The sequence below is a fragment of the Myxocyprinus asiaticus genome, chromosome 45 (assembly GCF_019703515.2).
Source record: "Myxocyprinus asiaticus isolate MX2 ecotype Aquarium Trade chromosome 45, UBuf_Myxa_2, whole genome shotgun sequence".
NCBI lineage: Eukaryota > Metazoa > Chordata > Actinopteri > Cypriniformes > Catostomidae > Myxocyprinus > Myxocyprinus asiaticus.
Window position 1 is genome coordinate 12,165,006 of NC_059388.1, and position 288,358 is coordinate 12,453,363.

Consider the following 288,358-nt stretch of genomic DNA (forward strand, 5'->3'; position numbering starts at 1 on the left):
ACTCCATATTTCTCAGGGTATGTTTATTTTTGAAAGTCATTTTCTGTATAGCCGTATACCTTAAAATCTTGGGGACAAAACAAGTTATTGTACATTTCCACTGTTATTGTCCTATTAATTTGTTATTTTAAATGTACCAATTAACACTCCTTTGATTAAACATTAGTACAGTAGTAAACTATTCACTAGTATAATGATGTAGAAATCTGTATTCTGGTCTAATTAAGTTTGGTAATGCTCAGCATCTTCAGAATGAGCTCTGCGGCAAATTAATGCCACAACACTAGCATGCTGCAATTACTTCCAGGACCAGAACAGGGCATTCATGAGTAAATCATTTATTGGTAAAACTGAACTGAATTTATAATTTTAATTTACAACATACAAAACATGAAATATACATGTAACAGATAAAATAAAAAAAAAGACAAAAAATAATGATAAAATAATTTATTTGATAAATATATAAATAATTAATCAACACTCAATGCTCGGGTGACACCAAATATCATTTATTAAGGGCTTTACAAAGACTACAAAATCCCCCAAATGATTTAAATTGTGGTCTCTTTCTATTTACATGATATGTTACTTACAAATGTACAAAATATAAAACATCTACCAACAAATGTTCCACCTCAAAAGAAACATTTTCAAAGCAGTTCAATGTTATGTGCTCATCGAGAGATGTGTTAGCCATAACATGGAGAGAGAGAGAAAAAAAAAAATCATGATGTACCATAGACAATCAATATTTGTTTGTTTTGAGGTTCGGGACAGTTAGGCAGTTCAAAAACTATACTGCGCTTCTTACTAATGGTGTTTTTCATGAGTAATTTCACAATGAACAGGACTAATGATTGACAAGCAAAGAATCAGGCACAGAGTCACAGAGTTTGAAAGTTACACACATGGCACTGTTGAAGTGCTAAGGAATTAAAAGCAGTTACCTGAATTAAAAGAGAAAAAGGAAAGCTTTGTAAAACTATAGTGGCAGTAAGAATGTGTTACTTTGCATGTGGTGATCAGTTTGAACCACAAGGTGAGGTTGGATGTGGTAAAGGCCTGATCTTATGTCAGTACAAAGCTTTTCGATGAGCTCACCTATAGCACCTACTGTATAGCATAGTTGTATTTAACACTTTGTACCTCCTTACCATGTACACCAAGCTAACAGAGATTCAGTTACTGTAAACATGTGCAAACTCTTAAAATATTCTCAAATGAAAGTCTTTCACAGTTAAACATGACATTGGAAGTGATTTACAGTAACCCCCAAAGTATTTGGATACTTATGTCTCATTTATAAATGTATTAATGTTTTGCATAAGATAGCAACATATCAAACTAAGTGGCATCTGCAAACAAATGATGCTAGACCTTTTCTCAGATCTAACCTCTTTTAACCAACTGCTCTTAAGTTTATTTTTGGTGTATATATACACATTAAGTCAGTCTACCCCAAGTAAACACAGATGTAGTTCATTATAGACACATTCCACAAAGAAAGTGTCCAAATACTTGTTGCTTTCATTTTCAACACTATATATAATGTTTTATCAATTAAAACCTAACAAACGTATTTTTCTTAAATGTTTTGCTTAAAGTGTGCTTGTGCCATCTTTCTTTAAAATAAATGTCACATAGTTTGATCATTTTCTATCTGTTTTCTTTTGATTTGTTATCTGATGCAAAAAAATACCTTTACTTTTATAAATTTAGCACAAGCTTGGGGGCCGTTCAGACCTGATTGCGTTTTTGCACAAAAAAAAAAAAAAAAAAAAAAAAAAAAAGTTAGATGCATCACAATGGGAAAAAAAAAAAAACAGAAAAGGTTTTTAAAAGTTGAAGTTCGTTTTAACTTGACACATTTAACAATTTGGCGCTCCTGCGAAAAACGCTCATACGGTCAAAGACATCCATCTAGCGCTTGTTTATGTAGAAAAACTATTCTACAGTGCAGATGGACGCAAAAACATCTTTGGTGTGAACGGCACCCTTACAGTGTATTTTAGGTATACAGAACATTTTATCAGTTCGTATGTTCTGTGGGAATCAAACCCATGATCTTTGCGTTATTAACACCATCTCTACCAATTTAATATTTGTTCAAGTGTGGCTTAAGTGTCCAAATACATTTGAGGTCTACTGTATTTTAAAACTGCAAGCTAGGAATTGTAACAGCATAATGTAGGATGTGGTTGGGCTCTGATGCATTGTAAAGATAACCGTTTTGGATCATTTTTGCACCCTTAAACAGTAAATTGACACTAAAGTTTTCTGAGATTTAAAAACACTTCACCTCTCACTGGATGGTATAGAGCTCTGTATAATAACCAGTCATTACAAGACATACAAGGTTCGGACAGGTTTGCTGGTTTGCTTTTTTCTTTGTAAATTACAAGAGCATAATGCTAGACTATAAGAGCAGAAATGGAATACCAACTGCGCAGAGTGCATCTTTACCTGGCTGTGCAAGACTTGAATATTTACAATCACCTTTTCAACTGTGCAAAACCCACTTAGCAAACCAAAAAGAAAAGGATTAATGAAATTTGACTACACGAACACTGGTGCACAGGAGCGAAAACTGACAGATTCCGTGTGCACGCACACATATCGCAACGTAAAAACAGCATGCTAGCAAAGCGACGCATCAGATTTGTGCTTTTGATTCAAGCGATCCCAGCTCAACTGGGATTACATAAAGATATATATATTTTTAATCCTTTATACATTTGGACTCTTTAATAATGGCATGTTTTAGACTTAACACACTAATTGTAACAAAAATAAAATATGTTGACATGGCATTTATAGGAAAATGGATGTGAATTTCTGTCCTACACCATCATTTCTGCGAAAGGACAGTGGAACCACATTTAAATGTCTTCAGAGCTCAGCACACTTAAGGCAGCAAGAAACAACCTGATCTCATAGAATCATGTTACTATACCTACATTTTTTGCAAAATAATTTTTACGCGGCCCATTGTACGTATTGCGGCACTGTCATATAAGTGTCATAGAAGAACCACAAAATGACATTCCAGCAATTTGGCTTTTCAGCCCACATTTGATTTTTCTGACACTATCTGTTAGGTTTAGGTTTAAGGTTTAGGGTAGGGAGGTCAGATTTGTTGATTTAAAACTCGATTGAGCTTTACCTTTCAAAACCCAGATTGTTTTTCATCTCATATTTTCTTTTTTGACACTCTGTTAGGTTTAAGGTTTAGGGTAAGGAGGCTGGTTTTGCTGATTTAAAACTCAATTATTACATTTACGCATTTGGCAGACGCTTTTATCCAAAGCAACTTACAGTGCACTTATTACAGGGACAATCCCCCTGGAGCAACCTGGAGTTGGACACAAAAGTCAAGGACACAATGGTGGTAGCTGTGGGGATCAAACCAGCAACCTTCCAATTATCTTCCGATTACCAGTTCAGTGCTTTAGCCCACTACACCACCACCACTCAATTTTAAGGTTTAGGGTTGGGACTGGGAGATCGATTTTGTTGATTTAAAACTCGATTATTACCTTTCAAAACCTCATCTTTTTTCATCTCTTATTTGCTTTTTCTGACACTATCTGTTAGGTTTAGGTTTAAGGTTTAGGATAGGAAGGTTGGTTTTGTTGATTAAAAACTCGATTGAGTATTACCCTTTAAAACCTCATTTGTTTTCATCTCATATTTGCTGTTTCTCACACTATCTGTTAGGTTTAAGTTTTGGGTAGGGAGGTTGGTTTTGTTGATTTAAAATTTTACTGAGTAATACCCTTTAAAACCTAATCTATTTTCATCTCATATTTGCTGTTTCTGACACTATCTGTTTGGTTAGGGTTTAAAGTTTAGGGTAGGGAGGTTGGTTTTGTTGATTTAAAACTCGATTGAGTATTACCTTTCGAAACCTCATTTGTTTTTCATCACATATTTGCTTTTTCTAACAATGTCTGTTAGGTTTAAGGTTTATGGTAGGGATGTAGGTTTTGTTGATTTAAAACTCAGTTGAGTATTACCCTTAAACATCATCTGTTTGGGAGAAAAAATACCTTACTTTTAGCACCACGCAGTGGATATTTCACCTTGCAACTTCTGCAATATGTGCAAGGAACCATGTAATATCATTTTGCAAAAATATTGCCACAGTCATGCAATTTTCATGAGATCATGCTGGCAAGAAAGCACCATGTTCTGGCCTTTTTTCTGACAAAGCTAGTACCCCCTCCAACAAGCAATCGCCTCATACCTGTAGAGAGGAGAAGAAACTACGCACACGGCCATGGGGTAGAAGGAAAGACTACTGTATGTAACGGTGTGTAAGCCGCAATCGTTGGTTTAAGAGTGCTGTAGGTCACCATACGCTTGGCAGTGAATCGAGTGGTGGAGATTTGCACATTTGCGTATGATTTCACAGTAGCGGTAATGACACAATGCACATTTGTGCGTGTCGGCTAGAGGCGTTTCATGAATGGTGCTGGCGAGATGAGTGTAAACCAGATGATTGCTGGTTTTGGCACCACGGCAGCACCGATTGTATTGACTGAGGTCAGAATGCAGAATGTTGCCCTTTAGATTGTTGCACCTCAGTGGAAGTAGACACCTGCCTTTGTAAACATATTTAACCTCCAGAACCCAACAAACTATATTTCATTGTTTTTAAAAGTAATAAGCACACACACACTTTGCCAGTGTGTTGTGCCACCAGCACCATTTCATCTGTATCCTGGACGCTGTATCCTTTCACCTCTTCAGGTGTCAAATCTCCTCCACAGGCCTTTAATAAGCCTCATAACCACAAGTCCTGTCGGCCCATCTCTCTCTGCTTTTAAACCAATCAGAAGAATTCCTCTTCTAATGGGGTGGGGCTTACAGGGCAGACTCCAATGAGGAGTCCAACAGGTCATCATGGTGACTGGCACTGTCGCTGTCACAGCTCTGGGCGCTGGAGTAGTTAGCAGCTTCTTGTAGCCTCATCAGCATATTCATCTAATTTACAGAGAAAGAACATTTATGTTTACGGTTCTGAAGAGACTCTATCTCTATAACTGTGTGTAATAGTGTGTGCTTAACAATAAAAATAAAACAAGTGTGCATGAACACAACCATATTAGCGATGTCAACCACAACAAAGTTACAAAACTCATGACAAATGGAGAGTACGGAACACTATTATAGATATAAAAAAATGGAGCAAAAACAGACGAATTAACAATTAAACTATGAAACGAAGTAGTTTAACACAACTGGAATGTAAATATACACTGTAACAAAGAAGACACACATCAAACACAGAAGAAAATGTAACACATTCACACAGACTACAGAGAGAAACACTACAACATTTTCAGTGCCGTAATCTACAAACACTACTGGCTATCAGACTAACTAGATCAAACTGATCACTGATATTTGAACAAACAACAGCAGTTCTGTCACCTTATAATCTCTGAACGTCTGTTCTCAGAAGAAAAGAAATGAGAGGAGACAGCAAGATGAGACAGTGCAATAATATGTGTTTAAAAACCTTTTGGCAATGATCTCTGAGCAAAATGAATTATTATATTATGATGGCACTATCACTGCCACTAATAAATATTGTAGAAACTGAAACACATGCACTTTTTGAGGCTCACTCTAAATTTGTATGTAGTGCCACCTACAGGAAGTTTATGTCATAGTCATAAGCAGACTGATTTAGTACATTGCTGTTCATAGGAGGGTAGGAGAGGGCTGTATCTCTTGTGACACACACACACACACACACACACACACGCACACACACACACACACTTTTCACAGTAAGATAGGGTATCTGAGCACCTGTTAATTTTGTTTGTATTTATTATGTGTCTCTTTGGATGGATATGGACTAGATAGCACTGCAAGTTGCACAACTTAATAATTTAAAGTGAAGTGATTGGAGAAAAAACATTTAAAATGTTCATTTATTCATATACTGTAAATAAGTTTGTCCAGGTAATAAAGGTGATAAAATTATAAATCTTTTAAAAATCTTGTTTAAAACTCACGTGTCACATTTATAGAAATGGTTGGTTTCATATTTGAAAAACATTTATAGCATTTTCTAAAAAAATAAAAACAAAATGGTGATGACTTGTCAAATGGTTCAACCATCAAGAAAAAAGTATTAAAATACTTTGCTTTCTTCTTGAATACATGTAAGTGTACACAACTTAATCATTAATAAAATGATAATAATAATAATAATAATAATAATAATAATAATAATAATAATAATAATACAATGTTTTCAAACTTTTTTTCAAGGTAAAAAATTACATTTCTTTTACAAATATCATGAATATTTTTTATCATGAATATCAATTCGTAGGGTTACTCCATTTGACCTGAGCAAAATGTGTCTTTTCATTAAAATGTCAAACTATCTTTTTGTAAAAAATAAATAATAATAATAATAATAATAAAATTATCACACAGTCATGATGGTCTAAAAGGGTTATCTCTGTTTTTTCTGCCATATGACAGCCTAATGTCTACCTGCATGTTGGTTACACTACCTGAGCTTGTTTTGGTGTAAAAAAGTTTTCAAATCATAATTAATAATATTTGAAAACTTTTTTTTTTTTTAAAGAAATAATAATGCAAGATTATTCCGAACTACTTAAGCCAACAGTTTTCTTGAGACTTTAATTTAATTTTATTTTGTTGTCTCTGGATGGTTACACCTCTTCGATATTTTTGACATTAAGCCTCAGAAAAAAAAAAAAAAAAAAAATATATATATATATATATATATATATATATATATATATCAAAATGACAAAATGAAAATGAAAACAAGTTCATCATTGAAGTAGTGGATTTAAGTAACTGTTATTTGTGAGTTGTTTTTTTTAACGCATTTTTGAATAACTTACTAGACGCAACAAAAAACAAGCATCACGTAATTATCCCATGTGTAAATGGCAAACTGAAATGCCCATTACCTGACGGTACAGATTTAACACTGTCAGCTCTCAGTACCAGCAAAACTGTAACTTCATGGCCTAATCTAATGTTTTGAAAGCCTTCCAAAACACTGTAAACCTTAAAGATGACTATATACAATTAGATATAAAAGCACAATTAATCCAGATGTTATTTAATAATTACAGAAATAATTAACTTAATCAACACTAGTATGAAAACTTGACCGACATAGTTCCAGCAATAAAGGGGGTGGGGCTTTAGTATAAATTGTCCCCATGTGTAGTTAGTGATATTTAGTGAAATATTGCCCATGTTTCACCTTGCTGCTCTTGGGCTGATTCTAGTCTATCTAGAAAAAAAGGATGTAAGCTGTTCAAGATAACTATGTATTGTAGTTTTGTATATACAGTATATAGAAAAATACAGGTGTTCTTTACCAGTGGATCTCCCTCTGTGTCGCTCTGAGATACTTGTTTGGAAGCGGCTCCGTCTTTAGAGGAACTAAAGCCATCATAGCCCACATCCTCTGGCCGCAGCTGCAGCAGTGATTGGCCTTCATGCTGCAGGGAGGCAGAGCTCCAGGGGTAGTTGTCAATCACCCATTTAGAAGGGTCCTCCCATGCCGCCCTCTTCCCATACAGCTGAAGCAATAATTCAAATGAATATACATACATATATATATATATATATATATATATATATATATATATATATATATATATATATCAAAATCAGCAAAAATCAACATGCAAGATGTTTATTACCAGTTTATTACACTGTTTATTATTAGTTTATTACACTACTCCTCTGTTTATTAACTCATTGTTAATGACAGATCAAATCAATCATGTTTTTAAGTGCTTAAGAGCTACAAATTGTTAATAAAGCTGCATTTCATAATAATGTCTGGTTGCATGTGTACCTGTAGCCCTTCTCTTACTGCCTCCAGTAGATATGGCACAAGAGAGTAGTTCCACAGGTCGGTAAACCACACACGACAGTCGTCCGCATCCATTGGACAGGATAAGAACAGCCGAGGACCTAGAATTGATTAGACGATTGGATATCTCACCATTCTGTCTTGCAAGAGAGCTCAATCAAATGTGTTAACTGGTTTGTGTGTTAGTGAAAGCCTGCAAGCTTTACCAATGGTGACGTCTGAGGAGCTATGAGCTTCTAGGAAGGTGTTGAGGTGTTGCCAGGTTTTAGGGATCCAGTCGATGATTTTGATGAGGTTGTTACTGCGCATATTCTTAGCGATCTCTGTTTCAATTAGTTTCCTTCGCAGAAAGCGACCCAGGAAGCCCTTCACTGGCTCAGTGTGGTTGGCACAAAGCACCCACCTGAGGGATTGAAAGTGATAGGTTTAGGTCATAAATAGGTTTAGGTCATAAATAATGCATGCATTAAAATGGTTTTAGATTAAACTGTTTGCACTGTTACTGTTTAAAATTTCATGTCAACTACCCATTTCATGTATGTATGCATACATATAACAAAATAGTAAAATATGACCACTGTTGGCCCTCATGTGGCGAGAAGCTATAATAATCACTATCAAGTGCTCCACAACCATGTGCTCTATTTCTATGACATGTAAAAAAAAACAAAGTAACATAGAGGCTTTATTCAAATGTACCTAAAGTTATGATGCAGCTCCAGGTTTGGAGACGAAGACACACCCTGATTCATAGTTCCTATGACATACGGGCTGTGGAAGGGACAGATGCATAATTAGAGATTTATATTTGATTAGTTTCAAATACACATGGTAAATGGCTGTGTATACTGTTAAAAAGGAAATAAAAGCTACATAAACATGTAAATATAGTCCACAAGATTTGAGATAATAATTGGAATCATCACCATTTGTGGTATTTGCAGTTGAGGAATCCATTGAAAATGTCACTGAGAGAGCCAATATGATGGAGGTTATCCAGAATAACTACAGTGGGCAACTCAGTCTCACAAACCTCTGTGTTGCACTGCTCGGCTAGGCTAAAGAGGTACTGGCGAAGATCCTGCTTCAAACAAACACACACATATAGAGTGTTAAGGCCTTCATATGTACAGTAAGCCTTTCACATAGTGTCAGCGTTTCCACTGAGCTCTATGGAACGTTACCCCAGGAAGCACATTGCACATGTCAAGTGCACATGTTTTTTTGCTTGTGTTGAGAATTGCATTGAAGAGGACTTTTTACATCTACTGAAACAGCCAGTAAAATAATATCCACACCATAAGACATGCTCCCCCCTTCCACAGACTGGAAAATATACCTTGCTGGACTTCTGGTCCACATTGAAGCTGGCCAAGTTAGTGTCAGTAACCTCTCGTCCAGTCTTAGAGATGATAAAGTGAGCTAGTTTAGTGGCTAGGTAGGATTTTCCCGTTCCACTGGGACCTGAGAGGATGATACGGCGATGCTCCATCAAAAGGTTTAAATAGCGTTGAATGATGGGTTTAGGGATGAGAGTATCAAACACCAGATCATCTATACTTCCCTCCTTCACACCTACATCAAGAAAGAGACATTTACAATCACTTAAAATCTCTGCTGCAGGATTTATGCTCTTGGCAGATGCTTTTGAGAGACACACAAGTCTCTGCTCAGGTTCCTCACCTTTGAGGCTGACTGTGATGATGTTGTGGTCGCCCACTAGGTATCCACAGGGAAGCAGCTCAGGCACCTCACAGGCGTGAGATCGGACCACATCACCCATCCTGTAGCACACTATACTATCTGAGTTCAGGCCCAGACTGGTCAGTGGGTCCACACGAAACACATACTCCTAAATGTAAGAAAAACAAGTTATAAAGGCCTGACAAATGGTATATGAAGTATAAATATATTTTGCAAGAGACATCCAGAACTGGCACCTTGAACAGTCGTCGGATGACGCCGTCCAACACGTCCCACTTGGTCTTTCCGCTGACACCAATGGAGCCAATCAGATACTCTTTCTTCTGCATAGCCTTAGAAGAAGGGAGGACATAAAATGATGTTCAAAGGTTAGATGTATTGTTTAGTACTTTTTTCTATTAGTTTCATAAAAAAAATAAAAAAAACTGCAGCCAAAAGTGTAATGAAGCACATAATATTGGTTTGCAAAAATTTTGCTATTGTCACGTATATTTCATGAGAACAGGCTGCAATAAAATTAAAACACACATGTTAAAAGGGCAGTAATGTCATTAATTCACATAAAAGGGGATCTTTCGAGATAAAAGTTATTTGTACTACAAAAACATAGTGTAACTTTCAAAATTAAAAACTTCCCAGTGTAAAAAAAAAAAAAAAAAAAAAAAAAACATTTATTGAAACTAAGATGGAAAAATGGCTTGTATTTCTGCAACTTTTTGACATCAGATCATCATCAACATTTGACCATCCACTTTTACGTACATGCCATTAGATATTATTAATCCAAAACACCAGAAGAACTGACGATAAGAGTAACATATGCGAAAATATGTCAAGAATCGTTCTGTCTTTGGCTGTGTGTAGCTGCCGTTCTGCATATGATTCATTGACAAATATTGGTTGTCGAGGTGATAAAAATAAGAAATCTTTTAAAAATCTAGTTTAAAACACATGTGTCAAGTTCATAGAAATGAAATGTACATGTCCAATTTGGTTGAATCTTTTTGTAAAAACAAAAATTTTCTATAAAAAATTATAATAAAAAATAAAATAATAATAAATATTTATATTTAATGATATTAAAATGTCATTTTTTCACTGCTTATTTTATTTACGAAATAATAATAAAAGATCATTCTGCACTAATTCCAACATATTTATTTATTTATTTATTTATTTTTACATTTTTCAGCTTTTAATGAGACTTAGATTTCTTTTTACTGTCTCTGGATGGTTATACTATACTACACTATTAAATTTTTACCTGCATAGCACTTTATCTCATTTATCTCAGAGGGTGTTTACATAAGGGTCTTAAAGGCACAGCAGCACAAATAAATAAATAATAAATGAATAAAAAAAAAAAAAATTTGTAGGGTCAGAGATAGGGTGAAAAATGCTTATAAAAATAAAATCATGACTGTTTTGGCGAATAAATGTTTGAATAACATAAATGGACCTCATGTGAGAATAAAAATCTACAAAATTTATGACATGAGCCCTTTTAAGCACTCAAATGGCAAGTACCTTGGTCTTGTTGAAGTCGCTATTGATGGTGACCACTATACGGACGCTCCTGCCTTCTTTGCGTAGGTTGCCCTCATAGCTGTCATCCAACAGAATATCTGTGCACACAGACGCAAACTTTAACTCACTGCATTACAAAAATATCAAAGCTTGAACACCTCAAAAGACTTATTGCCAAGGTCTTGTAAGTCATTGACTGTGGGGGACCAAAACCTATTCAGCACTGACATATTCGATAAACGGAGACGATAATGTTTGGCTTTGACTACAGTTAACCTGCTTTAAGCTTTGTTGTCTACAGGGATGAGCTGTTGGGTTTTAACAGGGCTTTGAATACATCAAGAAGGCTGTTAGTGGAGGAGTATTGTCTTTGTCTGGCACGGCATTCTGCAGAGGAGTGATAACGTCCCTACTCTGCGCATCCACCCATGCTCTATCGCTCCTCCACACATCTCTTCATCAATTAAGCAGCCTAAAGTCCTGAGAGAGACTGCAGAAATCTGTACTTTTAATTAGACGGAACACAGACGAGTTCACGCCATTCTACCCGGCATTCAAATCCTCCCTTACAGAGAAAAGGTAATTTCACTCTTCACTGCGTTCATTCTCTTTCAGCACAGCGGTGAAACTTTTTGCCTTCCCCACACCAGAATCTTCAGTAATACAGCGATATGCAAATCTACACTGCACTCCACAAGACTGGATGATACAAAACTGTAGAAACTGATGGAAGGCAAGATGTTTTATGTCTATTAGGTTTGCTTTTAATTAGGGCTGTCAATCGATTAAAAATGGTAATCAAATTAAATACATGACATGCCGATTAATTAATCGAATTAATCGCAATTAATCACATACATCATTTTTTTTTGCTGAGAATGGCCCCCAAATAAAGATAATGGTAACACTTTACAATAAGGTTTCATTTGTTAACATTAGTTAACAACATTAGTTAACATGAACTAACAATGAGCAATACTTATTAAGCATTTATTAATCTTAGTTAATGTTAATTTCAACATAAACATAAACATTTTTAAAATCAAAAGTTGTATTAGTTAACATTAGTTAATACACTGTGAACTAACAATGAACAATAGTATTTTATTAACTAACATTATCAAAGATTAATAAATGCAGTAACAAATATATTGTTAATTGTTTATGATAACTAATTCATTTACTAATGTAACCTTATTGTAAAGTGATACCAAAATAATATATATATATATATATATATATATATGGAGGTGAGGGCGTGGTCGAGTCTGGGGAGAGAGAAAGCGGTAAGGACATCCACCTGAAATGAATTGTGACTAATTACCATCTCTATGTTCACAGTGAGAGTTGGGGGAGATAAAAAGACGGTCAGTTCACAGAGTAAGGGGAGAGACAGACAGACCAGAGTCTTCGTGTCTGTCCCCTGAGAGAGAGTCTTGTGTTGTGTGAAGCTGAAAAGCAGACTGTTTATTTGAGTGACGCTGAATAGCCGTCTTATGTTTTGAGTGAAGCTGTACAGCGATTGCTGGTTATTTGTGAATAAAACGGACTCACATGAACTGTGGAAACTGCTTCCCGCTTCCTCCTTTATCTGCCCAACCTGAACCTTTGTTACAATATATATATATATATATATATATATGTATTTATGTATATATTGCTGTTTCGGAAGGAAATTGGTACTTTAATTCACCAAAGTGGCATTCAACTGATCACAAAGTACAGTCAGCACATTAATGATGTAAAAAAAAAAACACCATTACTAATCGAAGAAAGTAATTTTTGATCAAATCTAGACAGGCCCCATTTCCAGCAGCCATCACTCCAACACCTTATCCTTGAGTAATCATGCTAAATTGCTAATTTGGTACTAGAACATCACTTGCCATTATACCAAACACAGTTGAAAGCTATTTGGTTCATTAAATGAAGCTTAACATTGTGTTTGTTTTTGAGTTGCCACAGTATGCAATAGACTGGCATGTCTGAAGGTCAATATTAGGTCACAAATGGCAAAAAAGGAAACAGCTTTCTCTAAAAACTCGCCAGTCAATCATTGTTTTGAGGAATGAAGGATATACAATGCTTGAAATTGCCAAAAAACTGAAGATTTCATACAAAGGTGTACACTACAGTCTTCAAAGACAAAGGACAACTGGCTCTAACAAGGACAGAAAGAGATGTGGAAGACCAGATGTACAACTAAACAAGAGGATAAGTACATCAGAGTCTCTAGTTTGAGAAATAGACGCCTCGCATGTCCTCAGCTGACAGCTTCATTGAATTCTACCCGCTCAACTCCATTTTCATGTACAACAGTAAAGAGAAGACTCAGGGGTGCAGGCCTTATGGGAAGAATTGCAAAGAAAAAGCCACTTTTGAAACAGAAAAACAAAAAGAAAAGGTTAGAGTGGACAAAGAAACACAGACATTGGACAGCAGATAATTGGAAAAGAGTGTTATGGATCTTAACCCCATTGAGCTTTTGTGGGATCAGCTAGACTGTAAGGTGCATGAGAAGTGCCCGACAAGACAGCCACATCTATGGCAAGTGCTACAGGAAGTGTCGGGTGAAATGTCACCTGAGTATCTGGACAAACTGACAGCTAGAATGCCAAAGATCTGCAAAGCTGTCATTGCTGCACGTGGAGGATTTTTTGATGAGAACTCTTTGAAGTAGTTTAAGAAGTTCTGCATTTTTTTTTTTCAAATTGCAATAGTAATTTTTTTTTAATACGTTATTAATGTCCTGACTATACATTGTGATGAGTTGAATGCCACTTTGGTGAATAGAAGTACCAATTTCTTTCCATAAGAGCAAAATCTGTACTTTATTCCAAACTTCTGGGCTCCAGTGTATATATAATACAAATTGAAATTTGTTTTTAAATAAATTGCATTATTTTAATAAAGCATTGATTAGACCAGTGGTTCCCAACACTGTTCCTGGAGGTCCCCCAATACTACACATATTGAATAACTCCCTAATCAAACATACCTGATTCAACTCATCAGCTTGTTAGTGGAAACTCCAAGACCTAAATTTGGTGTGTCAGAAAAGGGAGATATCCAAAATGTGTAGTGTTGTGGGGCCTCCAGGAACAGGGTTGGGAAACACTGGATTAGACAATACAAAAATGTACTGAACAAGCCTACAGTTAGTATGCGTTCTTGCGTTCCATCTACGCTATTTTTAATTGTCACTCTATGAACATGTGCTTGCCTCAGATGCATGCGTTTGGAACAACTCACTTGCATTCATCATCATAAATGCTGCACTTTTCAGATACTCTGTCAAGTTAGAAGTAAACTTTGAAAATCTAAATTTTTTTAATGCATTATTATTTATATAATTAATTGCACTAAATTAACGTGTTAAATTGACAGCCCTAATTTCAATAGCTCTTAAAGGGAAAGTTCGCCCAAAAATCTAAATTCTCTCATCATTTCCTCACCCTCATGCCATCCCAGATGTGTATGACTTTCTTTCTTCAGCCGAACACAAACAGAAAATTTATAATATAAAGAAAAATTAAAATTGAAAAAAGATTTTCAGAAAAATTATAATATAAAGTCTTTTTTTACTATAAATTCTCCTCCCTGTCCAGTAAGTGGTGATATGCACGAAGAATGCAAATCGGCAAAAAATAAAAGAAGAATGTGTAAGTGAAATTGAAAGTGGAGATTTATAGTAAAAAATGACTTAAATATTGATCTGTTTCTTACCAACAACTATCATATCGCTTCTGAAGATATGGATTTAACCAATGGAGTCATATGGATTACTTTTGTGCTGCCTTTCTATGCTTTTTGGACCTTCAAAGTTCTAGCCACCATTCACTTGCATTGTGTAGACCTACAGAGCTGAGATATTCTTCTAAAAATATTCGTTTGTGTTCAGCAGAAGAAAGAAAGTCATACACATCAGTGGAGGCATGATGGTAAATTTTCATTTTTGGGTGAACCATCCCTTTAAAGTCCTCATGGTTTGACAAATACAATCTCTGTGTTGATGCATTTCCTATTAAAACTTGAGCTGGGTAATTATACAAATTCCCTGATTCCAATTCACAAGCTCTTGATTTGATTCCCATTTTGACACAATGTGATTCAATTCTGATTCATTTGAGTATATTTCAGTTATACTGTACATTTTGCTGATGTATTTCCTTTTAAAACTAAGGCTGGGAAACAATACAGATTTTCTGATTCTGATTCACAAGCTCTTGATTTGATTTGATTCATTTCCGATTTTGGTATGATTTGAATTTGATTCTGATTAATTTTGGGTATATTTCAGTTAATGTTCATTTTTGTTTACATATGAAACATATGCTCTCACAGCTAATGCTATAAATTATACAGGGAACCTTCTAACTTGGTCCATTACAAAACTATTGATTAAAAAAAAAAATTATCAGCAGGGCCCAAACTATGCCATTCAACTGCTATTTACTTAACAGGCTTGATAATCATCACAACAAAAAAACTGAAGAAAACTTAAAGTAAAAGATTGATATCAGGATTTTTCAAGTGAAGATCACGATTAATGAAATAGGAATTTGGGGCGGAACATATTAAATGGTTTGTTTTTATTAGCCAATAGCATTTAGTTTACGTCACTGCCCACTAAAATTATGTTTTGAGACTCGCATTTGGTAGTTAGCCACAGGTGATACAGTATTAGGAGGCAGATATTTTGATTATAGAGAGTATTTTATCGGACAAAAATGTGTAGCCTGAGTGTAACGGTAGCCAGCTGGTAGGTAGCTATGTAGTGTGTAAACCTCACTCCTCTGGCCTCAAAGGCGATCTAGCGACTGACGCTAGACGCTGTTGCCTTTAGCCTCCTTGTTAGTGCGCCCACCTACCATGCTGGCTGACGCCGGTTCAAATCCCTCTTGGAGCGGGTTGAGCAGGACTGGCTACATGAGTATGGGATGATGTCTTAAATATGTTGGGTCCATTTTTCCAGAGAAGAGAGACTTTGCATTTCAAATGCGTTTATCTGCTTTAGTTAACTTTTATGAGAACACTAGCATATATGTACTGTAGATGCTAACTCAAAGCTAACAGATGTGAACTAAAGGCCACAAAACACCAGTTTTCATTTCATGGTGTCCTTAATATAACCTGGGGCTGGATTCACAGAAATCTTAGGATGGATTATAAGAAATTTGTAAGAAGCTATAAACGTTGATGCTTTAAGAAAAAAATAAATAAAAGAACATTCTTAAGAAGTCTGTTCGGGAAAACAAATATTGTTAAGAAAATAATAAATGAATTGTATTCCTGCCCCTTATCCCAGGTGGCTCAACATGAACTGTGAAGCAAGGCCTGACCTGACATGATGGTGTCGGTGATGTTGAGGTTGTTTAGTGACAGCCCAAGAGATTGGCGTGAGGAAGAGGAGGAGGTGCTGGAGGTTTCTGAAGGGGGGCGAGCCATTTTAGCAGGTGTGGCCGCAGGGGTGGTGTTGCCGCTGGACTTTAGTCTGTCATTCTCAGCCTTCAGCAGCTCAATCTCGTTCTGCATGTAAAAGAACAGGTAAATACTACAATAATATTTCTGACATAATTATGCATATTTTTCACAAAGAGCATATAGAATACATACATTACCAGTCAAAAGTTTGACTTTCATTTTTTTGATCTTCAAAAGCATCTTTAATGCTTAAATGATCAAAATTCTAAATGTTGTAGACTTAAATAAATTGTGCCATGAAGTTGGATGAGAGAATGATTAGAGCTCAAATCTAGATTTGTATCTTCTTGTTTTGTTTAAAATTGTTTGGTCGATACATAATTTTACCATACTTTTGTGTTATTTTAGGAAAATAGTAAAAAATGAAGAATGGACAGTGTGTCTAAACATTTAACTGGTAGTGTATTACATGTTAAACAATCACAAATCCACATCTGGTTAAGTCAGTAAGAGAAAAGGACATTTGAACATTGGTTTTAAACTTTGATTTCCCACACTTCAAACGTGAATGAAATAAGCTCATTCTGTGACATGCTAAGAAGATTAGGAGTTGGTGTCTAAGACTTTTAATGACTGAGAAGTTAGTTTTGGGATTTCTTTGATCTGCAGATTAGTCTGTGTGTCTGGCTCTGCAAATCGGTGCAAAGGACAGTTCAAAAGCAAGATCTTGATAGTTTTGTTTTGGTATTTAGAGCAATTGGTCCATTGTGTCCACAATTCCTCTGTTCACGGTTAGTCATTTAACCACTTACTGGCAATTAGAAAAGTACTTTAGACAAGATTCTGTCCAGATTCAGTCTGATTCAGTCTGAAAAATGACAATGACTGTAGGAATGTTAATAGCAGCATATTCTATAATGGTGAGCTATGTGTAAGAATGATGTTCATTACCAAAAAGTCTTCCTTTTTTGATGATGAACCTCAAAATAACAGATTTTTTTCTGCATTGCACAAAGACGTTGGTTAAGTATTCAGTATATGTATGTGTGTGTGTGTGTGTGTGTGTGTGTACCTGCATGCGGTTCATGGCCTCTCGTATCTGGTCGAGGTGGTGGGCGGAGCTTAACGCCTCCAGTCTGATATCAGTGAGCTTCAGCTCCTTCTCTCTCAGCTCGTTCTTCAGCTGCAGGATAATCTCCGCCTCAGCCTCTGTACATTCACACAATCTGCACAAACACACCGTGAAGGGAGGTGGGGGGGTCAAAACATAGTTACGCACCCAAAAAAGCCACAAAACAAAGGAGGGTTTAATACACAACAAACTCCTGAAGAATTAGGCTGATCAGATACACAAACACTGTGATATACGAATACTGTATACACACACTGGGTTTTGTGTTTTAATTGTAGAGATCACACTGAACAGGAACAGACACAGGAAGTAGGAATTCTTCATGTTGTCCATTCACAAGCAGAGGCAGTAAACTACTTAGTTAGAGCAACATATACAGTGGCAAGAACATATATGTGAATCCTTTGGAATTAGCTGGTTTTCTGCATTAATTGGACATAAAATGTGATCATCTTCATCAAAGTCACATGTGTAGACAAACACAATGTACTTGAGCAAACAACACACAAACAATTACAATCTTTCATGTCTTTATTGAACACATCCCACTAATCATTCACAGTGAAACATTGGATTTACTAACAGCAATAAACTCAACAAAGCGCTTCCGGTAAGCTCAACCATATTCTATGGATGTCTGGTGTGAACGGCTCTCTTGAGGTCTTTCCACAGCATCTCTATTGGGTTATGGTCTGGGCTCTCGACTGGGCCACTCCAAAAAGGGGATTTTCTTTCTTTTATTTTTATTTTTTTAAGCCATTCTGTGGTGGATTTACTTATATGTTTAGGGTCATTGTTCTGCTGCATCACCCAACTTCTGCTGAGCTTCAACTGGCACACAGCCACACTGACATTATCCTGTAGGATATCTTGATAAACTTGGGAATTAATTTTTCCCTTGAAGATGGCAAACGCTCCAAGCCCCGAAGCAGCAAAGCAGGCACAAATCATGATGCTCCCTCCACCATACTTCACCGTTGGGATGATGTTTTCATGTTGGCATGCAGTGCCCTTTTAACACCATAAGTAGTGCTGCGTGTTCTTCTGAAACAAATCAACCTTAGTTTCATCAGTCCACAAAACATTCTCCCAGTAGTGTTGTGGAATGTCAAGGTTGTCTTTGGCAAATTTCAGGTGCAGCAATGTTTTTGTTGGAAAGCACTGGCTTCCTTCATGGTGTCCTGCCATGGACACCATGCCTGTATAATGTTTTCTGTATAGTAGACTCATGAACAGAGATTTTAATCACTTCCAATGATTCCTTCGATACTTTAGTTGTAACTCTAGGGTTCTTTTATACCTCACTGAGCATTCTGCAGTGTGCCCTTTGAGACATCTTGGCTGGACCACCACTTCTAAGGAGAGTAGCCACAGAACTAAATCATTCCCTGTTATAGAGAGTTTGTCTAACTGTGGACAAATGAATATCTAAGCTCTTCGAGATAACTTTGTAACCCTTTCCAGCTTTATGTAAAACAACAATTCTTGATCACAGGTCTTCTAAGATCTCTTTTTTTGCGAGGCATGGTCTACGTCAGCAGATGCTTATTGTGAATAGCAAAATCAAAATGTTTGAGTGCCTTTTATAAGTCAAACTAGCTCTAACCCACACCTTAAATCTCGTTTCATTAATTGGATGCCAGGTTTGCCAACTTTAACGCAATTAGCTTAGGGGTTCACATACTTTTACAAACTAAATGTCTGAATGATGTATTCAGTATGTACAAGAACAATACAATAATTTGTGTTATTAGTTAAAACAGATTGTGTTTGTTCATTATTGTAACTTAGATGAAGGTCAAACCAGATTTATTTTTAAAAGATGATACATGCATGCAATTTTTTTTTCATCAGTTTTGTATAATTTTTGTGCATGCCCCATAACAGTTCAAATATTAAAATTTAATGTACATTTGTTTAAATTTAAATGTTTGAATTTGTGTCGTTATCTGCTCATGAGAAACTGGTCAAAAAGAGGAAGGGGAATCTTGTTAATCAAAACTAGCAAATTCAACTTGATTATATGTCCCAGATGAAAGTCACTGCACACTCTCAACCCTTGCCAACATGCCACACTGTGCCTGTTACCGAGATCTGTGCTTGTAGACCACATGACCGTTTGACTTTTTCTTTGCCATCCAAATGGGGGAGGCCTTGCTATCGCAAAAACTCTTTCTAAACACACACATGGATTGAGGAACAAGGATAGAATACAGATATTATTAAGGGACAGGGTGAAATATAAATATGATTTACAAAAAAAAGAGAATGAAAGGTAATGTAAGTGTGACCAAAAAATTTAAATCTCAATGAAACAAGCAATAAAATCAATGAAACTTAAGTGGGAGTGAATGATAATAAATATTGATTATGTGTTGGATTGGTTAGAATTCTTTATGTGTGTGTGATGAAAAATAGAAACAGATTATGTATAAAAAGAACTATAGCATGTGTACACTACCAGTCAAATGTTTGGGCATTTTAGAATAATAGTAAAGTCATCAAAACTATGAAATAACACAAACAGAAATATGGGAATTATGTAGTGAGTAAAGATGTTATATACACTGTGTATATGTGTGTGTGTGTGTGTGTGTGTGTGTGTGTGTGTGTGTATTATATTCTAACTTTATCAAATCCGTCACTCTCAGTCTAGATTCCAGCTAGACACACTCTGGAAATTATCTCAATCAACTTCATGAGGTGCCACCTGAGATGCTTTTTAAATAGTATTAAATTTCCATATGTGCTAGACACTTGTTGGCTACTTAGCCATTTCAATATGTTTAATAAAAATAAAAAAAAAATTGTTTTGTAAAGAAAATCATACCTAGGTGCCTTAATATTTGTCTACAAAACTAATTTCAAGCATTTAAGCACGCATGTTTTTAAGATCATGAGAAACCAAATCAATACAATCAAGTGTGACTGGACCTTTGACTGATAGTGTATTGTATGTGTGAGTTTTGTGTATGTGTGTGTGTACTCACTCTGTGGTGGACGGTGAGGAGCGCAGTGGTTGGTGGGTGCTGGTCTGTCTGTTAGTGTGTTGTAGTTTGGGTGAAGACGGGAGTGAGGAGTCAGTCATCTCCTCGATTTCATCGTGAGACGATTGGGGCTTGTTGGTCTTTTTCTTGCTGAAGGCCTGCTTGAAGGAGCTCCGCAACTGTAAGATAAAACCACAAATCAATCATCAATACAATCAGACAACCAACAATGCTCTAACCGTTCAATTCAATCCATTCGGAGGTCAGGCAGGAGGCATGGAAAAAAGATTAATAGCTTGATTAGAAAAATTTATTATGTGCAAATTAAGTATTTTCTTATGCATTGTGTATTGCAATATCTTTTTTACTTCAAATATACACTCACCGGCCACTTTATTAGGTACACCTGCACATCTACTTATTCATGCGATTATCTAATCATTATAAAATCACGCATATATGGGTCAGGAGCTTCAGTTAATGTTCACATCAACCATCAGAATGGGAAAAAAATTTGATTTCAGTGATTTAGACCGTGGCCTGATTGCTGGTGGCAGATGGGCTGGTTTGAGTATTTCTGTAACGGCTGATCTCCTGGGATTTTCTTTCACTGGATGTTTTTTTGTTTTGTTTTTGGCACCATTCTGAGTAAACTCTAGAGAGTGTTGTGTGTGAAATCCCAGGAGATCAGCAGTTACAAAAATACTCAAACCAGCCCATCTGCCACCAACGATCATGCCACGGTCGAAATTACTGAGATCACATTTTTTCCCCATTCTGGTAGTTGATGTGAACATTAACTGAAGCTCCTGACCCATATCTGAATGGTTTTATACATTACACTGCTGCCACATGATTGGCTGATTAGATAATCGCATGAATAAGTAGATGTGCTGGTGTACCTAATAAAGTGGCTGGTGAGTGTATATTTCAGTAACACTTTATAACAATTTACATTCATAATATTACAATGATGTCCAAGGTTAAATACAAATTAAGCTCTATTAACAGCATCTATTGCATGTTGTTGGTTACCACAAGAAAATAATTTAAAGTGAAATAAAAAATTAAACAATAATTTTGTGGCATAATTTTGATTACAACAAAATATAATTTTGAACCAACCTTGTTTATATATAAAAGAAAAAAAGAAAGAAAGAAAAAAAAGAACAAAGCACAAACTGTATTAACAGTAAGATAGATACAATGGAAATGAATGTGGTCAGTCAATAAACATGCAAACTGCAAACTGTTTCAAAAGAATAGCCACAACACGTAAACATTGTATGTGTTAACATGATTTAAGTATAACAAAATCGCTCACTAACCTTATCTGTGTAATGTTATATAAAATATTACAACTTTGTTTTGATGACATAATATTGGTAAACCCTGTATTCTGGTAAATGCTGGTATTTCCCAAATTTTATCACATTAAACTTATTTTAACGTATAATGGTTACGTCTTATGGCTATACTTTTAAAATAGTGTGTATTTTAACATTTATGAACAGCAGTTTTTGTTTTTTTTAATATATAAGAGGGACAAAGTCCAAATTATTTACTGTAGTAATCAACATTATGACATAAATGCTGCTGATTGAGATTAACTTGTATTAAACATTAGTTTAAAGTTTTGTAAAAGCAAACAAAACATGCTTCTACAGAAATGCACTTGGCAGTCTGTTAGGCAACTATTGTACACTTGCCTAAAAGACTTCCATTGTAAGTACACATTTTATTTTTTGTAAGTGTAAAAAAAAAAAGAAAATCTGTGGTAATCAGCAGCATGCCACAGGTGCGGTTGACTACTGATATTTCTATAATATCAAAGACATTACATGTTTAGTTGTGTAACTCTGGTAAAGGTTAAAAATAAGATAGTAACATTGATTGCCACTCCACATTTTGATAGGGCATATAATGGCCTGCTCGTGTAATTAATTGTGCAGAACTAATGAAGCAGATTTGTTCATTAATTAACAGCAGACACATTCTGTCAGTCAGAAGATTTGGGGATGCTGGTGGCATGCACACATTTCTTTGGAAATGCTTAGGATGGGGAGTAGGGGGAGGTGGGGGGCAGTTAGGGGGGTATCAGACAGAGTCAAACGGCCGCAGTGATGCGGGAGGTGCAAACACTGACCTGGGCAGGGATGGAATCAGCCACCTGAAGACAGAACACACTCACTGTTACCACTGACTGAAACTGTTCACGTCTGATCCAGAAAATTCAGACAGAGCAGCTCCATTCTCACATCTAATTATTTATTTATTGTTTGCTTGATTAGCTTTGAGTGAGTCATTGTGGGGTTTTGTGAAGAATGGAACTGAATAATTTCACAGGCGTAATAGCTTTAGACAAGAAGTACACCCTGCCTACTTCCTTTGACATTAGTGCACCCAGGCAAGGGACAATACATCTGTGAATACATTATATCTCTGTTCCAAAACCAAGCAGGATGCCTCGCTGCCTACTCATCATGGAACCTCTTAATTGAGCAATTTGGAACACTACATATGTAGCAACTCTGCAAACCACACAAAAAGCCCTATGCATGGGAGACTCAATTTTCAATACAATTTGATGTTAGAATAACCGGTCCTGCTCGACCCGCTTCAAGCGGGATTTGAGCCGGAGTCTCCGGCATGGGAGGCGGGCGCACTAACAAGCAGGCTAAATGCTACAGTCCCTAGTATTGTCGCTAGTGCGCCTCTTGAGGCCAGGGGAGTGAGGTTCACATACTGCACAGCTACATACCAGCTGGCTACTGATACACTCACCCCCCCTAAACCTCACTCCCATCCAGGTCATGGCACCACTATTACCGGTCCTGCTTGACCCGCTCCGAGCAGAATTCGAACCGGGTTCTCCGGCATGGGAGGCAGGCACACTAAAAAGGAGGCTAAAGGCTACAGCCCCTAGCGTCAGTAGCTATTGCGCCTCTTGAGGCCAAAGGAGTGAGGTTTACAAACTGCACAGCTACCTACCAGCTGGCTACTGTTACATTAGCATGTTGCTAAGCTAACGGCATGATACTTTAATAGGCATAAAAATATATAGCACACACAAATATTGGGTAAAATGATACATATTTAAGTAAATTTAACTACTTTTCAGTATGAAATCAAATATGTTTATTTATAATCAACACTGCTCTTGCCTTGTCTGCCATCTTGGATTTTTTTTTTTTTTTTTTCAATGAGCTTCTCAGCACGACTAAGAATTTGACTAAAATAAGTTATCTTAGGAGGCAGAAAAATAAAGTTGCCTTACTTGTTGAACAGACTTTGCATCAGGTGATGACTTAAAATGCTGTCTAGGTAGGAAGCTTATTAAGCTTTGGAACAGAGTGATTTCTGGTCTCAATTACTCTCTTTCTGGCTTGCTTTGCCTCTCTCTTTCACCTTTAAGCAGCATTTCCAGACTGTCCAAGGCCAGTGGACCACACTGCCTCAAATTATGCAGATGAATAATTAATGGCAGCATAAATAAAGAGGTTATTTGAGCTTGGCTTCAGCTCTGCTCTCTTTGCATGTGTTTGGGGCAGCTCGAGGAAACATAATAATTGCTGCACTTGGTGCCAATGTTATTTCTCAAACAGCTGTTTACCTCAAGTGCTCTTGACTTATTGCACACCCTGGATGAGAATAAACAACAGCCCGGTAGCCTTAGGAGATAATAAAGATGTGAAATAACTGCTAGTGAACTATAAAAGCTGGCTAGAATTGAAGTAAAACAAGCACAGTTGCATCTTAATAACATAAATATATCTTAGTAATGACTAAAACTTTAGCAAAAAGGTGTTTTTAATACGTTTATTCCTCAAAGCAAATATTAAAAATAAAATAAATAAATAAATAAATAATGTCATTATTTACTCAGTCTCATGTCATTCCAAACCTGTACAGCTGTATTTCTTATGTGGAACACAACAGGAAAAAATACTGAAGAATGTACTTACCACTCCTTTCCACATCATGAAAACTAATGGGGACTCGGGATGTCGAGCGCCAGAATGACAATAAAAGCAAATCGTACTTTTTTCATAAATGTAGTCCACATGGCAAGATTTTTATTAAATAACAACTTAAAATTTTGGTCTGTTCCTTACACAAAGCTATCGAATGGCTTCAGAAGACTTGAAATATAGCACACAATTCAAATGGAACACTTTTTATGATGCATTGTTTTGTGATTTTGGTCACCATTTACATTCATTATATGGAAAAGAGTGGCTAGTGCATTCTTCAACATTTATCCTTTGTGCTCCACAGAATTTGTTTTAGATTGAACAGGTTTGGAATGACATGAGGCTGAGTAAATGATGACATGTTTTTGGGTAAACTAATCCTTTAAATTACTATAGGGTAAGTCACAGCTCTGAAGAATAGGATGAGGAAGTCTAGGGGTTGTTCAGAGGATAAAGGGGCATTTAAGGGTAAATGGGATGAGCAGGATGTGTGTTTTAAAACAAGCCCCCAGATATGGATCCTCCATACAGGCATGCAGGAGAGTTTGAATGTGTGTTATAGTCACCTTGTGTCCTCTATCCTTGCCCTGGTGGTGTGGTGAGAAAGTGAGAGACAGAGAAAGTGTAAGAGAGGGCATGAAAGAGGGTGAGACAGCCGGAAGGGGGTGAAATGACAGAAATGTTTATGTGTTATGTCTTTTTGACACTCCCTCAGCTGGAAAGGATGATCAGAGTGAGAGAAGATGCCACTACTAGAATGATGACTGAATAGAAAATTACTTTATGGCGAGTAATACAATTTGATAAAAGTAACAAAGGACTTATTCTACAAGTTTTAGCATTTTTATAGCATTTTTTCCCCTGAAATTCACTTATAACATAGTAATTTAGTTTTACATAACAATTTTCACTGTTATAATTAAATGGGCTGTTTTTTCTACTGTACCTTTATGACTTCTATATGTTAGTGATTTCTGATATTATTGGCTTATATTTTCGCTTGTCGAAACGACTAGCAGTTCACACTGTCTTTCATCAGGGCACACCATGTTACTAAATAAAGAGCAGGCGTTAATATATAAACGTGGGCGGTCATATGTTAATTTGCTCAAGGTTGTGATATTATAACCATGACAATTTATGCTTTATGGCCCTTTTAGAAAAGAAAAAATAATAAACTTGGACCATTTCCTGGCTACAGAGCCCCTTAGTGGGGGGCACAATAGTTTTGTGCTCTCTCACATAAAGTTTTGCGTTTCCCTGCAATAGTTTTGTGTTCCCTCACGATAGTTTTTTCCATCCAATACGGAAATTATCCATGTTTTAACTACAGTAACCATAGATCAACTATGGTATTTGTAGAAACCATAACCACAGAATTTACCATGGTTTTCTTACATTAACCATATTTTAACCATGATGTTCATGGTAAAAACATATAGGCCTAATAATACAGGATTTTCAAAACTTTGGAAATACCAAATCATAATATTTCCGCCCAAAAAAATCTCATAAAAAATCAAAAACATGGTTACTACAGTTAAAGAATAGTAACACAACGGTTAATGTGTGGTACAAGTACCCCCCAACCCAAAAAAACAAACAAAATGCCCTTATGAAAATTAACCATGGTTTAACTATAATAAAACTGCAGTAATGATGACTGTAGATACATATATATTTTTTGTAAGAACCATGGTTTTAAACACTGGTACATTTACCGCAAATTTCACACAGTGTTACTATAGTAGAACTCACCACATTTTCAAAATGTTTATGATTTTTATTGCCACAATTATCATGGTTCAAATATGGTTATATATGAACAATAATAAATAATAAATTAAATGTAATTAACTGATTAATCCTACGAATTCGATATTAATCAATTCAAACAGTAAACACAACCAGTACGTTTCTATAGGCATTGATACATAAAATGATGACGTTTAGATGCTGTCAATACGTCAGTATTGTAAGTTTCGGTGTCTATGCAAATGTAAGAGAATGTATGTTTGCTAGAACCAAACTTTACGTAAGAATACATACGAATTCTCATGAGATCACGTTGGAATTCAAACTATTGTGAGGAAATGCAACATTATCAGGATATAAATTACATCACTGTCCTCTAAGGGACTCCTGTAACTGGCAGTAGTTAACAAAAGAAGCTGATTTTAAAATGTTGTGCTCTTTAAACATGGCTGCAGTCATCATTCTAAGTGTGGACAAGCCTTTGGTTGAATGGAGTGTGATAATCCTCATGCAGTGACTCACCCAGCTTTTCTTCTTTTTCTTCTTGTCATCTACATCTTTAGCACTGCCCATGCTGGAGTGACTAGCTGCACTATTAATACTGGACATACTGTCTGACGAGTGCTGTCGACGGATCCGCAGGTCTGCTGCACACACACAAACACACACACATACCCTGTCAGTATGTGACTCTCATGTTTGCATAAAATGTAATTTAGTACATTTTAAAATTACTACTTGAAATAAAATGAACAAAAGTTATGCACTAAAATACTAGGCTGCAGAGATTGTGCTTCATTAACGTGTATGTTATGCGTGTTAATAAATACGAAGCACACAGTGTCATAAGCAAATGTTGGACGATGTGAGCAGCACCTTTATGAACATGATCGGGGCCATTGAGAGCCACTTGAATGGCCGTTTGGGCATCAGTGTTCTGAGTTTTCAGAGCCTCGATGGTCTCTCTCAACTCCGCCAGCTCGGACTCCTACAAGACACACACACACACACGCACACACACACACACACACACACACACACACACACACACACACACATCTGTTTAAATGAAAATATACACATAAGCAACTTTTCCTGCAAAACTATCAGTCATGCAAACCACTGCAAATACAACTAAGTTTTTACATTTTATGGGCGGTTTCGCGGATCAACTCCCTAACCTTTAATATAAGCAAAATACAAAGTGATAATTGCCACTAATTAAAATATCACATGAGTGTTACAACAGAATCACTATTGTGATTTTTTATTTCCCGTTTTTGACCCAACAAACTCATTTGTATGCAAAAAACACAAACACCCTCTCATACTACCAGCTGTCCTATACCGCAGTCAGATGTTTCCTGGCAAAAAGCACATGTGGATAGAAGCGCCCCACTGATCTGAGGAACTGATCATGGGTTGTGGTGATGAAGACCAGCCCCCCTTTTCCACAGACTGCTTAACAGAACCGTAACACAGACTCTGTATATCCAGAGCTCAGGATTGCAGAAAGGTTGAGAGGAGTTTGTTTTAGGGTTTTTGCTTTAATTGAAAGTCTGGGCCATTTTAACAAAGACATCCCTCGTCCCTCTATAATATCTACTGGTTTATTCAAGAGGGATTAACGGCGGCAGGAACTCAGTGGATCTAAGAGAGCACTTTGTGCAAATTAAGGAAGCAGTTTCACATTATATTTGGCAAAATGTGTTTTCCTACCTTTTGCTCTGCTGTCATGGTTAGACTCTGCAAGCGACAGGTCATGTTCGTTAGACTCTTCTCGAACGCCATCACCAGGTGTGCCTGTCAAACCACAGAGTTCAACATAAGACTTCACTTAATACACAGATTAATCAAGAATTGTGGGACAAAACTGTCTCGAAAGCATTAGTCAAACTTTTATTAGGTTATTAGGTTAAAAAAGTTAGATAAATTAGGTAATAAAAGTTCAGTCGCTTAACATCTAGAAAATCTTCATAATGCTATTTCTGCATTATGAAGTATGTATATTGTGCAGTGCAGAATCAAAGAGCTTGATTTAACCTCCTGTTTTCAGTGTGACAAATGACCCAGAAAAATATCAGCAGTGATTTTAAACATACTGTATATGACATACAGTATATCTTGACTGAATAATATTTAGATGTACTCACAAAAGACATTTTTACATGAATTTGGATGGAAAATGCAAAATAACCATTTTTATATCTGAGATGATAACTGGATGACACTTGTTGACATCCTCATTAATAAATTTTTATTTGAAAATGCATTAAAGAGATAGTTCACCCAAAAATTAAAATTCTCCGTTAATTTACTCACCCTCATACCTTCCCAGATGTGTATGACTTTCTTTCTTCTGCTGAACACAAACAAAGATTTTTAGTCCATACAATGCAAGTGAATGTTGGCCAGACATTTGAATGTCCAAACATCAGCATAAAAGTAATCCATAAGATTCCAGTGGTTTAATCCATGTCTTCAGATGTGCTATGATAGGTGTGGGTGAGAAATAGATCAATGTATAAGTTCTTTTATGTCCTTTTTTTACTATAAATCTTCACTTTCACTTTCACACTCTTTCACATTTTATAAGTGTAAGTGTGGAGATTTATAGTAAAAAAGGACTGAAATATTGATCTGTTTCTCACACAAAATGATTGCATCTCTTTAGAAGACATATATTAAACCACTGGAGTCATATTTATTACTTTTAGGCTGTCTTTATGTTATTTTTGGAGCTTCAAAGATCTGGCTGCCATTCAGTTGCATTATATGGACCTACAGAGCTGAGATATTCTTCTAAAAATCTTCACTTGTGCTCAGCAGAAGAAAGAAAGTCATACACATCTGGGATGGCATGAAAGTGTGTAAATGATGATAGAGTTGTCGTTTTTGGGTGAAGTATCCCTTTAAGTTTGCCACACTTGTGTTTTTAATCCACACTAGAATGTCGTTTTCCTCCAACGAAAACAGAGCATTTAAAAAATGCACTCCATTACGACTGTTATGAAACTGTGTTTTCAAATAAAAATTCATTAGCATTGAAATAGTCTTTTAGACCAATTAATTTCCATGACATTTCCATACACTTTTCAGGCGTTTGTGATTACTGGATACACATTTTTTTAATTAATTTAGATTTAATTTGCAAAAGAATCATTTAGACCGACATGAGGACCGTTTCCATTAATTCTTAGAAAAGATAACAATTTAAAAGAACGATTCACTGACAAATGGGACATTACTATGGCTTGCGAGTAAGTTTTACTCTACACAAGAGCAATATCTAGCTTTTTTCAATATCTAGATTCAATATTTTAGAGAAAAGAAAAACTAGAAAAATGTCCATGACTTTTGAGATTTTAATCATTTCCATGACTTTTCCAGGCCTGGAAAACACTATTTTAAAATGTTCTTATATACTAAAATAGCTTCTCAATGACCGTGGGAACCCAGCAATATGTAGTACACAGTGTATACTGTGCAATATAGTAAGTAGTAAATAAACAGTATTTGATTTCGAACACAGTCAACAACTCTGCATTGTATGCAAACTGCATACTTTGCTTTTATCAACACAAACCGTGGGAACCAATACTGCAAGTGCAGCGGATGAAATTCAAATTAACGAGTGCTTTCATCACCATAGTTTAGAGTTACTAGATCTATCTAGTTTTTCCTTCTCTGTATAAACACTTAAAGCATGCTATGGGCATCTGAGCAGCAACCCATATTGTATCTTTTCATATCCACCTAGCCTTAGCCTTACAGACAGTGTGCCTTGGCAACTATGATCTATGCTGCACCACCAAACTGAACAGTGCTGTGAGATTTTCAGCCATCGCTGAGGAATGAGAGCTTTGAAGCATGTTTCACATTTAAGCTACTGCAATAGAGTTCAAAGGAGGTACAATGTCTAAGGCTTGTCTGAACATGAGGCCCCAGGGCTTTGGTGGAGGAGACGTCTCTAACGCTGACCTCAGAAAAGATTTCTGATGTGAGTGAATCCTGAGCCGAACATGGATATGCATATTCTCAAAGAGAAATTAGAACTACCTTCGATTTATACATCAAAACATCTTCCAGCTATAGATATTACGCTGTTTATTATCTAACCTATGACTGGTGGAGTTCTTAAAAGCTGATGCAAGTAAAAGTTAGTGAGCTTGAAGAGGTCAGTACTTTCGTTTGTGGGAAATGGTGTCAGACTAGAGAAAACGTTATTGCATCTATTGCTATTTGCACTTAGTGCCAATAGCTTCTGCCTTAAAAATGGCACAATTGCCAAAAATACATTCTATATGTAATTTTTCCTCATTAAAACAGCTGTATATTTGAATATTTTGAATTTTATTAAACCTTTAGTAGCAAACAGAGGTGCATTCAATATTTACGGAGGCTCTTGGTATATCTGATTTAAAAGATGTGCCAGAAAGTGAAGCCAAGCAAGCACTGATGGGCACAATGCCAAATGCTTGAGTGAATCTAATGGGAGAGCACCTCTATAAACACACTTTTAAGACATGCCCTGCCCTGCCCTGTTTGGCCATCCATTCATATTCCTTCAACAATCTGTCCACACTGAGTCCCTTAGCCCAGTCAAGCACACCTCAAGTGGACAGCACTTCCACAAACCACACACTCAAAAACTCAAAACAGCCACACAGCAGACCAAACAGAATTAATTTTACCTGACAAACTCCTTGCCTCTTATAAAATCTCACTTTACTCATCTCAAGGTGGACATTTCTGACAGTAAAATAATCTTAATCGGTGGTATGCATAAAATGAAGCCACAATTTAAGAATTCCAAACAAAAATGTGTAAGGGGCTGTTCAGACCGAATGCTTTATTACACTGAAAAAAGGTAGATGCTGCAACGAACCCACGTGCATCTTGCGATGCATTTTTAAAAGTCGACGTGGTGCAACGGTCAACGACGGATATCTAGTGCATGTTTACATAGAAAAACAATTGAGAAACATCGTAGATGGACGCAAAAAGATGTTCGTGTGAACAGCCCCATACATGATCAAAAAGTTATCATAAGGGGTTAGTGTGGTTAAGTAAACCTCAATTATACCTATACCTACAAACCTATCTATAGAAACAAAATACGCTACATCTAGGTTTATTTCCCCACCTGTCTGTCATCCGATGTGGTTGCGTCAAAATCCAGAGGTCTTGCAGCTGTGATGACAATATCTGAGCAAACGGACCTTGTCTCTTTGAGCTTTCTTTGCCAGGATAATGATTCAGCTGTGGCCAGAATAGTGAACTAGCTAGAGCACTACCTCTGTTAGCTAGATCTCTTGCACACTACAGAAGTGTACAGCTCTAATACCCACATGCACATTTGAGCCCATGAGGCTGAGGGATTAACCCAGGGGTGGTCGAAAGGTTGTGGGATGAAGAAAAGGAGAAAAGTAGTGAAAACCTGTTTGATTCTTTGAACTTTAGGAGTTATAACCCTATCTTTAAAAGGAAAGCAATGCAGAATGGCCCCCAATGTATACGGACGCTTAAGCCACGCTTAAATTTCAGACCTATCCCCAGAATTAACTTTACTTTCCTTAGTCAGTTTTGCAATTGCTCATTTTTATTGGCTGTATGAAGTGAATTCACACTCTGAATTTGGCAACCGTAAGTCGAAGGTTTTGCTGCTGAAATCAAGTAGGTATAGCTGCAGGTCGGAGATCTCCAAATGGGGGTGGGATCTCCAAAAAGAGGGTGGGGTTCATATGTCTTTGAATTAACTTCATTTTGGGTATTTTCTCAGAAAATACTGATATGTGACTATTTGCTGTTGTTATATTAATTAATATGTGTATCACGTGTATTTGATTACATTTTAAAACAATTGACAGCCCTAATAATAATATAATATAATATAATATAGTATAATATAACATGCTTCAAATAAAAACGCACTAGATGTAATGTGTTTTGATGTGGTTTTGATGTGACTGCTTGTTTTCGTGTCTAACTCACATTGGCCGCCAGCTGAGAGGTCAGGGTTGCCACTTTCTCCTGGGAAGCATCCAGCTCTCGCCGCAGTTTTCTGATTTGCTGTTGGGAAAGAAGCCATTTCTCATTACAAACCTCTATGAGCTGTGCAGTCAAGCAATGGAGAATAAACTGCTTTCATTTCCTCACTTAATAGAAACAAAATAACCTATATATTAATCACTGGCCTCAGGTAAGCACTTTGGTATGTACAGTAAGACTTAGAAATACTTAAGAGTGCTTGCACTTGTATTATAATAGTAGAGAGTATATGTAAAATGGGGAATTACCGTTGTATTTTGCACTGTTTGGCCCTTGATTGAGAAAAGAAGAGTATAATTAACTCTATGTTGCATGTTTGTACGAAATGAAGTAATAACCATAAAACAGGAATGCATTAGTTCTTATCAGTAACAGAGACAACTATACAGTAGCTGTTCATTATATGTTAAGTGTATATGTTAATGTGACAGCATATACATAAGTCTGCATTCTTGGACAAATATGTTAACAGAGAAGAGAGAGATTATGAATATCACACAAACACAAAAGGCAGTGAAATCAAAAGAGAATCAGTGATCAAATAAGAGTCCAAATCAGAGTGAAATTGTGAAATTAGAGATGTGTTTGTCCATGACTGTATGTGTAGTGAAGAGGGAACTGCAGTTACGAACACCATAGGAGTGTCTCTTTAAATAATGCTACATAGGGTTACATTAATGTCACTTATGAAAAGGTTTCAAGCTTGATTTGGGCAAAAATGAGAGAGTGTGTTGTTTGGTTGTCCAATTCTAAAAAGCACCTAATGTTGGACTTTGTGAAAGTGAATCACTGTTTAACCTTTTTTTGATTTTATATATGTTACACAAATTATTAATATAAGCTGGAAACAACATATTCTTACCTCGCAGTGTGCCTTCTCCTCTGTCTGTGGAAGAAAATTAGACATTTAAAGGACAGGAAAGTGACGTCAATACAATATTACCAACTACCCAATGTCTACTTTGTGCACACTTACATTAATAAGAGCTATTGCCTTTTAGATCCAATACAAAGAAAGAATTAAAGGTGAAGTGTGTAATTTTCTGCACCACTTATGTCACCAAACTAATTTTCAAAAATAATGCCTTTTCAAACAGGTTTTCTTGTCTTTTATTGGTAGGAAAAAACAGATAGCACCGCCTCAATCTCATGCCATTGGTTGAGTCCGAAATTAACATGTCGGGATGCTCAAACAAACAGAGCAATGTTTTGATAGCACAAAAATTCACACCTAGCATTATACCAGCTCTTTGCACACAATTAAAGGAAAATCAGAAAGCCATAGGCAATAACCAACAATCTAATTGATTGCATTTGGATTGGACACATCTGTTAGTAACTGATTCGAAGCATAATGTTAGACTGTTAGGATTACATGTGTAACAAGAAGGGGAATACAAACAGGCTTTCTGCAAGACGAGTTATTACCTTGTCTAAAAAGGCCAGCACCTGAAAGTGAGAAAATGTGTGTTCAAACAGTGGCAAAGTCACAATGCTGAGCCACCATGTGCCTCTTAGTGTCATTAATATTCATTCATAACCTTATGTTATGCAGGGATGGTGAATAGTTGAATATATGGTGGATGTTGAGTACTATAGTCCCTCAACTGTGATGACTTCTCACACAAATGATCTTTTGAGGTTATTAGTTTGTCATGCTCAGGCAAATGGAAACAGTTTGTGTGGTGTTACATTCCGAGAGAAGCAGTTAATATTGATGAATTTCCAAGTTTCAGCAGATGGCTTATAATATATAAAAATTATTCAGGCAGAAGAAGATGTGTATCTATTATAGTTTGTAAGGGCAACTGACTGTTAATAGAAAAATACATAACATTTAAGTTTAACGGTCATTATAGTGAACAGAGGAAAAGGAATAACTGCGTGAAATGTATGAGTAAGTAAAGTATTGTCACAATGTTCAAAAGCCTCAAGTTAAAATAAGGCTTGTTGGAATTTAAAACGACAATCCGGTCTCGATCACTTTTGGCCTTTTCATCTGATAGAAACATGCTCTTAAATCTGTTGGAGACTACTTAGGCTTGCCGTTTCTTTGCAAAAATGTAAAATGTGACTGTTGAAAGTATGTTCTAGGTATTTGGTAGGTATTTGGTAGGTATTTGGGTTCTGTTACTTCAGGGCCTTTCTGTGTGTATAACAAAGAGTACATGTCACTCACCGCAGAGTACAAAGACGACGTGCTCGAGACCAGAGACAGAGAGGAGCCATGGACTATAGAGAGAGAAAATAAACAAAACAAAGACAAAAAATATACATGTATTGTTTGCAATGCTAAAAGAAACCAACAATTTTCTAATAGACATAAGCATACTTGCTATGATAACGCAAATTCCGAAAATAATGAAAATATTTTTTCAATTAATTTAAATAATGAATATATTATAATTTATATTATATATATATTATTTGCATTAATATAAATAATAATAATAATAATAATAATAATAATAATAATATAAACATGATATATAACATTAATATAGTTCTTTTAATGTGATATTAAAATATTTCAATATAACAAAGACAAATAATTTCTAATAGATTCAGGCATCAATAGATGCTTAAATAAGATATATCTCTGGTGCCGATGTGTTTGTGTAAACTGCATAGGGTGTATGCACACTATGGTTTTTCCTACATATATACAGTAAAAACACCTATGCAGTGCTGACCTTCATCGGTGCTGTCTCTGAAGGAGTTGGATCGACTCATGCCACGTGGCCGCTCTTCTAGTGAGGTGGCACTGCCGCCCAAAGTGTGCCCCTCCTCGTACAGCTCAAATGAGTCCTGCGCTGGAATACTATTAGACCGGCTCATACTGGTGCCAGGAAGATTGAACTGCGATATACTGGTGGGGCTCACTACAGTCAACACAAATGTCACAATATCACATAAATATATAGAGCTGTCAATCAAATAAAATGTTAATTGAATTAATTACATGGTATGCCTATTAATTAATCAAATTTATTAAATACATTACATTACTGTGGCAGACGAGTATTAAATAGACAAAAAAAAAAGTGACTTTAGAAGTAAATATATTATTTGTTTCCATATTATAGGACATAAGGCTGTCATTGGCCTACAGTCCACAGCAATCCATTTTTCAAGTGAATTCATCACTTTGTCATAGACAGATTTATTATAAGGGCTTTTCTAAGGACGTGTTAATGTACACATGCTTTAGACAGATGCTTTTGGAGCGCCTCACTTTAGTTGTGTCACGTCATAAACACATAATTTTTAAGTCGCTACATCAAGTTAAATGTTGATTGAAACTTAGAAAACCACGTCTTGAGATCCCTGCATTCGGAATTGCACTCCATTTAGCTGTATTTGAACATTTGAAGGTTTATTGTCTATACAGTTGCGCATTGCCTATACAGCTGGAGTTTTGTTCACTGCCCCCTGCTGAAAATAGGTGCTGCTTCAAAATTAAATTGCTTCGATGGTAGAAATATTCCAAAATACAGTCCAGGGAAATTAAATAATTGTGTTAATAATGCATAATTTTTAAAATATAATAATACATAATTATAAATAATTATAAAAAAATTGCACTGAATTATCACATTAAATCAAGCTGCTCTAATAATATATCATATCATATCATATCATATCATGAACAACTTTTTTCAGAGTTCCTCTACTAAAAAAATAAATAAATACATAGATCAGATGTGATGTATGTTAACGTACGGAGGTTTGAATAGTGGTATTTGCCAGCATTAGTGCTTGTTGTGCCCGGTGGTGAAAGTGGACTTCCTGTGTCCTGCAGACCTCCTGTGGAGTGTGAACGTAACCATTCCTTCCCCTCTTCATGTGATGTCTGTCTGGAGGAGGGAGGGTACCTGATTGGGTGGAAAATAGACTTAGAATACAATTCCATGGTAATATATTCCCTTAACGCACTATATCTTCATAATATTTTGAGGCCTTTGGACAATCAAATGCAAGTAGCTTTTAACTGCTTCAAATAATGAGTTTGTATAACTATCAAAATTGAACTTATTAAATTAATGGCTGAGACATGGTGTAAAAAATTATTTGTACAATAAAACAAGCCTACAGTATGTAACTGCCCACACTGTCTCACATTCTATTCTACTGCATTAATAGCTCTAGGAAGTGGGCAGTCTTATCACCGTGCTTGAAGGACAGTTTGTTTAATCCCGTAAAACTGTTAATGGATTTCATGCACGTCTATCAACACAAATGTCTATCACTGCTGACCCTAGTTCAGCCTTAGTATTAAAATGACATTGTGTGACCTATCAAACTATAACAGACTGAATCTCATTGTGATTTAGCTGAAAAGAGACAGTCTTTGCAGTCTTTGCACATTTTCATTGTTTATCTTTCATCACAATTGCAGACTGATTGCTCTTTCATGGTGACTTGGATACAACAGTCTAAAGTAGTTTAAATATTGAGCACTTAGTTCTGTGAATAGCTAATTGCTTGTTAAAACCACTGGGTTTTGTTCTTGCTGTGGTTTAAATGATCAAGCCATGGTGGTCTCTTGCTAAACGTGATAAGAAACAGAAGATTGGTGATCCACACCTTTGTTGACAAGCCACTAATTAGAATAGAAAATACCTTTTTCTTTTAGAAAAGTTGGTTTAGGAATGCTATTACTGGCCCAAGTCAAAAGGTCCCACTTCCAAGTCTCTATGATATTCTGGTCTATAGATATGGCTCAAATGTTTCCTTAAATGCAAATCTATTAGCAATTTCTTAAACAAGCCCAACGATTTAAAGTATCATTCATGTCTGTAGCACAAACCGCGCAGGGTGAATTGCGTGTAAAAGTATAACGCTTAGGGCTAGGAGTTTGTTCAAGTACGACTAATAAACATGTTGTGGTTGAGTTAAAAAGCTACGGATGATAAGAACACAAATGTTTGTTGGTTGTTGAAGGTGAGAACACAAAACACAGTTTATTTATGAAGATCATTAGATGAGATGAATGATGGTTATATTAGTACCTTAATCCTTTTTTGGGCAGAGTATTTCTGTCAAGAGGCATGCTATTAAAACAAAGAAAAGACAGAGACATTTAACTAACAAGACAAATTAAATCTGGATTAAAACCATTGCATGATTGACTGTAAGACTGCAACATCATAAAATAGAGAAAAATGCATTACAGTACAGTGCTTTCATTAACATTCTGTATGTTGAATTTGTATTGTTTTTCTAAAAAAATTTTTATAATACACTACTTCATCATTTCATAATGATAAAGGTTATTTGCTTTATACTACCGGTGGAACCTCAGTGTTTTTCATTAAATATGGTTCTGTGTTCATCCCTCATGCTTTTGCAGCGAGACACTTATAAAAGAGCAAGGCATAGTCAAGACACAACCGCCAAAGACCTCCACCTCTGGGGTCATTCACTACAAATGCGTCCGTCTTTTTCAATGAAAGCATGCGCTAAATGGACGTCTTTGAGCGTTGCGTCATGTCTCACTGTTTATTCAGTGTCTTGTGTAGGGGCGATGCATTTTTTTAGACGCTGTATCCATTTAAAAGGAAATCCAACCATTAAAACACATCTCAAAACACCCATGTTCTGTTCTATTTGTTAGACTGCGTCTGTTTTAGCCCAACAATGTAAGTTATCATCAGTGCTTGACACACATCCAAAGTCAAATGATCATTTTAGCATCTAATGTGCATTTTTATCTTAAATTCGATGAATATTTGAATTTCGAATTTTTATTTGACAGCCTTACTGGATATCCTAGACTCACCCTTCAGATAGGGTTGACTTGACACTGCCTGTGCGGGTGACCTTTGGCCCGTGGTAATGTGGGAGTGGCAGGTCGATGGACTCAGAGCTTGTGTGTAAGCTGGTCATACTGTGGCAGCTCAGGGTGTCTTTACTGCCAGCAGAGGAGCTGCTGAGGTTCGGAGGCCACGGGCGGGCATTAGAGGGCAGAGAGAGGCCTGATGCCGGACTTGAAGCCGGGGAGTCTGTGCCTAGGTCAGGTGTTTTGCCATATAGTGGGCTGCTGCCTCCGCTCTGCCCACCCATGCTGCCCAGACTACCTGTTCCTGAGGAGGGCGAGTCAAGGCTGGCCTGTCGTGCCAGTGTGCCATGAGGGCTGCCCAGTGCTGATGGGCATTTACCAGAGTCAGGGGTGCCAGGTGAACTGGGTTTACTGCTGGCCTTACTGCCAAACAACCTGTATGGAAAGAAAAAAGACTGATGGTAAAGTATGTCAGAGTGACTATTATTGCCAGTCAGTTTTTAATAATCAAATGCATCTTATGACTGACCCTCTGCCTTGTCATTTCTTCCCAGTTAACATGCTACAATATGTTTTGATTGCATCACACAGCATTTTCACTGACAGAAATAAAATCACTGATTGAAACGTTGCTCATTCGTAAAACTATTCTTGCCAAATTGTTGCCTTAGACTAAAAGCAACAATTTATGTACAAATGGTTTTATGAACAATTAATGTAGAAAAATTTATTCAGCTTGTGTTGCTTGAATGAGGTCCATTGGATGTAAACATAACTATGCAACCACACTTAAAACATAGTTCACTTCACTTCAGTGTACAATGTACTAACAGCCCATTCCCACCAGGTGGCATCATGACCCTCCTCTGTTTTGGCTCTGGCTGTTAAATGTTATTTAAATTACATTCCCACTTCATTCATCGTAGCATTTGAAGGCTGTTGATGAGATTTTGGACGGTCTAATGGGGGTTGGGAAAGATGAGTGACTCAGGACAAAGGCAGAAAACTATAGCTATGACTAAAACAATAAGCTTTGTAATCCATCACCAGATTTGCTTAAAAAAAAAAAAAACAGACAGCCAAAGCTGCCCATCGCTCATTGGCGGATCACATCAGCAGCCAGCCTTAGGCAGCTCACTTACAACATAACATACTTATGGAGGAAACATCTCGGAACGTTCCCTCAACGGTGGCCAAGAGGTCAGGACATCTCATGAGTCAGCCAAACCACAAAAAGCAATTGTTCTTTCTTACTGTCAGCCTCTGTCCATTTGTCTAAGTCTAACTGTCTACTTTACTTTCATATTTTACTCTTATCTCTGCTTATGTGTCATCTATGTCTAACTCATCTTATCCTCCTCTTACTCCACTTCCTTTATTCTGTACAAGTCGGTTACCTGCGGAATGTGGGGGATGCGATGTCTGGATATTTGGAGCCTGGCTGTCTGAGTCCAGATTGGGTGGAAGTGGGACTGGATTTGGGGGAGGTGGACAGCCCCGTTCCCTCTTGATCGGACCCCGCCACTTTTTCCTTATCCGTCTGGTTGATGGTGACGGGACTAGAGCGTCCCGACCCTACTTTACCAGTGTCTCTTCTCTTTGTGCTGTTTGTGGTTGCTCCAACTCCTCCACTTCCTCCTGCAGACTTTCCGCTTACATTTGAGTCAATACTGCTGGAACTGGAACGATGCCCACTGCGGCCCACTACACTGCTACCCCCGCTAGATGACTTTGCCGGTCTGGGCAAGGAGCGGTACTGGAGGGGAACCTTTGAGCCGCCACAGCCTAACAAGACAACGTCATCTTGGTGTTGAGCACCGTCAAGACTCGTCTTCCGCCCATTGCCGACACTAGTGCCCTTCCCGATACCTGCAGACTTAGGTACCTTGCCTAAAGTCGCAGAGCCACTGGCCAGAGTGGCCCCGCTGGCTGTGATAAGGGCCCCTGCTGGCCCTGGGATCTTCTTAAAGCTGAAAGAGCTGGTGGTTGGTGGCCGTCCGATGCCTGAGGGTGGCTTCTTCCCCTCATCTCCACTGCTCTTACCCGCATCCGATGGTGAGCGCTGGATGCTGGGACTCTTAGACGAGGCCTTGCCCTTCTCGGATGCCTTGGCATCATCTGTTTTGCCTGTTAGTGCAAAATTTTTAGTTATGGCACAGGTACAGCGGGCATAAACAGCTTCCTACTCAATCATTCAGTACTGCAGGCCAGTTTTGGCAAACTTATTTGCAAATAATTTCAACACCCAATCAATCATCACCAATACAATGCGAAGCTGGAATGCCAAACACTGTTGTGCTCTAGCCAACGACACATTTTTGCACAACTCAGCTAAATAGCAGTTACAGTACTCTCAGCCAAAGTTACTTGTTCCTGTTGAGTGACCCAAAATAGTATCTAAACAGAGATTCAGATGTAAAGGTTGGCAGAGATGAGGAAAAGATAAACAGCCCCTTAAAGCTAGCAAAAGGCTTCTTAAGTTTTATCTTTTAGGTTTTTCCTTATCTTTAGTATTTAAAGCCGCTGTAAGCATGTTTATTTATTTATTTCATTTTTAAATGTCCCTACTACCTGACAGATACACTACCGGTCAAAAGTTTTGAAACACTTGACTGAAATGTTTCACATGATCTTAAAAATCTTTTGATCTCAAGGCGTATGTTTAAATGTTTGAAATTAGTTTTGTAGACAAAAATATGATTGTGCCACCATATTAATTTATTTCATTATAAAACTAACATTTAATTTAAAATAAAAACGTTTTTGAAATTGATGACTTGGACCAAATAATAAAGAAAAGCAGCCAATAAGTGCCCAACATAGATGGGAACTCCTTCAATACTGTTTAAAAAGCATCCCAGGGTGATACCTCAAGAAGTTGGTTGAGAAAATGTCAAGAGTACATGTCTGCAAATTCTAGGCAAAGGGTGACTACTTTGAAGATGCTAAAATATAACGGTTTTGATATATTTTGGATTTTGTTTAGTCACAACATAATTCCAGTAGTCCCATTTATGTTATTGCATAGTTTTGATGACTTTACTATTATTCTAAAATGAAAAATATATATATCTTTATATAATAAAGAATGAGTAAGTGTTTCAAAACTTTTGAATTTAAAAACAAAAAGAGTGGTAGAACAGGCAGACTAAAATATCTTTATCATTTCAATTTAAGTGTGCTGAAAATGTATGGTGGAGTCAGTATATTATTGTATAAAGGGTTGTTACCTGGTGTTTTGAGGGAGGTGGATGTGCTTTTGGTCCGTGGTGGCGTGATGCCAACCTGGGCACTCATGCCTCTCCTCCAGGAACCTGTTTGGGACATGGGCAAACCTATTTTCTGGCCAACATCATCACCCTGACATGATGCGGAAGAGGATGAAGTCTTCCATTTACCGGAAGGGTCTATCCCTGGTTCCATCTCTTCATCCACCTTCTTCAGATCTTCAGCACCAGCCCAGCTACTGCCATCCTGCTCAGTGTGTCTGTGTGCGTCTTTATGTGACTGTGAATCACACAGGCAGAGAGTATGGCACACAAAAACAGAGTAATCTCACACACACATTCCATCTTACAGATGGCCAAACTTTTCTTACTAGCCAAAGCAAAATGCCCAAAACTCTCAGTCTGTTCAATCTGCTGCAGCCTACTGACAGACTGCTGATACAAAGCTATTTATAAAAGTGTGTGTATGTGTGTGTGTGTGTGTGTGTGTGTGTGTGTGTGTGTGTGTGTGTGTTTGGCGCAAGAGGAAACAAAATTAAGATGCGAGTGTATATGTACCTGTGCTGCTTTGCTCTTGCGCGGTGAAATGCCGGAATAGGAGGATGGATTCAGATCGTCAGTCCCAATATTGTCTAAAGTGTCACTCAAACCACTGCTGACAGAACTACTGTCATCCCAACTGTAGAGGGAGAGAGAGAGAGAGAGAGAGAGAGAGAGAGAGAGAGTTAGAATTGTTAGGTGTTTTATTTTTATTTTTTATTTTTTCTATTATTTTAATTATTTTAAGTTTCTAGGGCAGTACTGCAACTAATGCCCAGGGACTACAGTTGAAATTTAGCCTCAAGCTACAGTAATACTGTTACAACATATGTATTGTCAATTAAATTTAATTAAAAATAAATAAAATAAATAAATAAAGTTTATTAGTACACGCAACTTCACATTTACATCCATTGTTTTCATATAACGTAACTATAATTACAGTCTCATTCTTTATGAAGCATACAACTGTTGCATAATGCGTACTTTTTCAAGCACTATTTTAATTAGTATGCATCATTCACTTTATACAGCACAGTATGCAGCTAGCTGTATGCTAGTATTCCATTTTGAAAATAATGAAACATTTTGATTAACATGCAAGTACTGTATGTTGTCACATGGCCTCAATGCATGCATGTTTAATTCCACGAGTTGCGTCTAGTTATCATTTTAGAAACACAAATGTTTATTTTGAATTTTAAAAATATAAAAGGTAACACTTTACAATAAGTTTGTATTCTTTAATATTAGTTAACTACATTAGTTAACATAAACTAACAATAAACAATACTTTTACAGTATACATCTTGGTTATGTTAATTTCCACACATACTAATACATTTTGTTTTGTTTTTAAAGTTGTATATGTTAATATTTATTAATGCATTATCAGCTAACATAAACTAACAATATATTTCATTGCATGTATTTTCATAAATTAAACATGAATAAATTCTGTAAAAATATTGATCATTGTTAGTTCATGATACCTAATGCATTTACTAATTCTACCAAATACAAACGTATTGTAAAGTGTTACACTTTAAAATGTCTAAAACATGTAAAAACAAACTCTTGGCAGTCCAACCAAACAATTAGTGCAGTAAAGATTTTAAAAATGGATATTATTTCCGATTCATTTGTCACACTGTAAACAGAAGTCCTTGGACATTATTTGGCCCATTTATGAAGATTATATTTTCCCTATGCAGATTACTCCATGAGTAGTAGCAGCTTTATTTGGTTTGGGGTTTTGCCCCAGTCCACCTTCTGGAAATATTTCGAGATATTTCGTCTTCCCAAGGTTAGCAAAACATGTACACAGGCAGCCAAAAGTTTGGAATAATGTACAGATTTTGCTCTTATGGAAAGAAATTGGTACTTTTATCCACCGAAGTGGCATTCAACTGATCACAATGTACAGTTAGGACATTAATAACGTGAAAAAGTACTATTACAATTTGAAAAAAATATTCAGAACTTCTTAAACTACTTCAAAGAGTTCTCATCAAAAAAATCCTCCATGTGCAGCAATGACAGCTTTGCAGATTCTTGACATTCTAGATGTCACTTGTCCAGATACTCAGGTGACATTTCACCCCACACTTCCTGTAGCACTTGCCATAGATGTGTCTGTCTTGTCGGGCAATTCTCACACACCTTACAGTCTATCTGATCCCACAAAAGCTCATTGGGGTTAAGATCCATAACACTCTTTTCCAATTATCTGCTGTCCAATGTTTGTGTTTCTTTGCGCACTCTAACCTTTTCTTTTTGGTTTTCTGTTTCAAAAGTGGCTTTTTCTTTGCAATTCTTCCCATAAAGCCTGCACCCCTGAGTCTTCTCTTTACTGTTGTACATGAAACTGGTGTTGAGCGGGTAGAATTCAATGAAGCTGTCAGCTGAGGACATGTGAGGCGTCTATTTCTCAAACTAGAGACTCTGATGTACTTATCCTCTTGTTTAGTTGTACATCTGGTCTTCTACATCTCTTTCTGTCCTTGTTAGAGCCAGTTGTCCTTTGTCTTTGAAGACTGTAGTGTACACCTTTGTATGAAATCTTCAGTTTTTTTTGGAAATTTCAAGAATTGTATAGCCTTCATTCTTCAAAACAATGACTGACTGACCAGTTTCTAGAGAAAACTGTTTCTTTTTTGCCATTTTTGACCTAATATTGACCTTCAGACATGCCAGTCTATTGCATACTGTGGCAACTCAAAAACAAACACAAAGACAATGTTAAGCTTCATTTAACGAACCAAATAGCTTTCAGTAGTGTTTGACATAATGGCAAGTGATTTTCTAGTATCAAATTAGCAATTTAGCATGATTACTCAATGATAAAGTGTTGGAGTGATGGCTGCTGGAAATGGGGCCTGACTAGATTTGATAAAAAATATTTTTTTTCAAAGTGATGGTGCTGTTTTTTTACATCAGTAATGTCCTGACTATACTTTGTGATCAGATGAATGCCACTTTGGTGAATCAAAATACCAATTTCCTTCCGAAACAACAAAATCTGTACATTATTCCAAACTTTTGGCTGCCAGTGGACATACATATCCTTGGCACACTCCATCTCCCACCAATTCTCTTTATTCAGCAGACAAACATCAGGCCTAAGAAATTAATTCCATGCAGCTTCCTTCATATTTCAATGCCTACTATCCTTGACTCACTGTCACCATCTTATTCATATTAATTTGCTTAATTAATCCACTCCGAGGCTTTGCCACTTCATTTCTCATTAACACACTATTGGCTATTGACTATATTTTTCTTCCTACAGACATTACGTGCTCATTTCTCTCTAGACTGTGACCAGACTGTGTCTTTTTAATGAAGGGTGTTAAACAGTGGCTTTGACACATTTAAATTTTCTAAACACATTTTAATAAACACGTTTTTGTTCTATTAGACCAAATACATCATATGCTGATATCCATTTCTCATATTTTCTCCCTGCCTCTCTCTGGTGTTGCTAAGCAAACGAACCCTGTTTGATCACATGCATGCTTGAATATGTCCACATGTTTAATTTACACTTGAGATCTGAACATAGGGATTTGTAATGAACTAAATTTACAGCTATAATGTTGAGAAACCCATTAAGGCTAGACAAAGTGACAGATCCTCGCATTAACCGACATCTTCAGACATAATATTAGTGACCACTGAAATATTCAAACCTATCTTCAGTTCAATTATCCGTACTGATTCTATGTAAGATTCTGACCAATGCATGTAGAACAGATTCAAAATTAAATATATTCACATCTACCTGGGATCTGCAGTCCAGAAAGTTTGTTCTTCTTCTTGAAATGTTTGAAGAGCAAGTACATATTCTCTCTTGACTTTTATAATGTATGCAGGACAGAAAAACTTTGAGAGGCTGAAAGTGACTTAATAATTGTGAGAGAACCCGCAGGGCACTTAACACCAGTGTGTGGGTGTTTCTAAAGATTGCAGCGTTAGAAAGAGGCTCTGTTTGTGTGCAGATGTGTGCAATCACTCTAAAAATATAGCTTATTGATTTTTAAGCATTGTTATTTCTCTCTTATTTAACTCCAGGAGCAGCTGATGCATTTTGTTTGAGCTCGGAATCCAGTACTGTTACACAACAATGTAAATTAAAGATATGAGTCACAGAGCATATGAGCTTGAGGTGAGGAACTTTAAAGACTTTTTATAAAACAGATCTAAAATCTTATGAGCCACATTTAATATCACTGTTAAAAAATAATAGAACATAAATTGAATCTATACCACTGTGCCAAACAGCTACGCATCATTAAACGGCCTACATTTTGGCTAACAAATGATATTATTCAACCTAGTCTCATAGAATGAACGTTACTTTAACTAAATTTTTGCAAACTGAGTTTTATGTGCCACTTTCTACATTTTGCTGTAGTTTCCTGGTGAAATTAGCACTACAGGCACTGCAACAACTGTGCGTTTTATTCACTTTCACAAAAATCACGGGAACTATGGCTGTTTATGACTTTATAAACACTTATGTTTTGCTCTGTTACTAACACACTGCTATGTTACTATATCAGAACACTTTAACACATCGTTTGAAAAACTATAAATTTGAACACTTGTATTACAGGCTCACCTACATTTACACACTTATTCCAGTGTGATTAGCTTGTGTGGTAGCTCACCTGATGGAGACCATGCCTCGAGCCCAGCCAAGGACACTCAATAAGAAAGTGAAAGCAAAGCGAAAGTGCCATAGCAGCAACACAAAATGACGTGGTTGCTTCAGTAAATGTGCTTTTCACATCAAATTTGCTTTTAAAACACTTTTGTTTAGGTTTAGTTGTTGGTTAAGTGTAAGGATGTCCATTTTGTTTACCTCTCATTTATCTTTTTGAACACTATCGGTTAGGTTTAGGTTAACATTTTAGGTTAGGGAGGTATATTTGATGCATTAAAACATCCATCTAATATTCACCTTAAAAACTCGCTTTTGGTGCCCACTGCTGGACGTTTCACCGGGAAACTGTAGCCAAACGTGTAATGAAGCACGTAAGTTTAGTTTGCAAACACTTTGCCACTGTCACGTAAATTTCATGCGATCAGACTGATATTATTTAAGGAAAATAAATGTGTTTTGTTGAATATCTTTATTATTAATACTTAAAAACTACAATGATAATAAATACTTACAAATTTAAAACTATTAAACTACTTAAATGTATTATTTATTCAAATTTTGCACCTTTTATCATTTTGCTGTTGCCGCCATTTTTGTTTCATGTTATACAAAACAACACCCCTTAACTGTGGTGAAATTATTGTAATGCATTACCACTTGTGGTATTGCTCAACTTTTTTTTTTTTTTTTTTTTATAGCTAACAATTTTTTGAAGGAAACATCCTGTCTACTACATGTTCAACACCTTTCTCATATCAAATTACAAGAAGAAATTGCAGTTTTGATTGAAAACCCCCTATATTTGAAGTGAATGATTTGATCAAAACTGTTTAGAAGCATTCTGATGTCTTTCTCCTGATATGCACATAATGCACCATCAGAATCCTTACTGAAACAATTATCCTTCATTATTTTGCTCTAGACCTTATCAACAATAATTCCCATGCCAGACCTATCTTATTCACCATACTTTATTCATAAACTATTAAGCTAAGAATAGGAAAAGTTTTCAGAGAATAATTAAGGACATTTTATTCTGTCATGTAAGGCAGCAAATCCTATTGAACTAAATTAATAATACTAATGTCAACTATGAAATAAATTTAAATGTAATGATAACATTAGCAGTGGTTTTCCTTGTCAGATCTACATTACTAGCAATGAATGTGCAACACTTGTTCCTCAAGAGAGAAATAACTGCAGTATTCAGAGGCTTTTTACACATTAGTATCTAATGCTTTAACACCTGGGTTGATTTATTGACTTGTTGGTGAAATGATGTGCTCCCATGGGTTCAGATGAGTTTAAAATAAAGCTTAACACTGCAAGTGGAAGTGCAAAGTATTGCAACAGACCACCTATACAAATCAATAACTACCAAACTCAACTCAATTTCAGTTGACGATATCCCCTAATATGCACTTTGCTGATACCTGAACTGTAGCTGAAAGCTTTGTAATGTGTTCTGCCTTCTCTGCATTTGCAGCTAACTGCCCTTGCAGAAAGATACAGTAAACATCTGAGACTGTCAGTGGTACTTAGGTTTAGGTGGGCATCCTTTGCCAGTGGGGCACTTTTTGGCAAGGGCTTGTTAGTTAGGGTCACCTTGAAAGTCTAGTAATGCGATGTCCCCGCTGAGTGCACCCACTGCTTTGAAAATGACATCAGCAGAAAGAGAGCATGGTCACTGTTATACAGCCAGAATTATGACTCAGCCTACATTTCTCAGGGCTTTACAGGAAGGATGCAGATTGGCAATAGTTTGTCTAATTTTACATACAAAAAAGTGGATGTTATAAAGATGTTCAGCTTTATAAGAGTTTGTCCATTCCATGTATGCACCCTGTCATGTCAAATATCTTTGCATCTTAGGGGCATAGGCAGCATTCCAAATATTTATTCCAAGTAATATTTGGTACAATGAGCTTTTATCAGCCTCTATTGCAGTTTGAGCCATTTCTAATCTAATATAAAATCATTGTGAAATCCTTTTGTGTAAAATATTTCAATTGAATTCACTAATCCACTACAATAAATTAATATTAGAATAGTAGGATATGATAGTACCTTTAAAATTACATCAACATGAACTAATATTTAATCTGATTTATAAATTTTTGTCACAAGCTCCTGTTACTTTCTGACCTTATTGCTTTCCATAATGCATATGGCTAATGTTTGAACAATTTAGCTGCTTAAATGCTTCTTTTTCAAGTCCTTATCTTTAGGAGCAGCTGCTCTCTTCTTGTGCCAATTCACAAATGGAAATCCACCTTAAATAGCAATTAATGTTTTAAGTAGTGAATAATTACATCAGCATTTTGCTTTTGAAACCGAAATTGGTCACAGAAGTTGATTCACCAAAACAGTAGAAGTCATGGGGAAACTGTCAGAGTATTATCTATGGTGGTCCATTGTTCTTAAGAAATGTAATGCCCTACAGCTTTCTTTGCAATTGACTTTTAGAAGACGGTACATTTTATTTCACACTACATATATATATATATAAAGTTTAAAAGTATTCTTCCAGCACAAAAGAACTGTATTTTATATCTTTATGAAAAGTATGCATAATGAAACTATTTTAGTGTTAAAGTTAACATGAAACACACATTTTTTACACATTCCCTAGTCTCATTGCACATGATTATTTAGTGCACATTATTCCAAAGGAGAAAAAAGTGTCTTTGTAATTTTTCATCAATGAAACAACTTATTATTTTCCTTTTTCAAGGATAAAATCAAGTCTCGCCCCACATTTCTGGTATCATTGAATAAATATCCAACCTAGTGTCATAGAATGAACGTTACTATAACTAAATTTTTGCCAAACGAGTTTTACATGCTGCTTTTTACATTTTGCTGCAGTTTCCTGGTGAAAAGAACACTAGAGCCGCTACAACTGTGCGTTTATTCACTTTCACACAAACCATGGGTACTATGGCTGTTTATGTAAGGAATAATTGATGACAGACAGTTGAATTATTGAAAAACAATGCACACCCGAAGTGGTAATGTGGTCACATGTGGAGTGGCCGTTGGACCTCGGGTGTGCAGTATTTTTCAATAATTCAACGGGTCGGATTCAATTATTCCACTTATACCACGGGTACCACACCTTAAGACATCGTTCAGGGTTTCATATCAAGACATTTGCTGTTTTTTGCCCATAAAACTCTCTTGTAAGTGGAACTACTTTCTTCCGCCAAGGATTCAGCACCTTGTTTTGATACAGCCCAAGCCTCCATAACTAGTTCGAAGACATCACTTTAAAACTAGCAATGGAGGATTGCGCTGCTTTACTGGAGCACTTACTGGATTAACAAGGTGGTGCGTTAGTGTGTTTGTGTGTGTGTCTGTGTGTGTGCGTGCATGCGAATATGTCAGCGAGTGTGAGTGTGGGTGAGATGAGAGAGAGCTCTGTTTGTTGGTCGCCACTCGAGCCTCTATGTGTGTGTGTGTTCGTATGCATGTGTGTCAGCGTGTGTTTAGCTCTCACTATGAGATGAGAGCAAAAGAGAGAGGGTGCTGTTCAAATAATTTGGCGAAGTGATATGGAACCGTTATGCGGTCAAGACCTGGAACTTCTTCATAGTCGTTGGTTTACTGAAAAATAATTGCACACCTTTGAATGTTCATCAACCACTCAGAATCAAGCATTCAACAGACCCGTGGTATAAGACTTTATAAAAATGTATTTTTCGCTCTATTACTCACACCCTATGTTATGATTTCAAAACACTGTTACTCTAATGCATCATTTGAAAAACGATACATTTTAACGCTTGTATTACAGACCCACCTACATTTTCACACTTATTCCAATGTGATTAACTTCCACGGTAGCTCACCTGAGAGTGTTTGACTTTGGAGACTGAGCCTCGAGCCCAACCAAGGACACTCGAAGTGAAAGTGAAGCGAATGTGCAATAGAAGTGACACAATATGACGTGGTTGCTTCAGTAAATGTGCTTTTCAGGTCGAATTAGATTTTTTGATCGGTTAGGGTGTACAGCAGAGCCATTATCTGTATTTGTATCTGTATCTGTTCATATGACAAAATTATCTGTATCTGTCTCTGTATTCGGATAGAACCGGGTTTGGGCGGGTATTAAGTAGTATTACGGGGCGGAAGTATTACTCTTGAATTTATAGTTTCTATTAATAAAATATGCCTTGTATATGCCTTTTCATAATAATAGCCTAATAATAATAATAATAATAATAATAATATACAATTATTATTTAAAAAAAAATATTATTTTATTCTTTTTTTTTTCTTACCAAATGAAGCTGAATTTGTAGGCCACATTAGCTGTGGAATATGTTGTTAACTGTGGTTTCTCCTGGTATTTCAGATATTAATATCTGCATGAAACAGAATTTCCGTTTGTCTGTGCATGGGCAAGAGGTGTCAAGCAAAACGTGAAATGTCAAACACACATTTTTGCAGTGAATAATAAATACCAAAAAAAAAAAAAGAAAAAAAAAGAAATGAAAATAAAATCAATATAGCCTGCAAACAGATGAAAGTCCCGTAAGTCTATCAGGAATTTTTACGATAGGACACCATTATTTCATTAATAATAATAATAATAATAATAATAATAATAATAATACATTTATATAGCGCCTTACCAGAGTTCAAGAACACTTTATCACTTTAACAAATTTAGCACAGTTTAAAGAAGAAGAAGAAGAAGAAAAGCATGTTTTAGATTCTTCATTTTACATAAGGAGGAATATTCAGAATAGATGAATACTCTATGGAGCATTTAAACCTTTATGGAGCATTTAAACTTTTTTTCAGAATAAAGTCTTAATACCTTAATCGCTGATGTGAATATAAATGTTGTCAACTTTAAGAGACGAATGGTCGGGCTCCAACGTGAAATCATCACTTCAGGTCAGGAATTTAACATCGCGCTCAGGTTTTGGCTTTAAATGAATACATGGGAATCACATGTGTATCGTGTGATACATTAACGTAGACATTTCAAGAAGTGGAAAGTGTATATGATGTATCTTAGTTAATGTTACACTTGATAAGCTCCAGGCACGCACAATTAACAGAGACCGCAGATGGAGTAGAGACCGCGCCCATCCGATCTGAAATCACAACATGCACATTTTCATTCATAAGGTTTACACTTTAGAAATATTGGCTGCACAGATTCATAAATTTATTGTAATTTTGGATATGTTTTTGGATAATCAGTCAAATGAATATTTTGTATATTTGTAACGGGGTAAAATGGAAAGGAGGAGGCGAGAACCGGATGAAGCATCAAAGTAATATTTAATTAAACAAAAACACAAACATAAACACATACAGGGCAGCTGCCTGTAGCGCTTGCTCTCTCGAACTACCGCCTCTGGCGGCCTTTATCCCTCTTGTTGGCTTGATTAGCCTGATTAGGGGCCGGGCGTGCGTCATCACGGCCCGGCCTCGCCCTCCTCCTTGCCACACTCCTCCCTCCTTTCCTTCAGGCCAGGGAGCCCCCGGCATGACGTACATCTTCCGGCCCTGCCTGCCGGTAGGTCTTCCCCACCTTCTTGGACCTGGGAGGGAGACAAGGGGAGGGAAAAACAAAAAAAAGAAAAGAAAGAGAAAGGCCAACACGGAGTGACAGCGGGAGAGAGATGGTTCTCTGATATGCCATAGCCTGGTCCTCAGTCACCCCTCCACCCTCTAGTGTATGACAGTCGTTCCTCCCCAAGTGGATCGGAGGCAGTCGGGGTGGACGGAAATGCCCCGCCACCTTTTGGTGGATGGTAGGGGTCTCCTCCGCCCCTGGCAGCGGTTCTCCTGCTCCAGGCGGTCGGCAGTGAGCACCTCCCTGCTCACGGATGACGGTCTTCTCTTTGACCCCACAGTGTTTTAGCAGCCGGTGGGGATCTCCTCTGCCCCTGGCAGCAGCCCAACCGCTGCAGGTGGTCGGTAAGGAGCCCTTCCTCCCCTCGTGGTTGGTGGTCGTTCCTCCGCTTTCAGGTGGCTGGGCTCCTCCGTCCCCCAGCAGATGGCCACGGCTGCTCCTTTGGGGTGGATGATAGTGGCGAGGACTCTACTACGGTGCATCCCTCCTCCTTCCCGGACTTCAGCACCAATGTAACGGGGTAAAAGGGAAAGGAGGAGGCGAGAACCGGATGAAGCATCAAAGTAATATTTAATTAAACAAAAAGACACAAACATAAACACTAAACGCATACAGGGTATCTGCCTGTAGCTCACTCTCTCTCGAACTGCCGCCTCTGGTGGCCTTTATCCCTCTCGTCGGCTTGATTAGCTTGATTAGGAACCGGGCGTGCATCATCATGGCACGGCCCCACCCTCCTCCTTGCCACAATATTATTTGGATGAATCCTTTATTCATTTTGAAGTCATTATCCGTAAAAACATTTTTTATAGAATAGCCAATCCTAATGCTAGCAGGGTAAGGACTCCAGAGAACTGCCCTGGAAGCTCGCCTGTATGGACTGAATATTTTATTCTTTTGTATCCCTTGACAAAAGTCGCTATCTGCCTCATCTGTGATGGGTCTGACAGGCAGACCAGTGTGACATGCTGTCTCTGGACTATGTCCTTAGATACTGCTTCATTCATGACAGCAATTCCAGCCTGAGAAACAATTCTCAAAATGTCTGCACTTTGGACGTATGGGGGAAGATGCTTTTTTCTTGCTCTAACACCATCTATAATTCACAAGAGCCAAATATTTTCAGGGCATGGTTATAATGGAACTTCATTTTACTAAGGTAAAGACATGGGTTTTCTGTTGTTGTTTGTAACTCCTGTGCTAAAGTGAATATCTTCCATAGATTGCTTATTTAAATTTTTATTATTTAATTAAAGCACCTCGTAGCGTGAGTGTTGGCATTCACTTTACTTTGAGTGTGCGGTGCAAATGTCCACTGAAGCATATAGTAATATTATCATGCAATATTCAGTGTTGAAAGAACATTGCAACAATAACACTCAGTCAAGCTAGATTTTGCATCTCTCGTGGATCAAAACAAATCAAAAATCACTTGCTGGGACAGCTGGCCTGTAAAATTTATCTTTCACATGTTTGTGCTGTGGTATAATTATGCCAAAGCTATATTGCAGATAAAAATTAAAAACAATTGCCTGTACTATTGCATAACAATGAACTGTCCAACATGTAGCAAATAGTCTCAGCCTCAGTCTATTTTTAAAAGACATCTTCAGTTAAGTATACATGATAAATAAATCATAGAAATGTGACAGGAAAACTTAATTTTATAAACTAAATAATCTAATAAAGAACATAAATGCAATCTTTGAAGAGTGTGAAACCTTCTACAGGCCATTTATGCTTCTATGAATCAAATTAAACCCAAATATGCAATCTTTGTGCTTTGTACTTTTTACGACCTTTATTTAAAAATAAAGTAATTCAGAGAAACAATATCCGCTATTCAATGATCCCCCCCCCCCAAGACAGAGAGAAAAATAAAACATACATTTGAGCAATTTATGAATGCTGACACTTATATAAAGACGCAATATTGGGTCGCAATTGAAAGCCAATTCTACGTAATCCAAATTACCACCATCAAACCATGGAAATCGTGTAATTATAATTCAGAAAATTTAGCAAAGCCTTTTCTAATAACCTTAGTCATTTCTATAAAATGTCAAAAGCTTTAGCTATACTACAGTTTAGATATAAAACTTATTCAAACCACAGATAACTGACCTATTAGAGTAGTCAACATAGCTAATTATGCCCCATCACCAATGAACACTAGAGATTGAGACAGGTGAAAGGGTGCACCACTGACTCACCGGCCCTGCGATTGATGCTGTCTGGCTGTCTGCTAGCTGGCTGTGTCCTGCTGTTGCTTCAGGGGTGGAGAAATCGAGAGACAGAAAGCAAAGAGGGGGGGCATTGCAACCCACCTGCTTGGTTGCGAAACATGGGCTGGAAGGAAGAGAGAGTCTCGCCACTTATGCCAGCTCAACCCCACCACCTCACATCCCCTCAACCCCACCACCCCCAACCCTCCCCTGGGCCCATTATACACACTGAGACTGGAGCATTGCCAGAGGAGACGGACTTCAATCAAAGACACAGTCAGGGTCAAACCTGAAGTTGCATGCTGGATTACTAATGCAATCAAATTACTTTTGTTTATTGAAACATTTTACATTTGAATAGTAAAATCTCACAAGTCATATTTCACCTCAAAATCTAAAGAAACAAATTATAATTTTCTTAAAGGCAGGTGGGCCTGCCAAGAAAAAAAATATTATCAAAATATTAATAACTACAGTCTTGAATCTTAGCTATACTTTACAATGCATGTAGGCATTATGACTAAAACTGAACAAGTGCTTTTAAATTTGAAGACAAATCAGAAGTGTTATGTTTTGATAATTTATTAATAATTTTGCACAGTAAATTTTATTGTAATCAGTAAAAACATCAAACTGATCAAATGTGTCATATGTCATTGGAAAGCTTTCTAAGAGTAGAATACAACCAGCCTATTTGTCACAGACAAAAATATAGTAAGTAATTGCTAAGTACATGTTTTTGACATACATGTTACTTGTAAACAGGTGTTGCTTTTAAGCCCCATTTTCGCTTATAACTTTACGATAAATAAACAGAACATAAAGTTAGCTTTCCTGGATTAGATATCTTCATCGTAAATTATGTAGCACGTTGTCCAGCATCATGGCATGCTTAACCAATCGTATTAGGATTCAGATCACTGCAACCAGAGGTGGAAGTCATCCAAATATGGGCCGAGAGGATCGTTCTCTCTAATTACATATGGCCACCAGGAGATGGTGCCAAGTACATTACACAGACTCGATGGCTCAAATGACATAGAATGGAACTAAATAAGATCTCATTACTCATACCTGCATGCTTTGGAGAGAGAGTATACCTTAAGTCGTTGTTATATTTGCATATGTAATTAGTTCTTATGTACATGCATTATGTTTTATTTGTTTGGAGATAATTTTGGACACTTGGAGAAGTTTTTGGACACTAGGATAAATAATTTTTAATAATTTTTTTAACTTTAGATTGCTTTGTCATATCAACACAAGATTTTACTCAGTTAAAGATTGGGAACAGAACAAAAGCAGTTTTTTAGAGCTACCTTATTTACTCCTTGAAATACATAATGTCAAATCAGAATTTTTTTTTTTTTTTTTCAGCAGTTTCTTAGACTGAGAGACTCATAATTTGTCATAATCTATATCATTACAAAAATGGAAAAGTTTTCTTTATAATGATACCAAACAATTGACCCTCTTTGTTTTTTTGCAGGCTTCTGCAATGCACAAGAACCGACAGCTAGCCGCCATCCAAAATAGTCAAAACCGCAGACCTGAACTTCAGATGCTGCCATTTCCTTCTGTAAATCAATACACTGGCACCACTCAAGGATGAAGAGGCTCTGTTTCTCAAACAGACAATCCCACAATCACACAGGCAGTAAATTGCTTTCTTGATTAGTGTGATTGTATGACACAAAGGAACTGGAGAAGACAGTTGATGAAGTCAATGGTGAAGTGATAAAAAGGCCCATGCAAATTTTCAGCCACTGAACTCCACCGAAAACTCTGAAGAATTGGAATGGCCATCATTTACAATATTTTACATATTCCCTGCCCCTTATGTTTTTGTTTAGTAAATATTTCAGGTAATTTGTTTATATTTTCAACTAATGATAAGAGTGTAGTACTCTCAGCTTGGTTTAACACACTTTTCCATGTATTCTAAAAAAGTTTCCCTGAAAATCAGCACAGCAAAGAAAAAAAAAAGGCTGCAAATCAATCTCTAGTAAAGATCTGTGATGATTGTAAGATTACTGTAAGTATGACACCTCTCTCTTCCATTAAAATATGTCTGAGATATCCACAGTTGTGGCAAACGTAAGCACTTATTTAGCATGTTTGGTCTGAATGGCCACTAATAGTCATTAAGAAAAAAATAAAGATCACCTTGTACATCACTGAGAACTGTGGCCAAATCATTGGCTCAAAGTAGCTAGAACTTTAAAGTGAAAGCAGCCAAAAACAACTGTTTGCTTGTACTAGCCCATCTGCACAAACCTGACTCTTCAGACAAAAATTCAAACAGCAGACTGGTTTGTTGTCTGGGCACTAATGAAACCTCTGTTATTTTATGCCGCCAGTGTTTACATCCCCAGAGCAATGATCAGTCCTGATGCTCTATTACTTACTGACTTTGAGCAGTGTTTGCCACTAGCAGAGCACCCTATATTGAATCCATTATCTAAACAGATGCACACCGAGCATATGGTGAAGTCAGAGGAGTGTGTATGCATGAAGACTAAGACAGTCCAGACAAAAAGAGAAAGATTAGCACAATTCTTTTATCATTAAGTCTAGAACAGTAAGCCAATAGTTTTGGCATAGATGGAGCGATAATGGCTTCATGCTCTTGCATTGATCAGGACCAGACATCAGAAGTCTTTAATGGCAGCATAACTTTGCTGAATACTGTTTAACGGCCTTCACATCAGGAGCACGCATTTTAAGATACCTTAAAATCCTGTAAAGGTAGGCTCACTGTTTTGGAACAGAGCTAATGTGTCCACACCAGGCTTGAGTCTTATCTGACAAGTAATTTGAATTAGAGACGAAGAGAGACACATAACGGGCAAAAGGGAATAAGGGAGAAATACTGAGCCAGCAGCTTTAAGAGATTATCCCAGGTGGAAAAAATACAATAATTGCTCTACAGTGAATGCTCTTGGCTGGAGGTTTCGAAGTTCAAAACTTAAAAGTTCTGAACAACAAAATAAGTATAAGAATAGCTTTCTCCACTAAGTTACTATTTAACATCCCTGAGGAGTTAGAGGAGAGGAAATTTGCATTGACTAACCAAACAAACTCTGCTGCAAATGAGGATGGATTAGGCAGAAAATGCTCATGAGAAAAGAAATGTTATTATGGTGTGGCAGTTACTATGGCATTGAGGAAAGAAACTCAGTGGGTTGCTCTAAAACTGTCCAGAGTCAAATTGTGGTTGATTCGCATGACTTTGATGGATGTTCTTCTGGTCTGAGGGAAGGAAATACAGCCCAGCAGGCTGGCAGGGGGTCATAGTATCGGGAGTCATGGGAAAAATAGTCAGATATTGCAAAGCACTACTGGAGACTTAAAATATAGAGACAAAATTACTTCTGGAAAAAGGGTATTAAAAAACAACAGTACGTATTATTATTATTTTGTTTTTTTACCTTAGTGGAAATAAATTGCTTTGCTTATGTTTTGTTTTTACCAAAAAAAAAAAAAAAAAAAAAAAAATCTTGTACTCTGTTTTGATTTAAAAATATTCTCTCTAAGAAAGAAATTGGTACTTATATTCACCATGTATAGTCAGGACATTAATAATTTTAAATTTTAAATTTTTAAAAAAAATTACAATTTGAAAAAAAAAAAAATATTCAGAACTTCTTAAACTATTTCAAAGAGTTCTCATCAAAAATTCCTGTTTTTCTGTTTCAAAAGTGGCAATTCTTCCCACAAGGCCTGCACCCCTGAGTCTTCTTTTTACTGTTGTACATGAAACTGGTGTTGAGTGTGTCACATCATCTGCTGTCTCTTCTCCTAGCCAGTTCACACAATCCTCATCCCCTGAATACTAACCCCTCACTGGACTACAACCCCCATTCTTTACATAAGGTATTCAATGATCAGTCTACTATAGATAGTTGTTCCAGCCTCCCACCATCGGCTGGAACAACTATCTACTGCTATGGAAGAAGTATTAAGTTATCTACAGGTGGCTCCTCCCAGTTGACCCTCAGGGCTGAGTGATACTGCGGCACCGGCGGCTCCACAACCTGTATCACCTAGCATCCCTCCACAGTTGCAGTACTCTCGTTCTCCTCACCTGGCTCTTCCAGAAAAATTAACACCAGTCCTGGTCAGTGTGAGGGTTTTCTGCTGCAATGTTCCATATATATTGCCCAATGCCCTTTCTATTTCCCCACCGAAACCTCTTAAGTGGGTTTCATTACATCACTGCTCACTGGCAGAGCATTAGAGGGGGCAATGGTGGTGTGGAATCAAAATCTGGAAATCCGTGATTCATTTGATTTGTTCACGTCACAGTTTAAGAGTGTTTTCCAAATTCCAGTGGGATGTGAGTATGTCGAGGATCGACTCATTCGATTCACACAAGGTGGCGCCACAGCAGCTGATTATGCCCTAACCTTCCGCACACTTGCCGCTCAGAGTGGTTGGCCAGATGCACCTTTAAAGACTATATACCGTAATGGATTATCTCACCAACTACAGACTGAAATGGCCAATCGAGATGATAACCTCTCCCTGGATCAATTTATATCACTCTCCATTAAGATTGATAATTTACTGCGAAGTCGCAGTCCCGCACCTCTACCCTCTGTTAAGACCACCCCTTCTGCCATGACTTCACCTGAACCCATGCATTTGGGCCATTCACGGCTGACTAGGGAGGAGCGACAGCGACGTATTAATGCTCACCTGTGTCTGTACTGTGGAGATCCAGGCCATTTCCTCTCCTCCTGTCCGCTTCGCCCTAAAAATTTGGTGAGTGAAGATGCTGTGTTTCCTCTAGTAAATAGAAGTTTATGTGTTGAAGTCAAGTTAGTTCCAGTGCTAACTCCATTTCAGTCAGCGCTCTCATTGACTCAGGGGCTGCTGGAAATGTCATTGATTCTCACTATAGTGACAATTCCTTGTGTACCTTCAGTGTCTGTTACAGCACTAGATTGACGACCACTTTGCACAGGCACCACTCAACTCATAACCCAACCTGTCTCTCTGCAAGTAGGAAGCTTACATCAAGAACAGCTTCAATTTTTGGTCACCAACACCCCCTCCAAACCTATCGTTCTGGGTTACCCTTGGTTAGCTAAACATGATCCACAAATGGAGAGGGTTAATGGAGAGATTACCAAGTGGGGAACATCCTGTTTTTCCTTGTGTCTCTGAACAATCCTACCCGTAGAAGTCAGCATCACTAAAGTCACCCCAGTACCTGTACCAGAACCCTCATCCATTCCTGCATGCTACCACGATCTTCTCTCTGTGTTCAGCAAGACCAAAGCCACCCAATTACCACCTCATCACTTGGTTGACTGTGCGATTGACCTCCTTCCTGGCACCATGCCACCTAAAAGCCACATATACCCGCTATCCAACCCTGAGACCAAGGCCATGGAGGAGTGTATAGAGGAAGCTCTTCACTGTGGGCGTATTCGTCCTTCCACCTCTCCTGCGGCAGCAGGTTTCTTCTTCGTGGAGAAGATGGGGTTCTCCGTCCTTGCATTGATTACCGTGGACTAAACGCAATCACCATTAAGTTCCCCTATCCTCTTCCTTTGGTTCCCGCCACCCTAGAACAACTACGAGAGGCTAAAGTATTCACCAAATTGGACTTGCATCATGCCTATAACCTCATTCATATCAAAGAGGGGGACGAATGGAAGACTGTCTTCATCACACACTCAGGTCACTATGAATATTGTGTCATGCCTTGTGGCCTTTCTAACTCGCCTTCGGTGTTTCAAGCTTTTATGAATTAAATCTTCAGAGACTTGCTGAATCATTGTGTCATAGTTTACATTGATGATATCCTCATCTATTCTCCCTCCCTGGAAGTCCATAGGAGAGACGTCCGTGAAGTCTTGCTTCTCCCTTAAGAACAATCACTTGTTCGTCAAAGCTGAGAAATGTGAGTTTCATGTCAACACTACTACATTCCTGGGGTACGTGATCAGTCCGGAAGGAGCATATATGGACAATGCCAAAGTTGAAGCTGTCAGGAACTGGCCCTGTCCTTACACAGTTAAGGAACTCCAAAGGTTTCTGGGCTTTGCAAACTTCTATAGGTTTATTCACAACTTCAGTTCCATCGCAGCCCCACTCACCTCTCTTCTCAAAGGTAAACCTAAAGCTCTTGTCTGGACTTCCCAAGCCACTTCTGCATTTCTAACACTTAAACATCACTTCATTTCGGCCCCCATACTCCGACATCCTGATCATTCACTCCCCTTCATTGTTGAAGTTGATGCCTCAAATATTGGCATCGGAGCAGTTCTTTCTCAGCGCCATGGAAATCCCGCAAAAATGTATCCATGTGCCTTCTATTCACACAAACTAACTCCGGCAGAGCAAAATTACAATGTGGGAAACCGTGAACTCTTGGCAATTAAAGCTGCTCTGGAGGAATGGTGGCACTGGTTAGAGGGCATACATCATCCCATCACTGTTTGACTGACCACTGCAATCTTGAGTATTTAAAGTCTGCCAAAAGGATGAATCCAAGACAGGCCCGCTGGGCTCTTTTCTTCTCTAGATTCAACTTCTCAGTTACCTACCGCCATGGCTCTAAAAACTCTAAAGCCGATGCCCTATCGCAAATCCATCCCTCTGAGCCTGTTGAGCCTACGCAAACCATACTTCCCCACTCGATCATTGCTGCCCCGGTTCAGTGGAACATTATGAGGGATGATGAACAAGCTTCCCAGACCGAGCCATCTCCTCCCAGTTGTTCTAGGGATCGCACCTATGTGCCAACTAACCTTCGCCCCCAAGTCATTCACTGGGTTCATTCCTAGAGTTCCAGACACCCAGGTGAGAACCGCACCATTCAGTTAGTCCGAAACAAGTTCTGGTGGCCTACCCTGACCCACGATGTCACACAATATGTAAAAGATTGTTCTGTCTGTGCACAAACCAAGTCTTCTAGGCTTCTCCCCGCAGGACTTCTTCACTCTCTGCCTGTCCCTCGACGACCCTGGTCACACATAGCAATTGACTTCCTTACGGATTTACCTCCCTCACAAGGTAACACCACCATTATGGTGACAGTGGACCGATTCTCAAAAGCATGCCACCTCATTCCTCTCCCAAAGTTACCCTCAGCCCTAGAGATGGCAGAGGCCCTCTTTCATCATGTATTCAAACTCTATGGCCTGCCATGTGTATTTTGTCTTACTGTACTGGCAGAGGTTTCTATAGTCAAAACAAATGAAAAAAAATCTACCAGTGCTGAAGAAAAAATCCAAAGTATTTAGAATACGTTACTGACCTTGAGTAATCTAACGGAATACGTTACAAATTACATTTTACAGCATGTATTCTGTAATCTGTAGTGGAATACATTTCAAAAGTAACCCTCCCAACCCTGTATATGTAATGTAATATATACAGGTGCATCTCAATAAATTAGAATGTTGTGGAAAAGTTCATTTATTTCAGTAATTCAACTCAAATTGTGAAACTCGTGTATTAAATAAATGCAGTGCACACAGACTGAAGTAGTTTAAGTCTTTGGTTCTTTTAATTGTGATGATTTTGGCTCACATTTAACAAAAACCCACCAATTCACTATCTCAAAAAATTAGAATATGGTGACATGCCAATCAGCTAATCAACTCAAAACACCTGCAAAGGTTTCCTGAGCCTTCAAAATGGTCTCTCAGTTTGGTTCACTAGGCTACACAATCATGGGGAAGACTGCTAATCTGACAGTTGTCCAGAAGACAATCATTGACACCCTTCACAAGGAGGGTAAGCCACAAACATTCATTGCCAAAGAAGCTGGCTGTTCACAGAGTGCTGTATCCAAGCATGTTAACAGAAAGTTGAGTGGAAGGGAAAAGTGTGGAAGAAAAAGATGCACAACCAACCGAGAGAACCACAGCCTTATGAGGATTGTCAAGCAAAATCGATTCAAGAATTTGGGTGAACTTCACAAGGAATGGACTGAGGCTGGGGTCAAGGCATCAAGAGCCACCACACACAGACATGCCAAGGAATTGGGCTACAGTTGTCGTATTCCTCTTGTTAAGCCACTCCTGAACCACAGACAACGTCAGAGGCGTCTTACCTGGGCTAAGGAGAAGAAGAACTGGACTGTTGCCCAGTGTTCCAAAGTCCTCTTTTCAGATGAGAGCAAGTTTTGTATTTCATTTGGAAACCAAGGTCCTATAGTCTGGAGGAAGGGTAGAGAAGCTCATAGCCCAAGTTGCTTGAAGTCCAGTGTTAAGTTTCCACAGTCTGTGATGATTTGGGGTGCAATGTCATCTGCTGGTGTTGGTCCATTGTGTTTTTTGAAAACCAAAGTCACTGCACCCGTTTACCAAGAACTTTTGGAGCACTTCATGCTTCCATCTGCTGACCAGCTTTTTAAAGATGCTGATTTCATTTTCCAGCAGGATTTGGCACCTGCCCACACTGCCAAAAGCACCAAAAGTTGGTTAAATGACCATGGTGTTGGTGTGCTTGACTGGCCAGCAAACTCACCAGACCTGAACCCCATAGAGAATCTATGGGGTATTGTCAAGAGGAAAATGAGAAACAAGAGACCAAAAAATGCAGATGAGCTGAAGGCCACTGTCAAAGAAACCTGGGCTTCCATACCACCTCAGCAGTGCCACAAACTGATCACCTCCATGCCACGCCGAATTGAGGCAGTAAATAAAGCAAAAGGAGCCCCTACCAAGTATTGAGTACATATACAGTAAATGAACATACTTTCCAGAAGGCCAACAATTCACTAAAAATGTTTTTTTTAATTGGTCTTATGATGTATTGTAATTTTTTGAGATAGTGAATTGGTGGGTTTTTGTTAAATGTGAGCCAAAATCATCACAATTAAAAGAACCAAAGACTTAAACTTCTTCAGTCTGTGTGCATTGAATTTATTTAATACACGAGTTTCACATTTTGAGTTGAATTACTGAAATAAATGAACTTTTCCACGACATTCTAATTTATTGAGATGCACCTGTATATATATAAAGCTCTGCAGGTTTCCATAGAATTGTAATTGGAAATTTTATGTTCACCAACCCCTGCATGTTTCTTTATTACATATTTTGGGTATCTTGTGGCTTTCAGCAAGCAATATGATTGCAGTAATCTTAGCTCCATTTAACACATTGTATGTTTAAATCATTCCACAGAATTCTGCAGATTGTCCACATAAATCTGCAGATTGTCCACAGTATTCCACAGATTGTCCACAGAATTCTGCAAATTGTCCATAGAATTACGCAGGTTGTCCACAGATTGTCCACAAAATTCTGCAGATTGTCCGCAGAATTACGCAAATGACCTCCAAAATCAGTGCAGAACATTTTTAAAATAAGTCTGCAGATTTCGTCTTGGCCTGATAATGAGTTTAAGGAGCTGCACTGGGAACAAGGATGTTCATTCATTAATGAAGCAGGCAAAAGAATACCAATTCGTAAGTGATTTCCTGCACAAAATTAGGTGGGTAAAGTGGCCATCTATAACCACAACCAAGAACTCCATGACTGCACTATAATGAATGTGTCAGGAAAAGCGAATAATGATTCTTCTCCTGTAGCCTTATCTGTGAAAATACTGAATCACTCACAAAACCTTTCATCTAATAGCAATCTTTCTCAATGACTGTTCATGTGCACCACTACCAATCCAACCCTCTGTTTATGACAGAATAACAAAACCATAGACCATTTTAACATCACTCCCTCAAACACACATAAACATACAGTCTCATATTCCGTTCTCCCTTCTCACAAATAAACACAAACCAATCCCCAAAGCTTTTCTTTCAAGTACAAAGTGCAGAGCAAGCTGTCATGAGAAGCCAGCCTCTCACTCTCTTTTTTTTTTCTCTGACTCTGAAAGCGAATGAGTTTACTTATTCATGTCTGCGCCGCTGTCATACGGGTTCTGCTTTCTCAACCTCGCCCCTCCTAGCTGCCGCCAGCCATACCTCATCTATGTTGCATGATGGGAGTATTTATAGCTGAAAGCTTTTAGCCATCATTGGATTAATCATTGTCTCATGGCAACTGATTTCCAGACAGCCCCAAAGTTATACATATACAACATTTTGTCAAACAAGCACTACATTTCATTACATTAAGCCTACAATGGTTTCATCACAGTAAAGTGAGTGCTCCACGCAAGCCAACACTGTCTTTTTAATGCATATTATTGCAGGATTACTAAAAACAACAAAGTGAGATTAAGATTTACTTGCAGCAGTCCATTTTGCTCTCAATAACGTTGCTTTAGTTCCATGTCACATTTCTGTTACAGGAGACATGTTTCTGTTGGCTAGCCTGCATCTCTGCTTATTCAGCAGTCAGGATTTTAAAAGGGCAACAGCAGATTGAAATAATCTCATTTTCTTAGCCTGGGGGATTCAAACTGAGCTACACACCACAGAAGGAGAGAAAGGGAGAGAGTGAGCTTTGTTTAAATGCCCAAATCTTAGTAGTCACACTCTTTGAGGTTTTACACACAGATGGCCGCTCACAGCAGATGACAGCCACAATTTACACAATTACACACTGCCAATACACAAACACACTACTGACTGGCAGCTGTGACGAAAAACTGTCTCTTTTATTTAAACGGATGAACGTACGGGAGCTTCCAGCAATGCGGCTGTGGAGCAATAATATTAAAGTTGCTAAGATTAGTTGGAGCTTTGTCCTAGTGGTTAGTGTACATGTTTCATGCTGGTGATGCAAGTTCAAGTTTGAATCTTGTGTCATTTCTGGATCTTGTTTCATCATAATTTCCATTGTTTCCACTGTCAATGAATGGCAAACTATACGAAAATAAAATTTAAAGGTGCACTCAGTAATTTTTTCCTCTTTAAAAAAGTTTAACTACTAAAGACATGCATTGTAATTTTGCAATATATGTAGGAATTCATGACCACTCACGTTAAAATAAAGACTCCAGTCATATCAGTAACCTTATAAAAGCTGTTTTATTCTACATGGAGAGGGACCACACATGGGGGCTGCCATTTTAGAATCACATGACCAGCAGAATACTACTCACTTAATCTCAGTAACCGTCCTGTTATTTGACACTTTCACTCATTGATTAAAGTAATCATGACTGACTGTGAATACTAAATTTCTACAATGGCATCTGAAACTGAAAACTACTGATGCTGCATCCAAGCCGCTAGGTGTCAGTGTAAGTCCAAGATGACACAAAGACAAAAGTTACTGAGAGCACCTTTAATACTTGGGTTAGAGGTTTTGGAAAAATCTCTAACCCTAAGTATGAGCCTTGGCATGCACTACGAATAACTGATAAAATAAAAACAATTCACAATTATATGTAACTCACTAAAGTTTTATTCATTTGCAATTGTATTGTGATTTCTATAGCAGATGGCACAAGCTTAAATCAGAGTGATGAGTTTAGCCGTAAGAGTAAGAGAAAGAGTTGGACCCACATTATAGGCACCAACCGTAATGAGTCCCTCTGGAAGCTCCTGCTCTCTCCACTCTCTAACACAACAGCGCACAGAGAACCAGTGCTCATGTTAAGGATCATGGATCATGTTTATCTTCCCAATTAGGCCTGGTAATTGGTCAGGGAGTCAGAGGCCAGTTAAATACTAACCATAAAGCACACAGGTACTGACTAGTAAACATTGAGGAATATTCAGAAGAGCAATACAAATACACATGCTGCTACTGAAATAGACAAAAGAGAGCGAGAAAGAGTGAGTGTGTGTGTGTGTGTGTGGGGGGGGGGGGGGGTCAATCTTAAGTCATAGAGTCTCTGAGTTTTTCTCAATCAAATCCCCTCTGGACAGGTTGGGTTCATTATTCTGGGGACTGTCGCTCAGTCTGGGGAGCTTCAGCACAGCTGATCCTTATCCACAGAATAACTGACAATAACCAGAGGCAAGACCAAAATATAATGCCTCCCAAAGCTCTGAGACTGCACCATTTTTACAGGATTTTTTAGGTGTGAACATTTTTGACAATAATAGGGGAACAGTGAAGCTTGAATCAAAGCTTGAAACTTATATACAAATTCAGTTAAAAGTAAAGCAACACAGATCACCCATAAAAGGCATATTGCACACAAAAAACGTCTAGAGCTTTCTCAAAATCACAAGCTCCCTTATGATTCCCTCCTCCATAAGTCATGCTGCACAGGTTTTTAACCATCTGACAGGAAACAAAGTTGTTTATTATAGCAGTATACCACAATAGGCACTTTCAAGGAAGAACTAGCAGTCTTGAGTTTAATGAGATTACAAAGAGACTAGATACTGTAATCTAATTAAATTTTTAGTCAAAAAACATTACATTTGAAATGTATGTAATCAGATTACAGTTACTGACTTTTAGTTCAAATGTATCTTTAGTGACAAAGTTACGATTACATTACTTGGGTTGAAAATAATACTTAAATATTATTTACGTTGAAAACATTTCAAACATTAATTTCACTCCTGCTGTATGTACGTCTATTTGCGTTTCTGTCACAGCCGAAGGGCAAAAGCCCAAAAACAAATCTTTGCAAGGGAGAAACACGTGGTGCTAAGTGTATAGATTGCATAAGTCAATGGAAGAGGAGGAAATATAGAATTATTCTGAATTTGTTAAGGCGGAAAAAAAAAACTCTTCTGTAATGTAAAAGTAAAGTAATTAGTAATGTGGTTACTTTTCCTATGAAGTAATCAGTAATCTGATTAAAATTTTAAGAAGTAATTAGTAATCTGTGATGGGTTACTTTTTTGATTAACTTACCCAATACTAGCTGGGTTTTCATTGAAACAATCACATTGCTAAAAAGTCGACTAAAGAAAATATGAATCGTTGCGTGTTTCCATCCACTATATCATGCGCATTATCTTGAGGGAGAACGCCTTGTCTTGACGGAGCAGATGAATGACCTCCTTGTTTTGGGGAGAGTTTTATTTGCAGGATTGGAACAATTGTACCTCATTTTATTAAATGCTTCCAGGAGACACCACAGAATAAGTGTAATATCTGATATAATGAGGTCTGAAATGGATGTGATCCCCAAACGCCGCCAGCCTCTGCATATATGGGAGCGCCCACACTCAAAACTTTTCTGGTAGATTGTGAGGACCCACTTTAAAGACAAGCTTTATGCTCTAAGTTTATGGGCCCTATTATCAAATGACAGAGTAGAAGGGGGAAAAAAGTAATGAAATTCATTCACTTTTCCAATTTTTTGCCAACATTTACAGAAAGTGCCACATTTATTTAAATCTTGTCAGTAACTTACTGAGTTACTTTTTTAAATTAGTTTTATCTGGCTATCTCAGTTAGAAATGTGTCAAAATTCACTACCTCTACTGCAAAAAGACATGGTATATGCACATTTCAAAGATTACAGGAAGTGTCTACAAACACTTTGTCCCCTATCAATCAAGAAGTAAACGTCTTGGTGGACAACCCATTGGAGATGTATGTTAAAATGAAAGCTATTTGTCTGATTAATGACAATAAATTTTACCTGTCCTCCCCTTGCATCTCTTTGACCCCTTTTTGGATGACTTCTCTAGTGGGCATCAATTCAGGAGGACGATCCACATTTCGAGAGTAAAGATCCACGTTCCGAGAATAAAGACCTCCGTCTGTGTGATACCTTTAAAATCAAATGCACAGAATTATCAGTGCAATATTATCTGTGACAGTTTTTCTGTGAGAAATTTAAGTTATATGTTTAAAATGAATAGTTAATGCAAAAATGAAATTTCTTTAATAATTTTATCACCCTCAAACTTTTTGCGTAAAGACGCATCGTGGCAGGATTGACATCAATGTAGCCAAACAGCACTGGTTGTCGCATATCTCGTTATCAATCACAGTGCAATAAGTTTGGAGCGACATGACGGTGAGTAAAATTATGACAGAATTTACAGACATTTCATTTTTCGGTAAACTATCCCTTTCATTATTTAAATAATAATAATAATAATAATAATATGTTTTGATTTGTGTATTTGTGAGCATTACTTTAAAAACATTTAGCAGTGTATTTACATGCATATGAAATAAACAGGGAGTTATAAACATGTCACGGATGAGACAGCACAAAATACATTAGCGTTGCAATAATTAGTGTCATAATTTAGTTAATCACTTTTTAGGCAGATATATTGCTTGCATGTTTGACAGTGGGAGCACTTTATTTTCTTTAGCTTCACCATCTCCATCACTTTCAGGCGAGATTCCTCAAGTGTCAATAACTTGGTTCCATTATGAGTCTGTCTTTTATAGACTTCATTTCTACTGTTACTTTTCTGTCTGCCTATTCATCAGCATCAAGGCAGCAAGGACAAAAGCAATAGTGCATCACACAGCGATGTATTCGTGACCCTGAGCTATTCCTCAATACTGAGTAATATGTGTTTGTGTGTTTCTCACCCACATAAAGATGTATTGTGAGAATGCTGTAGGCAGCTACTACCTCTCTGCATTGATGGAATGCTTTTATCTAAATGTTATACATCAATCATAATTTTGCAAAGACTATTGTGTTTGTGAACACTGTATATGCCAACAGAGAAAGTGATGAATGATGTTTGGAGAATTATCTTTTTGACTGCTTGAATGTAACTGTAAGAATATCATCATTAACTGCTGAAAATTATGACACTCATTTGCTGATAATTAAAAGAAGATAATTTAATATTTAGTGTTAGTGATTTGTTCAAATCCCTAACCTTAAGTAACTGCCACAACTAATAGCACCACTAATAATAACTAGATAGGTACATCTTCTGAAGAAAATATGAGTGGTGCTTGCTGTGGCAAAACTGACTGCCACAATGTGCCTCAGTACACAACCACGTGCCAAAAGAGCCCAACTCCTGGTCTCTACGATATCCTGGTGCCAAGATATGGTGTTATGGCTGGTTGCTAGGGTTTTGTGGGTGGTTGCTGGGGTGTCACTAAACTTGCCTTACTGCCCCAAGTGAAAAAAGCCCAACTCCATGTCTCTACGATTTTCTTTTGCCGAGGTATGGTGGAGTAGTTGCTAGAGCATTGCTAAATTGTTGCTAGGGTGTTGTTGGTGATTGCTAGGGTTCCATTAAAGTTGCCTTACTCCACCAAGTTAAAAAAAGGCCACTTCCATGTCTCTATGTTATTATTTTGCAGATATATTGTATTCTAGGTGGTTGCTAGGGCGTTGCTAGGATGTTGTGGGTGGTTACAAGGGTGTCACTAAAGTTGCCTTACTGCATCAAGTAAAAAAAGTCCACTTCCATGTCTCTATGATATTATTTTGCCATGAGATGATATTCTGGGTGGTTGATTGGGTGTTTCTAAGTGGTTGCTAGGGTGTTGTGGGTGGTTGCTGGGTTGTCACTAAATTTGCCTTACTGCACCAAGAGGAAAGTTTACAACCCTATGTCTCTTTGATTTTCTGTTCCGGAGAAATTGATGGACTTTTTTCACCCGTTTTAATGACTTTCAGGTGATATTGTAAGCCTGATTGCTCATAAAATTCATAGCTTACCTCTCCTCATTAAAGGTGCTGTAAGTTATTTTTTTATTGTCACCTGGATTCTTTGGATTGCGTGGTTTTGGAAAGAGGGGGCGTGACTAATTCAATGGCTAAATCTGATTGAAGTTGCAGGACGAGTTATGCGCCAAAGTTTTGGCATAAAAAGAAGGATTAGATTTTGGGAAAATCCCTAAATGAAGGTCCAAGCAATAGTAATAGTGGTGCCTTGCTAATGCAACACCACCAATATTTCAGTTCAGGGCTGGCCTATTGATGAGCTAGAAAGATAGTCATTGAAACAGAAAGACAACAATACGTATTTCATGTTTGTTTGTTTTTTTCCTGTTTCTTTATGGTTTGTCTTATGGCATGATTTATTTGTATTGTATGGTTACATGGTATGTTGGCCTCTTACCCACTGATGTCATCTGCATGTACATTTTTGGCCAATATGTCTCCATCACTCCCATATCCTGTCATGTCCACCTCTGGCGCCACCTCTGAAATCCCGCCTTTCTCCCCTGGCTCTGACCCTCTGACCCCTGAGGCGGTCGCTCTCCTCTGGGGGGTGGTGTACACCAACCTTGAGGGGTCACCATAGCGACCAGTGGTGCCAGCACTGGATCTGGGCGGGGCATAACTAGGGGCATCACCGGCCTGCAGACGAGGGCTCGATGTTTGGCCCAGACGCCAAGCCATGGTGGAAGAGCGACTCGAGAGGGCGGGAAGGCCACGACCGTTCACTTCTGTGGTTACTGTGGTGTCAAATGTTGTCTCTAGGGTACTAGAAAGAATAAAAAGAGAGAAAGAAAAAGGGACTGTATAAGAGAATTTGGGCACTGCAGAGGGTTTGGGTAAGTAGATCAATACCCTGCTTCAGAAACAGCTGACTTAAAATTTTAAGGTGCCAAGGTGAGTTGTTTGCTTGACAGTTTGAGGGCCAACATGTAGAATGGTGCAATGAACCACTCTTTCCAAAAAAAAGTTACAATACTATACAATATCCACTTCCTGCTTTTCCAATGGCTCAAAATTTTAAAACAAATAAAGGCAGCAATTATTTCTTTAATTTCAAGGAATAATTACTAAAGTAAACCAATAGCATTTAGCATCACTGACGTCAAATCTGGCGTGATGCTTCTTCTTGCACCATATTCAAATATTCACAAACAACATTGGAAAGCTGCGATGGAGGGAACAATTTTCACCAAATATCAGTATACATTTTAGTCTGTTTCTCACACACTGTTATAATATTACTTTTAGAGCACTAAGAAGGATATAGTGCACAAATTGGACTTCTTTTAAGGTGCCTTTGTAGTGTTGTGTATGTCCTTTTTGAAGCTTGGCAGCCCCTTGTCACTATATGCTTTCATTATTTTATTGTATGCTTACATTCTTTAATATTTTATATTCTTGTCCACTACAGATCTTTTTATATGTCTATATTAGACCTTGTCTCTCTACACAGCAGGTCTTCTATCTGTAGGTACAGTGTTCAGTGTGGTGTGAAGGACCCAGCTGAAGCAGAAAGATTGGCAATGCTGCCATGTGTTATTGCTGCTCTCCATAAAACAGAAGCTATTCACAATGTGTCATGTCTAATCCACTTCAACCATCAGCAGCCCATCAACAAGCATGTTAGTGAGAGCGCAACTTCAATCTGACTGTCTGACCTTTATTAAGCACTTTGTGTCTTTGATTGTGTGAGTGTGTGAATGTGTGTACTGATGTGTGTTTGGGTGTCTCCAGACATCAGAGGCTTGTTGATATGGAAGTATGTGTGGCGTTTACTGAGAAAACATATGGGCAGATACTCACACACCCATGTACCCAAGAAAGAAGACCATTCCCTACAAGAGCTCTATCTAGTGGAGAGATAGTCGCATTACCGCCAGATTTACAATTTTAGAGGGTAAATGTCCACTTACTACATTGTATTGCTTGGAATCGCCTAACCTTCATAGTTATAAGTATTAAACTTCGAAGCGAAGTTCATTATGTACAATTTGTGGTACGGACATACATAGTACCTGAAATCAAATGGCTTGTTGAGGAGACATGTGCTATTACTTTTCTAATGTTATCATACTTATAATTTTCACCTGGCAGAACATAAAACAGCCAAAAAAAAAAAAAAATCCCATTGACTGACACTGAAGGAGGTAACACAAACATATTTAGGGACCAGAATATCATGAAAATGTGGGGGTGGGCTAGTAAGTAACCAACTGACAACTACCCAGAACACCCTAGCAACCACCTATCAATGCCCTAGCAACTGCAGACCAATGCAATCACACTTATTCACCTATGCAACCACATAGCAATGCCCTGGCAACCACCTTTATCACCCTAGCACCATAGTGGTGGTGAGTTTTTTATTGGCAAACCCAACTCGAGTTTAATATACTGTCTAAAAATATATACTTAACAAATTCCCTATGTTCTGAAAATCTAGACAGTTATTTGCAAGAGGGGACACTAGCAGGGGGTCGAAATTGAATGTCACTTAACCAGCACCAAGATGATGTTGTCATGACTACAGTGCAAGTATATTAATATCCTCCTTGTCAAATACAGTCCATACAGAGGGAACTTCATTAGTTTTGGCTATTATACACACAAAAATTACAATAGTTTAGGCCTGTTAAAGGTGGTTAACAACATCCTACAAAAGAGATGCGTTGAGTGCTCAGAGATAGTTCAAGTTCAAGATAGTAGAAGACCATTAAAAGTATAGTTTTTTTTATCAATCATACAAATCCAGGAGTAAATTTTACAAAATGTCCTCAGCTATTATCATTCTCTTGTTCTGTGAAACATATGACAGAGTGGACTCCGTTAAGTGTGTCCAGGATGACAGAAACATTTTGTGTGGGTGCTGTTATTATAGAAATACACCATAAACTTATGACTCATCTGGAACTGAGGAACAATAACAAGCCAGTGATGGTCACACATGGCTGACCAGTGTTTTCTCAATAGACAAAAAACACACAAATACACTTCAGCATAAATAATTAATATTACAGTCGGAATATGTGGTTGGTTTAATCATTTATGGTTGTTTATGAAGATGGTACCAATATGTTGGCAAAAGACAAATAAAATTGCTTGAGAATTGCATGCACAGGTAAACAAACAAAAACATGGGATGAATGGAGCTTTCACTGCATAGAGCAGACAGAAGTCATGGTAATTTCTTTAGATTGTTTGCCCGCATATATTGGTTGAGACTGCATTTGAATATGCAGAATGTAAGGAAGTGTGGTAATTGTGTGAGGATGTGTTATTATTAATGTATTATTAACATGTTATTAAGGCCTATGTGAATTAAGAAATTTTGAAATGAATGGATAGAGTAAGTAATGCAGCACTACAAAAACCTAAGCTATCTATGAAACAGACCGTTCCCTCTGTCCACCTTTTTCCTAAACACAGAAGTTTTTTCCGATTCATAACAGAAGCATTTATTTTATTAATTTTTTCCAGTCTCCAGTTTTACATTTGAAAACATGACCAAATAACAAATCATGTGGCTCCAAAGTGCTGATATGTTACAGAGTTGCGATGACGGTCTTTTGACAGTTCCTCACCTGCCAATGTTAAGTGTGTAGATGACATGAAGCATTGGACTCAGTTGATATCATCAACTACTTTGAATTGTTATGACAGCCAAAAACTGCGCAAGTTGAGCAAGAGCAAATTTTTACCCCAACTAACACTTAAAATAGTTGTTGTTCTTTGTCTGTATCGCTTGGTAGTTTTTACATAAACGTTTTAAACAGTCCAGCTGCAATCAGAATCGTTATGTCGTCACGCAGTGGTTGGTCAGTAAAACGTTGGATAAATAAAAGCTAACCAGAATTGTTTAAGCTAGGTTTTTGGGTTGTTATGACCCTAAATCCTGTAGTTGCCAGTAGTTAATATCACCGGATACAGCTAATTTCTTATCTATTAATATCCAAAATCACCCGCTGGCCCAGTCGTCTGCATTTATATCCCTCTCTGATGTCAATCCTCATGGCAGCTGACAGTTCCACTATATTCCTGATATCTCATCTTCTCGATAACCCCTGTCTCTTAGCAACATGCTACAGCTACTGGGAAAGGGTAAGACTGCAGCATTTTTCTGAATCTGCCATCCTCCTCTGTTATTCTTCTCTCTTGTTTCATGGTACATTCTAAAGAATGAAGTGCACTGTGCTTTCTGTAATATTAAGTGATAGACACAGGGTGAGGTAAGGGGGCATCTCTAACTAAAGGTGCTGGAAATGAAATAAGGTACAAAAGTGATGGGCCTGAGAAATCATTTAGACAATTGGACTTTGATAGAAGATGGTCTAGGGCCTAATATAATGAGTATAGTCTAGGAGACACACACAGACACAGAAAATTCCAAAAGACAATCACACATAGTTTGTATACAGTGAGTCAAAAAGTCTGAGTCCACTATTAAAATGGTTCTCCTTTTTTTCTCTCAATTTAATATAAATTCCATAACAATCAATATTAATTTTGCTTCAAAGGAAGTAAGGTAATGTAACCTTTTGTCAAAAGGAGTTAACATGGTCAATGTCACAAATTTGCTTATTTGATTAGTGACCTAGAAATGGTGCAGAATGTTAAAAATATTATACCATTTATCAGTCATTATTCTAAAATATTTGACTGCAGAATGCAATGATTGACCAATTAAAATCAAGTATTTCAGAGAGCTGTATAATGCATTTGCTGAAACCACTTAATATCAGGTGTCTTTATCTATGCACTAAAGCATTTGAAACAATGTACTTATTATGTACATATGTGTTGTTACATTGTACTTACATTTAAAGTACCTGCATTTAACTAAATATGTAGTTACACTGTTAACCTTACCCCTAACCCTTAACCTAATCCTACCCCAATCTTTACCCTAAACCCTAACCCTAATCTAAACCCTACCCCTAAACCTACTCCTAAACCTACCAGTCCCTCAACCTTTGTAGCAGCAAATGTACATTTTGTGAGAATTTTGCAGAACAGTATGTAGTTACACAATAAATACTTTGCATTGTATGAAGTTTAATGTAAGTACATAGTAGTTAAAGACACCTAATATAAAGTGGGATCATTTGCATAATTTAATCGGTAATGCTTTAAAAAAAAGGTTCTATTTGTTAACATTAGTAAATGCATTAGGCATTAAGGCATTTTACAGCATTTATTAACTTTTGTTAAGGTTAATTTATTAGTGTTATTTCATAATGCATTAACTAATGTTAATGTGTACAACTTTAAATTCTAAAAATGTTTTAGTAGGCTATATATTGAAATTTACAAAAATAAACTATTGTTAATGCATGCAACCTTATTGTGTTAACATTCAATACTTTTATATGTAATGTAGTACAGTCAACACAACGAGTTAGCCCCCAACAAAACTATTGGCCTCTAAGTTAGGAGGGATTTTTTTTCTTGAAGATTTTACGTTAATAGACTGAGGAGTTTTCTTTCTTTTTTTTTTCTTTAAGGTCAATCAATACAATTTTTAAGCTCTGAGAACCTCCAAAACAGGAGCTATATACCATTCATAGAGTGTGTTAAGAGATGGATGCAGCCCAATTACAAAAGCTCAATTGCAGGAGCCTCTGAGATTTCACGAAAGTGTAATGGAATTCACACAGTGAGCCAATGCCTCACAGGTCTACATCCTGTGTGATGTTACAATGGTGAAAAATAGAGCTCTTCCCTACAATGAAAAGAGTCAGGGCTGGCTTGCTCTCATCTCTCAATCAATGCAAAGCCATTGTAAATTATAAAATGTATCCTAATGAATTATCCAATATATGTCGTCATAATGATAAATTGATTTACCTCATTGTCATTCGTTGTGAGCACAGCCAGAAGACCACATTATATATCCGAACATTATGAATTCCATACAAAAAAGGTTGGAGTGTTTTTGGATTCATTGGCTCTTTATTGGGTAGCTTTATGGTAAGAGAGTGAGGATGAGTCTAACACCTTTTTGGCTACCGTAAAATGCAATGTACTATGAAAAACTAAAACAAAGGCCAAGCATTAATTTCCAGGGAAGGGGCTCCCAGTGAGGGAGATGAAGAGAGAGAGGGCCAACCCCATCTGTCATGTGAGAGCGCTGCCTCTGAACCACTTTCCTGTGAAATTACATTTATGTTGTGAGTGAGATAAAGAGAGACGTGGCAAAATAGGCCATAGAGCAGGGTGAATGTGCAGACATGTTTATGTGGGTGTTTGTGTGTGAGAGTACACATTTTTGTCATCCTTGCAGACTAGATGGTTTTAATAAATGATTATATTCAGAGGAGCTGAGAACAATTTCCATTTCACAATGAGACTGGTGTGTCTTTGTTAGCGAAGATGTTGGCACAGTGAGGGTTTGCATAGTTTGTAAGTGCCAAACTGAGTTCTGTCTTTAAAGAAATTAAATTGGCAAATGCAATTTATAAAATCCAATTTATAAAAAGTGCAGCTGTCATTGTTTTACGAGAGTTTCACTGGAGCTAACGATGAAGGTTTGGTATTCACAATGTCTTATTCAACTTATATATTGTCATGATGTATGCAGGGGTTAAATTGGGCCGGAACAGCATTCTGGGACCCAGGGCCCGACTTACGCATGGGCTAAGCTGGGCTGCAGCACTGGGTTATGGAGGGGGCCCAAACAGTGTATGTGAGAGTTCAGAATGAAAGTGGAGTGGAGTGGGAGTGTGATTTTGCCTGGATAAAGGAGCGTTTTTTCTTCTCTGTAAATTAAAGTGTCAGTTTTCTCTTGTTTAAACACTGTTCTGATATCGATCCTTCAAGAGCATAACGTATGTCAACTAACTGAATGGTCAGAAAGATGACCGTCGAATCGAATCAAATCGGGAAATCTGTATCAATACCCAGCCCTATTATTAACAGATTGTCCTTGCAAATATTGCACAAACATGTTTTCTGACGGTTATTATTTTGTATAGGGATTAGAAACAGTTCAGAGGTTGAAAACCAACAAAAATTAATGCAGAACAGTTGTTCAATTGTTCCAGAGTTTTTCATGGAACCAAAGACAAAAGAGTTTTCAGAGTTACTGTAGGCTACATCTTGCTGTTGCCCAAATTCTATCACATCCTGCATGCTCTAATGAAGGAAGCGTCCACACCAGATAAACACTCACTGAGCACTTTATTAGGGACACCTGTACACCTACATATTCATCCATCCATCCATCCATCCATCTTCTATAGCTGCTTGTCCTATGTAGGGTTGCAGGTCCTACATATTCATGTGATTATCTAATTAGCCAATTGTGTGGCAGCAGTGCAATGCATAAAATCATGCAGATATGGGTCAGGAGTTTCAATTAATGTTCACATCAACCATCAGAATGGGGAACATTTTTTTATCTCAGTGATTTCGACCATTGCATGATCGTTGGTGCCAGATGGGCTGGTGTTTCTGTAACTGCTGATCTCCTGGGATTTTCATGCCACAACAGTCTCTATAGTTTACTCAGAATGGTTCCAAAAACAAAAAACATCCAGTGAGCAGTAGTTCTACAAATTGAAATGCCTTGTTGGTGAGAGAGGTCAATGGAGAATAGCCAGACTGGTTTGGGCTGACAGAAAGGCTACGGTAACTCAGATAACCACTCTGTACAATTGTAGTGAGCAGAATAGGATCACAAAATGCACAACACATCAAACCTTGAGGCGGATGGGCTACAACAGCAGAAGACCATATCAGTCACTTTAGTAGGTTTAATAGTGTTCCTAATAAAGTGCTCAGTGAGTTTATTTCTATATTTGTGTCCAATTTTATCATCTGATTTGAAAAAAATAAAATAAAAATGTGCTTACCACTTTAAATTAAAATGTTTTAAAATAAAATAAAAAGGAGGTGGAGGTGAATGACATGGGGGATGCTATTGTGCTACAAATAATTATTATCTGTCACTCAGACGAAGTTGTCAAATTTCCGTCATGAGATGGGTTTCCTGTTAACGTTGCATCTAACGCTTTTCAGGTCATACCATCGTACATTATTTTAGGATGGAGGATTGCATGCTGTATCCCAAACTAGTATGTAGATCGCTCGTTATTTGTTCTTCACATAAATTCTTAGATACGGGAGCTGTCCGGTCCAAAGGTGCTGAACTAAGGCTGGAACTTTTGCCAATATGTCCAGGAGTTTGTTTTCTCAACATGAAAATATTGAGGAAACACTGCCAAATATGGAAATTATATGTAATCTTATCAAGGCACAGACAGTTATTAAATATTAATGAATTTCATAAAATAAATAACAATGGCTTTGGTAAGACAGGGTTTTAGATGTAGGCAATGCTATCTGTCAAATAGACACTGTTATAAATGCGGGCCTTTTCAACACAATTTTTATCCTAGGAAAAAGTGTACAATACAGTGTATTATATAGATCAATGTTACAATGGCTTTCAAGGATCAAAATATATTAATGTAATTTATTAAATGTCACTTTGTCTCTTATAATCTATGAAATATGCGACAAACATGTGGTCCAAGGCTCCTGTTAAATTACAAACATTTATGTGCAATTAAGATTACCAGGCTTTTGCGAAACTCGCCGTAGAGATTAAGTTGTTGCTACTTACCTGCTACTAACATTCTACTCAGTGCTTCAGAGTACCCAGCCATGGTTTATTTTTATATATTTTTATGTCTTTTTCTATTTATTTTCCTATAATTATGTAGAGGTATGCCATTCCATTTATGTATGTACTTTAATAAAATAGTAAGTTGCAGGATATGTAAAACCCAGAGCGAAGTTCAAGCGGAGCAATTACAGAACACTTTGAAGGGAAGGGGAAATCTGTGTTTGTAGCCAGAGTCGGAAACACTCAGGGCTACATATGGTTCTCTCAGAAATACCTTAACTTTTTCTTTTTCGAAATGGTAGCACAATATGGTGTAGGTAGGGCCCCAACAACGAATCCATCCCAGGGGTCCCCACCCGCCTGAGTCCAGCCCCCACCTCCAAAATCCCAATTTAACCCCTGGTTGAATGTTTCTACACAGTGTATATCTGATAATGTAACATCACCCAACCATGCCCCTCTGAAAACACTAGCATAGCTGGTTACCTGCATTATTTTTGTTTTGTGGTTACTGGTCCTAATATCTCCACCAGGCATCTTAACTAGCTTAGCAAATCTTTGTTGGACTTATAAGATACCATTCTGGCCAAATTCAAAGGCACCATCACATTTATCCTTCATAGATAAGGCAATCCCAGAATGCATTGTCATTCTAGACAGCATTTTATTGGACAAAAATTGGGAAGTGCAAGATGAGTCATCAATAGTTTTGTAGTATATGCGTATATCTGCTCAAGGTTCATTTAGCCAACATTTACTAGGCTAGAGTACATTGGCTTTAAAGCTAATAGACATGGAATTTATGCTGGTCTGAGCTTTTCTATTCTAGGCATTCTGACACAACAGATGACCCCAACACTCACCTGTGGCTAATCTGCGTCCCACGTAAACTAGACATGGTTTCTTCTAGATTCTGTCTCAGATCAGCAATGTTCTTGACTGTACGCATCCGTCTGGTTTCTGGATCCTCCCCTGGTGGACAGAGAGAATACAACATCAGTTACTGACCCTGTTACTAATGCCAAGCCATTTACTACTGCAGTTTGTAGTCTGGAAGGCAGAATGGACTCGGCATGTGCAGTCAAACATGCTTCGGCTAGCAGTTAGTGAGCAGTGGCTGTCTGCTTTCACATGTCAATGCAACTGATGGGATAAAGGGACAGATTTCACGGTCATCACTTTTTCACGGAGCACAGAGTAATCCGTATGCTATGACACCGCAACCCAACCCTTAAGCCCGGCTCAAATTTTGGCTGGAAAATCTGCCTATAAAGCAAAATCTTGTCAAATTTAAATGGACTGTGAGTCATCTTAGTGCATATATTTTCACCCTCTTGTTATAGATAGGAGTGGATTGAACTTGTATGAACTTGTATGTTTGCTGTCATCAGTCGAGGTTCTTGTGCAGTGAAGTGCTTGTTTCACATTGCAATAAACTCATTGAACAGACACAGACACTCAAAAAGATACTCAAAGAGGTTGATGATGGCAGTATGGGATCTAACAGTGGGTCTGTACTCTGCAGGTCTCCCACTTCCCACTGCAGACCTGCTTATTTTATTCAAACACGTCTGGCTGAACTCAGACCCACTGACTTTATAATACCATGCCAATGGCTAAATTTTAATGAGTTATGAAGTAAAACATGAATTCTCTTCAATCTAAAATTGGTGCACTGATCTTAATGTGTGACACTTGATTATCTTGTTGAACATGTGAAAGAACATACTAAGGTCTAGGCATCATGAAGTCATCGTGAAATCAGAATTGACCGTATTCACTTTCTTAATACAGGTTCCTGGTTTTATTGTGGACGATTCATCAGTGCACTTTATTAATAAAAATAATAAATTAAAATAAATACATAAAAGAACTATATTTGTCTTTGTTACCATTCATCAAAATATAATAACTCTATAAAATGACTTTATTGCTGATGTCACCTAGGCCAAAAATAATGTTAACAAATAGTGAAATAGCTGTTTCTGTAAAATGGGTCGTAAACGCTGTTTTAATGTTGACCTCAACTACCAAGCAACTGCAGTGAGACTCAACTCTTTAAAACTACAAATGCCTTTAATATAATCCTGTAAACATGTAAGTATCAGATGGATCATTATCAAAGTACAAGTCTTTAGAAATACTGTAGAAAGTACGATTGGAAAAGTAAAGGTTGATTTCCCATCTAAATTGTTGTATCTGAGGATCACACAAAACACATTAGCATTCACACCCCAAACCATTACTAACAGCTCCTCTCAGCTGTCAAACACCTCCTTATTTCTCTCCTGTATAACTAAATGCCACCTCATACTGTGTGTTAGCATGTCAGCCTTGCTGTTGGGAGAGCTGGCCACCGACTTCCACAGAAAAGTCAAGGAAAGGCATAAAACAGGTACATTCAGTACTACAGTATCTGTGGTTTTGAATTTGAACCCTAACCCTAAGTATCAATCCTCTGTGTGTAACTCGTCTTGCATTGTTTGTGCTACAGACATGAAAGATACCTCAAATAATGAGTCTTGAGAAGAGGTGAGCTTACGATTTTCACCTGGCGGACGATGAAATGGGTGAAAAACCCTATAGACTTCCAGTGAAAGAGAGTCTCGATATCTAGGGCAACGCCCTGGCAACAATCCTCAATAGTCTAGCATCGCAAGTGTGAGTTTTACAGGGGCAAGCACCGCTCACATTTTCTTCAGAAAATGTGAGCAGTCAATGTGAGCGATAGGGCTGTCAATCGATTACAATGTTTAGTCAAATTAATTACATGACATGGTGAATAATTAATAGAATTCATCGTAATTAATCGCCAACATAATTATTTGCTGAGAAAGGCATGCAAATAAATATGAATCATATAAATAATGCATAATAATTCAAACATTTATAAATATAATATGTAGGGCCCATAATAAACATATAATGTGGATTGAAATTCAGTTTGAAATTAATTGCTTTATTGTGGCAGATTATAAAGCATTGATTATGTAATATGAAAGTGGCTTATGAACTCAATTTATTGTTTGCTTTATTCTTTAAAGTTTAAGCCTACAGTTGACAGCAATATGTTTTGCATTGAGTTCGTCAATGTGTCCAGTTCTCACAGTACGCATTCTAGTGTTCCGTCTGCACTATTTTTAATTGTTGCTCAATGTACATGTGCGTGCGTGCCTCAGACGGACGCATTTGGTGCGTCTCACTGGTATTTTGCGTCATAAACGACACATTTTTAGTAAGCTGTTTCAAGTTAAAAGTAGTAGAAACTTTGAAAATCACATCTCAAGCTTCCTGTATTATGTTTTCCTGTATTATGCTTTCTCCTAGAGCGGTTCTCATTCAGTACTTTAAGCCTGAATTGCTCGTATGGTAGGAAAGTCTGTACTTAAATTAAGAAATGTAAGCATAAGGGGACATGATTGTGTACATTTTTTTAACACGTTATTTTTTATATAATTAATAGCACTAAATTAATGCATTAAATTGACAGCCCTAGTTAAAATATTATTCAGAAAAAAAAAAAAAAAAGAACTGACTAAATTTCTTTAAATGCACAGTTCTAGATTGTCCTATTGAGATACATTGAAAGCAAACATCCAACACACATCATATTTCTTATATCCAATATGTATACAGTTATGTTCCAAATTACAGAGAGGCATGGCCCCGGGGCACAAACACACATATACACAGTCTTTCTCAGACCATGTGTTACTCAGAGGCTTTATGCTCTTGTAATGGACTGGAGCAATTGGCCAAACTGTGTATGGCAAATACAGCCATTTCTCTATTCTGCACTACCTCACATTGAGCTACAGGGCCATTTAAAACACACATACACATACAGCAGGTACATGCACATTATCACAATGAGTTCATACAGCACCAAGCACAAGAGCTGCATATTTGATGTATAAGAGGGCTCTGGGTGGCATAACTGAACTTGCTGCCCTCTGGGTGAGCAGACACATTTCTGTAAGCACCACTTGAGTTTGTGATCAGTGCAGGAGGGCATGAGGACACAGCTGGCTCAGTCTGAACATACGACAACTGAGGTTTTGCAGAGATTTAACCTCATTGTGCCATGTTAAAAGCTAATCCCTTCTAGAGCTTCAAAATGGAATCAATGTTGATCCAATTGTCTTTTAAACAGGGTTTTCCCTTTGTGTAATTCAAACGAATGTTGTTCTGCATTGCTAATTTCAAGGCAAATATATGTGACACAGCAGAATTGTGGTCCCTAATAACAAAGAGGCGAGCCATATAGAAGCCTTAACTTGTTAACCAGCACCCTCCTTTTAAATAAAAATCCAAGAAATGGCACACTGTGGTTAAGGTGTTCAGAGTGGTTGTTAGGGCTTTCCTGTGTGGTTGCTAGGGTGTTCTGGGTAGGTAGTAGGTGGTTATTTAGTGGCCCAAGTCAAGAGTCCACTTCCATGTCTCTATGATATTCTGATCTCTAAAAATGGCTTGGGTTTCAATGATAATCTGGTATTTTTCAGCCATTTTATTATATGCCAATACAAAATTCTGATCGTTTAGAAAGATAATAGCACACCTCTCCTCAACAAGCCACATGATTTGAGATAATATTCATATCCATAGCACAAATGCAAAGTTATACTTAGGAATAGAGGTTTGCTAAATCCCTAACCCTAAGCATGAGCAGTAGTAATAGTGATGCTTGCCTTATCAAGCCCCACCAAAAAGTGTTAAACATACAACTAAAATTCCTTCAATTAGATGAGGTGCAAACAGCCCCTTGGTTGACAGTTACCACATAATTGGTTGGAAATAAAAGCATGGATCACACTAACGGGAGGCTAAATTGAGCTATTGATCAAAGCAACAGAACCACTGGCAGCACTACCATAGCCACCAGGTAAATGTGGCTTCTATATGTTCCCATATACTACAACCAGAGAACCATAATTCACTCAAACATTCCTAAGGGCCGAAACATACTCTACGCCAGTACGTGAGCACAGACGCATCTAGCTTTGGAAGATCGATTTTGTGTGTTGTTGCATTCCCAAATGTCTCATATCGCAGTTCATAACACAAAACAAATACGCACTGCATTCTCAATGTTACCACAAGTGGCTCTATAGCAGACATTATTGTAAACTCCGATGGTGAGTTTTTTTTTTTCTCAATCAAATACTGTAATGGCGGAGCAACAGTTGCTGGGAATATTGCTGGCCGTGTAAGTTAAATTCAATACATTTATAGCAACTTAACTAAATAATAACACATCTAGTTTAATGGTACAAACTATTTAAAGTAGCTCTATCGCATGCCTAAGTACTGAGGTTAGTTAACGTTACAGCAGCGCATAGAACATATGTTCAAATGGACAGTGAGTTGGCAAAGCGTTGGCCAAGTGCTCCCATATGTGTAAGCCTGCTTGCATAAAATATGTTTCTTGGCTAATGCATTTACACACACTTGAAACCAAGTTCAACAACAAAATGACAACAAAAACAAAAAACAAAGGCAAAATCAGAGCCCACTATGTTACTACTGAGTTTAAACTCTAAATATCTTATGAGTTTGGGAGACTTTTGCAGTTTTATGTGACAAGGCACTTACGGCATATTTGAGGGTTCAAAGCCTGCTTCAGATCTCCAAGCATAGTTAGTATGACCTCTTCATCCAGTTGTGCTTGTTCTTCTCGGCCACTTTCTAGTTCCTCTGCCCAGTACCCTCCACCGGTCCCTGCTGACCCTGCCTGGTGGTCCTCATCTGCTTTCTTACTGCCGCCCACCTCATCTGCCACCTCACGTGGCCGCTGGTGCCGGTGAGCAGACACCATCCGACTGGATTTATGACCCCATGGCACAGGTATAAGGGAGTGCTCGGATTGAGAGAGCATCTTGGTTAGTGACAGAGAGAGTGAGCGTGCTCTGGTGCTGCTGTCGGGGTGTCTACGAGCACTTCCTCTGCCATGTTGGGGCAGGGGTGATGATGATGATGCCCCTGAGGCTGATGAAGGTGGACATGGTGGGTCATCCAGCTCGAAGGTGTACACCCTCTGTTCGCCATCACTAAGCAGCACGAGGTTGCCGAGGGAACGCTGCTTGCGGAGGTTTAGGTTGTCCTGGGGAGGTTGTGGCGATTTGCGAGTTGGGTTGCCACCCTGGAACACGGAAAACTCGGCTCCCCTTTTCATATTGTTGCACGTTCTTGATGATCCCTTGGTCATTAGACTCTACTTCTGCTCTTGAAGTTCAGACCCCCTCGCAATTCTCCTCACATGATAAGCTTATGAGGGAACTGAGAGATCAGGCAGCTTCAGGTGGCCACTAACACACACACGTCGATTGGCTCAGGACAATTGTGCCTGCCCGCAAAAATGTCCCTTACATCAGGGAGCCTTAAATACCATCCTGCCCACACGCATTCATGCTTGCCACAGCCAATAACCAGCATCCAGGTGCACACGTCGAGAGCATACTCCTCCTCGTCTTTCTCCTTTCCTTCTTCTTTCAGTGCAGCACAACTCACGATGAGGAGATCAGCACCAGACTATGTTTAAACCATAATATACATCCATCAAAGCATCTCCTCTCTTCCTGTTTCTCTCTCTCAGCGAGCAAGGACTCTTCACACACTCTGTCTATTAATTACCAGTTGGAGTGAGCACGTGTGGTTTGCTCTGAGGGACAGCGGAAAGAGAGAGAGTGTGTGTGTGTGCTCCGAGACGCAAGCTTAGAGTCCGTCTGCTCCTTTTAAAATGCTGTGAGCCGTTTCATTCTCTTTATCAATCTCTCTCTCTTCTCTCTCTCTCTCTCTCTCTCTCTCTCTCTCTCTTTCTCTCTCTCACTCTATCTCTCTCTCTCTTTTTCTTTTTGCTGCAGTGATAGCTTGTGTCCAGTTGCTGTTGGCTACCAAGACAGTGCACACCTTCGAGCAAAACAGGTATGTGTGTGTGTGTGTTGTGGGAATAGCGGAAGACAAAACTGTAGCTTGTAAGGCTGTGAGCTCTTCACTCAACCTCTCTTTATAATGATGAGGGATATACTGTGGAAATACTTCTACATGCAGTTCAACTATCAAGGAAATTATGCAAAAATTCTGGATTTTGTATATTATAATGTAAATTAGTGTGTTTTACCTTTACAGACCCAGGGACCTCCACTGAGACTCTCAGTCAACCCAGATCCATAACTGTCAGTGGTTTGCAAACTTTGGTTTTATGAAAAGTGAGAATACGAGGGTCTGTGAGAGGAGGAGACTGAACCAGATGTCTCCATTTGCTCTCAATTTAATCTCATTGCTTTCAAGGAGATACAGTTGAGATAATATGGAAATCTAATTGCGATTTGTCTTTCCAATGGGACCAACAACTCTCTCTGCAGTATCTGTATATCTGTCAAATCCACATTATACTCTCAATGCATGTTAGTCTGCAATATGTAACATGCTTATAATATGCAATGGCTTATTCTGTGTTTATTGTAAATCAAATCAACACAATGTTGTTTCTGTAAATGAAATGTGACAAGACTAAAGGTCAGTTTGCATCGGTGCACACTGCTTTTCAATTGTTTTTCTATGTAAACATGCGTTAGACAGAGATCTTTGACCTTTGATCTTTGACTGTTTTTTTCTCGCTGCCGCGTTTTTTAGACGCCACGTCAATCAAAAAGAACTTACTGGAAATACTGTTAAAAACGTGTCTCGAGACACTGGCTTTGAAATGAAGTGTTGCATAAACCTGCATTAAATGTCTAGCTATGACTCATAATGTGCTGCTTCACAGTCCCTTTGCATACAACAATATCCTCACCATTAAAATGACCACAGAAGGGTTGTATTCTCATTCCCACTTTGTGATTATGCATGTTTGTGTCTGCAGTTAACTCATTGTAATTTGACATTACAGACATTTTTGTGCATGCTAAGCCACTAATTTACATCTCATTATAGACAAGAATGCTCGTTAAAAAAATAATAATAAAAAAAGAGTTTCCAATTGAGTTTGTCTGAAGTTTTGTTTAAGATGGTTAATTAAAAACAAAATAGGGAACCTGGAAATTGCAAAAAGATTAAGCCTCATCACATACAGAATTAATGACATGAACTAAAAGCATGTATTTCAGACACACTAGGTATCATAGATTGCATTTTCAGAGGGATAACACATTGTGCTGATAAATATACATAGAGGAAATGAGCCACTAAACAAAAATGCGCGAAAGTCGATGTCATAGTGCAGCCTTAAATTCCAGAGATTGCATGGCAGGTAAATGCAGCATTTGGGGCAATTTGCAATTATTTCCCAGAGCTGGTTGTTGGGTGGATGTTAAGAGATTTGTGTGCGCAGTTCCTGAGCCCCGGGCACCTATCTTCAGCTATGAACTGTCAAATCACAGTCACACACACACACAGAAATACACACAAGCACAAATAAACACATTCTGCTGTTTGGCCTCCAAAACAAGGCCTGCCTTTGTCCACCTGTCATTTCTAACCTTTTCTTGCTGTGATAGCAACATGAAACTAGAAGCCTGCAGAGAGAATCTGTGCATGTGTTTCAGCTTGTGTGTGTATATATATGTGTGTCATGTGGCAGAACACTTCCTACCTGAGATCTCCTCCAGGCACTGTTTGGCGGTCTTGCTGTAGACCAGGTCTTTTGTGGGACTGAGACACGGTTCAGGGGGGACCACAGTTGTACAGTCGCTTTCTGAGTACGTCCTGAGTGAAACAAAGGAAAACATTAGTTGACTACATAAACTCTACATGACTCTGACTGGTCTGAGGGGACCAGAAGATCCGATCTTGCTTTTTTCAGGTTTTACTATCATTGTGGAGACATCTGGTACACAAATATCTAGCAAAACCTACCACAGTACACACACATAGTAGTTGTCCTCTGTAAAGAGGTGAGACTGGTAGAAGCTCTGACAGTATGCACATAATAACCACATCTACAACAAATGCAGGACTCACTCAGATAAACCCTGTACACCCACACACACACTCTCACTCTCTCTCTCTCTCACACACACACACATGTTGGTGCAGCTATCATTATGAGCACTCTCCATAGACATAATGATTTTTATACTGTACAAACTATAGATTCTATCCCTAACCCTAACTCTACCCCTAAACCTAGCCCTCACAAAAAACGTTCTGCATTTTTACATTTTCAATAAAACATCGTTTAGTATGTTTTTTAAGCTATTTAAATTATGGGGACACTAGAAATGTCCTCATAAACCACATTTATAGCATAATACCCTTGTAATTACCAGTTTGTAACCTAAAAAAAGTCCTTGCAAACCACTTAAACCTGCCCACACACACACACACACACACACACACACACACACCTGCACACACACAAACACAATTCACCAGCCAAATATTTAAGTGTCATGTCACACTTTTAGTTTCAGCACATGTTCCACACTCATGCCATTGAGACACACTGCATTACCTGTGGCAGCATTCACACACACACACACACACACACACACACACACACACACACACACACACACACCCCTGTGAATACAAATAAACAAATGATGCAGAAAGTAAGGGGTATTTAAACTGTCAGATACCTTCAAGCCTTGGTGAGCTGAATGAACTAATTTACCAATGAAATTGCAATAAACAAAACAGGCAGATTCAACAACAGGTCAGGTAAGTACACACCGATTTTGATATAGTGTGCAGGAAACATCAATGGTGCTTAAAGTGGAGAGGAGAGGGAGAGTCAGTGTATATATTGGTGTCCCCTATGCAAGCTGAGGAAAATAAACATTTCAAAAAACAATTGCAAAAAAAACAGTAGGTAGGAAAATTATTCTGCCTTAAGATACTAAGGGATCATCACATGCATTCTTCATGACACAACGTTTTCATCCAAAGCATCAAGCCAATATGGCAGACAAAATGTTGGTTATAAATATATTTTTATAGGGTGACCATATTATGGTTTTCCAACATTCTTTTGAATGTCCATGTACTAAAATAATATATTTGATGCCATGAGTGTACCTTCATTTACTATTACTATTATTTTGAATGGCCATGGAAAATGAAGCAATGTGATAACAATTTTACCTGGTCGCAAAAAATAGTCCACTAATTTACCTGATGAACTTTCACCTTTTGCTGATCCTTTATGCTTCTAAATCACTTGCACCTTTATTAGCAACTGACACATAAGTGCCAGCTTTACATTTCATACATTCTGCTTCCCACGGATCTCGACCTGGACGAAAGCATGGGAATTTTTTGTCCAAATCTTCTGTAAATTTGCACTTTCGTTTGGGCATTGTTTCCACTCAGCTGTCATTTGCTGCTACTGTCAAGCAACTGTTTGATGCCGAACACAACAATGCTTTGTGTGTTCGCGGAGAGATTGACAGGCAGGAATTTGGCCAATAGTTGCTTGCAAGCCTCTTATAATCGACCAATTGGTGTGCGAGAAGGCGGGACTTACAAAGAGGGGTTAAAGCAATGCAAATATGCGTGCACACAATGAAGTATTAGACCAGATGCACATCATAATGCAACAAAAGCCGAATCCCGGATATTTTCGCAAATTTAGAAATCCCGGCCGGATGCTTTTTTGAGGTCCGAGAACGAGGACATGTCCGGGAAAAAGAGGACGTATGGTCACCCTAATTTATATAAGGAACTATATAAGTATAACTTTAATAGTTCCTTATTTAATGCACTATTTCACCCACTAGCTGTGTGTGCTATGTGTTTACATGCTTATTACAATAGCCTATTGTGTCATTAGCTTAGCAACATATGCTAACATCAAACTCTGGTGGAAAGAACTGTGAGCGATAATTAACTGTGAGCATAATAATTTTCTTGGGCACTATCTCTCTCAAATTAGTCACTTTTGAGTTTGCTTATTGATTAGTATGCTGTCTTAAAAGGTAACAGAGCAGAAAACAAGGCAGGTCACAAGGTTTTGGCAACATGAACAAACGTTAAACATGTTGTTTCCAAATGTTCATTGTATACCCTGAAATCGAACCCATTCTGCCAAATTACAGTGCCATCCCCATCAGTAATTTTTGCATCAATTTAATTGTGTTTAACTTTTCCTGTGGTGCTCCTGATAGTAAGTTGCATGAGAAACCTTAGAGACACCTTAACTGATCAGGAGGCTGCATGTTTGCTATAAATTACAGTTTTACTCCACTGATGGTTAGATTTAGGGTTGGGATTTCGGTTAGAGGGTAATAAAATATGCACTCCTGTTGACTGTATTACAACTAAAAATACAACTCACTTTTGGTGCAACTTTGTAGACATTTAACCAGGAAACAGGAGCTTGCACGTGAAAACACTGTAATGTCCCAAGACATGCAAATTTCTTGAATATTAAATTATGTTTACAGTTGTAATTAACTCAAATTACAAACTAATATTTACACATTTGGAGAGTATAGAAATCAATGGGTGTGGTATTAAATAGGATGCTCACAGTTTTCGGCATGGATCTTTTTAAAATGTAGTGCATCGTCTCGCACCACCGTTGAGAGCTGTCACAGCCCTGCGGTTTTTACAGTGTTGAGAAAAGCTCTCAGGGATGAAGATCTGTAGAGGTGGAGGGGAGTGTGATAAGAGCTCTGGTTTGAAATTCCATAAAGACTTTGGGTTATAAACCTTATAAGACGGCACTGTGAATGCCAAACACAGCTTTAAGAGAACACCATCATCTTCCCAAAAATTATAAACCTGTGGCAGGCCAGTTAAGGAGTGTGTGAGTATCTGTGCCCTTATGAAAGCTGTTAAGCTCTTGAGGTTTGGTTTGTGTAGGTATATCAGATAAGGGTCTTTGGGTTTAAAAGCTCTTTATTCTGGCAAACGATTCCTGTAACGATTCTTTTATTCCTGTAGCTGAACATACACACTCACCCAAGGACAGTTCCCAACCAGTTTCTCTCTCATCATGCTCATCTGCACCTTTCATGTCAATCTTTGTCTATCCTTTAAACATGTCTCTCTGTCTTTTTATCAAGCTGCCTCAAGTGTTATGAATGCTCTCTGCCTGTCAATCTCTTATTTTCTTTCACACTATCTTCCTCCTCTCAAAACCACCTTCATTAGTCATCATCTGTGATGTTATTAGCCCCTCTTTGAGGACTGAGGAAAGTCACGCCCCTAAAATGAAGAGTTTTTGGTCTGGCAAACAGCTTGCCAGTTCCCACTCAAGCTATTAATATGTTCGAGACAAGAGTTTTGCCCACTTTGTTTTCACACAATGTATTGCGTGATTAGATAGGTGACGTAATGGACAGATGATCAGTGGGTGTGTGTTTGCGGGTCTACAAGCTGGTTTGATAAACTATGTACAGTGGAGACCAAAAGTCTGAGACTACATTGAAAATCTGGGATTCAGAATCTAATTTAAACCTAAAAATATTCAGGAACTTTTTAGAATTTTATCAAATGTAAAACAAAGAATGTTGACAAAAAAATTAGGAAGAAATATCCAGAAATATTATGCAGTCTGTTTAGGGCATAAAAACTCTATACAAAAGGTCAGATTTCTTTGCTTCCATTGAAGCACACAATTTGCTCTTTGAAACATTCTCAAATCATGCTGGACCACATGGATCACCAGGTGTAGGATGTTATGGGCAGAAGAATGAACAATTTCTATGCAGAATGACTTAAATACAGAATCTACACTGACATTCTCCTGAGCAATAAAGATATTCGGACTGGTGCCGGTCAGTCTGAATTTCTGGCATCTGGCAAATCTTAACTGTCTTAAATAAAAGGGCAGATCTGTCCAAACACACTCCTAGAAAAAACCCCACAACTGGCACACACATTCCAAGAGATAGATAAAGATCTGTTGCCATGGAAACCCGTGAAATCACAGAACAAATACATTCCATGGTTCTTCAATATAACCAACTCTCTACACTTAAATTATTATACTAATCATGCGGCATGTTTCTGGCTCAGCAGTTCACATGAAGCTTAATTCATAAACATTTTACATGGACTTTAAACTTTTCTTATTTCACTACAATCCACTTACACAGCCATGTGTAGGATTATACTAAAAATATAGACAAATGCATCCTATGCAGATGATAACCCTGACAATCATGTCTTTCATAACGTGTAATGTATTATCCGTGTTTAAAATGAACAAACTAATTAGTAGGAAGTTTTATCATGCATTATAACTGAATTATAACAGTAATTTGATTAGAAAGTACAAGTGTTTGGTATGTAATTGATTGTCTCTTAAATTCCAGAATGATGCTGTGAAGTATATTTGGGATTATATTTTGTGGATGATGCAGTCAATATGGGACTGCATTACATATTTCAACATCTAGACAGACCGGGGACTTATGCAAGGATACTATTTGTTGACTTCAGTTCAGCTTTTAACACCATCAACCCCACTCTCCTATGGACTAAATTAACCCAGCTCTCTGTTCCTGCCTCTATCTGTCAGTGGATCACCAGCTTTCTGACAGACAGACAGCAGCTAGTAAGAATGGGGAAATTCACCTCTAGCACATGTACAATGAGCACTGGTGCCCCCCAGGGACGTGTATTCTCCCCACTACTCTTCTCCCTGTACACAAATGATTGCACTGCCAAGGACCCCTCTTTTAAGCTTCTGAACAGCACTGTGGCAGCAGTGGAGCCATACAGGTTCCTGGGACATCTCACAGGACCTGAAGTGGGAGACCCACATAGACTACATTTTGAAAAAGGACCAGCAGAGGTTGCACTTCCTTCACCAGATGAGGAAATTCAACCTGCCACAGGTGCTACTGATACAGTTCTACACTGCAGTCATTGAGTCTGTACTTTGCACTTCTGGTTTGGTTCAGCTATCAAGTCAGACAATCAAAGGATAGTTCGGACTGCTGAGAGGATTATTGGCTCTCCCCTACCCACCCTGCTAGAACTGTACACATCCAGAGTGATGAAATGGGGTGGTAAAATCACTCTTGACCCCATTCATCCAGCACATTTCCTTTTCTAAATGTTGCCCTCTAGCCGGCGCTACAGAGTCTCCCCTGCGGGAGGCCTCGCTTCAAAGCCCTGTCTGATCATTCCAGCACCAATCTACCTGCCGTCCACAATCTTAACAGAGGTCCAAAACATCAGTGGAACAACCAGAACTTTCTATGGACCCAGCCAAAGAACCAAAGCAACGCAAGGAAATGCAACAAAACGTAAGTACACCACCAGACTTTTGCTAGAAAGTGCTGGTGTTTTATTTAAATACTTTGGGTAACCCGACTGCAAATCGAGGTACACTAAATGAAGTATCGATGGTTCAGGGCATGGTCTATAGACTCATTAAAGTTAAATTTTCTCTGTTACAGATAATTTCCAATCACCTTTTGTTACAGTTCACTCACCAACCTGGTTTTATATTTGTCTATGTATGTTAGTTAGTTTGATGTTGTAGATTAGAAATAAAGTCTTGTTTGTATTCAAAGAGGATTTGACTGTGGTATATTTTGATAAATAATCTTGTCAATTGATTCTTAAAAGTCTACACTCCATGCTCGAACAATATTTCAACATATTTGTGATATTATTTTCAATGGCCATGAGAATAGTATTACTCTAAAGAGTTAACAGATGGGTCATATCAACTCCACATGGCAGAGTGATCAGACATACACATTAATTCTTTCAATATTCCCCTAATTAATCATAATTCCCTTCTTGAGCTAACACTTCTCATATATAAACTGTGAGCAGATACAACAAGCCTGTTGTATTACATATTTAATGGTGGAGAAGTTTTATTAATATTTCTAATCTGATCATTTGTCATTTATCCTTCATATAATGGTGGTTGAACGCAGCCCAGTTTCCTAAACTAATTTACATATAAAATCCTACATATTGGTGGTGGATAAATGTGGGCATGGTTAAATCTGCCCATTACATTTAGCATTTCATTATACAATTCTTACATATTATTGGTGATGAATGCTGGCAGTTGTAAATATATCCTGCCACAAAGTTGCTAATTTCCTACACAGGTTATACATAAACTTGTGAAGTCTGTGCCAGCTCCAGTGCATGCTGTCATATAAGCAAAAGGGGGACATAGCATGTTAATTATTCAATTAAACAATTAAACTTATCAATTAAATAGTTAAGCTGATAACATAATGTGAAATGACCAAAAAATATATGTTTTGTTTAATGCAAAACAGAGGCATTTCACTAGTTGTCTTAGAATTTTGGACCCCACTGTATATACGGTAGGCTCTAAATATTTTATATTCATCTCTCATTAATGTTGCTTATGATTCTCTGCCAGCTTCTATGTGTAAGAGAATTCTTGGTATGTCTGCTCTCAACATGAGTCTTGTCTGGACAGACTATAATGAAGAGAGATCCATCCAGGTAACATCACCCCCGACAGTCAGATTTAACAAGACTTCCTCCAGTACCCACTGGCATCACTGGAGCAAGAGACCTTCGAGCATGTCTGTAGGTTGGCAGTACTGCTGGCAAATGTTTGAAAAATACAAATGTATACCATATATATTAACTCCAGTTCCTACAGTGACCAGTTTCAGGGCCCTCGTATGAAAATGTGTAAAACAATATATATTGAAATACATTTTAAAATAAATAAGGACATAAAAAAGAAAAAACATTAAAAAGAGAAACCAAACGTTTATTTGGTTAGGTTGCATATTGTCTGGTTTGGTTGGCTATGATGCATATTCATGGTTAGCATTTATTGTTAAATTTGATAACTTTGCAATTGACTTGATTGTAACCATGACATTTGGCAACAAAGATTCTTAAAAGTATCTATCTGGTATGTAGTTTTCAGAGAGAGCTGGGGTAATTATTCTGGACCTCCTAGGGCTGAGCATTTCATCTTCATCTGTCTTTTGAGGGTAATTACAACAACTGGGGCCTGCTGTCTCGTTGATAATGATAATGATTTCACAACCTAGAATAGAACCCAGGAACCCAGATCTGTCTATTTGCCAGACTTTTGCGCTTTTATGTCTCTAACTGGAAACACAGAACAGAGTAGCACTGTCAGGGCCAGAAGTTAATTGGTTTTGATATGAGAATAGAGTATAACTTTTTAAAAATTACCAAATGACATCTGTGCCTTGTACTGGGTGATTCCATTGTGCATTACAACAACTTTGCATGACACTGAAGTAATTTTAACAATAGCGACTTAGAAAGTCTGCCTGGATAAACCTTGGGTTAATTGTCTAACTAGGGGCACACTTCTGACTCAAATTATTATTCTTATAATATTATTTGTAACGAAAAAAATGAATAAAATAAAACATACTGAAAAAAAAATGTAAAGTAGAAGCATTTTCAGAAGTGGACTCATTCATTGGTGTTTGTGAATCACTCACCTGTACATGAAGGGGGCGACTGTTGCAGTGTTAGGGTGGTTGTGCTGTTGCTGCTGTGGCAGATGTACGGCCCCGTTACCCCCCAGTGCCCCACATCCTCCCAGTGCGTGAGAAGCAGCGGATCCAGAAAGTGCCGAAGTACTGGTTGAGGACACCATGCTGGTCTTACGATTTTCCAACCCTCCTAAAGATCTCTGCATATATAGAGACTGACCACCTTTGCTTAGTTTGGTCTTTTCACCACCAGTTGAAGGTACACTAGATTGTGTTCCCGCAGACTTGGCTGTCGCCATTGGAGCCTTCAGACTGGACTTGGGAATGCCACTGGAGGAGAGAATAGCGCTTTCTTTCTTGGCCGAGGCTGAAGATGCTTTGTTCCCTTTTGGGATGAGGCTGGCGATCTTGGAGCCTTTCTTAGCAGACTCCACTATTACTGGTTCCTCTTTGGGTGGTGTGCTGGCTTTGCTCTTTGTCTTGTTCTTGTCCTCCTTATCTTTGGGCTGTGGCAGCAACTTATTATTATGGTTCTTGCAGTTGTTGGTGGCGGCTACACTCTTGCTTGGGGGTGCAAAGGAAGGTGTGGAGGATTTTCCCTGCTGTTTCGAGATCCCGCAGGGTGGTGTAGGACTGCAGACCCCATCGTCTCCATACTCTGACAGATCGTCTTCCTCTTGAAGAGACATCTCAGCCACCGAAGGCGAAGTTCTGGATGAGGAGCGAGGATTGATGAGGCGGAACGTCTCCAGCATGGAACGCTGGTTGCCTGGGGCTGATTTGGAAGCATCTGTAATGGGCGGTCGTAGGCGATCTGATGAGGAAGGCGGGGTCGGGGAGGTGGTTGGGCTGGGCGGCTTGGTGGCCAGCATGGATGAGGTGGCACTGTGCTTCATGTTCATGGACTTGCTACGCCAGGTCTTGCCAGCAGTGGGAGAGGGAATGGCAGAGGCCAGCTGCTGCCCGCTGGTGCTAGAGGGCACAGAGCCACTGCCGTTCATGCTGCCTGGCAGAGGGATGCCCTTCACCAACTCTGTGCCAATGAAACACACAGTGGACACATCAGTTAAAACAACAGCCTATAAAAAGATACGTGTGGCACCATTTGGGTTTCCTCAGATTGCACATTGGCAGAAGCATCAGGAGACCCTTCAGTCACCTTTTCAGTTCTCTAAGAAACTTAAGTCGGGTGCACACTGTACAATTTTTACATTACTTTACAATTGTTGCTTGTCAGGCTGTATGGTACAATCCCAGTGAGATCCAGTGAGCCATGGCACACTGTGCAACATTACAGTATTTAAGACTGTACGATACATTTAGACTTTGGACCCAATCGTCCCGACTAGGAGTAGTCACATTGCATGACAGTGACGCACTGTCATTTTCATTGCAAAGGCAATTTATGGGCCATTGGTTAACATGTCACACTAAGTGATTAAAGACTGCTGATTTAGCCCTATGACAAGATAAATCTTTTACGATCCACAAAATAAGTCTTATATCCCAAAATCAAGGCCAAAAAATTACTGTGTGAATCCGGATTTACTATTCGTTTCTGCAAAAACTCTAAAGAACTCCAAGGACTGTCATTGGTTTCTTCAGTAACCTCATTATAAGAAAAAGGCTCTCGAAATTTATCTTGAAGCTCCTTGAGATAATAACTAGGATATTTGAGGTTCCTTTAATAGGTGTCTGGAGGATCTCCAGAGGGTTCTGCCAGTGTGGCATATGAGGAACCTAACATGGCGCTTTAATTTGTTTTGAATTTTCACAGTGTAGAAGCAACAAGAAATGTGTCTGGCAAAGAGGAAAACGTATGACTACAGCAATAATCTGAAATTAGCATAAGAGGCAAGGGATTTTAGAGTGTCCCACAAATATGTGAGCAATAGATAGCACTCCATACAAATCTTTACTCTGCAATCCCAGTGCATACTGAAATCCCAAGCAATGCTGAAATGCACTCAGGAAGAAAATTGGCTCCTAAATTGATTTTGTGGGATTTCAAACACTTGATATTCTGTTGATGCCAGACACCCTCCTTTTCTTTGTAAACACAAAGGTTTTGAGGAAAATCAACATGACTCATACAATAATACAAATAAATCATATGTTAAACATACTCTTCTAATTCAGTTAAATCCTATGCAACAGGTTTATGTGATAAAAACAGAGATCTACATCAAACCAATTAGATCATGAATTTGCACAAATATACTGTAACATCCTTTCAAAACTTGACTGGTCTTAGAGTATCAATGAAGACAACTTCTTATTTCTATGCTGAGAGTTTACACTCAGAATACTTACAAGTTATGTAAATCAGATTGCTTTCACTGTACACGACTTCAGTGGTTTACACATGAGGACGCTCACAAAAAGTACCATGGTATTACCATGTTTTTTGGACATGGTGCCATGGTACTACTATGGTTTGCTTGGACACTACCATGATGGTCATACCCAGATATTCTTTGAAGTACCTTGAGGTTTCATATGCATGCCATAGTATATGTATCATAGAGTACCATGGTAAATATTAAAGTACCATGTTATGGCCTTTTACCATCACTACACCATGGTACTGTCATAGTATTGTGTTGGAAAGTATAAAAGACATAAATCAGACATACATCCATAAAACATTCCTGTGCTCCTTTATAACACAACAACATACTGGGAGTAATCCTACTTAATCTAACAGCAACTAAGTTTGTCCTTAACTTTGATATGTGCACAAAAGTATCAAGACTCCAGCTGAAAAATTCTAAAGAGGACAAAGAGTGAGAGGAAGAGCTGGGACTTCATTTGGTTCCATTGAAAATCTTGTAGCGAGGACTGTGATTGGACTTTGAATGAGCACAGTGTGGAAGTGGCTTCAGTGCATGTGTCAGCTAAATTAACCCCCGTCTTTGGAGATAACAGTAGCCTAAATAACAGCCTCTCTCTCTCTCTCTCTCTCTCTCTCTCTCTCTCTCTCTCTCTCTCTCTCTCTCTCTCTCTCTCTCTCTCTCTCTCTCTCTCTCTCTCACACACACACATAACCAGACCACTGAATCATAGTTACCATAGCTACCCCTATTTTTTTTTTTTTTTTTTTCCTCACTGCTTTATTTGTTGAGTGTGAAATGTCACTTTGGTCTGATACGTTAGGTACAGTGCAATACACACTCCAAAACAAACACATAAACAGGTGTTTATGCTGACAGCAATAGAATGTAAAGATTTCTGTTTTTAATCCACTATTCTCTAATACAGAGCAATTCATTTTAGCCAATTCCTTTGCATTCTGCTATTTCTGTTATCTCATCTGTCCAGTTCTGATATAGATCCACTTTCTTTGCCACAGGAGCTCTGCTGGTATGCCAGAAGTATTCTAAAGCACTAAATAGCACTGATTTTCCTCAAAGTAATCAAATAAATAAATAAAGTTATTGTAAAGCATCATGGACTGAGCTAGCAAACCTGCTGATGCACTGTGAGAGCTAGTGTGAATGGTGAATTAGCTGTATTATACAAAACTATTTAACATGCAAGTGTTTGTGCCCACTACCTTGCATAAGGCTTATAAACAGTGGGAGGTCTGCTTCTACAGAAAGGCTTTATTTGGAAATACATAGGTGATGGTGACATCAGGTGCTGACAGATTTTGAGGGTGAGGAATAAACTCAGTTAAAGATCAAACAGAGGAGTTTTCAACATGGAACCTATATGACTAGTTTGGAACACTTTAAATAGGCAACAATAGGCCAAACAAATAGTGTTCAACATGTGAAGCACACAGGTGGCTAGCCTCACCTAAAGAGTTTGCTATTAGCATGTTGCTAAGCTAAAGATATGATACTCTAGTAAACATGAAGAATAAAAATTTTAGCATAATTAAACTATTTTTAATGGGTTTTAATTAAATTGAACTATTTTATCAATACCATTAGTATTCAGCTTAAAATAATATTAAAATCTTGCTGCCTTGCTATCTACTGCCTACATAGGCAGCTGCCTTCTAAGGCATCATCTTAACCAAAGTGGAACTTCACAAGTGAATGAAATATAAGTACAGTATTTAGGCTATATACAGTATATAAACATATCCCTTGAATCGTCTACCATCTTGATTTGAAATGAAACAAATCATTTATCATCTCATGTAAACGAAGCCCTTATCAAATATGACGACATGCCAATAACATGAAACCTCATTGGTTCTTGCTCATCTCGTGACCAAATGTCATGACATCATTATGCAAGAACCAATGAGGTTTTATGTTATTGACGTCTCGTCATATTTGATATGGGCTTCGTTTACATGGGTAATCAATGATTTGATCTGAGAGTGAATAACAACTTAAATCTTATCTGTTTATCATACAAAGTGATCATATGCCATTAAAAGACTTGGTATATGATGCACGAGTCGCATGGACTACTTATATGACACTTTTGGGTGCATTATAAGCTTTAAAGTAATTCACAATCAACTGCTATGTATGATCACAACATTCTTTAAAATTTCTCCTTTTGTGTCCTCCACAAAAAAATACAAATAATAATAAAAATGTCATATGGGTTTGGAACAACACGAGGGTGAGTAAATGAGAGAATTTTCATTTTTGGATGAACTATCCCTTTAAAATGCGAGCTATTTTTTGAACAGAGCTGTAGTCTCGCTCTGCCACTCCTGCCAGCTACTCATGGTGTATCTTTGAACAGAGGAAAAAGGAAGATGAGGGAAAAAAGGACAGATGGGAGATTGCTTTTCTCATCTGTGAAGGTATAAGCTCAAAAGCACTGTAAATCAAGATCATGAGTAATGGCTCGGCCCAATGGAAAAGGTTTTGAGCGAGACGTCGCCTATTAGGACACAGACTGCCATGTGAGACCCTCCGTCTGGCTTTGTGTGTGCCGTCATGGCCTCTCTGTAACTGGTGTCTGAGAACACTAGCATCTGTGTGAACAGGGACCAGTAAAGACTGGTATAAATCTAACCGAGCGGCACGGCCAAAACAAACAGTCTGTGAGGGAACTAGGTTGCGTTTTGTTCACAGATCACCACAGATCCTTGCTGTGAGGGGTGAATGAGAGGCAAAAGAGGGGTCACGATTCTTTGAACTCACAACCCGACTTCAATCAACACACTGCATGAAGTCTAGTGCAGATTTATGAAGTAACCAGCCAGGCAGTGGAGATTTACACACTGGTTGCTAAATGGCCGTGTGGTTTTATGAACTCAGCTTTGAATGATGGTTCGGCTCTGACAGGAAGATGAAATCTGAAGTAAAGTCTGAAAAGGCTGGTTTTGTATGAAGCAGAAATAACAGCACAATAGTATACCTTTATTTCCCAGATTTCCTTCAAGAAACAGTATTTTTCTACAGATTTATTTATTTTAACATTGAAAGATAATAATAATAATAATAATAATAATATTATATATATATATATATATAGTACTGTTAAAACTGTCTCAAAGCATCTAGCCCTGCTTGTTCCCTTGAATAGTGGCTCCATCTAGTGGACAACAGGAATTAAGTAAACGTGTATTAAATGTAGCACCAGTGGCAGCAGTGCTGTGAAGCTTCTTTAAAATTGTTGCTTGCCAAGCTACAAGCTACTCATGATTTAAAGTAATTAAACTACAAACAAGCTAATCTTTCTGAAAATGTAGCTAGCCAGTCTATTATATATCTATCTATATCAATCAATCAAATCTATCTATCTATCTATCTATCTACAGGGTTGGGAAGTAACGGAATACATGTAACGGGATTACGTATTTAAAATACAAGAAATAAGTAACTGTATTTCACTACAGTGACAATTTAAATCATTGGTAATTAGAATACAGTTACATTCAAAAAGTATTTTGATTACTGAAGAGATTACTTTGCATTTTATTGTCATTTGTTTCATTTAATATTTAGTTCTTTCAGATGAAAAACATTTATACATATAAATGATGCGATCCAAAGTGCATTTGACAGCGGTGAAACACTTTCTTATGATGTGTTACATTCATACGAGCAGACAGGGAAGCAAGTTTGAAGTAAGTTTGGAGCAGAAGAAATTGTCAGCTTTACGATAAGCTAAAATGCTATTTCTTGCCATTTTACATGCATGTTACCAGGCACGATAATTATTATTTTATTTTTTTTATCAAGAAAATTCATGTTGGATCATAATTTCTTTTTTCTTGTAAGACTTTTGATATTAGGGCAAAAATCTTATTCTTGATAATAATTTCTGTATTGTTTTCCTGTAAAAATATCTAAAAATCCTTAAAACAAGATCAGTTTGATTTATCTTGTTTTAGAAACAACACTGCATAAGATATTTAGGTTTTTCAGAGAATGTATTTTTAACGTGTATTTTGTCTTACTGTACTGGCAGTTTTTAATAGTCAAAACAAGTGAAAAAAATCTACCAGTGCTGAAGAAGTAATCCAAAGTATTTAGAATACGTTACTGACATTGAGTAATGTAACATAATACGTTACAAATTACATTTTACAGCATGTATTCTGTAATCTGTAGTGGAATACATTTGAAAAGTAACCCTCCCAACCCTGTCTGTCTGTCTATCTATCTATATACAGTGCCTTGCAAAAGTATTCAGACCCCTGACCAGTTCTCTCATATTACCAAATTACAAATGGTACACTGAATTTTAATTCTCATTGATATTTTATTTTAAAACACTGAAACTCAAAATTGTAAGGTGCTATTGTAAGGTGACATTGTTTTTTTGTTGGGAAATATTCTTATGAAAAATAAAAAACTGAAATATCTTGCTTGCATAAATATTCAAACCCCACACATTAATATTTGTTCGAGCCACTTTTTGCTGCAATAATTGCTTTAAGTATTTTGGGGTACATACGTACCAGCTTTGCACACAGCGACAGCAATTTTGGCCCATTCTTCTTGGCAGATTTGCTCCAGGTTGTTCAGGTTGGTGGGGTGATGCTTGTGGACTGCAATTTTCAAATAGTGCCACAGATTCTCAATAGGATTGAGATCAGGACTTTGACTGGGCCACTGTAGGACATTTATCTTTTTGTTCTTGAGCCACTCCAATGTTGCTTTGGCCTTGTGCTTGGGATCATTGTCATGCTGAAAGGTGAATTTCCTCCCAGGCTTCAGTTTTTTAGAGGACTGAAGCATGTTCTCTTGCAGTATTTCCCTATATTTTGCTCCATCCATTCTTCCTTCAGTTCTAACAAGATGCCCAGTCCCTGCTGATGAGAAGCATCCCCACAGCATGATGCTGCCACCACCATACTTTACTGTAGGGATGGTGTGTCTTGAGGCATAGGAAGTGTTAGGTTTGCGCCACACATGGCGCTTTGAATTTTGGTCAAAAAGCTCTATCTTGGTCTCACTTGACCACAACACCTTCTCCCACATTGCAGCTGGGTCACTCACATGCTTTCTGACAAACTCCAGACGTGCTTTCAGATGTTACTTTTTGAGTAACGGCTTCTTTCTTGCCACCTTCCCATACAAGCCAGTGTTATGCAGTGCTCTTGATATGGTTGACTGGTGCACCATTACTCCACTCCCAGCCACTGAACTCTGTAGCTCCTTCAAAGTGATTTTTGGCCTCTCTGTGTCTTCTCTCACAAGTCTCCTTTTTGTTAGAGTGCTGAGTTTTGAGGTACGGCCTTTTCTTGGCAGTGCCTAGGTGGTGTGGTGCAACTACCACTTCCTGATTAATGATCCAACTGTGCTCACTGGGATATCCAAACATTTGGATATTTTTTTGTACCCTTTCCCTAATCTATGCATTTTTATTACTTTATCTCTAACTTCTGTGGAATGCTCTTTGGTCTTAATTTTCCTTCAGATTCACAGCCTGACCATTGATCCTTCAACAATGGGTTTTTTATCCAGAAAATGTGATTGCAACTTTAATGATTCACAGGTGGATGCCAATGGTAAAGTAACTGTGTCCTCATTAGGGCAATTTCTTTCATCGGTGTAACCTAGCAGCTTCCACAGCACAGGGGTTGAATACTTATGCAAGCAAGATATTTCAGTTTGATATATATATATATTTCCCAACATAAAACCAATGTCACCTTACAATAATTGATTTTGAGTTCCAGTGTTTTAAAATAAAATATCAAACAGAATGAAATTTCATTGCACCATTTGTAATTCAGAAATATGAAATAATTGGTCAGGGGTCTGAATACTTTTGCAAGGCATAATATATATATATATATATATATATATATATATATATATATATATATATATATATATATATATATATATATATATGTGGAGGCATTTTCTTTTAAAATATCTGTCAGATTTTATAATTCAGAGCAGTATTTATCTGGCTTAAAATAACTAAATATTTCGCTATAAGAAAACCGCACAGGGTTTTCTTTGCTAAGACTCAAGCCGGTTAATCACTTCTTTTTGAACTGTCTGAATGAACCGATTCACTAAAGGAATTGGACTTTTCAACACTACTTATGAGAGATAGGACAATTTAGGAGAGCATGTTCGAATACATTCTCTGCTCGATCGGCTGTAAAGCTGTGACAATGAACAGCAAGATGTGACACATAGCATTTGGTCACGTTACAGCACTACATTGAATAGTGTAGCTTGTTACTGGAAAAGCACTATTTAAAGTTAAACTACTTTCTTGCTACTGAAAAAAAAACAAAAAAAAAAAAAAAAACAGTTTAATTAACTTACTTCCCAGCACTGACCAGCAGGCACCAACATACTAAAACATTGCTTGTTGATTTTAATATTACGACACAGAATGTAAAATGTATGTGTATTTCATTCACCTCTGTCATTGCCACTAGCATACTGGAGTGGTTTGCTCTTGTCGATACTGTTGAAACTCTGGCTCCTTCGATTCAGGTTAGAAGAGCCGTGGCCTTTACTGCTACTGCCGCTGCCTGCAGCGGGGACTCTAGAGGGGCCTGGTAACCTGGAACACATACAAACACACACTCAGACATTGGTTTGTGCATGAAACATGGAGAATTTTTGAATGCAAGCTTTATAACATCTCAAATATCTCAATATTGAGCTTAACACACAGACTGCATCCCAAATCACCTACTTACACTTAAAGAAAGTACATAATTTTGGGTGTGTAGAAAACAAAAAAAAAACAAAACAAAAAAAAACAACTATGTACTGTATGTAAGAGTTAACATCAAGCTAAATTCCATAAGCTAAAAGCATGCACAGATGCACAATTCAAATATCCACCAGAAGAAATATATCATGCGGGCACCTTTGGCATACAATTTTCAATACACTGTGTACTGGAACACACTTACTCTAAACTCGCAAACTATTTACGGTGGATATTATGCAAACTGATACACAGGGGTCAACACAACCACCTACCACACACATTCACTCTTCGGAAGCTGCAAGCTAATTTTTTTTTATGTTTGCTTCAAATAACACATCATTTCCACAGGCTAACTGCATAATAACATGCAAAAATGCTAATACCTTCTGGCAAAGAAAACACCCATTTTGAGAGTCATGCCAATGAACACCAACATACAAACCATTAAATGCATTCCATTTACAAATAATGATTTTGCTAACCTAGTCACAAAGAATGAACATTACAATAACTAAATTGTTTGCAAAATGAATTTTATGTGCCACGTTCTAAGTTTCGCCGCAGTTTGCTGGTGAAATGACCATTAGAGGCACAATTGTGTGTTTTATTGACTTTCACACAAATCACGTGTACAACAGCAGATTATGACTTTATAAACACGTATTTTTCGCTCTACTACTCACACACTGCTATGTTATGAAATCGAAACACTTTTACTCTAACGCATCACTTAAACGATACATTTTAATGCTTGTATTACAGATCCAACTACATTTACACATTTATTTCAGTGCAATTAGCTTGCGCGGTAGCTCACCTGATAGTGTTTGACTTTGGACTCAGAAGACCAAGGCTCGAGCCCAGCCAAGCATGCAAGCTAACAAGTGAGCCAAAAGTGCCATAGAGGTGATACGAAATGACATGGTTGTAAACATGTGCTTTTCATGTTGCATTTGCTTTTAGGTTTTGGTTTAGGTTAAAGTTTTAGGTTAGTGAGTCATTTTACTCATTAAAACCTCCCTCTGACATTCACCTTAAAAATCTTGTCTGATTACGACACCATTTCACTTGCTTTTGGCACCCCCCGCTGGAAATTTCACTGGGAAACTGCAGCCAAACGTGTAATGAACCACATAATTCAGTTTTTCAAAAATGTTGCACTGGTCACGAAATGTTCATGAGATCAGGCTGCAGCCTTGATTTGGCTAATATACAGAGTTTGTATTAAATATTTTCTTCTCCATGTCAACACTTTAAACAGCTCTTTTTGCAATAAAAAATGCAACAAAACTACCCTGGAGTGTGGGAGGGTGTCTGTGTTTGTATTGTCTTGTGCTGCATCCACATTATTAATGATTTATTCCTGCAAAAAGCTTCTAATTACTCAGTAATTAGTGTGCCAGTTCCTTATTGGGCAACATGACCTCCTGACACATCAGCCTAACAACATCTCATAAACATGTCATGGGGGAAACAGAAGAGCAGGAATTTAACACTGGTTGACATTGACATGGTTTCTTACCAAATAGAGATGTTTCACCTTGCTTAAAACTGATGACAGCACCAAACCAACATTGATAGACTAATACAGATCTATTAGTTTCAGTTGAAACATTTTGAAACACTATTATATAATCATCCGAAATTCTCATCATCATTTGAAATTCTCATCAATGACCAATATGCTTAGAAAACTTCCATTGCAAAGAATCAGAGCAAATAGCTTTTCTAGGAAATGATGGATTTTAGAATGATGATTCAGGCAGTTCAGGTGCATGTCTCATCAAGCTTCTAATGACACAGCTTCATGACTCGTTTATTTTCCATCAGGAACTTCTGCATTCCCCCATTAACCTGTTGTGCAGGTTACATTGCCGGTTATGATAAAACACAAGTCTCTGATAAGGCATATCTGATGCTATTTAAGGTTATCTTGGGGACATCAGGGTGGACACGTGTGTTCCAGAGTGAATGAGAGGCGTAAACGTTGCAGAATCAATGTGTTTCTAACAAAAACGTTTTTGTTATTAGCATGCCCACACGGAATCTGTGCCCACAGAATTCTGCAGACATTTCTGCAGACACAAAGTTACAAAAGTTCAATACAGTATATCCACCACCCCTAGTGTGTTTGTTTCTGACATATTATGGTTAATTTAATCATCTTTTCATCTACCAATAAGAGTTAAGTACTCTACAGTAAGTCTCCATTTAAATCATTTTATTTTAGATGCACCTTCCAAACAAAAGTCAGGACTATTTGCCAGAATCAGCCTGCAAGATGGTTAACTGTGCTGTGAAAATTTTTATTTATTTTAATTAACTATTTTTGCTCTGTTTTCACCATTAACTGATTTGCATAATTGATTTAGTGAATCGGGTACTAAAACAACACAGACCGCATGTGCAGTTAAACAACGCTATCAGCGGGTGCAATTCATACTTAGTACATTTTCCACTCAGTGTTCTAATTTGGTATCAAAATGCTCCTTAGACCAATGATTTAAATAACAATTACATCGTGTATGCATACACAAGCACAAATATGCTTGTAAAATATAAAACAGTCGTGATTTAAGACCATCCAAAGGCAAAAACATATCTAAAACTGTGTGTGTGTATGTGTGTGTGTGTGTATGTGTGTGTGTGTGTGATCTTCTTTGTTTTGATTACAGTTCTGATGTGACCACAGCCCAACAGAGGAAGTCAGATGGAAGAGCAGGTCTCTGGACACCTGAGTGCATCTGCTCATGCTTGTGAGGGTGACAGTTTACACTGCAATGGTGTTCAGATTAAAACCATGACGGTTTGACAGGGTTCAACTGTGAAACATCTCTCCTTGTGTAAAAATAACTGAATTTTAATAACACATCACTCCATCTCATCCAATATGTGTCCCACATAAAAAAGCCATTATGGGAGAAGCAGATAATATCTTTAAAATTCTGACTATTAAAAATTAAAGCAGGATGTTTAAGTATAAAATCAAAAGATGGCTTATGTCATATCCGGTGAATCTTGATACAATCTTTCCAACTGAATTAGTTTTTGGCTAATTCAAAACTTTTGGCTTCAAGAAGAGAGTTTACATATTATTTACATATTATTATGTGTCCTACTATTCATTATGCACTGCTATAATTTAAATACAAACATGTTTCCCTCCAGAATGTCAAGAACACTGATTTGATGTCAAAACAGAATACCTTATTTTTACCAGCATTACATCCTATTTGTGATCTTCGAAAGCCAATTTATAGCCAGATGTGCATCAATAACACTACGGCAACGTTAAGGCAGGGAAATGTTCAGGGAGTGCATACTAAGACCAACATTGGAGCCACTTTGCGACGTCAACATTTCTACATTGTATCTAAAAGTCTACTCCTCACAGTCTTTTAACTGTCCTTTGGACAAGCATGTATTGAGAGAAGATCTTAGATCTTCGGAAACGTCAAAGACAATTGCAGTTCTTTCCTTCTATTTCTTTCCCTTCAGGCATGTGTTGTCTTTGGACAAATAGTGCAGTTAGTCAAATCCCACCCATCAAGCTGTCAGTTGAGTAAGCACTGTAAGCACTTTACCACACATAGTGTAGCATCCAGAACATATCTCACATAGCTTGGCCAGGGGCTGCATGAAACGCTTTGCCAGCACACTGTTTCCCACCGGCTCTAAGACGAAGCAAATGCTTTCAGCGCCAGACAACTGCAGCAAAAATTGATGACTAAAGCCACCACTCAGAAAGACACACAAAGTGAATAATATGGTTGGGTACCGAGAACCAGTTCTTATTCAGAACCAGTTCCATTTTTAAAAAATACCAGAACCAAAAGATTTTCATGACTTTTGGTTTCGCTTATGGTTCTCGAACATGCTTTCTTCCATTGAAGCAGACTTAACACCATGCTAAAATACTTAAGAGTGTTTCCTGCGCTACCATTCAATGACACTGCAACACTGCAACTCAATCTGCAGCACAACTAGTGTAGTCCGATTCCTGAACGAATGACTCTTATGAGCCAGTTCTTTTGAATCTACAGCACGAAACATAAAGTGCGACCAGTGCAGCCCAATTCCCAATCGAATGACTCTTATGAGTCAGTTTATTTCAATTTACAGTGTGAAACAGTGCAACAAGTGTAGTCCGATTCAAAAACAAATTAATCTTATGAGCTGGTTCTTTTGAATCTACAGAACAAAACATACAGTGCGACCAGTGTAGTCCAATTCCCGAACAAATAGCTTTTATGAGCTGGTTCTTTTGAATCTACAGCACAAAACATACAGCATGACAAGTGAAGTCAGATTTACAAACGAATGACTCTTATGAACCAGTTCTTCTGAATCTACAGTGTGACCACATCAGAATGATTCCCAAATGAATTACTCTTACAGGTTCTTTTGAATCTACGCCCTGCAAAAATACAGAGCTTTCCCCTGAATGATTGACTCTTATCAACCAGTTCCATTTAGTACATCAGTGGCGGTATTTTCTAAAAATAAATAAATAAATAAAATATCTACTGTAAATTAAAACAAACCATTTGCAAGAATCTGTTAAATTCTGAAACAATCTTTTCTTTTGGTAAAAATAAATTGAACAAGATAGGTATTTCTTATTTCCAAATATGTTTTCCTCAAAAGTACTAAAAGAATCATTAATGGAACTGAGAAAATAAATAAAAAATCTTTTAGAGGAATCAGAACCGGAATCGTTAAGAGGAATTGGAACCAGAATCATTAAATTCCTTACGATTCCCATCCCTCCTGAATAATACATTGCAACCCAAGAAGTTTTTAGCATCTCGTGTAAGAGTGCCACATTTTGTAGATGCCAGGTGACAGAAGTAATTCTTAAAACTTAAAAACGCATCATGAGACACCTGCAATTTGTTATACTTGTTATACTGCATCAAGCATTTTTTATCGCAAGAATTCATTCAGTTTGAACCGCCCAAAGATCTAGGGTTCATCTAACAGCTTCTGTATCTATTCAGCCTAAATCCCAAAATCAACCAAGATTCTCACCCCAAAAAGCTGACAACAGCCCAAGAAAGAGCAGACTCTTTGAAACGTTGAAAAAATGTTGGCCTACATCTTAGGATCGGAAACATTCAGCAAACATTTATATCATCAACCACTTTCACTGCCCAGATCTGTCTCTACAGATTTGACCATCAGTAGATCAGCTTCCACAGTCTCCAGTCTGAAGATATGGAGAGAGTTTCAAAAGTCAGAACTTTTGCGAGAGCAGGCAAATACAGTGAAAGACTCTACCTTGTGTTTTTCTTCTGAGGGGCTGCTATTCCACTGTGACCTGGTGGACTTGTAGTGTATCGTGCGGTGAGACTGTAAAGAGGTAGTGGGAGAGAACGAGAGAGAAAAACAGGGAGAGAAAGGAATGAGGTTAATGACTGAATTATTATTTTTTTCTTTTTTTAAATTGTGCCATCTTTCTCTCTAATGCAATAAGGGCCGCAGTGAGGAATCCAGCCATGCAAACACAAACAGCATGGCCTCTGTGTGCACCTATTCAGATTCACATGACATGTTACATCAGACCACAAGTATGTGCAAATTCTTCAATTGCCCTACTGTTCTAATCACTGTTATATAAATCTGTACAGGCTAAAAGACAATTTACCAGACCATAACAGTGAGGTACACTTCACATTCAGTATACACTAAAAAGAACCATGGAAATTGCAAAAAATAACCATTGTTTTCAAACAGCTTTCCCAAATAATCCCCCATTCTGCCATTGATTAAACAAACAGAGAGTCCCACCCCAAAATCTCGCCAGTGTCAGTGTTCCTGTGTCGAGCTGGGTGGGCTGCTCGGACAAAGAGAAAGCTGAGAAAGTGCCGGCAATACACGTCACACATCACCATGTGCACCGTGGAGCATGCGCACAATGAGGCCAACTGCAATCTGATTAGCGTTTATACATGCTGGATAAATTTGAGCTACAATCACATTATCTAAGTCTGTTAAGAGACTTCACAAATATCGAGCTGACTGTATGATTTCAGTCAGAATAAAGCGTTTACATGACTTTTTAAAAAGATGGATTGTTTTAGTCTGACTGAAATCATCAACTTTTAATATACTACGAGTTTACAGAAAAAAGTATTTTAACAAATCGAAAGTTACACACTTCAGCCTTAAGGGTAATATTAGAAGACATTGTCACGTTTAATCAAATATGACCTTAAATTAGACCTGTCAGTCAATTAAAATATTTAATCATGATTAATCGCATGATTTTGTTCAGTTAATCACGATTAATCGCAGATTTTGAAAGTGCCTTAATTTTACTCCATATACTGTATACAATCTTTTACTGTCAAAATGCATTTAGTTTCTTCTTAGAAAAGAAAAGAAAACAATATGTAAAAATAATATTTTATTAACATTTTCCAAACAAAGTATTCCACAGAATAAACTAGAAATGCACTAAAATAGCACCAATTCAATTAACATTAAACATTTCCCATCGTCTAAATGGGAGGTGAACTAAATGAAAAAACTAGCCCCCATAGATCTAGTATTCATTGCAATGGGCATTAAATCTCTTAAACCCTCGTCCTCCACAATGTTAATCATGGCTATTCACTTTACGACAGCCATTGTGAAGCTGCATTAATATGATTCACACCGTTTTGAACTCCATATCAAAAGCACTGCAGAGAACGTTTTGTTTTGCTCTGAGCGCTGGCACTGCACACGTAAATGATAATTTATCCGAATTGAAGACAGAAGGGCGACATATCACCGGGGATACGCTAACGCTTCACTTTAGCTAGTCATGTGAATGCAGCTTTTCACAGGTCCCATTTGGGTTTGTTTTGCACAAAAATTATGGTTAAGAAGTCTTTCCTCCATCACTTGATCACTGACACAGAATCACTGTTATGTGTGTTTCTGGTGTGTGCGTCAGGTAGAGTTAACTAACCCTAATCCCTAAATTCGTTAATTGCGTCACACATTTTAAAATTAATTGCATACGTTAACACGTTAATTTTGACAACTCTACTTTGATTGCATATAGCCCAAATTCACTTCCTTGTAATAATATATGCATCATTAAAACTCTAATATATTACATTCAATATTTTTAATAGTTATTTTGGTAAAAGGACTAGAGAGTTTTCTGAACTAATAAGGACACAAAAGACCTTTGCCTAAGGCTAAGATGTGTGAGAGCATTTTTTCATATTGAATATATGATAGATGGAGGCCCTGCTAGTAGAACTTGTACTTACAACACACAAACATTTAAAAAAAGAACACAAAACACCCAGGCCAAAATACAACACACAGAGAAATGTTGGCTGGTACAGGCCTGCTCAAATCCCTCTCTCTCTGGCCATTGACAGTTAACTGACACTGCTTTGCTCATTCTGGGTGCGTTTGTTTATGTTTGGGTATTCCGTCTAGGCGGTAAATGTGCCTTGACAAGCTTTTTGCATTTTGCAAGTTTGTGAGCAAGACTTGCATTATGGAATGAGAACATGGATGAAGTCTATGGATGGATGGAGCTTGATGAAAGTCAAAGGATGAATGAAAAAGAGAAAGCTCTGGAATCAGGGGAATGTGCGGTTGACCTTCACAAGGGTACAACACTTAAGAAGCCATCCTTCTAAACAACACTTGGGTGGTACTGCCATCTGTTGAAACTAAAAAAAATTGCAGGTTCAAGGTGGTCTATCATCTCTAACCAGCTTGACAAAGATGGTCTACCTGGTCAAAATCTGGTGCACAAACTGATAGTCAAGTGTCTAGACCTGCTTGGACCAGCTAATGAAAATAAATGACCAGCTTGGACCAATTACAAACCATCCTACTCCACATAGCTATTATATTTAACATGAAATATGTTTGATTGGCTGTGGTAGCCAATGATCAACTTAATGCTAAGATGTGATGTCCTACCTGGCAATTATTGATACGACATTCTAACGTTTCATAAATAAATAAGTTTTGTTCAAAGGAATCGACAGACTTTAAACTACTTCTATGAAACCATATACTGTTAAGTTCTCTATCGTTGTGGCTGTAACAGTATGTTGAGGAGATTTGACCACCATGAACATTTTACTTTAACAAGTTTCTATGGCGAGTGCATTCCAAGCAGCCAACTTAAATGACAGTCTCCCTCAAGAGAAACCCAGAGGAGCAACAAAGCCTTCACCAGACTGAGAGAATGAGAGCGAGACAGCAGGTTAACAAGCATTGTAACCAAAGACAGCTCCAATGAGACAGTAAGACTGTCTTCCACTCTCTCTTTCAGTCTCTCATGAGAGTGTGATCATGTCCACATGATTAATGAGGCTCATCGGTTCTCCTCCAGCTCAAAGAGGAACTCAACCGGGACAGGATGGTTGAAAAGACACTAAAACACTCTTCGCATTACAACTTTTCTTTCTCTCACTTTTAAAGCCTGTAGCCCTGCAGCAAGGAGAACCTGGTGAGTTTGACAATCTCAATAACAAATCTGTTGCCATGGGCTATGTGCTGGTGAAGCTCACTACAAAGTGAGAATTCATATGCAGGCCGACTCTGCCACAATCATTACTGTTAAAATCATTTAATCTAAACAATAAAAGTTGGAAAATATTACAGACACTCACTAAAGATTCTTTAACAAGAATCAATAGATATCAAGGTCAGTCTTTAATCCCCAATTGAGCACTCTTAAAGGGATAGTTCACCCAAGTATGACAACTCTATCATTAATTACTCACCCTCATGTTGGTCTTAACCCATCTTTACGACTTTCTGTATTTCATGGGACACTAAAGGAGATGTTCATTGCATCTTTTTCTATACAATGAAAAGGAATGGTGACTGAGGCTAACATTCTGCCTAACATCTCATTTTACGTTCCACAGAAGAAAGCAAGTCATATACTGTAGGTTTGGAATAACCTGGTATGACACAGTTTTTACAGTGTCAAAAACTGTTTACACTAAAGCCCCACATACACATTCAGCAACTTTATCGTTTGAAGTCGATTGTGGGTGTTCCTACTGCTGTCGCTCTAATATTTTTGGTGAACTGTCTGGCCATATCTTTGGAAAATCTGATCACAGATAATACATTTGGCCAGTAAAACTAAGATATCATTCTAATTTGACAAGAAAGCAGTTCTCTTGCCTCTAAAAACACACACTATGCAGGAGAGAGTGTTTTTATATGAACTGCAGCAGCGCTCAATGCATCATATCATTAATAAGATGAACGATTTATCAATGTACGTATCAAACTCTCTCAGACTGCCAACGATTTCTTTTCCACACATCATTTTTTATTATATCCATGTATGTGATTACATGGACAAATCATATAGAACATTGAAATGGCTCACAGAAACTTTTGCTCTGTCTTGCCTGCACTCAACTCCATTATCTCAAAGGAGAAGGGTGACATGAGCTCCACTGACACCCTCTTTACTCCTATTGGTTGTTGCTCCTCAAGTTAAACTTTTCTCAACTTTGGCTGGACACGCCCACACCTTATTGCCAGAGGTCACTGTCGCTCGTGTCGCCGGAAGTCGCCAGCTCTCATTGAAAATGAATGAGATCTAGTCGCTTTGTCGCTTGAAGTGTGTATAGGCGTAAGTCTTTTTTTTGCACATGATCTTCTATTACAAGCTTACAAATGTACAAGCCTGATGCAAGTAAATCAAACCAGACCCATTACTCAAAGCATAAGTATAAACCAAATGTAGATTCCAACTGAGTTCGACAAATGCAAGATCACAACATCAAACTAAAGCAGTTGTAACTTGTTATATTATAACAAGCTATCTTATGTTTATTCTAAAAGTAAACCAATTGCATTACAATGCATATACATTTGATAGTATCCAAAGTTTAAAATGTGCTAATTCTTTTGTAAGTCATATTTGACAATCATACTTCATACCAAAAATCTCTTCCTCTGAAATAGTTCCAAGTTTTAATGTGACAATAAAACTTACAACAGCAAGAAACAGGGCACAAAAAATAACCCTCTTAGAAAAGTTTTAAAACTGAAAGAAGTTCAACAAACTGTAAAATTAGTTTAAACTTACCTCCCGAGAGAGAAATATCTCATTTTCAAAGCAGAGCAGATAACGTCCAAAAAAGGAACTAAACACCTAAATATAAAATTTCACACTGTGGACCCAGAATTATGAGCAAATCTAAAGGGACACAATAGCCTGAATACACTGAAAAACATGAACCGAAGACTTGCGCCATAAACTATCAATAAGCTACTATGACAAAGCAAAAAACGAATGACAAACTCCCAATCAAAGCTACTATGTAAACCAGATTGTGTATGTAACGGTCAATACACATACACACTAACAGGCACACACTTTGCTACTGTACCTATTGCTATCAGTTTTTCTCCCATAGGACAGTTGACTCTTCCTGTCCCCTGGGCTGGGGGCAGGCGATCGAGAGCATGAGACCATCGGGTTAAGCCGTTCACTTCGGGACATGGTGCATTGAGAAGGAGGGATGACACTTCACCCCCCATAACTTCCCCAGACCTAAAGGCACCGCAGTGTCCAGCTATCTCTCTCTCTCTCTCTCTCTCTCTCTCTGTCTCTCTCTCTTTCTTTTTAAGGCCTTACCGTCACTCCAGCAGGTGTTGGCTATAGAAAGCCTGAATAACTAAAACTGTAAATGGGAGCAGTGCCTATGGGTAAAACCAGCCTGTGTGTGCGTGTGTGTGTGTGTGTGTCTGTGTCTGTTATAAAAAGCATGTTCCTCATTCCCAGGGACCTCAGACAGTGTTGTATTTTGGTATTTACTTCTTTAAAAGATGATCGATGCCTAGCGGACTGCAAGTGTGTCGTGGTATCACGGAATTAGAGGTTAAAAGCAAATTTGACTATTTTGTGTTTCTAGCTGTATGTAGCACTAGCCACTTTGCATATCCTTCCGATGGATCCAACATTAGAAAAGAGTGGCTGAAGTTTATTTTTAATAAGGTACCTTGTCATTTTAAGTCTAATATTAACAGTTTGATTGTTTAATTGTTTTGTGAATCTGTCACAATGTAGAGTACTTAAGGCTTTGCAAAAGGTTATTGAAGGATGGGACAGCAAAAATTATAGCCTATTTTAACCGACTGCAAACCCGCACCCCGTGTGTAAGCACAGAGATGAGCTAATAGTCATTTCACATGCAAAGAGGACATTTACATAGTCTATATAAGTTTTTACAAGCAAAAAACAACCTGTTTAATTCTAAAGGAGCAGTCACACATACCTTTGCACTGTGAAATTCTGCAGGTGAAATACAGTCATTTCAATGGGAATCCACGCAATCGTGAATTTCGCGCGATGTACTTCCATGCGGATTTCGTGTGGATTTCGTACATTTGCAGTTTTGACAAATAGGAAGTTGCTTGGTTTGGCAGTGACCTCTGAGTGGGCGGTGCTTCGTACACAGCTAAACTGAATATACACAATGGACAAGGATATCATTTTAGTGATGAGTTTCTTTTCAACTTCACTCTGCCAGAGTATGAAGTGCAGCATTAAAAAGAGGCTGAATGGCAGTTATTTTTGGCTGAATTCACACGCGCTCAACATTCGCCCACACCATCTTTGCCTGCGAAATTTCGCTGTGCAATGGGCAGGGTTGAGAGAGTTATTTTTGAAATGTATTCCACTACAGATTACAGAATACATGCTGTAAAATGTAATTTGTAACGTATTCTGTTAGATTACTCAAGGTCAGTAACATATTCTAAATACTTTGGATTACTTCTTCAGCACTGGTAGATTTTTTCACTTGTTTTGACTATAAAAACTCCTAAAATAACCTAAATATCTTATGCAGTGTTGTTTCTAAAACAAGATAAATCTAACTGATCTTGTTTTAAGAATTTTTTGATATTTTTACAGGAAAACAATAAAAAAATTATTATCAAGAATATGATTTTTGCCCTAATATCAAAGGTCTTACTAGAAAAAAAGAAATTATGATCCAACATGAATTTTCTTGATAAAAAAAAAATAAAATAAAATAATTATCGTGCCTGGTAACATGTGCATGTAAAATGGCTAGAAATAGCATTTTATTTTAGCGTAAAGCTGACAATTTACACAAGGTTTATTTCTATTTCTTCTGCTCCAAACTAACTTTAAACTTACTTCTCTGTCTGCTCGTTTGAATGTAACACATCATTAGAAAGTGTTTCACCGCTGTTCAAATGCACTTTGGATCACATCATTTATATGTATAAATGTTTTTCATCTGAAAGGACTAAATATTAAATCGAACAAATGACAATAAAATGCAAAGTAATCTCTTCAGTAATCAAAATACTTTTTGAATGTAACTGTATTCTAATTACCAGTGATTTAAACTGTAACTTTAGTGAAATACAGTTACTTATTTTTTGTATTTTAAATATGTAATCCCGTTACATGTATTCCGTTACTCCCCAACCCTGTCAATGGGTATGTGTGACCGTGCCTTAAGAGTCAGAGCGAAGGTGGAAAATGTAAAAACTATAATCAGTAATGAATATTATGCCACAAATTATACAATTGAGCTAAACTTGTATTGAACCTGGATTATTCCTTTAAATATGACTGTCTTTCTGCAAAAAAATAAATAAAATAAAAATTATAATAAAAAATAAAAACAATTATACAACCTTATAATGGACTTCATGGGAAAAAAATGGCAAAAATTTATGACATGTTAAATATAACAGATTCTTAAGAAGACCATTTAAAGCATTGCTTCCCTTTTGAAAAAACAGAACATAATAATAATAATAATAATGAAAGTAATAATAATCAAAATATTTTTTTATTTATGAAGCACATTTCTCAATACTCAAGGTCCCTTTACATGGTAATCATATGACAGAAACCAAAAGCAGAAACAAAAATATAGAAAAGCATAAAATAATAATAATAATAATATTGTATTTATTTATGATGCATTATTTTAAATAATGTGTACAAAATAATATGTTTATTCAGAGAGTATGCAATACATTTTAGCCAGTAAGCTAAAGTGCTTAAGAAACCCCAGGAGTCTTTTAAGCTTTTCTGTGCTGTTGGCAAGAGAGCATAGTTGATGAATCGCCAAGACCTGTGTGCCTGATACAACACACACACACACACACACACACACACACACTCACACACACACACTCACAGCTTTTCAACCACCCATTTTAACACCTGTAACACAAACCCAATAAATGCTGTGAAGAAACACTTCCTAAACGCTATACAATAGCTTCCTTTTGACCGGACTGTGTGAAGCTGGAGAGAGAGCCCTGATACTTATCTGAGGAGACTGCGTTTACAACATCCTCCAGGACTCCAGCCAATGTACAGGCCTTCTGGTCCAATTCTGCTTGCTGATGTCATGTGGTGTGTGTGGAATGCTAAACTGTGTACGTGTGTGTTTCAGGCTGGCAGTCCAAGGCCCTCTGACCACCTGTCACTGCTGGATGTGAGCTGAGAGAGCTCCCACAGGCCCTGGACAAGAATGAGGGGCAGCTGTTGTCTTTCTCTCTCTCTCTTCTCTTTGCACTCAGTAAACACTTTCTGCCTCTGTCATCCCCCCAACAGCCAATGCTGACAGTGACAGAGAACTCAGCACTACAGAACGCACACTCGTGTTTTTCTGCCTGTCCCACACACACGCGTTCTGGGTCAGGTCATATGAGCCAGGCTATATAATGCTATTCATGTGTGGCATCTCAACTTTGTAGCTGCTGCTAAGATTACTTGTCTATTTACATCACAGTGAATGCCTTCTTTTTTTATCAATACACAGACACATATAGACAACATACTGTTCACTTATACTGCCGTCTTACTATATCAGTTCAAATAGAAAACAAAACATACATAGGCCTATAATGCACAAAATAGACCTCAGTGAAGGTAGATGCCTTTAGAATGCTGCACCCACGACCAACTAAGCATAAATGGCTGATATTATTGTGATATTATTAAAAAAATAATAATAATAAATAAAATTTAAAAAAAATATATATATATATATATATATATATATATATATATATATATATATATATATATATATATATACTGAAAACATTTTCATATTTTTACAAAAAACTATGTAAAAGTAAAAACTATTAAAAAGGATGTTCTAGGTTCACTGCTCAATACAGCTATGGAAAGGCTATGGTAACTCAGGTAACCACTCATTGTAGTGAGCCGAAAAGCTACTCAGAATGCACAACACATCGAACCTTGGGGCGGATGTGCCACAACAGCAGAAGACCATGTCAGGCACTTTATTAGGACCTTAATGTTCCTAATAAAGTGCTCAGTGTATATAGTCAATACATACTAGTTAAATATAACTGACACTATCAGCCTGAAGTCAACTAGTTGCTTTCCATGTTATTTACAAAACGCATCTGTAAATAGGATAGCAGATTTCCAAAATGTAGGATGGCATGGGAAGTCTCATTCATATATATGAGTAAAGCGCTACCTGATTTGTCAGGGTTTGGTTTAGGGGCTGGGTTATAGTTTCTCTGACCAATCAGGTAGCACGTTCCTGGTGAATATTACTGAATCGTCCAATCAGTTATCGCTTTATTCATGAATATAAATTACTCTTTCTCTGCCATATACATTTCGCAAACATAACAGTGTCACTGTAGTTTTTGATGTTGAATTTCTGGCAACAACAGCTGCCAGTTTTAATTCCATAATTTAACAGGATTTTATTTTATATACTATATATATATAGTCTAGCTTTAGCTAATAAATATGACCTTTGGGATATTTTCTATAATTTTCCTCCTTGGAGCAAAGGCTGTTTTGTTTCTGGAGCATGCATATATTGAAAAGGTAAGCTCCACCCCTGGCAGACGGCAATTTAATTTGTCATGAATGAAAACAAAGGCTATAGATGACAGAATTACAGTCCATTCAATATGTCACACTGTTGTGTATCTGTGTGTTTAGTGTTCAGTAGATGAAATATTGAAAACACATCTTTTCAAAATAATTCAAATGAAAAAAATAAATAAAAAAAACTTCTGAAAACATAGGTTGTGAAATTTTATTGTGACTTAAGAAGAGAGAACATACTGCATGGAATGCACTTCTATCCCTCACAGCCTCATTTTCATTCACTTTCAACCAATATGCAACTCTTTATCTCTAGAGGACAAGACTGTTATCATAAGATGAGTCCTACCTGGACTGCATGTCTTGTGTTTTGTGCTGGCTCGCTGGCGCCGCCCCAGTGGTCTGATGTGTGACGTGCTGCTGGAGCTCCACTAATGACTGCAGGTACTGCTGCTGGTGCTGCTGTTGCTGCTTGTAGCGGGACAGGATGAAGAACAGACCCAGGATGCTCTTCAGATTCCCATTACACACCTCTAATGATCGAACACAACACATTTACAAAAGCACTGCAGGAACATTTCTGCACTAAATCTGAAATGCAGCATGTTTTAGAACAGGATTAAGTCCAAAGAACATATCAAAACACTGATGTTAGTTTTGTGTCTTTGTATAGGGAAGTGTGAGTTGAGTTTATAATCATCAGATGTTAGTTTTGCTCTAAGATTGAGGAAGTGACGTAAAGTGCGCCTTTTGTGGGGTCACACGACAATATGCCGTCTGGAGATTCCCAAATTAGAACAGCCATTTGACTGTATGGAGCTTTTTGACTAGTGCATCAGAATGAGGCCTATAAATTAGACATTAGCGCTTGTAAATAGCCAGTGTGACGCTTGTATTGGGTTTTTAATTGGGGCATTTTTTGAGCAGCACTGATTGAATAAGCAAAGCTTTGATGTTACAGACACATTTAGGAGCCCAAAAGCTAATATCCTGATTCAGAGCCAATGCAAATGAGTGCTATGAGGTTTCCTACAAAGGCATGCTTCAAAACTTTTCTGAAATTGAAGTTACTAAGTTGAATAAGAGCCAGAGCCAAAGTCGCTCAGATCACAGAGATAAAGTATTAAAGATGAAGGCAGAGGCATTGATCGTCTGCGCTCTGCCTGGCAGCGACCGTTCCTCTCTTATGCCCATTTGTGAAATGGCCTTCATTCATAATCACATGTTACTAATGGCTGGTACTGAAAGCGACTGAAGAATTGCGATATGCAGCGCTGACACAGCATTAAAAAGAAGACTACGGTTCTCTCTGACAGCCTTATTGTATGTTTGACCCGTCAGCAACATGTGGGGTTATTAATCTCCCCCGGGTTCAATTTGGGATAGCTGTAATTTGTATGCTACATAATAAAACACTCAGATGGTATCTTTCACTATAATACATATTCTGGGTCAGGCGACAGAATCTTGACAATCCGCACAGGAGTATTTGGTGTTGGTGCGCATTAGGTCAATGCGAACAATAAAATAAAATAAAAAATTCAAAGAGATGCAATGAAGTATTGTTTTTGAGCCATTTATGCTGGCTGTCTAATTTGTAAATAAGTTTTGTAAGTTTGCATTAATGGATGAAATTTCTCTTTTTCTCACAACTGCTCTGTGAAACAGCATATATATATATATATATATATATATATATATATATATATATATATATATACACACACACACTACCGGTCAAAAGTTTTGAAACACTTGACTGAAATGTTTCTCATGATCTTGAAAATCTTTTGATCTGAAGGCGTATGCTTAAATGTTTGAAATTAGTTTTGTAGACAAAAATATAATTGATGCAAAAGTAAATTATTTTGTATATCACCGTAATTGTGCCACCATATTAATTAATTTCATTATAAAACTAAAATTTAATAAAAAAATACAATAAAAAAAAGTTTTTGAAATGTATGACTTGGACCAAATAATAAAGAAAAGCAGCCAATAAGTGCCCAACATAGATGGGAACTCCTTCAGTAGGTCCTTCCAGGGTGATACCTCAAGAAGTTGGTTGAGAAAATGTCAAGAGTACATTTCTGCAATTTCTAGGCAAAGGGTGACTACTTTGAAGGAGCTAAATCAGAGACTTAAATAAAAGTCGCCGTGAAAATAATAATATATGTATATATTTTTTTCGTTTATATCTGGACTCATTAGTACTCGCTGTCTTGTCAGATGCCTAACAGGCTACACAAGGTCAAAGGCGTCTCTGTTAAGATGGTTTTATTAAGGGAAGTAAGGACAGGGAAGTGTGAATACATTCTCTGAATCTATTTACAGTGATGTGACCTTGTCTACTTCCTCTTCATCCAGTGCTGTTCTTTTATTCTCTGACAATAATAGCCAGTAAGCAAACACTAATTAATTATTATTTACTTTTACTCACTTCCCTTAAAGAAACAGTTCAAAGAAAAATGAAAACTCACTCAAAAGTCACAAAAAATAGTAAATTAAATAATAAAACTTCACCCAAAGTTCAAAAATGATAATTGGATCAGATTTGATGACAATAAAGTCAAATGTCAGTGGCTCTTTCGTGTTTCATGACCAATAATCATTTACATCAAAAAATATTTTGAATGTATGCAAGAGTAAATAAGATCTGAGAACTATGGCGGAGGGGAACATTTTTATCGAATAACTTTTTGAATGTCAGCCTGTTCCTCAAACAAAGCTCTCGAATAGCATCAAAAAACTTGTAGCGCACAAATTGTATGAACTACTTTTACTTTACTTTTAAAGTGCTTTTTATTTATTTTTTTTAGTTCAAAAGCCCTAGACCCATTCAATTTCACGATGTGGAATTAAAATAATGTGAGCATTCTTCAAAATATTTCCTTTTGTGTTTCACAGAAGAAATTAATTCAATTTGGAGTAACACAAGGGTGAATATATTATGGCAGGATTTATTTCTTTATTTTTTTTATTTTATTTTATTTATTTATTTATTTATTTATTTTTGTGAACTGACCTATTTAAAATTGGGAAAATCTTTGTTTAAAGACAATTTGTACAAAAAGGGACATCCTGGATTTAGCATATTATAGACTCAAGTCAATTTAAAACTCTGATTCTAATATTTTTACATAATGTCTGTGGGTTAAAATGGCCTGTAACTTTGTACAATCTGATATTACTGTATCAATTTATTTTTATTGGAAGAATTAAATGCACTCAGGCACATCAAACAGGAACAAACTTTTTTTTTTTTTTTTTAAAAGGTCTCGAGACGCCATGCCTCATAAAAATACTAAACACAAACGTATGCAAGCCTTCTAAACACCAACTCTGAACCCACAACTAATTTAATTAAGAATAATACTCACAGCTTTAGGAAAGCTGGCCTACACACACAAACACCCCTAAAGAAGGCAAAGAATGTGTGATGAAAGTCTAAAGAAACAGGCTGTGGAGAAACCCAATACTTTGTATATTTATGGGCTCTTTGAAATAGTGTCTCTGTAGACGCATGGTGCTCATTTTAGCAGGACAGTGAATACAGTATCCAAGCTGTAGGCTGTTAGTGCTGCTTTTAGTTGTGAGTATCATTTAACATAGTCAAATAATGCACTTGAGGTTCTATTAGTGCTAAAAAAGAAAGTCAAGGATATCTGTGGTTTGTCAATGCAGCAGTTTTGAGAAGCATAAAGAGAGACAGAAATAAAATGTGATTAAAATGTTGACTAGTGCCCATGAGCTAGAATCCTATAACTACCTAGTGCATCTTAAACAATCTACGATACTTAACAGTGAAGAGTATAATTTCTGTGGCAATAACAGCATCAACTGGAATATTAAAAATAACTAGATTTTTACATTCTCTGAAGAAAATGTAAGTGGTTTTTGTCCATGCAAAATGTGCTAGGATGTTGCAGAGGTGTGGTTACTCACTGGCCCAAGTCAAAAGAGTCAACCCCCAAGTCTCTTTTGATATTATGGACCCTAGGCATGACCTGGGAACATCTTCAATGTAAGTCTATGGTTTTTTAAGTTTTTTTTTTTGTTTTGTGTTTTCCCAGATAAAAACAAAATAAATTATAACATTAACACTTTACATTAATGTTCCTTTTGTTAAGGCTTTATAAAGAGGTTAATTCATGACTAATAAGTCATTTACAAATGCATTATAAATGATGTACATGCAGTTATAACAGATGAATAAAAATAGGTTACTTACACATAATATTTGCTAAATAGTGAGTGTTTTTCCTCACATGTTATAAATGCTTAATACATACACTTATTAATAATTACATAAATCTCAAAAATATGCCTTAATTCATGATTTATGTCACAATGCAGCAAAAATAAATGATTATAGTTGGATTAAAAGGAGGGATTATGTCATTTTGCTACAGTCAGCTTTGTGTTTATATTATTTACAGTAATGTCGTGACTCACTTGTGTTGTCACTTTCTTTATCAAGGTGATGTCAAAAGAATGGTGCTACTCAGAGTGGTGTCCCTACTAGTCCTAGTTACCTGAAGTCCTCTGTAAAAAAAGCTTTTCAGGTCTTCATGCTCATTCACAGGATATATCATAAAATAAAGACCATTAAACCATACTGAACTTTTATGTACAGGTTTCTAATGTTGGCAACTACTTAACAGAAGCTTCACATGTGTTTACTTTGCATTAAGGTACATTTTCATAGATTACAAATGAATAAGTGCTATTAAGCATTTATAACACACATACTATTTGGCAATTACTGCATGAAAGTCACCCATTTTATGCATGCTGTTATAACCGTCCATCAATTATTTATAATGCATTTGTAAATAAGTTATTAGTCAATAATGAACCCCTTTATAAACCCTTAACAATAGGAGCATTAATGTAAAGTGTTATCGTTTATAGTTGTCTCTGGAGAAAGCATTTTAACATTACAAAAATCACCTTCAAACAAATTCAAAGAATACCATATGTGCTCCTGAGGTGTTCAACAGTAGTTATCAATCGTTACAGATAGACAGAGGGGTCTTACCTTCAGCTGAGAGCCCTTGGACACTGACTCCTCTGGCCCCTATGAAATTCAGACAAGCCTCCACATTCTCAATCTGAAAGACAAAAACAAAGAGATCAGCCATACAGCAACTCACCACCACATGCTAATGGCACAGAGGATGTGGGAGCGGGCTGTGATGTCAGATAGGGAGCTATTGAAGCTCACACACATTCCTAACAGTATTCAAAGTTTAACAAAGCCATTGACGCCAAGTGTGGTGGTTTCTTTGGAGAAAGGTCGCCTTTAGTAATAACGTATTTGAGTATGTATGATGGTTCAACTCATTTCTGTGCGGCTGACATACGCATGCCAATGTTCTGTGGGGACGCATCCATGGCTTAGTGCCCACAAAGGCTCTATTGATGCCAGGAGTCAGACAGTGTCATGACCCCTGACTTACCGTTGTGGGTTGGACACGGAGTGTGACACTGTGACAGCAGTGTGTCACACCAACTCACACACACACTGACAGATGAAGCAAGCATGCATGAGGTGCAATGTTGTGACCCAATCGAGGGCAGTAATAATTAAACACTTGACTGAAAGTGTGGTAATATCATGGCGCCTCCACAAGCATACACACACAAGTGGCTCATGGGACATGCATGGCTCACATATTTTGCATTAACATAGGGCAGAATGTTGGAGAACTCTTACAGCAGGGTCAACGATTGTCAATGGGCCAGACCGCGCTGTATTATGATGTGAAGTGCACAATACTTTGTGAAATGCATTACACTGTGCACTGGGCATGTGGACACAACAGACTGTTGACTGAGCTCAGTCATGAGACTCTGAGGGATTGCCCTTGTGATTATTTGTATTAATGCTGTCTACTTTAAACAGTCTCACAAGGAATTGGCACTCTAGATTCTGTAAAATCTCACTTATATTCGGATAGGCATGTGACGGTATTTGGTAATGCGGTATATCATGATAATTAACATGCACAATATTGTTATTGTGGGCATTTCAAAATACCGTAAATAATTCTAGATAACCTCTTAGCCTATTTTTTTGGATTTTTCTGATCGCACAGTTGTTTTTCCCCCATCAGCGAATCAAGATTCACAACACCGCGCGTATGCGGCACAGATGACACATGCGCACTCTGACGTAAACAAAAGCAATGTTCACAAAAGCATGGCTGAAGGAGGAACACAGCCGACCCCTTATTCGCCTTCTAATAGGGTTAATTCGGAAGTGTGGAAGTATTTTGGGTTCCATAAAAATGCAAAAAGATTGTTGGTTGATGATGGCTTCCAACTGTGTATAACAGAAAAGTGGCAATGAAACACAGGAACACCTTCAACATGTTTGCTCATTTGCAGGACAGGTAAGTTGTGATAGTTCTGCTCATTTTTCCAAACTGTCTTTGAAAACTGAGAGACAGAACTCTAAGAGACAACTAGCTAAGTGACAACTAAGATGACAAAGAAAGTGAACTCCTGTTCAGGGCCGGTCAACTCATTAGGTGACATAGGCGAGTGGGGCGCCATTCTACTGAGCCAATAAGTAGGTGTTCAATCTGTGTTGAACAAAATGTGCCCTGTGTGTTCTGATGATGTGTTGTGGTGCTCCCCATGGAACAAATAGACTGTGTACTATATGCCTTACAACCATACTACTCTTACTGTTTCTGTTATACCTGTGTTTGGCAAAAAACAGCAGTGTTGTTTAAAGTATCCATTTGTCATACTTGAGTAAAAGTTAAAGTAGCTCATGAGAAAACAACTTCAGTAAAAGTATTAAAGTAACTGATATTAAATTTACTTAAGTATCAAAAGTACAGGTAAACTGCATAAATTACGGAACAGTTCATTAAACCCATGGCAACTTATTTGATTGGTGGTGCTCATCATTTACTCACCCTCATGCCATCCCATATGTGTATGACTTTCTTTCATCTGCAGAACACAAACAAAGATTTTAGAAGAATATTTCAGCTCTATTAGTTAATTCAATGCAAGTGAATGGTGGCCAGACATTTCAACAAAAAGCACATTAACTGAGCATAAAGTTATCCATACTACTACAGTGGTTAAATACATGTCCTCTGAAGCAATTCAGTTGGTTTTGGATGAAAACAAACCAAACTGTAACTAATTTTCACTGTATATCTTGCCATTGCATTCTCAAGGCACGATCATGATTTCAAGCTTGATTTCACTCTTTAGTGCTTGATGCATGTGCAGAGCCCAAGGTGGCGCTATAGGAAGTGTAATCGGACATGAAATCCTGATCGCCAAGAAGACTGCTAATGTCAAAATTTTTAGTCGAAAAAGGAGTTATATTTTGGTCTGTTCTCACCCAAAAACCAATTTTAGCCATTCAGAAGACACTGATGAAACCACTGGAGTCTTATGGATTACTCTTATGCTGCATTTATGTGCTTTTTGGAGCTTTAAAGGTCTGGCCACCATTCCCTTACAATGAACTGACCTACATAACAGCAATATAATTCTTCTGAAAATCTTTTTTTGTTTGTGTACTGCAGACATTTTTTTTTTTTTTTTTAAGTTATACACATCTTGGATCGAGTGAGGGTGAGAAAATTATGAGAGAATTTTCAATTTTAAATGAACCATCCCTTTAATGGTACATTCAAGTCACATCAGAATGATATTGGATTATGGGGCCAATAAGCAACCACCCAGCAACCACCCAGAACACCCTGGCAACTGCATAGCAATGTGCTGAAACACAGTTAAAACAATTTAACAGCATAGCAACAACCTGACAACCACCTAGAACACCCTGTCAACTGCAAAGCGATGTGCAAAAAACACAGAAAACTATTTATCAACAGCATAGTACAACCTGGCAACCATATACTGTAGCAATGCTTCGGCAAAGACCATTCACATCTTCATAAAATATAAAAATAAATATTGTTGGACATTTTCATGAGCTCTGGTAATTATTCATACATTAAATCTTGTTTAAATGTAAAATGTAAACGCATGTGATTGACTTTTAACAGGTCTCCTGGAAAGGCGGGAGACTGATCGCACATAACTTCATTATTTCACAGCTTTCATAATGTTTAAGCCTAAACGTATAAATGTAATTATTCTGAAAAAAAAAAAAAAAATTACTCACATGAGCAGTTTCTTGTCTTCCCCAGAGGAGACAGACGACGGAGCACGTAATCTGGCGCATGCTTCACCTGTGATTTTGATTCAGATTCATGATTCGCGAAACGAATCATTCAGACCACTTTTTGAATCTTTTTGTTCAGTTCAAATGAATCAAATTTAAAAGATTCAACTCAAATGATTCTTTCAATGAATCACACATCACTATCGCCGATCTGCATGCATTTTTGCACGTACTGCTGTTATTTTTTTGTGGTGTTCAGTCACAAAATTAACGAAAGAGTCTGGAGAAATTTATCGGAGTAAAAGTATCAATTTTCTCTTCAAAATGTAGTAAAGTGAAAGTAAAAGTCCACAGAAATATTTATACTCAAGTAAAGTACAAATATAAAAAAATCTGTACTTAAGTACAGTAACGAAGTATTTGTACTTCATTACTATACACCTCTGAAAATCAGTGACAGTAGGATGGACAGTATGCCATTGTGAACACAGCCATAGACTCATGAGCATGGGGCACGTGAATCAAAGTGATGCCCGATGCGTGAATTAATCAGTCTTTTGAGTCAGTTCTTCTCAATGAATTTGTTTAACGTGCGGGCTGAATTGTTTGAAGCTCTTTGTCATGCAATAAAACAGTAAAGGGATGCTTTAGAAGACAGAGAACAAAAACAATGCTGAATGAAGAAAATATTTATTACAATTCATTGAAACAAAACCTGAAGCTGCATTCAATCATTTGCCAGTGATGAAGATCATGTGCGAGTGCGAGTGCAGCCTGTGAATGATTGTCTACTGCAGGTAAAGATACTGTCTAAATAAAAGTGTATCAAAACACGTACATTACCAAAAGCAAACCAATATCATGTTTTTGGACATGTTCTTTGGAGTAGCCTTCCATATAAATACCATGATATAGGCCTGCTGTAAATAATAAAAATTGTATTCCTGTTGCCATTTGCAGATAATAGCTTGCAGTAGTTCGCTAAAACCTCGCTAGCTACACAGTGATATGTGTGTGTCTCATTGTAACAACTAAAATGCAGTTGTAATCAGCTAATACTACGTCTTGTAATTAATAATGCCAATGTGGCACAATGATGATTTCAATATTAAGTTCATGTTGGAACGCCACACAATCGTACATTAAATACAGTGTGAGTGAACTTGCAGTTATTAAATTTGTAGTAAGCACCTAGCTATATATTAGCAACTGGCTTTCTATCCAAAAAAAAAAAAAACAAACAAAAAAAAACATGAATATTATAGTTGCAGCCTAGTAGTTGGACCAATACAATTAGTCTACCTTACATTAACATTAGCCTCAACAAGATAAGTTGTAGGTCTGTACTGATCTGTATGATCTGTAATGATCAGTGGCCCCATGGCAGTGACTATTTAAATATTAAGACATCAACTTAAAGTTATATTTGGCTATACACAGTATATATGGTGTTGAAGGTAGTTTTGGAATAAGTAATTCAACTTGTTATTAAGAGAACAACAATAAAATTTGTTTATCGTTCAACCCGCTTTTGTAATGTAATTCAATACTGTGATAGTAGCGTGATAAAAGATTCAGCAATTACTGTGACGTGAAAATTTGATACCGCCATATGCCTATATTCAGACCTCATTTAGGAGGATTCTGTAAAGCCAACTTTTTAAATTGCAAAGTATTTACACATCATGGTAGTATTTGAGTCACAGACATGTTATGCTGATTTTAATAAAATGTATTACTGTATTTTGTTTTAATTATTGTAATTTAGTTAAAAAATACTGTATTACAGTAATGATAAACTAATGAGAATCATCAGAAAAAATAATGACAAATACAAAATACAACTAACTAACTAAATAACTAACTAACTAACTGAAATAAATAAATGTAAAATATTGCAATACGGGCATTCTACGAGAATATGAGATTTGAGAATTTGAGGAGAAATGTGCCTTACTGTCATGAAAATAATTCCACAATGGGAAAAATCATAATTATCCTGTAATTTGGCTTCACTTTCTTTAAGGAAAATCTTAAACAATTAAACATTTTTAAATGTAATAATAACATTTGAATGTATTCATATTAATTAATAAAAATTAATAAATAAAATAATAATACAAATTCAATGTAAACACATGACAACATGAGTGATCTAAGAATTATTTAACTATCAAATAACTGTATTACAGTAATGAGCATCTGAGATGAATCACCACTGATAATAACGAGAAATACAAAAAACAAAAATAAAAAGTAAAACACCCAGACACATAATAGTAATAAGAATTTTGGTGTAAATGTGCTTATTGATAATTGTCATAAAAATAATGCCACAATGCACTATGCAAAAAAATCTCGATGGTCCGAAAATAGGCTTAATTTTCTTTTAGCTACATACAATTTTATAATAATATTATAACATAATAATAATAATAATAATAATAATAATAATACTAATAATAATAATAATAATAATTTTAATAATAATAATAATTTGATATTGGATACATTTTGATAATTTTCTACAAAATATAATAAAATAAAAATGCTAGGTATACACACGCATAAATGGAATTCTTGAACAAAACTACATACAAATGGGTGAATTTATTAATGTGCTTAGGTAACTGTCATGAAATAATTCCACAATATGCAAAATTTTCATATATAAAAGAAAAACAGGATGTATGTACAGAATGTATGTCTACAATTTATTGTCCTTGTTACTGGCATTATTAACTGTATTGCTACAGTTCTTCAGTGAAGGCTGACTGGACAGTTATTTAGGGCTGTACCCACAGCTGTCCTGGTGTAGCAGCAATTAACAATGTTCCACACTAATCCATCCATCCAGTCTCCATTGACCTCAGTACCCTTAGTCCCCACAATGTCAGGTATGGAGACAAGAAGGCCTTACACACACACACACACACACACACACACACACACACACACACACACACATTTACAGTATATATAGTAAGATCACGGACTAACACACACAAACACACAGAACGAGGCAGAGCACGAGGAATGAATGAGCAATCGTTAATACACCCAATATCAACAGCATCTTGTTTATCTACTTCCATACATCTGTGCCAACCATCTTAAAGTAGCCTCCTTCTCATATGAAACACATTCAACACACAGCCACACATGCAAAGAGCCTAATGCACTTTAAACATTTGATTATCTTCTCCCATAAACTTATTTTAATGGAAGCACAGTGCAGAACATGTGTGGCGCACCAGAGATAGAATTGGTTTTCACTACAGTCTCATTAAGACAAGTGGGCACCCATACACATGGGCACCCGATGGCATGTTCCGACCAATAATTGATTCAAACATTCTTAACACAGATGAGACACACTTAACAGCTTTTTGCTGGCCCAGCATTTAAACCGCACCATTTAACCTTTTTCTTGGGGTGTTAATGATATATGAAACCTGGTAATGTCTTGACATTGGACTGCACATTTGCTTCCGAAACTAAAAGTGTGAGTGGACCCTTTTGATTGACAGGTGTGGGACAGATGTGCAAACAGACTTTTTTTTTTTTTTTTAAGTAAGGGTGGGGTTGCACTCTGCGTCCCAGGGTCGAAGCGAGGAGATCATCCAGTTTGGGATTGTGTTACGGATATAATCCCATAAGTACCGTTGGAAATTCCATCCTGGTTTAATAAAGATTCCGTCAGCCGATCACTTTGCTTATTTGTAGTCTGTCTTTTGGTCTACAGCGATGCACACAAATAGAAACTGTGATTCTATATTCTAATAGCGAGCAGAGCTCTCTTCAGCTTTCGACGCCGAACTGCCGTTTGGCAAGTGGTTACGCTTTTTTTTTTCAAACCATGTGGGATTTTAACAACTCTCCGGGAAAGTCGGATCATCAGTTTTTCCGACATAAACTGACATTTTCCAGCACCAGATATGTCATTAAAAGCAATTAGTGAGGATAATGTTTTGACGAGGTATATTTTCACAAAATAATATCGAGAAATTTATAAGCGAGCCCTTTTCACGGAAGCAAATAGGATGGAAAATCACCACGAGACTGCTGCACGTCCCTTGTTCGAAATGACCAAAGCAAACTGCTAAAGTTTACTGTCAATATGAGTGACAATCGCCATTAATCTAATCATGTTTAATCCATGCAGCACACTTATCAGAGTGAGGCTTTAATGCAGAGTAAATGTTTGCACTTGGTCCGACTGTGTGGATCCAGATGCTGAGGGGCCCAACTAGTGGCATGGGGCCCGGTGCCCGGCTCCAAGCATATCAGATAACCGTGGGGTGAGCTCTGGCATTGAAAGTGTTGCTGCTTCAACACTAGTGTCAAATACAAATGGTCTCTTGCCTAAATTATATGGCTCTCATTTAAAATCAGAGCCAAGAGCCAAGAGAATACATAAACGCTGCATTCTCTCTGGCACTTTTGCTTTTTTCAGAGAAACAGCTGCAGGCATTTTGTGCGATTTCATTTCCTCTGGTAGTGGGGAGCAGATTCACATGAGTACATCAGTACACAAAAAATAAATAAATAAATAAATAATATATATATATATATATATATATATATATATATATATATATATATATATATATATATATATATATAATTAAAAGTAAGCTATATTATGTATAATCACAATAGTGAGATAATACATTAAAACAAGGAAATAAGGAAATCAAGACTTTTTTCTCTCTCTTTTTAACATTATACTTTAGGGTTTTCGTATTAAAGCATTATTTTTATCAGTAGCATCAAATCATATAACCAAGAAATGAAGTGTCATTCATTCTGCATTGTGAAGTTAATTATTTATAAAGTAGGCTACATAACTAGCACTTTTATAATTCAAATTATGAGATACTGAGTGGACATAACAACATACTTCATTTAAAAAGTAAAAATAGAAAGATAATAATATTTAATAATACTACTACTAATAATAATGCTATTACAAACATTTTGTTATTTTTGACAGATTATAATAATAATATTAATAATAATAATAAATTATTATTATTATTATTATTATTATTATTATTATTATTAATAGATAAATAATCAATTGAAATAACAAAATATTTGAAATGGAAGTATGCAAACTTACTGTATTCATAGAATACCCATTTCAAATAATGAGATACTGAGTGGAAATAACAAGATCATTTGTCACAATAAGTCTAAATAATAATAATAATAATAATAATACAAACATTGTGTTATTTTGACTGATTATTATTATTATTATTATTATTATTATTATTATTATTATTATTATTATTATATTTTGACCTATTTCAATGTAGTATCTTCAAATACTATTGTTTAGAAAAAAAATCACCTTGAAAAAGTTATTAATAACAATGAATACTTTTATTGATAGTTTTAATTCATACAAGCAGGAACTTAAGAGGCAGTCATTCTGCACTAATAGTGTTATAGTAATTCTCGGCAGGTCTTTTTATTAGAACCACAACCCAGTGCCAACTTCAGTGTGCCTTTCTCTGCGCCAAGCAGGTATTTAGACAAACAGCCATAGCTGAGCCATCATGATGCCAGCCAGTGACGACAGCTGTTAAATTCCTGTGGCCTCCTTTGTCTAATTAGCAACTAAATGAATCAGGCTGCATCCATTGCCCTGTGTGAGACTGGTGGATGTACAGCGCCAGTGGCTGGCCTGCCTGCAACATGTGCTTAGAAGTGCCTGCTGGCTGAGAATGCCAAGACTCTGTACTGCAGGTCTACCATTTAGGACACTGTATGAAAGGTAAAATGATTGCAATTCTTTGAAAAGTTCACACTTAAAACACCTGAGATCAGGTGGCGAGTTTTGCAATATTATTTCTCCCTCCAAATGCTGATAGACACTACATCACACTACTGTGTGCATTTTCCATTACCCTTTTTGATTTGTAACTAGTAGCACCTAAACATGCATAAAAATAATAATAATAATAATAATAATAATAATAATAATAATAATAATAACAAATTCTAGAGCAAATAGTTTTCCTACAAACATATGTGGACATTGGGATTAAGTTTTAACATTTTAAATAAAAACAAGCAACAGAAAGTCAGATTATTATTATTATTATTTTTTTTTAAATTATTATTATTATTATTATTTTTTTTTTATCAAATTGTTTATCGTTCCCAGGAGTGTTAGTTATTCATGTTTTTGAGATGTTACAAACATCACAGCTGATTTTCTGTAAAGCTGCTTTGGAACAATGTGCATAGGGAAAAGCATAAATAAAAAAAACTAGACCAATAAAAATGATTTGACTTGTTTGACTTTTATGTTACAATGTTTTTTTACTACTTGGCAACAAAATATCATTGTTCTCCCTTTGCATTGTCAAACAAACAAGTAATAGCCAGTTCTGAAGCATTTAACCAATCAGAAATTAGTTTAATTAATTTTGATAGAAGTAATGGCCAGCATCATCCAATCACTGCATTCCATGTTAAAATAAAATTATACATTATAAATTCTGAATCTATGTACTGATTACCATTGTCCCCTGTCTGCCAACCATGTTGAGTTGTTCAAACATCATCTGCAGCCTGAAACTGAACTTTTGATCAGAAGTTTGTATTGAATGCACTTGGCTTCATCAGAAAGCTATAGGATGCTCCCTTGCTCCCTGTTTAGTGAATGACTTAACCTCCAGTGTGCTGTCTGTCTGCACTGGTCTCAGAACCATTCGAAATGCACCGTATTTTCAGCCTAACTCCATATAAAGCCTCTGTAAGCAACATCTATTTCTCAATGTGAAAATGCACAGTAAATATAGGATTTCTAAACCTTGTGCTATTGTACACATTAGTGTACATTGTGTTTAGCAGTGTGGCATTTCGCGATAAATTACTCATATTTTAAAAATGGAATATCTCTAATATTTGGACTTAAACAGGTTTCATTGTAAAAACTTAATAAGGTTTCTTAACAGATGTAGTTTTGTTGTCGTTTCTCAAAAGAACAAACTCCGCTGTGACCGGCACCATGTTGTTTTGTCACATGAATCTGTAAGTCGAAAGTTTAACCCTTTACTGACAGCACAGAGTCTCCTGCACTGAGACCAGTCAGATTAAATGAAAATAAATTGTGTTGTGTATAGCGAAGTCAAAAAACAACGACCACGCATGTGTATGCGGGGACGCACAAGGATATACTGCACAGTATGTTCTGTATACTGTATAAGTATGAACTGAAAATCGTATGTGAAATAGTATGCAATGATAAACATTTGAAACAGTAGTATGCTGCATTATTTCACATGAACTCACTATATTGCATTGTTTACATATTTGGACAAAATGAACTACTAACAGAAGTCTGAATAACCAAAGCAGATGATGAAACCTATGGTAAAAGTGATATGTATTATGTTTGTTATCTGATGAATTATGTTTGTGGATTTCTACAGTAACAATTGGATGAAATCTTTACATTTATTCATTCTTTTATGCTCATTCATATTGCCATCTAAAACTGAGAGTATATGTTGTGGTTATCCTCCATAATGTCTGTTTTCTGGTTTAATCTATGTAGGTTTTAGTTTTTGTACTTTTCCACAACGGAAACAGAGCTGTTGTGAGATTTCAGAGGCCTTAGTCCAATAGTTTCCCCTGTGTGGTATTATTAAGCTTCTTATTGTTGGTGAGCAGAATTTGAATGGACCATAGAAAAAACTTCAAATGAGATATAATCAGAGGCTTAGAAGCTCTGAAATTCACTGTGGGAGAGCAGATATTTGGAGCTCCATTAAAGTGTCTGTCAAATATGTTTGCAGATGATATAATGAATGAACATTTCCTTCACTGGTCAAACTGTGAAAATGTCCTCGAAGACATGATAACAACAGGACATGAAAATTAGATTTTGAAAGTGTGTCAAACATGTCTGGGGATTTAAGAAGACATCAGATTGATCATCATGATGGCGCCTCAGATGGCTGCCTCGGTGTGGAGCTCCTCAGTTCTTTTGTTGTTTTTGTTTGTTTGTCCTGTGTTTAGTAATCTTTTTCCAGTCAGTTTTAACAGAGACGAACTGCTGAACATTCGACAGCAAGTACCAGACAATCTTTTCCCGGTTTTCGAATATTCAGACGTTTTCTAGACATTTTAGTTGGAGGCGCAGCTTTGCTGTTCAAGAGACACAGGCGAGGGAGACGAGCCGGTGCGCTGGTCATACTCTGTCGGCACGGATTTTGAACAGCGCTGCCGAGTATTCACTTAGCGAATCTCTGATCTCTTCCTAACAAAACGGACGAACTACATCTCCTCACCCGCACAAACAAGGACTTTTCAACCTCTGCTGCCTTGTGCTTCACAGAAACCTGGCTGAGTGAAGCCATTCCGGACAGCACGTTACATCTGCCGGGCTTCCAGCTGTTCAGAGCGGATCGCATCGCGGAGTTAACGGGGAAAACGAGAGGCGGTGGAACATGCTTTTATATCAATTAAAGTTGGTGTACAGATGTAACAACGTTAAAGAGGATGTGCTGTCATAATTTGGAAGCGCTCTTTATTAACTGTAAGCCTTTCTACTCGCCGCGGGAGTTCTCCTCGTTTATTCTGGTGAGTGTGTATATCGCACCAAACACGTGTTTGAACACAGCGCTGCAACAGCTGGCTGATCAAATCACAGACATGGAACAACAATACCCGGACTCAGTTATTATTATTCTTGGGGATTTTAACAAAGCAAATCTCACATGTGAACTGCCCAAATACAAAGAGCACATCACATACCCCACCAGAGACAGGAACATACTGGATCATTGTTAAACAACAATAAAGGATGCATATCGCTCTGTCCCTAGAGCAGCTTTGGGACTCTCTGATCACTCTCTGGTTCATCTTCTTCCAACCTACAGGCAGAAATTAAAATCAACCAAACAAGTAGTAAGGACTGTAAAGAGATGGACCAATGAAGCAGAACAGGAACTACAAGCCTGCTTCAATTGCATGGATAGGAGTGTTTTTGAGGCTGCAGCCACAGACATGGATGAGCTCACAGATACTGTTACATCATATATCAGTTTCTGTGAGGATATTTGCATTCCTACTAGGACTTATTTAAAGTTCAACAATGACAAACCGTGGTTTACAGCAGAGCTCAGGCAGCTTCGTCAGGCCAAAAAGGATGCTTACAGGGCTGGGGATAATGTCTTGTAAAATCAGGCCAGGAACACACTGAACAGGGAAATCAGAGTGGCTCAAAGAAGATACTCTGAGAAGCTGAAAAACAAGTTTTCAGCTAACAACCCTGCATGAGTGTGGAGTGGCATGAAACAACTCACAAATTACAGGACTCCTACCTCCAACCCTGTAGGGAACCAGCAACTGGCTGACGACCTGAATGTGTTCTACTGCAGATTTAAAAGGCCCAATCTCACACCCCACACCCACTCTGACCTTCACTTCACACAAACACCAACACCTCCTGCAACCCCCATCCTCCCCCCTCCTGCTACTCAACCTGCACTTAAGATCTGTAAAGGTGGTGTGAGCCGCGTCTTTTGGAAACAAAAGACAAGGAAGGCTTCAGGCCCAGATGGCATCTCACCAGCGTGTCTTCGATCCTGTGCAAACCAGCTGGCCCCCATCATCACACAGATCTTCAATAGATTACTGGAGCAGTGTGAAGTCCCATGCTGCTTCAAATGCTCAATCATTATTCCTGTCCCAAAGAAACCAAAAATCCCAGGACTTAATGACTACAGACCTGTCGCCCTGACGTCTGTGGTCATGAAATCATTTGAGAGACTGGTGTTGGCCCACCTGAATAACATCACTGGACCCTTTCTAGATCCCCTTCAATTTGCTCAACATAGGATTGCATCATATCCTGCAACATCTGGACAGACCAGGGACAAATGCAAGGATGCTTTTTGTGGACTTCAGTTCAGCTTTCAACACCATCATCCCAGCTATACTCCAGAATAAATTACACCAACTTTCTGTTCCCATGTCTATCTGTCAGTGGATTACCAGCTTTCTGATGGACAGGCAGCAGCAGCTTGTGAGACAGGGGAAACTCACTTCTAGCACCTGTAAAATCCGCACTTGTTCCCCCCAGGGATGTGTGCTCTACCCACTACTCTTCTCCCTCTACACCAATGACTGCATCGCCAAGGACCCCTCTGTCAAGCTCCTGAAGTTTGCAGATGACACCACTGTCATTGGCCTCATCCGAGATGACAATGAGTCTGCATACAGAAGGGAAGTTGAACAGCTGGCTGTCTGGTGCAGTCAAAACAATCTTGAGCTGAACACGCTCAAAACGGTGGAGATCATTGTGGACTTTAGGAGAAACACCCCAACAATGACCCCCCTCACCATTCTAAACAGCACTGTGGCAGCAGTGGAGTCATTCAGGTTCCTGGGCACTACCATCTCACAGGACCTGAAGTGGGAGACCCACACTGACACCATTGTGAAAAAGGCCCAGCAGAGGTTGTACTTCCTTCGCCAGATGAGGAAATTCAACTTACCACAGGCGCTGCTGATACAGTTTAACTCAGCAGTCATTGATTCTGTCCTCTGCACTTCAATAACTCTCTGGTTTGGTTCAGCTACGAAATCAGACATCAGAAGACTACAAAGGACAGTTCGGACTGCTGAGAGGATTATTGGTTGCCCCCTGCTGGAAAAATCACTCTGGACCCCACTCACCCTGCCCACTACCTTTTTGAACTGTTGCCTTCTGGCCGACACTTCAGAGCTCTGAGCACCAGAACCGTCAGGCACAGGAACAGTTGTTTTCCCTCAGGCTATCCATCTCATGAACAGTTAAATTGCCCAGCAATGAGCAATAACTATGTGCAATACACAGTTTAGTCTTTCTTATATTTATCCAACACATCCAACCTCTTCTGCCATTTTATTCCTCTGAAAAAAAAAAAAAAATAAATAAATAAATAAATAAACATTTGCACTGTACATAACAGATTTGTATTTGCACTGTACATAACAGATTGTATTAGATTTGCACTACCCATGTGTATGTGTGTATGTATGTATGTGTGTGTCTGTACGTATGTGTATAATTAGTTTTATTTTTTATGTTTTATTATTATCTATGTCTTGCTGCTGTTTTTGTATTGTTTTGTATTGTTGTACACTGGTAGCTCCTGTCACCAAGACAAATTCCTTGTATGTGTAAGTATACTTGACAATAAAGCTGATTCTGATTCTGATTCTGAGAATCCACAGACCTCAAGGTAATTTCGAAAGAGTTTGAAATCCAGATAATCACCAAAATGATTCCCTGACAACAGTAAAGATGCAGAAGATCCATCAATCCAAAACAGATCCTCCCAGAGAAGAGGTCAAAGTCCAGCGAGAGTAAACGGATCTGTCAGGAAACAATCAGAACTCTGTCTGCTATGTCTACATGTTGAGCCTGGAGAGGTCACCACTAATGTCAAACCTTGCATGTCACAAATCAAATGTGAACGTCAAGTGTCACTATGTGGCATTAAACACACAAGAGGACAAGGTGAGAAATGTCTCATGTGCAAGACTCATTCAGTCAATAACAAACTCCTTAAACCCTGTGAGAGAGCTGAGCGAAGAGTAACAGAGAGTGATCTGAACTAAACTGAGAAACTGACACTTAAGCTAAACACCACCTATCTAGATCCAAAAAGTTGAAGTTACAGGGAAAGAGATGAATTCTGAGACAACAACAAGAGTTTAGAGGAAAAGACTATTAAGAAGGGGCCGACTCTGTTACCATGTAATTTAGGCTAGGTAAAAACTGAACATTTTAATGAGGGATTAAACAAGCATGGGGTACAACTGGAAAATTACCGGCCAGTTGGTACCTTCCTAGCAACTTTGCACTTCTTGAAAAGCCTTTCTTTTACTTTGAACTCCCCCATCCATTAAGAACAAGTAGCATTCATAAAGGGTGCCAATAAAGGGCACATTCCATTTGAGCTATTTTTTCATTGTTGATGTATGTACAAATGAAGCAGACGGACATTATTTTAAGGTTAATCCTCTATCAAGTTTTAAACCAACAAAACCTACTTCCCTAAACTAAACCTTAAGTCTAAACTTAACCAATAGTGTCATAAAAAGTAATTGTGAGATGCAAAAAACGTGACCCATGCCCCAAGCCCACCTTCATTTCTAACCTTGCTTACAAGTCATTCACTATATAAAAATGTTTGTCGTGTTATGACATAAGATAGTACTGTGTTAGGAACCGGGCAAAAAGTAAGTGTTTGTGAACTGATAATCTGCTGCTTTACTCGTGATTTGTGTGAATGGGAATAAAAGTAATTGTTTTAGCGCATCTAGTGCTCATTTCATAAAGATACAGATGTGATATGTACAAGACACGTAAACATAATATTTGCAAAAATGTTGGAATAGTAATGTGATTCTATGAGACCAGGTTGTGTTTACCTCAGATAATGCCAAATAGGTCTTTTGGGACACTAACTAACAAAACTAAATGGTAACTTTATAATACTATAATAAATGTCATTAATAAATAATTAACAAACACTATACAATACAAATATTATAAAACTTTCATTCATATACGACCTTACACTTTTTAACATAGACAAATGTTTTTTTTTAATTTATTTATTTTTTACAAATGTTATATAATGATTAAAAGATTATTTGTTAATGTACATTTAAATGCTTACAAATATCATTACACTTTTCATAAATGATTCATACAGTAAATGAGCTCATGCACATTTTTACATTTATAAAAAAAAAAAAAGATCCGAAATTATTGTTATTTTTCACCACGTCACACACTATTCATGTTTACAAATTATTCAATAATGTCCAGCTAATTAGAAACCATTGTCTGTAAAAACCACACATTTGATATTTGTTTGTTGTGGTATGTAAGCATGCTTTTACTATTCGCACATCTTTGCAAACCATTTATTAATTATTTGTTCATAGTTTTTGCAGTACCCAATCCAAAGTTAAAACTATTTATCAGTTATATTTGATATTATTCAACATATAGTTATGCATTTTTAAATTCAAAAGTGTGTTTGTTAACATTAGATAATGCACTAACAACTTACATGAACTAACAATGAACAATTGTATTTTTATTAATTAACATTAACACATAATAATAAATGCTGTAAAAAAATTATTCAAATGGACAAATGGAACCTTATTGTAAAGTGTCACCCAAATTATTAATAAATGATTTATAAATATGTGCATAGAAAAACATGCATGCATACCACAACAAACTAACAACAAATATGTGGCTTTTACATATCTTAGTTACTAATTAGTTGGATATTAATAAATAATTTATACACATGAAAAGTGTGAGAAGTTGTGAAAAATATATACAATTTCTGAAAACATTTGCAAATGCAAAAAGTGCATGAGCTTTGACATTTGTAAGCTTTCAAATATACATTAACAAATTATCTTTTAATCATTACATAACATTTCTTAAATGGTTTGTAGATGTTAAACAGTGCAAGGCCATATAGGAATTAAAGTTTAAAAACATTTGTAAGTATTTGACTTTACATTACATAATGCTTAACAGATCATTAGTTGTATGTTAGTCAAATTAATTAGTATACATTAAAGGTGCTATAAGCTATTTTTTCATGGAAAGGTACGCAAAAATTGTCCCTATCGCCTGAGACATATTACTGAAATAATTGTTGTAAGATATTTTACCTGTCTCTGTGACAGCAAACAAAAATGTGTCCAAGGACCGTGGACAAAGACACTTTTGACCTGTCAATCATTTTGCGTGTTCTCAAAGTACTGTAGTTGCAGCGAATTATTGAGACTTAGTTGCCATTTTTTAGCCATTTTGTTCATAACATTTGTCAGTTGATGGCGCTATTTTGCTTCTGTTGTTTTTAACAACAATTTCTGCATGATACCGGTATCAATAAAGCTCTTTTGGGATCTTTGGAGTGCGGGTTTTGGAAAGAGGGGCCGTGGCTAATTCAATTGCTCAGTCTCGTGTACGTAGAATGGCTGAAATTGCTTTCAGCACCTTTAACGAGTGCATTTTCTCATATTTCTATCTATTTGAATAAATATTAACTAATGATCTGTTAAGCATTATATAATGTTTGCTAATGATTTATTGTTAAAAGTTATTATAAAGTGTTACCCACAAATTTAATCAAGTCCCAAAGTCCAGCCTTTTAAAGTGACTTTACCAGGTCCACTGATCTTGATGTCATGTGGACAAGCTGATATCTATCTAAATAAACCAGCTGAGGAGCCTGGGCTCTCTAATGAACAGCTGCATGGTGTGTTAATGCCAGACGGATGTCGTATTAATCAGATGAAGGTGAATGCGGTGGGCCATCAGAGGGATATGCTAATGTCTGTGGGCTCAGTGAAGAGTGTATCCCTCAGCTGTCAGCCTGTGCACTGATAACAGATGGAGCCCAGATGATACTTCCACTATACAATCCATAACATACACTTAAATGTCCTCCCATACGACCTACAGAGGCAGCAGATGAGTCAACCTCTCCTACTGGCCACAAACTCAAATCTGCAGAAGACACTGGAGGTTTGAGACACTGAGGACAGTATGTGTATGTATATAGACAGATGGGAGCCATCTCTGTCTATAGTCTTAAGCCTTAACCTAACCCTTACTGTAAAAAGTACTGCTGTGGTACGGTAAATTATCAGATGGTAATAACATAGTACTTTGACATATACAGTGTTACTGAAATTCATGCATCATGGTATTTACATTGTGCTACCATGATATATGTCCAAAAAACATGCTAGTACAATAAGCACATGTCCAAAAAAATAAAAATAATTAAATAAATAAATAAACATGGTAGTGCTATGGCACCTGTCCAAAAAACATGGTAATACCATGGTCATTTTTTTTCTGGTACTGTTTTTCTGTTTTTGTTTTTGTAAGGGTATAAGCCAGAGTTTCAAGTCCCCAGTATTATATAGTCCATTCTTGGAATTGCAGTCCAATTGTGTGCCTGCACATCTGTTAAATTTTGAAATGCAATGTGGTTTATTAAGGAAATTTTTAACTATATAGATTAGTATTCTGAAGCTTTACTTTGAGCTGAATGGGATTTTATAGGCCTGTTTGGATTTCTTGTTTTCAAGCTGTAGGGCGTTATGTTGTGTTTAAAGACATTCCTTGCATGCTCAGTTCATGTGTTGTCCCGTTTTAGGGACGAGACAATACTGTCAGTGCAAAATTTGCCCCTATTACGGCTGATGACAGTAGAAAGAGTTATGAACAGAGGTTTGATGTGGCAGCCAAGGACCACAAAAATAACGCTAAGAAGCTAAGAGACTCCTTAGTGAAATTTTAACGTAGAACACAGTCATTCTAAATGTGATTAGGAACTACATATTAAATGCGTTGCTTCGAGTTTCTGACAATCTGTGAGAGATGTATGTGAAAAAGCATTGGTGTACATGTATTAATTATTTGTCTAAAATTGTAATCAGATTACTTTACTAATTACTTCACTGAAAAAGTATTCATATTACTAATTATTTTATATTTAAGTTACTTTCTAAGACACCTTTCCGCTCAACAAATTCAAAGTAAGATCTATATTTCTTTCTTGTTCATTGTAACACAATTATATGAACTGAAAGTCAGTAACTGTAATCTGATTACAAGAATTTAAAATGTAATGCATTAGACTACTTTTTGACTAAAAGTAATTAGATTACAGTAACTAATTACCTTATAATTGGATTACACCCAACACTGGTTGCGTATAGCACAGCAAAAATACAACGTCCACGCATGTTTTTAAACTGGAAGAACAAAATGGCAACAAAAAACCCCCTGAAAAAATAACCACTTTACCCTTTTTAATAAACATAATGAGTGCTATCATTGTTTTCAAAATTGTACATATCTGTTAACATCTAAAAAAAAATTTTTGGGGGTTTCATGACCCATTAAATCGCATTTAATAGCAGAATTTCTAATAAAAAAAGACACTACCCATAATCCCGAAATGAAAACTTCCACCAATCAAATAATCGCCGCAAACAAATTGTGGCAAAAGAGCTCAGCAGTGATCGCCATCTTCCAGGACACACTGCGAATGACAAAATTTAGTCAGTCTCCCTACATTGTCAAACTACTTCCATATTTGTATATATATGAATATTCTCCAATATACTTAAAATATATTGATTCTATACAACTTTAAATCAATAGTTTTAAATATTTCTTTTTTTTTTTTTTTTTTTAGATTAGGTCATTCTGAATGCTTCATGAGCTTATAGTTCATTATCTAATTAAAGACGTATGTACACAGTCTTGTAACTTTGTCTTTACGTCTGATTTTTTTTAATCATTTGTTGTGATTCAGCAGGTTGGTTTGGTTCATGGATTCAAAATATTTTATGAAGGATTTTATGAAATCCTGATGGAAAAAAAAAATAATGGGAAGAATACTTCCGGAACCAAGACTGCTGAAAAGATGGGTGGGTACTGTTACACTCTATACCAACTGTAATCATAGCAATTCCTTATGGGAAAAGGAAACCTATCTTGCAAGAAGCATTCTCATATGGGTCAGTGAGTGAATGAACAGACTGCTTGCAGGGGGTGATTTATTTGCCTTTCTTTATGCCAGTTTAATTAAGCCCCAAGAGACCAATCAGATCAATGAGAGAGAGTTTATTACGCATGTAATGTAACAACCGTCTTCATTGCTTGGGAAAGCATCCAAAATTGCACTCATTTAAACTAAAGCCTTACACTGAGTCATTTTTAACAGTGGTTTTAATGGTTGTGAGCAAGCATTTCGGTTAATGCTAAGTTGTAAAGTTTTATTGATTTCCATCAAAAGATGTATGGATGGCTATCTTGTCCTAATCCATAAGGAATTTCCATTCTGAGTGATAGTTATAACTGATTATTTCTTATTGGCAAATTGCCTGCTTTCTGTGCAATGAGGCTAGATGCATATGTACTGCTTAATATGAACTGCCACACAGTAACAAATACAGGAAAAGGGGCACAAAAGATTAGTTTCCGGGCTAATTCCTGAACACGTTAACCAGACTGAGGTCAGGATAGGCTATTTTTTATCCTCTTTCTTAACACACAAACAAGTCCATCCTATAGACCATGCTGTTTTTGCACAGTGATATGTTCGTATCAATCGAAAACCAAAAAAAAAAACCCAGAGCAATGGCAGAGAATTCGGCCAACACTGGATTATTGCGCTTTAGCTTTGCTGCTGTATAGTGTGTGTATGTTTGTGATTGTCTTAATGTCAGATTCCTCTATAACCTCGACCTCAAAACAGTTTCACATTTACAGCCGCTTTGTAGACACACTTCCTCAGTGTAAAACCCTTACATACTGGCAGCAGGTGCAAGACCTACATTATGGGCATTGAATGATACAATAAAACACAGCAGACAAGCATACCTATATGGGAATTGTTAGGATATACCCAGAGATGCTATACCAGAATTCTCAGTTGAGGCCCTGTACTCACTGACATGCAAAGAGTTATAGCCCAGCACCCGGCCGGTCCATTCTCTTGCAGAAGAGACCTGTGGGACTACTAAAGCCTTTACTCTAGAACAGTTTAGCAGAATTTAATTACTGTAATGTGCTACAGCAGCAATACAATGCAAATGCATGTAGGATCCTACTGTACCTACACAGATAACAGCAATGAATCAGTTTAGCTTGGTTGTCAGAAGGCTACAGGCCTATTTACACCAAGTCCACATTTTTGGTTTGAATGTTTGATCTGAACAAGCTTTTGACTCGGAACAATGGATTCCTATGGCGCTATTTGCACCAGGTCCGACAAATCATCTGCCAACAATCTGAAAAGGTTCCCTTGCATAGGAACTTGAGCTGTGTAATCGCTATGAGAAACGTCTGAGTGTTACGTGGTATGAAGCCCTTACACAATCACGCCAATTTATTGGCTGATGGCGCTTAAGCAATACCCCTAGGGAGCTATGTCATGGGCTCCATAAAGGTGCTCACTTTCGCGGCATCAAGACAGGTTTTTTGTTCTTCAGTGCACAATCTCATCTGGCCCGTGTTGTACTAGCGACTCTTGTCGAAGTGAGGATCATTATTATTCTCCTTTTGAGTGGAACACAGGATGGAATTTAAGAAGTGCTTACCTTCGTGTACATGATTTATCATTGGTGAAGATTCCCCCAACCTGTGCGTTGCCTGTCTGGGGTTTTGCCATGCGGAGGCTGTGTTGGAGGGTTCAGACTGCCCGCAGTGCAATTTAATGAACGTCGGGATGCTCTGCGAAAGGCTTGCCTCCTTTGGAAATTTGGTCAAGCCATGTGCTGGTGCAGGCCACTAGACCTGTGAGCAACAGGCCGACCTACGGTTCTCTCTGTCACTCTCCCCAGATTCGGCTCGACGTTCTCCCATGTAATTTAGACACGGGCACTTGCGTCCTAGCCCTGAGGCCTGCATAGCGGTTTCCTTCAGCACTGAGGATAAGGACGGCATGTCTATGACGCCGTCAGATTCCAAAGATTTCGCCGGCAGCCAGGCTGAAGACTTGCCTCCTAGCAGTTGGATTTCCAGACCTTCGGTAACTTATACGAAGTTGCTGGAGGTTATTATATGGCACCTGGACTGGCCGGATGAAACGCAGTCGGAGGATCATAAATCGATCTTGGAAGACTGTTTTTTTAGCAGGCCAACACACAGCTATGCCTCGTAGGCCTCTGCCTTTTTCCCCGGACCTCCATCATGAGATTTCAAAGTCCTGGTATCAACCTTACTCGGCCAGGATTACAAATCAATCTACCTCGGAATTTTCGAATGTGTGTCGAGCTTCTGAACACAGATATACTTCGGTCCCAGCGATGGAAAAGATGCTGGCTGCCCATCTCTCTCCTTCTTCGGCAACCACATGGAAATTGAAGCCTGCTCTTCCCTCAAAGCCGTGCAGGGTGATGTCATCCTTGTTGAGCAGACCTATCAGGCTTCGGGTCAGGCGGTTTTTGCTTCGCACACGCTGACAGTTTTGCAAGCCTACCAGGCCCATTTTATGAGGGATTTAGACGAGGGAGCTGGGCTGGATGCTGAGGCCATCATGGAACAATGGCAAGCTTCTGATTGTGCACTGAGAGACAAAAAAAACACACTGCTTGTGCTGTTGGTCGGAATATGGTGGGCCTCGTGGTGGCTTACGCTCACAGATATTCATGACAAGGCCTTTCTAATGAACACCCTTGTGTCACAACCTGGACTGTTCTGTGATACAGTCCAGTTGGTGGTGGAAAAATTCCGTGCTGTGAAACAGCAGACTTCCGCGTTCCAGCAGGAAGATGCTTTCTTGCAGCGAGAGACTAAAGCCCGCTGCAGTTCTGGTGTGTTCATGTTCAGTATCCTTCCAGCGTCCCACCAGAGAGCCACATAATGCGCCAGACATGAGTTTTGCACCCCCTCAGAAGGATTGGGGTCCTTGTTCATTCCCGGCATCACAGGCACATACGCGTAGACGTTTGAATATTGGCCAGGCCCCTTTTAAACAGCTGGCAGGACACCAGAAGCGAGCCTGGCGGACTTGCAGTAAAACGAAGGGTGAGCCCCCATTCAGTGAATGAAATCTGACTGTACAAACGTATCCATGTAGCTCGTGCTTGCCCTTTGGACAGTATCGGGTTGAGTTCGCCATTGTATACGCCTCGAACACCCGACAGCCAGAATATGGTTCTGTTTCCCCCCCGCAGTTTGTGCTGGGGAGTGAACATAAAAAAGCATCCCTAATTCAGCCTCTGTCTCCATGACCAAAGGTCTCAAGATATGAATAACGGAATTTGATGTTCATCAAGCACAAGTGTACACAACACGCACAGTGAACATAAGCACCACACGTTGTCCCCCCATAAAAAATGCTGGGGCCATTGTGGTGAACAAGTTTTCTCAAATAAAAATTCTCCCCAATGTTCATATGCTTTTCCCTGTTCAAAATACTAGAGAAAATGTTTATTCTGTCAACGTCCCTGCTGTAGATACATTTCAGGGCACTCATCATTTATGTCTAAATACAATAAAGGCAAAAACATTATCAAATTCTCTTCAACCAGCCACAATATTTCAGGAGCGAAGGCTTCCCTCTGCTGTGCCGCTGGTTTTGGGGCAGTTGCCAAAAGTAAACCAAGCACACAATCTAGTGGTTACAGGTCGCGCTGCAGGCAAGAGCCATACATCAATCGAGATGTCGTTCTCAGCCATTTGAGCAATCTAGGGCTGCGTGTAAACCTAGACAAGAGTGTTCTGTTGCCAGGGCAACAGACTCTGTTTCTAGGGGTGGAGCTGGATTCGTGGGCGATGCAGGCACAGCTGTCTCCAGTTTACGTTCTGTCTTTTTGCCATTGTCTAGCGATGTTCAGAGTGGGATGCATTCACTCTGCGAGAACATTTCACAGGCTTTTGGGGCTGATGATCACATCTTCTGCTGTCATTCCCCTGGGCATGTTGCAGGCAAGACATTTTCAGTGCTGGATGAACTCCACAAAGGGACTTTAACCACTGATGCATGTGTTACGTCTCTTCAAAGTGATGCATGCGTGCTACCAAACTTTGTTACCATGGAAACGGACCCGCCTTCTGATGTTGGGCGTTCTGTTTGGACAGTTGAGTCACCGCAAGGTTATAACTACAGACGCCTCCTGCATGGTTTGGGCGCTGTGTACGAGGGTCATCCAACCTATGGGGTTTGAATGGGCCAGCGGCAATATTGGCATATAAATTGTCTGGAGATGTTTGCGGTGCTGCTGGTGTTAATGTTTTTCCTCCCGGAAATTCAGGACAGCCATATCCTCGTCCAGTCAGAAAAGAGGACTGTGGTTTCCTACATCAATTGCCAGGGAGGAGTGCACTCTCATGCTGAGCTGAGGCTGGAACATCGCATTCTTCTGTGGACATGGGACAATGTGCTGTCTTTACGAGCCATACATGTTCCAGGCCGGTTGAATTTGGGGGTGGATCTTCTGTCCAGACAGGGCTGATGCCTGGAGAGTGGACATTACATACTCAGATTATGGAACAAATCTGGAGAAGATTTGGCAGAGAGGAAGTGGACCTGTTCACTTTGAGCGAGACATTGCACTGTCCCCTCTGGTTTTCCCTCTCTCCCCCAGCACCGCTGGGCATCGATACATTGGTGTATCAGTGGCTGACAGCACGTCTTTACATGTTTCCACTGATCAGTCTGCTGCATGCGGTCCTGCAGAGTTCGGGAGGATTGAGTTCGGATTCTGTTAGTTGTACTGTTTTGGCCATCTCAAGTATGGTTTTCAACTCTGGTCTCTCTCCTGGAGAAAGTGCCTTGGGAGATTCCAGTCAGAACAGACATGTTGTCTCAGGCTTAGGGCAGCATTTGGCACCCCCGGCCAGACTCGTAGAAGTTATGGGCATGGCCCCTCAATGGTTAGCACTTTTGAATGTAGGGTTATCCCCTGCTGTGGTTGATACTATCCTAAATGCTAGAGCTTCATCAAATAGGAGGCTTAATATGTTCAAATGGCGTATTTTTGCTTCTTGTTGTACAGCGCGAGGTGAAAATCCAGTTCACTGCCCTGCTGGTACAGTGCTGGAATTTTTTGCAGGAGCGTTTCTGGGCCGGGGTTTCCCTGGCAATACTTAAAGTCTATGTTGCTGCTATAGCGGCTGAGCACGCGCTAACTATGACGTCTCTATTGGTAGATGTTCTCTTGTCTCTCTTTTTATGCGCGGGGTATGTAGGCTTACACCTTTTCATCTGCGTTCCTTTATGGGATTTATCTTAAAACAGCCCTGCTAGTGTCATTGGCATAGTTTAAGAGAGACTGTGATTTGTGTGCCCTGTCGATCAATCCCTTATGTATGGATTTTTTTACCAGGGTGTTCAAGGGTCATGTTAAGACCTCGTTTGGGCTACTTGCCCAAGATTATTTCAACGTCATTTCACTCGTAGACCATTAACTTTCAGGCTTTCTATCCTAACCAATTTAAGGAGCATGAAAGGTTACATATGCTTTGCCCAGTTCGGGCGCTGCAAGTTTAGGTTGACCATACTAGCCAGTGCCGTAAGTCAGAGCAAGAGACATAGTGCGCGTGGAGGCTTCACGCTATTCTCACGCAATTGTTTGTCTGCTTAGTGGCCACAACGGGGGTGTTTTGGTGCCAAAGACTGTCTCATTGGCTTATTGATGCAATTTCAAGTGCCTACAAAGTGTGCGGTTTCACCTTTGGGTATTCAAGCCCATTCTAAGAGGAGTATGGCATCCTCATGGGCTTTGACTAGAGGTGCGTCCTTGGAGGACATTTGTTTGGAGGCAGGGTGGTCCTCTCCACATACATTTGTTAGATTTTATAATCTGGACGAGGGTTTGACTCCTGCCTCCCAGGTTCTCTCTGTTGGAACAGGAGAAAACTCATAATTCCTTCTTTTTATTTAGCTCGCTTGTGCACCGCTATATGCTTGCCACACGGGCTTAGACAGTTGGCAGCTACTGTTCGCATGGCGTGAATGTATATTGTTCCAATACCGATTATGCAGCTCGAGTTCCTACGAAGGGAAATGTCTCGGTTTCATGGAACGTTACTCTGGAAACGAGACGCTGTGTATCTGGCCATACTCTCTAGCAGCTGCATAGGCTCATACCTAAGACTTTTGCACGGTACTGTATATATATATTCAATAATAACAATAATGCAAAGTACAGTTTCAAGACCAGTAAGAACTGTTCAACTGTTCATTGCTGGTAAATTTGCTCAAGTCACCTGGCAGGTGACAAAGTAATTGTTTGACACAGCAGGTATTAAAGCATACATTTGGTTCATATATATCAAAAGGCATATGACATGGACAAAATAATGTTTTCTAGAAAGCGGTAACCATAATTTTGTCTTTCAGCAAGTGTGTAATCACAAATAGTGAAAATAAAATAATTAATATTTAAGCATTCTGAATGAACAAGTTAAATACATGAAACAAGACACTTACCATTTGAGAATGACTCTTGGGGCAACTGTTAATATCTTCAACCTTCTCATTAGCTGAAACAAAGAGATTGCAGAGTTAAAACTCTGCAGCACACATACAAATCACAAACACACCACAATCTCTGTCCTCTCTGTCCAAAAATTTCTGTTAGGGTCAGCAATGCATTGTGTGAGAGTGTGTGAATGAGTGCGTGTATGTTTTCAGTCTGAGAGAAAACGCTGAGAAAATGTACGGCTGTTAATTCATCAGCTGTCGGTTGTGAGTTTGTGACATAGGATCTACCATTGTATGCTGGAGGTTCATAATAAAGTTTCAGGACAGCCCAGAGGAGGGGAAAACAGAGGGGAAAGAAGGAAAAATAAAAAAGACAGACTGACACACACATACACACACAGCACAATCCACTCTGGGCTCCATAAAGTGAACACATGGGAGACACATGCTTTAACAGTGCAGAAATAGTGCTCAATTCTCAAGTTGATGATTTCAACAGTGTCTTATTCAGTTTGGCATAAGCATAATAGCTTAAAGTGCATTATTTTAAGTAGTTATGTTTTATACTTTTTTTTTTTTGTTTGTTTGTTTTTTTCACAAATGAACTGTAAGATTTATTAGCCTGCACTATGTGAATGTGTGTGTGCATTACCTAGTTATAGTTTAGGGATAAAACTGTCAACGAAAGTGAGCTATATTTGGCAGAATTTCCCTTTGGGGACATCTGAGGACACCCTCAATAGACAGCATAGATATCATAGATAGCTAAGTAAGTGTGAGTGTGTGTACAGGTTTGGCTACACTTGTGTAGAGGTCTGCTACCTGACCTGAGCCTGACCGGACCTGACAAATCGCTGTTTGTTGCTGTTAGTTTTTCAAGTAGCTTGAAAAACCTCAGGTTTGGGACGGGTTTGTTAATAATTAAATAAATAAAAAAAATATATAATTATTAATATTCCTATTATTATTACTACCAAAATACGTAAAACTTTATAATAACTTTAATTAATAAATCATTAATAAACATTATATAAAGCTTAAGAGATCATTAGTCAAATATACACAAAAAAAGTTAGAAGTATGAGATAATACGCTTGTAAATGTTTTCTAATGACTTTAATTTACATAACATAATGCTTAACAGATTGTTAGTTCATGGAAATTCAAATAGTTAGAAATATAAAATAATACGCTTTTAAATGTTTTATAATGAATTTAACATTAACTAATGATCTGTTAAGCATTATGTAATGTAAATTCAAATGGTATAAAACTTTCATTGCTGTACGCCCTTATACTTTTCAGCACCTTCAAACGATTTTAACATTATATAATTATTAACAGATCATTTGTTAATGTAAATATGAATGCTTACACATGTAATTTAACTATTTTCATAAATGAGCTCATGCACTTTTTTGCATTTACAAATGTTTTCAGAGATTTCTAAGCTAAAATTTTGACTGTACCATTCGGGGATTTCCTGTACAACTACCTAACTCACTGCTTAACCACCATAGTACGATGCATCATCTGAGAAATTAACTAGCTAGTCCTGACTGTTTCCTGAAATCATAACTATGTCGCACATCCATCGTTCGAACCACGTTGGTTCAACAATACAGAGTTGTCATTAATGACGGTACGCAGGGGGTGGAGTAATAACTTCTGAGGATATTAAATTATAATAGCTCATTTACACATACACCAGAATGCTGCTTACTGCACGAAAGCTGCCAAAGACATGAAAGTAATGTGACAGATGATTGCACTGCAATAGTCGGGTTTCCCTTTACATCTGAATTTAGGGTTCCCCTGATGCACTTGAGCACATATGCACTTTTCAAAAACATATAAGAACTTAACTTTTTGCATTGACATATACACAGAAGCTGTGTTCTCAGTCAAAAGCCGTGCATGTTTAAAAAATTTCTCTTTTTTATTTTTCTCCCCTTTTCCTCCCAATTTGGAATGCCCAATTCGCTCTAGGTCCTCATGGTGGCGACGTGACTTGCCTCAATTAGGGTGGTGGAGGAAGAATCTAAGTTGCCTCCAAGTCTGAGACCGTCAATCCACGCATCTTATCAGTGGCTTCTTGAGCGCGTTACCGCAGAGACATAGTGCGCGTGAAGGCTTCACGCTATTCTCCACGGCATCCACGCACAACTCACCACATGCCCCACCGAGAGCAAGAACCACATTATAGCAACCACGAGGAGGTTAACCCAACATGACTCTACCCACCCTAGCAACATGGACAATTTGGTTGCTTAGGAGACCTGGCTGGAGTCACTCGGCACGCCCTGGATTCGAACTCGCAACTCCAGGGGTGGTAGTCAGATTCTTTATTCGCTGAGCTACCCAGGCCCCCAAACGCTTTCTCTTAATAGCCTTTAATCCCTTAAAAGGCTGTTTTAGCATCTACATGATGTTTCAGGAATAAGCAGTTTTCTTAAGTAATGTAATGTATGTAAACGTGGTCAAAGTCTTGATAGAAGATAAATATATATATATATATATATATATATATATATATATATATATATATATAATTTATTTATTTATTTATTTTTTGAGCTGTCGAAGTTAACACGTTAATGCAATATTCCTTTTTCCTTTAACCAACTCCATTAACGCACGTCCTTATATGACCCTTTTAATAAACCATGCATTGACCGTCCTGAAAGAAGATGATGGGAGACATTATGCTGAGACCTGTGCCTAGCATTTGATCAATGCAGCAAAGCAGGGGAACATTTACAATGAACATTTTAGTGCTGGCCAACGTGTCCATGAATGATAAAGTTTGCCAGATAAATTGAAAAAATCTGCTCATCTCAACTCTAAGCACGCACATTTGAAGCTCTGTTAATTTAGGAATTACACTAAATTACTTTGAATTCTGCTTGTTATATCATGTTTGTGCTAAGATTAAATGCAAGTATAATTAAGAGAAACGGTGCACGATTTAAGCCCTTTCTTTTTCTTCTTTTACTTTTTGTGCTATACGATGCAGAATAGTATGGGCCTAATGATTAATGTGTCATTATTCCAGTCTCTGCCGTGAAATCCAAACACAAGTGGTCAAAAAAATAAGCATAATTCGACCAGTTATAACGGTGATGGGTCTTGCTGGTCCACTTCTGATTTAATCACCACAAATGGGTGTAAGTCATTCTTTTATGTTGTTTGTTTACGTTATCATAAATTAACTCTCTCGTTGAGTTTGTGCATGAATTTCGGGATCTACTTAGCTGTTAATCAACTGATGCGCTAAAGGAAACTGCTACGCGAGACGGGAATAACGCAGGCTGCTTTTTTTTCTTTATTTTTTTTTTAATTTGATCCCCTTTTCTCCCCAATTTTGGAATGCCCAATTCCCACTACTTACTAGGTCCTAATGGTGATGCAGTTACTCACCTCAATCTGGGTGGCAGAGGACAAGTCTCAGTTGCCTCCGCTTCTGAGACAGTCAATCTGCGCATCTTATCATGTGGCTCACTGTGCATGACACTGTGGAGAATCACAACATGTGGAGGCTCATGCTACTCTCTGCAATCCATGCACAACGTACCACATGCCCCATTGAGAGCGAGAACAACTTAATCGTGACCACGAGGAGGTTACCCATTGTGACTATACCCTCCCTTGTAACCAGGCCAATTTGGTTGCTTGGAGACCTGGCTGGAGTCACTCAGCACACCCTGGATTCAAACTTGGGACTCCAGGGGTGGTAGTCAGCGTCAATACTCGCTGAGCTACCCAGGCCCCCACGCAGGTTGCTTTTGAACTTCGCAAACTGGCAGTAAAGTCCACCATGACAGCACAGCGCAAACAATTTTTGAATTTGTCGGACATTTCCAACTAACGGAAATATATATATATATATACACACACACACACTAGCGGCGAAAAGTTTGGAATAATGTACAGATTTTGCTCTTATGGAAAGGAATTGGTACTTTTATTCACCAAAGTGGCATTCAACTGATCACAATGTATAGTCAGGACATTAATAACGTGAAAAATTACAATTACAATTTGAAAAAGAATCCTCATCAAAAAATCCTCCACGTGCAGCAATGACAGCTTTGCAGATCCTTGGCATTCTAGATGTCAGTTGTCCAGATACTCAGGGGACATTTCATCCCATGCTTCCTGTAGCACTTGCCATAGGTGTGGCTGTCTTGTCGGGTACTTCTCACACACCTTACAGTCTAGCTGATCCCACAAAAGCTCAATGGGATTAAGATCCATTACACTCTTTTCCAATTATCTGTTGTCCAATGCCTGTGTTTCTTTGACCACTCTAACCTTTTCTTTTTGTTTTTCTGTTTTAAAAGTGGCTTTTTCTTTGCAATTCTTCCCATAAGGCCTGCACCCCTGAGTCTTCTCTTTACTGTTGTACATGAAACTGGTGTTGAGCGGGTAGAATTCAATGAAGCTGTCAGCTGAGGACATGTGAGGCATCTATTTCTCAAACTAGAGACTATGATGTACTTATCCTCTTGTTTAGTTGTACATCTGGCCTTCCACATCTCTTTCTGTCCTTGTTAGAGCCAGTTGTCCTTTGTCTTTGGAGACTGTTGTGTACACCTTTGTATGATGCCTTTATTCCTCAAAACAATGACTGATGAGTTTCTAGAGAAAGCTGTTTCTTTTTTGCCATTTTTGACCTAATATTGACCTTAAGACATGCCAGACTATTGCATACTGTGGCAGCTCAAAAACAAACACAAAGACAATGTTAAGCTTCATTTAATAAACCAAATAGCTTTCAAGTGTGTTTGATATAATGGCAAGTGATTTTCTAGTACCAAATTAGCAATTTAGCATGATTACTCAAGGATAAGATGTTGGAGTGATGGCTGCTGGAAATGGGGCCTGTCTAGATTTGATCAAAAATGACTTTTTTCAAATAGTGATGGTGCTGTTTATTACATCAGTAATGTCCTGACTATACTTTGTGATCAGTTGAATGCCACTTTGGTGAATTAAAGTACCAATTTCCTTCCAAAACAGAAAAATCTGTACATTATTCCAAACTTTTGGCCGCCAGTGTATATATATATATATATATATATATATATATATATATATATATATACTTATTTTGAATTGTGCTGTGTTAACAAATTTGCAATGCAGTTTGCGAATGTTTGTTAAAACTACGGTTTCAGAAAACACCAAAACATTGAACTATGTTTGTAACCATAGAGGTTGCGACCATAGTTGGCTAATGATGAATTTGCTTTTTTGGGTTGGGTTCAAGCTTCATGCCTGCATAGACCTCTACAGTTGTGATGGACAAATATTTGAAAATGTCCTCAGAAATACAGTGGAACATGTCAAAATCTAACTTGACAGGAGATTGTCAGTGGTCCTCACTATTTGAAAAGCTAATAAATTGGTCAAATAATGTTTTGCTTTAAATCTAAAAATGCCAATAGTGAAGGGTTAAGTAAATGATCTTAGTATGAAAACAACTGCATCTATGAGAGGTCCTCAATAATACAGCTTCAAATGTCTGTGTGTGCTCTCACCTATTATCTGGATGATTTCTGCCAGCAGAACTCCATCGGGTATGTCCTGTGTCAGGTCCTTAATAAGCCTCGGGCAGCTGGACTTGGCCAAGTAATGGTTTGCCCAATCAGTATAGATCTACAGGGGACAAGAGACAAGATTCTGATAAGGAACAAAAGGATGGAAGAATAATGAAGATTTATGTCCTAAGAAGGTAAGAAGCTAAGACATTGACAGTTTTCTCAACTTCTTTATCTGTGGTCTGACTCTCGTTTGTTGATGAGACTTAGTCATGACCTGAACATCTCATAGAAAAACAAGCACTCTGGGTGACACAAAGAAATAAGTGATAAAGGAATGGCACACATGCTCACAAATCTAACACAGTTTGTAGTTGTATAGAGTGTAATTGGTACAAACAGCAGTTTTGTCAGTTCCTCCTGATAAACAAATTGGCCACCAAAGCAGCCAGTGTGAGTACAGATATGTTGAGATTAGTTTAATAAAAACTGTAAATCAGCACTCTTCACTTGTAATAGATTATCTGGGATTTTCTAGTGATAAAATCCAGCACTTAAATGACTCTGCAGTAGTGCTGATCCATTTAATCAGATGTAGCTTACATGGATCATACTTCTTTTTCACAAATTAACTTTAGCGAGGGCTAATTTGGCTCTAAAGGTACCAGTCAACGAGCCTTCAGCTACAAAATGTACTTTAAAGTGTTTAAAATTGATACAGCACAAGTTCTCCAATAACAGTTTAAAACCAGCAACAGAAGTGAAACGGCAAAAAAATGAAAACAGCATGTGGGGAACACTAAATAGAAGTGCTTATTTATTGCTTAATATACCTGGTCCTTTTCGAACAAATGCAACTCCCTAGTGTCCAACTAATGTGTCTAAAAGATTCGTTGGATATGGTTTTCCTCAGGGGTCCTTCCTCTGCCCTCTTAAAAAGTCATGTCACAAATCTTAAAGCTCTGCTGTTTCATTGTTATCCCAAAATTAGATCTCATTGCACAAGGGGCAAGCGGTTTTCCATTTCCCGCCCAAGTAAAAGAACCCCAGTGGAATGGGACACTCTCAGCGGTCACATCCTCTCGCTAATGTAGCTGCCTGGATGGGGCTTTAGGGGTAAGTTGCTTCAAGCTTCACAACTGTGTGTAAATTATACAATGTTTTAAGGGGGTTTTCAACTTTGAAAAGGAATTTACTTTCGTAATTTTCAAAGTACAATCTGTTGAGATTCATCTTGCTCAGTTAAAATTGTCTTCAGCTGCCCTTTAGCACAATTAGCCAAATGCTAACTATCTTAGATTTTTAAAACCAAACACTCTTGTATTAGTGATAATAAAATCTATAATAAAGTGATAAATTAGGATGATTCTTATTTTGTCTATGTACCCTCCGATACTGCTTCTAATTGAAAATAGCACAGCAGCCTAGTGTTGCTATGGTTACCTTGTGAGGCAAGCGTGACCTATTTGATGGCATGTAAATTTGACTAACTTAAAAAACAAACAAACAAAAAAAAACACTTTTTTTGACTTTCTTTGGGGGAATCAGACCTCCCTACCTCACACTGCATGAAAAGAGCTCCTTCCGGACCAGTAGACTCCTGTATAAACTGCTGAATATCGGATATATTCAGAAATCTACTGGCCCGGAGTCTCAAATTCCACAGGCTTCGGATGTATGGTGACTGACGATTCCTTCCGTGTTATGGCCATTTGTTGTCATGGTAAGTAATCCCCTTAAATTGTCTGTCAGGAGACCTGAGTCACATTTGCGTTTCTCACCTTCTAGATAAAATGGTCACCCCTAATGGTCATCATATCTCAAACTGGATTGGCTGCCCTTAATCTTAACCCACCCTTAAATCTTGACAATCATTGGGTCACTGCATACATTGGCTTTCATTTTACTGGTTACAATTTATTTAGCACATCCCTAAATCTTGACAGCTATTGGGCCACTGCATGCATTGGCTTTAATTTTATTGGTTAAACAAACAGAATTGTTTACAGGCCTTTAATCAATGTTGACACAACATAAATATTGAGACAATAATTGGGTTAAAATATCTGTATTTAGAAGGAAAAGTGAAATATACAAAATATGACAATAATAAAATATACAAACATCTGAAACACATTGTGCAGCTTCAATTAGAGTTCAGTAAATGACCTGGCATCTGACACTGTCCTTGTCATCACATTAAAGTGATCAGTCCCTGTATAGTGTGGGTCTGCATCAAGTCTCTTTTGTAGCTCCTGAAACAGAGCTTCTCAAAGCTGCTGATTTTACAACCCACACTGACTTAGACAACACCATAAAAGTAATCCATGCGACTACAGTTGATCAGTGAATGTCTTCTGAAGCGAATCAATAGATTTATGTAAGAAACAAGTCGATGATTAAAAATTTTTTAACTTTAAATCAGCGCTTCCATCCAGGGCTCTGATGCAGTTTGTAATGGCAGAACTCTCGCGTGACGTTTGTTCCTCTGTTGTAAATAAGCACCGCTTATGAATTCTTGCATGAACTCGCCAATACACTTATGTCACGCTTCGCGTCAGCTGCTAGCAGGAAGCACTTTTTAAAAGTTAATAATGTTTTAATTATCGATTTATTTTTTTACACAAATGTATCGATTTGCTTCAGAAGACATCCATTGATCGACTGGAGACGTGTGGATTACTTTTATGCTGCCTAAATGTGACTTTTGGACCGTCAAATTGCTGGCACCCATGTACTTCCATTATAAGGACCTGACAGAGCTCTATCTTCTTCTAAAAAAATTTCATTTGTGTTCTGCTGAAAAAAGACATTCATACACATCTGGGATGGCATCAGGTTAAGTGAATAATGAGAGAATGTTCATTTTTTATGGACCTGTCAGATAATTTTTTTTAACAACAGAAATTGTATAATTTTGGAATTTTTTTTTTTTTTTTTAGTTTAACTATATTCTTCTGCTTTTATCACTTTATTTGTATTAATTTATTTTTTTAATTATTTTATTAACTTCTTAATCTTGTTTTACTACTGTACTGTATTACGAAATATTTTTAATTGGACAGATTAAATTGTTTCCATTCAATTTCTTTAGTACCTGTACTTTGTAAAAAAAAAAAAAAGAAAAAAAAAAAGTATAGTATAATTATAATATGTTTTGCGATTTTCTGCAATACAGTTTGGTTGACATTTCTTGACTAAGTGATCATGGCTACTGACCAAATGCTTTAGTCAGTTGTTATGAATTATCCATTAGTCATTTAAATTAACTATTATATCAGCACAATATTAACAGTGTACATGTTGAAAATGTAAATAAATAAATAAATAAATAAATAAAAAATACAGATAAATCTCTTAATTTTAAAATCATTGTTTTTTTCTGTAATGTCTGTCAAAAATATCAAGTGAAATAAAATGTAGTTATTACTGAATTAAATATCACCACTGTTTGTTAACGTTTTTAATTTCAGGGTGTTTATTTTAGCATGTTTGTCTGTACAGTAAAGTAGTTCGCTGTAGCCTACAATAAGCCAAAATCTCAGTTATTTGCCTTCCCGTGTACTCTGAAAACACAGCAAGCTTGAAGCACCTAACACCTTTTACTCACAATTGCCAATCATTAAAATATAAGAGGCCCTCACAGCAAGACTGCCATCAGTTGTCAAAACCCACCGAATTTCCTCTGTAAATTTCTGTCAAACTTCACAGTTCCCTTTACATGTCCGCTGAATTGAGGTATGTGGCTTTTTGTGGACGTCAACGGTTACATGTTACTTGGATCTGTTTTTTCCCTAATACATCTGTCAAACTTGAAGTTAAGTGGGAGTTTACTATTCTGGCATTTTCAAGATTTGACTCTTTTCATGCAGTGTGACACCCTGCTACACAATTAAATTATAGACGACATACTTGACTGAAATGTATTTAAAGTGATGAACTTAATTTACATCCGTGAATCTTGTAAAATTTCAAATGATTTCTCAAATTATGTAGCTACAGTAGTTTTGTTTTAGATCATGTTATAATGCCAAATGCCTCATAAAATGATCAAAGATCTACAATACTCTCTCGCCACCTCAAACACATTGACCAATCAAACACATTTCTGTCTTTTCCAAGGACCATTGTACATTCCACTCAGAGATGCCACAGTTCAAAGGTTTCATCTGTTGTGGTTTCAGCATATGATGAGTCATTAACAAACAGTGGGTGATGAAGAGCTTTTTAGTCACAACACAATGTATAAGAGACCCAATAAAGGCTTCAGCTCACCACTCCAAACACCAACCATCTCAGAGAGCCGAAAAAACAAACAGCTACATCACCGCACATGCCAACACCTTCAGTCAGGGCACACAAAACGGTGAAGAATTTACAAATTTCTGCAGCATCTACAAAGCCAGGTGAATTCTGCTCTGCCTTCAAAAAAGATCATCTTAAAGAAATAGTTCACCCAAAAATGAAAATTCACTCATCATTTAATCACCCTCATGCCATCCCAGATGTGTATGACTTTCTTTATTCTGCTAAACACAAATGAAGATTTTTAGAAGAATATCTTATCTCTGTTGGTCCATACATTGCAAGTGAATGGGTATCAAAACTTTGAAGCTCCAAAACACAAACAGTAGGCAGTACATATACAATACATGTCTTCTGAAGCGATATGATAAGTGTGGGTAAGAAACAGATCAATATTTAAGTCCTTTTTTAATATCAATCTCCACTTTCACATTCTTCTTCTTTTGATTTGGCGATAAGCATTCTTCATGCATATCGCCACCTACTGGGCAGGGAGAATTTATAGTAAAAAAGGTGGTGGTTTGGTGCTCTAGCTAGTGGACCATTACGGCCATGCTGATCACCGGCAAAAAATGCTGTTCAACCAGAATGTTTTTTTCTGGACTCCACATGCAGAGTCTCCGTGGTGTCATGCACAACGAGCCACGTGATAAGATGAGTGAATTGACAGTCTCAGAAGCGGAGACAACTGAGACTTGTCCTCCACCACCCGGACTGAGGTGAGAACCGCGCCACCACGAGGACCTACTAAGTAGTGGCATTGGGCATTCCAAAATGGGAGAAGAAAAAAAAAAAAAAAAAGTGACTGGTAGGCACAAAAACCAACAAGAATCCCACAGAATCTTACGTATTAAGATGAGATCACCATGGGTACTATACAGTTAAAATATTATTCTAGAGTTAAGATTGCTGCTGAAAAAAAACCCAGCTTAAACTTGCCTAAGATGGTTTGCTGGTCTTAGCTGGTCTTCCAGCCAGGTGAAGCTGGTCTGATGGCTGTTTTTTTTAAAGTGGTTGTGGGAAACCAGCCTGTGTTTTTGTTTTGTTTTTTAAGCAGAGATGTTTCTGTAATACGACTTTAGCATTCAAAACACAATATACTGATGTTAACAACGAAACCAGAAATGTTGGTCTTCTCAACAGGATGGTTTGGTCACTGGATAGTTTTTTGGTTCACCGTGAACCCCAGAATGTAGGAGGAAGTCAGATTTCTGCAGCATAACCTGGATAAGTTTATAAGGTTAAACATTTACAGTGGTTGATGGGTCAGAGAAAGGAAGTAGAGTACAACAGAGCGATTCTCTGCAGCACAACCCTGTTTCCCTTTCCTTGCCTACTCGGAAGGCTGAGAGAATAAGGGGTGCAGCAATGCCACATTTGTTCATGCGCTCGGCAGGCAGAAAATGTCCATCTGCTCCTTTGAGAGGAGGAAAAGAGAGATCACTCTGTCTCACTCTTATTGCCTCCAGTGCCCAGAGATCAACAAGAGAGGAACACAAAAGAGAGAGAGAGAGAGAGAGAGAGAGAGAGAGAGAGAGAGAGAGAAAGGGCACAACAAAAAACAGAAAAAGCAGGAGACTAGTGGGATTTAAAATTTTTAATCCAGTGTCAGTCAAAACCCTGGGTTAAATCAATCCTTGGTTATTTTGTTCTTTACTGCACACTTTTGACACTTGGTAGTGGACTACAATCCTGGGTAGTCAGGTTTTGAGATTTCACAGTCATAATGTACATCTGTAATATAAACCCTGGGTTAAAGTTCTCATTTGCATATTTACAATCTTAATAACATTGATTGGACAAATTCAGTAAGCATCAAGAATGCAACCTGTTTTAATAGCTGTTGTTATTCTGTGGAAGTATTGCTGAATAAATCTGGCTGTCTTAAGATTTCTGAAACATTTCAGTTTTTTTACTCTTTTCCTCAGACGCTGCATCTAAATAGTGCATGAAAGTTTGTGCGACAGTACAAAGTGCATGAATATTTAAAGAGGTAAACTTTGTTTTGTTTATGATTGGTTGTCTGTTGCTAAAATGTGAAGTGTGACAAGTAAGGTTTAACAAGTAGGCTATTTTACAAAAAGGAAAAACATTGTGGCTGTGCAGTGCTATCAAAAACTGCTGTTTGTTTGAGCATCCTGAATGGGCCAACACAACAACATCGGAGCAACCAATGGCACGAGTTTGAGATGGGACTATCAGTTTGTCCGACCCATGGAAATGGGGGAATGTTCGGGGAGATGGGACTATCAGTTTGTCTGACCCATGGAAATGGGGGAGTGTTCGGGGTTCCTTTTGAAAACAGTAATTATTTTTGCAATTCCATTTTGTGACACTAGTGGCACTGAAGTGTATAATTTCTGCACTACTAGCGCCACAGAACAGAACTGCAAAAATAAACATTTGCTTTCAAACAGCCTTTCGAATATGCCTCGTGTGCCATTGATCGAACAAACAGATAGTCTGGCCCTAACTTGTACCATTTGTTGAGTTGATGTTGTTTTGTTGGGCTGAAGAGGTTGCTCAAACAAACAGATTTAAATGGAATAGAACCACAAACACTGTGTTTCCAATTTTCGAGAAAATTAACATATGAATGGCTTACTTATAGTTGTCTCTGCATTTTAAGCTGGGATAGAAGAAAGTATTTTAACACAGAAAAAGTTCCAAGTTGTCTTCACCCAGGGTTTAAAAACACAAGGGAGACAGGTATAGGAAAAAGCAATTCTCATTAAAGTCTTTCAGCTTCCTGGTAATGAGGATAACATTCGATACAGATGAAACCTCCCCGAGAGAGCCATTACTACAGTCATTTATTTTCTAAGAAAAAACAGATTGGATTGTTTGGCATGCCTGTAACCCATCATTAACATTTTTAACAGCCAAGGCAACAAACAATACACCCAACTGAAGCTCTATAACAAGCATGCAGCTTCTTCAATCCACATTATGACCGGGCAGCACACTGTAAATGCTTTAATCAATGCTGTCATTAAGACTCGGGCACGAGTTAGGGCAAACCAGGCCAGCCTGAAGCTGTAAAGAAATGACTGTGATGGCAGAAGGAAACTGGTTGTAAAGCCGTCTTTCAATCCAACAGTTTCACGCCGGAGACGCAGAAGGAAGGACAGCAAGCCAAGGTTAAACAGTTTTCCTGTCCCGCAATTTTAGGGGACAAACTTGCTGATGTTCCCCCACTGTAAATGCAAACACATGGGATCTGCACATCCAAAAGGGAATTCTGACAGCTCCTTGGTTCCTAGATGTTGGAATACTGATGCTATAGGGTGGTAGTGTTGAGTCTCATCTAAATACCATTAATCTTGTGTCTTATACCCTTGAGACTTCACTCACAGCTATTTATCATGCGTCACTGTTTCTTTTCGATTCATCCCAATAGCTCTGACTCAGTGGTTTTCTCTCTAGTAATGAGCGAACGCTTGTTTGGCTGATGCATCACACCACTATAAAGCCCAACTATGCCACCCTCTGCATTTACACAGCATTAAATGACACACAAACACACACACCTACACAGCCGTCATTCACGAGTGCAGACTCCTCCTCTTGTGAGCAAGGTGCCAACACACACATACACATTCTCTCCCACACACACACACCCATCAAACAAAAACATAAATCCCCAGGCTTTGTCCCTGACTCTAAGAAGCAGTCAACAGTCTATGCTGTTTCAGCCTGCAAGAGTTAATCTGAATTAAAGTGTATGTATACCTCTTACGAGTATCTGAGCCCCAGGTTTCCTGTCCTCAGCGTCCCGCTGATAAACGGCAGTGTTCAGCTGAAAGCAGCAGGCTCACTCTACAGCTTGATCTCTATGCAGTGTCTATAACTGCGCAGGTACTGGAAACCTGTATTTACAGTTCTCAGCCAATAGGGGGAGTCAGCTACTGAGAAAAGCAGGCATACTTTAGCCGCAGGGGTATGTGAGTTAATTTCCTTGCAGACTGATCAAGGGATGGCATTTAGGGTTTATTTTGGTGTTTTAGATAAGGTTTTGATTATGAATGAGAGCAGAGAGTGGAAACGGGTTGGAAATCTCTTATTTAATAAATAATGAGAGGCTCCTTAAGCATATGGGCTTTTTAACAGTTCTGCAACACTCAAGGGCTGTTGTACAATGTTGCAAATTGCATTATATGGGGCTGTACGGGACTATAAACCTTTTCATATCTTATTAGAGGATTAAAGGTTGCTTTTTTTTTGCAATTTCATGTGTAAAATGTCCTCACTACCCGATATCAATGAAATAGATGTTTTGAGAAATGACACCTGTCTGTGTGACAGCCCTAGGCTCTGTAAACAGCTAAAAGAGTGGCCAACAATTTTTCAGCCAATAAGAAATGCTCTATGCCTGTCAATCATTGTGAGCAGTCAGGTTTGCTGACGTTTTTCGAGTGTGGGGTTTTGGAGCAGATTTATCTCATTGTCAAAAGTTCTGCTCCTGAAATTGGACTGTTTACCGAAATTCAAATCACTACCCCCAGTGGCAAAGCTGGAAGTGTTTTTGAACAAATGAGCACTTGTGAGCTCCAGTTTATGAGTCAAATTTCCGCAGAGTGGCGCCAAAGTGTGTTTTACATGGAAAATGCACCCTCCAAATCGCACTCACCGTTGTTTATGTGGACGTGATTACTTCCTGGTTTTCACAGGACCAGAACCTGAGGCTGCTCGTGCAACATGTTTTCAGTAGCACCACAGGAAAATATAAACACATTTGACTTCAGCAAATTAATTGATGCAGACAAAGATGTCTGATGGGGATGGTGGTTGTCAATGACTGTGCAGAATGCTGTTGATGTCAGGGTACTGGAATATTTGGTAGCAACATGTCGAATTTCTTCGTGATCATGTTGTTTGGAGAGGGTGTGGCCTAATTCAGTGTTTAAGTTTGTTTGAAGTTAGCAAAATGGTAAAATCTCTTACAACATCCTTAAAACATATGGAACATTTTATAGCCCCACAATACTTGAGAGCTGTTATATAATGTTGTAAATTGCGTTATATGGGACCGTACTTGACTATAAACCTTTCCATATCTCATCTTAAAGGAATTCATTAAAATAACTGAAAAAAAAAAAAAAAAGAAAATAACACTATGAGATGAAAAAGGAAAAAGATAAGGACATTTTATGAAGCAGACTTGTTCTTACAGGTTTATAATGCAAATTTTGTAACATTTGATTAGTAAAATTGTATGCTGAACTTAAATGATTTAATCACATATAACCTGTACAAATAAACTCAGAAGGTAACGCGAGTAGCAGAGGGACCACACACAGACTGTGTTTGGATTACTCCATTAAGGGGAAAAACAGCAAGGAAGAGGAATCTTCTTGTGACATTGTAACTGAGAGATAAACAAGACTTTGCTGAATCAGTGCTGAGGAAGCAGCAAACACAGCTCATTGCTGTTTGTCTGAAACATTTAAGCTATCAGTCTGTGTGGTGCTGACTCTAGTCCTCTATTGCTCTATTGATTTCACCATAGTTTTCCATTCATATTGAAGCATCGCAGACGACTGACATATGGCTGCGATTCTCTCGTTTTGCTTGGGGAAGATTGGAAGAGGAGGGGGTCTATGGCTTTATTGTGTGTACATGGTTGTGTGTCATTTAAGCATCACTACCAGACAAGACCCTTGGTGGAGAGGGGCATGAGTGTTTGTCATTTCTTCAAGGATAAGATGCCACTGTGCACTTCGACAGGAAGTCCAGGCAGTTGGGCTGTCAGTACTAGTATCCTGTGTGTGTGCTGGCCCTTGGCTTCCCCTAAGTTCCATTGAGAGATGTATCTCCTAAACGATGCTCTCAGCCAGTCTCACAGCAGTTCAACACACACACACAAACACTCAAGCACGTCCCAGCGAGACCATGACAAACATCCCTCTCTCTCACCTGGCTTGACATTTTCATTGTTGACTTGGCATAAAGCTGACATTTACTGATGCACTTCATGTTTATTCTTTATTCAGTACAGGAAGGTGAAATTAATGGGGTGAAAAGCACTGTGTGACATGCTCCTCCCACTCCACCAGACAGTGTCCTCATTCCCTGTTAATCGCAGATTAAATTATCCTAAATTGTAGGGGTGTGCAGTGAAGACATTATCTGTATTTGTATTTGTATCAGTTCATATGACAAAATTATCTGTATCTGTCTCTGTATTTGGATAGAACTTGGTGTGGGCGGGGATTAAACTGGAAACTATGTTAAACTTATTCAAAACTAAATGAAACGCCCATTTTTAAGTGTTATTTTTACATTTATAGTTTCATTAATAAAATATGCCTTTAATATGCCTTTCCATAACAATAGCCTAATTATTATTATTATTATTATTATTATGCAATTATTATAATATTTTTTTTATTTTATTTTTATTTTTTTCTTACCAGATGAAGCTGAATTTGTAGGCTACATTTACTGTGGAATATGTTGTTAACTGTGGTTTCTCCTGGTTTTTCAGATATTAATATCTGCATGAAACAGAATTTTTGTTTGTCTGTGCATGTATAACAACATTATTCTGAAGGCAGGAGGTGTCAAGCAAAATGGGAAATGTCAAGCACACATTTTGCAGTAAATAATAAATACAAATTCAAACATTAAAAAAATAAAAAATAAAATCAATATAGCCTACAAACAGATTAAAATCCCGTAAGTCTATCAGGAATGTTTACAATAAGACACCATTATTTAGTTGTATAATAATAATAATAATAATCATGTTAAATTTATATGGCACCTTACCAGAGTTCAAGAACACTTAACATTTTCAAATTTAGCACAGTTTAAAGAAGAAAAAAATATTTTTTTGTGTGTGTGTTTCTTCGGGTTTTTTTTCAGAATAAAGTCTTAACCAGTTAATTACCTTAATCACTGATGTGGATATACCGTAAATGTGGTCAACTTTAAGAAACGGATAGATGGGCTCTGACGTTAAATCACTTCAGGTTAGGAATTTAACATCGCGCTCAGGTTTAGGCTATAAATAAATACATGAGAATCACATGTGAATCGTGTGATAGATTAACATAGACATTTCAAGAGGTGGAAAGTGTATATGATGTCGTATCTTAGTTAATGTTACACTTGAAAAGCTCTAGACATGCACAATTAACAGAGACTGCAAACGGAGTTAAGACCGCGCCCATTTGATCTGAAATCACAACGTGTGCATTTTCATTCATATGGTTTACACTTTAGAAATATTGGCTGCACAGATTCATAAATTCAATGTAATTTTAGATATGTTTATTTAAAATGTCTCTTTATCCTTGTGCTTTTTGGATAATCAGTCATACAAACATTTTTTTTATATTATTCGGATGAATCCGTTATTCGTTTTGAAGTCAATATTTGTGCCTTTCCAAATAAGGTATTCGGATTCAGGCTCATCCTTACTAAACTGGTTTGCTGGCCAAGCTGGTCTCTAACTGGTCTCCCAGCCTGGTCAAGCTGGTTTTTCACTGATCTCCCAGAATGGCCAAACTGGTCTTTTGCTGGTCTTCCAGCCTGGCTAAGTTGGTCTTTAACTGGTCTCCCAACCAGGCAAAGATGTTCTTTAGCTGGTCTCACAACCTGACCAAACTGGTCTTTCAGTGGTCTCCCAGCCTGGCTAAGTTGGTCTTTAACTGGTCTCCTAACCTGGCAAAGCTGGTCTTTAACTGGTTTCATAGTCTGGCCAAACTGGTCTTTCACTGGTTTCCCAGCCTGGCTAAGTTGGTCTTTAACTGGTCTCACAACCTGGCCTAGCTGGTCTTTAGCTGGTCTCTCAACCTGGCCTAGCTGGTCTTTAGCTGGTCTCTCAACCTGGCCTAGCTGGTCTTTAGCTGGTTTTGCTGGTTGGCCTGCAGGTCCCCCAGCCTGACAAGCAGACAAGAGCCCCAAACCCTTCTACAACCAGCATATCTTGACCAACAAACTGGCTTAATCTGGTTTAAGCTGGGTTTTTTTTTTTTTTTTTTTCTCAGCAGGGTTGGCTCATTGATGAGATTTCATATCTGCCTAGGACCTGCTGGAAAAAGTTCCTTTCAGTGTCTCCTAATTGTATAGAGAATAAACACCGCCCTGCTGAAAGATAACAGGTTTTCCATTTGTGCGCTCTTGACTGAAGCCCCATATATCTGACAGCCAGATTCATTGAGTGACCTGAATTAATCAGAGTCATTGCTTGCCAGTGGAGTTAATTGTGTTTGTTTAAAAGTTGATCATACATCAGAATCTTTATGAGCGGCATAAACAGAGACTCATTTAGCCTTGTTTCCCCTGAGAGTCCCCATGGAGCGAGTAGCATCCACACTAAAGCACACAGACACTGAGCCAGCGATTTAAAGTAATTAAAGTATCTTCGCACAATGTTCTCAAGAGTGACGAAGACCATAAAAATCAATGGACGAAAATGATACACAACTAGGGCGTATCACAGTAAAATGACCTTCTAGTTCCCTCTGTATTAGAATTTCGGTCACCATAGTTGCTAGTATTAAACCATGAGGGATTCCTTGTTGGCCTAATGGTAATCACACACTAAGCCATGGTGCTCATGTGGTAGATCTAGGTTTGAATCTGGGCTGTATCAAATGTTTGGAATGGAATACTCTTGGCTGCCCAATCAAATTTCATATCTGATCCATTCATCATATTAATTCATCATTATGGCAAAAGAAAGTGATCCAGGTGTTCCATGCAAACACATCATTTGGTTTATATGTTCAGTATACAAAGTGCAAAAATAATAAGAGTAGTATGGTAGTACACATTATGTGTGTTGACACCATGAACCACATTGTGAGATGTACTACATGAGCCAAACTGCACCATAAGATCTTCCGACTGCGCACATCTGGAAGATATCTCCACTGTAAACCTGTTTCACTTTTAAGTCAATGCGTGGCACATCTTTAAACAGTTCCTGGATTTCCTCTTTCCAGTGAGAGCATCATTATCTTGTCCGAGGCAGTCAGCAGGCCTTCATCTCACGTAATATTTCCAATAATAGCAACTGTCAGCCCCATGGTCGCTTCATTAAAGTTCCACAAACACTAAAACTAAAGCCAAAACTATCTCCTTTGAGCTCTGGATGAGAGAAATACCTCTTTAAGTGGAAAGTAACTACAACACATTTGTAAAGAAAACACATTTGAAACCCTGTCACTTGTTAATCACTTGAACTTTTGCCAAGCAACAAAAACATACGTATGTTCAATTGCAAATGCACCACAGTTTGTCTGTAATACCTGAGGCATGTCAAATCCCTTTTGGGTGAATCTCATAAAGCTTGTGAAGAACATGCTCAGGTCATATTTTACACCAAAATAATAAAGAAATTAAAAATAAAAAAGAATAAGAAATTTGCATAAGGAAAAAAAACAAAAAGCTTTAAAAGAGATTTTAACCTCTTCACACATACAGTCAAACCGGTGTGATCTGCACTCGTGCTATTGTTTATCAGCAAAGAGTGACTGAAGCATGTGTCAAAATGAAATATCTGTTCAAATAGCCTTTCAACATAACAATATCTTTATTTTTTATGTTACAAACATTCAACTAATCACAAAATTAAAGTTTAAAGCCGATACTATCTGAGCTGACTTTTTTGAGGCAGTGATGTGGGAATGTTTTCTGATGTCAAACTAAGAATGTTTAAACTAGTTAGTCCAACTGAGCCTTCTCCCATTCCATCCGTCACTCATTCTCACCACTTCCGGGGCAACAAGTGAAAGGGCTAGACTTTTTAGAATCATCTTCAGTCTGCTTGACGAATCCCATGCAACATTGCAATATAAACAACATGGTAAACACATATCAGTAATCAAGTTCGCAACTGCATCTTATCTATCGTAATCAATCATTATAAATTACTAAAAAAAAAAAACATTACATGTTTGATAATATACAATCTTCCCCCCAGTACGTCTGCTTTGAAGTGTAAGGTGACATTTTTGAAAATACATTTAGTAACATGCCCCAGACTCTTTTTCGCAAGATTCACCCTTTAAGGCTAATGTGAAAATCAATTTCTGCATCAATTTCAGGATATTATGGAATTATGGATAAGGAAAGAACTACAGTCTTCTCATTTTCACAGTTTTAAAACTTCTAAAATAGTTTGCAAAAGCTCAGAAAACTTGGAAAGTTTCCTATTGTGTTACATAGACACATTCTGCCAACAAAGCAATCTCGTTTGATGAGAACTGAAACAGAGATATGAGGGACTCAAAAGCAGGGGAGCCAGTTTCTTAAACTCACTTGCACTTGTCAATCAGCTGAAAGAGAGAGAGAGCGAGAAAAGGAGACAGACAGACAGAAAACTGGGGAAAGAGAACTGCAAGAAACACATCCAAAAGCCGTTTTTCTTGAAGTAAGAATTAGGAGTTACAGGAAGCTGGAGGGAGTTTTATAAAGGACACCCTGACCTGCGCGGAGTTTGAGTGACAGCTTTCCGCCAGCCAACCAATGACCACAGAAATCATAATAAACACAGGAAGATGTTGTGTTTATTATGACCTACAATGTGGTCACGCTCACTCCCACTGTTGCAGAAAATAGGAATCCACCTCAGCCTGCTTCTTTTTAAAACTTGTCATTACTAAAATGCGCAGTGCTTTCAGATAATTATTTGCCATCTAATTTGTAATCCCATTTTATTCAGTGGTAAATATTAATGAGCGCTAAGCTAGAAAGTAAAAGTATTGGGAAATAGCTGCACACTCTCATGGTGAAATAGTAAGGATTCATACAGCTTTTCTAAATTTGGCTACTTCGTATGATTATCGTACGACTGCACTCGTATGAATTCATACGACTTTCACTACAGCCAATGACGTCGCTGGACATTGTTTCCATCTAATATGCGTCAATTACATGCTTCTGTCACACAGAACAGCTTCCTATCATGTTTACACACTCTACTGATTGGTTAGGTTTAGATTAGGGGTTTGGGTAAGGGCATAGTATTAATAAGTATGTCCGTAATGCCTCGTATGTAGAACTTGCACTTACTTCCGCATTAGACATCTGGGCATTTGGAACTCGTACGAAATCATACGAAATAGCCAACTCGTAAAATATGTGCAAATTTTCTTGAGACTGGGTTGGAAATAGAGCTTCACTGAGTTTATTCATCTACATTTTTAATTACTCTGTTGTCTCAAGGTGACATGCGGCACTGGAAATACAGAAAGACATTCAATGAAGTCTGTTCCCTATATGCAATGCATTATACATGTTTTCATAATGCATTATAGAACACACTGTAATCTGGTTTTCAGAATTTCATGAATTTCATATTCATTTAACATTAATTTTGGTGTTGACTGAGTGTTATATTGCCTTATACTCTTTAAAGGTGTAATTATGAATAAGTATTTTCATTTGTGTCTTACTGTGGTTACAAACATTTAAGACAGCATGCAACTTATAATGGTACAGTATGTATTATCTTAAACAGTAAGTGCATTATAAGGCATTACAGTATACACTGAAAAATGTAAATAAAGTCTTTAAATTCCACCATTTAAACATTTTAGAAATTGTTTCGCAACACTTCTTTCAATTACTATGGATTTTGGGTGCAAGACATAAAAACTTTCAGTTATTGCTTGCTAACTTGATCCCACCTTGAACGTATTTGGGACAAAAACACAGTGTTTATCTGAATATGTGTGCTGTAAATATATAGCTTTGCTAGCAGTAGGCTGCAACAAAGCATCTTAGCTCAGCTAGGTAGTGCCACCCTGTCTCTTAGCAACACAAAACTATTCTCTCTGTCTGTCTCTATAATTAGTATCTCCGTATATCTCTATAATTAGCAGTAGACCTATAAATGCCACCTTCAAAAATAAATCAACCAGTTTGGAAAAGTAAACAGCAAACATGTTATATGCCTTCAATGTCTTACAGAACACCAGCTAAACTGCAACAAGTTTGGATGTGGATATGTGTGGAAGGAAGGGGGTAGAAAAATACTGTAGACTGCATTTTTAACATCAACCCTGTCAAACATCACAAAGTTGTTTTTTCTCCGCATTTTTTAAATGTAGACAGAGAGTCAGTATCAGTGTTTCTGGGGTCCTGGGTAGCTCAGCAAGTTAAGACACTGACTACCACCCCTGGAGTCGCGAGTTCGAATCCAGGGTGTGCTGAGTGACTCCAGCCAGGTCTCCTAAGCAACCAAATTGGCCCATTTGCTAAGGAGGGTAGAGTCATATGGGGCAGCCTCCTTGTGGTCTCTATAATGTGGTTCTCGCTCTCGGTGGGGCACGTGGTGAGTTGTGTGTGGATACAGCAGAGAATAGCATGAAGCCTCCACATGCGCTACGTCTCTGCGGTAACGCGCTCAACAAGCCATGTGATAAGATGCGCGGATTGACGGTCTCAGACGCGGAGGCAACTGAGATTCGTCCTCCGCCAACTGGATTTAGGAGAATCACTACGCCACCTCAAGGACTTGGAGCACATTGGGAATTAGGCATTCCAAATTGGGGAGAAAAAAAAAAGTATCAGTGTTTCTGTGTCATTAGTTTGACGTTTTACCCCTTAAGTGGCTATCACTGCGAACATATTGCATTTGGAAGAGTAGCGATTGCAGCATACGTTGACTGATGCTGGGTTCTGAGTCAATCTGCTTCCTCTGGGTAATTAGTCATGCTTCCTGCTAATGTTCAATTAAGTCTGGACTCATGCTCACCCGTGACTGAAAGGTGAGTCAACACCTAGGGAGAACACACACACCAACATAATAACACACTCACCATTAGCATGAACTTGTGACCTTGGGTATGTGGAAATATCTGGATTCACTCGCTCTGTTTTTCATTTATTTGGTTTTCTATTTTTTCTCCTTTCATTCTTCCATATGCTTGTGGTTAAGCTGCTTGTAGAGACATAGAAAGATTACTGATTAGATTTAGTGCCTAACTGCTTTCCTAAATTTAACCTCCAAAAAGTGTGCCACCAATTAGCTTCATCACACACAAACACACACTATTGAACTGTATCCCATCCCATTTACAGGAATGTTTCAGGTTCAATTAACACCATTTGTGGCATAATGTTGATTACCACAAAATTATTTTTTTGACTTGCCCCTTTTTTATATATAAAAAAAAGAAAAAAAGAAAAAAGAAAAGAAAAACAGGGGTAACAGGGCTACAGTAAAGTGAATGGGGCCAGCCCACACTTTACTTAACTTTACACATTAAATGTTAGTATGTGATTTTATCACACTAAAATCATGTTAAAATGTATGATGTTTACGTCTCATGGCTATACTTTTGAAACAATCTGTATTTTAACAGTTATGGACTGGCCCCATTCTCTCCCATTGTAAGTACCCTACTGCAATTGCACATTTGGCATTTTTCTGAAATAAACAAGGGAATCAAAATAATTTTTTGGTAATCAACATTATGCCACAAATACTAACAATTGAGATTAACTTGAGATATTTAACATTTCTTTAACCAAAATGCCCTAATATCCTCAACCAATAACGTTTAAAAGCAAGGGATTATTGGTAATGTAGTTTCCTTTTTTTCCTTTCAATTCAGCATTCCGTTTTTTTAGACGATGTGTCAAGTTAAAAATAGTTCAACGTTTAAAAACACATCTCAAGATCCCTGCGTTCTGTTCAATTCTGTTGCACTCTGTCCTCCTCACACCCACCGACTTGTCGCTTTTGAAATGAGGTAGTTTTGCACATCCCTATCTCTAATCTAATATTCAATACAGATGTTTTTTGTCTGTAAGAAATTTGCTGCTGTCTGACATTCTCCTCACATTTACGTAACTTTAATTGGTTTTATAATCAATAATTATGTGGGCCATTCACTCAAACAGTTGATGCAAAAGAGACCTCATTTTCCATTGACGTTCGAAGCCGAGACTGGGATTATGGTTACTCTGAATTCTGAATACACACTCTTGCTATGTAAATCATTCTGTGCAACCTTCACAAATGTGATTTAACTTGCTGGCTTTCTCTAATGGTTTTTTGATATGCATCTTCACCCGGACTGCTTGGAGCCTGTCTGTCTGCAAAGAGCTCCTTAATACCACCAGTTCCCACTAGAGGGCACCCTATTCACTCAATATTTTGGTGTGTCAAACAGAGAGGGAAAGCATGGAATTTCACCCACACCAGTATCCAAAGAGCAGGAAACCAAAATATGCTGAGTCATTTTGATCTACTTATGAGTCATTGAAGAGTGAAACCAAATGCAGAGAATAATGGCTGCAATTCGAGACAGAGGCCTTGCCTATAGCAGTGTAGTAGATCTCTGCACTTCAAATATTATAAACCAATAAAACACTCTTTCATCACATCTCACAGACTGCCGATCAGAGCCATGGGGTCTATCATCATTTATATTGACAGTGAGAATGCTGAGTTTAGGTTCACCCTGACCTCCTTGATCCTTAAAGCAACCACACACACACACACACACACACACACACACACACACACACACACGCACATGTTGGTGCGGCTATCCTTATGAGGACTCTCCATAGACATAATTATTTTTATACAGTACGAACTATACATTATACCCCCTAACCCTAACCCTACCTCTAAACCTCACATAACATTCTGTATTTTTACATTTTTAAAAAAAAAACATCGTTTAGAATGTTTTTTTAAGCGATTTGAATTATGGTGACACTAGAAATGTCCTCATAAACCACACTTATATCATAATACCCTTGTAATTACCAGTTTGTAACCTAAAAAAATGTCCTCATAAACCACCCAAACCCGCCCGCACACACAAACACATCCTTATTCGGCAGCAGTTATGCAATCTTCTATTGAAGAAGAGGACAACATTACTCATCATAAACAGCCAGACTCAGCTTCCTTGTGTATGTGCGTGTGTGTTTGTGTTGATGGATAGTATGAGTCTGCGCTAAGACACAGTTAGTGGCTGGTAAGGTTTAGTAAACTGTGTCACATAAATTTATTTATGTAATCCATAATTATGACATTTACTGTAAATGCTTTTTTTGGGATGTGTGAGATGTCTGCCAATGTATGAGTGTGTGTGTTACCCATGTCTGACATACCATGAGTCATTACGCTCTTGTGACAGCTGCTGATTTCTGTTTTTCTCTCTTTTCTTTTATTTTAGCTTTCTCTTTAATCACTGCTGACTCAGTCAGGTCAGACACTTCCCGCTATCTGAATCATGTGACTATCAGAGGTCAAACATCACCAGGCCTGCAGTCGTTCAGGATTTCCTTTGGATGCTTTTCTAAAATTGCCCTACACTCTCTCTCTCTCTCTCTCTCTCTTTCCCTCCCTGAACTGGCCAAAGTTTCCTCCACTCAACTGAAAGCTTATGCCCCAGTTGGCACACACACACACACACACACACACACACACACACACACACACACACACGCACACAGAAGGTTCAGTCTTCCACTCTTTCACTCAACACAGCTATAATAACAATATCAGTTCAGGAAAGGGGGGTGGGGGGAACACAAGCACATGCCTGCACACCTGTCAGGGGAACAGGAAGAGGGAAACCCAGTCGTACTATCACTTAAGGACATTTATGTCAAGGCCAAACTAACTGCTAGAAAGAGAAAGTTATTTTTTTGTGTGACTTTGAAGGAACGATCTGGGTTCAATACAAGTTAAGCACTATTAGGGTGAGTCTCACCTGTCAAAAGTTGGTCAAGGTCATATTTCACCATAAAATCCCATTCATTTTTTCCATAGGGGGATACATTTTTAATGATACCTTATAAACCTTTAAAAACAGACCTACCATGAGCTCCGAGGTTGTTAATAAATGGTATATGCTTCTGTTGAAGTCATCAGTCTGCGTTTTTTCAACTACATAAAAAAAACAAAAAACAAAGACAACAATAACAAAAAAGTTTAATAGCAGAATTTCTGGTGAAGAACTGCAATATCCATGACCCTGAAGGGAAATGATCCACCAATCAGAAAAATTGCTGTGAACAAAGCATGCCAAAAGAGCTCTGCAGCGACTGCCCACTTACATCACGTACTGTTTTTTTTTTTTTTTTTTTTTTTTTCAGTTTCAGATGCCATTGTAGAAATGTATTATTCACAGTTAGTCATGATTACTTTAATCAATGAGTGAAAGTGTCTAATAACAGGATGGTTACTAAGATTAAGCAAGTAGTATTCGGCTGGTCATGTGATTCTAAAATGGCAGCCCCCATGTGTGAACCCTCTCTATGTAGAATAAAACAGCTTATATGAGGTTACTGATATGACTGGAGTCTTCATTATAATGTGGGTGGTCATGATTTCCTACATATATTGCAAAACTACAATTCATGTCTTTAAGAGTTAAACTTTTTAATGTGGAAAAAATTACTGAGTGAACCTTTAAATCAATCGTTTTTTTATAAATAAAAATACAATCTCATTTAAAAAACATTTATTTTATTTTGGGGTTAAATGTGATTTATTTGTATTTTAATTTTTTTTTTTTTTTTTTTTTTTTTTTTTTGAGATTCACCCCTTTACAATCACTTTCCTATATCATTGTACATATCACACATATGTTACCAGGTTTGCCAGCTTTACATAGTCAGGACAGGAAAATTGGATATAACTTTGCATAGACAAAGTTAGTAAGCGATTTTATCACAGTAGCCTCGTATGTAATATTTATAATGTTTAAAACTTGAAGCTATACTTTTGTAGTGAATATCATAACATTTACAGTATCTCAGTGTAATGCCTTGCCATGATCATAGATTTGCATTGTAAGTAGATAACTAATGGTAATCGACAGTGTGTCACAGATGCCTGCTAATAGACCTTAAGTTGTATTAAAGCTCTAACATTCCATTAATCATTGAACTCACACAAGTTTTGCTCTCTGAGCTTGTTTGGGCACTTTCTTCCACTCTCTTTCTTTATTGTTCGACTGTGTCTTAAAAACACAATTTGCCCCAAGACACTAAAATACACAGGCACAACTTCAGAGCTCTAATACGGTGCCTCACAGAGCAAAGACTTCAGAGACAGAGCCGAGGAGCGCTATCTATAGAGAGGGCTGTCAGAAGATGAATCCTAAGGGGAAGACAAAAAAAATCCCCCTTCTTTTCCCTCTTTTTACAGTTGGCAGGTGGGGAAAACTGAGATGGCGAGAGCTTCCCTTATCTGGCTGTAAAATCTGACATTACAAATCATGACAGTACTTTTAAAAGCACTACTTAGGATAGTGTCAAATGCTCTAGGTACTGTCTACCTCTTTCCCTTTGTCTTTCTTTCACTGAATCACTACACCAGTAGTTCTCAACTGGTTTTGCTTCTGGGCCCAGATTTTACACTGGACATCCAGTCGCGACCCAATACAGTAAAAAACTTAGCCTGTATTTAATGTAGCCTGTGTGGCATTTTATTTTATTTGCATAGTTTGATCAAGGTTTTCAAGTATAAGGGCATATCAAGTGCAATTATTTTTGTTGTTGATGTCAACAACAAAAATACAGTAAGTTTTCTCTCCCCACTTTTAAAAGTTGGTGAGCCTATTTATTTATATGAGCCTATTATATTTATTATCTAGTTTATTTTCTAATACCAAATATAATTCAAACAGAACATATTTAACACATGAGAAAAAAAATATATCCATAATTTGTCCAAGTACTGGAGGTCCAGACATTAAAGCTCTTTATGAACTTGCCCTTATATTTACAGTGCAATGCCATATAATTACAATTAATAATAATAATAATAATAACAATAGTAATAATAATTTGTAGTATTTGTAATGAAAACATAGAAGCCTAAACACATTTAGAAACTTTAACTACAACTGCCACAGTTGTAATAAAAATAAGGTCAAATAGATTCTACCTAACAGATTATTGAATATTAAACTATAACATTTTGTAAAAATATCACAGTTACTGTTACTACTGTAAAATCATGAGAAATTTTAGTAAGGATGTTGATGTGTTATTTGAAAAAAAAAAAAAAAAAAAATATTTTGGCACATAGCACAATGTTGCATAACAACAACAACATAGACACAATAACATAACAACATAGCACAGTTTCCTCCTCAGTGCTATTTAGCGTGTTGGGGCTGTCTACTGTTTAAAAGGCTTGACTTCCTCCATAGCGCTTTAAACTAAAATAATCTCACTAGAATTCAAATGGGTCACATTAGTTTTGTGGTCTGCGCTGCAATATCGAGTGAAGCCAGCAAGCCCAGTGTGTACACTCCAGAGATACAGAGCAGAACAGATCATTTGAGCAAGTGGTTTCGTGATGGCTGGTGCCAAACTTATCATAAAATTTGCCTGGGTGCACCGAAGTTTTGTTTGGGTGGCCACCAAAACATTTTCAAACAAAGGAGAACCATGGCATTGTTCTTTCCCTGCTGTCCACAACCCTATATGAACAGACCTAGCAAGCATTAAGTTGCATTAAGAATATTAAAGTACCAATGCGAAATTTCAGCAGCAGAGCTCATAATTCAGCAACATGCATATAGGAGAAACACTGCACACACACCTCTCTTTCTCTCATTCTGAAAGGGGTTAAAGGTGAGGAAGAGCTGTGCAGCTAGGCTTGATGTATTGACAGTGTAAAAACACAAGCTCACTTTGTCCCACACATACATACTTATAAACACAAGCTGGGCCCTCGAGCGTTTGGATCTGAAAAGCTTTGGACACTATATCCCAGCTCTGACTCTGGCCTTCTCTATTTGCCCTCTGTCTAGACCCATAGTCAACTTTGCAGTGCAAAAATCTAAAATTACAACTGAAATAGTTTGTCACTTTAGCTGGTCAGGTGTTGAACACATCTCAGTGGCCCACTATAGCCCTTGCACTGACCCAAAACCCTCCTCTGGAGTTCAGCCCTTAAACATTTTCTAATAATAAGTCATGTTGGGCATGTGGATTAACTATTAATAATTTTTAAGTTTTGGACTTGATCGACAATTTCTAACTCATTTGATATATGCATGGATGCTGAATACATTAAAGAGAGGGGGAACAAACTTCATTGGGACATTTGGGTCCAAATATCTGTCAGAACTTCAAACTGTAACTGGCAGAAATACAGGAAAGCAAATAAAGCACGTCACTAATGGAAATACTGAAGGAGAAAAAGAATGAATGAATGAAAGTATGAACAGAAAAATGAATGAATGAATGAACGAACAGACAATTAATGAATAAACTAATGAAAAAATTAATGAGTGAATGATGAATGAATGAACTAACAAACAAATGAATAAATTAATGACGATCAAATTAATGGACAAATGAAAAAAACAAATGGATGGACGGACAGAGGGTCAGATAAACAACCAAAAACAAACAAGCTATTGGATGAATGAACAAACAAGCAAAGAACAGATGAAAAAACAAATGCTGAAATACCTGACATTTCCTTCCTGCCATTCTAGTGTGATGCTGAGTATGAACATCATGATGTTTATGTTTGAACAGACAAATTAATCAATAAATAAATGTAATAAAAATTGAATGGACCAATGAACGAATTAATGGACAATTGACAGTTCAGACAGATGGACGACTGCACTAATGAGTAAACAGATGAACGAATAAATGATGAATGAACAGACAAATGAATGAATGAACGAACGAATGAATGAACTAACTAACTAACTGACTAACTAACTAACTAACAGACAGACAAATGCAAGAACAAACATATTAATGAATAAATAGATAAATGAACAGACGAATGAATGAATGAATGAATGGACTGACGGATGAACAAACAACTGAACCAACTAACCCACAACTACAAAAAAAGAATGAATGAATGAAAGAATAATCAAATTATCAGATAAAAAAAAAAAAAAAAAAACGAATTAAACAAACATTCATATACCTAACATTTCCTTCCTGACTCCAGTGAGCTGCTAAGCATGGAAGTCAGAATTTTCACTGTGTTAAAAGTTGTCCGTTTCATGCACAACCTCACTATACACACAAATATCACAAACACATGCTCACAGACACATCAGTCCTTCATGAACAGCAGAGCATGTATCTCAGTAAATGTGAACCTGACCCTTATTTGAATAGGGACGAGTGAGAATAAAAGGAGCTGAATAAGAGAATGACAGTAAAGGATAGAAAATGAGGCAGTGCAGCTCAACTGTATATAACCTCGCTGCTCCAACACATTGCATCACCATGGAAACAAAAGAGCCTTTAAATATACATGTGAACCCAAGAAATAATATTCTTAAAATAAAGGAGGGGGAGAAATAAAAGTATAGAGAACATTATTAATACTTTATTGCTTTCTGAAAATTAAATATCAAATTTATAAAGGCAGTCTCCTGAGAAGAAGATAGACGCCACTTCCTGTCTTCAGTCATTACAGAGACAGAGCACAGGTCGGACTGCTGCTAGGTGAAGTCATATAAGATCTTCTAAAATATTTGTGATACGACGACGATATTCAAACAACTTATGTCACTAAATTAAATAAAAGTCTGCTGAATTGGTTGAGTCAACGTGCTTTGTCGGGCTGGACCGGACCGGCTTTTAATAGCGTCACATAAAAACAGTATTACTCTTTAAGGTTAAATCAAACTACCAAATGGCTTACTTTTAGTTGACTCTGCATATTGAGCTGGGATATGAGAAAGAATTTTAACATAGAAAAAAATTACACACTTCAGCTTTAAGCTGTTTTTATAATGCCTCATCATAATGGTAACAGCTTTTCCACTATATAGGTCTAGTATGCTATTCGAAACACTGGGCCAGCATGTGTACTCTCCCATCAAACAGACGAAAATGGGAAAAAGAAACAGGAGGGAGGGTGTTTGTCTGGGAAACCTGATGAGAGAATCAGGTGGTGACTCGTCTGGTGACATAATATGATATAAAAGCCGTCTCATCCCAGACTGCCTTCTCTGTCTCTCTCTCACTCACTCTGAAAAGACTGGAAACATGAACCACTGCAGCAATTGATTTTCCAGCTAGCCCTTCCTGTGTTTTTTTCTGACCTTTCTTTGAAAGGAAAAGAAGGGAAGCGTGTTTTTGATTTAGCATCTCAATATGTGGCGGCAGGGCACCGGCTACAGAGGGAGAGATCACCTTTCCGTTCCTATTAAGTTCTCACATAGCGGCAGGCTCAGACGCGGCAGGCGTGTGGCCAGTGTGATTTTGTATGATTACTTTATTACCCGACTTGCTCCGGATGCACCAGTAAATCTCCCCGTGATATAGTGGCATGGACTAATAGCCTGTGAACGTCTGTTTGATATAAATAAAAGGGGCAATTGATAGAGTGGTGTTGCCATGTATCCTTTGTGGCAAGTCTGACCGCACGTTTATCCAATCTAAAAAGCCACAGAAAGTGAAGGTCAATTGCGATTTGAAAAGTGGGACATCTACTGTATGTAGTCATCAAACTAGGCTCTTGATAAATACTTCAGTTCTAATGGAAGTCTAAGGAGATGAGAAAGAGTGTAGGAGAAAGACAGAGAGAGACAGACAGAAATAGGTAAGGCAGTAAGTAACTGTTTGGATGGGTCTGTCTGGATGCTATGGCCAATGGCAACTCAATCTCACATACTAAAAAGAAGGCATTTGTAACATTTAAAATGCAGCTTAGAAAGGCCATGTTCATGTCAAGTGGTGCTTGCTCAGGTAACTTGGTGAGTACGAAGAGTAACCTGTTCTGTACCATTGGTGTTTCATGAATACATAAAATTATGCAGTTTGTTGAGGACAGGTGTGCTATTATTTTTCTAAGTGAATTGATTTAAAACTTTTTGCCAGCAGATGATTAAAAGGAGAAATCTCACCCAAGCCATATCCAGAATATCATAGAGATTTGGGGCTAGGCCATTATGCAACCACCTAGAACACCCTAGCAGTCACCTAGAAACACTCTTGCACCTTAGCAATCACCTAAAAACAACCATGTTAGGTTAGGGTTAAGTAGGGTTATGTTCAATGCTATGGAAATAAAAAAGCAATTTTTTTAATTTTGAAGCTACTTTTTGTATTGTTTAAATGTTTACTTGTCTGTTGCCACAACATTATGTAATGTATTTGAATTTTTATAATTATTTTAATTATTCAAAAATACCTTTATTCGGGGCCTGCCTTAGTAAATATTGGTATGCGATTAATTGAAATTAATTCAATTAACTAATTGGCACATCGTGTAATGAATTTGATTACACATTTTAGTTGATTGGCATCCCTGGTAAAAAAAAAAAAAAAAAACTATTTCTTTCTTTTAAGCTTTCTCTTCCTTTCTTCTCACGCTTCTCTCCCTTTCCACTCTATTCACCAGATCATCTAACGACTGCAGGCAGCCCTGTTGGAGGTTTTTCTAACATATGTATTTTGGTGGCTCTAAACTCATTCATCAGACTCTAACCATGACCTCTTTGAACACAAACGGCAAATAATAATAATAATAATAATAATAATAATAATAATAAAAATATATATAAAAATAAAAATATATATATATATATATATATATATATATATATATATATATATATATATATATATATATATATATATATATATCACACTCCAATTTGATAACACAGTATGAAGCACAAAGGAGTTGTATTTCACATTTAAGAAAGTACACTAAACAATAACAATTTGACCAGTTGAAATAACAAGGCGATGTGAAACAGCAGATGTTAAACAGGTGAGGCAATTGTGTCATATAAGGAGCCTCCAAAAACAGCCTAGTCCTTCAAGAACAAGGATCATTTGAGATTTGTCAATTTGCCAACTGATGCTTCAGCAAATAATCCAGCACTTTGAGAACAATGTTCCCCAAAGACAGATTTTGGGCATTTCACCCTCTACAGTGCACAATAAAGTTAAAAGATTCAAGTAATCTGGTCAAATCTTGGTGCTTAAAGGGCAAGACGAAAACTACTTCTGAATGCGCGTGATCTCTGATCCCTTAGACATCACTGTCTTAAAAAACATCATTTATCTATAATGGATATCATGAACATGGGCTTGGGATAACTTTAGTAAACCTTTGTTAGTCAACACCATTTGCCGCTGCATCCACAGATGCAAGTTAAGACTTTACTATGCAAAGGAGAAGTCCTACATCAACACTGTCCAGAAGCGCTGGCGACTTCTCTGGGCTCGGTCTCATCTTAGATGGAAAGTAGAACAGTGGAACCATGTTTTTTTGTCTGAGTCCACATTTCAAAATGTTTTTGAAAAACAAAGCTGTCGTGTTATTCGGGCCAAAGAGGAAAAGGACTATCCAAGCTGTTATTAGCATCAGGTCCAAAAGACAGTGTCTGTACGAGCCAGGGGTGTGTCAGTGCCCATGGCATGGGCAACTCGCACATCTGTGAGGGCACCATTAATGCAGACAGATATGTACAAATTTTGGAGCAGCATATACTGCCATCCAGCACCATCTTTTCCCTGGATGTCCCTGCATTTTCCAGCAGGATAACTTCAAACCACATACTGCCCGGATTACAAGTGCATGGCTGTGTAAGCAGAGTACAGGTGCTAGATGGCAAGGGGGACCAAGGGGACAATCTCGTCGGACGTACCGGAAGGTAGGGCCTCGCGGCGGGGCGGAGCCCGAGGTGCCACGCCATGTTGTGGCCCTGCTGAGTTCAGGGACATCGAAGCACTTACCTGGCTCCTTGTAACCATCCCGGAACAGCCTGGGACGGGGAGGAAGAGGCCTGTCCTCGTGAACTGTGGAGACTGTCACATCGGGGGCGGATTTATGCCACAGCTGGCGGGGAGACCGCCGCTGGAGCGGCAAACCTGCCAAAACAGAATGGTGGACGGTGGTCATGATGACGGCCGTGCACACCAGGTATGTGACCCAGGGAACGAGGAAACCGCTCTTTTGCTGAACTGTTGGGCATGCGGCGAAATTAAATGAAAAGGCAACAAAAGATTCTCCTCCCGGCCCTCCACCGGGGGATGGACTGGTCTGCTTACCAGCTCCAAGGCAGTGGGTTTCATTGTCCCTGGGTCACCCGTCTCAGGGGCGCTTCGAAGCCTTTCGTGGGTTCTTGGCGGCCGGCCATGAGACGGGTGGCGTCTGCTTCCTGTGGTGGGCTCCACGCCAGGGCCGGGCCAAAAGGGCGGGCTGCGGAGGAGCCGGTGCAGTCACCGCAGGGGAATGCCCTTGGCGACGAGCAGGCGGGGTGTGGGATCTTGAGCCACACCGGGGCAGGATGTGCTGGATGGCCTCTGTCTGCTGCTTCACCATCAAGAACTGCTAGGCAAAGTCCTCGACGGTGTTGCCGAATAGGCCAACCTGGAAAATGGGGGCAGCAAGGAACCGTGCCTTGTCGGCCTCACCCATCTCGACCAGGTTGAGCCAATGGTGGCACTCCTGGACCACCAAGGTGGACATTGCCCACCCGAGAGAGTGAGGTCGGTCTCCGAGAGCAGCTCCTGCATCAAATCTCTGGTGGAACTACCCTTGTGCAGTTCCTTTAGCGTCTTGGCTTGGTGGACTTGCAGGAGAGCCATGGCATGCAGGGCGGAGGCGGCTTGTCCAGCGGCACTGTAGACTTTGGCCGTCAGGGACGACATAAACCTACAGACCTTGGACGGGAGCTGTGGGCACCTGCGCCAGGTGGCGGCGCTCTGTGGGCATAAGTGCACCACGAGCGCCGTATCAACTGGGGGAATTGCTGAATAGCCCATGGCCACCCCACCATCGAGGGTAGTGAGGGTGGCGGAGCTGAAAGATCGGGACCGGGCAGTAAAAGGTGCCTCCCACGACCTTGTCAGCTCCTTGTGCACTTCCGGGAAGGAAGGAACTGGAGTGGGGCATGGCTGCTTTGAGCAGTGCCACGAGCCCAGGAACCAATCATCGAGCCGCGAGGGTTCAGGGGAGAGCGGAGGGTTCCACTCTAGCCCGACACTCGCGGCTGCCCAGGAAAGCATGTCCGCCATTTCCGCATCAGCCTGTGACTGGGCGACCGTATCCGAGGGGGGGAGCCCAGCTGAGGCTTCCACATCCGACTGGACGAGCGCTCGATAGCTCATCAGCTTCGCGGGCTCCGAACAAGAGGTCGAACTCGCCATGTGACGAGCCGGCGGACTCATCCGGAAGCCCGATCAGGGCAGACGAGCATGCTGGGGAATGGGTGGTCCGTGGGGGGATACCCGGCGGAGGTGGTCCCATTGGGGTCCCCAAATCGCCCCCAGTGCTAGCCGCGCTGGCCTCATACCCGTAGGTTTAAGGACCTTTTGTTACGAAAGCAAGCCGCAACCGCAATGTTGCCATGGTCATGTTCTCGTAATGAGTACATGATCCATCCACGAATGTTGTCTCCACGTGGGTCGTGCCCAGACACGAAAGACAGCGATCGTGACCGTCAGAAGTTGAGAGATAATGACCGCAACCAGGAATAACTCACAAACGGAAAGGCATCTTTAAAAAGATGCGTCTTTAAAAAGACGTTCCATGTGTGCCACTCTTTTAGAGAAATATACTCTTTTAGAAAAATATACTCTCTTATTTCTGCAGTGCACCAGTGCAGAGAATGGAGAAGCCACTGAAATGCACCATCAGATCCAGCAGAGGTGAATGAACAGTCAGCTCAGTAAACATCGACCGTTCGGCTCCGAAGAGAAAATCTGAATGAGTGGTTGCATACCAGCACCTTTTATACCCGTATGTTTGGGGGAGTGGTATGCAAAAATTTTATCAAAGACCAGTTGTGTCTCGGGCTCCCAAGAGTGACCCCTAGTGTCACTACATCGACATAACGTCGAGTGAGTGACAGATAGGGAACATCATATAATGTTTAGTTATAGTGCTTTCAATATAGCAAAAGGTGAATATAATTTACATATCACTCCTTTTTGTTTTTATTAGCATTTTTCATACTGTCCCAACATTTTCGGAATTGGGGTTGTATATATATTAGGGGTGTGACGATACATTTAGCTCACGAGATGAGACGATACATGATACTGGGTTCACGAGAACGAGACAAAACGATATTTTAACACTATTTTAAAACAAAAGTTTTGAAACACTTACTCATTCTTTATTATAATTTTTTTTTTTTCTTCACATTTTAGAATAATAGTAAAGTTATCAAAACTATGGAATAACATAAATGGAACTATGGGAATTATGTTGTGACTAAAAATCTCAAATAATAAAAAAAAAATAATTATATTTTAGCATCTTCATAATAGTCACCCTTTGCCTAGATTTTGCAGAAATGTACTCTTGACATTTTCTCAACCAACTTCTTGAGGTATCACCCTGGGATGTTTTTTTAATAGTATTGAAGGAGTTCCCATCTATGTTGGGCACAAATTGGCTGCTTTTCTTTATTATTTGGTCCAAGTCATCAATTTCAAAAACTTTTTTTTTAAATCAATTTTAGTTTTGTAATGAAAAAAATTAATATGGTGGCACAATTATATTTTTGTCTACAAAACTAATTTAAAACATTTAAGCATACACCTTCAGATCAAAAGATTTTTAAGATCATGAGAAACATTTCAGGCAAGTGTTTCCAAACTTTTGACCGGTAGTGAATATGACTGGAAAAATAGTCTTTTATTCGACTGAAAGTCACAAAATGCTAAACAAAGCAGGTGCATTTTGAAATGTTTTAACTAATCATCTTGTAATGAATGTCACTTCAGTTCTACTTTTTGAGTATGAATTATCATATGCAGTAAAAGACAGAACAATATGCAAGCACTGTAAAAGGTTTTGCCACAAACTCAACTGACTGGCTTCTCTCCTGGATGATTTCACATGAGTCTCTTAAGACCTGGTTGATTTTAGTTGAGAGCTGCAGTGGTTCTGTAAGTGTCTTTGCATAGTGCTTGTTTTAGCCTCGGTGTACGGCACTATTTTCTTACAGTGCTTACATATTGGTTGTGTCTCGTTTGGAAGGCTGCGTCCTCCGGAGGTCGCATTTGTCGGCCGCATACGTCATCGAGGCTGTCTCGTTTCATTTTTTAAAATTTTTTTTATTGTATTTTTTTTATTGGGAATGCAGAAAAGGTTAACAATTGTATAAATGTAAGTGCATATACATAAAAGGCATTGACAATAGATAAAAAAAATAAGAAAAAGTGAAACAAGAGCCTCGATGACGTTTGTGGCCGACAAATGCGACCTCTGGAGGACGCAGCCTTCCAAACGAGACACAGCCTTTGTTCGTGTCTTGTCTGTCACACTGTCGCTGTTTATTGTTTCCACCAGGTACCTAAAATGCTGCCACACAAACGATTTAAAAGTGCCGGGGGCATCTTCTATACTAATTTCACCCTCACACACCATCATGCTGATATCGTGAGACTTTTCACCTCAACGAGAAATATCGTCACATTTTAATATCGTGAGATCTCGTGGCACGAGATCTCGTCACACCCCTAATATATATATATATATATATTAAGTGTGTGATGATTTTCTGTGAGAGAGAAACTAATAATTACCGCAAAACCAAAAATGGTAATCACTGGCGATGTAAACTGAAAAAAAAAAAAAACAAACAAAAAAAACCTCCTCTCTCTGCTCTCTGGCCCAGCTAATGAGTCATGCTGACCGATAAAAATGCAGTCCTGAAGAATGCTTTGTAAATGATACAGCCCGCTCAAAAAAGGCCTTTAAATCTGCTGCCTGTAACTCAAACCTACCTGCTGGATTCTGTGGTTCATGTCAGTAATTCTTCCCAATGGGCAGAAAAGTGATATTTTGCTGCCATAGGGGGAATGCCCCTGTCACCACAAACACATCTTACCCCTGAAACACACACACACACACACACACTCACACAAAGCCCAGCACTTAGAAAATTCTCCCTCTTTCATAGTATGTCAGATCACAAATGGGCAAATGGATGTCTAACGTTCCGTCAAGATGTAAAACCACCTGATAAAAGTGTTGTAGCTCTCAAAGCTCCATATTCAGACTCAATGAAATCCTGAGTTGTCTCAAAGGAACCTGATCCCTTGCACCTCACAGCTCTCAGGAGCCCCAGCACCTGCTGCATTGTTTCACAAGTGCCCTGAACAAACAAGTAGAGCTGCGTCATACACGCACATTTGAGGAGAGCTGCAAAATTCTCATGTGAAAATATTCACATGCTGTGCCTGATATCCTCTGTGATATTTTGTCTGTGAAAACGACACAGTGCCTGAAGACAACATCACATCGGATTCTACCCTCTTTGTAACTAAGCCTGGTCATGGTACTTTTAGAGGCCTGCAGCTTTAAAAGACCCCCAACATTTATAAGAATTCTAAAGTTTGATAGTTATGGGTATAACTCCTATTCTTAAAAAATAAAAAGCAAAAAGGGTTTTAGAACATGGTGCAAGAGCACCTTAACTGGCTTCACAAACAACTTTTGATTCTCTAGTTCTTCAGAAAACCTGAAAAACCTAAGATGGAACTTTTAAAGAATCTATGATGCAACATCAAGAACATTAACGTCTAAAAAAACCCTCTGAAGAATTGTTCTCGATAAGAAGAGGGTCCATTAAAAAATCTATTTTCAAGATTGTAACATGCAACACCAAAGCGATAGTATTACATGAGAATAAGAATATAACTTATTCAGTGATTAAGTGTGTTAAATTAAAATCACACTACTCCTTACATAAAATTCATATAAGCAATGAAACTGACACTCTTTCTGGTGCTCTGCTCAATTTCCTCTGTGCGTCTGAGGCAGTAATGCTCTTTTTCCTTTCCACAGATTCCCACACCCCCATTTGAGCCCTGTAAGGTCAGATGAGCACTGCAGGTATGCAGCCTTGGTCTGGACCCTCATTGTAAATATCGGCCTTATCTCGTCTCTGTTTGACTTCTGAATCCATTCATCTCCCTTGCCGTCACATGCTAAATAACTGCCAGTTTGGTGGACTGTACTTGCACATTATGGCTAAAAATGGCCTCAAGCAGTCAGATAATTGTCAAACTTTAACCTGTGGTCTCTCTTTGAGTGGAGGGGTTGAGTCTGAAGGCAAAGGAACTCAAGCAACAGCCCTAACCTTGAACCCTCATATGATTGATCTGCAGGTCTGGATAGTCAGGCCTAAACCATGCATGAGGTGAGAGTGATAAAAGAGAACTGAGCCTCTCTGTTCTTTGTGCCCCCCATAATCTGCACATCTGTGTGATTTAGGACAGGACCACCAGCTATGCTCAACTCTGTTATCAGCAGATCCAGGGTGTTACCCAATAAAAAAATTATTTAGCTTCATTTGTTTACTGTTAACTTCCAGAAACATACTCTAAACCATTGGTTCACAACCCAAAAATGGTCACTCTAGATGTAACTTACTCTCAAACATTTTAAATAGTCCTTAATACTTGCTTCAGCCCTGTCAGAAGGAATCAATGAACTCACAGGTGTGCTTCTTTAATGATATTGCAGTGATGTTTTTCTATTACATACTGTGGAGGCAGAGGCCTGAGGAGAAAAATATTTGTGTATCTTGTTTTTGATGAGGGGATACAGCTCACAAGGGACTCTTTACTGTACAAACTCAACTGAAGTAGAGAGATGAAGTGACAAATAATGAATGTCACTGAACAAACATGTAAACAGAATTAATCAGTCTCCATAAACTGGTAAAAACAATCAGGGAGGGTTTACAATGAATGGAGAAACCAGAGTGATGTTAGAAGACATTAACATGGACAGGATATCGGTCTCCAGCTGTGGAAATGACATCAGACAACAATGACTACAATATATCGGGATCAGCTCCCACTGCTAAAGGGCTTAGCACTAAGTTTAATTGGTATTGCGGGTCAAGATTTGTATTGAAGTCACAAGAACATGGATAAATAGACATTTTATTGCTCCAGTAAGATGGCGAATGCATTTAAGTGTCTTATCAGTCACCTTGGCACTTAAACAGTATAATCAATGCAGTCTAAGACAGAGCTCTCTATTTTCTTAGGCAATGATAGAGCAGGTTATCTCCTCATTGCAGCCATGACTAATTGAATTCAGAGCAGTAGATACAATCAGCTCAGTGTGTCACTAGATTAGTGGGGCTTTGCACACATGGTCGCCACAGTAACAGAGGAGTGGACTTCCTCCCTGATGAGCAGACGCCATCGGTGTGGCGTATCAGGAGATAAAGCTTCTGAAAGAGAGAGATGAAGCATGAGGAAATGAGTGAGGAGATTTGAAGTTGATGGTGAGTAGTTCCTGATGAGCTGTGCATCAGGTGTTCCTTGGAGAGAATGGTGATATATTAGTAAGATGGGTGTAAATGGATGTTAGGTTGAGTCTTGTTGTTGTTGTTTCTCTGACTGTCCTTGTGGTCCCATGCATTTTAGCTTATTGTACAAGGAAGTGAACACACACTTTGCTTATGTTTGAAATTGAATATTACTTACTGCACATTGTGCAGTAAACACTGGATACTGCCTATCTTTTTTTTTTTTTTTTTTTTTTTTTTTACAGTGTGAAACAGTGACAACTAGTACAAAAACATTATTTTCCTAATACAGTCAAGGTTAGGTAAGGGGTTAGACTTTATGGTTAGATTTAGGTTTGGGGTTTGGGTTTAAATCTTGAAAAAAAAGATTTTGTAAGAACGCTTGTTTAAAACCAAAATGTTTCTCTTTCTTCCAAGGTACAACAGAAAGATTTTATTATTAATATCATGGTTAGGTTTAGGGTTTAGGTCAGGGCTTACACTTAACAGGTAGGTTAAGTTTTGGGTTAGGGGTTAAGCTTAGCAAAAATCATAATAACATTGTTCGCTGTTTTTTTTTTTTTTTTCTCTATGGTAGTAAAATTTGTAAATTTTTGTACAAGCCCACATGTACGATTTTGGCATCTCATGCTATTATTATGACTCATCATGAGACCGGTCACTATCAGGCCAAATGAGGGCGTGCTAGTGCATGCTAGGGCCACTTGCATTCCCACCGTCACTTTCTGGACTTCATCATTCCCCCCCCTTGGTTTTTCTCGGGGCCAACGGCCAATGGCCTTTGGCCCGCCAATTACCCATGTGCCAAACAAGGCCAACCAGGGATTAAGACGGGTTCATTGTCGAAGGTGGAGTTTCGCCTAACTTGTCAGGATATGTATCCATTGCACAACGGTACAGGATCAGGAAAAAAAATTATAAAAAATGCAAGCACAGTACAAATACATTCAAATGCACAATGGATAAAGCGTTGTCCAAAGAAATTATTTTCCATCATCCGGTGAACTTTCATTGATGGTGTGCTGGGACATCGTCAGCTGTTATTGGAGAGACCACTCGGGACATCATGGCAGTTACAGTCAGTGAGCTGTTATCACTAATTTATCTTGCTAGCTAATGTTTACATTTGATATAAATTCTAGATAACTACAGGTGCATCTCAATAAATTAGAATGTCGTGGAAAAGTTCATTTATTTCAGTAATTCAACTCAAATTGTGAAACTCGTGTATTAAATAAATTCAATGCACACAGACTGAAGTAGTTTAAGTCTTTGGTTCTTTTAATTGTGATGATTTTAGCTCACATTTAACAAAAACCCACCAATTCACTATCTCAAAAAATTAGAATATGGTGACATGCCAATCAGCTAATCAACTCAAAACACCTGCAAAGGTTTCCTGAGCCTTCAAAATGGTCTCTCAGTTTGGTTCACTAGGCTACACAATCTTGGGGAAGACTGCTGATCTGACAGTTGTCCAGAAGACAATCATTGACACCCTTCACAAGGAGGGTTAGCCACAAACATTCATTGCCAAAGAAGCTGGCTGTTCACAGAGTGCTGTATCCAAGCATGTTAACAGAAAGTTGAGTGGAAGGAAAAAGTGTGGAAGAAAAAGATGCACAACCAACCGAGAGAACCGCAGCCTTATGAGGATTGTCAAGCAAAATCGATTCAAGAATTTGCCACCACACACAGACATGTCAAGGAATTTGGCTACAGTTGTCGTATTCCTCTTGTTAAGCCACTCCTGAACCACAGACAACGTCAGAGGTGTCTTACCTGGGCTAAGGAGAAGAAGAACTGGACTGTTGCCCAGTGGTCCAAATCCTCTTTTCAGATGAGAGCAAGTTTTGTATTTCATTTGGAAACCAAGGTCCTAGAGTCTGGAGGAAGGGTGGAGAAGCTCATAGCCCAAGTTGCTTGAAGTCCAGTGTTAAGTTTCCACAGTCTTTGATGATTTGGGGTGCAATGTCATCTGCTGGTCTTGGTCCATTGTGTTTTTTGAAAACCAAAGTCACTGCACCCGTTTACCAAGAAATTTTGGAGCACTTCATGCTTCCTTCTGCTGACCAGCTTTTTAAAGATGCTGATTTCATTTTCCAGCAGGATTTGGCACCTGCCCACACTGCCAAAAGCACCAAAAGTTGGTTAAATGACCATGGTGTTGGTGTGCTTGACTGGCCAGCAAACTCACCAGACCTGAACCCCATAGAGAATCTATGGGGTATTGTCAAGAGGAAAATGAGAAACAAGAGACCAAAAAAATGCAGATGAGCTGAAGGCCACTGTCAAAGAAACCTGGGCTTCCATACCACCTCAGCAGTGCCACAAACTGATCACCTCCATGCCACGCCGAATTAAGGCGGTAATTAAAGCAAAAGGAGCCCCTACCAAGTATTGAGTACATATACAGTAAATGAACATACTTTCCAGAAGGCCAACAATTCACTAAAAATGTTTTTTTTATTGGTCTTATGATGTATTCTAATTTTATGAGATAGTGAATTGGTGGGTTTTTGTTAAATGTGAGCAAAATCATCACAATTAAAAGAACCAAAGACTTAAACTACTTCAGTCTGTGTGCATTGAATTTATTTAATACACGAGTTTCACAATTTGAGTTGAATTACTGAAATAAATGAACTTTTCCACGACATTCTAATTTATTGAGATGCACCTGTATATAACATAATACCTCAGCTTGAGCTTACTTTTGCTTGTGAAATTGTTGAGGTGTGTGACGTTGGCACAAGGGCGGCATATTAAGTGTGGGTTTTAGGGCAACGCTGCAGGGCTATTTGGCCAGATGGTGGGTATGCAGATTGATTTTGGTCTTGCGGCTCAAGGTCCAAGGCTATTGGCCCCCATTGGCCAGTTGATAGCCCTGGCTTGCACTGGCCCGATAATGGAAAAGCGGCTATTGTGGTCACATGACCTCATTACGTGCATTCTTGATTCCACAAGTGGGGTCCAGTTATCATCTTGGAATTAAGAAATTCATTTTGCATTTTTTTTTTATCCAATTTTGTGATTAAAATAAAAAGAAAAAAACACAGTCATGAATACACAAGCAAAACATACAGACATACACACATTCACACTCATTGTTGGTTATCCAGTGCTTTAGTTGCAAATTCATACTGCCTGCTGATCCACAGACCTTAATCCATCACAGGTCAGTTTGGGCATGTTTCTCTCAGACAGATAAGCAGCAGACTCACTAGAACGCTCCGAACCATCTGAATCCAGATCATTTAGCACAACATATGCGTGCTTCCACAAAGAATCCTCTCAGATGCAGACAGATTTTCCCATTTCTCAGCTTTGCCGTTCACGTGACCTCAGCCAGCTCCCTAAACTGACCCCAAACTAACTACCCTTCCTCTGCCTCTCAGGAGCACAACAGTGCTGGAAACCTCTGAGAAGAGCGATAACATAAAGAGAAATCCAGGCCTTCTGTGCACTCTGGTACTAACATTCTTGCCTCCAAAACCAAGAAAATGTTCACACATTTCTGACAAATCAAACCCCAAGCTTTGAGAAAACAGGTGGTAGATCAGGGGAGAAATTACCGCTACCAAACACTTGAAAGTTCAAAGTTTTCGTCACACTCTCGCTCTTCATGTTTCTGGCTGATTTCCAGCGAGTGTAAACTTGTTACACAACACGAGAAACATGAAAGTGGGAACATCAGCGGTCACCAGGAGTCATTGCCGCCCCATCATAAAAAACTTCTCAGGTAAAACAATAATCTGGAGCTGCGCCAAACAGGTGCTGATCGTTTCCTCCCATCAGCAGAGGCTGATCAGAAGGAAAGCATTTTTATCGCCGTATGGTTATGGTTTCATTATGTCTTTTAAGGGTCTTTTTTTATTCAGGTTCCAGCTTATTCGGTCTATCAGGAGTGATGGAGATAAATTGAGATGGGCTTCTCTATTGGTTCCAGCTGAGGTGAAGAATAAGACTTCAAACACACAAACATTACACATGGGTTCCTTAACAGAAGTTGACAGGTGTGGATGGCCCTTTTTGTAGTGTCTTAAGAGCAGGGGTTAAACTGGGGCAAAATGGTCCTGAATGGTGTTATTATTGTATATTCGGCAGTTGTTTGTGACTTCATTATATTTCCTGCAGGCAGGCTTCAGTTCAGTTTTTTTATGCATTCCGTCTATATTTAGTGAATGTGCTTGCTTGAAAACACCTTTAAAGTTCTTTAAAATTAATTAAATATGCATTATGCTTTTGACTAGTCTGTGTCAGAACCTGGTCTGACTATACTCGCCTATAAAACAAATGCAATAAAAATGAATGCAGACTGACAATAACATGCTACCTATTATTTCTTTTGTGTTCCACGGAACAAAGAAACTAAAAAAAAGTTTTGAAACAATATAAGGGTGAGGAAATGATGACAGAATGTTAATTTGTGGGTGAAATATCCCTTAAAGCAGTAACTGGTTTACATTGTTTGTTGTCAAAATCAGACAATAGCTGCTTCAAAATGGTCAAAGCTGGTCTACTTGGTTGATCAGCTGGATACCAGAGAGTCGACTTGATATTCACCTCAAAGACCAGTGATACTCAAAGTCCACACATGTCTCTGAATGACCCTGCCATCTATCTGTAAGTGTACACCACCAGATACCACTGGCAGAAACAAGAACACGAGATCACTCTGACACTCAACTGAAACAGCAGTTTGCTCATCATCAAAGCTGACACTGAGTCTTTGAAGTCGAATTTTATAAAAACATAACACATACTGTGCAGTTTATGTGTGACATGATCTCTGAGATTTTTTTGCTGTACAAAGGCCAGTCGTGTTCAGCTATTAGCAACAGAAGTAACATCTTCAGAGTTTAATGGTGGTTAATAAAACCACTTTACTGCAACGCTAATTTAAGAAAACAAACCTTTCTCACATTTGGATCTCATGTTTCCTCTTAGTCTTTATGGAGATTCATGGTTTCCTGTGAGACGGTGGGTTGTGGGAATGAGGACAGAGAAAGCATGGATGTAATCACAATATTTTGAAAGAAGAGTTTGCTAATAACTCCCCTGCACTCTCTCACACTCTCGCTGCCAGACGATATTGCATAACAATCGTCAAACCGGCTTTCGATGTGGAAATGTCAATGACCGTACCAAGGGACTGCTTGGTTCAGGCCAGCTGTGCATCCACACATCCATACACTTGTCTGTGAATTTACATGTAGGAGTGTGTGTATATTTGTTTGGGACTTGAGCAATAACATCAAAGCATGCTTTCTTATCATCATTGTGAATTCAGCAATAAGAACAGATGTGGCATTTTCTTATAGTATACATACCATATCTGTTACTGAGCAGGGCCTGGGCTGCCCATATGGACGTAACCACACTTCAGGACTACAATGTTTACAGTATAATCCTCTTCCAACTCAATAACGCAGTAATCAATGCCATTTTTACACTGGTAGGGGTTGTTCACATCAAACATGTTTTGTTTTTCTATGTAAACATGTTCTAGATTAACGTTTTTGACCCTTGTACCACCTTTTACAGTTTTTTCAGTGTCTCGTGCAGGGGTGGAAATTTTTTTTAGAGGTAGTGTCAAGTTAAAAGAACTTTGACTTTAAAAATGTGTCTCAAGACACCTGTGTTCTGTTCTATTAGCTGTGTTCTGTCTTTGTTAGTGCAATAGTGCATTTGGCCTAAACAGCTCCTTAGGCTCCAATGTGGCATAACATAGGACACTTTCAAAATATTGTGTAAAAATGGCAGATCGACTTATACAATTCAACCCAGAGGTTTTGAAAATTGCAGACCTGCCAAAAGGCAAACAGCTGGAGATTAGAAGAAATGTCAGCAAATAAATCAGCGGGGCAGAAGATGTAGAAAAAACTAGGCACAGTTGTTAACCATGACGCCAACAACTTATCATAAACACAACAGCATTGATGTTAGTAGCTCTAATAAGCTGTACCATGCTAAGACACCGCAAGCTCACAAAAACACGCACACACACAGGGCAAGTTGTTTCTTGACTACAGATTATATGTTGCTTTGCATCTTCTAATACAAGTAAGAAAAGATAGTATTTTCTCATTACCGCACTCTCCCTCTATCACCTTCCTAATTAAAATATTCAAACGTGAAGCTCAATGCATATTTGTAGCCTTGGCCAATCACTGAATAAGATGACTGGAGATCACAGCCCTGGTACTTAACCCTGTAATTAACACAAATTTAACTTTGCAAATATCCACTCAGGCCAAGGCATCAGTATTGTGTGGATAATTCCTGTAAGAAACTACTTTCCATACTCAAATTCCAAGAATCCAGTGGAAACTCTGAACAATGCTGCTTTCACAAAAACCTGTTAACCCCTATGAACCAACAGAGTGATTTTCAGTGGCAGGACATACACTTTCAAGTTCAGAATAAGTTCAACAGGGAGCTGTTGGCTGTAATTAAAGGTAAATACTTAATCAATCATGGTCTTGGCCAGGCCTCCACAAACCCATGCAGTAAGTGTTGTCCACTGTACCATTTCTAGAGATTTAATTACAGATTCAAGGGGCAAAAATAGCTCTCTGACTCTCTGAGGAGGAACAGGAGGGAGTGGAGACTGTGCCTGTTCTGTTATCATGCTGAGGAAGTGAATAACCAGGCTTAGGTCAAGACATTGTACGAGCCCACACCCAAACTCCTGGAGAGCTCTTGGGGCCAAAATCAATTTGTGGATCTTTGGATTGGTAAATTTTTTTCCCTCTAGAAAACAGGAAACAAACATGAGAATGTCACTCTCTAACTTTTCACTTGCTCTCTCTCTCTCTCTCTCTCTCTCTCTCTCTCTCTCTCTCTCTCATTTCTCTGAGTTCCCACCTGAGGGGCCCTCAACTCAGAGACTGTCCAGATACTGTTGTGCCAAGCAGCAGTATAAGATTTCTGCAGTCACCCCTGAAAAGCCTTGCTAATTTTCAGTCTCAAACCACACAACGCGCAGCAAATCTGTGTGGCCCCGCTTTACTGTTTAACCAACACCTCTCAGTTGGTCACTTTGGAAATGTTCCCTCCCTGAAGAGGTGTGTATGATTGTGTCTCTGAATGTCTTGAAGAAGAAATGGGAATGAGTGTGCTGTGTTGACTGTCTGTGCCCTGTTGCTCTTCTCTAGACAGGAAGAACAATGTTTGGAGTAAAAGCAATGGTCACAGAGTCAGACAGTGTCTCTGAATTATAGCCTGAGTCATCAACATTCACTCATTGAGAATCCCGTTGGGCCAGCACGGGGCAAGGCCTTCACCTGATGTCCTCCTGTCCTTTCACAGCTGTGTAAATACAGAGCATGAAACACCACTCATGGTACTGAGCACTGCTCTACTAAGAAGCCCAAATCAAAACAAGGCAGGTGGATTTAAAAATGGCTGCATGCAAAAGGTTTAGCTCTTGTTGGCCTTTGTTTATATAATCTATTGGGTATATATGTAGAGACAGACAGACAGACAGACAGACAGACTGACTGACACACACACACACACACACACACACACACACACAGACAGACAGATAGATAGAAAGAAAACACATAACATGCAGATGCGAGAGATTCTGAGATACTGGCTTCAAAAATTGGATAAACAGTATCAGTTTCTGAGCCAGATGCTATTAGAAATCTTTAGTTTGAGGTTATGAGCCTCAAATCTAGGACATATGCAGGGCTTCGTGCAGCATTTCACCTTTTTGTGTACAATCAGGCTTGAATCGATTTCAACCCTTAAAGCTGTTTCTGAGTGAACCAGACGCCCCTGAGTTTTACTACACCAAGCACTTAGAGAATCCAGACATTTAGCCTGGGACAGACTTTGTGAGAGATCAAATCAAAAACATCCGACAAAATTTATTATTATTTTTTTCTTTTTTTTCTGTGGAAGCCCAAAACTGTGGACCATTGTGAACCACTGTGGAGTTACAGACATCAGAGACCTGCCTTTGGACATAGATAAACTTACGTCAATCAGGTGACCTTTTATAAAGAAGGAGATTAACTAGACTAAGTCTCCACTGTCTATCACTCCAGTAAGGGAGAGGGCAGTGCAGAGAGAGAGAGACAGAGAGAGAGAGAGAAACACTGAGTCTAAAAAGCAAAACCCAGAAACATCTGTACACATCAATTACTAGCAACCTCTGGGAGAGTACTCATGCAGTTTTCAGTGAGGACAAATAGCATCGTGGCCAAACTCTTCCTTCAGAGAGACAGAACCTTATGAAATGGATGCCAGCTGTGTGTCAGAGAGAGTCATAACACTGTGTAACAATTTTTTTTTTATTTTTTTTTATTTTTTTTACTTTATGTGAACGAAAAGACACAATTTCGCCCATTTTCTCATTGGAAATAGGTACATTTCAAAATATCACTGTCCTGTAACAAAAGCAAAGTTTGTGGGGAATAATAGCCATTTTCTATACTTTTGAGGCATAAGCAATTAAGAAATAACACTTACTACCCAGGAACAAAAATTATGTTACATAGTGTAATTCTGCATGTAACTGACCGTCAACAAATATACACTTGAATAGTTGAACAAATTTCCTTAATAATAGTCTTTGCAGTAGTGGGTATGGAAGTCCTGTTGGAGCTTATCAGCAGGGGATCCTGTTGGAGAAACCACAAATGTAATCCTGGTCTAAAGAACCCAGATAACTTCACCAGCCTGTGCAAGACTCCATACCACATAGTGTAAGCAGTGTACCCCTTGGTGCAGATGTGTTCCAATGCAAACATTCCTTAAGGAGCTGTCTAGCAGACACTCAGGGTTAAGAAGACGTTTGGTCTTCTGGCAAATCTGGAGATGGCATGAGAGGCTTATTTATTGCTGGAGGGTTATCCCCATCTGGAGTTCAATGGGTTCTCTGATCACAACTCTATAGAGTGCAACAATGTCTACCTTTTTTCAGTCATCTTGGTTCCGGAAGTATTTTTCCCATTCATCTTTTCCATTTGGTTTTCTTAAAATTCTTCATAAAAACAGTTCGAAGCTGTATTGCAAACATTGCAAGAAGTATTTGCAAAGCAGACAAAAAGACAAAGGTACAAGACTGTGTACATGCCATATTTCATGAAATCATGGATTACAATCCCATGAAGCAATGCGAATGAGGCGATAAAATTAAAATCTATGAAAACATACAAAATTATTAATTTAAAGTTGTTGATTATAAGTATAGAAACAACATATTTTTATTGCAAAATAATTTAAAATATGCTAATATATAATTAGTCTGATAGTGTAGGGAGAACAACTTGATTGCGTTGTTCACAGTGCATCATAGAAGAGGGCGGTCACTGCAAAGCTCTTGACATGCTTTGTTTGCCACAATACTCTAATTGGTGGAACTTTTCTCTTTGGGATCTTGGGTAGTATAATGTTTCACCAGGAACTCCACTATTAAATGCACTTTTTAAAAAATTAAGTTGAAATAATGCAGCTTCAATAAAACTCTACCTTCAATTAGCAACATCGAAACTCAGGGTAGGTCTGTCTCCAAAGGTTTATAAGAATTGCTTAAAATCAGTTCACCAATGGAGAAAATGATTTTTACTTCCGGAAGCCAACTGTTGCACCCATTACACGGTATTGGCAAGATCCACTAAAAGCCAGATCCCTATATGCTAGATCACGCAATGGCTAACGCAGTTACACTCTTTTCCATTTTTGTCCTCAATCAAAAACATCACGCAAAGCGAAGCCCAATCTGCTCTCCATTTCCTACAAGTGAGAGGAGATGAAAGATCAGGTGCATGTGGCATTTCAGCTGCCTCTTGGCCAGATGTAAAAAAAAAAAGAACAGCTTTTGGCAAGCACACCTTTTCTTTAATCCCTTCTTCCACCTCCTACACTCTAACCCTTATGGGCCCAAGATCTCTTTATGTCAGACAGCTGAATGCAGCGTCTTCTCTTTGAGTCAGTGAGTTCAGAGTCGGTGGTGTTGACTAAGTCCAACCAGAGCAGGCCGAGATCAGAGGAGGGTCTATTTCCCAAGCTTGCTTGCATTACCTACAGCTATCATAAAACAGAGGCAGATTCTGGGCGGATTGTAAAATCAGTTAGTAAGTCAGCGGTGGGCATGGTACAACGTAACATTTACAGCTCAAAGCATACCTGCCAGCAAAGAGGCGGGATCCGACCTAAAGTGCATCCAGAGTGGATGTGCAAAAAAGAGTAAACAACTTGCCTATTAAACCATAACTACTTCCAGCATGCAGCCAATTGCTACTTCAGAATATAAACCTGAGAAAACAAGCTCTGACCAACAAACACACTCGCAAAGAATAGGGCACATAAACAATGGGGGAAAACCGTATTCCGCTGGCACGCTCGTAGTTCCTTTGTCTGCCGGGCAAATTTTCAAAAAATGATGAGTGCCCTTAGTAAATGGTCCAAGTTTTAATGCTTGTCATGATACTTTTTTCCCATTTATGTGGGAGCAATTTAATTTGGACCACCCAGATACGAAACCAACTGGTTGATTAATCACTAGGTCTACACGGAATATGTGCCTGCAGAATTTAAACGAATTTGAACCAAGCTCCACACATCCTCCACCCTTTGCAAGTTCATTTTGTAATGGGCTAATTTACCTAAAAATTTAAAATTTGTCCTTGTTTACTCACCCTTGTGTTGTTTACTGTGTGGCTCTTAATTTCTTTAAAATTAAGGCACAAAAAAAGGCATATAGAGGAAGAAAAAGGATCTTGAACCAAATAAAGGGATGCCACCCATGCTGCCCTGTGACTGGATAATGCTAATCGACACTGGGGGAAAAGATGGGTGTGTTGACATGTTTACTCAAAGGTCATCTTTCTGTCCAGATTAGGCAAAGATATCTCCCTTCCTCTTCCTTTCTCACACTCTTTCTTTCTGCACATCTGTATCAATGCACTCCAGCATCCTCTTTTTGTGCAACTCTCGGCAAAACAGGCTTTGGACACAGAGGCAGCATCCCAGTGCATGGATCTTCCTTGCTTTTGCTCAGGATATAAGAGTCGGTACAAGCTGCCAAACCTATGAACAATTTAACAGGAAAGCAAAGCTGTTGGCAAGTAGTTCCAAGACTGTTACGGTTTCTTAGCTGATCAGCACACACACATACAGACAGTGCTTTTGTGTGCATTAGATAGCACAGCAGTGATCTCAATTCAGTGATCTTTAGCCTGTAGGGATGTAATTTAGCCATCCTTCGCATGACAAATAGCTCCTGTCAACCTGGGAAAAATGAATATCAGAGCAGGCCTGTCCCCTATACACACCAGTGGAACAGCCCACTTCAAGAATCTGTACCAGCACTGTGTGTATGTGTCTGGCATCCGTGTGTGTGAATCAGATCAAAGGACAGAAAGCATGGCACACTCCCACCCTATACAATGTGCTTCTGATCTAACGCTGTTCCTCTGTAGCTGAATTAAACCAACTTTACTCCAGATTGAGGCAATATTAACTTATTTAGGCCCCACAGAGAATAAGAGGATCTGTGGTCCATGAAAGTCAACGAGCCCTCTTCATCCGCCTACCTTCTCATCTCATTTCCTCTCCTCCATTTCCATTCTTCACCCCTCCTTCTCCTCCTCTCTAAGCTCCTTCTTTATGAAGTCACAATAAAGAACAAGTGATAAAGAGAGGAAGAAGGCAGATGTTGGCCGATTAAAGCTTTCAAATCTGTCGTATATGCATGTATCTGCTTCCGATGTAGCAAGTTTTTCTCATTCACATCATCTTTGAACTCTGAGCAGAGGTGAGAGCCAAACACTGTTACCACTTCAGTGCACAGCACCAATGCAACTTAGAACTACCGCCACTATACTAAAATGTGTGCCAACACATATGAATGCACTTAGATGAACGCAAACAGTAGAGAGCACCTTCTGACATAAATGTACAAGAGGGTACACATCCTGTACTTCAATGAACATTTTTTTCATTTTCCTTTAGTGTACCATACAAAGCACATGTAATACCGTTTTATAATACCATTCTGTACCTAGTTTGTACAGTACAAAGATCACACATTTGTTTCTTATCAAGGAGCAATTCTGTACTCCTAAATGGCAACACCACACTGACAAGACTTTGTACAATTTTAGTTACGCAGAGCTACTTCTTATCTGAGATGTCTGTATGATAAACAATTCTTTCCACACTCTCTATTTTCAATGTACCTCCCATAACAGACAGTTTCATGTTGATGTGTGTGCTTGTACATGGACACTGATGGATACAGGGATGACAGTAACAGAGTGAAAAAAAGAAGTCTACTAATATCCACAAAGCCTATGATTGACTTGAACTACTGCCTGCACTGCTGAGTCTTTTATCACACTCCCTCAGTGCTGGACACAATAGTTCCCTGTGCCTCTGTCATAACCACAGTAATGCAATGATCATTCAAGGATTACCTCCCCTTCTCACTGGCTTATTATGAGAGAATATTTGTTTGCACATTTTTTTGAGCTTCAAGGCCCATCAAACATCAGCCAGTGTGTTGATGGCTGACCTGAACCGTGCATGAACCATTTGTAGCACAACAGTTCTTCTCTCTGAATATAGAGTCACTACCCCAGTAAAGTTGAGGAGCATTATGCCATTAATGATATTACACCATAAATATGAGATTAGGAGACTCTGCTTTTCATCAAGCAGGCACACACACACACACACACACACACACACACACACAGAGAGAGAGAGAGAGAGAGAGAGAGAGAGAGAGAGAGAGAGATTTGATTTTTAACCACAACTTTATTAAAATACATCTTTATGCTAAAAAAAAAAAAAAAAAAAAACAGAAACCAATTTACATATAGCATAAGTACAATAATATTCCCACATTTGCTCTCATATTAATATCACTGTAGTAGAAGTGAAAAAAAAAAATAGTGTTCCATCAACCACTTGACATAAAACATCTCTGTAACCCCATTGTTGTAAAAAAACCATCACAGTCTGTCATCATTGTAAAATAATTTAAATCAATCAAAATTCTACATTTTACCAACCCTTTGAACAACAGCAATAAATCCTACCTTGTATCACTCACCACCATTTTCTTTCTACTTACATAAATGGCTAATTTACCTTTAGACACAAGGAAATTTAATAACTGAAATTTAATTATTTGTTTATATATAGGACCAAAAAAATAATAATAATAAATGTATTAAACAAAACTGACTACCTTGCAGTCCATATAACAATGAAAAAACTATTTCTCTTATTTTACAAAAAGGACATACATTTGAAACCATTAGATTAATCACAGAAATAAAAGCATTTAATGCTACAGCACCATGTAGAATCCTCAACTGCAAATCTCTCGATCTTTTCAAAACAGATGGTTTGTATAATATCCTCCAAACTGGTTTAACATCACTTGCAACCCCAGTTTTTCCTTCCATACAGTATCAATCCTGTCCTTCAGCACATTTTTATTTAGAACCTTCACACAACACATAAAAAACTCTACCACTCATCATTTTCATATCTATTTTTTTCAACTCCTTCTAAGGACTGACCACTTAGTCCTTTAAAATCTGGTGTCAATCCAATTCTAGAAAAGGGATCCAAGTTATCTGGGACGACCTTTCCATTATAAAAGTCCACCAACAACTCTTCATTCAAATTATCTTTCAAAAAGTCCATAACTTTTTTAACTTGTCGCAAAGAATGTTGTTTTAAATGGGCAGTCATAGCTTGAATATTGCTGAAATCAGTCCCAGCAACATCCACAACTTCTCGCAATTTGAACGTTTTTGTGGAGTGTAACATATGCATTAATTCTGGCATATTCCGACATTCCACATCAAGATGAGCTCCATGGATCAGATGCTCTTCCAATAGCCAAAAAAGAGAACTTGAGTCCAACCTCTGTTTTTTAAAAAGACCCCAAACTTTAATAAGTCCTGTATAAAAAGAGGGTAATCCATTAAGTCTCAGTCTAGAGCAGTCCAATAAAAATAAAGCTGTGTCCAATTTTAATCCATTTGCTTGTTTCAAAATACTACTTGCAACATGTCTCCATACTAAATACTTTGGTCTAGTGAGATATCTCTGTATGAATTGAAGGCAAATGGTTGCCCTCCTGCTTGCAAGATGTATCAGACATTGGCCTCCTTATTCTCTTGGCAAAAAAAAATCACACTCTGAAGGACCCAATTGATAGCTTGTATTTTACTCAAAAGATCATTTGGAGGGTCTGTACAAGCAAGCTGATAGCCAAAGGAGTGAAGCTATCAGATTGTTGGCTATTACAGTTCTTCCCCTATATGATAACTGTGGAGTAATCCACTTCCACTTTTCTAACCTTCCTTTAACCTTAATCTAAAACACCATCCCAATTATTTTTAATCATACAATCATCCCCCATATAAACCCCAAGATATTTTATACCTTATCTCTTCCAAGCCAAACTAGCTGGTAATTGAAGGAATCCTTTTTTCCAGCTCCCAGTTGCTAATGCTTCACTCTTAGCCCAATTTATTTTTTTGCTTAGGATAAAATTCCAAATTGATGTAAAAGTGCCCAACATATCAATGTCTCTTTGTTCCTTTACCAAAACAACATCATCTGCATACGCAGACAACTGAATAACTTAATTGGTCTCTGGTATAGTCCAACCACTTATTTTGTTTCTAATTTTTGAAAGCAAAGGCTCAATTGACAACACATAGAGCATCCCTGACAGAGAACAATACTGTCTTATACCCCTTTTAATTTTAAAAGGGGCACTCAATTTTCCATTTATTTTCACCACGCTTTCAATGTCTTGGTACAAGACTTTGATCATAGCTATAAAACCAGGGCTGAAACCAAATTCTTCCAACGTACGCCAAAGATATTTGTGTTCAAGCCGGTCAAATGCTTTTCCAGGTCTATGGAAATAAGACCAGTATCTATAGTCAATAGTTTGTAGATTCCAAAATATCTCAAATTAAATAAATATTGTCTAGAATTGATCTGTTGGGCACACAGTAAGTCTGTTCCACATGAATAACCTCCCCCATTACCTTCTTCAGCCTGTTGGCCAGCGCCTTTGAGATGAGTTTGAAATCAGTACAAAGAAGAGAAACAGGACGCTAGTTTCTAATGTCTTTTTTAATTTACCTTTCTTTGGCAGCAAGGTTATTATTGCCCTTCTACAACTCAAATGCATAAAACCCGCATCCAGACTATCATTAAACACTGCCAACAAATAATCTCCTATTAACGGCCAAAAGGCCTTATAGAACTGAAAGGCCGTCAATTCTAGGTGCCCTGCCACCCCCATATTCTGAAGTGCAGCATAGAGTTCACCCATAGAGATTGGCGTCTCCAAGTCAGAATTTCTTTCATCAGAGACTTATGGCAGATCATGAAAAAACAAACTAGCCACTTCATCATCTTCTTCACATTCACTGCTATACAGTTCTGAATAAAACTGCACCATTTTTTTCCTGATTTCACAAGCTCTATCAGCTCATACCCAGAAACAGATAATAATGAATTAAGACTGTTTTTCCTCTCAAGTCCAAAAAAGAACCAAGTGGGGGCATCCATGTGTGCTACACTTTGAAAGTGTGAGTGCACCAGAGCTCCTTGTACTTTAATGCCCAACAAATCATTCAGAACAGATCTTTTAGCCTTAAGGACCTCAATATTTTCCCCTTGATTTCCTGTGGACTGTATAGAATCCTGCAGATCCACTAATCTCCAAAGCCTTAACAGATCTAGAAATGTCCCTAGAGACATTGAAAGCATAATGCTGACACAATTGCTTTATCTCAACTTTAACAATGTCCCACCACAACTGAAGATTACTAAAACAATGTTGCTTCAACTTCATTTTCCCCAGAAAAAAGAATATTTGCTTAAAATTAGTAATGAGCTATTAAAATGCCAATATGCACTTTTGTGTTTAACATCTGCAATAAATACAGAACAAGTGAATAAAAATGATCTGAGAAACCTACATGTCTTATATCACATGCTTTTACAATATTAACATGATGTCTGAAACAATCAAATCTGACTAATTTAGCCATTGAGATAAAATTATCTCTATTCTGTATATTGTCTTTGACTTTATGAAGATTCCTCCAAATGTCACATAAATCATGTGTAACAATGAGCTGAGTCATAGCTTGCTTAGATGCAACATGAGGTTCTAGATGGTTTCTATCAATTTTGTGAAAATGCTCACATTTTCATTCTCTGGTACTGTATTCGTACTATTCGTATCCTGCTCAACAACTCCCTGCTCCCTCCTTCCAGGACAAGACCAAATTAAATGGCCTTCTTGTCCACAACCAAAGCATTTCATCAATTCTGATGTGGTGAAAACCACACAATCAAAATGATCAATTCTATACTTGAAATTAAGGTTTAGATCATCAAGATAGCTTCGTAAAATCATGTGTAACTGTCTCCTAAAAGAGACTACATGTTTTAACATTGGCGATTTACATCCCAGTGGCACTTTCTTTATTAGAGATACTATTTTTCCATACCTTACTAGTTCTCTCTCCAACAATTCGTATTTGATGAACGGCAGAACATTTGACAGCGTTATTTTTTTCGCAGGTTGCACAAGAGGCAAAACTGCCATAAACGATTCTTGAATCACAACACCATTCCTGACCACTGTATTTAGTTTATCAGTGCTGTCCAGAAAGATCACAACTGCATTGTTCATTCTCGAAGCAGACTGTAAACTCTTGTGACCAACCACATTAACCACAGCAAGTCTACATTCCTCTACTGAACATTTACTAGCGGGAATTATCTTAATTTAATGCCGCCTTGTTAAATTGTCTAACCCTATTGCTGCGGGTCCTGCCATGCCGAGAGAGAGAGTTTTAGTATGTATTAAAAGCCAGACCCTGTCATGACTGGATACACTGGTCTTGACCTGAACAGTTTTGTTGTCCAGGAGACAGCACTTATGTTTTAAACACACATTAATGGGAATTTTAATACATTTTACAAATAATATTATCATCAAATAATGAAAAAATACTTAAAATCTATATTGCCAATGATAACACAGGTTCATGCAAATATCACAATTCAACTGTTTATTTGGTCTTAGTTTCTCTTAAAATGATCAGTGCTAACACCTCAGAAGTTTTTTTCTTTTTCTAAACTGTAACTCCCTTGACAGTACTGTACGAGTTTACAGAAAATGTATTTCCTCTGGCTTTAATCAGTTTATGTTACATATTAAATATTCAGACACACTCCAAGGTGGTTTCAAGGATAATTATAGATTCTGCATGTGACAGCTCTGATAAAAAATGTTTTTAAACAGCAGCCAGGGAAAGTTTGGGACTTTACCCACAGGGCAGGACATCCTGTGATTCTGTAGCTGGTCATCATGTAATCATGAAAAATTATTTTCTCCTTTCCTTCTGTTTCCTTTTTCTTTCCTATTTTATTTCTGTTTCTTTAATTCCCTTTCCCTTTCCTCGCATCGCATCGCCTCGCCTCCCTTCCCTTCCCTTCCCTTCCCTTCCCTTCCCTCCCCTTCCTTTCCTTTCCTTAACCATCCCTTCCCTTCCCTTCTCTTCCCATCCCTTCCCTTCTCTTCCCATCCCTTCCCTCCCTTTCCTTCCTTTCCTTAACCTTCCCTTCCCTTCCCTTCCTTTCCCATCCCATCCCCTCCCACCCTTTCCTTTCCTTTCCTTTCCTTTCCTTTCCTTTCCTTTCCTTTCCTTTCCTTTTTCCTCATCCCAATTTCTCTGCCCTTTCCTTTCCCTTTTTCATTTTTCCTCTTCACTTTTATTTCCCTTCTCCTTTCTTTTTTCCTTTGCTTTAGTTTTTCCTTTCCCTTTTCTTTTCTTTTTCATTTTCTTCCATTTCATTTTCCCTTTCCTTTCCACTTTTCCCTTTCCTTTCCCTTTTTTCCTGTTACCTTTCCCTTTTCCTTTATCATTTCCCATATAACTTCCTGTCCTTCCTTTTCCTTTTCCTTTTTTCTTGTCCCCTTTCCTTGTCCCTTTCCTTCCTTCTCATTTTTCCATTTCTTTTTCCTTTCCCGGCCTGGCCTCTCCTACCCCATCCTATCCTATCCTATCCTATCCTATCCTGGTGTGTATTAACCACGTGCTGGGATGTCTGCACTGTTCGGGTCCCTGCTGATTGCAAATGAGACCCATGCTTTGGTTTCACAGATGTTCCTCCTTTGTGGCAAGCCAAGAGAAAGTATGTGTATGTGTGTGTAAGTGTGTGTGACCTCTGTGTGCGGCACTGAGCTCGTGGCGCATAATCAGAGCCAGTTATAAAGACAGTGCCAGGTGTGTGCACTGCTCCTATGCCTCCATCAGCACGACTTCAGTGAGAGTTAGAGAGTGGGGGAGAAAGCAAACTGTGTGAAAGAATAAGTAAATAAGAGCAGAGGTCTGGAATGAAGTGAATGCTCCAGGAAAATGAGGGTGAACAGACAGAGATAAAGTAAAAGAATGAGTGAGAGAGAAGTGGGAAGACTGTCAAAGTTTATGTAACACCAGACAAATGCAGCTGATGAAAGTCAATGAAGAAAAGGGAGTGAAATAATGAGATAGAGAGTTGTCCAACCTAATGTGAAAGACCACTTTGGATGTGTGTGTGTGTGTGTGTGTGTGTGTGTGTGTGTGTGTGTGTGTGTGTGTGTGTGTGTGTGTGTGTGTGCCTTTTTTTTTTTCTTTTTTCTGAGGGTTAGGTTTAGGCATAAGTTTAGGGTTAGGGGATAGAATCTATAGTTTGTAGGGTTAGGGTTAGGTTAGGGTTAGTATAAAAATAATTATGTCTATGGAGAGTCCTCATAAGGATAGCCACACCAACGTGTGTGTGTGTGTGTGTGTGTGTTTACTTAGCTATACTTTATTTACCAAAGTTAAATCTGATAAAAACCTTCCTTTCAGAACATCCTTAAAAGTTAAAATGATGTTTAATTTTGTATTTTATTTTAAATTTAAATTGTTTAAAATAAATAAATAAATAAATAAATAAATAAATAAATAAATGGAAAAATGCCCCTGGAAATCAATTCAAATAGTGCCCCCTAATGGAAAATACTTTTCTGACCCTGCATAGTTCCTTATGTTCTTTTATAGAATTAAACAACATCCAAGTGGAAGTGTACAACCTCAGTATATCTGTCTTTCTCTGACAATTTAATGGCCATAACTTTGAACTAGCACAATGTATGAGAGTCTGGGTTTGTGGATACAGATCTGGTGTGTGTGGGTAATTGGGTGATAGTTTGTGGGTAACTTACACCCATGGTCTGCACCATGCAAACCACAGTGAAACTTCTGAAATTCTGCAGTGAAACATTTGCCACTCAACAGGTTTAGATTTGGTGGAGGTGCTTGCTCACATTATGATACTGGTGATAAAGTCCTCAGCTGCTCACATTATGATACTGGTGATAAAGTCCTCAGCTGAACCAAGGCAAATAAACTGACATCTGCTAGGTTGTTAAATGTTATTAGATGCAATTTTAATTATTTTAGACTGAGTTGTGTGCACAGTGTTACTGTAAAACAAACTCTTCTCTATTCTCTAAAGTGTGACTGCAGAACACTTCAAAACAAAACATTCCCAATCAATTTTACTTCCAGAATCTGAAGTATTTCAGAAAAAAAAAAAAAAAAAAAAAAAAAAAAATGATGGAATTTCTATTACTCGGGAACTGACTGAATTGTAACAAATTAACATTATATACCAAAAAGGTGGCAGGTGGTTGGAGGGGAGGGGCTAAGAAAATATGAGGGATTGGCAATGTCAGACAAAAAGTAAACTCGTTTCAGAGGCAGAGATATTTATTACATTTAAATAAAATTATGAAGACAAGCACTGATAAATCTTACACAATAAGTCCAGGAGCATATATTAAGAGAGTAAAGAGGGTCAATTTTTATTTTATGACAGGAGTCAGAAACTTTTATTAACGTGGATGACAAATGTGACAAACAGGAAGGGCCACATGATGTAAACTAAACAGTCTGAGGGAATATGACTGATTTTATTGAATAAACGTACTCAACCCTGTGTTAAGTTGAAACATTGAAATGAAGCTAAAATATTGAGTGACAATGGAATTATTTAGTCTATACGAGCTAAAAATCCTATGAGAACCGTTGGGAAGTTTGTTTCACAGTGAGATGTGGTGTCTAATGCTTCAGGCTCTAAGTCTCTATATCTGCTTGTCTCAGAGGCAGCATCATCATTTGTCTTCAGTGATCTGCACTCTTCCAGATAAGGACTGCAGCACATTGGACCACCCATGGCTGGGATGTGCACAGACACAATAAACCTCTACACCTCATGCCTCAGTGTTGCACCACCAACAGCACCTCTGCTGCTGGGAAACGCTGGCGCTGTCCCCTTGCACTCTCAACTTTCCACTGCCGTTCTTCTATAACACACTGTAAGCCACCAGCAACCTGTTTTCATTCTCTGACTTCTTAGGGCATTTTCAGGCCTGTAGACCATTTGATTTGTTCCAAAACAGGGACTAAATTGTTACAATGTTGTATTTTCTTCTTGGTTCAGTTCACTTTCACAAGGCAATATTTCAATGTTTAATGTCAGTTAAAGTCACATGTGAACAAGCTGTCCCCTTATTGGTCACTATGTTTGTTCGCTGTTCCAGGATTAAGCTCATCCATTGATATACCAAAATTATATGCCTGTAAAAAATGTGTCAAAAATTACAAATCTTAGAGAATTTATGAGTGTCGTCAGTTAGAGGCTGTGCTCCAAATACAAATTATCCATCATTCGGATGGATATGAGTTGTAAAGTTTCCATCATGGTTATTTTTTTCTGTCATTGGTTGCTTTTGCATTATTTCTCCATTGAAACGTGCCTGTTCTCACAGATCTCCCTCTCTCGCAAACACACACACACACACACACACACTCACAAACAGCAGACTAAAGCCATGTAAAAATGTTTTTTATTCGTCAAAATGTTGCTAACGCCATCCTGCCCGTGTTCTGCCGCTATCCAAAAGAGAGATACGATCATACTAAAATTACCTCAGGAATTATAAAACAGCTCCTATTTTAAACATGCAATTATATCTAATAGAGTTGCCAAAAGGCTATATCCACGTTTTGATGATGAATTACAGAGAAGTGCTGATCTACAGATGTCTTCTCCAAAGATCCCTCAGTTATGTTCATGGTTTTTATAGGGATATTGTTTGGTTCGTTGGTCCATTGGATCGGTTTGCATTCTCCCCACAAGCAAACCGCTCCAGAGTTGGTCACAGACTGATTGTTTTGGTGCAGATTCGAGTGCAACTGCCGTGTTCGTATATGCCTAAACGAACTGAACCAAAGGAGAAAACGTGCCAGGTTCCAAACAAACGCTGGAATGTGAACGTGTTTAAAAGGATGCTCTGAGATGACAAGAGTGTCAAGACGGCTTGCGATGACATGGGTAGATAATCCACATTTTCTGGGTCAAATCAATGTGAAACAAGACATTAAGACAACTGAACATTTTGTCGAATGTGGGGAGCTGAGTCTGATGGAGATTGCATTTCATTGGACAGTTAGACTGTATAAATATAGCAACCACATTCCTGTTGTTTACAATCCAGTTTTGAGAATTTGGGGCATCTGGGGGATTTCACATAACTCCAAACACAAAAGATAATTCATTGAGCACAACAAGGAAACACATTAAAGAAATATTAAATATGGCAAGGCAGATGAAAGATGAAGACCTGTGTGCCCAGGAGAATGGGATATTGCAGTCATATCTATGAACTGGATGCCAGAAAAACATCTCAGAGAAACATCAGTTTCCATAGACAGTATAAAAAGACACTGCCTGTCACCTGCATTCAAAATCCAAAAGTCAAAGGAGGCTGTTCGGAAAAATTAAATACAGCTATAAATTTGAACAATGCAATATAACAGATGGATTTATCTCAAAATGTTTTGGGACCATTATTTTCGGAACAACTGTTTTTACATCATGACCTGAAAACATTAAAATGGGTTTTCTCAGAACAAGAACATTATTCAAACTGCAAGTCTTTTTGTCCTAATTTTAGGCTTGTATAACAGAGAACAACACCATGTGGAGTCATTCCATTTTTAAGTTAGTTGATAAGTCAAGTGTGCCCAATCCCAGGCAATAGAGGCTGAAAGAAAGAACTGTTCTTACTTTTCATCTACTGTACTTCGGTTGTGCAAGATTTTGTGAAAGTGCATATATTCAAACTAGGAATCATTTCCATTTCAAGAGACAGAGGATAATTCATTGTAACACCCCGTCTTACTCTTTTCTTCCCTTTCTCTTACTTTATTCTCCTTCCAAGCCTTCTTCGGTCACACTTTCTCCCACACACACCCTCAGTGCCCTTATTCTCAGGTATATAAGTGCACAGCATAAGCTATAATCAAGTTCACCAACCACATATTTCCTCCTTTTACCACGGGAAACTGCTCCAAGAGCTCTGCACTGAAACAAGTGGCTGAAATTATTTTGGCAGAGCCTTCAGTTTTTACAGTCTCAACACTGTCATGCGACTGGGCCCTTATTATAAACTATCCAGGCACCCGTGAAAGACTGCTCTTACAGGCATCCAAAAAAGCTTCTACAGATCCTCACATTAGCCTCTAAGTTTTTTCAATGATTTACTTTAAATCTTGCTCCGTGGAGCTCTTGTTTGTTTGGAAACTTGATAAATAGCACCAACGGATCACAACATCGCCAGCTGTGTGACTGACTGATGTCCTCAGACACAGAGTTTGTCATGTGCTTGCACGATTCAAACCAAACTGCAGCCACAGAGAGCTTGCATCAACACCAAACAAGGTGAATGTGCTGCCCTCTGTGGGAAAGACTACAAACATGTCCAAACAGGACTGTGTTGGAGCTTGGGCTATAAACAAATCCACCACTGCATAATTTACTCCGTCATGGCAGTGCATTATGACCTTTGACAATTTTACTAGCCAGTCAAAGCAAGTAATGCCTTAGGCACTTCAACCCTTTAAAAGCGAACTGAAAGATCACAGTGGACAAGCCCACATTAGGGCTAATTGTTCCTCCGTGACCAGTCAGGCAAAGACAGAAAGACATTGAACAGATAGTTGACCCAAAAATGTTAGCATTTACTCACCGTAATTTGTTCAAAACCTGTATCAATTCCTTTCTTCAGAATAACACAAAGGGAGGTGTTAGTCAAAATGTTCAGTCTCAGTCATTTGCATTGTATTTAAAACAAGATGCAATGAAAATAAATGGTGACTCATTCTATCGGCTGATTAAAAAAAAACAAAAAAAAAAAAAAAAAAAAAACAACACACACACACACACACACACACACACACAAAACACCCTTTTGTGCTCCACAGAAGAAAGTCATACAGGTTTGGAACAATGTGGTAGGGTGAGTTAAAAAATAAAATTTTTTAGTAAACTATAACCCTGAAAGAAGTCAGTTATATTATATTTTGGAGTTTTACTTCAATGGTTAACGTCCCAGCTACATTTTTAACTGCAGACTAAAGTGAAGACACTAAGCTGGTGACAACAGTCTCATCACAACTCATAATAATTTGCACGAGATGGCAAAATCGCAAGGTATTGTACAACTTGGCTTGTACGCAAAGGTACAACTTTTATTCCAAACCTACAGTATATTAGACCAACCAGTCAACAAACTGATTTTCTAATTAATGGGGAAAAACAGCCATTAAATATTAGCTAGCCTCCTAATCAACACTTTATTTTAAGATTTTTATATTTTTATTTACTCATTTCATTTATGAAATACAAATGAGTGATGTCAATAACCTGTAATATGCTTCCATCATCTCATTTTAAACCCTGATGTTTTCTTTCTTCCATGGTACACAAAAGTTATTTTCCTATTCAAATGATGGTTAGATTAAGGGGTTAAACTTTATGGTTAGGTTTGGGGTTTGGGATAGGGGTTACACTTAGGAAAACTTGTTAGAACGCTCGTTCAAAATCCAGATGTTTCTCTTTCTTCCATGGATTTTCCTATTAAAATCTTGGTTAGGTTTAGAATTGGGTAAGGGTTTAGAGCTAATGGTTAGGTTTAGGTTTGGATTAGGGGTTAAATTTAAGAAAACATAATCATATTGTTCGCTGGTTTGTTTATTTTTTTCCTATGGGAGTTAAGCCTTTGGCGCATTCGATCAAACAGGTGTGATTACACTAGGCTGGGCTCAGACGCATATGATCAAACCTGTGTGATCTGCATTCGTGCTGCTGTTTACCACAAAGAGGGACTGAAGCAGTTGTCATAATGAACCAGCTGCTCAAATATTCTTTTCAAAATCACAATATCTTTATTTTTATATGTTACAAACATTCAAACAGTCACTAAATAAAAGTTTATAGCCGTTACCATCGGAGAACACTGTTACGGTTAACAGTATTTTCTGATGTCAAACAAAGAATATACAAACTAGTTAATCCACTCGAGCCTTCTCTCATTCCAGCTGTCACTCATTCTAACCACTTCCAATGCTGGGAAAGTGGAAGGGCTAGGATTTTAGAACCTTCTATGCTTCTAAGATGAACTCATAGTCCCATGTTGCATTGCATGTAAACAAAATGGCAGTGCAAACAGCCGACAAGTGCATTGCGATCGCATTTTATCTATCATAATCAAGCATTGTAAACATCTAAAACCCACATTATACTGTATTTTTGATCATATATAATCTGACCTTCAGTGCATATGCTATGATATAATCTATCCTTCAGTGCATCTGCTGTGAAGTGTAAGGTAAGATTTTTTATTTTTTATTATTACAGCGTGCATTAAAGAACTCACACTGGGGGGTCCGTCAATATAGAAGAAAATCACGTGCGAAAACATTAAAGCTGTACGTTTTTGCACGAGTCAACTCGTATGATTTTGATTTCGCCATCTTGTGTTGTTATGACTCTCATGAGACCAGGTTAGGTTTTTTTTTACTTGAGTGTCAAAAACTTGAGTGAACAGTGTCTTAGGTCACAGAGCACTGAGTTAATAACAGAACACATTTCCTTTCTTTTTCGGCCCCGCTGCCCTGCAGCCATCCTGAACATGCTCACAACCGTCACACCAGAATCCCTGCACAGTCAACCACAACCTTGCTTTGAAGTTAGCACACAGGTTACATGAAAATCCAGCCTGTTAGGATCTGGGAGGAAATAAAAGTAGACAAAGTTTATCTGAGGCTAACTGAAAATAAGACAATGGCCCTTAACAGCTAACTAAACAGGAAAGACTTTCTTTTCCCTTCAGTTTACATTTTGACGGGCGGGTCTTGCAAGCAACCTCGAATGAATCTTCTTGGCGGGGATTTTTGAAATATTCGAACTTCCTTAGTTTAAACGCACCCCGCCCTCCTTGTGTGTGTGTGCTCCGGTTTTCAGCCAAGTGTTTGAAAATTTCTTTCAGAATATTGGCACACATTTGTTTTGTATGGGAAAGTGCTTATAGGCAATCTGCACATGTCTGTCATTCGCTAGATATTTTGAGTGTCCGTATTTAATATAGGAAACCCTGAGAAAATAGAGGGAGAGCAGTCAAAGGGGGAAACACCAGCCATCTATCTGTAACAGAGCACCACATGTGGGGGACAGGGAGTTAGTACACTGCCCTGCTCTACTCAGTAAGGCGACAGACTCACCTCAAGGACCCCCCCCACCACACACCACCTTAAAACTACCCCCATGCTTCATTTCACAGATAAAGATATTAACAGCCTATGCAAAACTACTACAACAGCTCACTCGCAAAACTGGCTGCATGAGTGACATGGTTTTTAATGATAAAACTAGCCGTTCTAGCATAATACACAAAATCTAGCAAAGTGTGAGTTTTCCAAAGATATAAGCATAGAGTTTGATGATGTATTTTCTTTTTCCTTACAATCATGTTTTTAAGAAGGCAATGATTATAACATAAAATACGGTATATTTTGTTTTACAGTTAATTCTGTGTGACTTCAGAAAACAATAGCAGACTATGTGGAAATCTTGATTTTTAAGCTGATTTAGCTTTGACATGACTATTGTATAAATTTAGCAAGCTGTCAAATTCAATGTGCATTTTTTTCCTCCACAAAAACTGCTGATGTGATGCAGTTCATGTTGTTTCAAACCCATATTACTTTCTTGTATGGAACACTGAACACAAAATGAGATATTAGGCAGAATGTTAGCCTAATGCAATGGAAGTGAGACAAACATTCTGCCTAACATCTAATTTTGTTTTCCATGGAAAAAAAAGAAAGTAAGGCAGGCTTGGACCAACATGGGTGAGGGTGCATAAACAATTACATAAATTTAATCATTGGGTGAACTATTCCTTTAAGTACTGATTTAAGTAACACTATCTTACAATTAATTCCAGATCTTTTTTTCAGCATTAAGCATTAAAATTCACATACATGCATGAAGGCATAACTACCACCATTTATAAATACAAATGTCCAGTTTATATGACAGCTCTAAGGCAGCACCTGCTACAATTATGCAGTCCAGGCATCTGGCTGATCTAATCCAAAACATGCAGGGAATAATAATCCGAAATCAAACAAACAAGAACAGCAACCAAATTTCTCTTGGAACAGCATGAAAGCCACCTGTTGAGCGAATCAGCACCTGGTCCACAAGCCAACCCAAACACTACATACGTGGATGAACACCACATTTACATGTAGCACATCATCAATTAAACTGACCTTGCAGATCTTACTCTCCTCTGCCTCTCTGCTGCTGCGTGCTAAAGTCAGAGTTGGAGCCTGGGCCATCCTCCTATCCTGGATCTCTGTCTTGAGTGACAGCTGACAGGAGAGCATGGAAGTCTGTGAGCTCCTGAGCTCCGAGCTCCTGGGTGCCAGTCCATGTGCCATGCTGCTCCTCCCTAGGTTGGGGATGGGCAGTGCAGTGTGAATGGGTTTAGACCCCACAGCTGGTTGCCGTAGTTTCGATGCAACGCCAACCACCGGCATAGTCCCTCAGAGTGCAAAACGCAGAGAGGAATAAGGAGGGGAGTAGAGGGAAAAAAAAGTGGAGGAGTTGTCTCTTGTGGCTCTCTCACACAGGAGAGAGAGAGACACAAGTGTGCTGTGTCTGCTCTTGACGTCTGGCAGGGGCTGAAGTGGGAGGGGGCGAATCGTCTCTCATAGACTGCTGCTAGCGGGATAGAGCGTGGCCACGCTCATTCTGTTGCTGAGAGCATGTGCTTCTCTCTGTGACTGAGAATGCTCCACTGCTACACATTCTCCCCTCCTCCTCTCTCACTTCCACTCCGCCTCTTTCCTCATTGACAGCACCACTGCAAAACCAAACAGCTCTCAAGGGCGTGAACTTTTCTGGAAGGTAACCACCACTCTGCTCTTTTCACTGCCTGATTACAGAGACCTGGCTGAGTGTGTGTCTACAGGTCAGTGAAAAATAAGGTTGTCCAAGTTTAAACATAGATTCCCACAAAAAACAATGAGCGTCACATCATTAACTCCCACACACTGGTTCCTCTGTCATTTGAAGAACATTCCACAGCAGAACGTCACAATCCGGCTGCAACTGTCAAAACAGGCTATGTGTAACACAGCTCTGATCGGTGGACAGAGACACCTCACACTGGTTGCAGCTGGAAAAACTGAGCACTGTGATGATAGTTTGAGTGCAAAAATAACACAGGAATGACAATGAAAATGCTTGGGGTTGTTTAGAGTGAAAGTAAATCTGTATACAGGTGAACCAACACAAACAGATGTTAGAGAAGCTCTTTTTTGCTTTACACCCGGAAACAATCTACACTAAAGTTGTTTGTCTAGTGCCCTGGCTATATTTCACTGCTGCCAAACTCCTTTGCTCTCTCTGTCTCACTTTCTTTTTTTGCTCTGTCAACCTTACTTTCACCCTCTCCCTCATCTCATCTATCATCTCCACCTCAGTTTTGCAAAAAACATTGGTGAAGAGTCAGACAGACAGGAAGGCTCGTAGACAGTGGACTAAGAATTTGTGACAGACATTCTATGTTACATTCGATTGTGCTAGTGTGACTGGCAGAGAGAAAGAGACTCTGACAGCAATGCTGACAGTGCTGGCACCGATCTCCCTGCTAATTCCTGTCAAACAAATAATCAGGCCATTTTCTTGTGTTTAGCCCTGGAGATACGATTCATTTCCACTGAACAGAGGACAATGAATCATTGCTCTGTGATCACTAAACAGTCTGTCTTTTTGTGCCTGGCAAAGTGCCCGTATAAATGGATTTTCAAGTGTGGTGCGAAACTGAGCAGCCCTTGATGTATTAAAGAGTTTATTAAGTGGGCAAAATATGACATGTAGCATGGTTTTTTACAGCCGTTAGCCCGGTGTAAGACTTAAAAGCGAAGAGGAACAGCAAGGATTTCCACCACATCGGATCAGTTTAACACAGTATCATCAGGTTCCTAAGCATACCCTGAGCACCTACAGTTCAATAAATACCTCAACACTCACACAACGTCCTGGTTACTTTTGTAACCTCCGTTCCCTGTGGAGGGAATGAGATGTTGTGTCGATGTAGTGACACTAGAGGTCGCCCTTGGGAGCCCCAAACACCTCTGATCTTTGAGAAAAGGCCAATGGGAATTGGCGAGTGGAATTTGCATGCCACTCCCCCAGACATACGGGTATAAAAGGAGCTCATTCATGTTTTTGCTGAGGAGCCATGACAGGGTCCTGGCCACTTCAGCGGGTAGTTCAGTGTTGTGGCAGGAGGGACACAACGTCTTGTTCCCTCCATCAGGGAATGGAGGTTACAAAAGTAACCAGGATGTTCCCTATCTGTCACTCACTCGACGTTGTGTCGATGTAGTGACACTAGGGGTCCCTATACGAAAAGCCACAACTAGATGAACTGTGTTACGTGGACTGGCGGTGCGAGACGGGCAAACTATTGCGTGCCTCATAGCCATCACATAACCTCCTCCAACGCTCCTACAAGCATCATACGGTCCCCCGCACCTCGGGGACAAGTCGACTGCCCAAAATGGGGACAGGTCGCCCCAGCCGTGGCCTCTTCTCTTCTTTTTTCTTCCCAAAAAAAGAGTGTAAATCGTTCAGCTGGGGGCCATAAGTGTCCAGGTTGGGGGGGGGTGTCCTTTTCCATGGGGAAGATCACACCCTGCCCAAAGGGGAGGTAATTGTGTGGAAATACGTCACATGGTCCTACCCAGAGGGTATGGAGCTCTACAAACACGGTGACTGGTGGCAGAGGGTGACTCTGCCCAAGGAAGACGTGGGTTTACCAATGGGGAAAACGTCTCACGGAAGATACATCACATGGGTTACATACAGGCAACCAGCACATGTGGAGCATCTAACCCAGTACAGGGCCTATTAGTACACATACTGGGCCGGCATCAAATTTCTCCGCGAACTCACCTGCCACAGGGCTAAGGAGGAAGGACATCCAGGGTCCACGATCTCGTGAACACAGCTGGGGGGGAAAAGCGCACGTCTCCCCCTCCAGGAGAGGAAAGGCACTGTATGCAAGCGGTACACCTGGACAGTTGTCCCGCAAACTTACCTGTTCATACCTGACAACACACGGGATGAAACCAGCTCAACCCGGAGATTGTAGAACTTGTGAATGTATTGGGTGTTGCCCAGCCCGCTGCTCTACAGATGTCTGCTAAAGAGGCGCCATTGGTCAGGGCCCAGGAGGCCACCACACTCCTGGTAGAGTGTGCTCGTAGCCCCAAGGGGGGCAGAAATGACCCAGTGAGCTATCCTCTGTTTGGAGACAGTGCTCCCTTTCTGCCGTCCACTAAAGCAGACAAAGAGCTGCTCAGAGCATCTAAAGCTTTGCATGCAAACCAAATAGATGCGCAAAGCACGCACCGGACACAGCATTGACAAGGCTGGGTCAGCCTCCTCCTGGGGCAGCGCTTGCAGGTTCACCACCTGATCCCGAAACGGGGTCGTGAGAATGTTGCGAACCGAACTCCAGGCAAGTGTCGCTTTGAAAGTCTTCAAAGAGACTGCCTTTAGCTCAACTGACTCCAGGGGCTCAACAGGGCTCCCCGCTGGCCCCGCAGGACCATGGAGAGATCCCATGAAGGAATGAGGCATGGTCTGGGAGGATTCAGCCTCCTCGCGCCTCTAAGGAACCTGATGATCAGGTCGTGCTTCCCGACAGACTTACCATCAACTGCATCATGGTGTGCCGCTATAGGGGCCACGTACACCTTCAAGGTGGAGGAGGACAGCCACCCCTCCAGCCTCTCCTGCAGGAAGGAAAGCACTGACCCGACTGCGCATCTCTGGGGGTCTTCGCGTCGGGAAGACCTGTTGCAAGGAGTGTGAGGTCAGAGAACCAAGTCTGGGTGGGCCAGTAGGGTGCTACTAGGATGACCTGCTCCTCATCCTCCCTGACCTTGCACAGCGTCTGTGCAAGTAGGCTCACTGGGGGAACGCATACTTGCATAACCCCCTGGGCCAGCTGTGTGCCAGCGCATCTGTGCCGAGAGGAGCCTCAGTCAAGGCGTACCAGAGCGGGCAGTGGGAGGATTCCTGGGAAGCGAACAGGTCTACCTGCGCTTGACCAAATCGACTCCAAATCAGCTGGACCACCTGGGGGTGGAGTCTCCACTCTCCCCTGAGCGTGACCTGCCACAACATCGTGTCTGCTGTGCTGTTGAGGTCACCCAGGATGTGAGTGGCTCACAACAACTTGAGTCGCTGCTGACTCCAGAGGAGGAGACGGCGGGCGAGTGCAAGCCACCTTGGCAGTTGATGTACACTACCGTCACTGTGTTGTCCATCCGGACCAACATGTGCTTCCCCTGGATCAATGGCCGAAGCCTCCGCACGGCGAGCAACACTGCCAGCAACTCGAGGCAGTTGATATGCCAATGCAGTCGCGGCCCTGTCCAGGAGCCCGCAGCTGTCTGCCTGTTCCACACGGCACCCCATCCACGCTCGGAGGTGTCTGTCGTAACCATGATGCACCTGGACACTTGCACTAAGGAGACCCCTGCCCGCAGAAATGCAAGGTCCATCCAAGGGCTGAACAAGCAGCGGCAGATTGGCGTGATGACCACGTGATGTGCCCCATGGCGCCATGCCCATCTCGGGACTCGAGTCTGAAACCAGTGCTGAAGCGGTCTCATATGCATCAACCCGAGCGGCGTGACCGCCGCCGAGGACGCATTATGCCCCAGGAGCCTCTGAATTTGCTTCAGTGGGACCACTTGGAACGAATTCAGGCAGTTCAGCACCTTGCTCATGAGACGCGCCATCACAGAGACTGAGTCTAACTCCAACCCGACAAAAAAGATGCTCTGAACCGAGGAGAGCTTGCTCTTTTCCCAGTTGACCCAAAGCCCCAACCAGCTGAGGGGCCTGAGCACCAGGTCCCTAATGAGAGTGAGCTAGAATCAGCCAGTCATCGAGATAGTTGAAGATGAGGATGCCCACTTCCCTTTGCGGGGCAAGGGCTGCCTCTACGACTTTTGTGAAGATGCGAGGTGACAGGGAAAGACCGAAGGGGAGTACTTTGTACTGGTACACCCGGCCCTTGAAGGCAAACCACAGAAAGTGCCTGTGCCAAGATAAAACTGAGACGTGGAAGTAAGCATCCTTCAGGTCTACTGCCGCGAACCAATCTTGATACTGAACGCTTGCTAAAATGCGTTTCTGCATCAGCATTTTGAACGCCAGTGATGACGTGAACCTACAGGTGGGATGGGAGTCTCGGACGATTCCTGTGGCGGGCACAGGTGCAACGCAACCGCTTTGTCCACCTGGGGCATCGCCGAGTATCCTCTGGCAGCCCCACCATCGAGGGTAGTAAGAGCGGAGGCCTGTGACTGGGCAACCGCACCTGAAGGTGGGAGCCCAGTGGAGTCCTCGCTGTCAGACTGAACCAGCCCGCTCTCCGATGTTGCTATCGAGAGCTCATCCACTTCGCGAGCCCCGAATGAGACCGCGAACATGCCCTGAGACGAGCCGGCGGTCTCATCCCAGAATTCGACCGGAGCGAACGAGCATGCTGGGAAATGGAAGGTCCATGGGGGGTTACCCGGTGGAGCGGCTCCCATTGGGGTCCCCAAATCGCCCCAGTGCTAACTGATGCGGCCTCATACCCATAGTTAGAAGGTCCGAGGCGGGGAGCTGCTGTGGTGGTTTTCCCTCTGACGAAGGAAAGCCGCGATTGCAACGTTGCCATGGTCATGTTCTCGCAGTGAGGACATGACCCGTCCACGAACGCTCTCTCCGCGTGGGCAGCGCCCAAGCATGTGAGACAGCGAACGTGGCCATCGGAAGCAGAGAGATAACGACCGCAACCAGGAATTAAACACAGACGGAAAGGCAGACGCTCTCTGTCAGTGCCACTCTTTTAGGCTGCTGAAGCACCCAGGGGCGTTCTCTGCACTCCACCGGTGCACGAGGGGGAGAAACCGCTGTAATGCACCGTAAATCCAACATCTTTCAGAGATGAATGGACCGGCAGAGGAATTCAGCTCACTGAAACACAACTGCTCGGCTCCAAAGAAAATATCTGAATGAGTGCTTGCGAGCCAGCTCCTTTTATACCCGTATGTCCGGGGGAGTGGCATGCAAATTCCACTTGGCAATTCCCATTGGCCTTTTCTCAAAGATCAGAGGTTTTTGGAGCTCCCAAGGGTGACCCCTAGTGTCACTACATCGACACAATATCGAGTGAGTGACAGATAAGGAACTACACCTTTATTCTTGTATCTTGGATATATTTACCAAATGCATTTAATGGGATGAAGAACATGCTGGATCAATTGTCCCCCATGCTATTCCCTCATTAACTTCATACTTCACAATAGAGTACAGACCAAAAATACTGCAAAGCAATGACTGACAGCCATACCTTCAATCTGAGAAAATTCTATACAATTATAATGTATATTGAGAAAATCTGAAATGGTGTGATTTACTCTTCAGCTGCATTAGCACTTTACTGCATTAGGAGATAATTTGTAGGGTCCAGGGACTGCTTACACCGGCCATATGTCAATTACAATTTAAACAAGGTATAGCGTAAATGGCATTGAGTTGCTTGTTTGCTACTATATATTTGAGTATTGAACCATTCAACTTGAAATCTAAGCCTGCTAAAACATTAACCCAGGGTTTACGAATGAACAGTGTGAAACATCAGAACATGAATACCCAGGATTACTTGTTAACCCAGCGTAAAGTATGAACAGTGTGAAACATGAAACAGGATAACCTAGCATTCCATTTACCCAGAGTTTAGAATGACCTGGGATTAACCTTTTAAAGTGTGAAAAGCCCTTAATAATTACTAAGAACTTAGTTTGGGGGAGCTTAAAGCAGAAGTGTGTAATTTCGCAAGAAGCGCAACAGAACTGAGTTGAAAAAAAAAAAAACGTTGTTTTCAAACAGCCTTTCGAATACGAATACGTCTTCTGTTGATCAAAAAAACAGATAGTCCTGCAACATTGACAAAACTTATACCATTGGTTGAGTCAATGTTTTTGTGTTGGGCTGGACAGGCTGTTAAAAATAAACAGAGCAATTTTTTAATGCCAGAGACACAGTGATTCTACTTTTTGAATAAATTAACCTACAAATGGCTTACTTGGGCTGTCTCTGCATATTAAGCTGGGATAGGGGAAAGTATTTTAACATCGCAGAAGTTACACACTTTAGCTTTAATTGAGACCTTACATGCAGCTGGTGCAATCCTACCTGGGTGTACAAAGAATTGCATGAAACTGGCAAAAATAAAATGTTAAAATACTCCTCGGAGCACTCGGTCAATGTGTGAACTTTAGCTTCGAAGGCCAACTTTGATTTTGAATGCCTCCCTCCCTGAATTCATAATGCAGCTCTGGAAAAGTGCTGCTGAGTGGCGGGCTTCCTGCTACCTGTGTTTTCCAAATGCAATGCGGTAACGGTTTGCGAATAACAGAGAAGCCAAAGTCAACAGTTGCAGAGCAGCCTCTGGTTCACTTCCATCTGAGCTCGGCAAGTCACAGCCAGCACTCCGTTCAAATACTCGACCGCATTGTTCCACATCAGAGCGGATACTCTTAGCACGCTGGTTAAGCAGGCACAAAGATCATAAAATATGATGAGGACGATGATGGAAATGACAGCGGTAATGACACTGATGCTGTAGGGTGATGATGGTAATGATAGCGTTCACTCTCTTGGGCTTGTCTTGGGAGTCACGGTTGACAACTGTGGCCGGTACCTCTGAAGTACCATAATTCCAACAGCAAACACAAGCTGTTATGAAAACGGGCAGGGGCAATACTCACTGGAAGAGCTTTGACAAGAACTAAATTTACAACCCCAATCTCTATTTCTGAATCTGGGCTCAGCAGAGTTGCTCCATTCTAGGTGGGCTCAAAAGCCACAGTGGAGTATCTTATGGCAGGGAACAAATGGGATTCCAACACGGCTGGGGGAAAGGGGAGGGGTGAGGGAGAAACCTCAAGATTTTCAGGTTGGGGGGAGAATTATGGAAGACCCACAAGCCGCAACCTTAGAGAGGAAATAGGAACCGAGTTCCTCAGCATCTTAAAAATAAATAAATAAATAAATAAAAATAACTCCTGGTGAAGCATCATAGAGTGTGTTTAAGTCAACTTGCTGTATTCTTTGAAAGAGCCCTGGAAAGAAATTTGCTGCTGTGTTTCTGATATATTCACCCCTATCCTGGACTGATAAAAGAAGGGCTTCAGTGTATATGATGAAACGAAGCATGCATTGGGAAATATCCAAGCCTAATCTGAGTTAAAAGTTGAATTTTCTCTGAAACAGATGTGGTTTTTAAGATTAATGCTCAATTAAGCTTGAAATCAACAAAACCTACCTCCCTACCCTAAACCTTAAAAATAAACCTAACCAACAATGTCATAAAAAGCAAATGTGAGATGAAAAATCAACTGCTAAAGCGACCACATCATTTTGTGGGGGTTTTAATGCAAATATTATAATTCATGCACTATAGTAAAACTGTTTTGATGTCATGAGATAGCATTGTTTGAGGAGCAGGCGAAATGTGTTTATGAACTGATAATATGCAGCTATATCTGTATTATTAAAGTTACTAAAAAAAAAAGTAATCAACAAAAAATTACTAAATACTTTTCTAAAAATTTTAATAAGATAACTTTACTGATTACGTCATGGTAAAAAAATAATCACAAAGTAATTACTAATTACTTTACTTTTAAGTTACTTTCTGTTACACTTTCAGCTAAAAAAAAATCAAACTAATGTCTATAATTCCTCCTTGTTCATTGTTCATGTCATACATTCAGTAATACCCATTTCTGCTTTATAATTACTTATTACAGACTCTTCGGTTGTCACAAAGACGAAAACACATGCATATGAACATAATTCATATTTTAAATGCATTCTACATAAATATTATTATTTTAGAAATATGTGTAGCCCAGTAATGTAATTACACGTAATTAAATTAATTGAAAGTCAGTAACTTTAATCTGATTAAAAGAATTTAGATTACATTAACTAATTATTTTTTTAACCATATTATACCCAACACTGTGTTTTAATTGTGATTTGTGTGAAAGGAAATAAAAGTCATTGTTGTAGCACCTCTAGAGTTCATTTCACCAGGAAACTTTTGCGATACGTACAATGAGCCACATAAAAATAATTTTTCAAAAATGTAGGTCAGGAGCATTGCTAGGCTTGGAAGAGATAAGGGGCTTAGTCCCCCCCCCAAAGTACATGTATTTATATATACACTGGTCACTTTATATTAGGTGTCTTTGTTTTTCTCCCCTTTTCTCCCCAATTTGGAATGCCCAATTCCCAATGCACTCTAAGTCCTTGTGGTGGTGTAGTGACTTGCCTCAATCCGGGTGGTGGAGGACGAATCTCAGTTGCCTCTGCATCTGAGACCGTCAATCCACGCATCTTATCATGTGGCTTGTTGAGCGCGTTACCGCAGAGACCTAGCGCATATGGAGGCCCATGCTATTCTCTGCGACATCCATGCACAACTCACTACGCGCCCCACTGAGAGCGAGAACCACATTATATAACCCATTGTGATTCTACCCACCTTAGTAACCGGGCCAACTGGTTGCTTAAGAATCCTGACTGGAGTCACTCAGCATGCCCTGGATTCGAACATGCGACTCCAGGGTTGGTAGTCAGCGTCTTTACTTGCTGAGCTACCCAGGCCCCCTATATTAGGTGTCTTTATCTACTATGTACTAAAATTAAAATACATACAATACAATGTATTTATTGTGTAACTACATGATGTTCTCACAAGATTCACATTTGCTGCTACTGAGGTTCAGGTACAGGTAGGTTTAGGAGTAGGGGTGGGGTTAAGGTTAGGTTTTAGGTTAAGAATTGGGTAAGGGTTAGAAGTAAGTTTAACAGTGTAACTACAGACGTAATTAAATGCTGGTACTTAAATGTAAGTACAATGCAACAACATGTATATACATAAAAAGTACATTGTATCAAATGCTTAAGCCTATAGTAGTTAAAGACACCTAATATAAAGTGGGAACTATACATTTACACCGGATTTCATTGAAAAATTTTAATTAATTACTCCCAAATAATGTTCAAACTACAAACTTATCAGGTCACATTGTTAACTGTGAACAACTGTTAAGCACAGAAGTTAGATATAAGATCTTAATTTTGTGGATAGTACCTGGATACGCATTCATTTTACCTCTATGAAACAAAGTTAGTTGAAACCTGCCCAGTGACAACAGTCCCACCTGCTGTCCATAACAGGTAGTATTAAACAGCTGGCTTTAAATGCCAGGGCTTTAAAACCCAATTGACGGTAATTTCTGCAGTGAACTTGAATGGACGCCCAAGCAGTAATCTACAATGGCCAGCGCCCATTGCTTTTCATTATGGACAGACGGACTACTGGGTGAACATAAACAAAGTCATTAAAACTATTTATTTGTGAAGTGCAATGATTGAATCTTCAAAAAAGAGCAGGGGCTTGGGACAATCCATCAGGGGCTTAAGCCCCAGAAGCCTCCCCCTGGCAATGCCCCTGATGTAGGTATAGTAATGTGTCATTATGAGACCAGATTGAAATATCCTGCTGACTTGTCATCACATTTATCCATGAATCTGAATAACATGAGAGGCCTGAGGCGTTGACAACTAATGTAAACAAGTGTTGTGTCGAAAACAAATCCCACCCTGTTCCAGAAAATGGAATACCACGCAAAACCGTAGCAATAGTTCTTGATTACATGGAACATCTCTGCATGGCACCTGACGTCAGAGGGTGGCCTGTGCCCCCTATGAAAACAGGCAGAAAGGGAGAATGAGAGCGACTGAAAAAGAAAACCAGAGAGAGCGAGTCTGACCCTCATCCATCGCCTCTGGACCCTCCCCTGTCAAAACAAATCCCCAGAGAGCATGATAGTCATGCACCTGGTCCCGACCACAAGCACATGCTTATCTCCACTCTGCATATAGGATGACATTGAAAAGAAAACACGCACACAGGGTGCTGCAGTCATGGATTCCTACTCCCCAGTCAACCTTTTGATGCCCTCCATTGGTTCTCACCCTCTCCCTGATGGGCAGGCTCCAGAGATAAGCTTTGAAAACGGGCCTGTGGTGCATAACGGTATTCATTTTTCATCGTTATCATCGGAAGTGCGTGTTTTATAATATTGTGACCATGCTAGCCTTTGCCTCACAGACATTTCTATTCTAGATCACAGGGACTAACAGAAACATAACACGGTGAGAGGTGATGGAAGAACATCAATTCAATTAATTAGTCATCATTTCTTCTTTGTAATGACGTGTTGAGCCATTGAGGCCACCGTGATGGAGACAAGCAGTGAAACAGATTGAAACAATCCATTGTAGTGGGAGCAATTGTGCTCCTTTTCACATTAAAAGGGGTCGGCGCAGATGGAATTCAAACTATCCTTTTCCAAATGGCCAAACTTATAAACACACATTTTGCAAAAAAACGTCAAAGAAATTCCAGCTGCCCGGAGAACATGTTTGGAGCGGGTGGCCTGGCCACTTCCCAAAAATGAGTGGGTGGAAACAACACTATCCTGAATCAAAGCCGCATCCTGCTTCCCGACAAGAAATCTTCTACTTTAACACACAAACATTGCTGCCACTTTTCAACTTCTTGGCTGATTTCATCGATAAGTAACAGAATTAAACCCCAATCCTGTTAAAGGGATAGTTCACCCAATATGAAAAGTCATCCTTCACTTTTGTTGTATTTCTTTATTTATCACTCTTTCTCTATTTTTGTTGGAAGATTTGGTCCCATTCTAATCAATTTACAGCTGGTTTTGATAAAAATTAGTGATACACCAATATAAAAATGTTGTCCGAAACCAAAAATTCTGGACACACTGGGCCGAAAACTGAAATCGAACACCAAAAATTATTATATTAAAGTAGACTTTGTTTTTTTAATAATTAAAGAAATACCAAATGTTTTTATTAGGGATGCACCGAAACTACTTTTTTCTATAACTACACATTTTATTATAAAATAGAGTAGACAGAAAAGCATTACATAAGAAAACCTTTATTGTTTACAGTTTTAAAATTAACAGTAATTCCAGTGAAAATTATCAGTGAACATGAAGGCAGTTCTATTGGCACTTTTTTTCACATTGTATGTTGACCTGGAATGTGGAATGGAATCCTAAGTGGATCTCTATTGTGTTAACTTTAGTTGTGACAGGACAGTGTAGGAGGGGACGACGGGGGTACGCAAACAAAATTCAGAAATGTACCATTCTTTTAATTTTGTCCCAGTCTAAAATAATATTCAAACCGAGTTTCCATTACAAAATAATAATAATAATAATAATCTCTTCATGTGTGTGCATAATAGCACAACATATGTGATGCAAGTATCTTTTTTCATTTTGTCAGGAAAAGCCATCTAACTGACATGTAATGTGACCAGTAACAGTCGGTGTTGTCATTACGGAGCGGGGTTATCGGAGATGTATCATACCATAATAAAAGCCCGACATGGTGGAAAAGATAATGTATATAATGGCGGCAAGTCTCTACAAGCGATTGCACAGAAAACACATGGGAGAATAGTAGAACATGTGTAGAGAGTCTAAGTACAGCACAGAAAACCTCATTATAGAGAATTTCACAGACATAACTAAATAAACAAAGCAGAAAATACAGCTCTGCTCGTGGATATCTGCTTTACTTTCTGCTACGTGCCTCAAACAAAACCCTGAACACCTTTAAAAGATTTGATGTCACAAACTTTGGCAAATTCTGTGATTATTTTGTCCTCAAAAGCACTCATTCTGTCAACGCGGAACCTTGTGCACACAACTCGGCTTCCAGGTGGACTGATAAAACGTCCTGTGTGCGTCTGCTCGCAGAAGTTCCATCGTAAGTGTTTTCCAGTTTTGTGTGCTATATGCATCAGATGGTTAGTGAACGGATTGTGGGCGGTCTGTGAGCGTGCCATCTGAGGCTGAGACTAGTCAAATTGATACTTCACTGTTTTACCAGACTCACACTTGTCAGTCGTCCATGATTTTAGTAATTTGTATATAAGGTTAGATGCAAAGGGAGTTTTGATTCTTATGCTATAATTTATACATTTTGATGCAGGTGTCAGATGTCACACGCACCGGTGTGGCCAAATCATTTTCAACATTAACATGCAGTAATTTTCACTATCATTTGCTCGCACCCTAGAGCCCTGTTTTTTCGTTGTTGCATGATTTTTATTTTTTTTTCAGCAAATGAGTTCAACCTTGCTGACAGTGCAGTTATTTCATATCTAGCATACCCATCTCATTTATTCAGTATGTATATGACAAATATAACATGTTTGATATAAGGGAGTTTTTACAAAGCTATTTGTGTTTTTAATATGTATATACTGTACCTTGTGTTATCTTGCGTTAGAGAGGGGGTATGCAAAAGGTAGTTGAATGCTTGGAGGTGAACGCCACTCTAAAAAGTTTGGGAACCACTGTGATAGCATATCACATTACTCAGTCAATTTAAATACAGTATTATTGTAATCTGTAATATATTATTGTTATTATTGTTAATAATAATAATAATATAGTTATATTATACAATTAATAATTAAATACAATTTTAGTTGTAATTTCTAAATTTTAATATCCTCTGGCTTTTATTTTGGTGGAACAATACTGGAAGAACCCTCATTCACTGAAGCACGATGCACATGCTGACTGTTTTGTGATTCATAAAACAATTGTATGACTTCAATAGACATTGAATATAACACATGAGTCATATAGACTACTTTAATGGTGCTTTTATGCATCTTTAATATCATATTGGAGCTTAAAAGTAATGACCATGATGCACAATAACACACAATACCGGAACACTGGAAAAGCGCTCTTCATTAATGCGCTAATAACCAAGAGAGCAATTACTTCACTTATGGTAATGTGGAATAATGTGCAGCTTAAAAAAAATGCATTTTCTCCGTGTGAGTGTTTTGTGTTTCTGTTCAAATTTTCGGCCAAGATTTTCTGCCTTTTTCAGGTGAAAATTTTCAGCAGCCGAAATTTCAGTGCATCCCTAATAAAAATCAAGCAAAGAATCTATGTTTCTTTACCCACCAGAATAATAAGCATGAATCAGGGATATAGAATGACTACAAATGTACCTATTGTGGACTAAAAATAACATGAAAGGCAGGCCAGCCATGAATCCGGGTCGAAGGAAGAGGCCATCACAACACTGGGCTCAGTCCCAGCTAAAGATCCCGGTAGAATAGCAATAACATAACACTAACATCTAAAAGCACAATGGTAGATCTACAGAGAAAGCTTTGTTGTCCATGAGTCAGCAGTTATGAAGTTAAGGTCAGAATAACAAATACAGACAAACTGCTAAAGGTCCCGCCCTCCCCAAGACTGACTGAAGGATTATTTGGTCCAAAAATGATCACAACAGACATTAGGTGCACCAGGTGGGGATTTTTAAGACCACTGTTTTAACCAAACAATCATGCTTATTAGAAATTAGTGATAGACCAATATACTGGCCAGGCCGATTAATCTGGCAATATTTGGCCATTTTGAGATCATAAGAATCGGCAGATAACTGTGTTCGCTTTCAGTCTTGTCAATGAATGATTCACATTTTTATGTTTGTTTATTTATTTATTTGTTCATTTATTTTGTGCATTTTGAGTACATATGGAGTAAAACACATAAATATACATTTAAAGGGTACACAATAGGTCCTTATGGTACAATTATATACCCAAATTGAGATATACATTTTAAATAACCTAGGGGCCTTGAGGGTACCAACCCAGTGACAGCCCTTATACCTTTAAAGGTACAGTTTAGTATTTTTTTTTTTTTTCTTTTTCTGAGAGTGTAGAATAGAATAGAATAGAATAAAACAGTCTTTATGGCCAAATGAGCAGTGGACATTATTGAAGATACAACTATTCTACATACCTTAACTATACATATACCTGTTAATAAATGTCCCTGATAAATAACATTGATACATGACTCAGAGAGACCAGACAGGTTAATGTTTCTCTCAAGGTCATACCAACAGATCCATAACATACACACACACAGCTGGCTCATCACTGAGTACTCTTTTCACATCAACACTAACACACCAGCCTGCATTCCAAGGTGGCTTTTACTGGCATTGGTTGCCTTTAACAAACAGCATGAAACCACAGCCGTCCAATGCCTTAAAGGGTAAAAGCATCCCCTTAAACCAAGGATGGGTGGCTGACAAACACAGCTAAACCTAACCTCATATAGAACTAAAATAGGTGAGAACTCCTGACACTGAGTCATTATTAACTCTATGTCTACATTATACTCCTGTGACAATTTTTATTTCTTTTTTTTTTTTTAAAGATTAACACTTCTCAAATTATTTTATTATTTCACAATTCGCCAATATAGATCATTATAACAACTCTAGGCTTGTCCGTGTAGTGTTACAAAACTAAATTCATTATCTAATCAGTTTCAGTCTGACTTTTAAATATGAAACCTTTGGTTCAGTTTAGTACTTTTTTTCTGAGAGTGTAGAATAGAATAGAATAGAATAGAACAGTTTTTATGGCCAAATGAGCAGAGGAAATTATTAAAGATACAACTATTCCACATACCTTACCTATACATATACCTGCTAACAAATATCCCTGATAAATAACACTGATGACTCAGACAGACCAGACAGGTTAACATTTCTCTGTTTCTCGGTGGCTCAAGGTCAAAACCAACTCGCCAACTCGGAATATATAATAGAGAAGCAGGATTTGTCTTGCTCTTTTGAAATAATACATTTTGAGGAACTGTGCAGACATATGCTTACATTCATAATGCAAAACAACCTCCTGAGTTCACCCAGTCCACATAAGGACACAAAGCTGCAAAAAATTAGTTATTGAAAAATTATCATAACACTGATCTCACAACCATAAGTACATTTGCATAAGCCCGCTCATGTTTACATATCATCACCTGCTCAGCAACTATGGACCTGCCCTGATGAATGACAGTATGAGCTATGCCAGAATGCAGAGGTCAGCCAACCATAAATAATGCCATTTACATTCTAGATATCTTAAAGTTCTTAAAGAAATCGCAGAAAAATATAGAAATCGTGAAACTGTCTTTTTAATTCAGAAATGGTTAGAAATGGTGATGTAAAACTAAATTTTATAAACGAAAGAAGAGAGAAAAAAAAAAGAAAACAGCTTGACAAAGATTATGGATTACCAAGTGGGCATTATGACAAAAATGATAAAAAAGTGTACAATATGGATGTATTCTGTAAAGTGTTTTTGCCTCCATTTTGCATTTACAGCACATTCTGTCCATGTAAATGGGACTGTTCCATCTGTTCTTATTTTAAACATTCTTTTATACTACAGTAGAGTGTCACTCCTCTTCCCCCAAGCCTCATTACAGTGTTCAGCATTCATATCAGCATGTGCGCCTTGTAAATAGCACTCAGTCCCACAGTTTATCCATGCGATAAACACACACTGCTGTCACCTGTGGCTGCTTCTCTTGCTCATTACAGATCACTCATAACACTAGAGCTATGCTCCTAGAGAGAGAAAGACACTCTGATTAAAGGCTTGGAATACTAGCTTGCGATCATGTGGTACTCAGCTATCAGTTTCCCCCGCCAGCCCTAGCTAAGCAGCTCCAGATGTGGAGACACTGGATCATTACTGGAGGCCTCCCATGTGGTAACCGTCTTCCAGCTCATTACTGCAAACACTCACTGTTCTACGCTGGTATGTTTGGCTTGTCTGGAGGTTTCATCTTGATGAGTTTGCATTTTAAGGACCCAAACTACACAGTGACCGCTTCAGGCCTACAACAGGCGAGTTTCAGCGTCAGACAGCACCGTTTATGGACTGCCTGCTGTAGTTTTGCTTGAAAGACCAGCATAATTGGTTAAAAAGCATATATCGTTTGTGGATACTGGTGTGTTGGTGTCCGCACCAGGCTTACTAACTACTTCTAGACCAAACCAGCTTAAACAAACATGGCTTTAATGGTCCACCAGCTAGACCACCACCAAACCAGCAATAACCAGCATGAAAGTTCACACAATTTCTGGGAGCCAGGGTGCACAGGTTTTGCTGCTGGGAAAACAAGGCCATTTCCCAGGCTACTACAATGACCACTATCTAGGAAGAATTCGATTGAGTTGCCAAAGGTTCTTGGCATTGAATCTTTAAAAGAAATTCAAGAGTCCTATTTAAGACATTTAGCAGAAAGTAAACAAAATGTCCTTTGCCTTTTGCACTTCACCCAGGCCATTAAACGTCAGGTAGAAAAGCAAACTTTCATTGATCACTTTATCAGACTGGTCACAGTGGGAACTCGGCAACAGTAGGTCATAAGTTGTGCTGCTGAAATCGGTTTATGTTTACTGAAATTCGATCCACTGCCCCCAGTGGCAGAAGCTGGAAGTGTTGTTGAATGTATGGGCATGTGTGAGCTCCAGTTTCGGGGTGAAATATCCGGAAAGTGGCGCCAAAAGCGAGTTGTATTTTTATTTGTAAATGATGTAATACAGTCAACAGGAATGTCTGTTTCATTAATTCTACCCCCTAACCCAGACCCCAATTCTAAACCTAACCATCAGTGGAGTAAAAATTTAATTTTAAATTGAAAATATAGCATCGCAAGCCTAAGTAGATCGTAGAATCCATCTTACGATTCATCTTAGTTTTGCGGCCCATTTCCCAAAAGCATCATAACTTAAGTAGTACTTGAAAATGCTTGTAGATTAACGAGTGCTCTGGAGTAATTGTACAGTGTTAAGTACATTGTAAGCACACAGACATATGCAGACACCTGCAGGACAAATGCAAAACAACACCTGATAAAATGTAAACACCTTTACACTCTACACTTTATTCCCATTTAATGTCAGTATACATACGTTTTATTTTATTTATTTTTTAACCAAAAAGGGTAATAATAATAATAATAATAATAATGAATGCATAAAATGGTTAGTCAATATTGGATGAACAGATAAATTAACAAGTAAACAAATAAAAGTTATTTGTGGATGAGTTGGAAACAACAAAGTGGTGGCTTGATTGTTGTAGGGAACTGTAAAATTACAATCAGAGAGAGAAGAAAAAAAGTCAATAACTTGCTGTCGTGCATGAAAATCATCCATACAGTATATTGGCTCCTCATCCTCATCTCCTCTTCCTCTCTGACACCTAAGGGTGCTCTCGCCCGCACCACATGTTGTGTAGTACCGCACATACAGTATTGTGTAGTATTGCTGTTACCGTTATCACTTTTGGGAGTAAAGAGCAGTCCTCCCTTTGATTCGTGAATGTCCCTAAAATGCAGCTTCCACACGTCTCCTTATTTTGTGCTCCACAATAACACGGTGTGGCAGCGGGGGCGTGGTCAAGCATCTCTCCGGAGAGAGAGAAAGCGGTAAGGGCGCTTACACCTGAGTTAAATTATGTCTAACACCTGTCTCTAATTTCAGTGAGCACGGGGAGAGCGGCTTAAAAGAGCCACACCGCCAGCAGTCGGAGAGAGAGAGAAACAAGTGTGCAGCATAGTCAAACTGTTTCCGTTACATGTTGAAGCTATTGAGTCTTTTGAGAAGAAGTTTGTTTATTTTTGAGAGTGAATGATTGAACTGAGTGAAAACCCTGAAAGAGTGAATCTGTTGCACAGAAGAGAATAAAATGCCTACCTGAACCAGGAAACCTTGCATCTTGCCTCCTCCTTCCATTGAGAAATGTTACACTGGTGCCGAAACCTGGGATTAGTTCGAAGATGGACGGATGTCGCACCGTAGAGTCCTCCCAGTTGGCTGAGATCCTCCAAGCCCTCGCTGGCTTACATCGGAACCACCAGCAAACCCTGCTTGAGCTCCGGCAAGATCAGGATCGCCGGTTTGTGGAACTCCTACGCGCTCAAGCAGAGGACCGGCAGGCGATCCGGAGCCTCCTCAGCCAGGAGGCGCCTCCCAGCCGTGACCCTGGACATCCACATGCCTTTGCCCCCGCCTGCGTTACAGAAGATGGGGACGGCGGATGACCCCGAGGCGTTCCTCCACTTGTTTGAACGCACCGCCGAGATCTGGGGCTGGCCGCTCGGCCAGTGGGCGGCCCGACTTATTCCGCTGTTGTCCGGTGAAGCCCAGCTTGCGGCTCAACAACTGCCGGCAACAAGCCTCCTGGCTTACGGAGATTTGAAAAAAGCCATCCCACAACGGGTTGGCCGGAGTCCGGAGGAGAATTGTCAACTCTTCCGGAACCTGAAGCTGGAGAGCTCCGACCGCCCATTTGCCTTTGCCCAACGGCTCCGTGATGCCTGCCAAAGATAGTTGCTAGCGGGGGATCGCGGCATCGACAGGATCATCGACCAGGTGGTACTGGAGCAACTAATACATCGACTGCCAAAGGGGATGGCGGAGTGGGTCCAGTGCTACTGCCCAGAGTCGCTGGAGGAAGCCGTCTGGCTTGCGGAGGACCACATGGCGGCAATCCCGAGGGCGGAAAAGCCCTCCTACTCTCTCTCTTCTCCCCTTGTCTCATTCCCCTCCCCTCTCTCCTCTCGTTCTTCTCTCTCCCCAGTGCCCGTTCCTGCCCCACGCAGATGTGGAGGACTTCAGCCACCGAGACCAGCTCCCCGGGCGTGGGAGGCAACACCCTTCCCTACCCCGATGCCCCGCCGCTCTCCCTCTCAGGGGGGGAGCCCGCCGACGCAAGTGCGGGTGTAGCGCCTGGGCCAGCCTGCTGGAGGTGCGGAGACCCGGACCACTTCCGGGATCAGTGCCCTCTGATGGAGCTGGGGACAGTGGTGCGTGTCTCCGACCGGGCCGGAGAGTACCGGATACCGGTAAGTGTCAAGGGGGGTACTCACCAAGCATTGGTGGACACCGGGTGTAATCAAACCACTATCCACCAACGCTTGGTTCAACCCGAGGCTTTGGGCACAACTAAAACGGTGAGGGTGAAATGTGTGCACAGGGATATTCACAAGTATCCAGTAGTGACCCTGATGATTAAATTCCGGGGGAAAAAGCATAGAGTGGAGGCCGCGGTTAGTTCCTGTCTCACCCATGCGCTGATTTTGGGGACTGATTGGCCTGACTTTAGAGTTTTATTAAAGGGAATTTGTGCTGATGGGTCTTGTATGAAATTAGGGAGATGTACAATGTGCGATGCTCTGGCAGGGGAGGCGGAGCCGGGGCAGTCCTCGACAGCTCCACGTCATAATGACTGCAGCCCCTCCCCTTCTCAGGGAATTCCCTGAGGGGGATTTCCCTTTGGAGCAGTCGCGAGACGAAACCCTCAAACACGCCTTCAACCAAGTGAGAGTCATCGATGGTCAACAACTCCAGCCTGACATCGCCCTTTCATACCCCTATTTTGCGATTATAAATGAGCGGTTGTATAGAGTGACACAGGACGCTCAGACTGAAGAGGATACAACCCAACTTTTGATTCCACGGAGCCGTCAGGAAATGGTATTCCAGGCAGCTCATTATAATCCCATGGCGGGTCATTTAGGAGAAAGGAAAACACTGAACTGTCTAATAGCCCGCTTCTATTGGCTGGGCATTGGCGGCGATGTCCGCAGGTGGTGTGCGGCATGCCGCGAATGCCAGCTGGTTAACCTACCTGCTACCCCAAAAGCGCCATTGTGCCCTCTTCGGTTGATCGATGTCCCCTTTGAGAGAATTGGAATGGACCTCGTCGGGCCATTAGAACGGTCAGCACGCGGACATCGCTTTGTATTGGTCCTAGTGGACTATGCAACGTGATATCCGGAAGCAGTGCCTCTTCGCAACATCTCAGCACGCAGTGTTGCGGAGGCACTCTTCAAAATAATCTCCCAGGTGGGGATTCCGAAAGAAATCCTCACCGATCAGGGCACAACATTTATGTCACGGACACTACGCGAGCTGTATGAATTGTTGAATATTAAATCAATTCGCCTGGTGGAGCGATTTAATAAAACTCTTAAAAATATGATTCGTAAGTTCGTGCACGACGATGCTAGAAATTGGGATAAATGGCTCGACCCCCTGTTATTTGCAGTACGAGAGATCCCCAAGCCTCCACTGGCTTCTCCCCATTTGAGCTGCTGTATGGGCGACGCCCACGCGGTGTGCTTGATGTATTGCGAGAGCCCTGGGAGGAGGGACCTTCAAAAAGTAAGAATGAAATTCAATATGTTCTTGATCTTAGAGCAAATCTCCACACTTTGGGGCAGCTAACACAGGAGAATTTGCTCCAAGCTCAAGAACGACAGCGCCGACTGTATGACAGGGGAACTCAGCTGAGGGAATTTGCACCGGGAGATAAAGTGCTTGTATTGCTTCCCACATCGAGCTCTAAATTACTCGCCAAGTGGCAAGGACCCTTTGAGGTCACACGACGAGTGGGAGATCTCGGTTATGAGGTTAAACGAACCGATAGAGGGGGCGCACGTCAAATATACCACCTCAATCTCCTGAAATTGTGGAGGGAGGCGGTCCCTGTGACGTTGGCTACGGTAGTTCCCGAGAAGGCGGAGCTCGGACCGGAGGTGAGTTCAAAACATAAACAGTTCACCCCGGTCACTTGCGGAGACCACCTCTCACCGAGTCAACTCGCGGAGGTTGCTAGGTTGCAACAGGAGTTTGCAGATGTGTTTTCCCATCTACCAGGGCGTACAAACCTCATTCACCACCACATCGAGACCGAGCCGGGGGTCGTGGTACGTAGCTGCCCCTACCGATTAACCGAACACAAGAAGAAAATCGTTCGGGAAGAGTTGGATGCAATACTCGATATGGGGGTAATAGAAGAATCCCACAGCGATTGGTCCAGCCCAGTTGTTCTAGTGCCTAAGAGCGATGGGTCTGTATGGTTCTGTGTGGATTATAGGAAAGTCAACACGGTGTCTAAATTTGATGCGTATCCAATGCCTCGTGTTGACGAGATGCTCGATCGGTTGGGCACTGCTCGATTTTATTCGACACTGGATTTGACAAAGGGTTATTGGCAGATCCCCTTGACACCAATTTCCCGTGAAAAAAATGCCTTCTCCACACTGTTTGGTTTACACCAGTTTGTGACACTTCCGTTCGGTTTGTTTGGAGCCCCGGCTATGTTTCAGCAGCTCATGGACCGAATCCTAAGACCGCATTCAGCTTACGCCGCTGCCTATTTAGATGACATCATCATTTACAGCAATGATTGGCAGCGGCATATGCAACATCTGAGGGCGGTTCTGAGATCGCTGCGCCGAGCGGGACTCACAGCAAACCCAAAGAAGTGCACGATTGGGCGGGTGGAGGTACAGTATCTGGGGTTCCACTCGGGCCGCAGGCAGGTGTGTCCCCAAATTGACAAGACAGCAGCAACTGCAACCTGCCCAAGGCCAAAGACCAAAAAGGGGGTGAGACAGTTCCTGGGGCTGGCTGGCTATTATAGAAGGTTCGTGCCTAATTATTCGGACGTCACCAGCCCGCTGACTGATCTCACTAAAAAGGGAGCTCCAGACCCGGTCCAGTGGACGGAGCAGTGTCAGCGGGCGTTCACGCAAGTTAAAGCCGCACTTTGCGGGGGGCCGCTTTTATATTCACCTGACTTCTCTCTCCTTTTTGTTTTACAAACAGATGCTTCAGACAGAGGGCTGGGGGCCGTGCTCTCGCAGGTGGTGGAGGGGGAGGAGCGCCCGGTGCTGTACATTAGCCGTAAACTCTCGTTGAGGGAAACTAAGTACATCACCCTGGAAAAGGAGTGTCTCGCCATCAAGTGGGCGGTCCTCACTCTCCGATACTACCTGTTGGGGCGGGCCTTCACCCTCTGTTCCGATCACGCCCCACTTCAGTGGCTCCACCGCATGAAAGATACCAACGCGCGGATCACCCGTTGGTATCTGGCTCTTCAGCCGTTTAAGTTCAAGGTGGTCCATAGACCGGGGGTGCAGATGGCTGTCACCGACTTCCTCTGCAGGAATGGGGGGGGGGGAGTGGTAGGCAGGCCGGATGCCGTCCCGATGGGGATATGTGGCAGCGGGGGCATGGTCAAGCATCTCTCCGGAGAGAGAGAAAGCGGTAAGGGCGCTTACACCTGAGCTAAATTATGTCTAACACCTGTCTCTAATTTCAGTGAGCATGGGGAGAGCGGCTTAAAAGAGCCACACCGCCAGCAGTTGGAGAGAGAGAGAAACAAGTGTGCAGCATGGTCAAACTGTTTCCGTTACATGTTGAAGCTATTGAGTCTTTTGTGAAAAAGTTTGTTTATTTTTGAGAGTGAATGATTGAACTGAGTGAAAACCCTGAGAGAGTGAATCTGTTGCACAGAAGAGAATAAAACGCCTACCTGAACCAGGAAACCTTGCTTCTTGCCTCCTCCTTCCATTGAGAAGTGTTACACACGGTGAACCTCGTTATATTCAATTAATGCTTGTCATAAGCAGGACCATACACAGGGTCTCCGATGTCTTCACTTATCCTGGAAGCTTTAATCTCGACCCACAGTGCAATTTATTCAAACGAAATATTAAAATGCACATCTGATGAACAAAGCAGTGATTGTGTAAAAGAAATATATTGTTCTGCACAAAACGATTGCAAAACAAAATGCAATTATGTAGTGAATTAAGCTGTACATTTAAGAAAATATTTGTAAATATTTCCAGCGAGGTAAATTACAAACATTTTTAAAGTTACGCAACAAATACAATGAAGTTGCAATGACGAGCAGCACTATACGGTCACATTTCAGCACTTCACATTTATGGACAGTGTCTCTCTTAAGTAGCACTTAAAGTGCGTCCTCGCACATTCATGTTAAGTGCAGTTTTGGGAAACGCACGTAAAAAATAACTAATGTTTGTAAAATAGCTTGTAGAAAACGCTCTTAACCGCAAAGATCAATCGTTATTGAAACGCAGCCCAGACTTATTGTTGATTGCCAAAAGTCTGGCTATAATAGACAATCTACAGCCTTATGGGCTGAAAATGGTAAAAAGAGTGAAAGAGAAAGCTGTTCAATACAGGGTTTATACTTTGGGACACAAATATGTCACTTAAGTTTCCTGTTTTTCTTCAACGATTCCAGGCAGCAGTGGACCTGGAGCACAACAGGAACATCCACACACACAAGCGGTCATCACCAACAGCTCTCATACAAAAAGCTTGCCAGAAGACCAGTTACATACAACACCACTGGCAAATAAAAGAGTGTGTATATGTGAGAGTGTTAATCTGAAGTGTTACTGTAAAACTTCAACCTTGTGTGATGAAATTAGCCCCAGGAAGTGCTGATATTCATCTGTACAGTGTATAATTCCTCTTTCTGGTGTCCCTCATTAGCAGATAGGTGTTGTTAAATGGGGGTTAGTGGCTGTAGAGTCAGCACTTTGGTTGATGTACTAAAGCAAGCTGAACACTTAATGAGGACTTGCCCAAGCCGCTCACGGATCAGAGCCTTGCATGTGCTTGAGCGGAGAGAACAGCACTTTCATCTGCACCAATGTGTTTACGATGAGCCTCTGCTCTGTGCAATCATCAGCTCTGGGAGGCTCAATCCACGCCTTCCTCTAAAAACATAAAATGCCCATGTGGCCACAGTGTAAGAAGAAAGCCCTGTCTAATGGATTCTGACTCTTTAGCTAAAAGATACTGGATTTACAAATGATGCATTATCCACTACCTCTAATCCCCCACAAACACAGAACATTGCTTTAAAAAATAAATTTCTCACGAACACAATTCAAATATTAGATTCACTAAGACTGGATTTTTTTTTTTTTTTTTTTACATATTTGAATGGGGAGACCGAGGAAAAACGTAGCTTTCTGACTGATGTTTGAGAGAGAGAGAGTTAGGCCAGAAACATACTAGTATGTAAATGCAGAATGTTTGGCTGAAACACTGCAAACACACACTCCCATTGTACATACTTAATGTCGGTAATTAAGTTACTGTGAGAGTAACAAACCTCCGTGCTGGAAGGGGCGATAGCATTACTTTGTTCTTCTTTGGATGTGTTATTATTTAGGTAGTTAGCTGTAAACATGTCAATAGTTTAACTAATTTTGCTCAGCAAGATTCTCTTTTAATTGTTTCTTTGCCATAACAGTAGCTGACCTGAAGGAGAAAACTGACTGTAGAAGAAGACGTTTATGCTAATGTCTCTTATAACGACCCTTGTGGCCATGCTGAGAATGCAATGCGTACTTCTAATGCATTAAGGTCCGTTGACAAAATATTTTTGCATCCATCCAATTGTTTTTCTATGTAAACATGCACTAGACGGACATCTTTGACCATTATGCCATATCTCGCTGTTTTATTTAGCATTTTTATTAGCATTTATTTATCTTGTGCAGGAGTGATGCATTTTTTAGATGCCGTGTCAGGTTAAAAAGAAAGTAAACTTTAAAAAAAACACCTGCATTCTGTTCTATTTGTTATGCTGTGTCTAACATTTTTTTTGCTCCAAATGGCCCCTTATGAATATATTCCGGAGTGCATTGAGGTGTGACATTGAGCTTGCATAGCTAAAAGTGTGTGTTCACATACATAAAGTTTGTTGAAGGCCTTACTCTCAAAAAAGCCATCACAAAACTGTTCATTTTCTAGTGCACACACATACTTGACAGATCTGTTTAGACCATAAAAAGGCTTATATATTTAGAAAGGAATCACAAGTGAAATCATGTACTAGCATTCTGGACTGATGGAGGGCTTGCATTCAATGTTTAAACAGTCTAAACTTAATGAACCACAATGTAATCAAAACTGAATAACATTTCCATTGAGTTACACAGCGAGTATTTGCTATCGCAGAGTATGTAAATGCAATAATCAATATCCAGGTATACGGTCAATTAATCTTGTACCCAATAACATCTGCCTTCTGCTCGCCAAGTGCTTTGCTTGAATCTAATAGTTTAAGCAGAAAGTTTAGGAGCATATTTGCTTAACTCTTGAAGCTGTGTGGACACGATTACATGAGATGTTGTGTTTTCTAACACTGCATGTATTGTGTTTGGCCAGGAAGCAAGTCCAAACACTGCAAGGACGTCCAGCGCTATGTTAGGTTTGGCACGATAATCTCACCTCCGTCAACATGTTCAGATTTTCTTTAGCTCCCACTCCCTTTCTCCCCTTACACATGTACTTGTACGCTTAAACAAACTCTTTTTCCCTTGCCTAAGCTAGTCCCAAACATAGACTGCAACCAAAGGTGAGATTAGCAGCATGTAAACTATTGTGACATGCTTATCAGACCTTATCAGACTTGCCTCCAAAAAGCAAGAACAACAACACTGCGTTTTGGATGGAGGGGTTCATATTAAACAGATAGTAAATCACAATCTGCTTAGACATGTCAAACAGACAAAGCCACTAGAAGCAATACTACTGATAGCACACAGTTTTAAAGCGATAGTTCATCCAAAAAAATGATCAGAATAATCAAGTATCAAAATGGAAATCCATGTTCATGGGAGCCACTGTGAATGAGCTTCTCTCATAGCGCTCATATACGTGCAACTGATGTCAAGATTTTGGTAAGGTAATATCCACTGCCACTAATCCACTATTCAATTGAAAACTCAGACCATCTCCTTTTGTGTTCCACAGAAGAAAGAAAGGATTGGGAACCAAGAACAGGTTCTTGTTTAGATTTGGTTCCATATTTAAAAAAATACAATAACCTTTGATTTTCATGGCTTTTGGTTCCGTTAACAATTCCCGAACACATAATTTTCCACAGATGCGAATGAAACATCTTACAGTGATTCCCGAACCAATGAGCCCATTTACATGCACACCAATATGCTGATTACTCTCTAAAATCAGCTTATTTAAAAAATCTGACAAGACAAAAATCTGCGATACATGACATTTGAAATAATTGCGTTATTCTCTACTTTTGAAGTCAAACCATGAAGAGACATGCGCTCAACACGTGCGCACATAGGATGAGCTGGTAAGAACTTCGCATAAGGTGTTTACATGGCACGTGAAATCGGCGTAATGGGTAAAAATCTACCCGTGTCAACCGGGTTATTCATAAGCTGTTTATGGCCTTTACGCCGATAAAGGAATGTGCTTTATTGTGTTTACATGACTGCACCCATGTCGGCTTATTAACCATAACTGTTGTAACAACATGCATGTAAACGCGCTCATTGACTCTTAAGAGCAAGTTCTTTTGAATCTACAGTGCAAAACATACCAGCAAAGTCAGATTCCTGAATTAATGATTTCTATAAGCCGGTTCTTTTTAGTGAATCAAAAACGTACAGCGTTCAGTGTAGTGCGTTTACGGAATTATTTACCCTTATAAGCTGGCTCTTTTTAGTTACAAAAAGTTACATATTGTGATGCACAATATATGATTTTTATCATGTCCAACGTAAAATCAAATAAGAAATGTTACTGGGTTATGTAATGTTGTACTTAAAGGGATAGTTCACCCAAAAATGAAAATTCTCTCATCATTTATTCACCTTTATGTCATCTCAGATGTGTATGATTTTCTTTCTTCTGCTGAACATAAATTAAGATTTTTAGAAGAATATTTCAGCTCTGTAGGTCCATATAATGCTAGTGAATGGATACCAAATTTTTTATGCTTCAAAGGGACAAAAAGGCAACATAAAAGTAATCCATACGACTCCATTATAGTAAAAAAGTACTTAAATATTGATCTGTTTTTCACCCACACCTATCATATCGCTTCTGAACATATGGATTTGTATGGATTACTTTTACGCTAGACCGCCATCAAACCAGCACAAACCGACCTGAACCAGCATGGAATTTCATGCTTTTTTTAGCTGGTCTTTTCAGCAAAGTGGTTGTGACCAGGGCCCCCATAATAATTTCAAGCTTGGGTTAAGTCAGATTCACCATGGCCAAGCTGTGGCCTAAGAGACTCTGAGCTAAACTTCAGGACCCATGCGACTAAGTATTGAGGTGTTGAGAGGTGAATGCACACACTCAATTTCTCTTCATTATGGCCTTCTGACAAAAAACAAATGGGCCGCTGCAACCGGCAGGAAGCAAGAGTGTGTGGTGCCCAATTAAGGGCCTGAGCAGGGAATAATGCGCAGCTTTGCCAGAGCATAAACAGTGGTGTTAATCTGCACCATGTCTGCCTTATGAATGACCCGGCACTTCATCATTCATGGGTGGGCACTGGCACGTGGGGAGAGGCCTTTAAAAGGCCCAAGAGAGGTTGAGGGCCTTCTAATCCTGAGCATACATCCAAAAGGCAGGCTATCAAGAAACTGGCAGTGTCCCATAGTAGTTCAGCGGAACATATGGGCTACATTTAACTGTGATATTGGTGGGTGTGATAAAGTCCCCTGATATGTGATTGTCTTGACAGGAAGAGGTTAGGAAAGGTCAGCCCCACGCTCTATGTTAAGTGCTTTCTTTTCTGTTGTGAAAGATAGATTTGTAAAGGAGTCATGGAAATGGAATGACATCACATTTGTCAATAAAGAGTGGGGGGTTGGGTGGGGGGTTCAAGGAAAACAAAAACCTAAAACAAACCAAATTTTTAGCAGAACGTAACCGAAAACCGGAACACAGTGATTTTAAATTGTTCCAGAGTGAAAACTGTATTTTTAAATGCTGGAAACCGGCTAAAACCAGTTAATTTTGTTCCGATACTTTTTACATGAAACTAAAGTCCAAAGGGTTTTTCACAATATATTTTTGCAACTACACCACTTCATGTTGCCTGAAAAAATTAAACATGTGCTTTGAACCTGAGGAAAATGTCATGGTTACTGGTGTAACCTCCGTTCCCTGATGGAGGGAACGAGATGTTGGTGTCGATGTAGTGACACTAGGGGTCACTCTTGGGAGCCCGAGACACCTCTGGTCTTTGATAAAAGGCCAATGAAAATTGGCGAGTGGTATTTGCATGCCACTCCCCCGAACATACGGGTATAAAAGGAGCTGGTATGCAACCACTCATTCAGGTTTTACGCTGAGGAGCCGATATAAGGTCCGGCCATTTTAGCGGGTAGTTCAGCGTTGTGGCAGGAGGGACCAACGTCTCGTTCCCTCCATCAGGGAACGGAGGTTACACCAGTAACCATGACGTTCCCTATCTGTCACTCACTCGACGTTGGTGTCGATGTAGTGACACTAGGGGTCCCTATACAAAACGCCACAAGGCTGAACTGTGTTACGTGACCTGGCGGTGTGTGGTGGGCAGACTTGCTGTGTGCCTCATAGCCAGCACACCAGGTCGACACGTAACCTCCCCCAACACAGTTATGAGTGTCGAACGGACCTTTTTGGGGACAAGTCGACTACCCAAAGATAGAGACGGGCTTAACCCAGTCGTGGCCTCTTTTCCCCTTCTCTTTTTCCACTCCCTAAAAAAAGAAGGGGGATTATCTGACTGGGCCGCCAGGTCTAGTCGGGGGGTGTCCCTCCCAAGGGGAGGACACCGCGGAGACCACACCGCACCCCAGAGAGGGGGGGATATTTAAGTGGAAAAATACGTCACATGGTCTTTCCAACCATGTGGAGAGCCTTCAAGGTAGATCTTACCCAATGGGGGAGGAGTTACTACAACATGGAGACTGGGGCAGAGGGGCTCTGCCCAAGGAAGATGCAGTTTGCCAGCAGGGAAACGAATTAGCGGAAGATATAGATCGCATGGGGTTAGCCTTAGAGGGAACCACCACATGCGGAGCACCTACCCCAGAACTGGGCTCTTAGTTAGTGCGTGCAAGCGATACACCCAGCCGGCTATCCCGGGCTTATCCGCTTAGGTTGCGTGCCACTACCTGGGACGAAACCGGTTCCACCCGGAGGTTGTAGAACCTTGCAAAGGTGTTGGGTGTTGCCCAGCCCGCTGCTCTACAAATGTCTGTTAGAGAGGCACCTCTGGCCAGGGCCCAAGAAGCCGCTACACCACGGGTAGAATGGGTTCGTAGCCCTACCGGGGGTGGCATGTCTTGGGCGAGATATGCCATAGATGTGGCATCAACAAGCCAGTGGGCGATCCTCTGCTTGGAGACAGCGCTTCCTTTCCGCTGTGCACCAAAGCAGACAAAGAGCTGCTCAGAGAGTCTAAAGCTCTGCGTGCGATCCAAATAGATGCACAAAGCATGCACCGGACACAGTAATGCCAGGGCTGGGTCTGCCTCCTCCTGGTGCAGCACTTGCAGGTTCACCACCTGGTCCCTAAAAGGAGTGGTGGGAACCTTGGGCACATAGCCCGGTCAGGGTCTCAGGATCACATGAGAATAGCCTGGACCGAACTCCAGGCACGTTTCGCTGACAGAGAACGCTTGCAGGTCACCTACCCTCTTGATGGAAGTGAGCGCAGTCAGGAGGGCAGTCTTCAGGGAGAGTGCCTTAAGCTCGACTGACTGCAAAGGCTCAAAGGGGGCTCTCTGTAGGCCCTGAAGGACTACGGAGAGATCCCATGAGGGAACGAGGGGCGGTCTGGAGGGATTCAGCCTGCTAGCGCCTCTTAGGAACCTGATGATCAGGTCGTGCTTCCCTAAGGAGTTACCGTCAACTGCGTCGTGGTGTGCTGCTATGGCGGCAACGTACACCTTCAAGGTGGAAGGGGACAGCCTCCCTTCCAACCTCTCCTGCAGGAAGGAAAGCACTGATCCGACTGCGCATCTCTGGGGGTCTTCGTGTCGAGAAGAACACCACTTAGCGAACAGACGCCACTTCAAGGCATACAGGTGCCTCGTAGAGGGGGCCCTAGCCTGAGTGATCGTGTCTACCACCACAGGTGGTAGGCCACCTAGGTCTTCCGCATCCCGTCCAGGGACCAGACATGGAGATTCCAGAGGTCTGGGCGCGGGTGCCAGAGGGTGCCCCATCCCTGAGAAAGAAGGTCCTTCCTCAGGGGACTTTGCCAGGGGGGAGCTGTCGCGAGGAGCATGAGGTCCAAGAACCATGTCTGGGTGGGCCAGTAGGGTGCTACCAGGACGACCTGCTTCTCGTCCTCCCTGACCTTGCACAGAGTCTGTAGTAGGCTCACTGGGGGAAACGTGTATTTGCGAATGCCAGGTGGCCAGCTGTGTGCCAGCGCATCTATGCCGAGGGGAGCCTCGGTGAGGGCGTACCAGAGCGGGCAGTGGGAGGATTCTTGGGAGGCGAACAGGTCCACCTGTGCCTGACCGAATCGACCCCAAATCAGCTGGACCACCTGGGGGTGGAGTCTCCACTCTCCCCTGCGGGAAACCTGCCGTGACAGCGCATCCACTGTAGCGTTGAGGTTGCCCGGGATATGAGTGGCTCACAGTGACTTGAGGTGCTGCTGACTCCGGAGGAGGAGACGGCGGGCGAGTTGTGACATACAGCGGGAGCGCAGACCGCCTTGGCGGTTGACATATGCTACCGCTGCCGTGCTGTCTGTCCGAACTAGCACGTGCTTGCCCTGGATCAGCGGCCGGAACCTCCGCAGGGCGAGCAGAATTGCCAGTAACTTGAGGCAGTTGATGTGCCAACGCAGCTGCGAACGCGCCCCAGCCCGTTTTGGAGGCGTCTGTCATGACCATGATGCGCCTGGAGACCAGTTCTAGGGGAACACCTGCTCGTAGAAACGAGAGGTCGGTCCAAGGGCTGAAAAGACGGTGACAGACCGACGTAATGGCCACGCGGTGTGTCCCGTGGCACCATGCCCGTCTCGGGACTCGTGACTGGAGCCAGTGCTGAAGCGGCCTCATATGCATCAACCCGAGTGGGTTGGCCACCGCCGAGGATGCCATATGCCCCAGGAGCCTCTGAAAAAGTTTCAGTGGAACCGCTGTTTTCTGTTTGAATGCCTTCAAACAGGTCTGCACCGACTGGGCGCGCTCGTTCGTAAGGCGCGCCGTCTGAGAGACTGAGTCCAACTCCAAACCGAGAAAAGAGATGCTCTGAACCGGGAGGAGCTTGCTCTTTTCCCAGTTGACCCGAAGCTCTAGTTGGCTGAGGTGCGAGAGCACCAGGTCCCTGTGTGCGCATAACACATCTCGAGAGTGAGCTAAGATTAGCCAGTCGTCGAGATAGTTGATAATGCGAATGCCCACCTCCCTTAACAGGGCAAAGGCAGCCTCTGCGATCTTCATAAAGATGCGAGGAGACAGGGACAGGCCGAAAGGGAGGACTTTGTACTGATACGCCCGACCCTCGAACGCGAACCGCAGGAAGGGTCTGTGTCGAGGAAGGATCGAGAAGTGAAAGTACGCGTCCTTCAGGTCTACCGCCGCGAACCAATCTTGATGCCGGACGCTCGCTAAAATGCGTCTTTGCGTCAGCATCTTGAACGGGAGTCTGTGTAAAGCCCGGTTCAGTACTCGCAGGTCCAAGATTGGCCGCAACCCACCGCCTTTCTTTGGTACGATGAAGTAGGGGCTGTAAAACCCTTTCTTCATCTCGGCTGGAGGGACAGGTTCTATCGCGCCCTTCCGTAGGAGGGTAGCGATTTCCGCGCGCAGGGTAACAGCGTTTTCGCCCTTGACAAAGGTGAAGTGAATACCGCTGAACCTGGCGGGCACCTGGCGAACTGAATCGCGTAGCCGAGTCGGACGGTCCGGATCAACCACCGCGATGGATTGGGAAGCGCAAGCCATGCGTCCAAATTCCGTGCGAGGGGGACCAAGGGGACAACGTCGTCGGACGTACCGGCAGGTGGGGCCTGGTGGCGGGGCGGAGCACGAGGTGCCACAGCACGTCATGGCCATGCTGAGTCTAGGGACATCGAAGCACTTACCTGGCTCCTTGTGACCACCCCCGGAACAGCCTGGGACGGGGGAAGAAGAGGCCTGTCCTCGCGACCCGTGGAGGCTGTCACATCGGAGGTGGATTTGTGCCACAGCTGGGCGCTCAGGGGCAGAAAGGGCACCGCTGGAGCGCCAATCCTGCAAGATAAAGCCCGTGGACGGTAGTCGTGGTGACGACCGTACACACCGGGTATGTGATCCAGGGAGGGAGGAAGCCACTCTTTTGTTGAACTGTTGGCATGCGGCGAAATCAAACAAAAAGGCAACAAAAGATTTTCCACCTGGCCCTCCACCGGGGGATGGAGTGGTCTTTCTACCAGCTCCAGATGAATGGGTTCCCTCGTCCCTGAGATGGTTGCCCATCTCAGGGGCGCTTCGAAGACCTCCGTGGGTTCTTCGGTGCTGGCTGTGAGACGGGTGGCGTCGGCTTCCTGCGGTGGGCTCCACGCCGGGACCGGGCCGGAGGGGCGGGCTGCGGCGGAGCCGGTGCAGGCACCGCAGGGGGACGCCCTTGGCGACGAGCAGATGGGGTGCGGGGTCTTGAGCTGCGCCGGGGCAGGATGTGCCGGATTGCCTCCATCTGCTGCTTTACCGTCGAGAACTACTGGGCAAATTCCTCAACGGTGTCGCTGAATAGGCCCACCTGGGAAATGGGGGCAGCAAGGAACCGTGTCTTGTCAGCCTCGCCCATCTCGACCAGGTTGAGCCACAGGTGGCGCTCCTGGACCACTAGTGTGGCCATCGTCCGCCCGAGAGATCACGCTGTGACCTTCGTCGCCCGGAGGGCGAGATCGGTCGCTGAGCGCAGTTCCTGCATCAAATCTGGGGCGGAACTACCCTCGTGCAGTTCTTTCAGTGCCTTGGCTTGGTGGACCTGCAGGAGAGCCATGGCATGCAGGGCAGAGGCAGTTTGTCCAGCAGCGCTGTAGGCCTTGGCCGTCAGGGATGACGTGAGCCTATAGGGCTTGGAGGGGAGCTTAGGGCATTCACACCAGGTGGCGGCACTCTGCGGGCAAAAGTGCACCACGAGTGCCTTATCCACCGGGGGAATCGCCGTATAGCCCCTGGCCGCCCCGCCATCGAGGGTAGTGAGAGCGGGGGAACTGCGGAGTCAGGGTCGGGCAGTAAAAGGTGCCTCCCACGACTTCGTCAGCTGCTCATGCACCTCCGGGAAGAATGGCACTGGAGTGGGGCGCGGCTGGTCTGAGCGGCGTCGCGAGCCCAGAAACCAATCATCAAGCTGCGAGGGTTCAGGGGAGAGCGGAGGGTTCCACTCTAGCCCGATGCTCGCGGCCGCCCAGGAAAGCATGTCCGTCATTTCGGCATCGGCCTGTAACTGGGCGACCGTCCTTGAAGGGGGAAGCCCAGCTGAGGCTTCTGCGTCCGACTGGACAAGCCCGCTCTCCGATGCTGCGCTCGAGAGCTCATCATCTTCGCGGGCCTCGAACAAGAAGCCAGACTCGCCGTGCGACGAGCCGGCGAACTCATCCGGAAGCCCGATTGGGGCAGACGAGCGTGCTGGGGAATGGGAGGTCTGCGGGGGGATACCCGGCGGAGGCGATCCCATTGAGGTCCCCAAATCGCCCCCAGCGCCAGCCGCGCTGACCTCAAACCCGTAGGTTGGAGAACCAAAAGACGTTCCGTGTATGCGCTCTTTTAGAGAAATATACTCTTTTAGAGGGGAAAAACGCTCTTTTAGAAAATATACTCTCTAGTTTTTTTGCCGAAGCGCCCAGGGGCGTTCTCTGCAGTGCACCAGTGCAGAGGAGGGAGAAGCCGCTGAAATGCGCCGTCAGATCCAGCAGAGGTGAATGAACAGTGCTATTCAGCTCAATGAGCATGACCGTTCGGCTCCGAAGAGAAAATCTGAATGAGTGGTTGCATACCAGCTCCTTTTATACCCGTATGTTTGGGGGAGTGGCATGCAAATACCACTCGCCAATTTTCATTGGCCTTTTATCAAAGACCAGAGGTGTCTCGGGCTCCCAAGAGTGACCCCTAGTGTCACTACATCGACACCAACGTCGAGTGAGTGACAGATAGGGAACTAAATGTCCATTGTGGATGTTGTATTCTGTGAATGAAGACCTTTTTAACAACTATGTATAATTACTACATATACTGTACATGCACGGCTAATTTAGATACAAATAAAACATTATTAGATGTAAAAAGTACTTTTCTCAGTTGTTTCCAAGTCTTCACTGAAATATTGTTAGATATGATGCATTAATACAGATTTGATGCTGCCGGTTTTGACTTAAAAGCAGATTTTTAATAAAAATTTTACTTAACTGTTAATTAACTGTATGCTTGTTATGATTTCTATTGTAATAAATTACAGTTTTTTGTATATTTTGAGGCAAGTGGCTTATTTTGAGCTTGTTTTTCCAGACCAGATTACTCTCTTGTAAGATCTGGCAACGCTGCAATTGGTTTTTCAGACATCCCTTAGCGGAGAGTACTGTCATTTTGTCAACGTTATTAACTGTTCTTTTATTTGAACAGGTAACCATTTGGAAAGGAGATTGCACAACTTTTGAACAAAACAAAAAATATTGTTTTTGCTCAGAATGAACTGAAATGAAAAACATTTCATTTTTAGTCCCTGTCTGTGCTGTTTCAGTTTCTCCACATGATGACCATCTGACTCATGACGAAGGAACATTAGAGCTTTCCCCATTGTTTGTTTACTTCAGTGCGGTACATAATGTGTTTGCTTGTGAAGTGATTGATATGAGTAAAAGCTTGGCTGGTGGAGAACAATCAGTTTTTGTCTTCAAAAGGGCCGATGTATGCATTATCTCAACATCACAGAATACTCTGTCCAGCATGCAATTTGTAAAGTGCTTTCATCCAATGAGGGAAATTAGTCTGTCTGCAGGTCTAGACAAAGGTGATTGATTGAGTCATATAATTTTGCAAAACACGGCACAGCGTTCCCTTGGAATCAGGGTTTTCTCTTCCACATCAGCTCATCAATCCCCTGTCATTTTAAAACAAATCAGAATGTCCCCGGTTTCATTTTCTTGGCCTCAACAAAAGACCAGTAAATAATTAGTCCCACTTTGAGGCTTTTCTTTCTTATCTAGAAGGAATGTGGTAGAACTCGCATCACATGTTTGGCTTTACTGATATGGTGGCTCCAGAAATATTCTCAATTCACCAAGGGCAAATGCTGTAAAACCCATGCCAAACAGGTTGTACCCCTTGCTATTGTACTTCAGCCTTTAAAGGCAGAGACAGCATGACATAACAAGTATCTCAAAAATCATGGTTACAGTGAGGCACTTACATTAGATGTGAGTTGGGTCAATTTTTGGAGCATTTTAAGGCAGAAATATGAAACTTATAATTTGATAAAAACACTTACATTAATTCATCTGTTAAAACTTGTGTATTATTTGAGCTGTAAAGTTGTTTAACCCTTATATTGTGTTCTGGACAAAACTGACCAATTAACTTTTCTTTCATTTATTTATTTATTTATTTATTTTTTTCTGAAAACTGTAGTTTATTTCATCCAGTTGGAATAAACTTCCATGACTTTGTTCACACAGGGTATATGAACACACAAAATGTTTTAGATCATTTTCATACAATTTGATTGGTTTTATTTTACCTTGTTACACCTGTGATGACCAGCCATCGGAAATGAGACTGCAATGTCAAGATTTATAGTGAAAAAGGAGTTCCATTTTGGTCTGTTCTCACCAAAAACCGATCAGATCACTTCAGAAGAGTTTGAGACGACATAAGGGTGAGTAAACGATGAGAGAATTAACCTTGTTTGTGTGTGTGTGTGTGTGAACTATTGCTTATATTGAATCATAACTAAGAATTAAGTCTCCTGAGCTATGAAAGAGCAACCTCTGGGTTGATAAAAAAAAAAAAAGTAAGCAAGATGCTTCACTATTCCTCGCAAAAGCTACATTGCCTTTGGTTAGGATTCACAGGCTCCATGACAGTGTTGCAAATCCCTCATTGGACTCAGTCTGTGAGCAAAATGCCTCTGGCAGTGTGAGCTAGCCACTGCTCTGCTGTATGATATGATTTTCCACCCAAACAAATGCTGTCATGGCACATGTCATGGGCAGCAGAAACAGAATGCAACAGAAAACTAGATAGACAGACTTACATGAGGCCAAATTTGAGCCATAGTTGGACCTACTGATCAGATGGTGCAGTGCATTGCAAGAATGAATCAATGCAGTGGTTAGAATAACATTGATAAAATATAAATACATAAAAAAATGTTCATTCAAATTGCCGGGACAGAATTAATTAACAAGAGGACTGTCAAATTAAGGCAGATAAAATGTAAGAAAATGAAAAATGAAAGCAAAATGACTGCAAAATGCATTCTTATGAATGAATTAATGAATGAATGAAATTGGATTGAGTACCATATCATAAAAGTAGTCTATGTGACTCATGCTCCATTTATTTCAAATCTTTTGAAGGCATACAATAGTTTTGGTAAGAAACAACCAAAAATGTAAAATTCTTCAGGGAAAATCTGTTGTGTGTTCATGAGCAAAAAGCTCAGTGAGAAGAGAGAGAAGCTCATTCACAGTGGTATGCATGTTCACGTGAGAACAGTTTTTAGCGCTAAAAGCTATCATATACCTTCAGAAGACTTTGATACTTTTGGGTCATTTTATGTGCTTTTAAGTAAGGCACTATCTAATTTTCGGGTGAACTGTTTCTCTCAGAATCAAGTACTCAGAATCAGATATACCAGACTGTGCAAAAATAAACAGAAAATGGGAATTTCAGTTTATCTATTAGTTTATCCAGTTTATCTTATTTTAACGCATTAGGACTGGTTCCAATTATGACAGATATTCCATTAGCATTCCTTTAGTATTTTTTGACTTGGGAATTGGTACAGACAGTCTCTCTGGAGCAACCAAGGGTTAATCGCCTTGCTCAAGGGTACAATGGTGGTAATCATAAATTACCCCTTCTGGGGTTTGAACCTACAGCATTTACGTTATCAGCCCCAATATATCAGCAATATATTATAATATACTATACATTAAAAATGAATCAACTTTCAACAATACATGAGCCGCAACTCTACAGAGCTTGTAAGGGAAATGTTCCTAAATTAGACCCATGCTATATGAGGAGCAAAGGGTTGAGGGTCGAGTCTGATCTTCTGCCACCAAAGAGATCTCAGAATCACAAGCAAGAGGTTTGCTGGGAAAGACTCTGATCACTCAACTGTGAAATTACCACAAACATCTCTTTCTTTCCCCTGGAATGTTTATTTCAAAGAAATCATCCTGAGTCTGCCACACTCAGATTGCAGTGTTACCATTCTGAGCACTCCATGAAAACAGAGCACGCATAGATAAAAAAGGAAAATTAAAATCACAATAGAAACTCCGTTTTGGAAATGTAGTATATACTGTATATTAGTGCTGCAACTAATGATTATTTTGATAATCGATTAATCTTCAATCAATTGGACACAATCCAAAATCGTATTTCCTGTATTTTATTAAAATATGTTTTTTTTTTTTTTTTTTTTTTTTTTTTTTTACTGAAATGATAAAGGCCGCAAGGATTTGGTTCAATTTACAGTACTGAATTCATGATTTTTACTCTCACAAAACTTTGAACAAAGACTGAATCATGAAAATCCAAGTTTGAATGCATTATTATTATTATTTTCAGGACATACACTATATTGCCAAAAGTATTCGCTCACCCATCCAAATAATTGAATTCAGGTGTTCCAATCACTTCCACGGCCACAGGTGTATAGAATGAAGCACCTAGGCATGCAGACTGCTTCTACAAACATTTGTGAAAGAATGTGCCGCTCTCAGGAGCTCAGTGAATTCCAGCGTGGTACTGTGATAGGATGCCACCTGTGCAACAAGTCCAGTCGTGAAATTTCCTCGCTACTAAACATTCCACAGTCAACTGTCAGTGGTATTATAACAAAGTGGAAGCAATTGGGAATGACAGCAACCCAGCCACGAAGTGGTAGGCCACGTAAAATGACAGAGCGGGGTCAGCGGATGCTGAGGCGCACAGTGCGCAGAGGTCGCCAACTTTCTGCAGAGTCAATCGCTACAGACCTCCAAAGTTCATGTGGCCTTCAGATTAGCTCAAGAACAGTGCGTAGAGAGCTTCATGGAATGGGTTTCCATGGCCGAGCAGCTGCATCCAAGCCATACATCACCAAGTGCAATGCAAAGCGTCGGATGCAGTGGTGTAAAGCACGCCGCCACTGGACTCTAGAGCAGTGGAGACGCGTTCTCTGGAGTGACGAATCACGCTTCTCCATCTGGCAATCTGATGGACGAGTCTGGGTTTGGCGGTTGCCAGGAGAACGGTACTTGTCTGACTGCATTGTGCCGACTGTGAAGTTTGGTGGAGGGGGGATTATGGTGTGGGGTTGTTTTTCAGGAGCTGGGCTTGGCCCCTTAGTTCCAGTGAAAGGAACTCTGAATGCTTCAGTATACCAAGAGATTTTGGACAATTCCATGCTCCCAACTTTGTGGGAACAGTTTGGGGATGGCCCCTTCCTGTTCCAACATGACTGCGCACCAGTGCACAAAGCAAGGTCCATAAAGACATGGATGAGCGAGTTTGGTGTGGAAGAACTTGACTGGCCTGCACAGAGTCCTGACCTCAACCCGATAGAGCACCTTTGGGATGAATTAGAGTGAAGACTGCGAGCCAGGCCTTCTCGTCCAACATCAGTGTCTGACCTCACAAATGCGCTTCTGGAAGAATGGTCAAAAATTCCCATAAACACACTCCTAAACCTTGTGGAAAGCCTTCCCAGAATAGCTGAAGCTGTTATAGCTGCAAAGGGTGGGCCGACGTCATATTAAACCCTATGGATTAAGAATGGGATGTCACTTAAGTTCATATGCGTCTAAAGGCAGGTGAGCGAATACTTTTGGCAATATAGTGTATGTAAAAGAGTTCCATTCCTTTACTTGTAAAACTAAACAAAAAGTACTGTTCATTAAAGAGCAAAATGATTCATCAGGGATGGAGTGGGACAAAAACAATATCAGCCCAGCAGAGGGCAATTGTGACATCAGAATAGAAATATTAATAATTCTGCCCAGCTGAAAAATACATAACTATATTAGATACATATGCTTGTACACAGTCTCTGATTACATACAAGTATTTTAAATTAATATTGTAAATTTTAAAATAGTACTGTCACTGATAACATGTTTCTAAACTATTCTTTAAAAAAAATATGTGTATGTTTATCCAGTAAAATAATGTTTGTCATAGGATACATTTTCTGGTGAAATCAGACATTACATTTGGGATTATCAGGAGGACTATAAAATATCAGGACCCTTAGTATTATTATGCGTTATGTTCAGCACTATACTCAGTTTAATACAGTACAAGCATCTGTAAATGCAGTGCAGATTCACTCTTGCGCTGAAAATAGCATTGTTGCTCATTGTAGCCTATTACATGCGCTCAAATGAGGAGGAGAAACCATCTAAAACACTTTAAAAACCGGAACACCTTGACCTCTTAGACATCAGTGTGATATCCAAAGCTGCACAATTGATTACATTGAAACTGAAATCACTGTATGATGTTGCACGATTTCAGTCAAAATGATTGTGCTCCATTTCTCCATTGCGATCAGTTTGACTGACGTGGATGCGCGTGCTCACTTGCTCAGTGAAGTTTAACGAGATTCGCATGTGGTAAAAACAAACAGTTTTGCGAAAAATGCGGAAATACGCACATGATTTTGAATTTGTAACATGTATACATTATAAATCATAGAAAATAGCTGTAAAATGTAAGTTATGCACTGGAGAGAAACAACTCTTAAGCGCATCAAACAGCACAATCACTCTGTCAACGCACCTGAAGCAGCAACCGGTCCACATTAAAGTCAGCATGAAACGGAAGATGGGACTGACTTTTCTTCCCTAGTGAAATATGCTTATTTAGTGTTTATGAAGTGCTCTTGTGGTCGTGTTTTTTCCACTTCAACTTGTCTCCATCATTTTTCAAAGGAGTTTCATCATTCAACACATTTTTCACTGGGCTGTGAAGTGACATCACTGACGGAGCTTCTCCATGCTTGCCTTAAATATCCAACTAATCGATAATGAAATTTGTTGATGATTTCCATGATCAATAATTATTGATTCGTTTAAATAGAGAGAGAGAGAGAGAGAGAGAGAGAGAAAGTAAAAGGCATATACAGTACAGGCACACATAAAGTTAAAAAGAGTTGAAATGTTTCAAGTTTTACACACCACAAAAAAGCTGCACCACAGCCAAGTGCAAATGACAGAAAAATATAAATACGCTCACTCACACACATGCACAAACAACAAAAATGGCATGAATAAATGTATAAATAAGCTGAATATGGCTTGCTAGAAAACCTCAAAAACAGTAAATGCAGGGTGAGTGAGAAGCCATAATTAGATCCACATAATGATTTTCCTCAGTCGTTTGTAGTTTCCCTTCGTTTTATTTAAACCCAGAGCAACATTCTCTGCACACCCACTTTAACATGAGGTCAGCAGGGAGCTCAGGCTTGGCCTGGCTTCATGAGTGGGAAAGAGCCTCTCTTTGCCTAATACCACTGGAAACTGAACCCGAGGATGAAGAAATACAATCGGTAGGCAGCTAATAGAAGAGAGGGAAACACTTTTGGCAAATGTTAGCGAGATGCTCCACTGGATGTTTGCACAATCGGGATTGCACATACTAATTATGGTAATAGCGTGCACTTAAAGGTTGACATATGGACAAACTGTTGTGGTGAGCTGGCATGGACGATGGACCGAGGTCGTCATGCTCCAGGGCCAAGTCAGGACGCTGTTATCCTGGTGCGACCCTTTTGGTGGTGGATATTTTGTTTAGCTTCGTGGCTAACATGATATGCGTAAGGTTGAATTTCATGAAACTTGCCAAAAAACATGTTCAGGTCATATTTTACCCCACAATCGAAAGACAGAAATAAGAAAATGTAGGAAAATGTGCTTGATGTCATAATGTAAATATTTTCATGGTCCTAAATAGGCTTTATTTTAAATTAATGCAAAATAAAAAAAATTATCATATTATATTTTACAGTATTTTTAATTTATAAATAGTTAATTACATAAATATTATTATTTTTGTATTCATTTATTTATTTTTTCTCCCCAATTTGGAATGCCCAATTCCGAGTGCGCTCTAAGTCCTCGTGGTGGCGTAGTGACTCGCCTCAATCCGGGTGGCGTAGAACGAATCTCAGTTGCCTCCGTGTCTGAGACCGTCAACCCATGCATCTTATCACGTGGCTTGTTGAGCGCGTTACCGCGGAGACATTGGCCCCACCGAGAGCGAACCACATTATAGCGACTACATTGGAACCACATTTATATTTTAATCAATATAATAAATATATTATATAGACAATATATTAAATCACATTATATATATATATATATATATATATATATATATATATATATATATATATATGTGTGTGTGTGTGTGTGTGTGTATGTATGTGTGTGTGGGCAGGTTTAAGTGGTTTATGAGGACTTTTTTTTTAGGTTACAAACTGGTAATTACAAGGGTATTATGCTACAATTGTGGTTTATGAGGACATTTCTAGAGTCCCCATAATTCAAATCGCTTAAAAACATACTAAACAATGTTTTATTGAAAATGTAAAAATGCAAAACGTTTTCTGTGAGGGTTAGGTTTAGGGGTAGGGTTAGGGATAGGGGATAGAATCTATAGTTTGTACAGTTTAAAAATCATTATGTCTATGGAGAGTCCTCATAATGATAGCTGCACCAACATGTGTGTGTGTGTGTATTATATACAGGATTATTTAATTTATAAACATACATGAAATGTTCTTTAGAAGTTTCATGTGATTCACCCATAAATGATCAAGGCTAATTTCATGCCATGGCTGACCTTGTAATGTCAACACAAGATTTTGTTCCACAGCAAGCAAAATCTAACTTCAGGTTTTCTAACTTCTAACTAAAGATCTAACTTTTAGGTTTTCGAATCAAAGCATGACACATGTACTTCTAATTTGCCTGAATGATATTGCTATCCTTGCCAGTGCTTGTATCAGACTTTAATATGCCGACAAAAGCTAATCTAATCATTCTAGGGGCTCCAAACACAGCTGGGTATCTGCAGAAGTTCCGATAACAACTGCTTTAAACAAAAAAGCCTGTGACTATTCCAGACACTGAACTTCAAGGCATTTTGTCCGCTTGCAAACCACTGCAGCACTACACCAAGAACAAGACTGACAGCTTTGGGCAGAAGAGAATATCTAAAACTGGCACTGAGATGCTTGGAGAAGAAGGCCTTTTCCCTGTGGGCCTCTACTGATCCAGTATAAATGAACAGACGCCGTGTGGGCTTTATATCTGAAAGAAAGACTTCTATAGCAGGAAACCCAAAGGACTTCTTGTCTCAGAACTACACTATGCAAGCCTATCCCTTCACTAATTCTGCTTGAGATCCTTTTGAATGTGTAGGAAGAGTAGATGGAGAGATAGAGAGACATACAAAAGGAAGGGTCTGTTGTTCTGTGCACATGTATCCGCATCACTTCCTAGCTCTTAACGCATGCGCAGAGTGCTAGATGGCGCTATAGGAAGTGTAATCGAGCTTGAAATAATGATCGCCAGGGAGACTGCTGTCAAGATGTACAGTGAAAAGGGAGTTATATTTTGGTCTGTTCTCACCCAAAACCAACTGGATCGCTCCAGAAGACATTAATTAAACCACTGGAGTCTTGCTGATTTTATCTCCTTTTTGGAGCTTTTGGAGTTCTGGTCACAATTCACTTGCATTGTGGAGTGCATTTTGGAGCGCCTCATTTTGGTTGCATCACATCATAAACACACTGTTTTTAGGTTGCTGTGTGAAGTTAAATGTAGTTTGAAGCTTAGAAAAACATGTCTTGAGATCCTTGCTTTCGGATTTGCACTCCATCAAGTGTTTGAACGCAAGAACGAGTCCTCATTTTTTGCTTTCTGCTGTCGGTGAGTGTGGTTTGTTCTCTGTATAAGCTGTGTGTTGCCTATAGAGCTGGAGTTTCGCTTACTGCCCCCAGGAGAAAACAGGTGGTACATCAAGTTTGAATTGCTCTTCCGTCTGGGACATGATTAATTGCATAAATGTTTTTAACACGTTATTTTTATATAATTAAACGCACTGAATTAATGCGTTAAATCGACAGCACTATCTGCTTCTCAAGTTATTTTTCTTGTTTTAAAGGGGTCATGAACTGAGAAATCAAAATTCCCTTGATCTTTTGACATATAAGAGGTCATTGTACTATAAAAAACATCCTGTAAGTTTCAGAACTCAAAACTTTCTCGTTAGTCTAAAAACAGCTTATATTGAAGCCAATCTGCCAAAACGACAGGACGTGGAATGTGCCACTTTATTACGTAATAGTGTGGCTAAACACCGCCTCCTCAGAAGAAGATCAACGCCTGCGTCTACATCACTGCCTGTTTAGCCCCGCCCACCGATTCACGCATGTAGTAGGTAAATAACGAGAGAGGTAAACGCAGGTCTACGCAGAAACCAAACGATGAAGATGGCTCCGAAGACAACAAGACGCTGTGCATTGCCAAGTTGTGGAAAAACACAGTCTTTGCATTGCCTTCCTTCTGATCCCAACATTAGGAAAGAGTGGATGAACTTTATTTTTAATGAAGTTCCAGACCACGTCAGTAAGAACTTGGTCCTTTGTTCACTTCATTTTTACAGCGGATTCATTTTCAAACAAGGCACATTTCGACGCAGGATTTTCAGAAAGATTGAAACTAAAAGACGATGCTGTGCCGACTATATTGGATCCGACAGTAATGTCGCACCACACAAGTGTGAGTAACTGTTTTTATTACGTGGTCACTATTGCTTTGTCTGTTATTACAGATCTTTTGATATGTACTGAGAATTTATGCGTTTTTAACCTAAATCACAGCAGTGTCCATCTATGAAGGATGTAGGCTGTCAAACATACATGCAGAAGTTTACATCGGTGGGCACACAGCTGTCCTTTGGAACTTTGGGACCTAATCATAGAAGCAAAGGTTTTTTAAATATGCAAAACTGTTAGTCAGTCATACCAGTGGCTGTTTACTTCCGAGTCTACAATCCGCCACGCCTATTCAAACGGTGTGTTACGTTGAGGGGGTCAAAACAGGACAGAAAATAGCCTATTACTTCTAAATTATGATTTTTTTATGATTATGATTTTTATGATTTATGATTTATGATTTTTTTTATGATTTATGATTTTTTATTATTTTTTTAATTTATTTTTTTATGTAAAAATCTTGATAACATTATAAGTGGACCTCAGAGAACAGTACAAAATAAAAAAGGCAGTTCATGACCCCTTTAAGGATGTTTAGATATTTTTACTGGAAAATAAGACAAAATACTCAGTAAGGAAATTATTTTTCCAGTGCTATTGCTCATGTTGATGGAAACTGCCCACTCTCTTTGAAAATGAATGACTTCAAGTGATTTTGCACTCTAAATTGTGTGAATGCTCCTTAAGATGTTTAATCAGAGATAGCCACCCTTATTTGAAAGTGTCTTGTCAAATAGACATGCCAGTGGGGGAAAACGGCACATTCTAAAAGGCATCAGCAATGAGCTGATCATGTGACAGCCTGCCTGATTTCTCTTTGGGCAATCGAATAAGAGCAACATGTGTTTTTATATATTTAAACAATGACAAACACAGCTCAATGCTCACAAAAAAAACAAAAAACAAAAAAAAAAAACACACACACACACACACACACACACACACACACACACACACACAAATGTTTATGGTGACCAGGCAAAGTACATTTACAAAAGATGATGAAAAAAGGTCCTTTCAAACAAGGAATGATAAAAGAATGCATACTGTACAATAATATTATAAATATTATAAATCATATTATGATATTATAAACACATGTTCGACAATAAACACAGCAAACAATCCCAGTGTTGTAAAAAGCACTTCTGTTATAGCATGCATGTACACAATAGACACCAGATACACCAGTTTGCTCTTGTATGAGAATGAACAGGTAAAACAAGTGGATTAATTTCTTTGACTTTAAAAACATCCACTTCATAGCTAAAACTATGTGGTAAAAAAAAAAGAGCTTTCAGATTGTGGACTAAAACCAAAGTATTGTTCAACAATGGTGCTTGAGCCTCATGTTGTCAGAATAATTACAGGTACTTTCTCATGCCACATAACAAGAGTGTTTGTGATGTAAAACAAACTGTCTGTATTCACATTAGCACAGACAAAAGACAACACACATTCATAATGAGAGACATAAAAGCATTCTTTTTATTTATGTATTTGATGTGCAGTCTAAATGGGTCATTTTAAAACTATGGTGGCATTCGCATCATTTTTAATTTTATTCCGAAAAAGTCTCATTTCATGAAAGGTCACACTAAATTTGAAAAAAATAAATAAAAATAAAATAATTTTTGAATAATGTCATGTAATTAAAAATAATGTAACTGTACTGTTAGGAAGCACATCTGTTTATACGTTTGATATTTATTAGAATTATAAGCAAAACTTCTTGCTTTATTAAAGAGTGACAGCATTTGCCACCAAAATTGCACAGTTACCCAAATAATAGATGGTGGTAAGAAAAAGGGTCTGCATCTCTTCAAAATACAGGCTGAAAGACCAGCCAACCGTGATGTCCAATAGATTTCAAGAAAACAGGCCAGTTCATAATTTTCAATTAAATGCATGTACCTCCTTTCATTAGAGCTGCTTTTCCTCTACCAACTTACCAACACCATAATATAACTGTCTATCATATATCAATGTGTTTTCCATCATGTTACTGGAATATCATTAATGGAATGCCTCATCCTATATTTACAGATCAGTCTAGCATGAAACTCATTTGACTATATGGCAGCAAATTCTTGGCCACGGTAACCAATGTAGATGTCTTTAAACTCAGCTGCAGTGACTTGATTAATGCGAGGATCTATATATCTAAACCTCAGGCAAATTGTGGTATTTTGACAGTATGCAATGCCACAAGCCATTAATATAAAAAAGTAAATTCAAAGAAAAGGGTGGATGGTTGAAGAGAGGGAGTAAGGAATGCTGTTAAAACCTTGGGATATGTGGAATATCCCAAACGGAATTACATGTACTTGCACTGACGGAGCTGTGAGTCACAGCCAGTCATGCTGCCACACGGCAGCTATTTATTCATGAAGTACCTTTTAATGAGAGCCTTGTGAGTGTGGATTTCACTCTGATTATGGCCTTTGGATGGTGGCCTGCATTTTCGAACTGTGTTTCAGTCCACACATAAGAATCAAGGCCAGTTTAAACTAGATTTGTGCATTTTCAGAAGAAAATGTGAGTGGTGTCCATGCAAAACTCGCAACAGACTTGTATTGTGGGTGGTAGCTGGGTTGTTGCTAGGGTGTTCTGGTTGGTTGTTTACTGGCCCAAGTAAAAAGTGCTCACATCCAAGACTCTATAGCTGGGTTTCCTTTCAAATGTTTCACATTCGACTAAAGAAATGTGCATTATTGCGTGTTTTCATCCACTATGTCATGCACATTATCTTGAGGGAACTGCATTGTCATGATGGAGCTTGCTTCAGGGAGAGTTGTATTTGCGGTATTGGAGGAATTGTACATTGCTTTATTAAATGGAGTTTAATAAATGCTGCTAGCCTCCGTATACCTGGGAGCACCCGCGCACAAAAATGTTCTGGCAGATTGTGAGGACCCACTTTAATGACCAGCTGTGGGTTAAACACTTCTGAATGTAAAGGGCTGTATTCGAAGAAATGTGCCAACCTTTTGTTGGGCCAGTCACATCAAGTTATTGCACAACCATAACACGTGCACAAATAGTCAAAAGACATCACCATTTTACAAACTGTTTCTTAATGTGCATTTTGACAAAACTCTTGAAAATCCACTTCTGCCTAGCGCATAAACTTTTAAGCGAATTTTTAGAGTTTATGCGCTCATCAGTCGTTTCCATTCAGGTTTTCTTAAGTGCAAATTTCACAATTTGCATAAGAATAGTTGGATGGAAACCCAGCATATAATATTCTAGTCCCTAGATATAACACAGTTCAGCCCAATATTAATGTTCAGACAAATGCAGCCGTGAATCTATGCAGCACAGTCTCCACACTCGACCAGTTCAGCTGGGGTCAGTCTTGCACTCTGGCCGGCCCACTTTAGGAAACAGGCATAGAAAACGCAAACAAACCAACCATGCTGGGAAAGTTTGCACACAATCATCTTCGAACCCACACATTTCTATTTAACGACACACTGGAGTGATTATACAAAACGTTCCCAAGAACAAAACATTGCATAATGCTTTTTCTGTAATTTTTCTCTCTTTCACTCTCTCTCTCTCAGCAGTAAAGGCATGTTTCCCAGTCTTGGAGGAAGCGTGAGACTTAGAGACCTTGTTAAAAGCCACGGTGGGATGGCTGATCTGGGATATGCTGCACAGAGCAGCATGGAGGATTAGCAGAAAACAGAGGAAGCACTGAACTGAAGACACAAGGAGTGGGCTGGACAGGAGCTTAAGAACGATTTTGAAACTGTGGCCACATTTAAGTGTAGATATTGATCATCTCCCAAACACTGAAAATATAGACATTTCTAAATGGTTACTACACCTATGATATTATAGTATGTGGTAAATATTCTAGCATAAATATAGATTTCAAAATGGCACTGTTATTTAAATGGCAATTTAGGTACGGCATGCAAAATTGGGCCATTTCTTTTCTTTTTTTTTTTTTTTTTAGCAACAAGCTTTATTTTATATTCGGTTCCTCATACTATTGTAAAGAAACTAAACAATATAACAGTAGAGACACACATTACCGAAACTGGTAGCACAACACAGTATGCAGTGGCAGGAAAATGTGAATTACATGCATTTATGGATAAATTTGTCTTAAAATCTAGTTTGATCTTCATCTAAGTTACAATGATGAACAAGGACATTTTTTAACTAATAACACAAATTATTGTATTAATTTGTTCTTGTACATATTGAATACATCATTCAAACATTCACAGTGTGGGTTGGAAAAAGTAAGTGAACCCCTAGGCTAATGATGTCAACAAAAGCTAATTAGAGTCAGGAGTTGGCAAACCTGGCATCCAATTAATGAAATGAGATTTAAGGTGTGGGTTAGAGCTACTCTGACTTATAAAAATCCCTCAAACATTTTGAGTTTGCTATTCACAAGACTCAAATGGCACACCGCAGAATGCTCAATGAGGTAAAAAATAGCCAATGCTTTCCAATAAAAACATTGCTGCATGCATGAAATTTGCCAAAGACCACAATGACACTCCACAATGCTGCTGGGAAAATATTTTGTGGACTGATGAAACTAAGGTTGAATTGTTTGACAATAACACGCAGCACTACGTAAGGTGTAAAAAAGGGCACCGCATTCCAACATGAAAACATCATCCCGACAGTAAAGTACAGTGGAGCGAGCATCATGATTTGGGGGTGCATTGCTGCTTCGGGGCTTGGACCGCTTGCCATCTTCAAGGGAAAAATGAATTCCCAAGTTAATCAAGATTTTCTACAGGATAATGTCAGGATGGCTGTGCGCCAGCTGAAGCTCAGTAGAAGTTGGGTGATGTAGCAGGACAATGACCCTAAACATCAAAGTAAATCCACTACAGAATGGCTTCAAAAAGAGAAAGTCCACCTTTTGGAGTGGCCCAATCAGATCCAAGACCTTAACCCAGTAGAGATGATGTGGAATGACCTCAAGAGAGCCGTTCACACCAGGCATCCTAAAAATATGGCTGAGCTGAAGCAGTTCTGTAAGGAAAAATCATTAAAAATTCCTTCTAAACATTGTGCAGGTCTAATCAGCAGCTACCGAAATGCTTGGTTGAGGATATTGCTGCCAAATGAGGATCAACCAGTTATTAAACCCAAAGGTTCACAAAATTTTTCCACAGCCCTGTGAATGTTTAATGGGATGTGTTCAATAAAGACATGAACTATTGTAATTGTCTGTGTGTTATTAAATTAAGAACATTGTGTTTGTCTATATTTGTGACTTTGAAGAAGATGAGGGGTTCAAAGGGTTCACATACTTTTTTCTTGCCACTGTATACTCAAATGATAACTTACAGTGCTTTATATCATGATTAGGATTAATGTAAGAATGAATGGAGGTTCTAGTGCCTCTTGTGACTATGACCAGTAACTAAGATGTTTTGGCCTCTTGTCATGGAAACGACATTACATGACAAGCTGGCATATATCCGTCAAGCATCCTTCTCTTAACTCATGATAATTTTTATATACAAAGAAATGACACACTTTCAGTATGGATTAAGTTGGAGTTAAAATCGGGTTGGAAGGATGGAGCTTATTGAGAAAGATGTGACTGAACCTGTTAGTTCTTCTTTGAACAGAGCCATGTGAGGTCTTGGCAGTGGCTGAGAAAATCTGTTCAACGAGAGGACAAAAGAAGCCAGGAAGCGGATCAGAAACACAGCTGCCTGCCGACAACCCCCTGACACATGTGACGAAGTTGTCGCAAAATGCTGTTAGTAAGCATCCAGCATCCCCGAGCACTTTTCCACACGCAAGCAAGACTCGAGAGATGGATGCACCAGCACCATCCAAAACATCAAGATGTCAAGCTGGGCAATTCTACAGAAGCTGGATGAAAAACTGCAGGACGCATGAAACTCCTGGCTGCAGCTCAGGATGACAAATGTGAGACTTCAGAAAACATTGCAATATAAAGTCTTCCAGCCAATAGCTAAAATTAGGTATTTTGGAGCTGATGCATTAGCTTCCACAATCATCAGGTCATTTTATCTGACAGGGAAAAGTGCAGACTGTTGGGGTCAGAGGTTAATGTTGCTAATAGCCCTCATTTACTTCTCGTAAAAGAGTGAGTGGAGGCTCATTGTGTGTGCATTTGAAAGAGGTACATAGGTACCTCTAACAAAACAAGATATAAATGTTACAAATAAGCATAAAAAACACCCAATAACTCTTCATTTTGTTGTACTAGCACTAAACAAGAATATTTTCTATTAACGAGATATTATGTCATAAAAATGACATCTTTTCTTGTAATAATAAGATAGTTATGTTATAAAAACAATATATTTTCTCATAATAACAAGATAGTTATGTCATAAAATGACATCATCTGTCATTTTAGCTAAATTTTTTGAGCATCTGAAAATTTACTTATAGGCTACATATCACTTTTCATGTCCCAGCCCACCAATTCTACAGTACAGTGTAGGCTACTCAGCGGTGAATGAATTTTGTAATATTTTGTAAAGCATGGATTTTTAAAATTTTCTCTGGAATCTCTGGAATCGCAATGAAATATTCAAAAAATTAAGCTGGACAAGGCCATTGTTTAATGAACTGTGTACTAATGAATCAAATTACAATAATATTTGTAACCTTAAATAATAAAAAGTGTAACCTTTGGGCGTATTCCCATACATTCATATATCAACCTATGTTGGGCTATCTAACACAAATTGATCTTAAAAAAGCAATGATGGTGTAAAATCATCAAATCAGCTATTTTAATGTCAAATAGAAAATAATGCAATAATTTCATCAGCCACTTATCAAACAGATCATGTTACAAATTATATATATGATAAATATATTAAACGTTTTCATGAGAGATTGTTCATCGTTCATGCACTTGTCTAGCATAAAATATTCTAATTATTCTAACTAATATATAAATATATGCAATCTTGGGCATTTAAATGAATAAAAATGTCTGTTTTATGACATAATATATGGTTATTACAAGAAAAGATATAGTTTTTATTACATAATTGAGTAAAAAAAAAATGTAGAATAGAGATTCAGATAAGAAAAAAGGCCTAGAAATTGTTGTATTATTAATGTATTTTTGAATTTGCATATTGAAAAAGTGATGCAAATTCACTTGCATTTTGCACTTTTTTACTATGTAAATTCAAAAATAAATAATCTATTTTTGCTAGACCTTTTTCTATTCTGAATCTTTATTTAGTGTGTGGACAGCATTTTTGTGTGTTTATTATATATATATATATACTGTAAAAATAGATGAAGTTACTGTTTACAAACAAACACTGTTTCTGCCCAGCCACTTCCAGGTTCTTTAGGTAGCCCAGAAAAGAAACGCTGTCTATGGGAACTTCGCACAAATTGTGCTGAAACTGCCCAAAAAGTGCTGTTTGTGGGGTTGAAACTCCCTGTTTTCCACAGGTTAATGGAGATTAGGGCTTCTTCAAATTTCCACCAGATCATTGCATCTGGAAAAACTCAGGATTTTACATAAATTATATTTTAAGGGTCACCGTCATTGTTATCGTGTCTGCTCTATTAGACACAGTTGACCCGCAGCAGCGGTTGGTGGATTTTAACTTTTTTATTGAAGAAATCACGCAAACTCCAATCGCAAACAGCTGTTTTTTAATTTCCAAAGTGCTGTCGCTGTGACAGATATGAGGTCAAATATAATCTAATGATGATCTTATATGACCAAGACCACCATATAAGATGTAATGGGAGGAACGGGACCTGTCTCCACCGTAAATAATATTGTTCTATTGAAAATGGCTGTTAAGTTTTGATCATATTAAAGTTAAATATTTATAATTAATAAGACATTAATAATTTAAGCAGTTAAGACACATATTGTATGTCTGATGGTAGTTTTCATTTCCAAGTACACAAATTCTTAGGCTTTAGAAGTGTACATGTGAGGATGTGTATTCATCAACCTGATACATGTCCGACATAATCACACAGGCTCATTGATCCAAGTTTAAACTTGTTTTGCCGATAATTCAGAAAATAACCCACATAATTTCTTCACTGTAAACCATAGACATTCCTTTATAATTAAACTTGTATTAACATTATCAGACATTATTTCATTCTATAAAGCTTAAAAAATTATTAAAACTGCAGCTCTGCCCATTCCCACCATTGAAATCTGCAGCTCGAAAGAACCCAGAAGCGCGGTTTCCTGCGGTGTGACGTCAGAGTAATTTCGTCTATAGAGAAAGAAATATGAAATTGTATCATAATTACAACTTGTAAGTAGGAACTTCCCAGAAGGAGTTAAAGGCAGAACATAATACAAATGTAAATAATTACTAGAGAATTGGGAGGCACCGACAGAAAATGTGTATGCCGATACCGATATCCGATTATTTAGAACAACTTCTGCCGATACCATTCATTTTGTATTTCTGCTTTTTATGCTTCTTTGTTTCAAATAACTGATATTAATTCCTTGTTATGTTGAACTTTAAGGTGAGCAATCAAATTAGTTGTAATCTCAAATTAGTAGTTAGTCGAGTTTTATTGGTAGTTCCATCTTGTGAAATTCTAGCAGTGCAAAGCTTACAACTCTTTTGTCATTGTCATCTAATTCAAAGTAATTCCACACAAGAGACATTTTCTTTCACACACAACACGAATTGTAGGCTGACTGTCAGAGGTGTTTTTCTGCCCCCCTTTGACAGGAAATAATCAGCCCTGATCATCAGCTGTTTTTCAACTATCGGCCAATGTCCGATAAAAGTTAATTGCTTTTATCTGGCGAAACTGAGGTTTTAGCTGATAGATCGGTGCATTTCTATTAATAACAAACCCAAATCCAAACCCAAACTGAAAGAGCTTCTTGGGTCAAGCTCTAATGACCTCTAGCAGACCTCTAGTGTGTGTGAATGTAGCAAACCCTCTTTTGCTAAGCAAGAAAATGAGTGAACAAGAGAAAGCAATAGGCTGAACAAGCTGATGCAAAGAGAGTTAATTTTGTTCCCTAACATTAGTCCTGGGTGATTTGGGTAATTATTTCAAGAGTGGTTGAATGTGCTTGGACAAAGCACAGCCATGCCTCCCAATCCCAAAGGTGCTTAGTGAGCAGGTAGCACAGCTCGCATGTAACTGAAGAACTGCTAACCTTCTCATCCACGCTGCAACCCGATCAAACGCTCAAGAGGCACCAGTGACTGTATGCGTACACTACAACTCCTTTGCATTACAGAACATGGTTTATGTATGCACTTCAGTGAGGGGACATAATGAGAGGATCTGAAGCAGCATTTGACTCAGCATTTTTGTCCATGAATAAATAAATGGAGCGGCGCATTCTCTGGCAGTGGCTAAACTCAATCTAGTGTTGTGGTTGACAGTGATGGACAAGTGTGGTAGTTACGGAGGAAAACAGAAAGGAAACAGTTGTTAAAAGCTGGCTAGCATCCTCATTCCTTCAGGGTTAGTGGGTAGAGAGAAAAAAGAGGGGAAGATTGAGAAAGAGAGTGAGAGAATGGAGTAAAAATGGACTTAGATACAAGGCAGTTGATCGCAGCCAGTAAATAAACAACGCTGTCTCACACGTTGCCCTATTCTCTGTTTCTTCTTTGTACGTTTACATTTCACATGTGTCAAATTTCATTTGTATTTGTCCAAAGTGCATTCAAGGTCCACTTTTTCTCAGCATATGTGTTTCCTTCTAGAATCCAACTCATAACCTTGTCATTGCTAGTTGCATTCTTAAAGGAATGGTTCACCTACAAATGAAAATTCAGTTTACTTTTTTCAATCCTTTTTTTGTTCTCTCTCTCTCTCTCTCTTTCTCTTGGGATATCGTCCAAATTCCAAACATAATGAGAAATAATTGAATTAGTTATTATACCCCAGGAGCGAGTTTGCAGTCATCAAGGTGATTTGACGTTAAGAGGTCATAAACGGTTGATTGTGGGTGTGCTGGTCCTGTGCTAAGTGGGTTGTTGAGCTGTCATTATCCGTCATTAGACTAATGCAGGCAGGCGCTAAGCCCCTCTCAGACCTTGAGTCAATTTCTGCAGCCCTCGTCTGCCGTCCGTGGGAGAATGTGATCATTTAACATGCGCTGGCTGATCTTCATTAGCTGTGAGATAGTCCAAACACACCACACAACCCTCACCACCCACATACCTCAGCACTAAACTCACATTTCAATGTCCAGATGTGAAGCTTAATAGACATTACGGCTACATGGTATAAATACCTGCCTTTTTTATCATGGATGAGTTAGAGGCTATTTGAAGTCAAATGTCTTGTCCAAATGCACACAAAAAGCTAAACAAATGATTGAATGAATAAATGCATGATACTGATAAATGAATGAATGAATTATACATTTAACCTTGTGCAACCCCGCGTCCACATGTGTGGACGTTGCATTTTGGCTTTGCTATATGCAACGCATAATTTAAATTAATTTAAACAGACTGAAAACTGTTCAAAAGACTCTAGACTGTCATTTAAGGGTTAAACTTCTGGCACACCGAGTCACGTGACACAACAGCATGGCGTTGATTTCCGTGAAGCACTTCTACGGATGCAGAGACAACAGTGCCTCTGGTAAGAAACCTCTAGCATCTCAAGTTTTGTTTGATATGCCGCTTTAAAAAATTATTTAATTTCTGGACCGTCAGCGCGCTGATAAACATGATGTCCACATACGTGGATTTTAGGACAGCTCATTTGTGGGTCATTTTGCTTCATTTAAATATACATTTTTATATAATTTATTTTGTTATCACTGTACAATACAGTTCTATTCTTTATCATTACTAAATGCATTGAGCATTATCACAATAAGAATCAATGTGTTCATCCAAAAGCTAAAAAAATATTGCTTTCAGAGGCTTTATATATGAGTTTGGATAAAAAGAAGGTACATTTCGAACTGTTCTGAGACCAATGCAGACAGAGAGCACACTGGAGGTTAAGTCATTCACTAAATACTGTAGGTAGCCAGGGAGCAGGGAAGCATCCTATAGCTCCAGTTCAGTTTCAGGCTGCAGATTATGCTTGGACCACTCAACATGTTTGGCAGACATGGGACAATGGTAATCAGTACATAGATTCAGAATTTATAATATATAATTTTATTTTAACATGGTTGGCAGTGATTGGATGATTCCAGCCATTACTTTGAATCAGAATTAATTACGCTAATTTCTGATATAATGTCAAAAACATGAATAACCAACACTTCTGGCAACATAATAGACAATTTGATGACTTTTTATATCTTGGTATTATTTAAAATTTCACAACTTTGTCCCACTGTCCAAATATTTTATTATTATTATTATTATTTTTTTTTATTTACTTTTTTTTTTTTACTTTTTTATTAGGTGCGACTAGTTACAAATCAAAAAGTGAAATGGAAAATGCACATAGCAGTCATGCTCGGGTCTCAGGAGGTTAAATGAATCAATTATATATTTCAATAAATGAATGATTGAATGAATGTTAAATTTAAATCAATGAATAAATTAATGAATGATACATTTGAATAAATGCATTCATTAATTAATGAATGGATGAACGATACATGTAAATTAATGAATCAACTATACATTTGAATGGATTAAACAGTGGTTTTCAAACCTGTCCTGGAGGCCCCTCAACACTACACATTTTGGATGTCTCCTCAATCAAATACACCAGATTCAACTTACCAGATCATTAGTGGAGACTCCAAGACTTAAATTGGCTGTGTCAGAAAAGGGCAACACGCTAAATGTGCAGTGCTGGGGGGCCTCTAGGACCAGTTTGAGAACCACTGGATTAATGAATATTATTATACATATTATATAATGAAAGAATGGATGACACATTTAAATTAATGAATGAATGATACATTATAATGACTTAATGAATGAATGAATGAATGAATGAATGTGGAGTTACACATAAAAAAGGCGAATGAGCAAATTTGTTTTGAACTCTATTAAACTCTAAATGATTAAAATCCTAATTTTAAATAAATATAATAATACATGTAGTATCTACTGTATTTTTAATCATAAAAATATGTTATATTATTTTATATTATTACATTATTATTATTATTATTATTGCTGCTGCTGTTGTTGTTGTTGTTGTTATTATTACTATTATTATTTCATTAATGCGTTGCATTGTGTCCTGCCTGCATTGTCAAAAATAGCACAACATGAAGCTGGTTATAGAAATTTGACACAACATGAAATGAGTAATAACTTCAGTCCAATAGAGGCTTTACATGGGCTGCTAAGAGATAAACGTGGCAGCCATAAAGATATTATCATGCCATAACTGTGTCATCAACAAACCAACAGGACTTAATGCATTTAAGGCATGCAATGAAATCCAGGCAATGCAAATTCAAACAAAACACACACAAATAAAACACACTCACAGAAACCCACGTTATTATACAAAGGCTTTATGTTACGTATGTTAGAGAATGACCACTGCACTTGCTGGATTTAGGTATTTGTGCTGCTGTACTGTATGTATGTTAAAACATGCCTGACCTGAAAATCTCAATTAAACACCATCATATTCAACCCATCAGCAGAACGCAGGTATTGCGCAAATGGCATGCATGCAACAATATTGAACTTCATGAATTCTCTTTATTCTAAGCAAATCAAAACATTAAACTTATCGACAAAAAATTTAAATGATAAAGAAAAATATTCAATCACAATTTATTTCACATATCTCAAATGAAGCACCACAAGCATCCAGAATTAATTTACAACCACATTAATTTGTATCTCAACACATATTATATACAATGATTGCAGCTCTAATGCCGACCTCCCTTGCTCCTGACCTCTTACCTGTTTGGCCGACAGGTCTTTCTTTGAGGGCATGCTCGGACTGGAGGTGGGGGTCACCGGAGCACTCCGGCTGCCCCCCATGAACAACGATCGCACTGTGTCCAACCACCTCATCCTGGAATGAAATTCAAATCTCCAAGAAGTCTGGACTCCAAGAGACTTCTCACAGCTGGAGTAGGCCTGAAGAGCTTGAATGGGAAGTATGGTGCTGTGTGTGCCTCTAGAGGAGCTCTGCTAGTTGTGTCCAGAGATATGGATGGAGAAGAGGCCAGATAACGGAGCAGATTAAAGACTGCACTGGTTATGATCTGCTTTACAGGTCTTGTCGTTCTCTGATCCCCCCCTGCCTTTGCGCCACCAGCAGAGTGACACTCAATCCTCTCCCTGCATTTCTCCTACCGCCATCTGTTGCTTTCCCTTCTGCCCCCTCCCAATCCCTGTCTCCGTCTCTCTCCCTCTCAGCCACTACCACCCCCCAATTTCTCCACCTTCTGTAGACCCCATATCTTATCTCAGCCCCTGACTGAGCACAGACTCCTTGGGTGTCCTGTCTTGTAACTGAGATCATTGAGCTGATTCGGATGGCATTTTTCCTGGCTATCAGAAGTTGGTATATAGATTAAAGGGATACTTCACCCAAAAATAAAAATTCTGTCATCATTTATTTACCCTCATATTGTTTCAAACCCATGTTACTTTCTTCCAATTTTTGAATTTTTGAAGAATATCCTGGCCTCTCTGTTCCATATGATGAAAGGGGGACTGGGGCTGTCATGCACCAAAAATGACAAAAAAACATTATAAAAGTATCATAGAAGTAATCCATACAACATGTGCACTATATTTTGAGTCTTCTGAAGTCATATGATAGCTTTGTGTGATAAACAGATCGAAATTTAAGTTGGTACTTACTGAAAATCTTCCTTATGGCTGTGGCTCTCGAATCAAAAATGGTGCCATTGACATCAATGATGTTTGGACACAAGACAAACAGGAATCAATGGTGGTTGGCGCCAAATGGTGCCAACTCACCAACTCACCATTTTAGACCATTTCAGAGCTTGGGCAGAAATGAATATTATAAATATGGTCACACTGGTAACAGGTAGATAGTGTCGCTCTATCATATCATAGCATGTATGGTATTGGAGGCAGACAGATGGAAGGCCTCTTTAAACCAGTGCCGATTGGAAGTAGTGGCTTAGAGGATACTGGACAGAATGTGGGGAAAATAAAAAGCTGCCAAGCCAGAGATATGGGCACTCAACAGCGAGCCAGACCCCCAACCCTCACTGACACAGCCATAGCTTAGTCAAGTTTAGTCAAAACCAGTTCAACAATGGCTACCAAATAACTCAATATACTCTACATTTTTCCAGCCATGTCCTTTTGTGTCTTAATGTCAGTTCTTAAAATAATAATTGAGATGCAACGCTTAGAAGAATATCAAGGGCATGTGGACGTCTAAAAAGAACAACATTGTATCCATGGATACACTGCCCTGCGGTGTCTCTGATCTTTAATTAAATGCTGTCCTGAAGCATAACGTCTGATAAAATTCACTGATGCTCTGCATGCCTTCACAGTGTCTCTGTACAGACATGAAAAGAGACACATAGGAAAACTTGACAAGGACAGGCCAAAACAAGAAGTCAGATAAAGTTGGATATTAGAGAAATCAAAATGTACTGTAGATGTATAGTGCTCTTTAGTAAGTAATTGTTATTGGAGGTAATTGTTAGAGAATCTCTTACTATGCTTCAAAACCAAAATCTGCTACCTAAAATGTGGCTGCCTTCTTAAGGCGTTAGTATACTCCGGTTTTCTGCATTGCTGATCGCTCCGTACACAGTATATGTGATGCAAATTTCCTCATCAGTACAGTCCGCAAATGGCCCAGAGTTTCTCGACACGAGGACAATCCTCGTTTATGTGCATCATCGGTGCATGAGCCATGCTGTTGACTGAACTAAAAGAGTATCACAAAGCAGTCATAGTGTGCATGTGTTGAACGCTTCATATAAGCTTGTGTTCGTATTGAAAAAAAGAGTATACTTTGAAAGGCAATATGGTCAACCTGGCGTGATCCGATCAGGACTGCAAAAAAACAAAGTATACCTAAGCCTTAAGGCAGCATGATAAATTACATGGAACCTCATAATTGACTGATTTGGAACACGCTGCATAGGCAGCAACATGCACTATTCTCACAAGAAGAGCATGAGAGACTCAACTCACAATTGATTCCAGTAGAGTTTGATATTAGCATGTTGCTGGATCATTCTGTGTCAACTCAACCAGAGGTCCCCGGCTCAAAATTTTGTTTTTTGGTAAAAAAATTTTTACTGCTGAAAGATAAACATAAATGATGATGAGAGCCAAACTAATGAATTCCATGTATCAATATTTACTGAGTAATCCATAATTTTGTAGAGGGTGGTCAAAATAATAATTTTTATATGTCGCCCATTTTTAATGGTAAAAAACCCCCAAATGCGGGTCACATGGTATGAAGCTAGTTTTTCTTGTCCAACAAAACAAAGGTCTAAAGTACAAAATGTTGGAACTAGTCAAAAATCACAATTTTGGAGAGTACAAATTATGTATTGTTTTTATTAAGAATAAGTGTGGTTCTTCAGTGGTTCTACAGTTAAATATGTATATCCGGTGTATGGATTCTTGTGTATGCATAATTTGGGGTCCAAGCACCAAATGGGTTGAAACTACTGTATTTGTACATATTTTTTTATTATTCTTTTTCAGCCCTAAAAGTGATCCAAAACTTGATAGGATATATGCTTATATTGACTGCCACTGATAACTAAATACTTTGATATATATATATATACACTATATTGCCAAAAGTATTCGCTCACCCATCCAAATAATTGAATTCAGGTGTTCCAATCACTTCCATGGCCACAGGTGTATAAAATGAAGCACCTAGGCATGCAGACTGCTTCTACAAACATTTGTGAAAGAACGGGCCGCTCTCAGGAGCTCAGTGAATTCCAGCGTGGTACTGTGATAGGATGCCACCTGTGCAACAAGTCCAGTCGTGAAATTTCCTCGCTACTAAATATTCCACAGTCAACTGTCAGTGGGATTATAACAAAGTGGAAGCGATTGGGAATGACAGCAACTCAGCCACGAAGTGGTAGGCCACGTAAAATGACAGAGCGGGGTCAGCGGATGCTGAGGCGCATAGTGCGCAGAGGTCGCCAACTTTCTGCAGAGTCAATCGCTACAGACCTCCAAAGTTCATGTGGCCTTCAGATTAGCTCAAGAACAGTGCGTAGAGAGCTTCATGGAATGGGTTTCCATGGCCGAGCAGCTGCATCCAAGCCATACATCACCAAGTGCAATGCAAAGCATCGGATGCAGTGGTGTAAAGCATGCCACCACTAGACTCTAGAGCAGTGGAGACGCGTTCTCTGGAGTGACGAATCACGCTTCTCCATCTGGCAATCTGATGGACGAGTCTGGGTTTGGCGGTTGCCAGGAGAACGGTACTTGTCTGACTGCATTGTGCCAACTGTGAAGTTTGGTGGAGGGGGGATTATGGTGTGGGGTGGTTTTTCAGGAGCTGGGCTTGGCCCCTTAGTTCCAGTGAAAGGAACTCTGAATGCTTCAGCATACCAAGAGATTTTGGACAATTCCATGCTCCCAACTTTGTGGGAACAGTTTGGGTATGGCCCCTTCCTGTTCCAACATGACTGCGCACCAGTGCACAAAGCAAAGTCCATAAAGACATGGATGAGCGAGTTTGGTGTGGAAGAACTTGACTGGCCTGCACAGAGTCCTGACCTCAACCCGATAGAGCACCTTTGGGATGAATTAGAGTGAAGACTGCGAGCCAGGCCTTCTCGTCCAACATCAGTGTCTGACCTCACAAATGCGCTTCTGGAAGAATGGTCAAAAATTCCCATAAACACACTCCTAAACCTTGTGGAAAGCCTTCCCAGAAGAGTTGAAGCTGTTATAGCTGCAAAGGGTGGGCCGACGTCATATTAAACCCTATGGATTAAGAATGGGATGTCACTTAAGTTCATATGCGTCTAAAGGCAGATGAGCGAATACTTTTGGCAATATAGTGTATATATATATATATATATATATATATATATATATATATATATATATATTTAATCAAACAATGTTTTAAACGGGTCATCACATACTCTTTTTTTTTTATATATATATAATTTGCTTATTTTCCCTCTGGTCCACATATAATTTTCCAATTTGTCTCTGGCACTCTGTCTGAAATGCTCAGTTTTGGCCTCAGGGTTTCATTTAAACTTCACACACATAGTACAATCCACAGTGAAACGTGATGCACATACATATTCCAATGCACGGTGAAACATGACACACATATATCATCCTGCACTGATGCGATCAGGAACTGTGTTAAACTTCTGTCACTATTTCCTGATGTTGGAATGCTTCAACAGAGGCCAAAGCAGAGATGCTCTTCTTCACAGGTGCGACACCTCATAACTTCCATCATCTGTTTACTCTGGACAAGACGCAGTTCTCCCAGCCAGTGACAACAATGGTATGCAAAACAAAACAGACATGTTTGAGCTTGTGCCGCTCTTAAAAAGCGGCGCACATCGCCAGAAATGCATCAAAATGGTCAAAGATGTCCATCTAGTGCATGTTTACATAGACCAACAATTAAAAACAGTGCAAATGGGTGCAAAAAACATGTCCAGACTCAAAACAGCAAGACGCAGAATGAGGGACTCCTTTTAAGAGTTACAACTTAACATTGCATCATTTAAAAGTGATGAGAGATGCATGATAACGTCAAAGCAGTTCTCTATTGCATGTTTATGTAGAAAAAGTTTTAAAAATAGCCCATATGGGTACAAGAAAGTGTCCTGTGTACATCCCCTTTGGTGTGCAGGAATATTAGGCCCATCTGTCTTGTTCTCTCCTCATTACCTTTCTGACTGAACACCAGTAGGTGGGCCAAGAGTGCAATGATGTAATAGTAGGCATTGATGCATTGCTGTAAAGGCAGTAATGTGCTAATGTATTCATCTGTGTGACATCACAAAGTGGGGAAAATGGTTTGAATAAACGCTTTTTATGTGTTGAGGAGGAAGTTTTGAGTTCTGAAACTTACAGTATATTTTTATAGTACAATGAACTCTTAAATGTCAAAAGATCAATATTTTTTTTTTCTCTCATGTCATGACTCTTTTAAAAGTGAAAAGGAAGCATAAATGCAGCATGACCATTAAAAGAGAAAAGGAAGCATAAATGCGGTATGACCACTATTTAAATGGTTAGTTACTGGATAAAAGCCATCTCTTAATTGACCTGCTTCCAGTATGTGTCATAACGTTGTAAATAATATTTCTGCATTAAGAGATGCATGTCCGAAGGGACCAGAGTAGGGCTAAAATGATTAGTCAACGTTATCGACAATATTAACAATAAAAAATTGTCGACAAAATGTTTTGTTGTCGAATAGTCGTTTGATCTCATTTACCGTAACATGAGATCATATGAAATTCTAATGATGCCACACGGGAGGACACTGCAGCTTGTGCCTGACTGAGGAGAGGAATAAAACACAGCCAACACAGTCCAGCTGAACTACAGGTGATGTAAATCGCAAAGTATGAGGGAATAATACAAAATAAGTAAATACAGAAGCACTCTTGTTGTGGAATAAGCGGAGCTGGAGCTGCTACTCCGCTTAAGCAAAACTTGCATGTCGAGCATCTTTAAAGGAAACACCCTGGCATTTCATCTTTAATGCAGTTATATTTAATGTGTTATAGCTTTAATAAAGTTCAAATAATATGGAAGCAGATCATGTAAAAACGTCTCGGTTACTGTCGTAACCTCCATTCCCTGATGGAGGGAACTCGACGTTGTGTCGATGTAGTGACACTAAGGGACCCCCTAGTGTCACTACATCGACACAACATCGAGTAAGTGACAGAAGGGAACGTCTCGGTTACTGTCGTAACCTCCGTTCCCTGATGGAGGGAACGAGACGTTGTGTCGATGTAGTGACACTTGGGGTCCTCTAGTGTCACTACATCGACGCAACGTCTAGTGAGTGACAGAAGGGGAACTACAAACTCCAAAACTGGCATTTCTCTGTGTGGTAAGCGCCTCTTCTATGAGTTGCACGAATTTCCCGATCTAAGGGGGCAAGATTGAAACTGTACCCGGCTGAGGCACACTCTGTCGCGGGGATGCTCATCCTACGGGCACGTGCACTTGCTGCAGCTAGATTATAACGTGATGGCTCGCAACTTATTGAATCATAATATATGTGTCACTGTGCATTTCTTATCATGAAGAAAATTGGCAATATGCAGCTTTATTAATAAGAGAGAGTTTGTTTTTTGTGTGTTAAAGATGGATTGAAGTGAACAGAAAGATGAGAGAGGTAGTCTTCGCCCCATTATTCACTGCAACAAAATACATTTTTTATTTGTTTTTGTTTTGGCTTGTTTTCCAATATAAATATCTAAAACTCCTTTAAAACAACATTCATTTACTTTAGCAGCTAGACAGCAGAAGAAAGAAATTGTTATCTGAAAGTGTTGAATATAATATTAAAAATACAAATATTTTAAAATATCTAAAAATCCTTTAAAAAAGATGCACTCACCTGAGAAGCAGCATATAAGATATTTAGACTTGCTTTTAGAGAACAGATCTTGAATAAAAATTAATTTTGTCTTTACTGCTCTCGATGTATAACCAAGTGAAAAAATTTACATATATACAAAATACATTGTATTTAAGATGCATTCTCTTAAAGCAGTCTAAATATCTTATATGTTGATTCTCGTGTCAGTGTATCTTGTTTTAAGGGTTTTTAGACAATTTTAAATGGAAACAAAACAAAAACACTTGATAACAATAGGATTTTTTGCAGTGAATTATTTACTGAATTAAACTTAATAAAAAGTACTTTTTTCCTTTACTTCAATGAATGTCATTTAGAGGTATTTTTTTAAAGATGATTTTGTTCTCTTTTTTTGTTAGCACGCATGTTTAATACAACCCTTTAAGTCAGGGCACAAGCTGAATAGTTGGTTAAGAGCTAATGATTAATCATTGCAATAATCACAGAATAGTCGAATAATCGTTCTAATAATCTTTAGATTAGTCGATTATCAAAATAATCATTAGTTGCAGCCCTTGACCAGACATGCAGTCTGCACCATCTGTGGCCCACAGCTCCAGCCCCACTGTCTGGAGATCTGGACACTACAAAGCAGAAATCATACGGAAAGCTTTCATATACCACCACGACTTCACACGGCAAACAACTGTGACAAACCACATTTTACTTGTACTATAGGGAGGATGAACATGAAAATAGGGAATTATATATTTTATGAGGCAAATGAGATGTGTCAAAATTGTTTTTTTCACCAAAGACTAGAACAAATGTTGTAGGAGAGGAGCAAATCATCTACTTAACTTTGTCTCTGTGGATTTACCTTCTCATTTCACGTAATGCCATGTGTTTAGCATCTAACCATTTTAGACCAGTTGCCGGGGATTTGCATTTGTCATATGTAATGTGTTTTGTGTTTACATGCCAGCTTGTAATAGACTTGCTCTGTATGTAAAATCATTCTGCTCAGGCCTCATAACAATCCAATAAAGCTTTAAACAAAGCCAATCTGAACAATATCCCTGTTTAAATGGGCTCAGAGGGAGGGAAAAAACATTGGCTGGAACAATGTTTTACATGTTATGAATATAATTCACCCAGAGCATCTGAAATGAATGGATTTGTTTGTGGCAGCTTTAGATCACTCAATGCAAGAATACCCCATATCTGCTTCATTATCAGCATCTGCTGAGCTAAAACATGCTAAATAAACCTGTCAGAAGAGTAAAAATAAATCAATCAATTTGTAGTGTGGGCAAGTGTGCTTTTTAGAGCGATATGGTGTGCGTTAAGACTTTACACGTTGAGTACTTCAAAAAAGATGGCTTGAAGACCAGTTGGAACTGTGAGCTGTTTCCACAATTAACTTTCATTGGCACAATTATGGGCAGATTCTGAAAAAAAATAAAAATAAAATGAAGAGTGTGGTTAAATGAATTGAGAATGATCATTATACTTGCAAAGCAAATGACAAGCAACTAGAATAATGTTGGAAATCCAAATTGTGCCTCCAGTTTACATGCACAACAATACGCCGACAACCTCCAAAAATCAGCTTATTCAAAACATCTGACACTGCAAGAAAACTGCGTTTACATAAGACTTTAAATCATCAGGTTAATCTCTGGTTTGGACGTCTAATGTAAACAGGCATGTGCACAACACTTGCGCACATTGGACAAGCCAGTAAAAACGTTGGTAAAGGTGTTTACATGCAACTCAAAAACGGGGTAATGGGCAAAAAATCTATGTGTGCCAATGGTTTTTTGCTCAAGCCGTTTATGTCCTTAGTCCAACATTTAAGAATACCATTTACAGTGTTTACATACCTTACACATTGTCAGCTTATTAAGCATAATCGGTATAAGACTGTGCATGTAAAGGCGCTCAGTGATTGGGAAAATTCAAAGCAATTCATGCCCTAACACAAAATGGGAAGGACGCTTTCCTTGTAGTCCTTTCCATTCCAGACTTCAGCACAGGCCAGAATTTACAACATACTGCCAATCCACTCTTTCACAGAAAAATAAACACTATCTTCACCTAACCAAACCAGTAGTATTGCTGCTCCAACAACAGCAAACGGTGGTTAGGCTTCAGCTCTGTTTCACTACACTGTTGATCCACCACACGAGGGATCCAACCAGGCCTCCCCCTGCCTCCACAGACCCAAGGTATGAGGGCCGGGTCTGGGGACGTTGGTTTGGATCCTCTCCCTGCACTTCTGCTACCCCACCACCACTTTTGAGCACTTACTCCATAGCGAGTGCCTGTCAGAGACCTGCTCTTTCATTCAGGGCCAGGTGACTAGAAGGAAAATCAATAGGGCCTTAACCGTCTCCCCATAAGAAAGCCATTAGTGCAAACCAAGCCGTGCGTCCTGGTTCATACACGTTAAAAAAGAAGTGTAATTTTCTTTCTCCTGTTAGCCTGAAAATGAGGCTCTTTTGCAAAATGAGAGAAACATTTGATTTTGTTGCACTGTGCATAGTAGATTTTAGAAATTAGAGACAATCCCCAAATCTCTATGATATCCTGATCCCTAGATATGTGTGGGGACTTTTTCAATACAAATCGATGTGATTTTTTTTTTTTTTGCTCGTTTTTCTTCCGTAGGGTGGACATTTAAATTTTAAAATAAAATTATTTCTAAATATAAACCATGATTCTGTATTTGTTTCAAACAGGTACAATGTGTAACTATTCCAAAAATTAGAATTTTTCGCCCAAAATAAAAGGTTCATTGCATTTCTACTGTAAAAGTAGTTCCACAACTGACATAATGGTGACGATATTTCCAGAGGAAATGCTACTATAAAAGCTTGTATTCTGTGTGAAAAACAAGGCAATGTCAATGTTAATTTTTATAATCAAAAGGTAGGTGTATGGTATATACAGTATACTGTACTCTGCCGGGTCTTTTTTGACCCGAAAACAACTGTTGTTAGAATTTTCTTCAAAACAGAAAGCTTAAATAAATCAAGACAGAGATCAAATAGTATCAACAATGTACATACACTGACAGACAAAATTTTGGAATAATGTACATATTTTGCTATTTTGGAAGGAAATTGGTACTTTAATTCACCAAAGTGGCATTCATACAAAGGTGTACACTACATTCTTCAAAGACAAAGGACAACTGGCTCTAACAAGGACAGAAAGAGTTGTGGAAGGCCAGATGTACAACTAAACAAGAGGATAAGTACATCAGAGTCTCTAGTTTGAGAAATAGATGCCTCACATGTCCTCAGCTGACAGCTTCATTGAATTCTACCCGCTCAACACCAGTTTCATGTACAACAGTAAAGAGAAGACTCAGGGGTGCAGGTCTTATGTGAAGAATTGCAAAGAAAAAGCCACTTTTGAAACAGAAAAACAAAAAGAAAAGAGACAGTGGACAAAGAAACACAGACATTGGACAACAGATAATTGGAAAAATAGTGTTATGGATCTTAACCCCATTGAACTTTTGTGGGATCAGCTAGACTGTAAGGTGCGTGAGAAGTGCCCGACAAGACATCTATAGCAAGTGCTACAGGAAGTGTCAGGTGAAATGTCACCAGAGTATCTGGACAAACTGATAGCTAGAATGCCAAGGATCTGCAAAGCTGTCATTGCTGCACATGGAGGATTTTTTGATGAGAACTCCTTGAAGTAGTTTAAGAAGTTCTGATTTTATTTTTTATTTTATTTATTTTTTCAAATTGTAATAGTAATTTTTCACGTTATTAATGTCCTGACTATACATTGTGATCAGTTGAATGCCACTTTGTTGAATAAAAGTACCAATTTCTTTCTGTGAGAGCAAAATCTGTACATTATTCCAAACTTTTAGCCACCAGTGTAAAAGTGCACACAAAACCTGTTTCAAAATGTTTGGCACAATGTTAGATGTGTGGGCCTCTACCATGGTTAATTTACGAGAGCAGATTTTGCCATGTGATCAGAGTCAATAAACAGCTATTTATATTGGACTTTAGGCCAAGTGTAGCTTGAGCAATCACTGAGAAGATGAAAGTGTTGAGTTTTATACTTAATATTCAAGATTTCATATTGTAACAGTCATTGATGAGCCCACATGCATACTTTAAAACAGAAGAACAAACCAGCATTTCTGTCTTATAATTTTCGACATTTACCATACAACACTCCCTTGCATGAAAAGACTCTGTCCTCCCTCTACAAACCCCATCCTGTAAATCCGATTTAATGCCACACACTCTCAGACATCCCCATATATCAAATGGGCAGTGCTGTCGAGAGGAAAATGTCACGCATTGCATTTAGTCCATGCTTCAGACGCTGTATGATAAAAATGGCCCATATTTAATTCCGCCTCAGAACCTGGCTTTGATATACAGCTGTTTGATCCCCAAGTGGCAGGTTGTTTGCAAGCAGAGCAATGCAGATCTGCCTTATTGAACATCCAAATACAATGCACAAGGCGGAACTGTTGATACCACACGCAGGGCAGACACTGACACAGCAAACTGCAAGGTTACAGTTGTGATAAACAATATCATGAACTGAAATGCCTACAACGGGCATTTCTCAAAGCAAGGCCTCGTCATCTCTCTTATCCTTTGCCAGCGCCTCACAATGACTTTTAACAACAATCCACTTTGTGATGACGGCTCATGGACACAAGCACAGACGTAAACAATTACCCCATCAAAGAAAGCCCAAAACACATGACAAGTGTAAATGGGCTAGGATTAGTGGAACTAAAGCCCCAGTGTTTGGATTAATGGAGTCCGGCTGTTTATAACTGGCTGGTGACCTCACCCAGAGGTTCTTCAAAAGCCCGTCCAGCATTGTCACTGAGCGGTCGCTCCAAAGAAAACAGCAGCCAGCTAAACAACAGAGATCACTACACATATTGCGTCAATCATCTGAACTTTTGGACTAGAATTTTCCAGTGTAAAGTGTCACTGACTGTATAAGTGCTGATGATGCACTCTCTCAGGCCACATCACATAATTTCAAAACTCTGTTTTCAGTTTCCTAAGGTCATTGTTTTCTAAAGTATGTGATACTACAGAGTATTTTCTAAGGTTTTTGGTGGAGGACAATGCAGTTCCAGTGTTGATGAGATGCGTGAATGTAGAAGAATCAATTCATTTTTAAAATGAAAATGTATAAGCGGCAACACGACCTTATGGAGAGGCTAACATAGTCATGACAGAGTGTTGGCCAGAACTACATGATGACCCTATTCATTCCATTCAAGAATCCATAATTTAGTGTTTTAGCACTGTATGAAATTTCATCACTATTTGAGAAGGACTTTCATACTGACAACAATTATATCACTGGAAGTTGCTGGAAGATGTTCCCACTCAACTACTTTAAAACAGGTCCCCAACCAGACAAGAAGTGCCACAGCGTGACACGCCACAGGGAAAACAAAGCACAGGTATCACACATAGCACAAGTCATTCTGTACACGCAAGTTCAAGTTTAAGACAACTCCTGATGAGCATCAAGATGAGCGAGTTTTAATCTTAAAATTTATCTAATAAAAAAAACAATTTGATAGAGTAAAATATTGTTATTGAATGTCAACCAATTAAGTTATTATGTTAGTAAATCTGGCAATATTTTACACATCTCTGTTTACTAAGTAGCAATGTAGCAGTTGAAGTACAAGTTAAATATACACGTTAACTAGCCTGACTGGGAACGTTAACCTAACATGCTGTTCGATATGTTTATATCTATCTAAAAGCCATTTCTCAGTCAGATGTAGTGGAAAACTATTGAGGGCCGATCAGTGGCGCGTAAGAATTTTGACCAGCCCACAAAGTCGTGGCTGGGTGTTGTCGACTGACTGCAAACAGCAGTGTTCTAACATTCATAATTTTAATTTCGATTTTATGATGTTGAATGTCGTCCATAGTCTGCGTGTGGTGTGAGACCCCTTAAACTGTATCAGGCAGTGGATCACATGAGCTCCACTCTCTGCAATCCCACTGGTAGTTGTGTAAAATAAAATCTTAGAAATCTACAAAATCGACTCTTCATTATAAATTATTTATTTGAGAATCTAAATGTAGATTCTCAGCAGATAGAGTGTTGTATTTTATTTAAAATTTAATTGCTTTTCATTTACCCTCTTTAGCCATAGCAAAATATTTTTTGAAAATATAAACGTAATATATTAGGCTATCTATAAAACAGCCAGTAAGAAAAAAAAAATCATTTTTAAAATATTAAAAGCTCAAGATTGCTATGGAAAGGGGTGAATGCCACCCAAACCCCTTCTTTCTCAAGACTATAGATGAACATACAGTATTTTACTTTAAGTTATAATAATTTAAGCAATAAGCAATAAAAGCAGTACACAAAATATGTCTTTTGTAAAAAGAACATATACATCTTATTATTGCATACCAAATTTTTGCATACAGTATTCCAAGTGCTCACTTTTTAATTAATCAATAGTAGCCTTTTTTATGCTTTTTTTTTTTTATTTTATTTTTTTAATTTGTTTTTTACTAAAGACAATGTACAAATTGTACATCAAGAAAGAGAGAAAAAAAAAATGATGTTATTTTGAATAACCATATCAAATAACCAGTCACAACATATTCTATAAATAACATTGTAGAGCCGAGGAGGGCGGGGCCGGGCTGGAATAAGACACACCCGGTCCCCAATTAGCCTGATGGGGGCGCACGAGGGATAAAGGCGGCCGGGGACGACAGTTCAAGAGAGAGAGAGAATTACAGACAGCTGTGCTGTGTTTTTAGTTGTGTGTTTTGGTTGTGTTTTTGGTTAATAAATTATTATTTAAGTTGTCAAGCCGGTTCTCGCCTCCTCCTTTCCACTGAACCCCCTTACAAACATATTTTCATTAAATTAATTCATTAATTTACATGTTATATTTTATTTCAAATAAACTGGAAAGAAAATTAAGGCATCGTCTCCTTTTTTATATAGATTAAATGAGATAGGACATCATACCTCGTATTTTAGCTAATTTTGTTTAAAATTCAAGAATCTGAAGGAAACGTCCTGGTTACTTGCGTAACCTCCGTTCCCTGATGGAGGGAACGAGACGTTGTGTCGATGTAGTGACATTAGGGGTCACACTTGGGAGCCCGAGACACCTCTGGTCTTTGATAAAAGGCCAATGAAAATTGGCGAGTGGTATTTGTATGCCACTCCCCCGGACATACGGGTATAAAAGGAGCTGGTATGCAACCACTCATTCAGGGTTTATGCTGAGGAGCAGAGACAAGGTCCGGCCATTTCAGCAGGTAGTTCAGCATTGTGGCAGGAGGGACACAACGTCTCGTTCCCTCCATCAGGGAATGGAGTTTACGCAAGTAACCAGGACGTTCCCTATCTGTCACTCACTCGACGTTGTGTCGATGTAGTGACACTAGGGGTCCCTACACAAAACGCCGCAACTGGCTGAACTGTGTTACGTGAACTGGTGGTGTGTGACGGGCAGACCACTGTGTGCCTTGCAGCCAGCGCACCAGGCCGACATGTAACCTCCCCAAACATAGTTATGAGTGTTGAACGGCCCTTTGGGGACAAGTCGACTACCCAAAAAATAGAGACAGGCTAACCCAGTCATGGCCTCTTTTCCCCTTCTTTTTTCCACTCCCTAAAAAAGAAGGGGGATTATCCAACTGGGCCGCCAGGTCTAGTCGGGGGGTGTCCCTCCCAAGGGGAGGACACCGAGGGGACCACACCTCGCCCAAAGAGAGGGGGGGATATTTAAGTGGAAAATACGTCACATGGTCTTGCCGACCATGTGGAGAGTCTCATGGTAGATCCTACCCAACGGGGGAGTAGTTGCTACAAACATGGAGACTGTGGCAGAGGGGGCTCTGCCCAAAGAAGACGCAGTTTGCCAACAGGGAAACGAATTAGCGGAAGATATACATCGCATGGGGTTACCTTACAGGGAACCGCCACATGC

The 288,358-nt window shown here is 39.1% G+C and overlaps 1 protein-coding gene and 2 long non-coding RNA genes across 3 annotated transcripts; 2 read left to right on the forward strand and 1 right to left on the reverse strand.

Moving 5' to 3' along the window:
* Window positions 1-490: 490 nt before the first annotated feature.
* LOC127435393 (neuron navigator 3-like) lies at window positions 491-216,731 on the reverse strand. The gene is made up of 43 exons (XM_051688837.1): window positions 216,462-216,731; window positions 155,204-155,321; window positions 149,667-149,719; window positions 123,529-123,601; window positions 118,837-119,020; window positions 108,896-108,967; window positions 103,314-103,459; window positions 94,508-95,534; window positions 86,710-86,822; window positions 78,983-79,091; window positions 69,891-70,259; window positions 67,478-67,609; window positions 42,016-42,136; window positions 41,629-41,737; window positions 41,461-41,544; window positions 39,628-40,357; window positions 38,231-38,665; window positions 37,461-37,502; window positions 36,172-36,323; window positions 35,142-35,330; window positions 34,628-34,680; window positions 33,877-33,897; window positions 33,311-33,334; window positions 32,697-32,720; window positions 32,392-32,469; window positions 28,117-28,200; window positions 27,274-27,385; window positions 26,920-27,044; window positions 22,815-22,838; window positions 20,672-20,847; window positions 19,770-19,856; window positions 17,622-17,775; window positions 16,468-16,654; window positions 11,126-11,223; window positions 9,835-9,930; window positions 9,578-9,746; window positions 9,234-9,469; window positions 8,821-8,975; window positions 8,594-8,665; window positions 8,101-8,297; window positions 7,877-7,995; window positions 7,392-7,595; window positions 491-4,989 (listed from the first exon to the last, which is right to left on the reverse strand). The coding sequence occupies exons 1-43, from the start codon at window positions 216,729-216,731 to the stop codon at window positions 4,870-4,872; spliced, it is 7,143 nt and encodes a 2,380-aa protein (XP_051544797.1). The 3' UTR covers window positions 491-4,869.
* On the forward strand, window positions 16,550-56,091 carry LOC127435444 (uncharacterized). The gene is made up of 3 exons (XR_007896206.1): window positions 16,550-16,672; window positions 26,961-27,039; window positions 55,476-56,091. It is a non-coding gene; the product is annotated as an uncharacterized LOC127435444 (long non-coding RNA).
* On the forward strand, window positions 84,942-86,101 carry LOC127435446 (uncharacterized). The gene is made up of 2 exons (XR_007896208.1): window positions 84,942-85,040; window positions 85,245-86,101. It is a non-coding gene; the product is annotated as an uncharacterized LOC127435446 (long non-coding RNA).
* Window positions 216,732-288,358: the final 71,627 nt, after the last annotated feature.

Excerpts from the sequence above, each read along its gene's own strand:
- LOC127435393 (XM_051688837.1), bottom strand. The coding sequence starts at position 216,731 with ATGCCGGTGGTTGGCGTTGCATCGAAACTACGGCAACCAGCTGTGGGG. Across the intron at positions 108,968-118,836 it reads ACACAAGACATGCAGTCCAG|TCTCACCGCACGATACACTA; the intron begins GTAGGACTCATC and ends ACCTCTTTACAG. Across the intron at positions 19,857-20,671 it reads TCCTCACCGTCCACCACAGA|AAAGAGTTTTTGCGATAGCA; the intron begins GTGAGTACACAC and ends GTGTGTGTTTAG.